We start from the raw sequence: 283,557 nt of genomic DNA on the forward strand, positions 1-283,557 counted from the left end.
ATATGCAAAATCAATACCACATGGCCTCAGGCTTTCCGTTTTTAATCCAAGCATCCCAGCAGTGTGTATATTCATTAAGATTAAGTTTACTTGCAAGTAGTAACAGAAAAATTCAATGTAATAACAACTTAAACAAGATAGACATTTACTTCTTCCTCACATTCATGAAGGCCAGAGGTAGCCAGTCCAGGGCTGAGAGCAGCCTCCATGGGGTCTGGATTCAGGCTTTTACTCTCTGGTTATTCTACTGGCATGGCTTCCATTCCCAAAGCTGTCTCATAGCCCAAAATGCATGCTGTAACTCCAGCCATTACATTCAACTTCCAGCCAGCAGGCAGAGACCCTCCCCTTAAGGGCAGTTCTCATTAATTCCACAAATCCTATGCTTGTGTTCCATTTGCTGCCAGGGTGTAATCACATGACCACAGGCTCACTGTTGGCCAGGCCACTGCCCCCTCTTCACTGTGACTCTTTCCTTCAGGAATTTTCCCTCCTGGCACAAAATGAGATCTCTGTCTTTACAACTTTACAAATATAATTTAACACATTATTTCTCAAAACCAACTGGAAAGAATTACTATAAGCATTTTTTTCATAAAAGATCACTCCTTTGAGAATAATTGTTTTCATATTTGCGCTTTTTGACATTTTAGGAAGCAAAATTACATGCAAACATTTGTTCTGCAAATCCAAAGTGTGAAGAAAGTTGTACTCAAATACCAAAAAAATTGTTTCCATGCCTCTGAATTTCAGAAATATTTTTAGTTTGCATAAAGGCCCACAGAAAAGGGGATCCTTTTTTTTTTTTCAGTGTCAAGGAAAATAAAACAGATGACATAGCCAAGGGAGACCCTGTGTGGATGGCACATTTTTAAATCACTCAGGGTCCTTTAACTCTGTGTTTCCATGAAGGTGGTTTCAGATTGCTGGCTGTTGGCATCACTACCTCATGTGTTTTAAATGCTGACCTGAATGTTAAATAAGAGTTGAAATTTACAAATAAAATATAAAATAATGTCAAATATTTCTATTCTTATCTGGTGTGAAATATTGTGTATTTGAAGAAAATGGTTTTATCTAGAATCCAAGTGCTATCAAACTAGGACCGGTCTCTGGAAGACCACATGTAGAAATAATGACCTCGGGCAACATCCTTTGGGGAATCCTGACTCTGAGCAAAAAAGAAAGACTTCTGGAATTGAGGCTGCGGCTTTCACTGGTCCTGGCTGCAATCTTGGCCACAGTCTCTTGTGCTTCAATTTTCCTGTCTATAAAATGGTCCTACAGTGAGGGAGGAAGGAGGTGAGGCTGGAGAGCGGAGGTGGGAAGGACCACGGAAGAAGCCCTGCATAAGACGTGTTCGGGGATGGACTAGGTGTGGAGGAGCCACTGGACAAGCTGGGGGAGGGTGAACGAGACAGCAGGGAAGTGAGGTTCCTGTGGCATCTGGGAGGTTGAGGAGAGTGACCACATGAAGGAGGAAAGCCTGGTGGGTTCAGGACCACAGAGAGAAGTTCCCGAAGCAAGGTGTCCACTATGTTCATGTGCTGGAAGGCACCTTTTCTGTGCCTCTAGATGCTACTGGATCCGCCATAGGGTGCCAGAGAACAGCTCGTACTGGTGGTGCTCACCTAACCAGGCACAGTGTGATGCCTGTCTGTGGCGGGCATCGCTGGAAAGATCAGGACTCTACATGGAACCCAAGCCCTATAATGGGAAAGTTGATGGGCAGCGTCCTCACCTCCACCAGGTGTGGGAAGGAAGAAAGGCCTTAAAAGCAACCTGAGCCCTGGACGGTTTGGCTCAGCGGTTAGAGCATCGGCCTGCGGTCCCAAGAGACCCGAGTTCGGTTCCCGCTAAGGGCATGTACGTCAGTTGTAGTTTGTCCCCGGCCCTGGTTGGGTTATGTGGGTGGCAGCTACTCGATGTGTCCCTTTCACGTCGATGTTTCTCTCTCTCCCACTCTATCTGAACAAAATATCAAAAAGTGTCCTCGGGTGAGGATTAAAAAAAAAAAAAAAAAAAAAAGCAACCTGATGTCTCTGGGACAGCCTGGGTGCTCCACAGCCCAGGCTATGAACCCCAGACGGAGAGACTGACCTATGCCTGCGCTCCTGGGCAACCTGTGCAGCCTGCGCCGGAGGACAGGTTAACATGGGCTCCAGCCAGGACAGCTTACGAAATACTGAGATACCCACATTTTCTTTATTTTAAGGAACCATGTGATGTAAATTCCTCAGTGTACAGGAACAGTATTTTCTTTGTGTTTCTTTATTTGAGTTCCTCCTCAAAACTAAGCTGAGTACACACAAATCACTTTCTTTACTGTGTGCTATATGAAACCTGCCAACTGTCACTCTTCTATGCAATAATTTTCAACTGGTTGACATTTATCAACATGATATTTTGGAATGTTTAAGTCCCCAAATAGATACTATTTTCTCTCTTTTCTCCAAATTGCATCAGTGTTGAGTTGAATAAGAAAGCGGAGTGGGGTATATTCGTGGCTGCTCAATTTTGTTTTTCCTTAAAAAGGCGTCGCCTACACGATCCTATTGCCCACGCTGGAGGGACCTTGAGGAAGTCACAGACACAGCGGCCCCTGCCCCGCAGCTCACTGGGAACACTGCAGCCCGATCACCAGTCCTCAGAGCCACTGAAGCTGATGGACTGCCAGGGACCTGAGTGGCTGAGCTTCCCACAAGGGCATGGCTGAATCAGGGTCCAAGTCCTGACCCCTGGTTCTTGTAATGGTGACCTTATTTGCAGGTGTGATTAAGGTAAGACCTGGAGATGACATCCAATGGCTGATGTCCTTATAAGAGAAGGGAGAGGGAGACTGGAAACCCACAAAAACTACCCTGAATCTATTAAAGAAATTGAATTTAAGTTAAAAACACTCCCAGAAAGAAGACTGCTGCTTCACACCCAGATGTCATGGGAAATTCTACCAAACGTTTAAAGAAGAAATAATGCCAATTGTACAAAAGCTCTTCCAGAAATTTTAGGACCAGAGAATACCCCCAGATCATTCTACAAGGCTAACATTGCTCTGATATCCAAACCAGATGTAGACACAAGGAGAAAAAACCATCAAGCAATATCCCTGTGAATATAGATGTAAATATTCTTTAAAACGTTTGCAAATAGAATACAGGCTCATGCATCACGCCCAGGCAGGAAGATGGGGTGTCCACTCACCGCTTCTGTTCAGAGCTTTCTCAAGACTCTCACCAGTAAAATCAGGCAAGAAAAAAAAAAGAAAAGGCATCAGATTAGAAAGGAAAAACGAAAACTATCTTTATTTGTAGACAGCATGATTTTCTACCTAGAAAATATAGAACCTATGAGAAAGCTACTAGAACTTGCAGGTGAATCTAGTAAGGTTTCAGGACACAAACATCTATATAATAAATCATATTTCTAATACTAGCCATGAACAATGAAAAATGAACTTTTTTAAAAGTACATGTACATACAGTAGCACCAAAAAATTAAATAATGATATATATGACAGATGTATAAGAGTTGTACACTGAAAGCTATAAAACACTGCTGAGAGAATTAAAGAAAGGTTAAATAAATCAAGAGATATGCAATGCTAATCAAAAGACTCAATAGTGTTAAGATGCAATTTCTTTCAAAATTCGTGTATGAAGCCAACATAATCCCACCCAAAACTGAGGAGGAATTTTTTCTGTGGAAAATCACAAACTGATTCTAAGATTCCAGTGGAAATGGGAAGGACCTGGAATAGCTTGAACAATTTTCAAAAAGAAAAACCAAGTTTAGTTTGAAAAACTAACACAATGCTGCCTGATTTTAAGACATACCACAAAGCTATAGCAATCAAGATGACATAGAATTGTCATCAAAATGGATAAACAGACAAGACAGGACAGACTTCCAGAAGTAGAAGCACATATATGTGGTCAGTTGAGTTATGACAAAGGTGCTAAGGCAATTCTGTGGAGAAACAACAGTCTTTACAACAAATGGTTGAACAATTATATATCCATATACAAAAAAATGAAACAGGCTTGTAGCTATACCTCACTTCATACAATAATTAGCTCACAAAAGATTATAGCCCTAAATGGAAAATATGAAATTATAAAACTTCTTGATGAAAACAGGAAAATATATTTATGACCTTGATTTAAGCAAGGCCTTTTTAGATATAACACTGAAAACACAACTCATTAAAAAAAAAGATAGATTAAAAAACACACACAAAACATGAAAAGCAGAACTGAAATAAATACATGCTCTGTAAATAAGTATCAGGAAGCACAGAGAGTCCCAAACAAGATGAATGTAAAAAGGCCTACATCAAGACACATCATAATCAAAATGTAAAAGGTTCAAGACAAAGAAAAAATCTTAAAAGCAGCAAGAGAAAAGAGGTTAGTTACCTACAAAGGAGCTCCCATAAGACTGTCAGCCAATTGCTCAAAAGACCCTTTGCAGGCCAGAAGGGAGTGGCAAGAAATACTGAAAGTGATGAAAAGCAAGGACCTACAACTAAGATTACTCTATCCTGCAAAGCTATCATTTAGAATTGAAGGACATATAAAGAGTTTCCCAGATAAGAAAAAGCTAAAGGAGTTTATCACCACCAAACCAGTATTATATGAAATGTTGAAGGGTCTTCTTGAAGATAAAAAACAAAAATATAAACAATAAAATGGCAATAAATTGATATCTATCGACAATTGAATTTACAAACAAACAAACAAGCAGAACAGAAACAGATTCATAGATATAGAGAACTTTTTGATGGTTGCCAGATGGGAGGAGGGTCAGGGGGATGGGCAAAAAAGGTGAAAGGATTAAGAAGTCCAAATTGGTGGTTAGACTGAAGAACCTCAAAGGGAAGGGGGGAAGTGGGGCAGGAAGAGATAAACCAAAGAACTTATATACACATAACCAATGGACACAGACAATAGTGTGGGGAAGGCAGGAGGGGGGTGGGAGTGGGAAGGAGGTGGCAAGGGAGAAACAAGTGAGGGCATCTGTAACATTCAACAATAAAGATAAATTTAAAAAGAAAAAAAGCATAAAATATTTGGGGACAGAAATAGAAAAACATAGATAAGATCTATAAATTATAAGCAAAATTTATAAAATATTGCTGAGAAAAAGAAAGCCTAAATAACAAAGCACGAATAACTCGATCATGTTAAGCTGTTGATTTTCGCAACTGATCAATAGAGTCAACACAATCTCATAAAAATTTCAGCAGAGCCCTGGCGGGTTTGGCTCAACGGTTAGAGCGTCGGCCTGCGGTCCGGAGAGACCCGGGTTCGGTGTCCGCTAAGGGCACGTACTTCACTTGCAGTTTGTCCCCGACCCTGGTTGGTCATGCGGGTGGCAGCCATTCGATGTGTCCCTTTCACGTCGATGTTTCTCTCTCTCTGTCTCTTCCTCTCTCTCCCTCCCACTCTATCTGTACAAAAAATGGAAAAAAAATGTCCTCGGGTGAGGATTTAAAAAAAAGAAATTTCAGCAGATGTTTTGGGGGATATTAACAAATTGATTCTAAAATGTATATAAGAAACAAGCATCTAGAAGAGTCCGAACAATTTCGACAAAGAGGAACAAAGTTGGAGGACTTACATTATCTAATTTCAAGACTTATTATAAAGCTTCAGTGATAGAGACACTGTGATATTGGCATAGGTGTTGATGTGCAGGTAAATGAAACAGTATGAAGTCCAGAAATAGACCCAGTAGAAATGGTCACTTGATTTTCAACAAAGTTGCCATGGTAATTCTATGGGGCAAGATATTTTCTTCAACAAATGCAGCTGGAGCAGTTGGATATCCAGACAGAAGAAAATGTAAATCTGTGTCTTTACCATCAATTCATGCCATATACAAACATTAACTTAAAACGGAATATAGACCTAGATGTTAAAGCTAAAACTATAAAACCTCTGAAATAAGAAAATCTTTTTTATAAGTTAAAATTTTTTTATTTATTAAAAATATCTTAATGACCTTGGTGTAGGTAAGTCCTTCTAAAATAGGATATCAGGTGCATAACCCATGAAAGAAAGATATTGATAAATTGGACTTCATCAAAATCTAAAACCCCTGCCCTTTGGAAGATATTATTGATGCTTAACAAAACGTGTCAACACTTAGCTACTGAAAAGCACAGGATTTATTGTTTATCAGAATCTGTGGCTTTCCTGGGAGGTTCATCCAATGCAGGTGCTGGGGTCTCTCATTCAGCCCATCCACCTGGGCAGAGACAGCTACGTGGGACAGGGACATCGACCTGGGACAGGGACATCCACCATGGCCTCTCACCCTCCAAGGTCTGTCTTTACACAACCTCGACAAGATCAACACAACCAGGTATATTCCTCCACATGTGCCATGAACAATTAGAAAAACTTATTAAAACAGTAAGATTCCTCTGTTTTACCACTGCAAAATTATACTGTATCCAGGAATTAATCTAATAAAAATGTGGAATCTTTATGTAGAAAAAATTTAAATGCTCTCAAAGAACTTAAAAGACCTAAGTAAATTTAAAAAAAACATGTTGGTAAAAAATGCTTAAAATTACAAAGTATCATATCTTCTGTACGAAACATTCTATTTTCTGTATTTCTAATGCTTTAACATGGGGGGGGGGGGGCTTGCTGACCCCGATTGCCTCTTCCAGGGCCACCTGCCTGGGAGCACACCTTTCAAATGCAAACCAACCTATCCAGATCCAACACTCCCGCCCTCTCCTCTGTCAGGCACTCATGCGCAAGGCCACTGTCCCCTGCCCTAATCACCTCAGGGCAGATACCAGACAATAAGGGGCAGCCCCTACATCCTGAGCTCACTGAACTAGCCCATCCTAAACCTTTTTACTCTTGGTGGCCTGTTCCCTCCTGTGAAAATCACAATAAAGGGTTGTGCCCACGTTTCCCCCTCACTCTCTGTGTCCCCTGACCTACCCTGGTTTTTCCCCTGTGGCCCCATGTCCCTACATGCCTCTTGTTTCTAGAGAGCTGTAAAACTTCTTCCTTGATGATAGTCACCCCCTGTCTGTGTGCCTTACCACATCTGATTAAACCAAACTCCAGATACCCTGCGACACAATCTTACTAAAGCAATCTATGCATTTAATGCAACTTGAAACAGAACTTCCAGTAAAAACTTTTAGCAACCAGACAAATTGATTCCATTATTTGAATGCATAAGAAATTCTATGAATCACTGAGACAATTCTTGAAAAGAAGTACAGACAGGAATGCACCCTACTGGTTACTGAGGCACCTTATTTCTAAGGTATGGAAGTGAACATGGTGTGGTGCCGGCACAGGACAAATAAACCAGTGGAATAAAATAGAGCTCCCAGAAATAGCTTTTTGTTTTGTTTGTTAGTTTGTTTTAGAGAGAGTAGAAGGGAGGTAGGGAGAGAGAGAAAAATATCAGTGTGAGAGACACATTGATTGGTTGCCTCCCGCATGCGCCCAGCCAGGGCCAGGGATGAAATCTGCAACCCAGGTATGTGCACTTGGCCAGGAATTAAACCCATGACCCTTTGGTCCACGGGCCAACACTCTAACCACTGAGCAACACCAGCCAGGGCCCAGAAATAGTTTTATAAATACTTCTGTTCATGTCCAAAGTGGAGCCACAACAGGGACTGATAAATGGTTATGAGAATATTGGGTCACTATGTGAAAAAAAAAGTCTTTAGATTAAAAATAACCATAAAAAAAATGAAAGGCAGAACTAAGAGTAAATATTAGAAGAATATGAAGGACAACATCTTCCTTTCCTGTGAATAACTCTAAAATTCAACCAATAAACACACCACAAATCCCCAGCCCTGCAGGAACCAGCAGGCACCTGTCCTCAGTCCGTCCGGAGGATGAGAAACAGTTCTCTCTGTCTGGTCTGAGCATGGCTGGACGCTCCTGTGCTCCCTGTGTCTGCATTCCAGAAGGTTCCTGGAGAACCATGGAGGACTTGCCTTAGTAGTTAAAGAGCCTGTCTGGTGGTTTTTCCAAAACTGAGAAACTAAGTCTCAGAGATAAATTGAAGTCTATCCCCCTCTTCTGAAAGAAACTGCTTATAACCCCACATCCAAGACCAACTTATCCTAATCACGCTTCCAGGACCCTTCGGGACTTCTAGAATACTCCATCACAGTATTTAAATTGAAGCCTAATAGTAAACAACCAGTGCCAGCCAACCAACCTCCTAGCCTGCACCATTCTCCCTACAACCCCACCTGTCACTCAGCTCCCAAAAGAGAACTGACTTCCTCACACACAAAGGACCTTTGTCCACAGTGGGTAACCCATCCTGTTAGCTGTCTCTCCTTTCCAGCTGTAGCAGGAAGGGGTCCCAACCCCTGGTCCCAGCCCATCCCTTCCCCTGACCATGGATCCTCTGGACTGAGATGGGCCCATCTGTAGGTTTTAACTGCTCCTGCAAAGCCTGCTCTTTGCCTTCACCTATTAACAGGCCCTGAGAGTACCCTCCCTACAGCAAAGGTCCTGGATCTGCCCTCCTCCTCTCTACCCCCCACATCTCAATCTGTACCCCTTCCTTATTCCCTCCCTCCTCCTTCATCAGGCAGCTTTCCAGAAAGAGACTCCCGGAATTCCCACTCCCTGTCCACCACATGGCTCACTGCAGGGTGGTCTCCACTGCTGTCTACCACAACTGGACAGTTTTTAAGTTCTATTCGGGCCAGTTCTCCTGAGGGGGCAACTCCTGGACTCACCCTTCTGAGTCCTCCACTCCTCCACCCAGTTCTCCTGGTGACCTTTGGCCCTCGTTGACCTCCCCGGGCTACCACCGCTCTGTTTGTTGTGAATAAGTGGCGCACCCTCCCCCTTTCTCTCTTCTCCCTCTTCCTCCTCACTGTTTCCAGCCTCTCAAACTGCCCCATCAGCCTCCCCAGCCGGGCTCTTGAGTGTGAGATCAGAGCAATGACCAACTGAATCCCCGAAGATCAGTAGAGTGCTGATGGCCACAGAGGCAACGGAAACAGTGCCTGCCAGTGTCCACCAGCAAATAATGCCCACCACAGTCCCCAGGGCCTTCATGACATCACAGCACAGAGTGGAAGGCGATACTGCCACTAGCTGCCTTTCAGAGATGTGCTAAGCAAGGTTCAAGGAGAGCTCACTTGCCCAGGTCAAGCATAATGCTCTGAAGCCATGTTGGATCCAGCCCTGGTCTTCCCTTTCTTATTAGTGTTGCTGTGTAGGATGCCAGGGGAACCACTCGCCTCTCTTTTGGCCCCAATTCTCTCCCTTCATCAAAACACAGAAGGGGCCCAGCATGGTGATACTTCACCATGTTAGAGGTGAGAGTTTCCACTGGGTTATCAGAGGGTCCAGTCATTCCCTGACCCACTGCCCAGGAAGGGATGAGGCTGGGGAACCTCACAAATCACAGAAGCCCCCAATGACGTTTGACCTCCCTGTAGCACTAGAGCACGCAGGAAGAGCTGGGGCTCCTTCCCCTAATGTCAGATGCCTATGTGTGAACAGAGGGGCTGCTGGACTGTGCCTGAGTCATCCTTCCTCACCCACCACCTTAATGCCTGCTCCTCCATCTCCTGACTGTCTGGGCCACAAGGAGAGGTGTGTGGAGAAAGTTAGCTGGTCTCACTACAAAAGGTTTGAGGTGAACTTTTGAAATTTATAAATTTTGAACATGGAGCTACTTTACTTCTGCTCTAGTTAATAATGTTCCATAAATTAGGGATTCCCAAATGTCTCCTTTTCACTCAGAGAGTAATTCCATGAACCAGAGTAATTAAGGAATTGAGAATCATTTGATTCAAACCACTGGGTCCCAGGTAGCAAAGCCTCTGTGGATGCCTTCTGCTTGGTCCCACCATCTGGGTGGGCCCGTGGTCTGAGTGGAACACACGTGTTGGGATGTTGGGATAAAGCCTATCCTAACAGCTAGAATTGGCACAGACCAAGGAGAGTGCAGAGGAGAATCTCCATCAAAACCCCATCTGAGCGAGAACCAGTAACCCCATCTGGGCGAGGACAAGGCAGAGGGAAGAATAGTAGAGGAAACTGGGTCTGGCCGTCCTAATAGAACCTGGTATGCTGTGGCCTCTGACAAGTGCGTTCGGCCTGGCCAGGCCCTGCTCCTCCAGGGCCTCAAGATTTGAGCAGGTGGGGCGGTCTCGCACCCAGCCCAGGAGGGGGATAGGCCTCCACAACCACAGCCCAGGGGAGCGCGCGTGTCTGCCCTGACCCGGTCCCCGCGTCGGTCAGTACTGGAACCACGGACCGCGACCCCGGCCGCGCTCTGAGCCGCGGAATGGGGCGACGTGGCGGGCCACACCGCGCTGGGGACCGGACCTTCTCTTCTCCCGGGACCGAGCCCGCCGGCGGTCCTTGCGGTCCGGCCAGATGGGAGGAACTCCTCGCGCTCCTCGGGACTTGCGCTGCCCTCTCCCACCGTCCCCAGCGGACCCCCGAGGCCCTACAAAAGCTATCTGGGGGTGCAGGGAGGGGAGCCAGGATTGGACTGCCGCTCCAGGTCCGCGGTGGGCGGGGTTTGAGATGAAGCTCCGCCCTGCCCCGCCCTCTTCGGCGCCCCCAGCCCACGTCACGCCGCCGCCCCTCCCGCGCCTGCGCGGCCGCACACCGGCCCGCTCCAGGCGCCGCGCATCCTCGTCCCGCGCTCTGCTCTGCGCTCATCTCTGCTCCGCGTCCAGCTTCGCGTCCAGCTTCGCGCCCGGCTCGCCCGGCTTCCCGGCTCCCCTCGCAGAGGACGGCGCGGCCATGAGGCTGCGGGGACGCGGTCCCCGAGATGCCCCCGCCTCCAGCGCGGGGGCCGGCGACGCACGGCGGCTAGCGCCCCCGGGGCGGAACCCCTTCGTGCACGAGCTGCGTCTCAGCACCCTGCAGAAGGCCCAGGTGGGTGCCCGCCCGCTGTCCCGCTCACCCGTTGCCTGGGCCGTGCCGAGGGGCGGAGATGCGCTGAGAGAAGGGGTTCGGGGAGGGGTCCTCCGGCACGGCCCAGCCCGGCTGCCGCCCCTCAGGCCCCATTGGCCCGCGACCCCCACACTGCCCTGCGGCCCGCATCCCATATCCCGAATCCCTGCCGCCCTCACCCCATCCCAGGTCTTCTCCCTACTTTCCCGCCGCCTGTGCCCCAGACCTGGCTCCTCATCCCCTTCCCCAGTACGCCGTACCTCGTACTTGGTCCTGTACCCTTTTTTTTCTGATTCCTACGCCCCCACACCCCACCCCGGCCCCCGCTCGGTCCGCGCAGCTTGGTTCCTGGTTCGGTTGTCCACTCCCGCGATGTGCAGGCCCAGCGCGGTGCTGGAGTGGACTCCCCTGGATGTGACTTTGTCTGATGAGCTTCGTGTGTGGGGACCTAGTTGATCATTTGAGTCAGTGCCAGAGATAGTGGAGTACAAGCTATATAGGGTCCCCTGAAGATGAACAGCAGGAGAATTTGCACCTCTATGTTTGCAAGTTGTTTTCTGGGGAGTGTGCAAGGGATGCTCCCTTGGGGGTTAGTCGATAACCAGAATCAATTGTATACAACTTCCTTTCCAGCTTAAGAGGGAACAGTGTGTAGTGTGCTTCCATCTGGTTTTATTTGTGGGGGTTGTCTGGTCCTACCTGAGGGATGAGCGGCTGCAGGAAGCAGTAGGACCTCCACACTTGTTCCTTTTCTCCTGGTTTCTGATCTGGTGGAATGACTCCCTGGCTCTGTTGGATTTCCACACTCTGGTTGTGCATGGTGTTTGGATTTCTGTAAGATCACTCACAGGATGGCTTTTCTTCTGACCCGAAAACTATACACAGAAGCAGGCACAGATTTGGGACTTAAGTATTTGTCCAGTCGGTGGGGAGTATATTTCCAATTGTGACAAAACTTTTGGGCGGGACATTGAGAATTTTTTAATGTGTAAAGTAATTCATCTGAAATAATGTTAGAGTGGAAGTTCTTGAAGTCCGTCTAAAGCTGTCATTTTCCAGAACTCCTGTCTTTTCTCAAAGCACCTTCTTGGTGGTTGGTTGGCATGGATGATACGCCTTCTTGGTGGTTGGTTGGCATGGATGATAGAAGAAACTGGGCAGAGATTGAAAAGAGAATGGGGAGGGTGGTGTCCCTTGTGGTGATAGGAAAGGGCAAGGTTGACTCCAGATGGCTCCTGGTCCCTGTCTCTGTGTGTGTCCAGAGCCAGACACCAGTATCTGCCTACTGTGTGGTCTGCTTCTTTCATTTATAGCCTGGTACTCATCACCTGCTAGGTACTGTACCCAGCATACTAGGGGGTTAGGACACATAGTCACTTCCTCTGTGCTCCTGAATGGGCCCCCAACCATCAGGCCTGCCCTCCCCTCCCCCTGCCCCCTCGAGGTTCAGGGGGCCTTCCTCTTCTCACTGCTCTGCAACTTAGAAACCTCCGAGATGCCCTGGGGACCAAGCCAGCCCTGACTCCTTCAGGTGGTTTCCAAGGTCCCTTCTGGGCCCTGTCCCACCCCCACTCAGGCTTGTCACCTTTGGCTCCAGCTGCTACAGGGCTCTCCCTCTTTGTCTTGCCTGCTCACTCCCTGCCTCTCTGCTCCGCCTTCTTGGGTGAATAACACTTCCAGGAAAAAGATCCCTCTTCCCTGGAGGTTCCTGAAGGGCCACCTCCACATCCCTGTCACATTTGCAGCCCCCTCCCCCAAAACAGGTCTGTCCTGTCCCAAACTATATGCTCACTACCCAGGTGGGTGGGGTCCACTGCAGAGACTCAGCTAGTTGTTGAATGAATAAACAAGTGAAGAAAGAGGATGTCAGAGCAGAGTCAGAAATCCCCAGGTCCCCTTCGCCAGGGTCACAGGGTTGTAAAGTGGATGCTTGGAGCAGTGCCTGCAAGCTGTTCTTCCCTGAAACAGCTTACAGATCCTGGTGTTAGGTGTTGGCAGGCAGCATCTGGATGACATTCAGAAAAAGAACAGGTAGGTGGGATGTTTTAGCCACTAGGGAAGGGCAGGACACTTTGTGTACACCTTGTCACAATGTTTCAGAGAGCATAGTCAGAATAATCATATGTATTTGTAACAAAGTCATCGCTACTGCTCAGATATCTGCAGTGTGTGGCTGAGGGTGTGTAGCTCCTTGGTGTTCTCCAAGTTTAAAGTCCTACTCTGCAGACACATTTTGTTTTTCATCAAGCAGTGCTCTGTCTGCCAAGCCTTTTACCTTTATCTACTGTATTTTAGGGTAAAGTTTCCACAGAATGAATTGGACTATCCAGGCAAGGAAAGCCTGCCTCCCAAATCAATCAATAAATGGATTCAGCAATGACTGAAACACCAAGAGTGCTCAGAAACTCACCTAAATTCTGGCTAAGATAACCTAGTAAGGGGACCTGCATTTACTTGCTAGAATTTGCCAGGGAAGAGCCATTGCATGTCTGTGGATTAATGACCAGTTCATCTGTCATTTAACTACAGATTTAGCAAGGAGTTTAAGAATCTCTTTGGACAGAAAACAATACAGTAAGCTCTGAAAACCATGACTAATATAATATTGAAGAGTCACATGGTCATTTGTTGCTTCTGAAATCATGAAGCGGCTTTGTATCACCTGGGTTTTTGGGTACATCCCACTGGAACCCATGGGTTGTGAGTGCAACCCACCTCCAGATCTGAAGTTTCCCCATTTCTGAACTCTGTGTACCAGTGTCAGTGAGCACTTACTTCCTGAAAAGCAGACTGGCTTCCTGTACTCCTTGGAACTGAGTCCTGGGAGGGAGGAGGCTAAGGAGTGAACCCCTCCCCTGGTCTAATCCGGAGAGAGGATTATCAGGAGGGTTGAGTCCAGGGAGGCTCCCACCCACCATACCTGCAGGTGGCAGCCCTTTCTGGAATTTACCCAAAAGTGGGTGGTCTTTTTCTACAAGTCCTTATCCAGATGCCTGAGTTTCTATTAAAAAGAAAGAAAGAAAAGGAAAAAGGAAGGAGCTGGTGCCCTGGTCAGTCTCAACCTGGATCCTGGGTTAGGTGTGGCCATTCTGGAGCAGGTCTTGATATCCTACCTGCTGCCCTCAGTGTCCCCCACCCCCATGCACACAGACCAGGCCTGGCATTTCCCTCCTGTTTCACTAAACTGCCAGACTCTTGGGCCCAGCCCAGCCCTGCCCACCACGCCCATCCTGCTGCCCCTTGTATCTGTATAGTCCATGCCTTAGACTTCATAATGAGCAGCTCTTTATCCAGCCTCTCCTGTGACTCCAGCTCTCAGCTGGGGGTATGAGGGAATGGATAAGTGGGAGATAACCCTGTCCAAAGTAGTGTTCTAGAGGATCTTCTGGTGATAGAAACCCCTGGGGAACATGGGATGGAGAATTTCCAAAAGAGCATGTGTCACATGGGAGGACAGAGAAGGCCTCACCCTCCCTGGATGCCTGGAAGGCTGAGACTCCAAGCGGACACCAGGCATTGGGTCCCTCGCCACCTCTGACCACCTGAGAGTCTGATGGTGATGCCTCTGTTGGCACATTTGTAGCCCAGTGGGGTCCAGGGAAATTCTTAGTGTCCTTGTGCTGGTCACTCAATGCAGATTGGGGGGCAGGGGGAGGATCAGTCAAGGGTCAGGTGTACTTGGGACAGACCCAGGTACATCGTTGGGCCCAAGTCCCAGGCGGTGAAGGCTGCTTAATGCAGACATCTGACCTGACCTCACAGGGAGCCCAGCCAGTAGGGAACTGGCTTTCTGTTCTAACTCACCAGTTCTAATTTATGGAAGGATATACACATAAAACTAAATTGTGGCTAAAGGTAAGGGTGGGAAGGGAGATTCAAAGTTGAAAAAGGCTTTTATTTCAGTTTTTATACTCTTTGGTCCTGAAATGTGGATTTTTAACGTGTGTATGTTTTATATATGTGTGTGTATATACACATACACAGAAGCATATACACATTTACAAACACATATACAGAAGGATATACACATACTCATATACACAAAAGTACAGGATGGGGCAAAACTGTAGGTTTACAGTTGTGAGTACACAAAACACAGAAATGTTTTTCTTGTATTATTATTTAATTATTGTATTACTTTTCCATATGAACTACTGTAAACCTACTTTTGCCCCACTCTGTGTATCCACACACTCACACACATATACACAGACATATATAACACATTCACATTATGTATACACATATACAAAGGTAAATATACACACATATTCACAGAAATATATACATATACTCATACACACATATACACAGAAGTATATAGCATCTATATACACACAGAAGTATATGTAAACACAGACACATATACACAGTATATACATATACACTCTTACACACATTATATATACACATATACACAGAAGTATATATACATAGAAATATATATAGACACACACGCATATATATGGATGTATATATATACACACACAGAAGTAACACACATTATATACACACATATACACGAAAGTACATACAGTTTTGTTTAACAATGTCTTTAATTTCTTAGTACTGAGCAAAGTATAGTCAGCCATATTTCTCTTTTTAAAAAATCAGGATTTTGTCCCTGAAAGAGTGGTCACTCAGAAGCCATGCTGCAGTAGCTGGGCACCTTGCCCCCCCTGCTAGACAAACAGGCATCAGGGCTCTGGGAGGGCACACCCCAGTGGGAGACCGCCTGAGGAGGTACCCTGAACTTTCCTTCTCTGGTGGGCCTGACGCCCGCCCTGGGATGAGGGTCTTATATCTTAGCCCATTTATTCCCCCAGGCTCCCCCTGGAGGGGAGATGGATGACTGTCTCACATACAGAGCAAATGGCAGAACACTCCCCCACCCCCAGCTGGCCACCCTGCCTCACACCTTCCATTCCATCTGAGCTGAACCTGTCCTGCATCTAAGGAACAGTCAGACCAGCGGCCTCTCTCCTTCCCCACTGTGCTCTGACCAGGGTACAGACTGCCCAGGCTCCTCTCCACTCCTGCTCTGCCAACTGGCACCAAGGGACCAGTTCCAGGACCAATGTTACTGGTGTTGGTGAGCCACAGGCTCCTCGAAGCGGGGGAGCAGAGCCCTGATAGTCTGGGGTACTCTCTGTATCTGAGTGTGGGGTAGAGTAGTAGGTGCCCAGGTGGGGGGCTGCCTGTAGTTGGGGGTGTTCTCCCCACTGCTGGGAGCCCAGGACTTCTGGGGAGGGGCCCCCACAGTGGGAGATTTAGGACAAGCTGTCACCTGGCTCTGCTGGCTGTGCAAGTATTTGCTCAACAAATGGAAGCAGCTGGAAATGCTGGATTTCAAGATTCTCGAATTTCAAGATTCTTTTATTCAGACCATAAAGTAAGGCCCCTGGAGATAAGGGATTTTCTTCGGCCACAAGTCTGAGCTGAGCTGAACTGGGGGAGGGGGGTGGTATGAGCATCCTTCAGGCCTTCTGTGCAGGTGGACCTTTATTCTTTTTTTTTCTAATCCTCACCCAAGGGTATTTTTCCATTTATCTTCAGACATAGTGGGAGGGAGAGAGAGAGAAACATGGATGTGCAAGGGACACATCAACTGGTTGCCTCCCGCACGACCCCGACCAGAGCCGGGGATGAACCGCAACCAAGGTATGTGCCTTTGACTGGAATCAAACCCAAGATTCATTGGTCTGTGGGCCAACGCTCTAGCCGAGCCCAACGGGACCGGGCTGGGCCTTTATTCTTTAGCATCATTGTCCCTGCCTCCACAGTGTTGTAGTCTGCATCCTTCCACCTTTTCTGCCCCTGTGAGCCAGGTGCACCCCTGGAACATGACACATTTAAGCTGCGCTCTACCCCTGTCTCTGCCGTCTGTGAGAGGACACACCTGACTTCAGACAGTTAGAATGTAGGGGGGGGGGGTGCACTTAGGAGCAGGAACTGGGGCCTTCGCCTCACTTTCTCACCTGAGGCCCCTTGGGTCTGTGAGCCCCGAGCACAGGGACCTGCTCTGTCTGGGAACACATCCAGGGGCTTCTTGCCCTTGTCGGATGAATGGACATGTCCACCCCTGGTGCTTATAGCAGCACTCTAGTTCTGCCGGCCGGCCCTCCAGGTGCCACGTTGGGACCACTGGTATTCTGACCCTGATGTCGTTTCTGGACATCACTTTTTGGTGGACCAGGACAGGGTCTTCTTTGTGCCTGGCCAGTGCCCTCCCCTCCCCACTGTCCTTCACTTCCTCCTGAGTTACTTATCTCCTTATAGGGACTTTCTTAAGGATAAACCAGCACCTCCTAGAGTGGCCCTTGCATCCTGGCCCCTCACCAGGCTGCTTGTGTGGGGGCCCTGCCCCATCCCCCCGGGCTGCCCATCCAGCCTTTCTCGTCCTGGGATTTTACAACCATCTGTGGGACTCACAGCCTCCTGGGTCCATTTCTGCAAGTGGAGCTCTGTGTTCTATGGATATGTAATTACAGGGTGTCCTACCCACGGGTGAGGTGCCATGGGAGTAGGTCCTGCAGCCTCTAAGTAGGGATGCAGAGATAGCTCCTGCCTTTGGAGCTGAGCGTCATCCCAGAATGGAATGTACAGCCAAGGAAGTTTACATTTCCAGTGTTTCTGCCCCCACCCAGGGTCCCCACCCGCCTTTTGGTTTGCTGTGGAATTTCACATCCAAAATCCCAGGGCCACAGGGACAGACTATGGGCTCCAGCCAAGGGGCCCTGAAAACCCAGGGAGATGAGATTTTGTAGAAACTGAAGAATAGGAAAAAGAGTGAAGACAGAGCGTTTGAAACCCCCAGGATGCAGGATGCCATCATTCTGAAGCAGGGGTGGAGCATCAGTGTCCCATGTGGTTACCCTGCCTGTGCACTTTACCCCTACCCACCCTGCCTGCCTGGACCACTGGCCCCACCAGCCCCTCCCACGGGCCTGACCCTCCAGCCCAGAGCCTTGGCACTAGCCTTCTCCCTGTGGGACCCTCCCCCCATCCCCCCACTGCACTTCTTCAAGTTTTGTTGGAATCCCATCAGTCATTGTAGGGATCTTTCTCAACTCCCATGGAGAGAAGATATTTTCCCCCCACCCCCACCTCACCCCAGAGGTGCCCTCCTCACCTGAACACCTATTGTTTGCTCATTTGTGTTGTTTCTCCTCTGTCTTGGGGCCCAGCCTCTGACCTGTGAGCGCTGCGGTTGGCGTCGGGGCAGTAGTTTTCCCTGGAGACCTGAGACCACATGGCAGGTGGCTGCGGATGTCCCTGAGGACCCGCCTTCCTGGCCCTCATGTGGAGGCTGTTTTGCTCATCTGCTGATGTATGACCTAGGGCCAAAAAGCTCTTGAATGTGAACTGAGTGCTCTGCCCGGCCACCTTGGGGTCCCAGTGCCATAGTGTCTGCTCCCTTCGCCTGGAGGCCCCGTGCTGCCCACTGCGCTGACTGCTGACTGAGGGGCTTATTTCATGCTTCCTTCACTGGCTGAACTGTGGGCCCTCTGCTTCAGGCTGTCCTCCAGGTGCTGCCAGAGACCTGCGCACACGAGGCCTGTGAAACCGTTAGTGTTGATGATGGAGCCAGACATGGGCCTGAGACAGGCAGGGTCAGCCATCATGAAGGCTCTGGCCTTCTGGCTGGACCCCTTGGGCACTGGCTAACGGGAAGGCAGGCAAGGACTGTCTGGTGGTGGTGGGTTTTCTTACAGGGGTGTCTGGTTATAGGGTGTCATGTTGAGGGTTACCTTAGATCCACAGGTGCTGACCCATGAAGAACTGGGTGGATGTCTGTTGCTGCCTCACAAGGCCCACCATCACTTTGTAGTGAGTTGAGAATGGTCAGTGTGGTCATCCAGGAAGATCGCTTTCACACTGGACCGCAGGACCGAGTTGTAAACTCGGAGGGAGTTACCAGACAACACTCACACTGCGGAAGCCTCCAGATTGGGCAGTGAGTGCTGAGATCTGAGTCGAGAGCTCTTGAATAGCGACGATGTGGGATGGCAGGGATGTTGAGGTTGGCTGAGAGTTTGAAAGACAAAAATTGCTTTTTTAGAAAAGCTATGTTTAATTTTAGATTTGAGTGGGATAGCTAAGAAGAAATAGCACATATGTAGCAGTAAGCATGGGTGCTGGAGGGAGTTTTCCTGAGGAGGCATAGGTTATCCTAATGGGCACACAGGTGGACATGGAGCCTCAGAGTGGAATACAGGTGACACCTAGGGTCAGGAAGATAGTCAACATTCACATGTTAGTAAGAAAAAGGCAAATGAGTTCATATGAATTTGGGCAAGTCACAAAATCCAGGGACCCAATATAAACAATGTGTTGTCCCCTCTGAAACTGACCCTCAGATGTGACCTGCACTCCCTGGCCCCCCAACAGTCATTCCCACTCCACTCCCCATGTTTACACCTCAGCTCTTTTGTACTTTCATGCTTATATTTTTGTTTTTTTGTTGTTGTTTTTTTATCCTCACCCGAGGACATTTTTCCATTTTTTGTACAGATAGAGTGGGAGGGAGAGAGAGAGAGAAACATCGACGTGAAGGGACACATCGAGTGGCTGCCACCCGCACGACCAACCAGGGCCGGGGACAAACTGCAACCGAAGTACGCGCCCCTAGCGGGAACCGAACCCGGGTCTCTCCGGGACCACAGGCCGACGCTCTAACCGCTGAGCCAAACCGGCCAGGGCTCATGCTTATATTTTTGTAAAGAGGAAGCTTTTTCATAAGAGCAGTCGTGTGTGTGACAAGATAAAACCGACCTCCACTGTTCAAAATATCAGCTTTTTGTTTCATTTTTGCCTTCCAGTATTCTACTATTAGAATCCATGTGAAAACTGCTGTTTGTTCCATGCTGCGTACAGCATGGGGTTAGGACCAGCAGTGTTTTATATCTAGCGAGAGTGTCGTGGGGACTGGGGGAAAGCACAGAGGAAAACTTCTCGTGGGCGGGTTTGCTGGGTTAGCATTTGTGCCACGTCGGATCCAGGGCTGAACCTCTGAAGCTCTTTCCAGGCCCAGCTCCAGGCTTCTGTGGCTGGTGGGGTTTTCTAAGGAAAGTGCTTGATTGTGCCGGCTGGTGGGGCTCCTTTGAGGATCACTGTGCTTTTTTCGAGTTGTTTTTTCTTTAAAAAGAAAAATAAAATGAGACATCTCTCTTTTCTCACTGCATTAAGAGAAAGTGGCCCCAGTAGATTTGAATGTTTCTGTGTGGCTCTGAGGACCGCTTCCTGCCTGGACAGGCTGAGGTGTGGGGACCACAAACTGCCCGGGGCACTGAGTGTCAGCTTCCCTGTTTCAGAATATTCTGTCTGTTCTAAATCAGGGTTCTCCAAAACAGCTTGCTTTACTTATTTTTAAAAAATAAGTAATAATAAAACACGAAATTCATTCCCTGGACAAGGTTTTCCTGTTTATCTCTCATTGCCTTGGAGCTCCTTCCATACAATGTGTGCATTGCCTCTCCAGCCTGTTCCTCGTGGCAAGAGCTTGGAGGAGACCAAGGCCAGCTTCCCAGGGTGGATGTGAGGAGTGTGCCGACCCAGCCCCGGGAACTGCTTCTCTCACAACTTCTGATCCCTAGTGCATGCTTTGTTCCAGAGATAAGCCCTGTCCTCCTGCCCCCAGACTGCAGCTAATCTGCCCTCATTCATAGCTCCTGTCCCTGGAATACCCCTCCCAGTTTTGGGGAAGGGTTGGGGAAACTGGCTCAATTCCTTCTTACCTGGTGAGGGGGTGGGGGGCCCACCATGGGCCCTTCTGTGTGACCAGAGGGTGGGTATGTGAGCAAAGGTTCTGGAGCCAGCCCTGCAGCCATTTGGGCCAGGGCCTACCCTGCAGAGGTACTGCCGTGCCTGGTGTGGTGGGAGAGCTGAGAGGCCAGTGTGTCCTGCAGAGGTCAGGCAGGGGACCTGGGGTCGAAGGATGACTCAGCAGCCATGCAGAACTCTGAGCACTGAGGGACGAGGTCTGGCCATGTGTGGAGAGCAGGGTGGGAGCTGACTTGTTCCACTCTGGAGAAGAAGGGGTCTCAGATTCTGGATTTGTTTTGGAGGTGGAGCCAGCAGGACTTGGTAGGAAAGAGAGTGGCAAATATGACTCTGAAGTGTGTATCTGCTGACCAAAATGGGCCTGAGGGACAGAGCCACCCTCCTCAGGAAAGCCGGAGAGGAGAGGCTGGCAGGGCTCAGTTTGGGTGGTAGTTGTGCATGGCTGCAAGTTGCCAGTTATGCTATTGACAATACCTGTCTGAAGCCGTGGGCAGCAGACCTGGCTGGGTTATCAGCATCAGAGGCATCGTCTCCAGGTCAGGCCAGTGTTCAACGGCTTGAGGTGCATGGAGGAGGACTGGGCTCTGGGCCTGGGGCTTCCCCCTCAGGGCACCTCTTCTTGTCTTGGCTATTCCTTGAACCTTGGCTTTTGCTCTGACCAGCTGACTGACCTTAGGAAGCTGCCTGCCTCCCTATTCAAGCCCATCCACTGTGTGCATCTTCTCTCTGGGATAGGGGCCACACCCCGCGTTCCCCGCAGCAGCTGCCGCCTGTCTGCGTCTCACTCAGCCACGCTTTGCCCAGGGTGCACATGCCACCTGTTGGTGGGTAGAGGGGCGGTTAACTGATTGGGGTTGTAGATTTGTCTGTTGTATTGTTCCTGAACTGCTTCTTTGTGGCCTCATGGGACCTGTGATTGAGAGGCATCCCCTGAGCTGGTGAGCCGTTCCCTTTCGTTCCTGCCTGCATGTGGGGACCCTGTGGGCTGGGAGCAGGATGGGGCCCTGGCCTCTGGCACTTCACCTCCATGGCACAGCAGGTCAGCCCCAGCACCTCTGTGCCCTAGGGTCCCATCCTTGCGTTTGCTGTAGCAACCCCATTAATCCAGGCTCCACCTGCACCCCCTAGATCCCACAGCCATTAGTGGTTTGTCCGCCTCCTCTGTGCTCACCTAGGCCTGCCATCTTTGTAAAGTGCTTTGTTCAAATGTGAATTAATCTAAGTTGCATAGTTATGAATCCTGTTTTGTTTCTTACTAAGACAAAAGAACCCAATTGCCACCTCAGCACCTGTCCTCAGTGCCCCCTGTAACTCATAGCCCCTCCCTGTGGCTAGCTCCTGTGTCTGACTGTCACACAGGTGTTCTTCAGTTCACCTGTTCCCTGGTGGCATCCAACTCGGCAACCAGTAACGCTGGGATCGGCAGCTTCTGCCTACACCCTTGTGCGCACACACAGACCCGACCTGAGTTCTCACCTGCAGCACCCTGGCTGCAACATCACCCTCACAGCTTTGTGGGAGACCCACCCTGTGCTGTGGTTGTTCCCAAAACTGGCAGGAGGCTTCATTCAGCCTCCTCACAGGCAGTGGTGCAGAGCTTTGGCTGCATAAAATCTAGGGACTGATGGTTCTGATGGTCCACATTTGTTTACCCATTTACCCTTCTTACCCACTGACCTCCAAGAACAGTCTGTGGTGTCTGAGGGTAGGTTGAACCCTCATCGTGTGTGAATGCAAAGTCCCTCTATTTCTGTTAATGTGATTTTCAGAAACTTAGAGGAAAGAGATAAGGTGTAGGATGTCGCTACAATGCATCTTTTCGGTGGCCAGCAGGCACTGTTGTGCGTGGAGGTGCTTATGTTTTCTTTAATTGTATGGGGGTAAAGTTCTTCAGTGTGCTGTGACTGCATTGCCACAGTCCTTTGGAATGGTGATCATTACTTTTTCCACAGTGAAGCACACTGGCGTGGGGACACACCTGCAGGAGCGTCTTCCCTGCAAGCTGCCCACCGTCATGCCGGCGAGGGATCAGGCTGCTGGCACAGCGTGTCTGAATGTCCACCGTCTGTGGTGTCACAGCCCACTGTGCTTTAGGAGCTGCCGGCGCCTGCTCCCCTTGGGGCAGTCACACCTCCTCCCCTCGTGCTCTGCTGGCTGCAGGCGTTGTTAGAACCTTGCACGGCTGGCTGGGGTCACTCCGGTGTGCATGCTTGAAGGGTGCTGGTATTGCAGTGCCCTGGCTGGCCTGTCCATTCCTGGCAAGGGCGTGTTTCACTGCAGTGACCCAGCCTGGCACAGGGACAGCATGGGTGGAGACAAAAGGGACCCATGTACTCCAGAGATCCTTGTCTCTCTCTCTCTCTCTTTTTTTCCCCATATGTGTTTATTGATTATTTAGAGAGAGAAAGGGAGAGAGAGATAGAAACATTGATGTGAGAGAGAGACATTGATCAGCTGCCTTCTGCACGCCCCCCACTGGGGATCGAGCCCACAGCCCAGGCATATGCCCTGACTGGGAATTGAACCAAGATCTCTCAGTCCATGGGACAGTGCTCAGTCCATCTGAGCCACACGGGCCGGGGCAGATTCTTGTTTCCTAACCAGCATATGAGTGGTTCCATGTCAGTTGTGAAACACAAGGCACTTGGACCAACATGCACACAAACAATGCCAATAGCTTCGGTGGCCTTGGAGCCGTTGCTGGGCGAGTCTGAGCCAGGCATTGTAGCCCCAGGTGTTCAGAGATCTGACTGTGAGGTCAGGTGAACTCACTGGGGATGGGTGAATGAATGTTTTACATCCAAAATGAGAACTGTCACTTTCATACTTCTTGGCATGGGAAATTTCAGTCACATTCCAAATGTATTAGCTTAGGCTGTCCTAAAAGAGTACCACAGATGGCAGCTTAAATGATACCATTTCTTTCTCCCAGTCCTGGAGACTGGACGTATGAGGTCCAGTTATGGGCAGGGCTGCTTTCTCCTGAGGCCTCTTTCCTTGACATGCAGGTGTGCATGTGTGTGCATGCCTGTGATCATGGGTCACGTGGTAAGCATGTATGAAGTTTCAATCATTGTATTGATTGTTGGCGGTACCCAAATTGCTCCATCTGCTGTGCAGGTCCCATGCCTGGGGGCCTTTGTTGGCTTTCCAGATCTTGGCGGCACCACAGGTTCATTTTCTACACTTTCTTCCCCAGCTTGGAAGTCAGCAGAGCCCGAGGGCCCCATGGGTGGGAAACAGTGTTTAGTGGTCACGGGCAGCCCACAGACTTCTTCCAGCACCTGGGCATGTCACCACCTGGATGCACTCCGCAGGGGCTCTGGATGAAATGTGTGGGTTGAAATGAAGTATGCGGGTTGATGTGGGTGATTTACCTTCAGATCTGGTTTAAATCAGCTGCTTGATAACATACATGTGCTGTGGACATGTATGTCTGTTATTCATGTAATCCCCCCCCTTGTTTTTAATAATCCTCACCCGAGGATACTTTTTCACTGGTTTTTAGACAGAGAGGGAGGGAGGGCGAGAGGGAGGAGAGAAGAAGAGAGGAGGAGAGACAGACAGACAGACAGACAGACAGACACAGATGTGAGAAACACATCAACTGGCTGCCTCCCGCACGACCCCAACCAGGACCAGGGATCGAACCGCAACTGAGGTACATGCCCTTGACTGGAATTGAACCCGTGACTCTTTGGTCCACAGGCTGACAGTCCAACTGCTGAGCCAAACTGGCCAGGGGGCCTTATACCCCTTTTTAATGGGACAGTTTACCGTTGTTGGTTTCCAGTAGTTAAGTAACTCAGCCAGGCTGTAAGTGCAGTTCCTCATGGGACTGGGTTACAAACCCTCATTAGCTCACAGGAAGAGTGAGGGTAGCCAGGATTCCTGTTAATGGCAGGAAGGCTGTAGCTGTTGGCACATCTCGAGAGGGATGTTTCCTTCCCCATCCACAGCATTCTCCCCAATATTCAGCTGTTTCTGCCTCTTGTGGGGCCGGACCCCCATTCCTGGAGCACCAGCCAGTCGTCACCTGGGAGCAAGGCCCTCCCTCTCCAGGGCCACTATCCCAGCCCACACCAGCTGCTGCCTGCACAGGAGTCGGATGCCAGGTGCTGCCCCGCCTCCGTGGGGGGAGTGGCTTCTACGAGGGCTTCAGTGGGAGCAGGTCCTGAGGGCTCTCCCTGGGCTGAGGCGTCTGTGTCAGTATCCAGCACAGTGCTGGGTCTCATCTGGGGTGTGGGGAGTGGACAGCTGCCCTCTCTCCGTGCATCCCTCCGCCTCCCTGCGTCTTACTGATGGGGAACAAAGTACTAGGACTCCACCAAGCCGTGGGCTCGCCCTCTGGGCTGGCAAAGGAGGACAGCACAGCCACCTCGGGAGGAATCGTCGTGTCTCACTGGTCACTGATCACTGTGGTGCACTCCTGGTGTTCAGCCAAAACGGCCTGGAAACAGCACAGTGGCCTGGTTTTCATCAGAGGTTTCTGGTTCTGTGTGTTTCCAGTCTGGCCAGGATTTTCTAGGGATATGTTTGCCATGACACCTCTTTTCTCATCCCCTCCAGAGTTGCGTATGTCCACGTGGTTGTCGTGGCTGCTCAGGCCGTCTTCTCTGTGGCTCCGAAGCACCAAGTCAGCCAAGACAGGCTGAGGCCCTTGGCCAGTTCACACCAGGACATGGGGGACAGTGAGGACAGAGAGGCAGGTGTCTGGGCTTGGGATGGACACAGGAGGCAAAAGAGCCGATAAGGTGAGCCAGAAGGTGCAGGAGGGCAGGAGGGTCCTACCAGAGGGTAGCCTACTCTCAGAACAAATGACCAAAACCCACAGAAGGTTCTAGAAGGAGCTGCAGCAGGCCTTTCAGATCCTCCCCTTTCTGGAGATGGTTTCTGTAGCCTTGGGAGCAAGGCTGAGCCTGGCAGAGAACACACTGGCCACGTGTGTGCTCGAGCAAGGTAAAGACAGCTGTGGGAACCTGGTGGAGCACTTGGGAAACACAGGGGCTTTTAGCCTGGGATGCCGGGAACCCCTATACCCTGTGGGGTGTGGTTTACACACACACGCACGCATGCACACACTCCTCAGTAGAACTGCTTTCTCCCCATCCTCCAGGCAGAGCCAGGCAGTTCACCATGGGTCTATATTATGTCCCTATCCACCCATTCATCTCATTGGAGGCTTGTCTGTTTGCCGAGGGTCGGACCCTGTTTGTTCCCTGTTTGCTGAGAAACTCAGAAACAGGACTGCGTCCTTCCTGATAAGCACTAATGCATTACATACTGTGTTCCATGTGGAATGGCCGAGTGAATTCCGTGGCCGCTGGCCAACCTACAGGAACCTGTGTTGCTAATTAACCAAATAACCTGGACAGCAGCACTCTGGCCCCGAGTCAGGGTGCTGGGCAGGTTTGCGTCCCCTGACCAGGTCTCACCAGCTTCTCTCTGCTGCTTCCATCCTAGTCTGTGGGTCTCCGATGCAGGGGTGGGGAGCTGGAAATCATGTGCTCTTTCTGGAGCCCCCTGAGATACGGTTGTTTCAGACCGTGATTTGTTGTAGAAACCATCCTGGAAACAGAAAATGCTGCAGAGCAGGGTGTGGTCTGAATGCCAGTCCATCAAGTGTGCGGACTCGGAGATTTTCCGTGGCTGTGCCTGCTCCCTTTGTCTGCAGCACAAGCACCAAACCGCGATGTATGGGAACAAACAGTGAACTCCCCAGCAGCTTGATTTCTCTGCAAATCGAGTAGAGAGGTCCCGCTGTCAATTTTAACAGCAGAGCAGGTATGCTGAGCTCCCAGCTGGCACCCCAACAGCGAGGGCAGCCTGAGGGGTGGCGAGAAGGGTGCATGGTTGGGGTCATATCTTGGCAACAGGAGGGAAGTGTCTCCTATAGACTGCAACCTCTTTTCCCTCTGCAGCAGAATTATAAAATAATCACTAAGGATATAAAAGGACGTATTATTTTAAATTAAGTGTTAAAAATAAAGGAAAGGTACAAACATGTGGGATTAAATTAAAGAGGTACTTGAGAGGAAGTTGTGTGTTCTCAATGTGAATATTGGGAAATAGGGTATTTCTGAAAATAATGCTCCTGACTTCTACTGCGAGACGTGAACTAGACTGTTAGCAAGAGACTCTTGTAGGAGCCAGAATCAGAATAACTGAATGGGACACAGAGTATACCAGGACCACCTCAAACTGGTTCTGTAAGCAGATTAATAAAATAGAAGAATATCTGTCACCATAGCCTGAAAAGTTTTAGAAGGCACAAATAATATTAGCAGTGAGATAGTAGATCGAGACTGACGTATAGTCACAATGATCATCCTGGGCAGCTTCGCTCAGTTATCTTTGAATCATGCACACTGGGAATTTTGGTGGGGGAGGAAACGTCTGAGGACTTCCGGAGATTTTTTCATTGACAAAAGCACTGAAATGAAATAAAAAAGAAAGAGAAATCTTGATAAACAGTAGTCTTAGAAACATTGAAACAGCTGTTAGAAACCTCCATAGACATTTCTCTAAAGAGGCAGCTGGCGGGAATCCTAACGTTGTTCCCACTGGATCCACTGGCTGGAATCCTAACGTTGTTCCCACTGGATCCACTGGCTGGAATCCTAACATTGTTCCCACTGGATCCACTGGCTGGAATCCTAACGTTGTTCCCACTGGATCCACTGCCTGAATCCTAATGTTGTTCCCACTGGATCCACTGGTTGGAACCCTAATGTTGTTCCCACTGGATCCACTGACTGGAATCCTAACGTTCACACAGGACCCACCCAGAGGGGGCAGCACAGGAGGAGACCCAGGGATCAGGTCACCTAGGATCCCACGATGACTTGGTCTCAGAGGCATGTTCACAGACTCCACAATTCCTTTTAACATTTTTTTTCTTTATTGATTTTTAGAGAGAGAGGAAGGGAGAGGGAGAGAGAGATAGAAACATCAATGAGAGAGAACGTTGATTGGCTGCCTCCTACATTCCCCCCATTGGGGATCGGGCCCACAACCTGGGCATGTGCCCTGACCGGGAATCGAACCAGCGACCTCTTGGTGCATGGGTCGACGTTCAACCACTGAGCCCCACCAGCCGGGCGATTCCTTTAAGAAAAGAACTGTAGCCAGCACTATAGCCAAGTTTTAATATGAGACAAGCTGTGAACACATCACTAATGGTAAGGACAGGCACAGGATTGCCCACCAGACACAGGGAAGACCTGTGATAAAGTCCAGTACCCAGTCATGATTTAAAGCAAAACAAAGTTCTCAGAAAGCCAAGAATGGGAAGGTATGTTCACGCCAGTAAAAGACATTTACTGACGTCCCAGAGCCAGCACCCACTTAGTAGGGAAGCATTGTCACCAACATCAGCAAGACAGCAGGTCTGGTATTGCTGCTTCTGTTCAACCTCATACTGAAACAGGAGCTTCCAGCTGGGCTGTTGGTACCCGCGCCCCTGAAACAGGCGGAGAGAAGAGCCAGTAAACATTGCCATCATTTGCAAAACGTGGTCATCAGATCCACACTGTCCAACAGGCAGCCACAGCCACAGGTGGTTGCCGAGCACTTAAAACAAGGCGAGTATAAATCAGGATGCCCTGTAAGCATAGAACTCACACTGGGTTTCCAAGACATGAGTGTGGGCTATCTCATCATTTTTGTGGTATGTGCTGAAGTGATGCTTCAGGTATATTGATTGGGTTAAATAAACTGTCTATTAATTTTAAAGGTGCCATTAGAAAATTTAAAATTACACACATGGCTTGCATTGTATCATGTTGGGCCATGCTGGTCTTGATAGGGAGCCCAGGGGAATCTACGGACTGAGGGAACAGTCAGTATGCACTCAGTTGCAGGTGACAGACCCAGCAAGATGAGGCAGGTGGGGCCGGTCAGGCTTGGCTGCCTGAGAGCTTGAGACCTCACCACCGATCTTCTGTCTTGTCGGTCTTCTCTGCACCAAACCTACATACTTGAACTGTGTATTATCACAAATAATCAAATACTGCATCTGTGGATCATAAAGCCTTTATATGTTTTCAGTTCTGTCATCCTTGTCCGGTCCATTTCTGACTGACCACCTGAGCACTGGCTGGTGCAAAGCCAGACTGTCGCTTTGTGTGTGGAAGTGCTTGTGTTGTAGTGACCGTCATTTGTCCACCCAGACTCTCCCTGACTTGACCACTCCCCCCCATGTTTGCACTGCTCTTCACCTGCAGGGTCCACGCCTGCCCATGGAACCCCAGCTCACCGTCCCAGTGTCACCCCAACCAGACCCATTGTGGCACATTCTCTGCTTGGCTCCGGTCCTGTGACCTTGGTCTGGAAAGCCACCAAATTCCCTGGTCTTCCTGTGGTCTTAGTCTTGCCAGCTCCATACCTGCAAGCTGGCACCTCACAGATGGCAGCTTAGTGCCATGAAAGTGTCCTCGTGTCATGAAGGCTTGGGTTTGGGGCTGCCTGCAGGGCCTGGGCTTCGGGCAAAGCACTGTGGACTCCAGGAGAGAAAGCCCCACTCCATCCCTCAGCCATACCTCAGGGGTACCCTGAGTGCAGAGCGAGGTGGGGCAGCAGGGCGCCTGTGACCCTGGGCGGCCATTGCTGCTGCTCACCCCGCCCAGCTGTTTGTGAGACCACAGCACCCTGGCCAGGGCGGGCCCAGATCGGGCTCCTGGGCAGCTTCTGCAAAAGATTTCAGAGGAGAGATTCCCTGTGACAGTGCTTCCAGAGTAAACTCAGTCTGTCTCCCCAGATTGCGGTCATGACACTGACGCTCTTTCCCGTCCGGCTGTTGCTTGCTGCCTTCATGATGCTGCTCGCCTGGCCCTTCGCACTCGCTGCTTCCCTGGGACCTGCTGAGAGGGACCCAGAACAGCCCCTGGCCTTGTGGCGGAAGTAAGTCCTCGTCTGTGATGCTCTGATGTGGGGAGTCACGGGGCCGTTTCTTCATTCTCACAGCCTCTCCTGGTCACCCAGTGCAGACAGGTCCACCCTCCCCTTCCCGGGCCAGTGCTCACCGGGGCTGTGTTCTCCAGGCCAGGGACATCGTGGCCCCATGCTGCCTCCTTTGAGGGTGGCCAGTTTCCTCCCTGCCACAGTCTTCGGCTTCTAGCTAGGGTCCTTTGCACATGTCCTGAGCACAGAGCTCCCTGTCCCTGTTTCCATGTCCCCCAGGCCTCTGTGTGCCAGCTGACATGTGTCCTACCTGCTGCCCCTGATCTGGTTTCGGCAGGGCCAAGTGTCCCTCCTTGCCTTACAGACTAAATGTTTCCTTGCTTTTATACACTAACGTCATAAGCCACAGTGCTCTGTAGATGGACATGTGAACACATCTCAGCTAAGGACACAACGTGGACCTCAAAGAGTTAAATCAATCACTGTTTTCTTGTTTATTTAAATGCCTAAAGCTGTTCTTGAACTCACGGTAAATGCCATTAGTAATGAAAATGTCAGGATAGTGTAAGGATTTTGGTAAGTACTTTCAGTGTCTTAAAAGATATCATTTCTGTTGAGAACCCAGGTGCTTACAACCTATGTCTTAGCATCTTCAGTCAGTCATAAGGGTCTTTGAATGGTTTATTCAGAAATAGAAACATTATTAGTTTAGGTTGGGGGGTTGGCCAAAGGGCCCACAGGCCGAATCTGACTTCTGCCCATTTTTTGTAAACAAAATTTTATTAGAACCCAGCCACACCCACTCACTTATACATTGTCCAGACTGTGCTCACGGAGAGCTGAGTAGTTGTGGCCCCACATGGCCCACGAAGCCTAACATATTTGCTACCTAGCCTATAGGTTGAAGGCATTAGCTCAGTCCTCCTCCTTTCTCTGGGAGGTGTCTGAGCCACAGGTACACGGTGCCCGTGGAGGGGGTGGGAACTGGCCTGTCCTGAGTGTAGGTTCTCCTGACATCCACGTGCCCTAATTACACACAGCAGTTACATGCAGGGCAAAGGTTCAAGGGTTTGCTGAGCTATGACCAGGCTCGTGGATAGTCCAGGTGTCCAGGGGACCCTTCACACGGGGCCTCATGCGCCCCTCACGGTGTTTTATGTTCTTAGACTGTTCTTCGTTCCAAGTGGACCACAGTCTCTCTTCCTCCCTAGGAGATTGGAAGGCAGGCTCTGGCTGGATAGTAGTTCCCCAGTGAATGAGTGCGAAGAGTGAGTGAGTAACTGAATGAATGAGCGAGAGAAGGAAAGAATGAACAAATGAACCAGTACTACTGGGCCTGGTGTCCACTGTGGTCCCTGGGGGCACTGGGGCAGCACTGGCTGTGGTTCTTCATTGCACCGTTTGCATTTTTTTAAAAAAACATCAATGTGAGAGAGCTACATCAATCGGCTGCCTCCCACAGGCCCCCTACTGGGGATTGGGCCCGCAACCCAGGCATGGCCTGACAGGGAATAGAACCAGGACCTCTTAATCCATGGGACAATGCCTAATCCACTGAGCCACGCCAGCCAGGCCACCTTTTTGGATTTTTAATTTCTATTTGTTCTATTTGAAGATCCCTTTTATGCAAATGTTGTTTTTTAATGTTATGACTGTAAAATATGAATTTAATATCAAGTACATAATCAAGCAAAATAAATCCAGACCAAATAGTGGTCAGAATTTCTGCTTTGGGTGGTTGTGAACCCATACGTAGAAAGCAGAGATTTTGTAGTTTTTGACAAATTACAAGTGATTTGATTAAAAGTTTGGAATTTTAGTAATAGTAGGAAAATGACACCTCCCAGCAATTTTTGTGTGAATTCCTATTTCTCCTGCTCTGTTCTTAGGAAGAGCTCCCTCTGCCTCCCACCCAGCTGCAGATTCTATCTGTTCAAAATAGATGACTCTGGGCTGGTTTCCATTCCTCAAGCTAACTCCAGGCGGCCTTTCTTGTCTGTGAATAATTCACTTGGCCTCACCGGGTGATATATTGGCCTCAGCAGATAGTTCCCACAGCCCTGCCTCACAGATGCTTCATGTGTACATCCTGTACATGTGGAGAGCCCCACGCAGGGAGACGCAAGGCGTCTTCAGTTTCACGGCAGCTCTGGGTATCCAGGTGCACAGAGACTGTGTGTCATTCTTTGTGTGTGTGGTCTGCATGTGTGTGTATACATGTATATATGCAAGTCAGTGTGTGTGCATGTGTTTGCAGGGGTATATGAACATGCATGTATGTACATGTACTCAAGCTGCACACGTTGCCCCATGTTGAATTCCTGTGGCCCAGCCCTTGGGATCTCCATGCAGCAGTTATTATGGGGATTCACTAATGCTGGGCCCTGGGCTAGGGATGGTGCTCGAGGAAGAACAAAACAGGAGAACAAACACTGTCTTTTCAGAGGACAACACAGTGACTGTGCCCGAGTTGGGACCCAGGGAGTCAAAGGAAGCAGATTTTGAAATATGGGTTCAGAGCATTTGCACTCCTGCCCTTGTGCACAGAGGGGAGCACCATCATGCAGTTGGCAGGGGGGTGGGTCCTTTCATGCTGTGCACAGCTGTTCAGTTCTGAGTAGACTGATACTAGATTAGGCAGTATTTTTGCTGAATGTAAGTTAGTGTCATTCAAAAGTTCCTAAAATAACAGGTTTTTTAATGAAAGGAAAGACACTTTTTGCAAAAGGCACTTTAAGTTATTTTCATAACACACAGTGTTGTAGAAGCTGTAGTGTCTTCTTGCAAAACCTAAATAGTAGGCCAACACCTGAACCAGGCCAGGCGGGCCCACGGTGGTGGTTGATCTTGGTGCTGACCCTCCCGAATCGTGGGGTAGAAAGAGGGTGTCTTAGTCCTCTGAGGCTGCCTGACCAAGTACTTGAACAACAGACATTCGTGTGGAGTCTGGAAGTCTGGGAGCATGGTTCTGGCATGGTTGGGTTCCTGGTAAGGGTCTCTCTCTTCCTGGCTGCAGATGCCTCCTTCTCACTGGGTCCTCACAGGCCAGAGAGCTCTGGTCTCTCTTCCTCTTCTTATAAGGACACTATTCCTTTTGTAGAGCCCTACCCTATGACCTCATTTAACCTTATTTTAAAATACGGTCATATTGGGGGTTAGGGCTTCAACATCGGAATTTGGGGGACATGATTCAGTCCTGAGCGCCCCTTCTCATATCTGAGAAGTCCATCTTCATGACGACAACTGGTGCCATGTGTGCACTGAAGACTGGAGCCTGACCTCTCCTGCTTCTCTGTCTCAACACAACAGTCAAGGGTCCTCTGCAAATGGAAGTCAGAGCATGGCTCTCCTCTGCCTCAGCCCTGCAGGAGCTCTGTATCCAGGTACCCAAGAGTAAAACACTCTTCCTGTCAGTGCCTGCAAGGCCCTCATGATCTGCCATTTCTCCCACCATCTTCCTTCTCCTCCCTCCAGCCACATGGGCCTCCTGTCTTCATAACTAGAGCATAGTCCTGCCCCAGGACCTTCGCACAAGCTGTCCTCCCATCAGTGTGCTTCACCCAGATATGCTCAGGGTTAGCTCATTACTGTCATGCCTGTGCTGTTCCTGACCTCCTGACTTTGCTTTTCTTTTATTTTTATTTCATGGATGATAATACCTCTTTCTGATTTACTCCATAATTCACTAATTTAAAAAAACAAACTCATTTCTCACTCTAGAGAGTGAACTGCAGGTGGGCAGGGGTTTCTGTCCAGGTTCCCTGATGTGTCCTCATACCTGGCAGAGGGTGGGTGCACAGTAGATATTGCATGCGTGGAGGGAGCAGAGTAGTGAAGGAGAGTGGGCGGTAGAAGGCAAGTCTGCAGCCCGCCCTTCCGAGTCCCGCTTGGCAATGTTTGCTGTCTGTGTATGTTGATAGTTTGTCTCCAGTGGGCTCCATGACCCTAAGGAAAGAGCTGTTACATGGTCTGTTTAGGACAGACCCCCAACTACTTGGTGAGAGACAGCTCAGTACGTTTGCACATGTTCACACACTGCAGCACCACCTTGTGGGGGATTAGATTAGAACACGCTCCCATCACGGTCCTTGTCCTAGATGTTCTTTCCTTACACCACTGATTCTCAGTTATGTGCCCGTTAGCTGGCTTTGTTTGAACTTCATTTCCTTGTATTTTTTTCTGTTTTACAGAATTTTGATTTTTTGTTTTGCCTCTTTCAAAAGCGTAGTGAACCCTGAGCATAGCCCTGGAATTCTCCACCTCATGGTCACTGCTGCCTCTGGGACCATATGCTCTTCCTAGTGTGGCGTTGCTCTGCTCCTGTCTGCTGCCCTCTTGGGTACCATCTACTATTTCCTGGGCCTGTTTCTGTTTGTTTGCTTTGTTTTTTTTCCCACAATTTCCTGGAGTGTCAGGCTCTTTCCTTAGAAAAAGGACGTACGAGAGGAACTTGGGCATGTTTTGAGTCTGAAAATGTCTTTGTTCTCCCTGCACAACTGATGGGTAGTTTGGGAATAGAATTAAAGGTTCTGAATCTTACGTCCTCAGAGCTTTGAAGATGTGCCACCTTCAACAATGATGCTGGAATAACCTGTCTGTTCCTCGCCGGGAGGGCTTCAAGTCTTCTTTTTGTCCTTGGTCATTTAAAAAAATCTTGAAGGAAATTTCTAAGTATGAGACTTTATAAAAAATTTATTCTGCTCAGCACCCTGATAGGGTGTGAAGATGTATGTCTTTATTCAGCTCTGAAAAACTCTTTTCCTCATGCCCTATGGTCTGTCATCCCCCCGCCCCCTTATTTTTCTGCATGTTCTGGGAGAGTCCCTGCTCCTCATTTTCCAGACTTTCTCATGACTTGATTATTTCTGCAGTGAGATCATTGATCTCCAAGCGTGTTTTCTTGTTCCCTGAACTTTTCAGAGGGCCTTGTTCTTGATTTTCTGCAACAATACTGATGACGATGTAGGTTTTTAACCACCCCCCTTTCTGCGCTTGCACTGTGGATCTCCTCAGGTCACAGTCTGTTCCGTTATGTGGCTGGTTCTGCCCACATATCTCAGACTCTGAGGTGCCCACTGTGTGATGGGCGGAGGGTGGAGGTCCCCACCTCGTATAGGTAGATCTGTGTCCCAGTTCACATCCCCCTGGAAAATCTCAGGGCACCTCGGGCCTGTCACTGCTGCCTGGACCTTGGGGTGAGTGGCCCTGCGCCCCAGCACTGGGCAGCGAGCAGGCTGTGCTCTGAGGCCAGCATCCGTGCAGCCTTTCTGCAGTTTGAGTGGGGATAGAATTCCGTCAAGACCTTCGGAGAATTGTTAGTACCCCCGCCCCCAATATATTTCTGTTGACTGATGTTTGAGCTTTGATCTGAGGTGGTAGGTGTGTCTCTAATACAAAGACTAAGATTTGATCTCCACTTTGTTTTTTTTCTTTATTGAGTTTTAGAGAGGAAGGGACAAGGCGAGAGAGAGAGAAACATGGATGAGAGAGAACATTGATTGGCCGCCTCCTGCATGCCCCCCACTGGGGATCGTGCTCACAACCTGGGCATGTGCCCTGACCGGGAATCAAACCGGCGACCTCTTGGAGCATGGGTCCAGGCTCAACCGCTGAGCCTTACCAGCCAGGCTGATCACTCTCCTCTCCTGCCTCTGAACTCGCCTTCAGGATAGTTCCTGTTCCCACTTCAGCTTCTCCCACAGCCCCATTTCTTCCTTCTCACAGCCTCGTTTCTTCCTCCTTGTGTATCTGTGGGCATCTACTTTCATTTCTATACACATTGTTATCGTGAACAGTAATGTGTATTTAAAATGGGCAGCTGAACCCTGGCCGCTGTGGCTCAGTTGGTTGAGCATTGTTCATGCACTGAGCGGTTGCAGCTCAATTCCTGGTCAGGGCACGTGTGCAGGTTGAGGGCTCAGTCCCCAGTAGGGGGCACGCAGGAGGCAACCAATTGATGTTTCTCTCTCTCGTCAATGTTTTCTCTCTCTCCCTTCCTCTCTAAAACCAATAAAACCCTATTTTTAAATAACAAATAAATAAAACATGCAGATGGACGAATAACGGAAGTGCGAACGTGCGGATCACACCAGCTCCAGCAGCAGAGCTGTGCTCAGTCCCTGCCTCTCAGTGTGCAGCTCACAGTCCCGTTTACCTCCAGGCAAACGGATTTCTGGCGGCTCCCATCAGTCAGGCCTCATCCTCTGGAATCTTCTTTAGGGTTTTCAAGCCCTTTGGGAGGTCAGGCCAGGGAGGTTTGAGGCTGTTGTGTTTCTGCAGTGACTTTACCCTGTTTGATCACTCAGGTCAGCCAACCGTCAAGTGAGACATAGCTCTTTATAAAGGTGACTCCTTCCTGTGGGCTGGCACATGTGTGTCTGGGTGACCCACGTGCCAGGCCATTTGCCCACATGTGGTTTCAATGACATACTGAATAGTGATCTCATTTGTCACGGTCAGAGGTTACCACAAAAAGGAATGTACGAATTTAAATGCCTAAATTCTCATATTAAAGAAAAATAAATAGGAAACAAATTAGTTGACCTAGGCTGAATTTTACTTTATCTTTCCAAAGTTGTTATTTATCTAATTACATCCAGAAAGGGCTTATTTTATCAGTATGACCTCTGATGCCAGGGACCCCAGACAACCTGTGGGAGGTGAGACTGGGGAGTTTCCATGGCAGGTCTCTGCTCTCATCTCGGCTCTGGGTTTCCCTCCGTTTAATGTGTATGTTAGGTGTTCTGATGTTTTATCATTTAAAATGTATATATTTAGAATGCCAATAAATCTCTCCAACATTCATGGTATTGGTGTCTTTAATGTTGGCCCCTGTGCTCTGCTCTGTTATATTTCGGAGTTGTGTTGTCTTAAAGCTGCTGAGTAATGTAGCAGAACACGTTATTTTCTTGATAAATGAATTTAAAAAAAAAAAATCCCACTGCACATTTAAATAGAACAGCGCCTTTTTTTACCCCTTTGGGACGGTTCAGTAACAGCTGTGGCAAGAGCGAGTTGGCCCTGGATGACTGAGCGAGGTCAGCACTCACACCGTGGTGCTGGTCCCCGTGTGACGCTCTGTGACTGGTGTGCACCTAATGAGATGGGCGGGGCTGGGAGCCGCCGCTTGGCCTCATCTGACTTGCACCTTCTTTTGCAGGGTCGTGGACTTCCTGCTCGTCGCCATCATGCGTACCATGTGGTTCATTGGCGGCTTCCACCGGGTGGCCGTGAAGGGGCGGCAGGCCCTGCCCACGGAGGCGGCCATCTTCACCCTCGCCCCACACTCCTCCTACTTCGATGCCATCCCCGTCACCATGACCATGTCCTCCATCGTGATGAAGGCAGAGAGCAGAAACATCCCGATATGGGGAAGTGAGTGAGACCCCCCTCGCCCACAGGAGTGAGGGAGCCCACCTGTCGGTCGGAGCAGGCCATGCCCACAGGAAATAGGCGCTGGGCCCAGCGTCCCTGTTGTTTCCCTTTGTTGTGATTTCCTCTGTAATAGTAATTGTGGTTTTTATTTTTTATTAGTACACTAGTGCCCTCAAATATTATAACTTGTTGAAGTACTTCTTCAAGTTTTATCACAGAGGATCCTAGAAGTCTAGGAACAGTTCAGTAGCTCCATCCTGGCACACTAATTATTGTCCCATAAACCCCGGTATTAGTGTCCTTAGATGCCTGACAGATTGCTGGTGGCTTAAAACAACAGAAACGTGTACTCTCTTGTTCTGGATCCAGCAGACCCTCATCACGTTGTCTCAGGACTGAGCTCCCTACGGGAGTCCAGTGGGAGAGGCGTTTCCTGCCTCTCCAAGCTCCTGATGCCCCAAGCATCCCTGGGCATGTGGCCAAGTCACTCCAGCATCTTTCTGCATCATCCTGTGGCCTCTGCTTCTGTCTGTGTCTGTGTCTTTTATAAAGACACGTATCATTAGATAACTTGCCTCCTCGCCCACCAGCCTCTCTGCTTTTTAAACTTCCCATGGATTCTGGAGCAGGGCTGGTCTAGGCAGAGGCAGGCAATGCTGGGGCGAGGGCCACGGGAACAGAGACGTCTGCTGGCCTCGGGTCTCCGTGTCATCGCCTTCTCTGAGTTTCCATGTAGCACCTAACAACATTAGTGCTTATTTGACAGTTATATTAGAGAATGTTGTGTAGATTTCATTTTGGGTTCAGCTAATCTTGGGCTCAGCAGGGACTGTGGGGCAGAGCAGGGGTGACACGGCCTCACCCACCCCGACGGTTACCGGCTGCCTTGGCCTCCAGCTCAAGACATTTTGAGAGAAGGTCTAATGCATGTTGCTGTTCTCAAAATGGGTGCAACCAATGTTGATTTGATTGAATGTGGATTGGGTGGCACCTCTCCAGGCTACTGTCACGAAGTGCCACAACAGGGTCTACTGTCACGAAGTGCCACAACAGGGTGACTTAAACAACAGACATTCATTTCTCACAGTTCTGGAGGGTGGACATCTGAGTTCAGGATGCCAGCACAGGCCTCTGGAGAGGACCTTGGGGGATGCAGAAAGCAGTTTCATCATCCCTCCCTTTCTTATTGTTTTAGCAGAGTCAGGAATAATTGGCAAAAAAGAAGGAAATAGTTCATAGAATGGTGAAAAAGCAAAATGTTCAAGACATAGGGAAAAGAGCACCACTAAGATTCATATGTCTTAGATGTTATAAGCCCCGGGGACCCAACCAAACAGAATTTTACTCTTTTTTTTAAAATAAATTTTTTAATTGTTCTTTGGGAGACCTCTGAGAAGTCACATAATACTATTCCTTGCAAGAAATGAAAACACTCAGAAGAGGAGCTGGAAGCTAATCTTGGGTTCAGCGGGACTCTGGGGCAGAGCAGGGGTGACCCGGCCTCACCCACCCCGAGGGTTTCCGGCTGCCTTGGCCTCCAGCTCACATTCATTTCTCAAGAACAAAAGCTGTTGCTGAAGATAGTTGTACTTTGTTGTTGTTGTTGTTGTTAATCCTCGCTCGAGGATATTTTTTTCATTGATTATTAGAGAGTGGAAGGGGAGACGAGGGGGGGGGAGAGAAAAACGGTGATGTGAGAAACAGACATCAATCGGTTGCTTCCCACATGCGCCCTGTCCAGGGCTGGGGATCAAACCTGCAACCCAGGTCGAGCCCTGCAACCCTTTAGTCCATGGGACGACACTCTAAGCATTGAGCCACACCAGCCATTGCAGAGGATTGTTGTTGTTGTTTTTTCTTAATCCTCCCCCAGGGATATTTTCCCATTGAGTTTTTCAGATAGAGTGGAAGGGAGGGAAGGAGAGAGAGAGAGAGAGAGAGAGAGAGAGAGAGAGAGAGAGAGAGAGGGAGAGAAACATTGATGTGAGAGAGACACATCAATTGGTTGTCTCCTGCACGACCCTGGCATGAGCCGGGAATTGAACCCATGACACTAACTGCTGAGCCAAAGTGGCCAGGGCAATAGTTGTACTTTAAAGTTTATTCCAAGTTTTCTCTTCTAAGAAGTATCTTCCCACCTTTAAATCCTCTTGCAAGAAGACTGATGTCAACTTTGGTCAAGGGAGCCCTGACCTGCAGGTCAGGATGAGTGTCCCAGGGCTGCCTTGACAAAGAACCACAAACTGGCTTAAACAACAGAAGTTTATTCTCTCCCAGTTCTGGGGCCAAAAGTCCAATGTCAAAGTGTTGGCAGGGCTAGTTCTGAGGGAGAACCCATCCCAGGCCTCTCTCTGGCTTCTAGTGACTCCCGGCAGTCCTGGGGTCTCTTGGGTGTGGCCACAGCACTCCCATCTTTGCCTCCGTCACCACATGCTGTTCTCTCCCTCTCCTCTGTCTGTGTCTGTTCTCCCTTATGAAAACCCCAGTCACTGAAGAGGGCCTGCTTCAATCCAGACTGCCTCCCATTACCTGAGTACATCTGCAGATACCTTATTTCCAAATAAGGTCACAGTCACAGGTGTTTGGGGTTAGGACATCAGCCTGTCTTTTTGAGGGACACAGTTCGACCCACAACAGTAGCCAAGTGCCCTGGGCCCACTGACTGAGCCTACAGCCCCCACACCCTCCTTTATTTACATGGTGACAGAAGCTCTCTGCTCCCTGGCGGGTCAGCCTTGTCCCATTCTTTCCCTGATCGCTCTCCTGTGGATACTGAGTGTTGTGACTTTGGGCCTTGCATGCTGTAAGGCTTCATGCTGCTAAGTTCACCGGAAGCTTTGGGGTTTTCCTGATTCCCTTGCGGTCAGGCATTGACTCCTGCCCGCCCACCCTGTGGCACAGACCTTGAAATATCTAGGGGTCTTTCCTCTCACCCAGTCCTGCTGGGGCAGAAGCAGTGCATCCCCACACCTTTCACCTTCTCTTTCAGCTCTGATAAAGTACATACGGCCAGTCTTCGTGTCCCGGTCAGACCAGGATTCCCGAAGGAAGACCGTGGAAGAGATCAAGAGACGGGTGCAGTCAAACGGCAAGTGGCCGCAGGTAATGCAGCCCTGCTTGCATTTTGAGTGGACTTATTCCAAAAGATGTGAACTTAGCCTTAGCAGGCTTGGCTCAGTAGTTAGGGCGTCGGACCACACACCAAAGGGTCATAGGTTCAATTCCTGGGCAAAGGCACATACCTGGGTTGCAGGTTCAATCCCTGGCCCCAGTCAGGGTCGTGTGGGAGGCAGCCGATCTATGTATCTCTCTCAGATTGATGTTTCACTCTCTCTCCCCCTCCTTTCCTTCCACTCTGTCTAAAAATCAATGGAAAAATACCCTAGGGTGAGGATTAACCAAAAAAAGGATGTGAGCTTGCACATCGGGGAGGTAAGGGGAGAAGAAACAAAGCCAAAGGGCCAGAATTTGCCTTCCCTGGGGGGCTGGATGTGTTTAGTTTCCTTTATTTTCAGTGAGGGTGCAAATCTAAGAATCTGCTAAATATCAGGTACTTTTGGTTCTGGAATTTTAAAATTAAAAGAAATAAGGAGAAACCATTCAGAGTTGCATCTCAATTTCCCCTAGTCATTTTTATTGACCACAAATCTTTTTATAATAAGTTCTGAGTTGGAAAAAGCTGCTAAGTCCACCGGGGTCAGCACCATCTCGTATCTGAATAGTGTGTTTGTCAGGGAGGTGTCCACTACTTCTGGGTGTCCTGGGCTGAGCCTCCTGTCACGCATCTGGTTACCTAAGCCATGAGGTGTTGGCCTCGGCTGGTATCAGCCGTGGATGTGTTTGACCCACGCTGTATTTTTCTTCTTTTCAACTGAGCTGATATTGAGAAGCTGGGTTCTGGTTTCTGGCTGCTTAGGAAACATTAGGGGGCCTGGCTCTTGGCACCTATGCCCATGGGCAGCCACTTGGAGCAGTTTCCTGCCTGCTACCCCTATATGTACAGGTCATTCCTGCTCCTCCTTCAGCTTACCTGCCTGGCCCTTGGGCATGCCATGGTTGGACCCAATGCTGGCTCAGTGCCACCTGGAGATGGTCTTCCCTTCAGGGACCAGAATTGAAAACACCCACATGGGCTGTATTTTTCAGCAGTCGGGAAAATTTACGTTACGTTGCCGTAAGTCAGTACAAATCAGTGATGGGAAGTCCAGTGGGGAAGGTGTAGCTTAACTCTGAATTCTGCTGGTGGTTCTACTTGCTGGGCCAGCACACCCCCTCCCCCCAGGGCCATCCCAAGTCCTTCAGTGGCAGGCTCTCAACTGTGCGCCCATGCCTGCTCTGCCTGTGGGATGCCTGCGCCCAGCTAACAGCCCTCTCTGTATAGTTGTATCTGGTCCTGTGGCAGCTGGGAGGCGGGGACCACGGATAGCCATCTGCAAGTCCTGCGTCTAAGAAGGCACGAGCTGTTGTCTCTTTGCATTGCTTCCAGATTTTAATAAATCCCGTAGTTAGAGAAGAAATCAGCATAAGCATCCACAGTACATTTCAGCTTGTTCAACTGAAGATGATTAAAGTATCTAAATTATGTCAGCAGTAGAGACAGAGATTGTGAAAATTGGCACCTGTGAACTCTGAATTATGCCCCTTTATTGCTGAACTCTTTTTTCTTTCTTTTATTTCAAGATAATGATTTTTCCAGAAGGAACTTGTACCAACAGGACCTGCCTAATTACCTTCAAACCTGGTATGTAGTTTTCTTAATTATTTTTTTTTCCTTGAGAAAGTTGGGGAGACCCTCACTCCCACCAGGGCTCCCAGTTGTCCCACCAAAGTGCAGCTCGGCCTGGAGGCGCTCCTGTCTGTTTCCTGCCAGCAGGGTTGTGACCCTGGGATCTCTGGCATTTCCCACCAGCACAGGAGTGGGAAGCACCGCCCGGGCCCTGCTCGCTGCCGCGAGCCACGCAGGTGCAGGACCGCTGCCGTGGCGGTCAGACGTTCCTGTCCCTTTCTCCCGCAGGCGCCTTCATCCCGGGGGTTCCTGTCCAGCCTGTGGTCCTGCGGTACCCGAATAAACTGGTGAGTGTGCTCTGGGGATCTGTGTTCAGGCGAATGGCCTGGGAGAGAACCGCGAGGTGCCGGAACACACCAGGTTTCCAGTTGGCCCTGGTGTTCCAGAGTGTCCCCCGTACTCACGCACAGAGTCCTGCCTTCATAGATCAGGAAGTGGTGTCCTCCTCTCGAGAGATCAATCCTGACATTTTCACGTGAACCCCCCCCCCCCCCCCCCCCAGTATCCTCAGCAGCTCTCACTGCCTAGTTCACACTCCAGGAAAATTTTAATGAAGAATATTTCAGTTCTGAAAGGCTGGAGGCAGCAGGAGAGAAAGGAGTAGGTGATTTTGTGACTCGTGTGCCTGCATCCTGTCTCTGTTGGGTGGAGAGGTTTTGTTTGTTCTAAGAGAACAAAATAACAGAAGAGGTGGTTTGGGCTTAGAACTCCTGGATGATCTTATCGGACCCCCAGCTCGGAGGCAGAACTTGGACGAGGCCTCAGAGCAGGTTACAGCCGGGCCCCACAGGCCTCCGTGTCCACATCTGTGAAACAGCCATGGCTGTCCCTTGCTCACAGGTGCTCTGGGAACGCTGTCCACGCTCGCTGCATTCCCTTTCTCCCGTGACCCTGTCTGAGTGGGCGTCCTCTCTCCTGATGGGCGGAAGGGCTCTTGCAGCTGAGAAAGGTCCACACACACTGTGTCCCAAGCCCTGCCTAGGCACTGGACGCACGGGAGTGGTTCTTTATGGAGGACTGAGGCGGAGCTTCTCATGACGCGGAGCCTTCTCTCCGTTGCAGTGTCTTTATGACAGCAAAGGAAGAGTCCCGCAGGTCAGGACACCGGGCTCTGGAGCTCCTGGTGTAGATGGTGGCAGAGACACATGGTATCTGTGGGCATGGGAGGCTTCTGCCGCCTGCTCCAGGCCAGCCCGTAGGATCCGGGTTGGCGTACTGGACCCTGTGCCCGCAGGTGTGGCCAGTAAATAAATGTTGGTCAGAACCGGTTGCCACGCAGACTGAAAGTAGAAGTATTCTCATGGCACAGCTGAAGCTGAAGAGGTGTTTTTTTCGCCAGTCTCTGAGAATAAGAGAATCTGTCATCGGTGCATAGAATTCTAGATTTTTTAAGTTTGTCCCATGAATGTATTTTAAGCAAGGTTCCTTACTGGGTCCTAGACTTATTCAACCCAGGTGTCAGAGGAGCAGAGCACCTGCTCTGGGGGCCTGTGCCATGTGCTCAGCTGCGCAACTGCAGGAGCAGCCCCACTGCTGGCAGGTGGGAGCACAGGCCTGTGCACACGGGCTGCGTGGGTGACGGGGAGCCCGGTCCTGTGGGTTTTCAGGAGCCTATGAGAACAGAAGGTGTCAGGACTACAGAAGGAAAAAGACTGCATTAGTGACCTTTATCCTTTGACCTTTGTCAGGGTAGAAACAGGCACATGTCTAATGTCCCCACCTGGGTGGCTGGTGTGGTTGCTGAGGTTGAGGATGAAGAGGGTCTGAAATGCCCCAGGAGACCCTGGGCTCACACGGGGGTGTGGGAGACACAGCTCTGCAGTGGCTTGTTCCACCCCTCCCCAAGCCTGGGGCCGACCCGCTGGAGTGGGTACAGGTGGGTGTGGCATTGTAATTCAGCTGGTAACAGTAGCAGGCAGGCAGGTGTTACAGGCCCTCATGAGCAAGTCTGAGGGAGCAGACAAACAAAGTGGCTCCTCACTGTAGATGAAGTTTCCAGGGATACGTTGAGTGGGGAAGCGCAGGACAAGCAGCTGGGCTGGGTTATAGGTGGAGGTTGGAAGTGGCGACCTTGGAGCAGTGGGAAGAGAGATGAGTGTGTCTTAGGGGAGGTCTGGGGACCCAAAAGCCGTGAGCACCCACCTTCTCCTCTGCCCTAGAGTGGACTTAGGAGGATGGGGAAACCAGCGTCTCTGGGGTCAGAGGAAGCTGGGAGAAGGGCAGGGACGAGGGCGGGCATGCCTGCAGAGGGAGGAGCCCATGTGGCATCCGCAGGAATTTCTGGTGCCTGACTTCCAGTCGTGCTTCATCTATTCATTTCTTGCCCCCAGGACACCATCACGTGGACCTGGCAAGGCCCCGGAGCGTAAGTCAGAATTGTGCGATCTCATTTGTCCTGTCTTCCTGAGAAAGTGCTCTAGTCACTTTCGCAAATATGAAACCTGAACACATGACCCACTGCTGTTTGACAGCAGTTAAATACAGTGCATTGTGAAAACTAAATGTAAAAATCTGGCCTGTCCTCACACCCTGGGTTCCTGGATTTAAGTTCATTGTTTTCAGCCCCATTGGGAAGATAATTGTGAGAACTCTTCTCTTCCTGCCTTGTATCTGGCAGCTGAGTACCATCCTGTCCCTGGAAAAAGCAGCAGACCTCCAGGGGGCTGCCCTCTTGCTCCGCCATGGGGGCGAGGGGCAGGCAGGCACATGGGACGCAGGCAGGTTGGGCCTCCAGGGTGTTGCCATTTGAGCTGGTGTTCGGAAATGGAAGGGTGGGTGCTGAGGCCAGACAAGAACCCTCCCAGGGCTCCCAGGACTTGCCAAGGTGTTTGGAATGAAACACTGGGGAGGTGCCATAAGGAATGGTGTGTCCAAATGGTAGTCTTTGTGTTTCCGAGGCTGGAGTTTGGGGATTGGGGAGGTGAGAAGCAAGGTAAAAGCTAGGAGAAGAGCTGGAAGGGGCTCCTTGGTGGTCCTGGTGGCCTGAGCTTGAGGCTGTCAGTGATGAGGCAAAGTGGGCTGCATAATAGTTAAGAGAGGGACTATGTATCAAGGGGGTAGTGAGTGAAGGCCCAGGGACAGGGAATTCCAACTCCTGCAAACAAAAGCGTGGTAATGCTCATTCTGAGGTCAGGAACTCTGGAGCCCAGCTTTGGGATGGCATGACCTAGGGCCTGTCCAGTCTGCGCTGCCATGGGATGACCAGGGTGAGAACAGGTAGACAGGGTTTTCTGAACTGGAAGTCCAACTTGGGAAACAGTGGCTTGCAGACCAAACTAAAGCTGCATATATGGACATATTTAATAAGAACAACAAAGACTGCTATTTAATAAAAGTAGCCTTTTCTCTCACTGCTGTATTTTAAGGTTCAGATTTGGGCTGAGGAAGGCTCAGCATCCCTCTCCTAAAAGAGAATTAACTGCCCAGTACTGCCCTCTGCAGGGCAAGGGGTTTGAAGATTTTGCTCCAGAAATGGATATAATTTAACTAAATGGAATCTTTTTAACCAATGCTATAAATCTATTTGTTTTTAAGATTGGAAATCCTGTGGCTTACCCTCTGTCAGTTTCACAATCAAGTTGAAATTGAGGTCTGTATAGATATAGTGTTATAAAATGTTATGTTGGTGTTATAAATACATTGTGTCAAGGTCTTTAATAGATACAATATTATCTTAGTGTCTATACAAATTAATGTTATACAATGTTATGTTGTCTGTATAGATACAATGTTATATTGGTATCTATATAGATACAATGTTAGACACTGTTGTGTTGGGGTTTATATAGATACAATGTTACATTGCTATCTCTATAAATACAATGTTATGTCATCTGTCTCTTTGAACTCTTGCCATTTCTCATGACTCGTTAGAGGCACTTCCCAATAATTTTGCATCAATCACTTTGTGTCTCTAGATGATTTTGAATCTATTCAAATATGAATTTCTTAAATCAACAAGGAAGCTAAACCTGTCATTCTTTTGTTATGTTTAGCACAGCTTAAGGGCATATAAAATTGACACATATGCAATAAATAATTTATCAGCCTTTATTTTTACCTCATACTAATACTGCTAAATTCATACTACTAAATTTGTCATACTATCATGCTCTCGTTAATACTTGGTCAGATCATGTAGCCTGCCTTTCAGTTTGCATCCCATTGGATGTCTCAGACAAAGTCACAACATCCATTCTCTCAGCTAAACTAAATACAGGTATATTTGTTCAGCTTGTAAATTTTATCTGAGTGGATGAGAACTAGTCTATTTTCTTAAGGGAATTAGCCTACTCCTGCACCTAGAAATTAAAGATGAGTCATAAATAACTTAAGTGTTTAATGAAATAATGTACTACCTTCTGATAAATTTTGCAGAGTAATGCTGACTACAAATGAGCAGCTTTCTGCCAAGTTTTTCACTTCAGTAGGATGTAAGCCACTTAATACTCAGGACTGAGCTGAAAGGGCCTTGACCCAGGTCCAAGGGTAGCAGGCCTGCTGCTTAAGACATTTTATGTGGTTCGCCTGCTGGTGACCAAGAGCACAGTGGAGCCAGGCTCTGAGGAAGACAAGCTGGGGCTGTTCTGGGCCTCCCGGTGGAAACAGCTCTATTTCAGACCTGGCTTGTAATTGTAAGCCTTGAAAAGAAGCTGCGTGGCTTGTGAAATCCCTCTAAATATATTTCCTGGTGTTGCTCCTCCAAGACGCCAATGCTTATGTGAGGAACTATTGCAATTTATGTGATTCTTTTCAATGTAGCTGTAAGCAAAAGGTTAGTTATATGATGAGAGTTGATAGGATTTCAGGATATTCCTGGATTCTTAAATATTCATATTAAAGAAAAGGGGCTCGGTGGCGGTTATTGGCCTTTTCTGCATGGTAAGATATTTAAAATGCTATGTCAGTGTTGCTCACTCAAGGACACATGTTCATGGGATGCCTCATTATAATCTCAAAATGCAGATATCAAAAAGCTAATAATTATCTTTTACATAAAAATAGCTTGTCTTATTATCCCCAACACAAAACTGAGATCTTTAGAAATGAAAGCACACATGTAATTCTTTCACATCTAAAGACTAAACCCCTGTGTGAAATCACAAGTATAGTACACTGGCCACAGGTTCAATGTCAGGGGAGTGGGTACTCCTAGTTAGGAATGGTGAGTTGTGAGTATTCACACACACATGTTCATGTGTGTGCACATGGGTACATGCATGTGTGCATGTGTGACCACTTCGAAGATGATTCTAATGGAAGTGCTTTGACAGGTCTTAATTTTGTCCGACTCACTACTGTTGCTCACGCTGGCATTGGTGAGGTGGGTGTCTTGCGATACCACGGAGGTAATGCAGCCATCTCTGTGCTCAGTTCCTTCCAGTGTACAGCCCTTCGGAGGAGGAGAAGAAGGACCCGGCCCTGTATGCCCGCAATGTGCGAAGCGTCATGGCCGAGTGAGTGCGCCCTCTTTCTCCTCTTGGACTCCCTGATTTCTTTGACTTCCTAAGTATTACTCAGTACTCTTGTTTACCTGCTGTTTTCCTCCCTAACATTGCTGAAAACAAGAAAGCCAATAGCATTAGGAAAATGAGTTCTTGCAAAAGTTAGTGAACAAGCATGCACTGTGCCTATTAGGCATACACTGAATGTCTCCCGTTTTTGTCAAATGACATTTCTACTTATTCATTTGGAAGATGCTTAAACATCACTTAATTTCACAAATATCGAGTGTGCCCATAGCCATCCCGGGTGTTGCACGTGTGGGCACCCCAGTGGTGACCGGCAGCAGAGGTGTCAGCCAGAGTGCTGGCCTGTGCAGACTTCAGGGGCTGAGCTGGAGCGTCCTGGAATCTTCACTGTCCATCTGCCCATACAGTGATTATTAATGTTTCTGCTCCATCTTACCAAGTGCGTTGTAGTAATTGTACAGTAACTCATCCCGCGTGTGTGGCATCAATGCCGCACTCAGGAACGTGCTCACCTGTTTCCTGCCATTCCAGCTTGTTCCAGGTAGTGGTAGTGTCAGCTCACACCGTCCCCCTCTAACCGCCTTCATCCCTCCTGTCCCATCCTCTCCCCCTCTCCTCCTCTCTCCTATTCCAGGGCAGCAGGGGCTGCCTCTGACTTTGGCCACCTCGGTGCCTGGAGGGGGCTCAGCAGCTCAGCGGCTCTGACAGTGAGTGTCACTCAGGTGGGGGTCCACGTGGCTGCATCGGGGGTTTTAACAGTTGCTATTGCTGACCTGTGTGACTTAGACTTCTAAAATAAAACATTTCAGTGTACGCATTGCACCCCACTTCACTGCATTCTTTGAGACTGTATTGAACAAAATTATGCATCTCAAATCAACATACATGAATTAAAACTCAGCAAGGTGTGCGGTGTTTGTCCATAGGCTCCTCAGAAAGTAGGGCGGTAGGGACACAGTGCGGTGAAACACTCCTCCCTCTCACCTTGGGCACCCACCCTCTGAAACTCCTCTCCCTCTCCCTCTGATTCACACACCAGCCACAAGATATGCTTGATCCTCAACTTTTGGGGAGTCAGGGTGCTCAGTGACACCCTTGCCCAACCTCTTGATAAAAAAAAAATAATATCCAGCCTGGCTGGTATGGCTCAGTGGTTGAGCGTCGACCCATGCATCAAGAGGTCGCCGGTTTGATTCCCGGTCACAGCACATGCCCAGGTTGTGGGCCGAATCCCCAGTGTGGGGCATGCAGGAGGCAGCCAGTCGATGTTCCCTCTCATTGATGTTTCTATCTCTCCCTCTCCTTTCCTCTCTTTCTAAAATTAATAAAGAAAAAAAGTTTTTTTAATATCCATCCATGGAATTTTAGGCTCAACAGGTTAGATATAAATATTCTTAGTACACATTGAAATAAATTAACCATTAACAGTTTTAAAGATATGTATTCTAAAGAAACTGTCCCTGACATATTCAGCGGGAAAGAACAGATAACCCATGGAGCACCCCCTTGCCTCAGCAGCTGCAGGAGAGTCTCAGTGGGTTGCCGCCTCCCTCGCTTTAGTCTCACCTTCAAATGCACCTGGGAGCGGCCAGGAGTCCCAAGGGCTCTGCAGACAGCCCCGAGCTGGCCTCGTCCTGCCTTTCTGTGGGAGACACTGCTGATATGGTTCTGGCTTCTGTCCCCAAAGGATTATACCTGAGTTTGCCAAGGAGAACATAAGAGTTACTGTTTCCTTCTCACATGGTTGCACACTGTATTATCATAGCAACAGGCACTTTATCCAAATGATTGAAAGCCCATTCAGTTATGATGGTGGGGAGCTATTTAGTTTTCTATACTTGGTAAATTTCCTACCTTGAGTGTTTTCTTTAATAGTCAGGAAAGATTATTTTTTATGAACTCTGATGCAGCTCTGAGAATGGTGAGTTCTGACTCTCTCCCCAACTTCAGAGAAGTGTCAGCTCTCATAAAAGCAATCCCTGGTCATCTGTAAAGAATTGAGTTTCTCTGTAAAACACCCCATGGGGTGGTGTCATTATCTTTAAGGCCCAAATGCATGCTTGTTTTCTAGTGGGTTGTACGCAGATAATTCTGGCCTAACAGCGAAGCTTGAGGCAGCGCTAAGCTCCAAGCAATTGAAATTTGGGGTCAGCTATTAGGCATTGATGTTTAGTACTAAGGGTGGACTTCACACACTGCCCGTGTGTGATCTCAGCGTGCGGAGTCCTCCCCTCGTGCGCTAATGGCCATGTGATGAGGGTGCGGGGTGAAAGCAGGATGTGGGACGCGCATGTCGTGTTGCCTCTGCCAGGGTTCTGCAGTCAGAGCGCCTCGGGAGAGACCACAGGAAGCCCCTGTGGAACAGGGCGGCCACTGTGCAGGGCGCTCACGGTAGGGGCCCTCCTCTCTGCTTCAGGGCCCTGGGCGTGTCCGTAACTGACTACACCTTCGAGGACTGCCAGCTGGCCCTGGCGGAAGGACAGCTTCGTCTCCCTGCAGATACCTGCCTTCTAGAATTTGCCAGGCTGGTGAGGAGCTTGGGGTGAGTACCTTGTTTGTTTGTTTGTTTTTACTCTTGAGCAATTGGTCAGAAAGGATGCTCCCTCTAGTGCTGTGACGAGCACCGGGGCTGCAGGTGACAAGGCAGGTGCAATGGCAGGTGCAATGTGCTCAGCAACCGTGAGAGAAAAGCGTGGTGCTGGACCAGGAACTTCTGGCAGAACCTCACAGGGGCCTCCACCCTGCAGGCATTGGTGACCAAGCTGGAGGTCACATTCGTGCCCAGGGCTACCTGATGTCACTCGAGACAGGGACTCAAGGAGAGGGTTGGAGTGCTCTTCTGGTGGTTCGGTTCTTTTTTTTAAATACCAACTTTAGTCCACACACAAGTGTCCTAAAACCCCTAGTGGTGGGTGCCTGCTCTGTGTGGAGCTGCCCGGAGGGTGTCCTGGCCCACAGACCGCCCTGCCGAGGGTGTAAGTGCGCATGCAGTCACTGGACACAACGCGCTACCTGCCTTCACATTATTAGCAGCTTCTTCTTGGAAACCAGCTGCTCAGTCTATAAATAATTTTGATATTTTGTTGGGTCTTAAAATAAAACAGTAAACCTATTTTTGGCATTCTGAGATTTTATTGAGAAAAATCCTTTCCTCTTTTTTTGTTTAGCCTGAAACCAGAAAAACTTGAAAAAGATCTGGATAGATATGCGGAAAGTGCCCGGATGAAGAGGGGAGGGAAGATGAGTGTCTCCGAGTTTGCAGCATACCTGGGAGTCCCTGTCTCGGACACGCTGGCCGACATGTTCTCCCTGTTTGATGAGGTAGCACAGTCACCCAGTGGCGGTGCAGGAGGGTGGCAAAACCTTCGACTTGTCAAAGTATAAACTATTTTCCTTGTAATATAAGCATTCCTTAGACAACTGTGGTAGCAGAGAAGGGAAACCACCCCTTAATGGCCCTGTCCGACCAGTCCACCTTGTCCTCTGGAGTGTTTTCTCCACATTTTTAAATGCACAAAGAATTTGACATTTAAATTAACATTTGCTGATAAATATGTCTATAGTTTGGGTTTTCTTAGATCACTAAAAGGACGAGTGATATCACACAGGGCCTGTGGCCCTGCTGTGTCCCTTCCCCAGAGGCTTCCACTGACCCAGCTCAGCCAGGCCTTCAGAATTTCTAAACAGTGGCCTCTTTCTGGACAACTGGCTTAGAGATTTCCCATCGACCTTCTGTCTAGAGCATTGGGATCTCTCCCTGGTACAGCACACTGTCCCCTCTCCACCAGGCACGTAGTAATCAGGTCAGGCATGCTGGCTGAACACAGCACATCACTGTAGCTCTGGAAATGTGGGCTGGCCTTTTGGGGTTTGGGTGAGTGGGAGACAGAGAACCAGGAGGGCAGGCCAGCATGACTGACCAGACACCAGCCATGCCTGGTCATTTCTGGGCATTTGTATCACAGTGTGGATACCTATGCTGTGTGTCCTGTAGGAGACAGTCATGTGGTGTGTGTGAAGGGGCTCCTTCACCATGAATGTTCCATGTGAAAAACATAGTATGTGCTGTGTAAACAATGTGGCATGTTGCATGTGGACAGCGTAGTGTATTCTCTGTGAACACTTGGAATTTCATGTGTGTACAACATAGCATATTTTGTGTGACCGTTGCATGTTCTGTGTGGCCACAAGGTGCAGTGTCATCTGGCATGGTAGGATCTGGCATGAGTGATTTGGGCACAAGGGACCCTCACGCGTTTGCAGGCTGTGCAGCACCACAGTGTGTGCTGAGCACCTGCCCATCTGGGAGACCTGACGTGAAGGCAGCTTTGCACATGTTGAGGACGTGGGTTTCCGTTGCTGTCAGAGCCACGGCTGTGGCTGCATTTCACTCGGGCACTTTGACCACAGTGTCGGGTTTGCAACACGAGCGTGAGCATGGTTTCGGCTGGTGACGTCTCCTGGTGGTGCGTTACTAGTGAGCCTTCATCGAGCACCAGGCATCTTACCACAGTTTGTGGGTTGTTCATTTTTATCTTTTACTATTTCAAGGGCACATTGGTCTTACAAGATAGGAATATTCTCCATTCCACAGAGAGCCTCACACCCAAGGCTAAACACCTCCCAGAACCAGGAGCACACAGGCTTGAGACCCAGTGTGACCTCAGCCTGCTTGGTGCCCGCAGCTGGCCTGGTGCTGCTGTCCACATCCAGCTCAGGACTCCCCTGTCTTACATGCTCGCTGCGGGCCACGAGCGGGCTAGGTTTTCGGAGCCCAGGAGGGAGCCTTGCTGTTGGCAGGCCTGCTTAGTGCCCGCAGCTGGCCTGGTGCTGCTGTCCACATCCAGCTCAGGACTCCCCTGTTTTACATGCTCGCTGCGGGCCACGAGCAGGCTAGGTTTTCGGAGCCCGGGAGGGAGCCTTGCTGTTGGCAGGCCTGCTTTTCCAAAAGAAAGCAACAGACTGCATCATCTGCACACACTTTCTTGAGCAGCTTCACGTGACAGTCCTGTAGACTGAAAATTTGTTGTAACGGCCTCAAAAAGTGGAGGAACCGGTGGTTAGGAACATTCTTCAAATGATCTTTTCATGTAGACAAATGATTTCCAGTTTGTGTGGAACTAACCTTTAGTTAATACCCAGCAGCCAGTGTTAAGCCTCAGCTCTCCCACGGGAGGTAGCCGAGCTTCCCCTGAGGGGTCTGTCTTCCACAGAGCGGGAGCAGCGAGATGGACCCACGGGAGTATGTGGTTGCCTTGTCTGTCGTCTGTCGGCCGGCCCAGACCCTGGACACCATGCAGCTGGCATTCAAGGTAATTTATGGGTACAGTGGGACATGAGTTACATCAGACCTGTGATGCATCTCTATAGTCCATAGTAATGTGGTCACACCTGTTAGCCTGAGTGCTGTGTTCACATAAACTTATACCCGCCGTTGTTTGTAAAAATGCACCCAAACCTCCTCAAATTAGATCCTCCTGGAAGTAGCATTCTCACTCATGAGAAGGGCACAGGACAGGGTCCTCCTGAGGCCTGGGGCGCTTGGGTGGGGCAGCTGGGTGCCACATGCCTTACCAGTTCTCCCAGCATGTTCTCCAGATCAGCCCATTGACTGGGAAGAAAGCAGGGCCCAGGGCACTAAGGAGCTGCCTGCCCCAGCACATTCCAGACAGGCCATTCCCCACTGGTGCTGGGAGTCTGGGAGCTGCAGGAGTCTCCTGGCGGGGTCCTGGCCCAACTGCAGATACTGCTGGCCTCACCAGGACACTGATACCTTGGATGGAGTTGGGCTGGCTTTGCCCACCTACAGACAGTTCTGTCAGGGTCTCAGAGTGGGTGCTTCTCTCAGGTTTAATTCACATTAGCCAGACCCATGAAACTGGATGTATTAGTCAGAAAGCTGCTTGCCTCTCACTGCCCTGAGAAACCCCTCCTCTTGGTTCTGACCCGACAGACCTTCTCCACAGCAACACTGGCAAGTTCTCAGTATGGGTGGCTTATGTGGATCACACCAGGGGGCTCACTGGGTGATGTCAGTATTTGGTAGCTCCTGTCCAGGGAAGCTTGATCTGCCTCCTCTAGGCCTGGGCAGGCCACATCTAAGGGCCCCAAGCCCGTGTCCAGACTGCCCTGTGGGCTCATGGTGCCTATGGTGGCCTTGCCTTCAGCACGCCCTGTTCCGATGGGCCCCTGCCCTGTAGCTTCTCTGAGTCACCCAGTAGAATCTGTGGCGTAATGACAGTTGTGGGGGAGGTACTCAGCTTGTTTGTCAGAACACAGCATGGCCACGTGGGGGCCATGTGCCAAGCATCCCACCTGAGGGGCAGGTACCATGGGCAGTGGGAGGAGGTGGCGCCAGAGGAGGATGGTAGCCTCTTCCCGAGGGGTGGAGCACCTGCCTACAGCACTTCTCTGCAGAAGCCCCTCACGGGAGCCGCGCTGATGGCCTCAGCGCACGCCCCTCGCCTGAAACTAAACAGAAGCCATCAGAGAAAGGGTGTGGTCAGCAGATTGGCCACCTCCTGAAGGTCAGGCAAGGTGCTAGCTCATCTGTTTCATTAAGCAAAAGCCCGTGTATGCCAGACAAGGCCCAGAGCACAGGCGCCATCTCTGACCAGGAAGACAAACACCCCACAGAGCCCAGCTGTAGGTAGGAGCATGGGTGACTGCTCAGAAGGCTCAGCACTCCCTAGGGTGACACGCTGTTCTGACCATGCTGTCTGGTGGGATTAGGGCCTGGTGGAGAGCTGGAACACCGAGGGGGGAAGCAGGCCACTCTAGACAGGCAGTTGGAGTTGGTGGGGCCTGAGGACGGAGAAGGGGGACCTCGGGGTGATGCCGACCTTGCCTTGCAGATGTACGGGTCTCAGGAGGATGGTAGCATAGACGAGGACGCCCTGTCCAGCATCCTCAAGACGGCCTTAGGGGTGGCGGAACTCACCGTGACTGACCTCTTTCAGGCAATCGACCAGGAGGAGAAGGGGAAGATCACGTTTGGTGAGAGGCCCCGGGAGCAGGGAGGATGCCACTTGTGCAGGAAGTGGGGAACACACATGTAGTCCCTGGCCACCTGTGCTCGCAGGCCACCCTGTGTCTTCGCAACACAAATTCTCAGGAGGAAGGTTCTTCCTGAATCTGGCCCAGGTGGGTGGGAGCGTTCTGATCTAATTTCTGCAAGTGATTAATAGAACCAAGTTCCAAGCTCAGCTGTAGAGCTAGGACCCGGGATAGGTGCCATCTGGGGGCTGTGGGTGTGTGTGCCAAGCCAGGGCAGGTCATCTGCAAAATCAGGGTCTCAGATCCGAGTCCTGGTGCAGGGTGGGTCCACCCGTCCGTGAGGACTGACTGCCAGGCAGCTCCTCTCTGGAAAGGTTCTGGCTTCGTTACCTGTGGCTGTACAAAGCAGGGTGGCCCAGATCCTCAGGGACCAGGACCTGAAACCCACCTGCAGGCTGAGGAGGGGGCTGGGCAATAGGATCTCAGAAGGTGGGCTGCTCAGCCCACAGCCGACTGGCCACATTTCAAATGAGTAAGTGTTCTTGCTGAAAAACAAGCAGACATTTGCTCAGGAAAGGTCATCGTGCACGTCTTGTTTGGACATGTTTTAAAATTGCATCCAAATGTCAGGCACGGGTGTGGGGTGGGAGGTGGTTGTTAGCTGTGTGTGTGTGTCTGTGTGTGTGTGTGTGTGTACACATGCGCTCATGCTCTCATCTACATTAAAGTAGGCCCTGCTTCCCAGTGGATTTGGGAGTTGTTGATGAGGTTTATAGTTAGCTTGACCAACTACAGACTTTTCCAGTAAAAGCAGTTCCAAGTTTCCCACAAGACACTTGTCCTTGGAGCCTGCAAGTTCCCACACCCAGGCCTCTGAGCATCAGCTACTCTCAGGTTGCCTTAATACAATCCTGAGGGTGCTCTCCACCCTGACCCAGGCCCTGGGCCACTGGGAGATGCACAGGCATGGAGGCCTCAGGCCCTGTGACCAGCCCATAGTGACCCTCTGTGCACACCTAGTCTTCCAAGTGCTCAGCCATGTCCATCAATAGTGCCTGCGTCATGGAGTATTAGTCACCACGTGATGCTCTGTCCTGTCCCTGAACCAGCTCCTGTGATGAGCAGCACCTCCCTCACATGCTCTGAGTATCTAGAGTATCCACTGAATTCAGAATCATGCCATTTCTTTAGATTTCTCCAAAGCAGGGGTAGCTGAGAGGACACTGGCTTCCCCTTTGCTGTGGTTTTGGTTTTGTGAGAAGCAGAGAAAACTGAGTGCAGGTTCTGTCCTCAACTCCAAGACCATCAGTATAGACCCAGCCCTGCCAGAGTGAGTGGAGGGGATGCATCTAGGTCCAGGGAAGGGCTCCAAACCCTAGATGTCTGTCCCAGAGGCCCCCGTAACTATGGTGCCCTTGTCTCTCCAGCCGACTTTGACAGGTTTGCAGAAATGTACCCCGACTTCGCAAAGGAGTATCTGTACCCTGACCAGCTGCCTTTTGAGAGCTGTGCACAGACGCCCCCGGCCCCCACCCCCAACGGCTTCTGTGCTGACTTCAGCCCTGAGAACTCGGATGCTGGGAGGAAACCCGTGCGTAAGAAACTGGACTAAGACGGAGGCGCCAGAGCGACGAGGCTGCTCCCTGGTGGTCGCCCCCCTCCACGTGGCTGTGAGCCTGTCTGCTGTGACCTTCCGGTTCCACTCTCCACACAGGCTGCACGGCCACTGTCCCAGGCCCGAGCTCCCGAGGCTGGGGCGTTGCCACGCTGCTTCCCTGTGAGGCACCGGCCTGCGGGCGCCTGCGGGGCATCGGAAGGAAAACCTCGTTCATGGCGCCTGGTCTCCTTGCAGTGAGACCGCGTGGGGCATGTCCTGCCCATCTCGGCCAGGCTCAGGGGTCACCCTCTTGGGCAGGTCCTTGGGGGCTGGGTGGACAGCAGGCGTGGCTTGTTTTCACCCGGGGTGCCCTGGCTTTAGATTTTCATCTCATTCTTTCCTCACGGCCCACGGTCGGTTCGAGGCCGCACACAGGCGGGCAGCCTCCACGCACTTGGAAATGGGACACGCAGCGTGTGTCCGATGTCAGCACAACCCTCTGCCGACCACTGGCGTCACAGCGGCCGACCCGCCATCTGGTTTTTAAACATTTCTATATTTGTGGGAGTTCATGAATATTTTATAAACTTCATTTAGATATTTCAGGAAACATTCAGCATTGTTTTTAAAAAACAGAAAATTGTTTTTCTACTTCATTTTCCTTTGAGGGTCAGAGGATATTTATTTATAGGCCCTATTTTGATAGAATCTGAGGCTGTTTGTGGCTTTGACTTCACTTTCTCTCTGGCCTCTGTCTACCAGGTCAGTTCCTCTCCCGTTCAGGCCACCACGAGTACCAGCCCAGAACCGCAATTTCCGATCCTTAATCCTTTTTAATAATCCCCCTCTTTTTTTTATAAACGTTACCAACTTGGTATTTCTGTTTTAATACGACGTCACCTACTTCACTGTCGTGTCAGCTGCAATGGAAGCATTGGGCATGGGTGGCATGAGTTAGGCAGGAGGTAAGGCCTGGCCCGGCTCGACGGGGGTGTGTGTGGTTGTGCACCTCGAGCCCACAACAGCCCTGGACAGATGCGCGAGTCCCACTCAGAGGATGACCGTCTCTCCCCTTGGCTCAGGCTCTGGCGAGTAGGGTCAAGCAGAGAGATGAGCTGCGTGGACAGGAACAGTGTGGAGGGGAGCGGGAGCGGGGGCAGCCTCGAGCAGACGTCCCTCCGTCATGGCCACAAGGGCAGCAGCAGACAGGGAGGATCGCAAGGCCCCTCCCCGGGTCGGGAGGAGCCGTGCTTCCTGGCACGAGACGGGACACTGTGGTGTTGCCTTTGTTCGTCCTGAAGCCACCTTGATGCATTTGTTTAGGACATCATTGGAACCTGTCCTTAAAGCACAATCATAACCACAGACTCCAGTTTGTGCCCTGAAGCAAAGCCACTAGGTTCCTTGGGGGAAAAGATTTTTTTTTTTAATTTCTAAAATGAATCAAATTTTATATTTGGGGCATCTCTATTGAAGGTGACCACCAGGGCCAGAAGCACAGGGAAAATGTTTACTAATTTCCTGAGGCATCATGATGTGTTCCTACCGGTCGCCGTTAGGAAAGCCCTCACTCCGGTTCGGCTGTCACCTCCCCTGTTCCAGCTGCTCACTGCCAGCCAGACGCAGACGGGCGGGCACTGAGGTCCACGCGGGCGCCCAGCTTGTCGGACACAACAGAAACTCAGATGCAGCCTTGGTAGCTGATGGTATTTGATTTTATAATCATAACGCATAAAGATTCATTTTTAAAAGAGAAAACGCTGCCAGTGACCAATGAAGGAGGTGAGCAAACTGAGATATTCTGAGGAAGGGGCCTGAGCGTGTGGCTCTGTCCTCCGTGTCTGCAGATGAAGGGTTTTTTGAATGAAATGCCGCTGTGCGTTTTCAGGAAAAAAATCTCTGATAAGCAGACTTTGAATGGATGTTTGCTCCTCCTGATCCACGTTCTCTCTCATGGTGACTCAATGCCATTCAGTACTGTGAGTGCACATAGTGTCGGACTGAAGCCCCGCAGCGGGAGGCGAGGCGGCCCTGGCCCGGGCCCTGCCGGGGTGGGACCTGCCGGGGTGGGCCCTGCCGGGGTGGGACCTGCCGGGGTGGGCCCTGCCGGGGTGGGACCTGCCGGGGTGGGACCTGCCGGGGTGGGCCCTGCCGGGGTGGGCCCTGCCGGGGTGGGACCTGCCGGGGTGGGCCCTGCCGGGAAGGGCGCCATGTAGAGGACTTTGGATTTGCCACGGAATGAATAAAACGTCAAGTCCTATGTACCTGGACATGTTCTTTGTTACGTGTGGGTTTTTTTTCATTAGAAAGACAACATGAACGATTCTTAGACTGTGACCAGAGAACCAGTCAAGATGAGATTTCTAGCATGTTTGGGAGACCCAATAATTGAAATTCTGTAGAAGCTTTCTTGATAGTAAAGGGAAGGTCTGGAGTGTTTCAATATCAGATGGACAGTGGCTGGCATTTCACAGAACTCAGACGTGCACGGCTGTGTCCCAGGGGGGTAGATTCCTGTAACGTCTCTGTGCTAAGCACATACACCTTAAACACGCTTTACAGTCCTTCTGTTAAATCAGTAAAGGATTCAGAAATAGAAGTAGAACAGAAAAAACTGTTGTGTTACATTCCCAAACACCGTACATGAGAACGTCCAGGTCACTGGCCACGGCGCAGGGCTCAGGTAACACTCGGGAAGTCGGTTGTTCACAGAAGTAGTCAGAGGGTCGCGGCCTGGGCGGCAGGACACGCACCAGGGACGTCACTCCCGCAGCAGCCGTCCTTCTGCACTTGCTTGTAGGCCCCTTTTAACCCAGTAAATAGTGTTGCCTTTGAAATTGGTTAAATGTGTTTATTTTTTAATTTAAAAAAAATTTTGTTCTTTATTGATTTTAGAGAGAGAGGAAGATAGAAACATCAATGAATGAGAACATCGATTGGCCGCCTCCTGCATGCCCCTCACTGGGAATCAGGCCCACAACCTGGGCACGGACCCTGACTGGGAATCAAACCGGCGACCTCTTGGTACATGGGTCGACGCTCAACCACTGAGTCACACTGGCCGGGCTTTTTCTTTTTTTTGAGTAAAGGAAAAGGTTAAAGCAAAGACAGGATCTGGACATTTTACATCCAAAGACGGACACAGCCTCCCAGTCTAAACAAAAGAAGTCACCATAGCCGTGGGCATGGGTGGTGCGGAAAGAGGGCGTGTGGCACATGGTGATGAGCCTGTGCCTGCCGCAAACCTGCCGCGGCCCCAGCGCGTCAGCTCTGCCTGCGCTCTGACTGGGGCAGGCTGATGGGACGCATGCACCTGGGCTGCCCCAGAGACTCATGAGAATCCAGAGCAAGAAAGTCTCTGCCCCCTTCCCTTGCCAGTCTTGGTTCTTCTCTGTCCTTGTCCCTCCCCCACATCTTCTGACCCAACCAGGAGCCACTGGTAGGGTAGCATCAGACCCCAGTTCCAGCTCATGAGAATGGGTGCTGAGAGCCAGCAGGCTGACAAATGACCAGCACTGTCCACCCTGCAGTTACTCAATGTCCATTCTCACCCTTCTTCCTGTATGTGACTTACATCCATTATGCATTTTTCCTGACATGATGCAGTGATCACGCCTCCAAATAGAGATGCTTTTGCCTTTTCCCAAAAATGTGACATCCCTTGAGTTCAGATCCGTCCCCAGGTGATGTTAATTCTAGCATAGTCACACACCCATCTGGACATTCTCTAACGTGAGAACTAAGTTATAAAGTTCCCCATTCACCACCACACATCTTCCCTCTATAAAATAGTGGATGCTGAGAAGTAAGGGAAATGAGGAAACCGTTAAACTAATGTGTGCTGGCTCTCATACGTGTGCAGGAAGACAGTCTTACATGGTCACCACCATCCCCATTTCGGTAGCCAGTTATGAGGTGCAGCAGCTGTACTTAAACCTTCCACCAACCCCACCACTCACTCCCACGTTTCCTTGGCTCCAACCAATACCTCCGGAGATGAGGATTCTTTACCTCATGAGATTACCATTCTTATTCCAAAGTATCTGCCTTGCTTTTATTAGTCATATTAGTCACAAAAGTACAAACAGGAGCCCAGAGGACCACTGGGTTCCAAATGCAGTAACTGCACCCCACTTCCCGTGTGTCATTAGTACCGGGAACACTGCTGTCCTGTTGGTTCCATTGCGGGAGTCCCACGTAGTTGGTGACCATCTGAATTTCAAGTGTGATGGGTCTGTTGTGTCCCTGAGTGTGAGCACATCCTTGATGCAGAAGGGCCCAAAGTTACAGAGAGAAGCAGAAACGTGGATGGGCTCGCCAGTCAGCACGGCTGGTCTGCTGTGGCGACAGGCTCAGGAGTCAGGGTCAGCAGGTGCATCACTCCCTCACCTTTTCTCAGGCAGGTCACTTGCTGCCCTACCCAGTGTCTTCACTGTGTCCCCACCTAACGGCACTGCCCCCTGCTGGGACTCTGCCAGGTGAATGGCAAAGGGAACAGAAGTGACAGACTACACACTAGATGCATCTTCCGCGTCCAGAGCGAAATTCGTGGCCGCACTGAACTGGCAGGAGGGCGCTCCTGCAGAGGTGGGCGCTGCAAGGCTGGAGGGACTGTGAACACAGTGCAACCCGAGCCACCTTCCCTTGTCAGGCCAGCTGCTTCTGGGTGCGTGGAACTTGGGAGGAGCAGGGAGCTCAAGTTTGTGCCTGCTGCCATGTTTCTTTTGCAGTAAAATGCATCTCTTTGCAATGTAATACAAGGTAGGCGATGGGGAGTCAGCCGCTCACTTAGCCCACAGGTGGTGCAGAAGCAATGCTGAGGGTAGAGAAGACAAACCTATATCAGGATAAGAGCATTAAAATGAGGACAAGCATGTCCTCTTGACAGCAGGAAGGTCTAGTGAGATCAACAAGACGTCCAGAAAATGCTGCCAGTCGGGTAAGCCCTGGACTGCTGCTGACAAGGTGGGAATCCAGTGCTGACCACATCAGCTGAGGCTGCTGCCGTTAATCTGTGTTGCTGACCCTGCGTCATCTCAGTCCCCCAGTGCCACTTTGTGCCAAGTCTAGTAAGTACCCATGGGAAGAGGCAGGCGTCGGCCACGTGTGCCAGACCCTGGGCAGGGCTATGGAGAAAGTACCAATGAGCCATGTGTGTCCCCATGAAGCACAGAATGAAAAGAAAACTGGCCCCAAAAATAGATGCTTCATCACAAGTGACTGGAGTCCCAGAAAAGGGGGGAGATTAGGGCAAAATTTGCTTGATAAAATAATGACCATAATTTTTCCAAGTCTATAAACTCATCAATCCAAGAAGTTCAATAAGCCACAAGCAGAATAAATACAACAAAAATTCAGCAAGGCACATTATAAAATTCTGAATACCACTGATAAAGAGAAAATCCTAGCAGCAGCCAGAAAAAAAAAGAAAACATTATCACAGAACAAAAGTAAGAATGACACCCCTGTGCTAAATATGTGCGCAGAGGATCAGTACTATTTGAAGGTGGACTGGGATAAATTAAAGATACATATTATAAATTCCCCAAAGAAAACAATAAAAACAGAGGTGTAATTAATAAGCCAATAGTGCAAATAAAATGGGATTTTTGTTTGTTTGTTTGTTTTTTTATCATCCTCACCGAGGACATTTTTCCATTTTTTTGTTCAGGTAGAGTGGGAGGGAGAGAGAGGAACAGAGAGAGAGAGGGAAACATCGATGTGAAAGGGACACATCGAGTGGCTGCCACCCGCACAACCAACCAGGGCCGGGGACAAACTGCAACCAAGGTACATGCCCTTAGCGGGAACCGAACCCGGGTCTCTCTGGACCGCAGGCCAACGCTCTAACCGCTGAGCCAAACCAGCCAGGGCGAAAAATGGGATTTTTTAAGTAATTATTTTATCCAAATGGAGCAGGAAAGTAAGAAAAAAAGAACAGTACAGATAACACAAATAGAAAACAAGTTGCAAATGGTAAATTTAAATTCAGCCACACTAATAATGACATTAAATATAGACTAAAAACTCTAACATGACAGTTGCTAGACCAAATATAAAGAAAACCACCTGCCCTAGCCAGTGTGGCTCAGTGATTAGATGGTTAGAGATTCGGTCCATGCGCCAAAGGGTCACAGGTTCAGTTCCCAGTCAAGGGCATTTACCTGGGTTGCAGGTTCAGTCCCTGGCCCCGGTTGGAGCACATGCAGGAGGCAACCAATTGATGCGTCTCATTTCAATGTTTCTCTCTTTCTCCCTTTCCCTCCCTCCCTTCCACTCGCTCTAAAAATATCAATGGAAAAAATATCCTTGGGTGAGGATTAACCAAAAAAATAAAACCACATAACTAACCTGACTACATGCTGTTTAAACACATTGAAACTAAAAAAAAAGGGGGTGGGGGGGAATATATGTACCATACAAACATAAGATAAGAAAGCTGATAGACAAGAATAACATTACAGTAAGTGACACCTTTAAGACAAGGAGAATTACCTGGGTCAGAGACAAACATGGTGCTATGATAAAGGGCTCAGCTCAACTGGAAGACACAGTAACCTAGAGGTGTGTGTACCTAATGACATAGTTTAAGATTAAAAGGAGAATTAAATAACCCTGGCCAGTTTGGCTCAGCGGTTAGAGCGTCAGCCTGTGGACCAAAGGGTTGCAGGTTCGATTCCAGTCAAGGGCACGTACATCAGTTGCAGTTCAGTCCCTGGCCCTGGTTGGGGTCATGCGGGAGGCAACCAGTCAATGTGTCTCACATTGATGTTTGTCTCTATATATCTCTCCCTCCCACTCTATCTGAAAATAAATGGGAAAATATCCTTGAGTAAGGATTTTAAAATAATAAAAGAAGAAAGAACCCAGCCGGTGTGGCTCAGTGGATTGAGCACCATCGCATGGATTGAGAGGTCTCGGTTTGCTTTCCGGCCAGGCGCCCAGGTTGCAGGCTGGATCCCTAGGGCAGGGCATGCAGGAGGCAGCCCATCAATGTTTCTCTCTCACATCGATGGTTCTCTCTCTCTCTCCCTCTCTCTCTAAAAAATCAATAAAAACATACTCTTTTTTTAAAAAGGAGAAATAAACCTAGTTGGAGATTATAATGCAATTCTCTCAGTAATCCTTAGAACCACCAGGGAAACAATTATGTAGAACATTTGAACAGCGCCATTTACCAACATTTAGCAATGCCATTCAAGTGCACATGAAGCAGGTGACAAAATAGACTATACGTTTAGTTAGAAAGTAAATCTCAATACATTTTAAAATATTTAAATTATACAGTGTATGTTTCCTCATGCAAATGAAGCTAAATAATGGATTCTGCCCACATTCCAGGGACAGAACTGAGCTCCACAGCCCACTCATTGGATGTCTGCTGAGGAGGACAGCAGACACATCAGTAATGAAAACGGGGCTGATCTCTACCATATAATATTGTCAAGAGCTGGTTAAGTTCTGATTAATTCTTGTAGACATAATAAAAGTGCAAGAGTCTAAAATTTTGCTTCCAGTCAAAATGGATGAACAGAGACTGGATCCACCCCCCCTGCTGGTGGAAACGTCGATGGGTTTTTTCTCAGTAGTGAGGGAATAGACAAAACACTGCTCTGGTCCAGCTGAACAAAGCTTAAAAGCAAGGCCTGAAAGAATGGCCAGACTCTTTATAAGTAACTTACCTGTAGCCCCAAAATTCTGGAATATTTATGGAAATGCAAAATTATCCAGCACCCCACAAAGTAGAAGTCACCGTGTCTGGCATCCAACCAGAAATCAGCTGGATGCAAAAAAGATGGAAAAGATGATCTATAATCAATAGAAACAGACCCAGAAATGACTCTGGTGATGGAATTAGTAGATGAGGTTCCTTTATTATACAATGTAACTGTATTACCTTGTTCAGAAAGCCAGCAGGAGACGAGATAGAACATGTTCAGTAGAGACATGAGAGGTCTTTTATGAAATAAATATAAATTCTACCATGTTTGAAATCCCAGCATGAAATCTACGATGTCTGAAATACAGACTACACAGGCTAAGAGTAGGAGTGGATTCAATATCACAAAAGAGACTGCAAGTGGACTTGAAGATACAGCAGTACAAACTATTCAGAGCAAAAGAAAAACACAAAAATTTGAACTGAGCATCAGTGAGCAGCGGAACTTTCCCCAAGGAAAGGGGCCAACAGAAAAAATATTTCGAGAAGTAGTTTTCCAAACGTGATATAAACCATGAGCCCATAGATCCAAGGAGCTCAGTGAACTCCAAGCACAGAAACCATGATGAAAACCACACCAGGCACATCACAATCAATGCTTAAACAAATGATAAAGAGAACATCAGCCAGAGGAAAAAGGCACATTTCATACGAGGAACAAAAAGATGTGGGAAAGAGGGCTTCTCCTTAAAAATGAGAGCATCTGGAAGACAGCGGAGCAACATCTACAAATCAAGAAGAGAAAAAGACAACTGCCAACCTAAAATTCTTTACTCAGCAAAGATATCTTTATAAACAGAGAAATAAAGCTGTTTGGGACATATAAAAGCTGAAAGAAGCCTGGCCAGGATTGCTCAGTGGTTGAGCATTGACCCATGCACGGAGAGGTCGCTGGTTCAATTCCCGGTCAAGGCATATGCCCAGGTTCTGGGCCAAATCCCCAGTGGGTGACATATAGGAGGTGGCCAATCGATGTTCTCTCTCATTGATGTTTCTCTCTCTCTCTCCCTCTTCCTTCCTCTCTCTAAAATCAATAAAGAAAAAAAAATTTTTTAAAGCTGTAGGGATTCATCACTGGCAGACCCTCACTACAAGGAGTGTTGAAATAAGTCCTTAAAGCAGAGAAAATGATAGCGCTTTGAAATCTGGATGTGCACAAGGAATGAGGAAGACCAGAAATGGTTATCACATGGGCAAAGAGTAACACTTTTATATCTTTTTAAAAGAAGATTGAATGTCTGAGGCAAAATCAGTAAGGCACTCCTGGGTTCACAGCACGTAGGAGTAAAATGTTTGGCGACAACAGCACAAAGGCCAGGAGGGGTACGTAGGAGTCCTGTGGTACAGTCCTTGCAGTGTGTGTGCAGTGATGTGAGGTCACCTGAATGTGGACTGTGACAGAGGACAGGCACATACTTCAGCACAAAAACAACCACTAAAATAACACAACAAAGAAACTTGGCTAGAGAAGGAAAACAGAATTTCTAAAAAATATTTTTTATGACTCCTCACCCAAGGCTATTTTCCCATTGATTTTTAGAAAAGGAAAGGAGGGAGAGAGAGACAAACATTGATGAGAGAGAGACACGTCAATTGATTGCCTCCTGCATGACCTGACCAGGGCTTGGGATCAAACCTGCAACCCAGCCACCTGCCCTTGACCAGGAATTGAACCCGAGACACTTTGGTCCTTGGGCCAATGCTCCAATTGCTGAGCCAAACTGGCCAGGGTGGAAAATAGATTTTAAAAACTGAATCCAAAAGACAGCAGAAAAGAAGATAAAGGGAACAGAACACAGTGGAAAAATAGGAAACATAGTTGGTGGTAGACAAAGGCAACCACATCAGTAGTCACATTAAATGTAAATGGTCTAAATACCACCCAACAAACGGTAGCTGTCAGCTTGTATATAAAAGTAAGACCCAACTATGTGATGCTGTCAGAAGCACAGTTTACATATGAAGACAAAGCAGCTAAAAGGAAAAGGATGGGTGCTAACTCTAATCAAAAGAAACATGTAGTGGCTGTTTTAATAGCAAAGTTGACTTCAGAGCAGAGGCTATGAGCAGGTGTAAACAAGGTCACTTCATGATAAAGATTCAGGTCCCCAGGAGGACACACAATCCTAAATGCATGTGACCCTGAAAACAGAGCTTCAGCAGGATGAAGCAGAGAGAACAGAACCACAGGGAGAACCAGTTCACACACTTATACTGGGAAATACCAACACCTCTCCCAAGAACTGAAAACAAGTATGAAAACTTTGTAAGAAGCCCTGGCCGGTTTGGCTCAAGAGTTAGAGCGTCGGTCCGCGGTCCAGAGAGACCCAGGTTCAGTTCCCACTAAGGGCGCATACCTCGGTTGCAGTTTGTCCCCGGCCCCAGTTGGGGTCGTGTGGGTGGCAACCAGTCAATCTGTCTCTCTCACACTGATGTTTCTCTCTCTCCCTCTCACTCTATGCAAAATGTCCTCCTTGAGGATTAAAAAAAAACTTTATAAGGACACATGAGACTGAAAACAGTGTGAACTAAGCTGACCTATTTGACATTTATACAATTGTTCACCCAAGAGCAGAACACACTCTTCAAATGCATGTGAGAAACACTCTTTCTTTGGAGTGGGGTCATCAGATGCAGCAACTTGCCTTCCAGGTGGTCGTGTATCTCCACCAGTCACAGACCAGTGGACCCATCGAAACCTCACCACGATGGCAAGCCTTGGAATTTTTATCTCTCCTTTTTCAATCTTTAGCAGCATGTGCCTTACCAATGATCTTGGTATTTTTTATTTCTTGCTCACCAGCTTGGTTCAGTGGGCTGTCGCAGTAGTGGGACCGGCGTGAGCTGCTGCGTAGTGGCAGGATGATAAGGTCTCTGTGATGAGAAGTGGCAGCAGGGTAGTTGACACAGCACTGAGATAAGACTGTGAAGGTGTGCTGCTGTTCCTGTCACAGGAAGGAAAAATGTCTCTTCTGGTCTTTCCAAACAAGTGTGTGCGTGTGGCAGGGCGGGGGAGGGGCGGTGGTCGACTGCCTCAGCAACAGCACAGACCAGGATTTGTGTGGATTTACTCCAGTCAGGAAACCGGCAGCTGAAACTGGAGCTGAGGGCTGCCCAGCACGTGCCTCAGGCAAAGCTGGGGTACTGAAGAGCTCGGCAAGGGGCCACGAGGAACTTCAGTCACCAGCGCACCTGACCTGGAACCTCAGAAGAGTAATGGCTTCCCCTCCTCCTTCACCCTCCCAATCCCATGTGACTGTCCTAGGAAACCCGAATAGAGAACCACCAGGAAAGGGGCTCAGAGAGACGGGATCTCTGGCCCCTGCCTCATGGTGCAGAGATCTGAGAAGTGGATGGGTGCTGCCAAAATGACAAAATCCAAAGCAGCCGCACGGATCCCAGAAACCAGTACAAGGAAGGAGAGTGTCTGAGCCAGTCCCAGAGGTGCGTGGATGGGACAGACAAGGACGCCATCTGGGCAGCAAGACTGGAGGGTGAACTATTCAATCGGAGCTAGGAGGCAGAGGCTCAAATAACAAAAACAGCAATAAAAGTGAACAGAATGCTGTCTGGGTTGCAGTACTTCTAGAGGATATATATATTTCTGTTGAATTAATAGGTACATTAATGATTGGAACATGAAAAATTAACCAGTGGAAAATAGGCAATTATTAACTTAAATGGAAATAAAATATTTCCAAGTAAGGGAATGAAATCCTAGAACATTATAGCTCATTTTGAATAATAAAAACATTATGGTCTGAGACTGCTATGCACTGTTTGTGCTCCTCCCAAATTCCCACATTGAAGCCCCAACTTCAAGGAAGGATGTATTAGGAGGTGGAGCTTGGGGAGGTGACTCCTTCAGATGAGGTCATGAAAGGGGGGCCCGGTGATGGGATTGGTCCCCTCATAAGGAGAGACCAGAGGGTGTGCTGGCTCCTTCTCATCACCACCCCATCCACCTCCCAAACCCCATTTTCCTCTCCTCCCCTCAGTAAGGACACAGACTGAAGGTCCGCACCAGAAGCTGACCATGCCAGCACTCTGATCTTGGACTTCCAGCCTCCAGACTGAGAGAAATAAATGCTGTTTGAGCTGCCCAGCCGGGGGCATTCTGTTATAGAAGCCCGGGCTGACTAAGGAACATCAGCCACTGTACAAATTATAAACAGAGATGGATTTCATGCAGAAAATTAGGTTAAAAGTTGCTAGGTGGTTTGAAGGGGCAAAGGTGGGAGGGAATGGCTGTACCCAACGTCAAGAAGCTGCAGGGAACCGCCCCTACCGCCTGGACCTCCTGCCCCTTGGACTCAGCAGGTGGGCCTTCTAGTGGCAGATCCTGACCCCAGTCCTGCCAGCCAGGGCATTTGGAAAAAGCAATTCCCAGCCTCCAGCCACCAAGCTGTGGGGAGTGTGATGTTGTAGAGCCCAGCCATCCATCCAGAGGGTCATAAGATGCATGGGACCTGGCAGTCGGTGTTGCACAGGACCCCATGAACCCGTGGCTTCAAGACACAGTTGCCCTTTTGCTCCCAGAGTACCAGTGGGTATGCCTGGTCTGCTGGTGGCTTTTCTTCTCAGGGGTCCTCCTGCTCAGGGCTGTGCTCTGCACCACCTCACTTCCTCCCTCTGATGAGGGGCTGCTGAACAGCAGAGCATGGTTTTGGGCACTAGGCCTGTTGGGTAATAGGCCTGTTCTGAGCTGCTCCCTCCAGAACAGGCCTATTAGGGTTCCTCTTTGGAATGGGTTGAATTGTGCCCCCCAAGTTCATATGTTGAAATCCTAAGTGCAGGACCTCAGAATGTGGCCTTATTTGGAGATCTTTACAGAGGTGATCGAGTTAAAATGAGGGCATCAGGGTGGCCCTGGTCCAATAGGACTAAGGACACTTGGAGACACACAGTTGCACCCCTGCTGGGCTTGCATTCCTGCCTGATGTTTTTTGTTCAGTGTGTGCCTGTGTTTAATACATAACTGAACTCATGGGTTCTGCCCTGTGTTCCCCTATTTAATCATATCCTTGATGGCCATTTACTTCCTGTTGATTAAGGCCCCATCACCGATTACTGCTGTTTCTGGAAACCTGTGCTGTTGAGCATGTGTGGGGAGGACAGCCTCTGTGATGGTCACTGTGTGTACAGTCAAGGTGGCACATCGCCATCTCCCAAAATCTCTGTCACCTCCCCACGTGCTGTGGACTGCACTGTGTCTCCCCAAATTCATATTTTGAATCTTAACACCCAATTAAATGGTTCTCAGAGGTGGGCCTTTGGGAGGTGATTGGATCCTGAAGGTAGAGCCCTCATGATGGAGCTAGTGCCCTGATCAACAAGGCCCCAGAGGGCCCCATGTGAGGTCACACCAGGGAGAAGATGTCTGTGAGCCAGGAAGTGGGTCCTCACCAGAGAATGAGTAGCCCCGGCCTTGATTTTGGACTTCCAGCCCCCAGAACTGTGACAAAGAAATGTCCATTGTTTATAAGTCACCCTCTCTGTGGCATTTTTGTTACAGCAGCTGGAGCAGACTGATACACCGAGTAATGGGTTCTTAGTGCTTCATTATAATCAGCCTGGCAGAGCAGTGTCTTGGTGCCGTGGCTGGGTACCAACTCCAGTTTTGTCAGCTGCCCATTAGAGGCTGTGGGTTAGGAAGTGATGATGGTCTCCAGGTGGAAGCAGGAGTGAGTGGGAAATGGTACTGAGGATGTGACAAGGTGTGACAAAGGGACATTCCTTCCATGACACTTCTGAGCAGCAACTTGCAGTCCAGAGTGGAGAGCCCCGGACTTGTGTGTGTGTCTCCCTACAGTGACACACGCTAGGACTGTTGAGGCCTGGGATTTGGGTCACCCAGCCAAGTGTGATGCCGGAAGCCACAACTCACCTTGCAGTCATTCTGCACCTGAAGGACCTGGACCTTGCTTGGTGGCCTGGGGTCTCCATTCCTCTGCGTTATGATATGAAATCTTGCTGAAGGCATCCCGCTAAGAAGATTCCTACTCTGTTCGGTCCCAGAACCGGTAGTGACTGCCAGGCCGTCTCGGGAAATCATTTTGCTATCTGAGCATGATTTGAGCCCCTTGATGTGTCAATGCGCTGTATGTGGACAAATCACCAAAACGTCCCACTGCTATGCTGGCCCGACGCCGCTGGGACAGTGCTGGCCATGGAAGGACCCGCGTCTCCGCAGTCGGATCCCGGCAACTATCCAGTACCCTGGGGTCAGCAGACCCAGGCCCTCAGCCACCGGTCAGGTCGAGGGAGAGGTCGCCGCAGCCCGGCTGGGGACGCAGACCGGACACCATAAGCGCGGGGCGCGGTGGGAGAGGTCCCTTGGGCACTGGACCTGGGGAGGGACTGCCACGGGGTGGTGGGAGTCCGTGAAGCTGGGCGGTTGAGGAGAAGGGTCGGAGTAGTATCAGGGTGGGAGTCGCGCAGCGGAGGGCCAGGGGGAGGAAGGGCACAGTCTTGGCCTGGCTCAGCCTGTCGGGTTCCTCGCTCCCTCCCGCCGAAGTGTGCCTCTCCTCCCGCCGCATGCTGAGACGGAGTTCTGGGTAGGAGGCGGGAGCCCCCACCCCCACCCCAAGCAGGTGCCTGTGCGCGGACAGGCCTGGGGGCTGCAGGCGAGGGCGGGAGGGAGACCTGGACTGGCCCCGCTGGGAAACTGCCCATCCCGGTTCTCCCACACCTCGGATCCACAAGTGTCCCCGCTTGCAAGCATCAGAGGCTCCGGGACGCGCAAGACCTGGGTCAAAGTGTTCTGCCCGCCGCGGACTGTTGATCAACGGCTCCTATCTGCTGTCTGGGTTGCAGGGGCGGGTGAAGGGTGCGCCCGGCTCGTCCCCCGCCCACCCGGGGCGGCGCGGAAGCGGAGCCTGGCAGGCTTGCGCCCCCGACAGCGGGAGGGGCGGGGCGGGGCGGGCCAGACGACAAGATAAGAACCCGGAGGCCGAGACCGCCCAGCGCAGCTGGACGGGAGTCCAAGCCTTGGCGCACGCTAGGAGGCAGGACCCCAGAGCAGAGCCAAGGCCGGGGAGGGCAGGTAAGGCCCGGGCACTCCGAGGGTGACTTCCCGCACAGCACCCCCTCTACCCCCACCCCCCGCCGCGCATCCTCGGAGCTTGCCTTTAGCTCCGTGGACCCCGAAGGCTGCAGCCAAGGGGCACAAGGTTGGGATGGGCACCGTCAGGAGGCGCCGCGTTCCTCAGACGACAGCGTCTCCAAAAGTCGCTCACAGCCAGGGTTTGCACAGCGCGCCCCGACAGACAGTGCCATTGGAGACCATAAGGCAATCGGCGGCTGAGAGACGTATACACGAGGTGGGGTGCGCGCCCCCGGGGCCCCTGGCCCTGGCCTTGCAGGTGGAGCGCCTTGTCTCAGGGCCGCGCCTGGTTCCAGGAACAGCGGGAAGGGGCAGCTTCCCTGCGGCGCCGGCGGGGAGCGCACTGTCTGTGACACTCCCGCGTGTTGAACCAGACTCGGTGCAGAGTGAAGCCCGGGCGGATTGGCCCCTGGACCCAATCCCGGTGGTTTTCTCAGCAGTGCTCTCTCGGGCAGGCTTTTGTCTTTGATTGTGAGAGTGAGGGAAGGGGCGCGGAGCTGTGCTTCCAGGCTGATTCAGGGACAGACAGGCACAGAGGAGGCAACCACAGCTTATGAGCCAGCTGTGTTCCTCTAAGAGACTGTTTGGCTTTCCTTACCTCTGCGGACACTGCTCCAGGAGTGGGTCAGCTCACCCCAAATTCTGGATGTGGGCTTCCCAGGCAGGTGGCCTGAAGACTGCAAGGGCCCTTGTCAGACCAAAATGGCGGGGATTTACTACCTCTACAGCTCCAGCCCCTCCAAATGCACCCCAAGGCAGGCCAATCCCACCTGCTCCCCAGAGGATGCAGCCCCCTTGGCGCGTTTTTCATACATTTCAGGAATGTGTTGTTGGGTTTGTCACCAGAGGGGAAGGGGCCACAGAGAAGCAATGTGTAAAATAACTTAAGTTGTGAGTTTTCATTCAAACTTGGATACAGTGGGAAATACCTCCCATGAAGCTGCCATACTGTTATGCTTCTGCTTCAACCACTGTGTGTGTGCGTGAGCATATATGTGCCCACCCATGTACCACCACTGAAACAGTGCTGGTGGGTCCAAATGCCAGAAGTCAAAATTGAAGCAGCTCTTGTCCCCGAGGGTCCAGCTTGTTCATGGCTGTCACTGTGGAATTTCTTCTGTTCCCCTAATGACCTTGCCCAGGGTTTATGAAGTGATTAGGAAATGAGCTCACTAGTAACGATGCTAAGTAGAGGGGCTCATGGTCCCTCAGGTAAATGCTGACATGATGCTCTGATCTCTGCCAGCTCTTCTAGGTGGGGCTGGTGAGCTGTTGGCCCACAGGCGTTCATGGATCATTCGGGCATTTCTTAAAGAAACCGTTATAATCATTATTTTAACTTTTTTTAAACTCTCATCTGAGGATATCATTTCTATTGATTTTTAGACAGAATGGAAGGGAGGGAAGGAGGAAGGGAGGGGGGTGGGGAGAGAGAAGGAGAGGAGAAGGAGGAGGAAGAGGAGGAGGAGGAGGAGGAGGAGGAGGAGAGAGAGAAACATTCATATGAGAGAGACACATCGATTGGCTGCCGCCTGCACGCACCTCAACTGGTACCGGGGATGGATGGTGCAACCCAGGTACATGCCCTTGACTGGGAATCAAACCCATGGGCCTTTGGTGTGCAGACCAAAGCTCTAATCACTGAGCCACACCAGCCAGGGCTCATCATTTTAACTTTTATTTGCTGTGGCTTTAACTTTTATTTTGGTTATAGTGAAAAGAATAGGTGTACACTCTTGCAAAGACTTCCTGTTGAATGCTATTTAAAGATTGTAATTTACTCCCTGCAATGTGGGGTATGGCAGAAGTAATCGTTTACATTATTGTTAAAAGCAAAATTAGAGATTGCACACCCACTGTACTTCCGTCGGCCTAGAGAGGAGAGCCAGGGAAGGGGGCAAAGCGCATGTCTGTCCTGAGGTTTCCACAGCTTCTCCCCCCAGCTCTCAGACGAAATAACTCATCTCCTGTGGTCCTCAACCCTGGCCGCGTCTTCTGAGCTGCTTGGAATGTATTTGTTCTGCCACAAAGAAATGAATATAAATGCCTTGGATCTCTGTTCTCGCCACCGGCTACATTCATAGTTCTGGTTACTAACTCATTGCATTCCTGTGTGTGTTTACTTTTCATGCTGGCTGAAGACCAAAAGGAAGAAGCACAGAATCCTAGATTCCATCCAGTCTGCCCATGAATAGAAGCAAATACCCAGTGGGACTGATGCCTTCCGTGGTCGCCTCAGCTAAGGAGCCCAATGCCATGTGCCCAAAGGCAGTGGAACTTGTCCTGGTCAAGGAACAGAATGGTGTGCAGCTCACAAACTCCACCCTTGTCAACTCCCCACAAACCCCTGTGGAGACCCAGGAACGGGAGACATGGAGCAAGAAGATAGACTTCCTCCTCTCAGTGATTGGCTTCGCAGTGGACCTGGCCAACGTCTGGCGATTTCCTTACCTGTGCTACAAAAACGGAGGGGGTGAGTCCCCGCCTGCCCTCCTATGTCCTGCTGGCTGGAGTCCAGGACAATGGAAGTAGGGCTTTGGGAAATGCATTCACTCTGGCAACATGACACTGTTTTGTTACTTGGCATTAGCTGGCACAGAGTCCCAGGCGTATGTCACAGAAACACAGAGGTAGAGTTCAGAGCGTCCCACTCACTCCATGTGAGAACTGTACAGTGAGGCCAGGAGAGCAGGAAGCAGGACTTGGTGGCTGGAAGCACCATGATTCTGCCTTCTGTTTCCAAAGGCGGTTTTCACTTTGGAAAGAAAAGGCCCACAGATGGGCATATCTGGCTGATTTAAACAGTATTTACTAGGTGAGGCCCTCCAGCCTGGAGCAGTGGAAGGTGCCCTGGAAATGTGCCTTCCCCTACCCGCTGCTCCCACTACTCCCTGAACTCAACCAGTCCTCAAACCATGACCGTCTCTAGACTTAAGGCAGAAAACTAGGCTACAGGGCAGGATCACCCCAAAAGTTCAAGTTGAGAAGCCAGTTAAGTTGGAACTCGGGCCCTCCATCCTGGTGTTTCCATTTCCCTGATGGCCACACCACACCACACAGATGCAGGGCGTGAAAAAATAGTCCTGGGAAGGCCTTCCAGCATGCCCACGGGTAGGTTGGCATTACTCTGCCCAGGTCGAGAGGTGAAGACTGAGGCCTCAGTAGTGCATTAACTTGCCCAAGGACAGACAGAGCTGTGGGGTGTCCCTGCCTCCCTCCCAGCCCAGGAAGAGAGCCCAGCCAAAGCTACCACTCATTCAAGGCAGAGCTTTGGGAAACAGAGCCAAGGGGCCCTGAACTTTGTGCTCAGGGCAGGATGTAGCGCCAAGAGGAACAAGGTGCCTCACTGGAGGACCGGAGCCCCTGAATGAGGCAGGTTTTAAATGCTGGGAGCTGCATTTAATGGGATTGATGACACAACCCACACAAGGTCAAAGGTGGCCCACAGATCCCAGAAGAGATCAACTCAAGAAGGGTAGACATCCCACAGAGGGTGCAAAGGCAGGGAAGGAGCCACGGTGTGGCATGGCCTCATCTGCTGTGCTCTTGGGGGTTGGCTCCATGGGGCTGGGACCGTGGGGTTCAGTAGAGATGGGCTTACTTTGAAGGCTTTAGCGGGGTTTGGAGCACTGCAGACCGTGGAGCTAGGCTTAGAGGGAGGAGACGCACCTGCCGCAGCCTGTGGATTCCCTTTGGAGGGTGTCCAGGCAGGGAGCTTCAGGAGAAGCAGGGACAGGGACTGGGTCAGGGCCAAGATGCACGTGGTTGGTGGAGATGGCTGAGCCCTTGAGACCCTCAGTAAACATGCTGTCATGTCCCACAGGTGCCTTCCTGGTCCCCTACCTGCTCTTCATGGTCATTGCGGGGATGCCGCTCTTCTACATGGAGCTGGCCCTTGGGCAGTTCAACAGGGAGGGGGCTGCTGGCGTCTGGAAGATCTGCCCCGTACTCAAAGGTAATGGTAGAAACACCTCCTCGCACCTGGCACGGCACAGACCAGGGATGTGGCTCCAGAGCTTTCAAAGCAAGCCCACCCAAGTCATGTGCTTCCCATACCGCTTTGCTGGACATCTGCGCACGTGAACACGCCACTTGAATTTTGGTCCTACTCTAAAGACTTGTAATGACTAAGAATTCAAGAACGTATTTCCTTGCTTCCAGGCGAAGCCTTCCTGCAACTAAATTCATTAGCGGCATCATTTTGTCAGAGTTAAAATGATAAATAAGATAAAAACATCTATCTATCTATCTATCTATCTATCTATCTATCTATCTATCTATCTATCCATATCATCTATGTATCCATCCATCAGTCTGTCTACCTAGCTATTATCTACCTATCTGTTCCTCTATCTGTGTGTCATTTATATATTACCCATCTATCATCTATATACCTACCTATCTATTTATCATCTATGTATGATATTTATCTATTTATCTATCTAGCATCTATTAAATGTCAACTGAACATCAATAAAATCAGGAGGCTTTGCCTAGAAATAAATGATAAAGATTTATTCAAGGGTCTTAGGGTTTACAAATCAGAAGCACAGCTAGGTAATAGCCAGGGTGTTCTGACTACGCAGAAGAAAAGCTGATGTTCTCATAGTAAAAGTATACTCTTGAGAAGAATCAGTCCTGAATTCTTAGCTTCTAGATTGGTCTGAGATGGTAATCCTCTGATGACCAGTGGTCTGGATACTGGATGTCAGGTGGTCTGGACACCTCTCCCTAGTCCTTCAGGAGTAGTCAGGGTTGTTAAGAGGTTTGCTGTATATCCGGGTATTGAAGCAGGACTGGGAAGTTCAAAGGTTTAAGTTCTCAGGACACTTAAAACAAGAACAGAATTGTTTCCTCATGCCTCAGCCTACTTGTCTTGATTAATTTAGCAGCTCAACTATCTATCTATCTATCTATGTATCATCTATCTGTCATCGCTACCTATTAAGCATCATTTATCTGTGATCTAACTGTCTAGTTATTCACTGAGCCTTCCAGGCTACTACTGAGATGCCACAGCACCATGAAGCAAACACACCTCATGGTGAGTCCTGGCGACTAACCTTCCCACAGTCACCTGGCTCTGTCCTCAAGAGAGCCCCGGGGAGGGCATGCAGGGTGTTATCTCCATCTTGGAGATTAGAGGGCTTGAGTAACTGGCCCCTGTCACCTTGTCAGGGGCGGGTGGGATTCAATCCTCAACTTGTCTGACTCCCCACTGGGCCAACAGGAGCTGAGGGCTCAGGAGGATTCAGTATTTCCTCAAAGAGACCGGAGAAGGTGCCTCATTCAGACAGCTGGTTACATTAAGAAAATGGCTATTAAAAGATCAGGCTTTGTATTTTCTTTAAAGTTCTTGAGAAATGAGAGCAGGAGCCCCATTGTCTCTCCAAGGGTGCCGTGTGGGTGGATCTGCGGCTGTGTGCTCCTCAGACTGCACTGATCTGGCCGCAGGAGTGAGGACATCGCACAGCTGCCGAGGTCAGTCTCAGTGGGGAATGGCCCTCACGCAGCGGAAATGCTGAGACCGGCAGAGCCTAACAGCTCCCCCAGGCGCTGTGTGTTATTCCTGCTTAATGGTCTGCCGGGTAAATCTTATGACGTTAGCAATTTTTTCTGAGGCTAAATGATTCATGGGCCCACTCTAAAGAGGAACTACTGAGCAAGGTTCAGACAACTCTGGGTTCAGGTGCTGGGTGCTAGGTGTTCCCTTGTGCAGTTTGTACACAGAAGTCGAAGCTCAGGTGAGTTGCCTGAGACTCGCCTCAGGCACCGTCATTAATTCCCCAGTGGAGAAATATCCAGGTAACTGAAGACACCAGGCACCTATTATGACAGAGGCAGGTGTCAACTTGGACACTTCAGCACCTGTGTATTGGCACAATGTTGGTGCCATTGGGGGCAGTGAACCCCAGCTAACGGACAAGACACAGATAAGTTAATCGTGTTCTCCGGCTCTGCTGAGCAGCGCAACATGCCACGCAGTCATGCGCCGCAACGAGCCTTCGCTGTGGTCTGTATTTGTGGCGCGTGCAGGCGCCGAGTCAGAAATTAAGCATGTCTACCCTCAAGTGGCCATCTGGGGACATGATGAGGAAGGACGCCTCCAGCCGTGACACTGACTGTGGTGCTACCAGTTTGTATTTCTGGATTTCCAAGGAGCACATGCTTCTGGTCCAAAGCATGTCTGTCATGAGTTTCGTACGTGACACAACCCTGTGCCCCACCTTCCACCAGGGAGTCTAACACTGAATCAGAGTAAATCTGCCTCTTTCCTGAGCGCCCCACGGGTGAGGGGCTGCAGAAGGAGAAGGACGTGGCCCCATGGGGCTGGCGGCCAGCGGGCGAAGGCTGGTTCCCAGTTTTTCCTGCCACAAACCGAGTTTTCTCCAACGAGGCCGCCAAAGTGATTTGCTGTGTTGCAGCTTATGAAATGTCAATAAGTACTTTCCAAGGATTTCAAAATGCTACTTAATCCTAATGAATTGGAGTCAGTACCGGAAACGTGACTGTCAGCACCCCATTCTAGAGAAGCTGAGACCACAGACGGGGCATTTCACCACATCCCAGCAAAATCAGAATATGGAGGCGAGGTCAGCAGACACTGGACACCTCAGTAACCGATTCCAAGTCCCAGCCTCAGAGTCACGCGCGGGCAGCTCACGTCACTTTTGACCAGTTTTGGAAACTCATCCGTGTGGAGGGCTGAGCTGAGACCAAGCGAAGCCACAGGAAGAAGCGCGTTGTGGCCCGAGGGTGGAATCTCCATCGGAGCCTGGTCACCCATCTCATGACCTGGGACTGAGGGACTCGCAAACCGCAGCAAGTCAGCTACTGAGCTGGGATTCTGCAGTGAGCACAGGCCCGTGCTCACGAAGGAGATAAAGAATCAGCAGGAGAACACCAGACGTCCATGCCTAGAGAAGAGACACCTTGAATTGTTTCGTGCCAAGCAAGCTGCAGTCCCCAGCAGGTGACTGCCTACATGCTCAGGTCCCATATATCCATACATTGCCCATTTGATAAGAGATGGCCATTGTTCCTTAGCTTAGGTGAGGTAAACCTTTTCTGGATACCCTGACATGTGTACCGTCCCTTTCTTCCTTGTCCTTTTAAAAAATTAATTAATAAAAGTGACTGTATTTTCATGTGTCATTACATAGGGGTAACACATGGTAAATGACGACATCAGTTAAAATGCCCCAAATCATCATTATGGAGCTAAAATGTTATCCAGTCCTTCAGGGGACGAGCGGCACATCCCAGCCCCTGTGAAGCTTTCTACTGCGTTTGGAGCCAAGCTCTTGGACAGCCCGCTTCCCCAGCCTCCCTCCCTTCCTCCCTTCCCCCCTTACTTCCCTTTCCTCCATTCCCCCCTTCCTCCCTTCCCCCCTTCCTCCCTGCCCCCTTTCCCCCTTCCCCCCTTCCTCCATTACCTCCCTTCCTTCCCCCTTCCTTCCTTCCTCCCTTTCTCCCTTCCTCCCTTACTTCCCTTCCTTCCTTCCCCCCTTCCTCCCTGCCCCCTTACCCCCCTTCCCCCCTTCCTTCATTACCTCCCTTCCTTCCCCCCTTCCTTCCTTCCTCCCTTCCTCCCTTCCCCCCTTACTTCCCTTTCCTCCATTCCCCCCTTCCTCCCTTCCCCCTTCCTCCCTTCCCTCCCTTCCTCCCTTACCTCCCTTCCTCCCTTACCTCCCTTCCTCCCTTACTCCGTCCTCCTGACCTCCTCCTTCCTTACCTCCCTTCCTTCCTTACCTCCCTTCCTCCCTTACCTCCCTTCCTCCCTTACCTCCTTTCCTTCCTTCCTCCCTTTCTCCCTTGCTCCCTTACCTCCCTTCCTCCCTCACCTCCCTTCCTCCCTTACCTCCCTTCCTCCCTCCCCTCCCTTCCTCCCTTCCCTCCCTTCCTCCCTCCCCTCCCTTCCTCCCTTACCTCCCTTCCTCCCTTTCTCCCTTGCTCCCTTACCTCCCTTCCTCCCTTACCTCCCTTCCTCCCTTACCTCCCTTCCTCCCTTACCTCCCTTCCTCCCTTACCTCCCTTCCTCCCTTACCTCCCTTCCTTCCTTCCCTCCCTTCCTTCCTTTCTCCCGTCCTCCTGCCCTCCCGTTCTCTCCCTTCTTCCCCTCCCCTTCCTCCCTTCCCTCCCTTCCTCCCTTCCCTCCCTTCCTCCCTTCCCTCCCTTCCTCCCTTCTTTCCCTTCCTCCATTACCTCCCTTCCTCCATTACCTCCCTTCCTCCATTACCTCCCTTCCTCCATTACCTCCCTTCCCCCTTCCTCCCATACCTCCCTTCCTCCCATACCTCCCTTCCTCCCTTACCTCCCTTCCTCCCTTACCTCCCTTCCTCCCTTCCTTCCTTCCTCCCTTACCTCCCTTCCTCCCTTCCCTCCCTTCCTCCCTTCCCTCCCTTCCTCCCTTCCCTCCCTTCCTCCCTTCCCTCCCTTCCTCCCTTCCCTCCCTTCCTCCATTACCTCCCTTCCTCCATTACCTCCCTTCCTCCATTACCTCCCTTCCCCCTTCCTCCCATACCTCCCTTCCTCCCATACCTCCCTTCCTCCCTTACCTCCCTTCCTCCCTTACCTTCCTTCCTTCCTTCCTCCCTTCCTCCCATACCTCCCTTCCTCCCTTACCTTCCTTCCTCCCTTCCTCCCTTCCTCCCTTACCTCCCTTCCTCCCTTACCTCCCTTCCTCCCTTACCTCCCTTCCTCCCCTTCCTCCCTTACCTCCCTTCCTCCCTTACCTCCCTTCTTCCCTTTTATTCTTCCTCCCTTCCTCCCTTGCTCTCTTCCTCCCTTACCTCCCTTCCTCCCTTCCTCCCTTACCTGGGACCACTGCTGCACCTGACCAGCACGGGCTACACCGGACGGAGTCAGCAAAGTCCGCAGTGAGGGTGAGCTGCCGCAGCACTGCGCCTCGTCCTCGGTTCCCTAGACGGTCTGTCCGGAGTCCTGCCGGGCGGGCACGTGACTGGAGAGGCTGCAGGTGGCCTTCCAAATCAGCACCCAAATGTGTCATCACAGAGTCCTGGGGGGAGGAGTCTCAGAACTATCCTTCTCTCCCACTTCCTCTCTGCCCCCCTCCCTGTCATGTGAGCACACATGCCCCCCCACACACTTGCACACACACCAGCAGATAGTAGAGAAACCCAAATCGACAGAGGAGGAATTCTCTCTAGTTTACATAAAAAAAAACAAACCACCAATGAGTCTCAAGGGCTGGAAAAGTACTCCACTAGGGAGCCTTTCTCAGGCTGGTATTCCTGGAATTAGTATTTGTTTATGACATTGCCACCTAAGCCAGCCCTGTGGACTCTTTGGAGTGAGCTGGCTCGGGGGGGGGGGGAGGGTGGAGGGGGTGACGGCCTGAGAGGACTCCTGTTCAGGTTGGTTGGCTCATTGCCAAGGACACCTCCATTTTACATAGGCCGTGGAAACACTGCCCACCCATGGACTATAAAACAATTTAGGATGTTTTGTGATCAATAATAATTTAGTGTGATTTATCAAATCTTTTCTAAAAAGAATTTGAAGTTGCTTAAAACAAAATGCACAGTAGGTTAATATTAAAATGCTAAGAAAAATAGAAATTTAGAGAAGTGACCTTCAGAGCTTTGATTGAAATCCACACCTAGCCTGAGCTTCCTGGGGGTCAGACAACAGAGGGACTCGTTTTCATTGGGAATATTAAAGGAACTGAGCCTGCCACCTTCTTAGCAGAGACAGTTTCTCGTGGCAAGAAATAAAAGAAGTATATCCGGTGTCGCTTCATTCAGATGACATGATGATGTAATGAACAACGATCACAAGAACATTCTTATAGTAAACAAAAAGTGGATTTCATGTGGCCGGTCGTCAGGGACGCTGAGGAGGAATGGCGAAGGTCGGGTTGGTGAGGGGCTACAGTGTCCCAGGCCTGTGGTTCTCGAAGGTTCTGCTGTCCTGAAGGACAGAACTTGTCATGACCAAGCCGACAGCTGACACTTGCAACCACCTTCCTAGGGCATCGTTTCCATCTCTCGGGCATTTGGGGTACCTGGACAGCAGCCCGAACAGAGCTCGGCTGAGGCGGAGCTCCAGTGCCGGTGTGCCGTGTCACTGAGGGGCAAGCCCGTGTGCTCCGCGGTGGCCTGGTCACTCTGTTGTGAAAGTCCGGGCCTGCCCCGATGGAGGGCTGTGCACACAACGGCAGCTCCAGAAGGACCAAAGGAAAGTCAGCTCTTCCTTCAGATGCTGGGTCTGGATCTGCGCTAGTGTTTGACCAAAGGCTCCTTTGAGTCCCCAACGTTTCAAGCTGAGGATTTGGTATGCAAAGTTCTAACCTTAAAAAGATTTCAAGTCAGACATCCACAGTCTGTCCACTGCCAGGGAAAAGCTTCTGGATGTGCTTCATGACAACCTGGCTTCCTGACCAACAGGAGGAGGCCTTCTAACCTCCAGACCCATCTGCCCACCAGTCAGTGTGCCACAGCTCCAAAACCTGCTCACCACTCTCTTCTGCTCTAGTTCACCAGGAGCTAAGAGCCCCTCATAACTGATCGCAAATTCCAGATTTTGTGATCCTAAAAAGGGTATTCTGAAAGTCCCTGGGTGGCCTTAGAAGGCCCTGGATAGTCATGTATGACCCTGAGAGACCCTAGATGGTAATGCATGATCTTGGGTGACCTTGGGTAGCCCCTAGGTAGCTATGCATGAACCCAAATGACCCTGTGTGCCCTGGGTAGTCTTGAGTAGCTATGGGTGGCTGTGAATGGCCCTGGGTGGCCCTGATGGGCATAGATGGCCATGGATGGCTTTGGACAGCCCTGTCTGACTCTGGGTAGGCCTGGATGAGCCCTGGTGGGCCTGGATGGTCTCAGATGCCCCTGGTGGACCTGGATGAGCCTAGGTGTCTGTGGATGGCCATGGAGGACCCTAATCGTCCCTTAGTGACTCTTGGTAACTCTGGATGATTCTTGGTATCCCTGGATGGCTCTGGAAATCACTGCATATTCTTGTGTGACCCTGGATGGCCTTTGATGACGCTATTGTCATGGGTGGCCCTGAATGTTTCTGGATGACTCTGAATGGTTTGGGGTGGTCTTTATTGATATTCAGTGGTGTTTTATATCTCTGGTTGCCCCTAAGGGACCCTGGGTGGCTATTGGTGGCCATAGGTGACAGTGGATGATTCTGATGATTTTGTATGGCCTGGTGGCGCAGGAAAGTTCTGGGTTGCATTGCTCAGGGTGAGCCAGAGTAGCCCTAGATGACCTGTTGTATCCCGAGTGTCTGTGAATGGCAATGGATAGCCATGGATGGCCTTTAGTTATCCTGTATGTCAGCGGGTGACCTAGTTCTACCAGGGTGTCCCTAAATGATCCTACATGCTCCTGGGCATACCAGGGTGGTTCTGGTTAGCTTTCAATACCCGGGATGGTTTTTCAGACCTTGAATGTCATTCAGATACTCGGAATGTCTGAGTGGACAGACATGGCCATAGGTGGCTTTGGAAGGGGGAAGCCCCTCTCTGTGACCACAGCATAAAGTCTAGCATCTGCCCTCTCACTTCTCTTCCCCTGTGTATCTAAAGATGTTGCCTGGTATTAGGATGGTGGCAAAGAGCCGGCACAGGGTGGCACTGTCTCCGGTAAGGGAAGGTGGGAAAGTGTTCTGTTGACAGTGGCTCTCACCACCCTAGGCGTGGGCTTCACGGTCATCCTGATCTCGCTCTACGTTGGCTTCTTCTACAACGTCATCATTGCCTGGGCGCTGCATTACTTCTTCTCCTCCTTCACCATGGAGCTGCCCTGGACCCACTGCAACAACACCTGGAACAGTCCCAACTGCACGGACGCCTACTCCGGCAACGCCAGTGACAGCTCGGGCCTCAACGACAGCTTCAGGACCACGCCTGCCGCCGAGTACTTTGAGTAAGTGGGAGGCCCACTCGTGGGGGTTCAGGGACTCCTCACTCGCTGCGTCTGTCTCAGGAAGGGAAGGACGCAGAGCCAAGCACTCTATGGCAGCCCAGGGGTCAGCCACCTGCCCTTGCTGCCTCACAGCGGTGTGAGAGGACCCTTTCCTTGTCCTGTGCCGTGTTCTGGTCCCTTGAGTTTTTGTGGGACAAAGCTAGCATGAGTCCTCAGCACAGATGGAAGGCTGAACAGGCCCATGGCTTCTCTGTCCTGCTCCGTTCGGGGTGGGAGGCCAGTCGGAGGCACCACACACACTGTGTGGTGTTCTTAGTCATGAGAACTGTCATAAGGCATGCTGGGCCCTGGGCCCTGCGGGCTGCAGTGTCACCTCCAAAGTGGGCTGGGCTCCGAGTTCTCACTCACCTGCCCTTCCCCGCATGCAGGCCAGGCCCAGCTCTCTTCAGAAAAGACGCCTTGCTGGCAGGCTCCACCGCATCCTCACTACGCAGACCTTGTCTGCAGGCGCACTGGCTGGCTGCCCTTCGCGAGGGCTCCTTTCTTCTTTCAGACACGTGCTGGCTTTTTCATGGCTCTCTCCTCGGTCCTGCAGCAGCCTTCCAAGCATCCCGCTCCTTGCCTCCCCTTGCCAAACCTGCCATCGGCATTGCACACCGAGTGGCACCCACCACCTGCAGTCCCACCCTGCTCCTTGACGGTGCTCTCTGGGTGCTTTCTGGCCCTGCGTCAGCTCCTGGCTTCTCCCCTTCCTCATGGCACGAGGCAGGGTTTGGAGGGTCTGGAGGGACTGCTAGAAGGATTGGGTGTTTTCTTAGAGCATCATTAGAAAGATCATGGTTTGGGTGTTGGAGTTGTGTGATGGGCTTCAATTTTAGAAAGACACCTTTTGGGTGGTTTGGGATTGGACAGTGAAAATGTCTGAGGAGGACAAAGAGGGAACGCCCATGACTGGAAAGAGAGGAGCCCACTGAGAACCCGCCCGCCAGGAGGAGGGAGACTCCAAGCCTGGGGGGGGGGGGGTGAGGGCTTTCTTCTCATGGGGCTCACAAAAGGAGCGAGCTGGGTTCAGAGGATGTGGTAGGGAGAAGAGTCTGCCTGGAATCTTTCCCATTCGATTTGCCTACACGTCATGGGGGCGGGTGTGTCCTGGAGAAATGGAGACACAGGCAGGGTTACCTGAGTATGTGCATCGGACTCAGTGTGACAATCAAGAAATGATAGAAGCGTCCAAATATAGAAAAGTAGAGCATTCTACAAAGTGATTTTTCTGTTCTTAGGGGCAAAAAACAAAAACAAAAAACAGTGCTTGCACTGGCCTATTTATTACTACGTTTCCCAAATATCAGAGTGTCTCACTAACAGGCCAAGGCCAGGGGGTGCATGTGCTCTCAGCCATGTGGCCCCATTTGGGGGCTGGTGTGTAATGGAGAGAAGGGGCAGGGGACCTCTGCACAGAAAGCAGCCATGCGAGGTCAAATCCCACCACACAGAAAGACGTTCAGAAACAGCTCATGCTGGAGGCGGGTTTAATTTATCATTTGCCAACAAAACGGTGGCTCAGTGGTCAAGCTAGCATGTCTCTTACAATTCCAAGATGGATTTCAGTGCAACTTAGAACATCTGGAAAGCTTGCAAAGATGTCAAAAGGTGTCAAGTGACACCGTTTTGGGACTGCTTATCTTTTGTCTGACAGGTGTGGAAAGACTTCGTTTATCTAAGTGATTTTCAGATAAGAAAATTAGTTGCTCTAGTGATTTATGACTAAGAACGCTAGAGGGAAAGAATATATGTGATAGGCAATTTTAAAAAACCAGACTAGTGAAATCTACTTGAAAATCTCCAGCCTGGGAGAGATGTTGGGGCAGAAGTGCTCAGGCCTCCGCTTCACGAAGGGCATGCTAGCATGAGCGGAAGCTGCACCGTCGCGGGAGATGATGACGGGACAACCCTGGGGCGTCTGAAGAGGTTTTACAATGCAGTCATGGATTAGCGATGGCTCTGAGACCCTGGTGCTCCTCCTCAAGCTCTTTACAGGTGACTTTACTGGGAGTGGTGACTGGGTTTTCCTGAGACAGGACCCTGTGACTCTCAGGCCTGCAGGCCAGGGGGTTTTCTGGAATTTAAACCCACTTTATAAAGTGGATCGTTGTGAAAAGGATTGCACGTTCCTACAGGCACAGGTAAGTAGGGAGCTCACCATGAAATGCCACGGAGGCCAAGATAACTGTAATCCTAAGATAGTAAAGCTCCAAGTCCTAAAACGTGGGCAAATATAGCTCTGTCACTAGCCATCAAGGGACTCCAGTCCCCTGTACAACATATAAAGTTATGACCTATCATGCATTTGACAACTGGAATGTGAGCAAGGGAGATCTGAAAGGTCTTCACCATGCTTTTTAACTCCAGGTCCTCGGAGAGCACTGTCAGGCTTGGGGAGATGACCAATTGCTGGTCAACAAGAAGCTCTCATGCCTTCCTGGGCCAAGCTGTGCAGGCTCAGGGTGGCTTTTCCACACTCCACAGACTATGTGTGCAGAACTCTCCCAGGCAAATGAACAAGTCTTGCAGCAACTGATGTGTTCTCAGCTCCCCGGGGGTTCCAGCAGCCTTTCTGCAGCAGCTTCCTCTACAGATAAATGAAGGGAAGCAAGCACAGTGGGGATGACTCCACCCATGTGACAATTCATCCTAGAGACTAGATAATGAAAAATCACTAGCCCATGAAATTTTCCTTATTTTCATTCCTCTTATCAGAAACAAAGAAATCCTTTAATATTCACCCCCAATTTGCCCATTTTGTGGAGTCCCCATTTCTCTCCCAGAACCTTTTTCCTCATTAGTCCCTGTACTTGCTGACCCTCCATCTGCAGTCCCTAGTGGGTATGCATGAGAAAATGCTATAGGCTCAGAGCAGAAACCAGAAGTTTATGGCTCCAGAATTGTGAAACAATGCAGTGAACACACTTGACAGATATTATATCTGAACCAAGGAAGGACATATGGGCTCTGGAAGCCCGAAAATAGGCCCGTGCAACTCCCACTGATTTAAAATGTTCCTCAGACCCATAAACACTCATCAATATCAACTTCACCTGCTTTCTAATATAAACTAGAAAGCTAGGAACCTAAAGCTACAAATTGGCCTCTAAGAGACTGCTTTAGCTGCCTCCTTACATATGTTGTATTTTCAGTTTTATTCAGTTCAAAGTGTTCCCTGATCTGCCTTGTAATTTTGACTCACAAGATATTTTTGGAGGTTTGTTGAGGTTTGTTGTTTAATTTTGAAATCTTTGGAGGTTTTCTAGTTATGTTTTTGTTATTGACTTCTAATTTAATTCTGATTTTGTGAGATAACATACTTGTCAAACTTCATTATTTCAAAATATACTGTGACTTGTTTTATGGCTTAGTATATGATTAATCCTGGTGAGGCTTCCATGGACACCTAAAAAAGAATGTGTGTCCTGCTGTTGTTGGGTCGAGAGTTGTGTGTCAGCCAGGTTGTGTTAGCTCCTGGTGTGCAGGTCTCCTTACTGCTTCTCTGTCTACTTCTTCTTTCATTACTGAGAAAGGGGTCTTGAATCTCAACCATAACTGTTGGTATGCCTATTTCTCTTCATAGTTTTATCAGATTTTGATTCATTTGTGTATTTTGATGCTCTGTCATGAAGTGTATGTATGTGTATGAATATCAACTCTTTGAATTGAACCCTTGTTCATTATGAAATATCCCTCTTGGCAATATTTCTCATTTTGAAGGGGGCTTTGTGTAATATTAGTACATATGGTTACCCAAGCTTTCCTATGAGCAGTGTTTTCTATTTATCTATGCCTTTACCATTTCAGGTGCTCTTCTACCCTTATGTATGAGCCAGCTTTCCATTTCACCTGAAGACTTTCACTGAGCATGTCTTTAGTGCAGACCTGCAGGCAATGAATCTTCTCAGCTTTCTTTTCCACTCTTGTATTTTTAACCTATATGTGTCAGATTTAAAGTGGATTTCTTATAGACAGTATAGAGATGGTTCTTTTTTATTCAGTATGAGAATTTCTGTCCTTTCATCAGAGTTTCCAATCAGTAATTATCAGTATGGTTGGTTTTAAGTCTTTAATCTAGTTATTTCTTCCTCTCCCATCTCTCCTTTGTTTCTTTTTTCCTGTTTATTTCTTCTTTTGAATTAATTAAGTTCAGGCTTTCATTTTATCTACACCATTGGTTAATAAACCATAGCTCTTTGTTTTACTTTTTAGTGGATATTACAGGGCTTGCAATATACACCTTTAGCTTATCATACACTACCTTCAAACGACATTATCCCACTGCGTATATAATGTAAGAGCCATCCACACTAGCCTTCCATCTCCCCTCATGTCCTTTGTGGAATTGTCATAGATTTTGTTTCTATAAGATGTTGTAAACATATATATGTTGTTATTTTTTTATTTAAATAGTCAATTACATATTAAATAAACCTAAAACATAAAAATAAACCCACTTTTCTATTTACCTATCTTCCACTAAGCATCTCTTATCGTGTACACCTGCAGGCAATGAATTCTCTCAGCTTTTGTTTTTCTGAAAAGAATTTTGTTTTCTTGGGGGTTTTTGTGTGTGTGTATAGTGGTAAACTATACGTAATAGAAAATTTGCCATTTTAACCACTTTTACATTTATGCCAGTGGCATTAAGTAATTTCACATTGTTGTGCAGCCAACAACACCATCCATCTCCAGAACTTTTTCATCTTCCCAAACTGAACCTCTGTTCCCATTACATACTAACTCCCCATTCCCTCCCTTGCCCCTGGCACCCACCATCTACTTTCTTTCTCTGCATTTGGCAATTCCAGGGACCTCATAGCAGAGAAATCAGAGAGTCTTTGTCCTTTGTGTCCGGTTTATTTCATTTATAGAGGTGGGGAGCCTCTTTTCTGCTAAGGGTCATTTGGATATTTATAACATCATTCTTGGGTCATACAAAATTATCAACTTAAAAATTAGCCTACTAGCCCTGGCCAGTTTGGCTCAGCGGTTAGAGCGTCGGCCTGCGGTCCAGAGAGACCCGGGTTCGGTTCCCGCTAAGGGCACGTGCTTCGGTTGCAGTTTGTCCCCGGCCCTGGTTGGTCGTGCGGGTGGCAGCCACTCGATGTGTCCCTTCACATCGATGTTTCTCTCTCTCTCTCCCTCCCACTCTATCTGTACAAAAAGAAAAAAAAAAATTAGCCTACTATATTTGGTCAGGTTAATTTGGTAAAGCATGTGATGCCAGCTGGTGTTGATTTTGAGGGCTTTATACGGCCCACTGGCTGAAGATTCCCCACCCCTGATGTCCTCAAGGTTCATTCATGTTGTAGTGTATGTCAGAGTTCCTATCCTTTTTAAGGCTGAATAATATTCCATTCTATGGATGGACCATGTTTTGTTTGTCAATGGACACTTGAATTGCTTCTACCTTTTGGCTCCTGGAAATAATGCCACTATGAACAACAATGTAAAGACATCTGTTTCAATCCTTGCTTTCAATTTTTTTTGGTATATGCCTAGAAGTGGAATTACTGGATTATATCAGAATTTTGTTTAATTTTTAAAGAAACCACTATACTCTTTTCCACAGCAGTTGTACCATTTTACATTCCCACCAAAAATGTACACAGGTTCCAATGTGTCTATCCCCCAAACAACAATTGTTTTCTGTTTTGTTTTTATAATAGACATTCTAATGACTATGAAGTGGTATCTCATTGTGGTTTTGATTTGTATTTCTCTACTTATTAGTGATGTTGAGCATGATTTAATGAATTCACTTATCATTTATTAACGTTCTTTGGAGAAATATCTATTCAAGTCTTTTGCCCATTTTTAATAGAGTTGTTTAGAGTGTTTTGGATATTATTCACTTTTGGGAGCTCTTTATATATTTTGGATATTAATTCCTTTTCGATATGTGATTTGCAAATATTCTCTCCCATTCTATGTGTTGTCTTTTTATTCTGTTGATAGTATCCTTTGATGAACAAAAGTTTTTAATTTTGATGAAGTCAGTTATCTGTTTTTTTCTTTTATTGTTTGTGCTTTTGATGTCATATAAAAAAATTGATAACCAAAAAGAAAAAAGAAAAACCACACACACGCACAATAAAAGCAAGGTAAGCTCATAGACATGGAGAAATAATTAATGGTTGCCAGAGGTAGGGGGTGGGGTTAGAAAAAATGTGCAAATTGGGTTTCTTTGTCTGATGTTTGTTTAAATAAATTGAATGTGTGTGTATATATATATATATATATTTTTTTTTTTTAAATCCTCACCCAAGGGTATTTTTTTATTTATCTTCAGATAGAGTGGGAGGGAGAGAGAGAAAAACATCTCTGTGAGAGAGACATTTGTTGCCTCCCACATGACTCTGATCAGGGCTGGGGACCAAACTGCAACCAAGGTACGTGACCTTGACTGGAATCGAACCTGAGACTCTTTGATCCGTGGGCCAATGCTCTAACTGCTGAGCAAAACCATCCAGGGCAATAAATTGAATATTTTTATTTAAAAAATCTATTGCCAAATCCAAGGTCTTGATGATTTGTGCCTATTTTCATAAGCATATTTTCTTCCAAGGGTTTCATAATTTCAGCTCTTACATTAAGTCTTTTAACCATTTGAGTGGATTTTGTATTTGGTGCGAGGGAGCTATGAATCAATTTTCCTGTGTAGGTCACATTTTCTTGCTTCTTGTTGTCCAGTAGTTATGTGACCTTCCTTTAACAAGTGTTGGATTTGCCCTGGTAGGAAGTTAATTTGCTTGTGAAACAGTTTTCTCCTTTTGCAACCTGTTGTTGAAATGCTTCTGGGGCAGGCTTTTCTTCAGGAGTGGTTTGTCCCCTCTACTGCAGTGACCCTTCCAGGGTCTACTGAACTCTCCATGTGATCGGCAGGTCCCCTGGCTGGTGGGCGTTCAGTGGTCCTCAGCCCTGCATGAGCTCTGGGACCTGCAGAGTCTCACCCTGTGGCTGAGTCAGCGGGCTCCTGGGGAGAGACTTTTCAGCACCTCAGACTCCCTGAGCTCCATCACTGTTTCCTTCACCCAGCAAGACCCCAAGCTGTACTCAGGGAGGCCCTCTGCCATGGGAAGGTGCCTGCAGGTGGGAAGTAGGGCCTTGCAGTGCTCACCTTACCGTGTTCCTTCTGCCAGGGGTCTCAGCTCTGGGTCATCTCCAGTTCCACATCTGCAAGTACTTGTTTGGTGTACTGTGTCCAGCTTTCTAGGTGGTGTGGTGTGAACCCCTCATGGCCAGAGTGGAGGCCCCTCACCTCCTTTCCATGGCAGCCATCTCCCCCCAGACAGAGCACGGCTTCAGAGTTAGGCTGTCTGGGTCCAGGTCCTGGGTCTGCTGCTGGTGGACCCTGGGTTAGACAGTGTTCTCACCCTCTTGGCTCCTGGGTTCCTTGTCTGTATGTCGGGCAAGACAGCTGCAGCAGGGATCCAACAAGACAGGGCAGGTAAAGCCCAGTGCATGCCTGGCACACCTCAAATGCTCCATTATCCAGATCCAAGAACCATGACAACAAACTCACCTGAAGAAGGAATGCAGCAGGAAGTGGAAGTGTTATACCTTTGCCAAGACTGGTGACATCCCAGGCCATCATCATTTGGTCCTCCAGGCTACTTCCGCTCCAAAAATGTCTGCATTTCAGCCCCAAACCATCTTACCCAGACACCCTACCATGTCCCTGCTCTTGGGCAGCACCTGTCTTTCCCTGTGCCCTGTGGCATCCTGTCGTGACCGGTGTGGTGTCCCATGCAGTGCTGGTGCCTGCTGGCTCCTCTCCCCAGCTGACAGCATCTGCAGTGTCCTGTCCTCTGAAGTGTCTGGGATTTCACATGACTTCAAATGAGAACTTTTTAGTCTTGGGGAAGAGACTTGACCAGTACAGACGAAGTGCTAATTCTCAAAGCAACTTGAAATGTTTAAGGTAAAACCCTACGTGCAGTGTCCTAAAAGCAGCTTTATGAGTAAGTCCCCAAGGAGAGCCACACACTTTCTCCCCAGACGCACCTCTCAGGCCTCAGAGGCTGCAGACACCTGAGGGCCACGGTGCTCCTTTCCCAGGCAAACGGGTGGGTGGTCATCGGCCACCAGGTCAGATGTGTAACCCAAGCCTGTGTGCAAGGCGCTGTGGTGTGGCTGGATTGCGTGGAGGGATTGGTCTGGGCCTCACTCGATCGCCTTTTGGCAGTGTGGCCTCACTTGGCAGATGGTATTGCCCCAAGGAGGCCTCTTTTTGGTGAAAAGATGTTCCAGGTGATAAGGCCTGTCTGAAGGCTCAGGACAGGGTGTGGGGGCGGAGCATGGGCACAGACACAGAGCAGGGCTGAGGTGGGGGAAAGAGGAGAGGAAGACACTGCCCCAGGAGAGGCAGGCCCAGGAGGGTGGACGCAGGAGGGCAGGCAGGGCACAGCAGGCTGCGTGCTGTCCCAGCAGTGGCCCCTCCTCCGCCGGCCGCAGGAGCTCCGCGTCCCAGATCTCACCCTGCGCTGCCGCGGACAGCGCAACTCTCCCTTTAGCATGTGCCCTGTGCTCCGTAAAGAAAAGATGGTGACGACAGTTCAGACAGTGCGTCTGCCCCCAGGCCAACCTGGGCCCTGCTGGGTTTTAGGCAGAACAGGAGTGCTGTGCTGGGCATTTTGGGCCTGTCACAGCCTCTCCTGTCCCAAGACTGTTTGAGGACCTGAACTGCAACGTAGCCCCATGATGCCTGCACCTGGTGGAAAGCTCTGGAAGGCTGAGGACTGTGGCGTTCTCCCACGAGTGTCAGGAAGATCTCCTTGGACCTTGGCAAAGCTGGGCAGTGATGGTCCTTTTCACAATGTGGTTTCTCCACCGCGCCGTGCAGCAGCAAAGCCTTCGGCTCACCTTTGACTCACAGTCCCGCCTGTGACTGTGAGTCAGCAGGTGCAAGGTGGACACGGTGGCAGCTTTTCTGCAGGTCGTCACAAGGATCTAATGAGATACTGTATAGAAAGTACCCCAGACCCCTGCCTGACCCACAGGGAGGGCTCCACTGGCCATTCTTCTGTCCCTTTTCCACGTGGCCTTACATTCTGCCCTTATGGTGGATCCTTCTACCAGACGCTTCTTAAGCAAACCAGGAGCAGACTCATCCTGAGTCTGCCACCTGCAGAATCCTCCGCGAAGCAGCTGGGAAGCTCTCATCAACTGTCACGCTCGGGAAACAGTGCGGACACCTGTTACTTCAAGCCCACTCAGCCCTGTAAGGGGCCCAGGACCTTCTGTGTGCAGCAGCAGCCACCGCAGCAGCCACCGCAGCGCTGACCCTTCCCTCTGGTTTCTGTAGCTCCTTTCTTCAAACACCCAAGGCACCCATTCCTTCCCTCCCGCAGCTCCAAATGCAGGGTGCTGAGAGGCCAGGGCTGGGCTTCTGTGGGTTCCCATCATGCCATGCCTGTCTTCTCCCCTCACCGCAAGGATGGACCCTGCATCCCAACTAGGATGCTGGGCCTGGCCCTTCTGGGTGGGGATGATCTCTGGACCTGCCAGGCTGAGTCCTTTCTGCCATGTCGAGTACAGGAGGGTCTCTGGGCAAGCTCAGCTGTCTGGTTGCAGTTCTGGGTGGGGAGGCAGTGTTTCTCTGGGATTCCCACCCTCTCCCACTCCAGGCGTGGTGTGCTGCACCTCCACGAGAGCCGCGGCATCGACGACCTGGGCCCTCCCCGCTGGCAGCTCACATGCTGCCTGGTGCTGGTCATCGTCCTGCTCTACTTCAGCTTGTGGAAGGGAGTGAAGACTTCTGGGAAGGTGAGGCTGCTGCCTCGCCCACTGGGAAGTGGGCACAGGGCCATGGGTGGGCAGTGGATGGAGGGCCATGGTTGTGTTATAGAGTGGAGGGGTGGTGGTGGTGGATTGGAGAGTGAACAGGAAGTCTGTTTGGGTTGGGGAGTAGATAAAGGGGCCATGTTTGGGTTGGAGAATGGACAAACGGCCATAGTCGGGTTGTGGAGTAGACAGGTGGCCATGGTTGGGTTATGGAATAGACGGGGGTGTCTGTAGTGGTGTTGGTGAATGGACAGGTGGCCATGGTTGGGTTATGGAATAGACGGGGGTGTCTGTAGTGGTGTTGGGGAGTGGACAGGTGACCACAGTTGGGTTGGGGAGTGGACAGGTGGCCATGGTTGGGTTATGGAATAGACGGGGGTGTCTGTAGTGGTGTTGGGGAGTGGACAGGTGGCCACAGTTGAGCTGGGGAGTTGACAGTGGCTGTGTTTGGGTTAAAGAGTGAACAGGTAGCCATGGTTGGGTTGTGGAGTGGACAGGGATGACTGTGGTTCGGTTGGGAAGTAGACAGGTGACCATAGTCGGGTTGGGGAGTGGACAGTTGGACCAAGGTGGGTTGGGAAGTGGACAGGGGTACCGTGGTTGGACTGGGGGGTAGATAAAGGTGGCTGTAGTTGGGCTGGGGAGTGGACAGGTGGCCATCGTTGGGTGGGAGAGTCGCACAGGACTATGGTTAAGGAATGACGTCAAGGGGAAAGCACAACAGAGTGTTTTCAGCATTAAGACAAGCCCAACATAAATTGGCTTTTGCTGATGAAAATATTTTGGTTATTATCTGGACACACCAAGCAATTTTGACCAAAATGTGTTCATGATTTGTGATAATACATGTACTAAAGTGCCAACACAACACATGGGAGGGAACCTTTTGATAGAGGTGGTGCCTCCCCGCATGCCGCCCCCCCCCCCCCCGGCCCCGCGGCCCAGAGTCCATCCTTCACACGTAATCCCCATCACTCACATCTCACTCATCAGAAATCCAGCCACTCTTGCTACTCCTACTGTAACAGACCAAATACAGAACAGGAATGCTCCTTCCTTGCCAAATTGTTTGTTCTCTTTTAATCCCTGGGAAAGATGCACCGGATAGAAGGCATTCGTGGTCACAAATTTGTAAGCATTTGCTGAGCTTGTGTCCTGTGAATGTTTGGGATATTGGGCCTCCCAATCAGAGGCCACCTCGCTCTTAGCACAAACCATCAGGGTGACCTTGTGCCCACTCCCTGCCAGCAGGTGGCCTGTGCAGCCCAGTGACACTGTCCTCTCCCCAGGTCGTGTGGATCACGGCCACCATGCCATACGTGGTCCTTTTCGCCTTGCTTCTGCGAGGAATCACTCTTCCTGGAGCCATGGACGGCATCAGAGCATACCTGAGTGTTGACTTCCATCGACTCTGTGAGGCGTCCGTGAGTAGAGTATGCCCATCGCTCACGGCCCTGCAGTCCGTCTGGACTGGCAGGCGCAGTGCGTGGGGGCGGGAGGGGCTGTGTTTTACGGCAGGAGATCCCACAGGTAGCAGCTTGGCTGGAATTTCTCACTCACCCTCTAAATCCAGCAGGTGTGCCCTAGCTGGTTTGGCTCAGGGGTTAGAGCATCGGCCTGCGGTCCAGAGAGACCCGGGTTTGGTTCCCGCTAAGGGCATGTACCTCGGTTGCAATTTGTCCCCGGCCCTGGTTGGGTCGTGCGGGAGGCAGCCACTCGATGTGTCCCTTTCATGTTGATGTCTCTCTCTCTCTCTCTTCCTCTCTCTCCCTCCCACTCTGTCTGAACAAAAAATGGATAAATGTCCTCTGGTGAAAATAAAAAAAAATAATAATAAAAAAATAAATCCAGCAGGTGCTGGTTGCCCTGCTATTTGCGAGGTTCTGCGGGACAATGTGCACACCTGACCCCACTGGTAGAGTTCACTGTCCTGTTCCGAAGGGGATGTGAATGGATCAGAAGTGGGGAGCTGAATGGACCAGAAGAAGGCAATTAGGGGAGAAGGTCACCTGCTGGGTCTCTGAAGGAATAGAATGAAGTCTGCTGCCTATTCAGTTCTTCCCCAAGTCCCATCCCGTGCTCTGGAGGAACGCTCCTGGATTTCCCGGATAAGCACCATGGGCTGCCCATCTATGCCAGAGCTTTGCTACCCACCTGGAACGCAGCCCTGAGCGCCAGCGCCCTGGTCATTGGCCCAGCAAGGCCGAGACCTGTCAGCAATGCAGGAACCAGGGCTCCATCCTCAGGAAGCCAGACCTTAATGGTGAAACACTCCAGGCGCCCACAGCACAAGAGCACAATTTAAGTTGCATCACATCAAAAACTAAGTCCAGAGTCAGGCTGCAAGTTTCTTCAGCTAAGGAAGAAGTACTTGGAGAAAACCTTCTGAAAAGAGACTTGGCAGGCCATGGGACAGGGGTCTCCCGAGACAGAGAGAAGGGGTTGGTATTGCAGGGACATGGCTCAGAAACGGCAGTGACACTGACAGGTGGGTGCAGGGCTAGTGGGATGGCAGCTTTCGAAAGGAAGTGGGTGCAAATTCAGGTGGACGAGATCGGGGCAGATGGTGGCGCTCCAACAGCTACCCCAGGGAGTCCAGCTAGGTGTGGAAGGAGCAGGCGCCCAGAAGGGGAAGGCCCAGGCTGGGGGCAGAGGGCCTTTTGGAAGGTGGCTGCCTTGTGCTGCTAGGTTGCAATGAGAGGCACCTGTGGGGCTCACCAGGGACTCAGGAGGGAGCAGTCCTGAGGCAGAAATGGGAAAGAATGAGGGAGCAAGGAGGGAGGGGAGGGCGTGGCTCCCAGGAGCCCCAGTAGGGGAAGTACCTGCAGGAGCCATGGGAGGAAGTCTCCTCACACATGACACCTTCCAGCCCACAAGGTGAGGACAGCGGTGTGGCACCAGCTGGGAACCCACATGAAGACGGGAGGTGAGGGCACAGAGCAGACACGTGTTCCACGCGCGAAGGAAGAGGGAGCTGGACAGCGGCCGAGTGAGGAAATGCAGCAGAGGCCCCAGACCACAGCTCCAGGCAGCTCTCAGGAGGAAGCAAAGCAGACGCCAGCATTAATTCACAATGAATCAACTGTGGTCACGTGGAGAATCAGTACCGATAGTCCAGGGAAATCGCAAAGAATGCACAAAGACGCGGCCCCTTCTCCTCACCCTCCTTCGGGCCTGTGACACCGGGAGGTTTCTTCCCTGAGACGCCTTTACTCTGACCGTGCTGTTGGTGCCAGCTGCTTGTTGATGATGATGTTGAGTTTAAATTCCACCCTGTTCCATGGAGCTGGGGGCATCTCAGCTGCAGACACCGGCAGGGAGCACAGGGAGCTGAGGCCTCGGTCTCCGCACAGTTGCCCGACAGCTGGCCCTTGCTTCCCACATTTATCTCTAATGGCAGCTCATCTCCCCTCTGCTGCAGGTTTGGATTGATGCTGCCACCCAGATATGCTTCTCCCTGGGCATTGGGTTTGGGGTGCTAATCGCCTTCTCCAGTTACAATAAATTCACCAACAACTGCTACAGGTAGGTCCTGAGCTCCCCTCCCATCCCCTCCCATGAGATGGTCTGCAAAATCAAGGGGCATTGCTGACACAGACGTGGGGGCATCGCAATACGTCCCTGGTTGGGGAAAGGAAGGGGGAAATGAACTGTGTGCCAAAGCTCTGAACCAAATGGATTTTTAAGTGGAAATTGAAATGAGGAAGCTACAGACAAAATGTTGATTCTGGCTTTAAGGAAGGTGTTGAAACACGGGAAGACGTGTATCACCTCCCTGCAAGGAAGCCTCCTAGATCCGGGAGCAGCAGATTCCTGAGGCCCCAGCTCTGCGCCCTCCCCACCCCTGCCTCCCTCCTCCTCCCAAAGCCCAGGGTCAGGCTTCTCCTCCAGACTTCCCCTCAGCGAAGCACGTGAACATGTCCCCCTGGCCTGCACCTGGGAGCTAGGTCCTGGAGGGTGTCCCGGACCCTGTGCAGAGTCACCCAGGTGGCCCAGCATTAGGACAGGAAGGAAAATGTCAGCACCATGTACCACAGCCTGATGGCACCTTGGCCATGCCACCTGGCCCAGAATGACCTGACTTACCTACAGCCACATGTTGGACCCAAATTCCTTCTTAAAACAGAAACACAATTCACCTGGGACCTGCTTTCTTTCATCTTGACAAACTCATGTTTATATTCTTTCATATCCTGAGGTTAAAATGTGGTAAAAATACAGAGACAGTGTGCACAGCAGAATAACCAGACAGACTGCCGCCAGGGTCTCACAGAGGATGAACTCTGCGTGGCTGTTTCCGGCACAACCTGCCTGAGCCCACGTGTGCCCCCTGGCCTGGGCACTCTGCCATGTCCTTCCACTCGGCTCCCAGGAGGGCTGACCCCACACACATCCTCCCCTGCTCTCCTGTAGCCCTCAGAGTGGGGTCTCCAGACCAGCAGCACCAGCCCCCCCACCCAGGAGCAGCAGGAAAACACATCATCTGGGGCCCACCAAACCCACCCTGTGAGAACCTGCATTTGAACAAGTTCCCCTGCCTGACAGCCTCATCATGGGTGGGGACCCCCATGTCCATCTGTTCTGTCCACCCAGAGCCCCAGCATTGCTGGTTGGAACTCTCCTGCCTTCGGCACTGAGCCATGTGTCCCAGGAGCCTCTCTGTCCCAGGCAGACAGAGCAGCTGGTCACCATAAGGACATGCCGAGAGCCTGCAGCTGGGCGGTCCCGGTGGGAGGCCCCGTCCCACAGGCAGGGCAGCTGGGGCACAGGCTCTGCAGCTGCGAGAAGGACTGGCCCTGCTCATAGGGAAACGCACGAAGTAAATTGAGAATAATGACTGAAATTGCAGCTGATCCAGCGCTAGGATGGGGTGTCTTGTTCTCACAGAGATGCCATCATCACCACCTCAGTCAACTCCCTGACGAGCTTCTCCTCCGGATTCGTGGTCTTCTCCTTCCTGGGGTACATGGCCCAGAAGCACAGTGTGCCCATCGGGGACGTGGCCAAGGATGGTGAGTCCCCCAAGGGCAGGCCGGGGCCCCCATACCTCCACCTGCTCCAGGCTAGTTCTCAAAAGGTGTTTTCCTAGAAAATGAGGGGGAGACACACAGCCCTTGGTACCATAAGAGTTGCTGACCTGAACAATTGCAAGTGTTCATGTGCTGGACCGATTGCAGGACAAATAACTGGAAGCAGGACAGCCCCTGTCCCCACACCCTCCCACTCCCACCCCCTGTGCGGGACAGTGTGACCAGTGCTTGATCACATGCTCCTCACAGAGGCCACTTGGGCTGCAGGATGAGGGTCTGGGTCCCTCATCACCCTGGCTCCCCCGGCCTTTGTTTACACCTTGAGAGGAGGGGGGTGGGGGGGAGCACTGACCTATTCCAAGCAACAAGCCTTTGGACATCCATGTGACCAGCCAAAAAGAAGCTGGGTTGTTTTAGACATGAGCAGCTAATCTGTCCCAAAGCTTCTCCCTCCGAGCACCCAGGGACCATGATGTGTTTAGATGGGATTTGGATAGTATTCAGAGAAATCCCTGGACTCTCCAGCACACAGTGTCTGCCCACTGGGAGTTGGCGGGGTGGAGGGCGTGGGTACAGATGACACAGGAGCAGGCTAGGCCCCAGCAGGAAATGTGCCAATCAGGAGAAGCTGGGAGGCTGGGCACAGGTGCTGAGGGGTGACTCTGGTTGCTGCACCCCCAGGGCACTTGGAATTCAGCTTGGTTCTAGTTCCTGATGGAAACTGTGGCCTAGGCAGCCTTGAAAGGGGTCAGTGCCGGCTCCAGGTCTCTTGAGATGGCTGCCCCTGTCCCCCTTCGCGACCGTTCTGCTTTTGGGTGGTGAGGGGTCTCCCCCTGGAGACTGTCCTCTGGCTCAGAGGCACCTGCCCTGAGGCCTTCCTTCCCTTCTCCTGGTGGCTGGGAAGTCCCTTCTTCTGCTGGGTCTGCTCCTTAGACTCAGAAAAGCCCTGTGAGTGCCAAGGACTGATCTTCCTGGGTCTGGAGGTGATCACTCGGGGAGGAGAGGAGGGAGCAGAGGACCACCCCCCACCCCCAAACCCCACCCCCTGCCCTGAGCTCCCAGACCAGCAGCCTCATTATCCCATCTAAGTCCTAGAGAGTTGAACATTAAGACCCTACTTTGAAAGTAGGAAACAGACTCCCAGATCAAAAGACCCCTGTGAAATTGCAGACACAGCAGGGGGCTGGGATGAGACCTTTGCATGTTTTGAAGTCCATATTCTTTTCTCCAGGAAAAAAAAATTAATAAAGGTGGGAGAATGGGAGCATAACGCAAATAAGTACAGAGCAGTGAAATTTACTCACTTGCATTTATGCATCTTCGACGTTCTTTTTGCCCTTTATTATGATAAATAGGAATAACTTGCAAAAACCTCTATTAACCCTTGAAACTAAAGCTGAATGTCTTCTATGCATTTGCATGACAAGCAAAGTAAATGTCATTTATGGCTCTAATTCTCAAGAAAACAGGGTGAAATGTTAACTCAGGTACAGAAATGAAAGGTAAGGGTGTTGACATTAGTTCAACTGAGCTGATGAATATCTTTCTGGGTTCTGATTTTATGACATTTAGACTTTAGAGCATCTCAAAGAACCAACCCCTGGCATTGCATTTTGGTAATCAGAGAGCCCAGCCCAAACCCAGGGCCCATAGAGCTTCTGGGAGGTTGGCCCGTCTCTGGCCTTCATTCCATCCTCTAGAAAGATGATAAGTGCCCTATTCCTGGCTGGTGCCAACAGGTCTGCTGAGGACTGGGGGAATCAGAAAAGCTATAAGTTACCTCCATAAGCAGAGGTTCAGCGGGCAGTGCTAGTCAGCTAAGTGTATGCATGTCTAAAGTCATCCATGAAAATGGTCAGTTACCAACTTCCTATGGGAATCATTTTTACTTTGGGATCATTCAAGGCCAAACTGCTTCTCATCTTAGCTGAGTCCTGCTGTTCCCATCCCCCTCTCTGTCCAAGCCCACAGTCTTCACCTCCACCCAGATCTCACCTGCTGCGGATGAGGAAGCAGTGTGGTTGCCCTTGGCACCTGTCCTGACCCAGCAATACCAGCTCCAGAATGTTGGAAGAGGGGCTGCCAGGAGCCAGTGTGTGCACAGGAGCACTCCGGTTCCCAGCAACACACCAGGCAGCATTTGTGAATGTGGTCTGTGCACTCAGTTTGTGGTGCTAAAGGGCACATGTAGAATACTTCAGGGCACAGAAAATATTTACAACATATTGCTCATGAACCATAGTGAGTGCAAGTGAGTGAGTATGTGCATGTGTGTGTCTGTGACCTACTCAGGAAGAACAAACCCAGAGGGTCACCTCATGCTCAAGGACACAGGCAGGACCCTGAAGCTCCTCCCTCTCCTTCCCAGAACCCTCGCAGCCAGGGACAGGAGTGATTTGGAGCAAGGCTGCAGTCCCTGGGGATGGGGCAAGTGAATCCGTCTCCCATTGGTTCTGGGTTTCCATTCTCTAGAGTCCAGAGCCAGGTGTCTGAGAAATTCACAGGAGGGAGGACAGCAGAGGCAGAGATGGGAAAGATTTTGTGCTGCTAAATCTGGAGGCATTGACCTCTTGGGGTGGGGAAGAGGGTGTGAATGTGAAGTGACACTCGGTGGCAACCAGAGGTTCTGCTTTCAGGGCCAGGGCTAATTTTCATCATCTATCCCGAGGCGCTCGCCACGCTCCCGCTGTCCTCGGCCTGGGCTGTGGTTTTCTTCATCATGCTGCTCACCCTGGGGATCGACAGCGCTGTGAGTGACACCAGCAGTTCCCATGCCTGGGGCCCCAGCCATGACAGCCAGGCTCATCTGCAGCCATAGATGCTCCCTGGGGGTCCCCTAAAGTTTCTGTGTTCACGGAGTCTCACGTGGGTATCAGGGAGGGATTCCATGATTACTTGAGACCCTTCCAGGTATGGGGTGTTCAGACCAACTCACCCCTTCTTTTCTCATTTGGGGGCATCAGCTATGCGCTCTTCCTGAGCCACCCTGGACCCTAAATATACACGAAGCAAGAGGGCTGCACAGGAAAACAGGGTGATGTGACCACACACAGTCAAGGCACGTTCTTCATGACTCATCACTTTCCCTGACCCCCAGCCCCCAGGAGGGATGGCTGCATTTGCAGAATAGGGCAGCCAAAGTCTCCAGCCACAACCCAGGCCTGGCCCACTGAGTGTCTTATGTGCGGCCCTTCGTGTGTGTGTGTGTGTGTGTGTGTGTGTGTGCGCGCGCGCGTGTGTGTGCTTGGGTGGGGGTATGTGTGTGAGAGGGGAGCAGATGATGGGCCCTCATTCAACCCTGGGCCTCCTGGACTTCCTCAGCCTCCTTCCTCGGTGTCTGCTCATGACCAACAGCTGAGCCCTCAAGTCTCTCATGACTGGCCTTGTTGACCTGAGCTTCCGGGAAAGTGCAGAGTCCCTCCCCGTGAGAATGCTGGTTATGCTCTGTTGCTCTCCACCTCCTCTCCTACCAGTCCAATCACCAGCCCTTGGGGGACACCACACCCTTGTATGGCATGTCTGGTGGGGATCCATCTGTGACAGTGCTTCCTGAGAGAGGTGGTCCCAACAGAGTGGGGCAAGGAGGCACCCCCCCCCAGTGGGCCAGGCCTGGGTTGTGGCTGGAGACTTTGGCTGCCCTATTCTGCAAATGCAGCCATCCCTCCTGGGGGCTGTGGTCACATGGAATAGCCAAGCAGTCAGGGCCATGTGAGCAACACTGAATCATGACGCTCGGAGTCAGGAAGGTTTCATATGTTAGTCATGTAGCACTTCCCCCATGCCCTTCTCAGGACTTCATAGTGGCTGAGAAAGTCACCACTAGAGGACAGAGTGTCCACCCCCAGTCCTCTCTCTCCAATGACCATGTCACCAGAGAAGCCCTCACAAGGGCTGTCTTGTCTTTAGGGCATTCTGCACCTTGGACACCATGCAGTTCCCACTCCATGTCCATTTTCTGGGTAAACATCCACTGAATTGTGTGTGAATCACACCTGGTCATGGTACTGAGTGCCCCCCAGTGCATCCCCTACTCTGTGTTGGCTGCAGATGGGCGGGATGGAATCAGTGATCACCGGGCTCATTGATGAGTTCCAGCTGCTGCACAGGCACCGGGAGCTCTTCACCCTCTCCATCGTCCTGGTCACCTTCCTCCTCTCCCTCTTCTGCGTCACCAATGTACGTACTGGCTCAGCTTCACCTAACAATGCCTCATTAGCATTCAGCACAGGGCGGCAAGGCTGGTGCTGTCAGGCTAGACAGAGCCACAGTTTTTCTAAGAGCTGCTCCCCCGAGAAAACAACCCTTGACTTGTAATCATACTCGGATAGCCATGGTCACTCAGAGTAGCTGTGGTCACACTCAGGGTAGTTGTGGTCACATGGAGTAGCCATGGCACAAGGGAACTTGGTCTAGAGTTACTTCAGCACCTGGACAGCTCCCTGGGAGGCGCCTTTGGCTCAGGCACCTGCCTGTTGGATTTGTGGGGCTGGAGGGAGGCCAATCCATGGGGTGTGGGGCTCCCAGGTCATCTCCTCTCCCAGTAGAGGTTCTTGGCATTTGATTGCTTTCATTTCTAGTTGTACCAGCAGCCCTGAGAAAGGAGAAGAGAGGTCATCTTTATTTATCTTATTTTTATTTTTTTGGTAATAGACCTGTTCCTAAGAATTTGCATGTGGATTGAATTTTAGTGACTCAAATCAGACTTCATAGGGAGTAAAACCAAATCTGTCTGTAAACTGAACCCACAGGCCAGGATTATGTTTGGGGGAAGCACTTTCATGGGTGACACTTTCATAGGCCACGCGTGCCACACTGGGACACCAGAGTTCAGCGGGTGCTCCCCTCTCTTCCAGGGTGGCATCTATGTCTTTACACTGCTGGACCACTTTGCAGCCGGCACATCCATCCTCTTCGGGGTGCTCATCGAGGCCATTGGGGTGGCCTGGTTCTACGGTAAGGACGGAGCCTGTTCCGGGGACTGGTGTGCTTCAGCGGACAGGAGGCCTGCGCTGTGGCCCCGTGGCCGTGCTGCTCCCTCTCTGGTCAAGCTGGCTTGAAAAGGGATGAATCTAACTCTGGGCAGCTAATTTAAGCTCTGGTGACCACAGCCTCACAGAGATCAGAGGCTTGGCAACCGTCACCCCATTGGATCAATGAAGACAGTCTGGAAGGTACCCCAAATCCTTACTGTAGTCAGAGGCATTCAGTTAACCACTCAGTTATGCTGCAGAAACATCCTGATTGGTTCTAATGAAAGAATGTTTCCTGGGACACCGGGACACTAACATGGTGGAGGTGATGTCCGTGTCCAGCTGACCAGGAGATGACTGGTCCCCACCACACCAGAGAAACAAGCCGAGCCTCTTCCTCCTCAGGGAATGTGATTAACAAATGTCCTTCCTCAATTTGCATGTTTCAAAGTGCCCCTGCTCACACATCGGGCTTCTCCAGGTGCAGAACTCCCCTCAAGAATGTCACTGCTGACCTGACTTCAGACCCACCCAAGTCCAGCCACTTCTTCTGAAGTTAGAACTATGAGCCTCATGAGGCTGGGGGCCTGCTGGTTGGCAGATGGCCCCCAGATGAGGCCTTCTACCCCTCCTAGGGTGGTGACCGATCAGAAAAACCTGGAGGAGTCTTTACCCCTTCCTGAGCGCTGGCCTGGGCAAGCCACCCACCTCTCTTCTCTCTGTTTTCTCGTCTTTAAAATGGGTCATGGTGCCAACTCAGTTCCCTGGCCAGGCATCTTTGAGGGAGTTGCCAATGGAAGCTCTGGAAACAGCCACATTGCTCCATACACGTGTGTGCTGAAGCCAAAGGCCTGGTGTTGCACAAACCCCACTTCGTGTGCTCCCTCGTGTCCCCTAGGGGGTCATATTCTCTCTCTCAGAGCCATGGAAACTACACCCTATTAATATGCCCTGCCTTTGAGAGGCTTAACTGACAGAGTTTGCATCTTGATAACATTTTTTTCTATGATATTTTTCTACAGAAAAGGGAAATATTGAACTCTGCACTTTCATTGGCACCTTGAAACAATACCTTGTCTATCATTTTACATTGTTATCTCCCCTTCACCCCCAAAACTGCTTACAGAAGGAGAGAGAAGCTTCAAACCTGCCCCACAGCTGTGAACTCAGTGCTGGTGGAGGCTGCAGGGAAGCTGTCTGGACAGTGATCGTGCGCTCCTCAAACGTGCTCCCCAAACGTGCTCCTCAAACGTGCTCCCCAAAGCCTCAGATGACAGATCTGCATTATTTCTCCAAACAGCAATTCACATCCCTCTAATCTAAATGAAACAAAGTCTGCATTTCCGTAAGACTACCTTGGAATGCACCAACCTTTCAGTGCACCGAGGGTCTCTGTGGGTCTTAGAGCTGATGGCCCAACACCAGGCAAGGGCCACCCTGCAGCTGCTCATAGGGCTGAGTCCAGAGGGGCCGAGGGCCTCAGGTGGACACTTCCTTTTTGCTGGCCTTTGTGCTTGTCCTTCTCCATTCTCCTTTGCCCCCAGGTCCATTTCTGTGTCTGGGATTTTGATGATGGGGTTGGAGTGTGAAAGGAAATTCTGAATGGAGGGGCCTCCCTGATATGTCCGCACAGGTGACACCTATGAGACTTACCCACCAAACTCAGCAAAGCAGCCATGATCATATGACCAGAGCCCAGGGCAAATTCAGGGCAGGAGAAATCACTTCCACGATCTCCTAGAGAAAATTCTGGTTATCTAGAAATAGCTTTCCTTAAAAAATGATGATTATATGCATACAGTGGAATACTATTCATCCCTTTAAAAAGGGAAATCCTGACCCACACGACAACGTGGATGAACCTTGAGGACATTATGCTAAGTGAGATAAACCAATCCCCAGAGGGAACATCCTGTGTGAGTTTACGGAGATGTCTAGAGTTGTCAAATTCATAGAGACAGGAAATAGAAGGGTAGTTCCCGGAGCTGGGGGAACTTTAATAAGTTCAGAGTCTCACTTTGGGTAGATGGAAACATTCTAGAGATCGATGAGGGTGATGCTACACAACAAAGCGATGTACTTAATGCCACAGAACTGTTCCTTTAAACATGGTTAAGATGATAAATGTTGTGTTATATATATCTTGCCACAATTTCTTATGTAAAAAGACAAATAATGATTGCAGAGGGGAGGTGCAGACAGCTGTGGGACGTGGGGAGCAGGACCTGAAGCAGAGGGTAAGAGGGGTCAGGCAGAGTGGCTAGTACTCCACAGGTCTCCCTGAGTGACCATCAGGATAGAGGAGCAAATGCCACCCAGTGTCACCATGGAGGACATGTGTGGGGACCCACTGGTCAGCCACACAGCTGGGAAGTCTGGAGTGAGGCTGTTCCCTACAAGAGGCAGACTGAGCTTGGGGTCCACTGGGGCAGACCCGGGGGTCAGCAAGGACCAAGGCGCTCACCCGGGTCTCAGGGAAGGTGCCATCCTGACCTCCCTTCTGGGCTCCCCCAGGTGTGCGGCAGTTTAGCGATGACATCAAGCAGATGATTGGGCAGCGGCCCAGTCTGTACTGGCGGCTGTGCTGGAAGTTCGTCAGCCCCTGCTTCCTCCTGGTAAGGGCCGAAGGCCGTGCATGTCCCTGCTCTGCCCCGCTCTCCTGCCTACCCCAGGGTCAGAGGAGGTGGCCGCAAGCAGGCTGTCACCTGAGCCAGTGAATGTGCTCGAGGCTGGGGAAGGGTATTCCACCCTGCCTGGAGACCAGGGTCCCTGAGGTGGAGTCTGTGGTCATGCAGGCTTCAGGAGGGCAGGCTGGGCCCTGAAATCCTCTATGGACTTCTGAAGTTGTACCCCACCCCACTCTTAGACCCACTGAGAAACCTCACGTGGGATCCAAGGTGATTTCCCCCGATAGAGGCCCCTGTGTGTCCTGCATTCAGCTACACCTCTGCTTTGGAGGGGAAGCCTGAGATGAGAGGGGTTCCTGACTTTTTCCTGTGTACCCCCCACCCACCGGCTAAGTGCTGCTGTATGACCTCTGCCCTTGGTTTCAGTTTGTGGTCGTGGTCAGCATCGTGACCTTCAGGCCCCCGCACTATGGAGACTACATCTTCCCTGAGTGGGCCAACGTGCTGGGGTGGGCCATCGCAGCGTCCTCCATGTCCATGGTGCCCATCTACGCTGCCTACAAGTTCTGCAGCTTGCCCGGGTCCCTGCGGGAGGTGCGTATGTGTACAGGACCCCTTACCCCCTGTCACCCGCTACATCACAGGGCCTTTCACCTCCCACCAGCCAAACTCGGAACATAAAGCACATAAAATTTCAGTACCCAAGATGGGTGAGGCTGAAGGAGGTCCCCTAAGGTTATGAGACTGGAGCGGAAACCTGGCCACAGTCAAAGATGACAGCTGCTGAGAGATGGGCACTGGAGGGCCAGCAAGGAGCGCAGCTGCTCTTCGTCTGGCCCCTGGGGCATAGGTCGTTTGGGCAGGAGGTGGAAGGAAGGCCAGCTCCCTGGAGCCGAATATGACAGGAAGCAGGTGCCTGTCCTCCCGTGTGGCATGTGAGCTTCAGGTGCCCCGAGGCCCGATTTGGGCCAGCGGGAGTGCGTGTTGTTACCTTCACTGAGCCCACCGAGAGCTGATGTGGAGACAAAACTTCTCCAACATCTGCCTCTTCAACCTGTGTGGACTCTGCTCCAGAGTCTAAGGGGACCTGGACGTCAGCTCCTACAGCTGACCACCCACGTGCCGACCAGGGAGCCGAGTCACCTTGCTGAGCATGTGCCGGCGCCCACGGTCTCTCCATCTCTCCTAGAAAGTGGCCTATGCCATCACCCCTGAGAAGGAACACGAGCTGGTGGACAGCGGGGAGGTGCGTCAGTTCACGGTGAGTACTGCTCGCCCCACCGTCTCCTCGGCATGCAGACGGATCTGGAGAGCAAGCCTCATCCTTGAACCACAGCCCTCAGAAAACTGGGAGGCTCGTCTATTCATTCAGCAATGCTCCCTGACACAACCTTCTGAGAACCCCTGACCTGAGGAGGGCGGGCAGCAGATGAAGTGTATCAGGAGCATGGGGAAAAGAGAAAGCAGAGGGGGCAGAATGTGACTTGGAGCCCATCAAGGAGGTGTCATCTGGGCAGACATCTGTGTGAAGGGTGGGACCACATCACAGGAAAAGGCCCTGAGGGACGGGCAGGGCATATTGTAGGATCAGCAAAGGACCCACCTGCCTCACTAGGGGATGAGTGAGAGAAGGAGAAAAATCTGGAGGAACCCAGGCCACCTTGCTGGTCATCTGCAGGTGCTGCGACCTGATGGAGCCCAGATCTCTCCATCTGATGACATTGGACAGGGTCGCTTAGGCTGCTATGTCAGGTGGGGCTGCAGGGAGACTGGGGGAGATAAGGGGAGGCTCCATATGGGAGTCACACTGGGACTGTGGTAGGATTTATTCTTTCTCCTCACCTTACAACTGGGAGCCATCAGAGCATGCGTGAGCTTCCACATGTGTTTACCACATACTATGGAGCAACTTCAGAAACGGTCCTAACATTGTTGAGAGACAGAGTAAAACGTGAGACACATTTTAACTCCCACACCCTATAAGGTAAGTTGTCATTCTCTCTACCAAAAATAGGCCCCTGAAGTACAGAGGGGCTAAGGAACACCCCACAGTCATGCAGCTGGTCAGTGGGAGGTGACGTGGCAGACACTCCCTTTTCCATCACCTTGTGAGAAGGCCCCAGACCAGGTGAGGGCCAAGTCAGGGTGCTAATGATAGCTGTGACTGCTAGATAGCCAATCCTTCCAGGACGTGGATGCCACGTTGACTCATAAACCATCTAAGGGATATGATTTTAGGCAGAGGTGGGGGAGAGGTGTACTGAGACAAAGAACTTCCTCTTACACTGTTTGAAGGGCAGATGACTTGGTGCAGGGTGCTATTCTTGCTTTGCTTTTTATCATTAATTTCCGCTCCTGTCTTTGTTATTTCTTTATTCTTTTTCTTTGGGTTTACTCTGTTATACTTTTCTCAACGTTTTAATTTAGAGCTTGTATCACTAATTCTCAACCTTTCTGTTTTCTGATAGAAACCTTCAAGTCTATTAATTTTCCTCAAAATATTCTGTTGGCTGCATTCCACAATGTTTAACAGTATTTTCCTCATCATTCAGTTCTAAGCATATTTTAATATATTTTGTGATTTCTTCAGGTCTGCTTTTATAATCCCAAATATATGGGGATGGTTTATTTATCTCTGCTATTAATTTCTAAATGAATTGCTTTGTGTTCAGACACCTGTGCTACTTATTCTTTGAAGTGCATTGAGACATCTTTATGGCTGAATACTTAATCAATTTACAAACATTACATGTAACTTAAAATGAATGTCTATCTCTAATTATTGATACACAATTCTTCTTCTGTCCATTAGATTAGGCTTATATATCCTGTTATTCAAATCTTCTACCACGTTGCTAATTTAACTCTGCTTGATCATGAGTAATGAAGAGATATTTACAGAATATCCCACCTTGATAGCATATTTGTCCAATTTCCCCCTGCAGTTGTACCACTTTTTGCTCCATACATTCTGAGCTGCTTTCTGGGGTGGATACATGTTTAGAATTCTCACACCTTCCTGGAAGCCTGACCCATCTTTTCTCCTTTGTGATACTTTTACTCTTAAAGTAATTTTACAGCTGCACTAAGTTTCCTTTGAGTTTTCCTGAAATATCTTCTGCAAGCTTTTAACTTTCAACTTTGCAGTGATCTTAGAATTTAAGTATTATTTTTTAAACTTGCATATACTTGGAATTTTTTATTCTAACAATCAAGCAGATTAATCTATTTACATTTGTTGTAAGTATTCATATATATGGTCTTGATTTTACTATCTTTTCACTCTATTTGTCCCATTTTTAATGTTTTATTACCTTTTCATGGATTGATTTTAGGGGGGTTGTTTTTTCTTATTCTACTTTTTTCCTTTCTGTATGTTTAGGACTAATATACTTTATTCTGTTCCTTTAATAGTAGTACTTGAACTTGTACCATGCATATTTCAACTCAAGTATAAAGCTAAATAATAACTCCACACCCATTCTGAATATTACAATCATCTAAATCTTTTTTCTGCTGATTAATATGCTATTAGTGCCCAATAGCCCCTTTTTTAACCCACTATACATTATTATTGTTGTTATCACTACTGCTACTTTGTATAGAAATGTACCCTTGAATTAATGTGCATGTTTAATGTTTATTTATTCATCATACTTTTTGGCATATACATCTTTCCTTTGAGGATCATTTTCTTGCTTTTCAAAAAACAAAAACAAAACATCGTTCAGACATTTCTTTAAGGCAGCAGTTCTCAACCTGTGGGTCGCTTCCCCTTTCGGGGTCGAGTGACCCTTTCACAGGGGTAGTCCAAGACCATCGGAAAACGCATGTTTCCGATGGCAATTCATAACAGTAGCAAAATTACAGTTATGAAGTAGCAACAAAAATAATTTTATGGTTGGGGGTCACCATAACATGAGGAACTGTATTAAAGGGTCGCGGCATTAGGAAGGTTGAGAACCACTGCTTTAAGGTCTCCTGATAAACTTCCACACTTTTGCAAGTCTGTAAATGTCTTTCTTTTGTCTTCATTCATGAAAGAGTCTTCATGGGCACAAAGTTTTTGGTTGACAGTTACTGTATTTCAGCATTTTGAGATGTTAATTCCCCGCTGCTGCCTCTGTCATCACACTGAGAAACTTGCAATCCTGTGGGGCACGGTCACCGTGAGCCATGGACCTTTTCCTGTTCCCTTTGCTTTGTGTGTTGCAGTTACCCTGTGGTGTGCCTGGGCATAGACTTCTTTCTATTTTTATTATTATAAAAATATTATAAATAGTTTTATTTATTTATCCCTCTCAGGATATCTTGTGTGTCCAGCGTGTGTGGGTCCATGTCTTTTGTCAGTTCTGGGAATTTCGCAGCCAGACTTAAATATTGTCTCTCTGGCCCTGGCCAGTTTGGCTCAGCGGTTAGAGCGTCAGCCTGCGGTCTAGAGAGACCCGGGTTCGGTTCCCGCTAAGGGCACGTACCTTGGTTGCAGTTTGTCCCCGGCCCTGTTGGTCGTGCGGGTGGCAGCCACTTGATGTGTCCCTTTCACGTCGATGTTTCTCTCTCTCTCTCTTCCTCTCTCTCCCTCCCACTCTATCTGAACAAAAAAAGGGAAAAAAAGTCCTTGGGTGAGAATATATATATATATATATATATAGTCTCTCTGTTTCTCTTTGGAGCTCTGGTGTGTGAGACTCGCCTGGGTCCCCCAGGTCTCATACACTTTCAGATGTTTTCTTAAATTTTGTGTCTCAGGCGCACAGTTGTACAACGCACTCTCATCATTAGACACATGGCTACTTTTTAATTATTTATCTTCATAACAAAATCAGCCCTGTGAGCTCCCACGGCAAAATGTCACATTGATAGTAACTTGCCTTCACCCACCTATCTGCTCCCCTCCCGTCTGTCCCTACAGTCAGCACCAAGTCAAGCTCAACCTGCGTTCCCTTGTCCTTTCTATGATATATTTTCGTTGCCTCTTGCCTGGTTTCAGTTGTTTTGAACTTTATAAAAAGGGCACTACACCGATTGAATCTTTGGAGGTTGTTTTCCCACATGGGTAGATGCAGCACACCTTCCCTTTCTTCCTGCTTCTGACACCACCGTTCCTCCAGCCTCTTGGAACTCTGCGTCTACAGTCTACAGCAAATCTGGAAATTTGGGGCTATCATTTCTTCAGCACTTTTCTGCCCTGCCTCTTCCCAGGGTCGCGATGACCTGTAGAGGCCACTCTGATTTTTTCTCTGATTTATTTCATGTGCTTTCCGTTGCTTTTTACCTTAGTTCACTATTTTTTTCTCTGTAGTATCCAATCTGCTGGTAATTCAGCAATTTATTATCTCGCACATTGTAGTTTTCTTCTCTAGAAGTTCAGTTTGGGCCTTTTCACAGCTTTCCTGTCTCTGCTTAACTTTTCGGGCACATACAGGGCAGGCATAGTCGTGGTTTTCACGCCCTTATCTTCTGATTGGAACATCTGTGTCTGTTTCTGCTCGTTAGGGGTGAAGTTTGCTGCTTCTTTGCATGTCTGGGGGTTTTTAATCCAATTCCAAATATTGTGTGTTTTACCTTGTTAGGTGCTGGGTATGGTTGCATCCCTTTAAATGTTCTTGAGCTTTGTTCTAGAATGTTGTCAAGTTACTTGGGGAGAGTGTGATCTTTTGGGGGCTTACTTTTTAAGGTTTGTTAGATGGGACCAGAGCAGCATTTAGTTCAGGGCTAACTACCTCCCGCTACTGAAGCGAGACCTTCGTGAATACTCTTCCCAGTGCCCCACGAACCTGGGAGTCTTCAGTCGCATGGCGCCCATCCTGGGTGTGGATCAGAGGCTGTTCCCTCTAATGCTGTCAGGTGGCTCTTTCCTTGGCCTCAGGTGCACGGAGTCCTCGGCTGAACCCTCAGGGGGAACCCAGGGCTCCCTCTGTAGGTCTCTCCTCTAGGGCACCTCATCCTACAAACTCCAGCTGCCTGAGTGTCCCCAGCACCAGAGTGTTCACTGGCTGCACCAGGCTCCCGTCCCCAACACTGCAGCCTAGAGATTTCTTGGAGGCATCCAGCTGGCGGTCTGACAGCCCCCATGCTTGTTTCTCTAGTGCCATTGTCCCTTGTCACCTGATGCCCTGTCTTGACAACCATTATTATGTATACTTTATTCATTTTGGGTGCCTTCAGATGGCAGAGTAAATTCAGTCCCCATTACTCTATCTTGACCAGAGCTACCCTTGCATGCGGCTGTGGCTCTCTCCCTCTGCCCGCTGCATGACATTCATGGCGTAAACCTGCCACAACCTCGTCACCACAGCTCCCTGACTGTACCCCACTTCACAACAGTTACACTTCACTTCATCCCTGGGAGATGCATTTGGTCCACCTGTCTCTTGTGAAATGTGCGGCATTGTAAGTTGCACGTGTCACTTTTAAAACATAGGGTCTTACATAGGGTCCCGTAATCTAGTAGTCGCAACCTCTCTGGCCCATGGGGTCTGAAGTTTCTGGTGGGTTTCAGGGTGGGCTGCAGTCATGTTCCTGGTCTCCTTATTCACGAGCTCATGGCTTGATCTTATCTGTGAGAGTTCTGAGATGCTCCCTAAGCACACCTCCTGCTGCTGTCTATGGCCAGGACAGAGGGTTGGGGCTCGGAGCTGGGGTCCCAGGCATGGCCTCCCTTGCCCACCAGCTCCCTTCACAGAGCACCCAGGCTCTGCTAGTGCTGGCAGCACCTGTCAGTTGCTGCAAGCCCCCTGAAGCCCCCATTGCATGTGGGTGATGAAAGAGCCCTGCAGTGGGACCAGTGGCAAATTGAGCGTCTTCCTGTCCCCATTGTGGCTGGGTCAGAAAGAAGCCCTGCATGATCTTGTTTTGAAAATGTTTAAAAAGCAAAGTTCTTGCCATTTAGTGTGATCGAATGGCTTGTGCTAAAAAACAGGCTGAACTCCCAGCTGCATAATAGGCGATGACATTTGCAGGAAGACTAAATAGCTGTCCTGTCGATCTCATCCATCCTGAGCGGTAATGAGGCCAGCTCCCACACCTGTTGGGGGTCACAAAAGCAACATGGAACTGCAGGGCGCAGCCTGTCACTGGCACAGACCAGAGGCACCGGGATAATGGCCATGGAGGCCTGAGGAATGCAGGTGACAGGCATGCTGGCAAGGGTGTCATCTGAGACCAGCCCCAGCTTTGCTGGTGTCTGGCCAGCAACTGGTAGCATGCTGTCTGTCCAGAGCCACCAGGGCCACTGGTCTGTGAGCTGGCCCATTGCTGCAGCCATACTCCCCAATCTCTCTTTGTCAAGTGGTGACTCATTTAGATGAAGTTAAATAAGCATCAGGTCCAGGAACCTGCAGGCATGGGCCTTGGTGGGGTCCAGGTTAAGGCCAGCCCCCATGAGCTTCCCAGACTGCCTCCTCACCATGCTCTCTGCTGAGACTTCTCACAGCTACCAGTCAGTCATCGTCTTCTTGATTCACTTCTAAATAAGCCCTGTTTTCTTCACAGCTGCGCCACTGGCTCATGGTGTAGAGGGGAGTGGAGAAAGAAGACCCAGGGCGGCCATCCCTCTGTGCGTGAGACGCAAACCAAGACGGAAAAAACTGAGCTTGGACAGAAAGGGGGGCTGCTCTACTATTCAACTTCTGCTTCACTGGAAACAAACAGGAGCTTTATCTTCTGACTGTTTACACCCTCGTGCCATGGGGAGAGGACCTGCCATCCCTCCTGTGTCGCTGTGTAACTTTGTAGATCTGTGCCCGTTCCCGCAGGTAGAAAACATTGTGTTCTGTTCATGTGACATGGCTCCCCAGCCTCAGCCGCGGCCCGGAGCACAGGTCTCGCTCATCTGCGTGCCAAAAAGAAATGCAGTAATTATAGGTGCACTCTGCAAGAGCCCAGTGCTCACAACGGCTTCCTGAGTCATTTATTTTGCTCATTTAAAAAAGCCAAATATCATATTTTGCCTAATTGTGCAGAAGGTGAAATGGAAGAAACTGTGCAAAATGTGATAAAGTGGGGGCCTTCTGTCTCCACGCTACACACAGTCTGTTCAGTGCCACCGAGGATGAGGGACCCTTATGTGATAGGAACACTGTTTATTTCCTTGTAGCTGAGAAAAACAAACTCTGTGGAATCCACATGGCTGCCATCACTCCTGTCTGATGTGGGCTCTGTCAGCTCATGGTCACCGCGCTGTGGCCCCCAGCCGCAGGAGAAAGTGCGCTCCCAGTGGGCAGGAGGGCCTCCCTGGCTGGGGGCCTGACCGAGCAGCGCCCTGAAGGCAGGCAGCCTGGAGACCCTGCCAAGCGCAGCCTCAGGCTGTGACCTTGGGAACAAGACCCCACCAGAACTGTATTTCTCTCAGGCACACATCACACCAATAGCAACACTTTCTAAGTTAGGTAATGGCTTTCTAAAATCCTATTTACCTGTGAATCAAAGCTAATTCTCAGAATGCAGGATTGGTTTCTGAAAACCTGTTTGCTGGTATTCTAGTCGTTGTTTACCAGAATATTAGCAAAACCAAGTGAAGACTCCTGGCCAAGGACCGCTCTCCGGGCACCTGGCGCCTGCCTGGAGGGAAAGCGGCTAATGGTCATCAGAATGCACAGGGCTGTGACCGGAGGAGAAGTCCCACTATGTGTGCTGGCCATGCAGAGCCTGCTCGGCATCCCCTGCAGTGGACCATGGCCCCCGGGGGTGTGGACCTTGCTGCTCCAGGGGCGGGGGAGAGGGGAGGACTCTGGCCTGTCAGCTGGAGGTTGTCTGCAGTGTGGCCAAGAGGAATCAGGTCTGCCTCCTTTCAGGGAGCATCAAGGCCTCCATGTAGAACACCAGTGTCGTCAATGTCTGTCTGTGTCCATACTCAGCACCACCAACAATAAAAAATGTATGCGGGAAAGACGCAGCCGTGTGGCCACATGTTTGCTCGACCATGTTGTTTTTGCGGGCTAGCTGCCTCAGGCTCTCAGCCTCACTCCCACTCCCTCGTGAGCTCTCCACCCGGCACCTCTCCAACCCAGAGGGAACACAGTCTGGGCCCTGAAGTTCTGCTGGGCTTAACCTGGACCCCACCAAGGCCCATGCCTGCAGGTTCCCTGGTGCCCGCTGGCTCAGGCCAACCTGGCGCTGTCCTGCCTGCCTCTCTGGAGCCCTCCTCTGCCCCATCAGCTCCCCTGCAGGCTCATACGTGGCCAGACTCCAACCCTGCTGTCTGACAACCACCTGTGCCCAGGCCAAGTGCCTCTCCCAAGGACATGCCACCAGGTCTTAAGCGGCTCCCTGTCCTTGGTCCCTGAGGGTCTTTCATCCACTCTGTGGTCAAAGGGGCCCTTCTAGATACCAGTCACCTCAGGCCACAGCCTAGAGGAGAGCTCTGTGGTTTATCGTTATACTTGATATAAACACCAATTCTGTGATCCACGTGGTCAGGCAGCTAATCAGTCCCATCAGGCTGTGGCCCACATCACAGGACACTAGTCACTCCTGCCAGACACTCCAGCCCTGCCCCAAGCAGACATACTCACATCAGGGCCTTCGTGGCCCCACCCCTGCATGATCATTCTTGCCCCAGGTCTCCAAAGAACATCCTCATTTCTTTTGAGTCTCACTTCCCCAGGGACCACAGGACCCACACAGAGTCTGCGCAGTTGGCTCTACCCATCCGGCCACATGCTGGTGAGCCACGCCTCGCTGTCCAGCGCTTCCTGCCGCTGCTTCCCTGGGGTGCTGCCTGCCCTGTGGCTGTGACTCGCCCGTCCCCTCCTGGCTCTGCAGGTGTCTCCATCTCTGTCAGCCATCACAACAGATCCTGGGCTGGACACAGAACCTGCCCCAACAAGGCAAAGCGAGCAGACCTCAGCACCATTATGTTACCAGGTGCCTCGGGAGCTGGCGTGATCCACTTAGACTAACCATTCACAGCCTCACAGGACCCTGGCTTGTTCTGTTCCAGCTGTGTCCTCGCCCAGGTGCAGTGTGGGCACCTGCAGGTCCCTGGAAGGAGCTCATGAAACAAACGCCTGATTGTGGCCATAGCCCCCACATGGAGCATTCCAAGTGTCACATGCCAGGGTGGAGCCAAGTTGTACTTTCTTGCATATCCTCCCACACAGACACATGTACACATTCTGCACATGTCACACGCGCGCACACACTGCACACATCATATACATACCACACCCACACATGTGAACACCTGCATGTGCACATACATACAAGCACACACACCATGCATGCTTCACATCCCACATGAGCGTGCGTATGCACACACACTCTCACACTGGGTCCACTGCCATCAGTAGAGATCCCTGTGGTGAGCTGGACACAGCCTGGGAGTTTCGTGTCTCTCTGGACAGTCCCAGGGAGCAGTTCCGAGGAGCCAAGCCACCCAAAGCTGCTGAGAGCTGTTGTCTCAGCAGCCGCTGGTTACAGTGGGATTTTCCTCAGTGTCCCGATCCCAAGCTTCTGTGCTGGGATGCCTCCTAGGCAGCCAGACAGACAGCCACATGCTGCCCAGAGCTGCGCCACAAATGTAAGTGACAAAGGGCTTATACCCTCAATATGTAGAGAATTCCTACAAATCAATAGAAGAAGAGGGACAACCCAATAGGAAAAGGGACAGGCACATAAGAGGAGGCAGGTCCAAATGGCCAACAGCCCCATGACAAGATGCTTCACCTCATCAGCAATCTAGGACACGCAAGGCGCGCCACGTACCACTCCACGTCAGCCCACCACGCCGGCAGGCTGAGAGGCCAGACATGCCCATCAACGAGCAAGCCGGGCACTGGGAGCTCTAGCACACTTCAGGCACCACAGCGAATCGTCTGCGACCTTGGAAGCTGTGTGTCTGCGAGGTTGACCCACAGCAGCAGACACTGCAAGCCCTTCGTCTGGCATGTGGGATGTCTTTTGCCATCAGGTGTGGCCTCTGCTGCAGGGCTGAGGTAGGTCTGTGCCCCTGGGGGCAGGCTGGCCTTGACCACTCCTGAAAGCATGCTCGTTCTTAGGCTTTCTCCCCCTTACCCCATTTTTTCCTGAGAGGCCCCCTCTACTGAATCAGGGGAACCCTCATTTCAGGCTCTGCGTCTCAGGAGTTCCAGCCCAAGGACAAGTACATCCCCAAACACAATTCCACCTCCAGCCATGTGCCCAGCAGAACATGCACACATGCACACATGTGTCTGTCACAACACACTTGTGAGAGTTCGTGAATGGATCACAGGAAACTGCAGGAGTACATTTCAGCCAGTTAGGGAGGACCTGCTAGCAGATGGCACTGACTTACAGGGGGCACTAGAGGTTAACTTCTGTGCCCCAGCAAGAGACAGTGAAGTCCTAACCCCGGCACCTCATTGGAAATGTGTCATCACCATATATCGGGGCAGTGTCAGAGGTACACCAGAGCAGCAGGGGGCAGATGAGAGGATGAGGATAGTGGTAGGGTTCCTGTTGCCCCTCAAACACTAGCACAGGAGTTGTCATCTCTTAAATGTTAGCAGCTGTGGATGAGCAGTGATCTTCCCATACAGGAAATGTACTTACTGGAATGTAATTAGTTAAGATGAGGTCATACTGGAGTGGGTAAGGCTTAATCCAATATGACTTGTGACCTTATGGAAAGAGGAGAGAGACGCAGAGACTCGGGGGAGAAGGCCATGTGATGACCAAGGGAGCGATGGGAGTGAGGCAGCTACAGCCCGCAATGCCCAAGACCACCAGGTACCTCCAGGAGCTCGGAGAGAGGCATGGAATAGGCTGTCCCAGGGCCCTGCTGAAGGAACCACCCTTCCAACAGCTTGATTCCAGACTCAGACCCCAGAACTATGGAATAAATATAGTAAAAATTTTAAAGGTAAATAAAATAAATTTCTGGTTTTTTCAAGCCCCCCACTGCACCCAGGCTGTGGTGCTTTTTTATAGCAGCCTCGGGAACTAACACAGGTGAGCCTTCTGGGGCTATTAGACAGCACGAGTCCACCCTGAGTGGAACTCAGGTGCCTGAGACCACACCCCAGGCTCCAGCCTAATCTCCAAATTCCTGAGCTTCCCACTTGTTCCCTGTCTAGAACAATCTCCTTTTCACTCTCGTCCCCCACTTTCCAACCACTGAATCCTAACACCACTCCACTTTCTCTGGGCCATCAGTCTGGAAGCCTGCTCCAACCCTACTTCTGGGTTCTGGCCCCTGGTAGGTGCTCCCTGAATGCCCACTCTCCCCGGGTGTCACACACAAGGGTGCGTGTTCCTCCTCTGTCCCCCCAGCTGGCTGGGAGCTCCCCCGGGAGCAGGGCCTGAGAAGTCCTATTCACTTCTACCAGTGTCTTGGATAGTCCCAATACACAGCAGACAGTGTCACTTACATATTTGCAGATGGATGAGTTAATGGGTTGGTATTTAGATGAACAAGTGAGTGAATAAGTGGATGTTTGGTGAATGGGTGGATGAATAAAAAAGGATAGGTGGGTGGATAGGAGGAAGCAGGGAGAAGAATGGATGAGTGGGTGGATGACAGATTATGAATGGATAATGTATAGATGGGTATGTGGATGGATGGTTGATGGGCAGGTTGTTGGGTTGATGAATGGATGATAAATGGATAGATGGATGGATGAATGGTGGGAGAATGGATAACAGATGAATGAGTGGGTGGATAGGTAGATAGAAGGGACTTGGATGAATGAACAGGTAGGTGGATGGGTGGAAGGTCCTGTATCACATCTAAAAGTCTGTCCTGCTGGCCCAGTGTAAGATTCCCCTGTGGGACGAGACATAGGAATGCTGTATTTGCCATTTGTTCCCCAAGGAGACATCGGGCTCTTTAATACTGTTCATTTCAAAACACCTGAAGAAGTGTATTCTTCTCATGCCAACGTGTGCAGAGACCAAGGTCCCTGGGGGAGGAGAGGCTGCCTGTGCCCCCAGTTCCGTCAGGTGGGAGTCTCGGCCCTCTGTCCACCCTGCACTTTACCGTCGCATTTACGCTGTTTGCAGAGTGACCTTTAGACACAAAGTCTGCAAGTTAAACCCCAGAAAAGCCGTGTGATTGTCCTTTGAGAGAAGCATTTTAATTTAAGGCTCAGCAACAATAAAATTAGTGATTTAAAGGGTAAACAGATTTCTCTGCGTTTGGCTTTTTTGCTTTTTACTCCACGATACTCCTTTAATCTTCAGAGCTGCATCTCACCAGCCTGGTTCATGGCCTTCACCTGAATCCTGATTACTGGAAGCAGAGGAAAAGGTCACCTTTTTTGAAACAGATAATTAACAAATCATGCTCAGTTGCCCCCATGGACAGTGCTACCACGCACACGTCATCTCCGTCCACACGCTGAGGTGCCTCACCCTCCCACAGACCAGGGTCCTGCAGACCAACCCCCAGGTACACGTGCTAACTGGCTGCACAGAAGGCTCACCTCGGAGCTGGGGAGACAAAACATGCACAGACAGCCACACACCAGCTTCCACCTCTCAAGCCCCCACCCTGCCTGCCAGGTAACTGGGAGGGGCTGGGCCACCTACTGCTCCCAGGTGATCCACGCCACCAAGCAAAAGAAGCTCCTGCAATGTTGAGGATCGTCACATAGAATGGAAAGTGTCAGAGTACTTCAGTTTAGTGAGTCTGGCTGGCTACTTTTTAAAAGTTTAACAAAATAAACAATATCAGTTAGTACTCCTGAGAAAGGCAAGTTCTTTTTGTGAAATGTGTTTCAGGTGTGTGGGTGGGGAGGCGGGTGAAGGAAACAGGACTTTGCAGGCCAGGGTCAAAGACACGGGGCCCTGCCCTGGGCAGGATAAATGACCACCCCAGGCTGCCCAGCACTTTCCAGGAGGGTTGGTACTGGAGCCCGCAGTGCCTGAGTCCCCCACACTGTCCCTCTGTGCAGACTGGTGGATGGAACCCTAAGTTTAGGAGGACTGAGGCCCAGGACAGGTAAGTCTGAGAAGGGGCCACTGTGTCCCCAGCGGGGAGGTAGCAGAGGGGTATTTGAGGAGAGCAGACCTCGCTTGTCCCTCTGTGTCCATGGGGCAGCTACAGAGGTGGCAGCTGACAAGTGACACAACAGAATAGTGCCCAGTGAACTGGGGGTGCTAAGTGATCGGTTTTCCTGTCAGGACACCTAACAACCCTTAGCGTGTTCATGTGCACTGCTGTCTGCCGTGGGCACCAAGGGCTCCACTGGGGGCCGGGGACGGGTCACTGACGCCAGTGCAGACCAGCCAGGTGTGGACAAGTAAGAGAAATGAGTGTAGACACAAGGAAATTCTGCCCTGGTAGCAGCCTCTTCCCCTTCTCAGAAGGGGTGGTGTTCGCTGGGGAGGCTGCCCCTCCGGGGACACCAGCCCCAGGGATCCTTGAGTACACCCAACAAATAGGTGGTATGAGAGAAAATACCACAAACACTGTTTGCTTGGAATACTCACTCTTCCAAATTAAATGCAAAACCTTTCGTTTATATAACTGAACTTTAAAAGTCAAGCCACTTATGCACCGAAAGTATTTATCTAGAATTTAAATAATTTTACTTATTCCAGGAGCTAAGTTCCTCTTGCCTTAAAGTTATTTGTCGGGTAGATGAAGGGTTGCATCAGACAGAACATTTATTGGGTTAAAATTTGAATGGTAAACGTATTCACAAACTTCCCCATGTTAAACTGTGCACCCAGCCACAACCGCATGTCCCAGCCGGCAATGCCCTGTGGGTCCTCACAGGAAGCCAGTCCTGGTCTGGGTCAAAGGTTAATATTTGAGTCGCTTTTCCATAAATGTATTCAAAGATGGTATTACCAACCATCAGCTATAATATCCCTTAAGCCTTTCTAATATATCCCTTAAGCCTTTTTCTCAGAGATACTAAATCTAAAATATTAAATGTTCTGCTATCACAAAATGACCATTTTATTTTATTTTAAATCCTCACCCAAGGATATTTTTATATGTATCTTCAGATAGAGTGGGACGGAGGGAGAGAAAGAGAGAAACATCGATGTAAAAGAGATACATGGACTGGTTGTCTCCGGCATGACTCTGACCAGGGCCGGGGACGAACCGCAACCGTACCCTTGACCAAAATCGAACCCATGACTGGTCCGTGGGCCAACGCTCTAACTGCTGAGCCAAACTAACCAGGGCACAAAATGATCATTTTGAAAGCTTAGGAGGAAAAGAGGAGAAAGTCACCTATAGATTCATTCCCCACTGCCGCAAAGTAAATGTTGGCACTTTGAATGTGTCTCTGTGCTGGGACACAGGGTTTTCTCAGTGTGTGTCAGTGCTGTGACCCTATGTCGGCCCTGTACTCTGTCCACCCCAAAGGTGTTGAAGGAGGAAGAGGGAGGAGGGGTGAGGGATGGGTGGGGGTCCACTGCCCGGGTAATAGGCGAAATTCCCCTACTACCTGTTACTCATCTGTACACAGGTGCTTGCTGGGCCCAGCTGGAGGTTTTGAAACTATTAAATGTGTTCAGTATGGAACGTGCTCAGAGCACCTGGTGCTGGGAAGCCTGGATTATGTACGGGACGGCTAATATAGCGCCATTTTCATTGGCTCTTCCCAGTGATTCACTAACGAGATCTCTGTCGCACTCACCAATTGTTGCTGGCACAGAGAAAATTTCTTTTTAACCCAGGCAATAGTTTTTTATGGCTCCTCTCTGATTTCTAACTAGAAATGTACATTTATCTGAACCAATAAGTTGATCCTTATTTTTGTTTCTGACCCCAGCAGCGTCATGGCTTTGTGGCCAGTGTCCTGGGATGATGGTCACTCCAACACCCTTCCTGTTGGCTTGGAGGAGGTGTCAGTGTCCCCACAGGCATGGCTGGGCGCTGAGAGGTGGAACGCTGTGGGCCGGGGCTTGGCCAGGGAGGGCTTTTGCCCCAGTCATGAAATTGTCCACCGCAGCAACCAGGTCTCCTATGGGAATGGACATGCCTTCCACAGCATCAGCATCCCCCTCAGCCATGTGGAAGGCAGGGGACATGCTGGGCCGGGGCTGAATCTGCTGCAGCTGTGAGTGTCTCAGCCGGGTGACTGGCAGAGCCCAGGGCACACACATTAGTGTCGGTGCACCCCACCCAGAGGGTGATTTGCCCTGAGCCCCAGACTTCTGATTCCAGTGCAGATCAGTTTCTTCCTGGCTTCTTCTAACTGAAGTCAAAATGCTGCCCAGCCCTCCCTGGCCTGGGGGTCGACTGACCGGCTATGCCTCAGACTCCAGGTGGAGCCCAGGCCTCTCCACTCTCATCCCCCCAGGTTTCCCTAAGCGTGGCAGTGCACCGTGGGTTCTAGTAATTATCACAGCAGCAGTGGACAGGCTGGGAGGCCACGGCCAAGCAGGCTGGGGCATGAGGGTAGGAGCAGTGCTTACAGCCCCCACAAGTTAGCACGGGCCAGAGGGCTCTGTATCCCCCAGAGGAGTGGCCCAATGGCAAGAGGTGTGAGCTTTTGAGGGGCCCTGCAATGACCACCGCCCTTCCTGTGGTCGGGTCGGGAGCTGGCTGAATCCGTGTGTGAGCCCGGGGCCAGGGAGGACTCAGTGTTGCTGTGTAAGTTGGGGCTGAGGAAAGAGCAGGGCCGAGTGACCCAGGGGAGAGGAGAGACGCGCAGCTGAGAGCACCCTGGTCATTTCCATGATCCCACCACCTAGCAGGGCTGCATTTGTCCCCGCCCCCATATTCATACGTTGCAATCCTGACCCCTAGTATCTGTGACTGTAACCTTATTTGGAAAAAGGGTCTTAGCAGACCCTGTTTGTAATTGGTTAAGAGGAGACCATGCTGGACTTAGTGGCCCTGATCCAATAGGATTGGTGTCCTTATAAAAATGGGAAGTTTTGTGCAGACACGCACACAAGGAGACACCGGAGGAATATGAAGGCAGAGATGACAGGATGCTCTAAAAGCCACAGAACACCAACGGTGGCCAATGGCAGCAACACCAGAAGCTGGGAGAGTCCTGGAGCAGAGTGTCCCTTCCACCTCAGAAAAGCAGCCTGCTGGCACCCTGGCCTCGGACTTCTGGCTCCAGGTCTGTGGTTGCAGCAGCCCCGGGACATTCTCACATCTCTCCTTCCTCATTTTCTATCCAGGGAACACGCACAGCATCCTGCTAGGTGCCAGGCACCTGTGCAGTGCTGCAGAGACAATGGGCCCCTGACAGACCTGGCCATGTCCTAGGGGGTTCACAGGCCACCCAGCAAGACCCTTGGCTCAAGCAACCGCCCCAGCAAATGCATAGGTGCGGCTGTGCAAAGAGCCCCAGAGCCTCATGTCTGAGCACAGCAGGTAGGGTGTAAAAGATGATTCTCTGTGGTTGTAGTGATGGGAGGAGCTCAGGAGGGACAAGGGAGAGGAGAAGCAATGGGCCAACACATGCCCAGGCCCTGCAACAGGGGCCCGAAATGGGCAGTGAGGCCTGCGTGCAGAATCACCATGGGTTGCACGTAACAAGGATAAGAATTGTTTCGGGAGACTTTTTGGTTCAGTTAGGTGTACATTGGCCCAAGAACTAAACTGTGTTTTCTGTCTGAGGCTTCCAGTCAGATAGATGTAAGGAATCAAGTGTCCCCACCAGGAACCAGATTCATATGATTATCTGCACCGTCGATGTTCTCCTTCCTAGAACCATGGCTGCCCCTGGGCCCCCTGACAGCCACACAGCCTTTTATCAGCAGCCACATCCAAGGTTCAGGAGCCAATGCCTCCCCATTCATTTCCTGAGCAGTCACCTGTCAAAACCCCAGTAGGGAGAGGCATCTCAAATCCTTACGTTGAGGGAGAGCTTACTCTGTACAGAGTGTGCCCGCTGCTGGCAGCCCCAGCTGATCCTCATGGGATGCTCAGACCGGCCCTCCTCCTGAGTTTGCAATCTGGAGCACACAGGAACACTATAAAGAGAGTTATCTCCCTGGTCCATGTGGCTCAGTTCGTTGAGCATCATCCCAAGCACCAGGAGGTCAGGATGCATGCCTGGGTTGCAGGCTCTATCCCCAGTAGGGGGCATGCAGGAGGCAGCCAATCAATGTTTCTCTCTCCCTCTCCCTTCCTCTCTCTAAAATCAATAAAAATATTTTCTTTAAAGAGAATTATCTACTAGAGTCACCAGTGTGGTGACTGGGAGACCCTGTTATATGGCCAAGTGAGTGGTATAGGTATTCCTATGTATGCACATGTGAGTGAGTGTGTGCACACGTGTGTATGTGTGCGGGGGGCATACACGTGCTCCAGAGTGAGGAGGGGCCGCTCTCCATTGGTGCTGGGGTAGCCTATGCCCACAGTATTCCCACTATCTTCCATCTTATTTTTTCTTGACAATGCTAGACCACTGCCTTCTGTGATGTTAGTTTAGTTAAAGGTGAAGTGACCAGATGAGGTGCAGGTAAGTTTTGTGAATCCTGGGTGGCAAACTGGGCTCAAAGTGAAAACAAACAAACACACAAAAAACAGAACCTAGCAGCCATGGAGGGGCCTCTCACTCAAACTGCACTTCACAGAGACTCCTCTGTGCTAAACCACCTGCCCCTGTACTAAACTGCCTGCCTGCACTGTGTTTCTGCCAGCTGAGCCAGCACTTAGGTTTCCTGGAATTGTAATTCAACCAATAGGATTGAGGCTTTCCCCAGCAAGTCAGAGCTACACAGCTCTGACCAGTCAGAATGGCTCTATTCTAACCAATCAGGACAGTGCCTTTTGGACCAATCAAACTGTGAGGATTTGGTGTCCTCATTTGCATGAGAATGAACCAATCAGGGACCAGAGGTAGGAACTTCTGTCCATATAAGCCAGCTCCCATGTGGCTAGGAGAGCACACTTTCCAGAGGACTGGTGATTGTGTTTCCCCAGCTAGAGCAGAAACAGTATGTGTCTCATAGGAACAGAGCAGACCATGGAGGAGCAGAGCAAAGCTATCTAGCCAGAGAAAGACCTGGCCCCAGAGCTGTTCTAAGGCTGTGATGTTTCACAGCAGAGCTATAGCACTATTGAGCTCTTCCATAGCCATGCTGTATCACTGTTTGTACTGCATAAAGTTTCCTTAACTGAACTCCAAGTTGGGAATTCTTGTAGGCATAGAATTGACCCAACAATCATTGGTTGACTGATACAACACATTCCAGGCACAGTCACCTAAATGGAGCCTGGCTCCTACTCCTATCTCGGCAGATCCCCAATGGGTACGAGCTCTGCCATCTCCTGGCATCTGGGCTCCCAACCCCTGGCCCAAGCACCTAGCACACCCCTTCTGGCCCTGCAACTCACCCCACCCCCACTTCTGTCCCTTCCCACCAGGCTGGCCAACTGGCCTAGGGTTGTATCAGTTCAGCCAGGATGAGGGACACCTGACCCCATCCAGGTTTCTGGATGGCAGTATTTTTACTATATGCGGTAAGGCAAATAGAACTGTACACAGATAATATGCCCCAGTTAGGAAATTTGTTTTGCACAGAGCTATGAGTTAGCAATCCTGGAGTTACTTTGTTTTCCAAAATTGAGCAAGCAAGCAAACATGTTTTGGATAATCAGAACTGGATACATAATTTTACATAATTTTCAGGCCCTGTACAAAATGAGAATGCAGGGCCCTTGTTCAGAACTCATTAACAATTTCAGGACAGCGACAGGAGAGCATTAAACCAAGCCCTCCTGTGAGGGAGACCCCGTGGGTAATGAGTCTCACTGTTGGGTAAGGTTGGGTAAGGTGAATGTTTGTCCCCTCAGCAGAATCCTGGTCATAAACACAGAAGGAATATCAGACAGAGAAAGACAAACACTTATGTGATATTACTTATATATGTTAAAAAAAATTTTAAAAAAATTCCAAACTCATAGAAAAAGAGAGATTTGTATTTGCCAGAGGTGTGAGGTGGGGCAGAGAGAATTGGAGGAAGAGGGTCCAAGGTACGAACTTCTAGTTGTAAGATGGATAAGTTCCAGGAGTGACTCGTACAGCATGGCGACTACAGTAACGCTGCCATGTGGAACACAGGAAAGTTGCTAAGACAGCAGATCATAAGAGTTCTCATCACAGGGAAAAAAACATTTTTTTTTCCTTTTTGTATCTATGTGAGGTGATGGGTGTTAACATCATTTCACAATTTATGCAAGTCAAGTCATTATGCTGTACATGTTTTTTGTTTGTTTGTTTGTTTTTTAATCCTCACCCGAGGCTATTTTTCTGTTTATCTTCAGAAAGAGTGGGAGGGAGGGAGAGGGAGAGAGAGAGAAACATCAACGTGAGAGAGACACATCGACTGGCTGCCTCCTGCATGACCCCGACCAGGGCCAGGGACAAACTGCAACCGAGGTACATGCCCTTGACCCGAATCGAACCCGCAACTCATTGGTCTGTGGGCTGACACTCTAACCGCTGAGCCAAACCGGCCAGGGCTAAGCTGTACATCTTAAACGTATGTCAATGATATCTCAATAAAACAAAATAAAGCTATTAAAATTTAAAATAATTTAAATTAAACAATAAAATAAAATTTGAAATCCCAACAATAACAAAGTGCTATTCATATAGTGCTGGTGGGAGTGAAGAAGAATGCAGAAGGAATGATGGAAACAAAATGGCTATTTGCCAAACACCACACAGGTCACTGTCCTAGGCAAGAATCATCAAGGGGTGTGAACATCTGTAGACAGAATCATGAAGAGAAATGGGGTGCTTACTTGGTCTCCCCACAAGATGAAAGAGAAAGTGGTACCTTTGCAGTGGAGAAGCCTGGCAGACACCCATCACCAAGAAACCCAGGATAACATGGCTGGTAGTGGGCACAACTACAGTGCTGCTTCCAGGTGAGGAGCCCCGAGAAGGCCCAGTGCCGCCCATGGGCTCCTGCCCCAAGGACACGTCCTGATGGTGGCCACAAGGAAACGACAGTCGAGTACATGCTGGGAGACTGTGTACTTAGCAATGGCCAATGCCCCCCAAAGATGTAAAGACAGAGGGACTGATCCTTTGGAGGAGACCCAGGAAACATGACAACTAAATGTAATGTGAGTCCTGGCCCAGGAGAGGACGTTGAGGTCAGGCTGCAGGTTGGTCGGTAGTGCTGCTGGTGTTAGTCCCCAGAGTGAGCTGTGTGCCATGGTCCTGTGAGCTGGGAACTTTTGGGGAAGCTGCTGCTGGAATAGGCTGGAATTCCCCATGTAGTTTGTGGTAACTCTTTATGTAAGTCTGAAGTCATCTCAAAAGGAAAAGTTACAACATAAAAACATTAACAGAAAAGGTTCTCTTTTGTCCTTTGAGTGTCTCCCACTAAGTATATGCATCATGCATGCCTTGTTCAAAAGTCATTCAGAACAATTCCTTCATCTGTGTGGTTATGTTGCTACCACTTTGACATACAGTTGTACTGGGGTGAATAGTGCTCCCCAAATTCATGTCCACCCAGAACCTCAGAATGTGGCCTTATTTGGAAATAAGGTCTTTGTAGATGTGATTGGTTAAGATGAGGTCCTACTGCAGTGGGGTGGGCTAGTGTCCTCGTAGAAAGAGGAGAGACAGAGGCAGAGGACCGGCCGTGTGAAGACAGATGCAGAGGCTGAGTGACGCGGCCACAGCCCAGGGACTCCAAGCACTGTCAGAACCACCAAGCTGGAGAGGCCTGGACGGTCCTCCGTCAGAGCCCAGAAGGCACAGCCCTGCCAGCACCTGAACTGAAATCATCCATCTCTACTGAATGATTGAAATCATCATTGACCTCTGGTCTTCAGAACTGCAAGAATCGATTTCTGTTGTTTGAGCCCCGCAGTTTGTATATTTGCTATGCAGCCCCAGGAACTGAGCCAGCAGTTACGTTTATTTGTTCCCACCTCAGTGGCCCTTGCTTCTTTCTTTCTGGTGTAACTACATTATTCTGTACATGGGGAAGACTCCGAGTGCTAAAGTGAGAAGGCACAGCAGATTCACCAGAGGGCATCCCCTACCCCATCTCGCCTTCCACAGAATCACCTATTAACTTTCTATTCCCCCCAGTTCCCCGCCTCCAGCCCCTGGCCATCTCTGTGCCCTGTGATGGATCACTGGTGATGCTTGTTTCACTTAATAGCACATCAGGGAGACAGCCACAGGCAGCACAGAAATAGTTTTTCATGCAATGACAGCTGCATTGGCAGCTGTCCCTCAGTTTACCTGATGAATGAATCTGCTGCTGATCTCGCATTGCACCAGCATTGCCATCATCAGGTACATGAGACACAGTTCTGTGGCTGCGGCCACTCTCTCCTCACCATGGCGGCAGCTTGTCGCAGGACCACCTGCTTCCTCATAACACTCCTCAGGCATGTTGTCGAATCTCCCCAATTCTGCCAGTGATGCTAGTCCCCTTGCCCGTGGTCCACAGGAGATCTGGCCCTTCTTTCTCTGCACTTTCCCAAGAGATAGTTGGGCTTCCTCATCTTCATTGTAGAAGTGTGTTATAATTTATTATAATTTATAAGCAAACACTTCCCCACAGTGTGCTGCTTGCTTTGGTTTCGTTTGTGGGGCTTTTGGTTGCAAAGTTTATATTTCATTTTTAATAGACTAATTTTTGGTGCAGTTTTAGTTTCACAGGAAAATTGAGCAAAAGGTACAGAGATTTCCCATATACACTCTTCCCCTACACCCTCAGAGCCTCCCCTGTCGTCAACATCCCCCCAGGTGGGACATTTGTTACAACTGATGAACCTGCACTGATACGTCATCACCACCCAGAGTCCATAGTTCCCATTAGGGTCACTCTTGCATCCTGTGGGTTTGCACGATGTATAATGACACATATCCATCATTATAGTGTCATACAGAGTAGTTTCACTGCCCTGAAAGTCCTCTGTGATCCTTCTGTTCATCCCCCCCGCCCCAACCCCTGATAACCACTGATCTTTTACTGTCTCCATAGTTTTGTCTTTTCCAGAATGTCATAGAGTTGGAATCATACAGTGTGTCACCTTTTCAGATTGGTTTCTTTCACTTAGTAATAAGCATTTAAGTTCCTCCATGTCTTTTCATGGCTTCATAGCTCATTATCTTTAGCTGAATAATATCTCATTGTCTAGGTGCACCACAGTTTGCCCATTCACCTACTGAAAGATATCTCAGTTGCTTTGAAGTTTTGGCAGTTATGAAGAAAGGTTCTCATGTGGACATAAACTGTCAGATCATTTGGGTAAATTCCAAAGAGCATAATTGCTGGATCATACATGGTAACAATACATTTAGTTTGTAAGAAACCACCAAACTGTTTCCCCAAAGTGGCTGCATTCCCACAAGAAATGAACAACAGTTCCTGTTGCTCCACATCGTCGTCGGCATTTGGTGATGTCAGCACTCTGAATTGTGGCCATTCTTAAAGGTATGTAGTGGTGTCTCGTTTTCATTTTTATTTCTTTGATGACATGCAATGCGGAGTCTCTTTTCATGTTTATTTGCCATCCGTATATCTTCTTTGGTAAGGTGTTTATCAAGGTTTATGGCCCATTTTTATTTTTATTTATTTTTTTTATCCTCACCCGAGGATATTTTTCCATTTTTTGTACAGATAGAGTGGGAAGGAGAGAGAGGAAGGGAGAGAGAGAGAAACATCGATGTGAAGGGACACATCGAGTGGCTGCCACCCACACGACCAACCAGGGCCCAGGGCTGGGGACAAACTGCAACCGAAGTACATGCCCTTAGCGGGAACTGAACCCGGGTCTCTCCGGACCACAGGCCGACACTCTAACCGCTGAGCCAAACTGGCCAGGGCATTATGGCCCATTTTTAAAATCAGGTTGTTTCCTTATCATTGACTTTTAAGAGCTCTTGGTCTATTTTGGATAACAGTCCTTTATCAGATGTGTCTTTCACAAATAAAATAATCTCCCTTTATCTATGGTTTCACTTTCCATGGTTTCAGGTCTGAAAATAGTACCTATTAAAAGAAAAATTTCACAAATAAATAATTTATATGTTTTAAATTGTGAGCTGTTCTGTAAGCATGACTAAATCTCATGCCATCCCATCCTCTCCTGCCCAGGACACGAATCACCCCTTTGTCTGACATGTCCACACTGCATATGTTACCATCCATACCCTTAGTAGCTGTCTTCATTGTCAGGTCAACTGTCTTGGTATCACAGTGCTTGTGTTCAAGTCACCTTTATTCACTTAATGCCAGTCCCAAAGCGCAAGAGTAATGATGCTGGCAATTCTGCTAAGCCAAAGAGAAGCCGTAAAGTGCTTCCTTTAAATGAAAAGCTATGTGTGTATAGGAAAGAAACAGAGTTTATAATGGGTTTGGTACTATGCATAGTTTCAGGCATCCACTGGTGGTTTTGTCATCGATTCTCCTCCTGGGAAATTGGCTGTCAGTGAGGGTGGGACCTGGTGAACTCAGCACCTCGAAGAAGGCATGAATCAATGGCCCCTCTGAACTGGAGAGAGCACAGCTGTGAGGTCATGAGCACCCACCTCCGGAGCCCCCTCTTGACACAACCTCTCCCGGTACCCGCCACCCCCACACCAGCCCCGGGTTCAGACAAGGACAGAGCAAGTTGCCTCCATATGGGGAAGGTCTCCTGGGCCCAGTGTGGAGCTAGCTGTCGGAGAGGCTGAGGAGCACCCAGCTTAGACTCACCTCTCCTCTCTTCATCTTCAAAACAACAGAGACTATGGTAACACTTCAGGATTTGCAATGGAATAGGGGGCTGTTACATGATGAACTGTGTCCCTCCAAATTTTATTTTGCCAATTTTTATTTTTATTTTATTTTTAAAAAATTAACTTTATTGTCCAGCCGGTGTGGCTCAGTGGTTGAGCGTCGACCCATGTACTAAGAGGTCGCCAGTTCAATTCCCGGTCAGGACACATGCCCAGGTTGTGAGCCCAATCCCCACTGGGGGCCATGCAGGAGGCGGTCAGTCGATGCTCTCTCTCATTGATGTTTTTCTCTTGCTCTCCTTCTCCCTTACTCTCTCTCTAAAATCAATAAAGAAACAGAAAATTTTTAAACATTAACTTTATTGTTGAATGTATTACAGATGTCCCTCCTTTTTCTTCTATTGACCCCCTCTCCCCACTACCGCCCTCCTCCTGCCTTCCCCACACTATTGTCTGTGTCCATTGGTTGTGCATATAAGTTCTTTGGTTTATCTCTTCCGCCCTCCTGCCTCCACTCCCTCCCTTTGAGGTTCTGCAGTCTAACAACCAATTTGTACTTCTTAATTCCTTCAGCTTTTTCACCCATTTCCCCATCCCCCTCCCATCTGGCAACCAACAAAAAGTTATCTGTATCTATGAGTCTGTTTCTATTCCGCTTGTTCATTTTGTTTGTATATTCAATAGTTGATGGAGCCCTGGCCGGTTTGGCTCAGCAGTTAGAGCGTAGGCCCGCGGACCAGAGAGTCCTGGGTTCGGTTCCTGCTAGGGCATGTCCTCAGTTGCCGTTTGTCCCTGCCCCAGCTGGGGTCGTGTGGGTGGCAACCAGTCCATGTGTCTCTCTCACATCGATGTTTCTCTCTCTCCTTCTTCTCCCTCTCTCCCTCCCGCTCTATCTGAAGGTAAGTGCAAAAATGTCCTGAGTGAGGATTAAAAAAAATAAATAAATAAAAAATAGTTTATGGGTATGTATTGCCATTTTATTCATATTTTTATCTTCTTTTTCTTCAAGAAGACCCTTCAACATTTCATATAATACTAGTTTGGAAGTGATGAACTCTTTTAGCTTTTTCTTGTCTGGGAAACTCTTTATGTATCCATTGATTCTAAATGATAGCTTTGCAGTATAATGTTGGTCTTGCTTTACATCATTTTGAATATTTCTTGCCACTCCCTTCTGGCCTGCAAAGTTAATTTTGAGAAATCAGCTTATAGTCTTATGGGAGCACCTTTGTAGGTAACTAACTGCTTTCATCTTGCTGCTTTCAAAATTCTTTGTCTTTTACCTTTTGCATTTTGATTATGATGTGTCTTGGTGTGGGCCTCTTGGGGTTCATCTTGCTTGGGACTCTCTGTGCTTCCTGGACTTGTATGTCTGTTTTCTTCACCAAGTTAGGGAAGTTTTCTGCCATTATTATTTCAAATAGGTTTTCGATTTCTTGTTCTTTCTCTTCTCCTTCTGGCACACCCAAGATGTGAATGTTGGTACACTTGAAGTTGTCCCAGAGGTCCTTACACTATCCTCATTTTTTTGGATTCTTTTTTCTTTTTGCTGTTCTGACTGGGTGTTTTTTGCTTCCTTATATTCCAAATCGATGGTTTGCTTCTTGGCTTTATCTACTCTGCTATTGATTCCCTGTAAATTATTCTTTATTTTAGTTAGTGCACCCTTCATTTCTGACTGCTTTCTTCATTTTTGACTGGTCCTTTTTTATGCTCTTGAGATCCTCACTAAGTTCACTGTGCATCCTTATAACCAGTGTTTTTAACTCTGTTAGATTGCTTATCTCCATTTCATTTAGTTCTTTTCCAGGAGTTTTGTTCAGTTCTTTCATTCAGGACATGTTTTCTTGTCTCCTCATTTTGGCTGCCTCCTTGTGTTTGTTTCTATGTATTAGGTAGAGTTGCTATGTCTTCTGGGTTTCGTAGGGTGGCCTAATTGTAGTAGGTGCCTTGTAGAGTCCAGTGGCACAGCCTCCCTGATCACTCCACCTGTGCCCTTGAGGTACATCCCTCATGTAAACTGTACCCCTTCGTTGTAATTGAGTCTTGATTGCTGTTGGCACGTCAATGAGAGGGATTTACTCAGGCTGATGAGCTTCAAGGACTGGCTTTGCCCACTGACCACTGACCTCTGACTACCTTGGAGGACCAGCTGTGCAAGGGACACCACACAGAGCGAGACTTAATTCAGCAGGGCTCTGGTACCCACTGAGTCCACTCCTTGAGATTGTCACTTGTGGAAGTGGTTGGGTGGTGGTGCTTTGACATGATCTGAAGCTATCCACTGGGTGTGCTGGCTCTGGGGCAAGGTCAGCCACTGCCTGTGTTCTACCCGGGACCACCAGGCGTAAGCTACAAAGTGATCTGCAAATGGCTGCTTCTTGTGCTGGATTTGGAGTTTCCTAGGCAAAGCCAAGTTGTGAACCAAGGCTGGCTGCTCCTAGTGCCGGGCCTGGGGTCACTTATTGAGAGGTACAGGGCTTCCTGAGGCCATATGCTGCTTTTTTTTTTTTAGAGAGAGAATTTAGGAAAATCTGAAACAGGAGCCAAGACAGGCCATTTCTATGGTAAAGCCACTGGGAACAGCTTGGGTGGGCCTGAAAGCTGGGTGGGGCGGGGCCTCAGGGAATCACCAGGGCAGAGCAAACTGTGTGAGCCAGGTTGCTGGAGTCCCAAATATGGCAGCCGTCTGCCAGCTTCAGGAGGGAAGGGCTCACCAAAGGAATAATGGCCTCCGCCAGCAGGTCTGCCTGGGAGAAAGCTGCCCTACAGCTCTTGTCCCAGTGCCAAACTCAGTTATTCCCCCTATGTCTCTGGTGTCTTTGAAGCTGCCTCCTCCATGCTGGAGCCTGGAGGGAGCAAGTCCAAGTAAGTCCGTGCAAACTGCCTGGGGCTCCAGCAGCCTCAGCCTCCCTCAGCCACAGTTCCTGCTGGTTTTTACAGCCAGAAGTTATGGGGACTTCTCTTCTGGCACTGGAACCCTGAGCTGTGGGGCCTGCTGTGGGACAGGGACCCTCATTCCTCAGGGCGGACTTTCACAGCTTAGGTGTCCCTCCTGATTTGTATCTACCACACTTGGGTGTGGAACCAGCCCATCGGTGCCTCTGCCCTTCCTACCAGTCTCTATGTGGTTTCTTTAATTTCGTAGTTGTAGGACTTCCATTCAGCTCAATTTCAGGCGATTCTGAATGATAGTTGTTCTATCGTTTAGTTGTAATTTTGATGCGGTTGTGGGAGGAGGCAAGTACTGCATTTACCTACACTGCCATCTTGACTGGAAGTCTTCCAAATTTATATGTAAAGTCCTAACCCCCAGGACCTCAGACTGTCACTGAATCTGGACATAGTCTTTTTTTTCTTTTTTAATTTATTTTTTTTATCCTCACCCGAGGACATTTTTCCATTTTTTGTTCAGGTAGAGTGGGAGGGAGAGAGAGAAAAAGAGAGAGAGAAACGTCAACATGAAAGGGACACATCGAGTGGCTGCCACCCGCACGACTAACCAGAGCTGGGGACAAACTGCAACTGAAGTATGTGCCCTTAGTGGGAACCGAACCTGGGTCTCTCTGGACTGCAGGCTGACGCTCTAACCGCTGAGCCAAACTGGCCAGGGCTGGACATACACTTTTTAAAGAGACACTCAGGCTAAATGAGGTCACTGGAGTGGGTCCTGATCCCATCTGACTTATGTTTCTATAAGAGATCAGTACACAGATTCAGACAAAGAACAACTATGTGAGGATACAGAAATAAGAGACCCTCAGAAGGAACCAGCTTTCAACACCTTGACTTGGACTTCCAGCCTCCAGGACTGGGACAAGAAATGTCTGATGTGCAGGCCACCCAGTCGGTGGGACTTCATTACAGAGGCCATGGGAAACTCACACAGGGCCCAGTGCCAGGCCTTCCGCATTGTTCACTCCCAGCCCAGATGCTGTTTCATCCCCAGCCCCCACACACCTCATACACATGCTCACCCTAAACAATGATGTGACGGCTCATACCACATGGCTGATCCTCAGTGGGTGCACTGGCCATGGGTCCTACTCTTCTGACCCCTTGGCGAGTGGGCAAGTTATCCTGATTTCCGAAAGGTGACAATAGGAGAGGTTATGCATCCATGTAATTTTGGAAACACGCAGCTAATTACACCAGAAGCCAAGATGTTCAGAGGTGTGCTCACCCTGAATTCCCTCAGGTAGCTGCTCTGGTTGTTTCTATCATTTGTGACTAGGAGGTACCTAAACTGCTTTATTTCACAATTTCCTAAACCCACATATTTACTTAATAGGATTTTATTTTTTCTGAATGAACCTGCACGGTTTGCCTCCCACATACCAAGATGAATGGATTATGGTGGTTATTCCTCAAGCTCAAAAACACCAGGTGGGTGCAGGGTGGCTCCCAGAGGAGGCCACTTATTTTTCATAACCAAAGAAACATAAACAGAACCTACACTGAGTGACATCTCGCCTGTCATATTGGCAAAACCCCAAACATTTGACACTTGCCAGGGCGGAACTATGAGAAACTACTGCATTTTCATACTTCGCTTGTAGGAAGACAGCAGAATGCTCCTGAGGGAAAGAATTGAGCAATATCTGACAAAAGAACATCTGCATTTTTCATTTGCATCAACAACACCATTTCTTAAAATCTATCTCAAAGACACACTGTCAAAAAATATGAGAACATGTATGTTCAAGTTTATCCGTTATAGCCCAGTTTTAAAGTGAAAGGCTGGAAACAATCCATATGTCTATCAATATGGAGATAGTTGAGTAAACTGTGGAACAACGGAAAAATGTGCAGCTGTAAAAAGATAAAAGGAATATCTCTATTTACTGTATGGCAGTTTCTCCAGGATATAAAAAAGAATCTAAAACTCAAACGTCTGGAGATAAAAAATATAACATCTAAAATGGAAAAAAAAAACAAGATGAGCTTAACAGCAGTTTGGAAATGAAAAGAAAATATTGGTGAACTTAAACCCATGGCATTAGAAAGTATTCAAACCCAAGCATGGAGAGAAGGAAAGTTGAAAAAAATAAACCAGCCTCATTGACATTGAAAGGGCATCAAGCTGTGTAACATACATACAGCTAAAGCCCAGAAAACGAGGCAGAAAAAAATATATTTTGAAGAAATCTTGGCTGCAACATTCTCAAATTTGATGAAACTCTCTCATTGAATAAGTTCAATAAGCCCCAAGCAGGACAAACAAGGGAAACCACACTACAGCACATCATCAACAAATTGCTGAATACTCTCCACTTCTTCAAAAATATTCTAAAAGCAACCAGAGAAAACTAACTCACTACAGAAAGAGAAACAAAGATAGGGATAACTGTTAACTTTTCATCAGAAACAATGCAAGCCATAAGACAATAAACAATGTTTTAAGGTGCTGGAAGAAAAACTGCTGATCAAAGTAGAAGTCTGTAATTAGTCAAAATACCTTTCAAAAAATGACAGCAAATTAAAAACATTTCCATTGCCCAGCCAGTGTGACTCAGTGGTTGAGCGTTGACCCATGAACCAAGAGGTTGCCAGTTTTATTCCCAGTCAGGGCACATACCCAGGTTGTGGGCTCAATCCCCAGTTTTGGGGTGGGGAACATCATCGATGTTTCTACCTCCTTCTCCCTTCTTCTTTCTCTAAAATCAATGAAGAAAAAAATAAAAACATTTCCATGCCCTGGCCAGTTTGACTCAGTGGTTAGAGTGTCGACCCATGGACTGAAGGGTCTCGGGTTCAATTCTGATCAAGGGCACATAACTGGGTTGCAGTTCAGTCCCCAGCAGTGGTCAGGGTTGTGTGGGAGGCAGCCAGTCAATGTGTCTCGCTCACGTTGATATCTCTCTCTCTCTCTCTCTCTCTCTCTCTTTTTTCTCTCTCTCTCCCCCCTCCCTCCTTCCCTTCCTCCTTCCCTTCTTCCCTCCCTCCCGCTATATCTGAAGATAAATAGAAAAAAAAAAATCCTCAGTGAGGATTTAAAAAATAAAATAAAATTTTAAAATTTGAGCTCAGTTAGCCACCAGTAGCCCTTCTTCGTAGGTGTCTCCCCAACTCCCACCCCAGGGTTCACAATATAAAAATACATATTTGCTCATTTTTTATTTATTTAAAAGACAATTGTTCAAAGCAAATAAAAGCAATGTATCATGGAGCTGATGGCATAATAGAAGTGAAATGTATAGCAATAAAAAAGGAACAGGAGAGCAGAAATAGAACTTTACTGTTTCAAGTTGTTACAATCTACGTGAGATATAGTATGATTTGAAGGTAGATCCTGTTAAGGTAAAGCTGCATATTGACAACTAAAGGAAAATTACTAAACAAAACAAAAAGCCCAGCTCAGAGGCCTATAAAGAAGATACATTTAAACATTTTCATAACAATAATAGGCAAAAAAAAAAAAAAAGAAAAAGAAAAAAAAAAAACCAGGAAAAAGGACAAAGGAACTGATGGGACAAATAGAAAAATACTAATTACATTAAATATAAATGATGTAACACCACCTTAAATGGCACAGATTGTCAACCAGAATTTTTAAAAAGTAAGAACTAACTCTACACTGCCTACAAGAAACATTTCAAATATAAAGACACAGAGGTTAAAAGTAAAAGATCAGAAAAAAATATGCTAGGAAAATACATCAAAAGAAAGCTGAAGTAGTTCTGTTATTGAAGGTAGACTTGAAAAGAATATCACCAGGATAAAAGACAGTTCAGAATGACAAAAATGGTCAATTTATCAAGAGGACATAACCCTAAATGAGTATGCTCCTTTTGAGGCCCTGAGAGTGGCCCTAGCCATTTTATTCCAGTAATTTTGTTATTTTAACAGTTACTCCCCCTTTCCCTGGAGTTTATATTGAAAAACAACAACAACAAAAACTGTTACCAAACTTAAGGGGTCCACCAGGTAGGTTGATCTATTCAAGGAGACTTTGTTGTCTCCAGGTAATTTTATTTACTTGCAGCAAATAAAGGACACAGGATTCACATCCAAAGCTCTGTCTCCCCAAGAGAGGCCTAGCCATTGCTTATATCGGTAATTTTCAACCTTTTTCTTCTCATGGCACACATACACTAATTACTAAAATTCTGTGGCACACAAAAAAACATATTTTTTGCCGATCTGACACACAAAAAAATAGGTAATTTTGATTCATTTACACTGGACTACTATTGTTGTGTTGGTTGTTGATATTTTTTTATTTGACAATCTAAGGGAGAAGTCAGTGCCCATGACTAAATAGTTAGGTATTGCACGTTTTAAAAATTCTTGCAGCACATGGATTGAAAATTGCTGGCTTATATACACTATTTGGTCAATTACATGTAGTAGGCTACACCTATCTGGTTGGGTTCCTATCAAGATTATCCTGTTTACAGCAAGTCTGCAAAATACTGTGCTACATTTGAATATTTAGTAATGTGGACTGAAAAAGGGGCCACATACTAAACCTGACAAGCTGGGTGTGGGGGTGGGGGGTGCTGCATGGTAGTACGGAAAGTAACTACATAAGATGTTCTGAACATACAAATTCCTAATTAAAAGCAAGTCATGGCAGGGAATGACATTCTGGGCCGGTAGTTTCCTTAACAGAGGTTAATCTTCACCTTAAGTGAACCTGTCTATGATCTCTATGCATCTAACACAACGTAACTTTGAAATGTCAGTCATCTCCTTTTCCAGACCCTTGGGGACACAACCTCCCACTAGAGCAAGAGACCACAGAATATTCTTATTGGTATCTTGTTGCCCACGTATCAATGTAAAACAAGTTTGTGTCTGTTTTGCTTTTTATCCAGTCCCAGAAATTTCCCCTTTCCTTTCTCCCACCTCCCCCATCTACCACTCCTGCATTTCAGGTAACCCCTGCACCACCCCCACCCTCTTACACCTCCTCCTTTGATTCTAACATATAAAACAAGCTGTAAAACTGCCCTTCTCCAGAGCGTTTTCTCAATCCCTTGAGCTTTTGCTTCCTGACAATTGTCATCAGTTTGGCTCAAATAAACTCATGAAAACTCTACAGGTCTAGACAGTCATTAGAACCGCCCATGTTGCAACCCTTGTCCTAACAAAACCAAAATGAAATCAGATAATTTTTGTGGATCTATTTATTATTTCTTTCTCTTTTAACTTTTATTTTGACGTCTCTAGACTTAGGACTGAAAGAATAATACAGAATCTCTGTTCCTCAGAAGTTAACATTTCACTCCGTTTTGGGTCTGGCCAGGCCTGGGGGATGGCGCGGTTCCAGGGAGAGGGCATGCTCGCGATCTCCGGTGGGTCAACTGCACGGGGGATGCGGGGGCGCCGCCGCTCCGGGATGGCGCCCTCCCCACCCCCACAACTCCCCGGGCGCCCCATGCCCCCCGGTTCTGTGTTCCAGCTACCGTCCCGACTGACGAAGCCAGAGCGCCCTAACCCGAAGAGCATCGTAGAATCACGGTGCAGGAAAACGACGTCACCGCCTGGCCTCTGACGCGAGCGTGTGCGTGCGTGCGCGCGTGCGCGGCGGCTAGACTACTCTTCCCAGGTGGCCGCGCGGCACGTCCACTTCCGTCGGGTGGCAGAGGACCCGGAAGCTGCCGGCGCGCCGGCGAATCCCGCGGTGACAGGTAGACGGCGGCGGCGGCAAGAGTATGCAGGGCTGCCGGCGGTCCGCGGCGCCCGGCGCGTTAGCTCCTCGGCAGTGGCGGTGGCGCGCGGCGGCTCTCGCGTGAGCGGCGACGGCCGGAGTGTCCAGCAGGGTGCTGGGGGGGAGGCTTGCGGGGCCGGCGGCTGCGAGACGGACCGGGGCGAGTGGGCGCCGCGTTCCGCCCGGAGGCGGCGGCGCCATGTGGAGCGGCCGCAACTCCTTCACCAGCCTGGTGGTGGGCGTGTTTGTTGTGTATGTGGTGCACACCTGCTGGGTCATGTATGGCATCGTTTACACCCGCCCGTGCGCCGGCGACGGTAACTGCATCCAGCCCTACCTGGCTCAGCGGCCCAAGCTGCAGGTGAGTTCCTGGGTGGGGGGAGCGGGGCCTCCGCGACGGGCAGGGCCCGGGAGCTATTCTCACCTGAGCTGGGCAGAGTCGGATAGCGTAGGGGGCGCTTCTCATTTGAAAACCCCAGGGCTGGGCAGGGGTTTGGGCTGTTTTCAAATTACCTACCTCCACTACCTACCTGAGCCAGGCAGCAGCTAGGCTAAGGGCTCTCCTAGCCTGATCCCTGACCTTCCACCCCTAATATCCTAAAGACCCTGCCTGCATAGTGGCTGTAGGCAAGCTCCAGACGCTGACCCTTGTCACCCCATTACAAGGTACCGAGAGTCAGTGTACCCCTACTCTGTTGAGCCAGTCAGCTACACACTTTAGCAAGTTGTCCTTTTGCAGCAGACACATCAGATACAGCCATTCTTTAACAGGTCAGTTTTTTTCCCTTTGGAAGTTAAAAATGAAACCTTTCCCCATCCAGTAGCACCAGATTGCTCTCTCTCGTGTAGCTGTTTGATGTATGTATTTTGTGGCTGGAGCCTTGCCAAGCTAAACTTCTTGACATCGTTTCCAGCTGAGTGTGTACACAACCACACGGTCCAACCTTGGTGCTGAGAACAACGTGGATCTTGTCTTGAACGTGGAAGACTTTGATGTGGAGTCCAAATTTGAAAGGTGGGGTTATGGGACAAAGTGCCAATGATAGAGTTAACATCATCAATGTTTAAATTGATTAAAAGTTAGCATTCTGTATGTAACAAGGTTACCTTAGAAAAGCAGTATTGCCCACTGTCTTATGAGTGATAGAACATTTTAATGGGAAACCTGTGTGTGATATGTAAACAAACTTTTGTTTTACTTGAAAGTAGCAGATAAGTTTGTCATTTAGGAAGCAGCTGACACCAGCACTGGATGATTGTGGGATATGCAGCAGCCATGGGGTGTTTTTGAAGGAGTGGATGTTGCGGTGGGAATGACATGCGGTTTCCCACAGCAGCCTACTGTCTCTTCCTAGCTGAAGGCGTTTCATATTTAACTATGGCTCTAGTGTCTAAGATTTCAACAAGCATAACTTAAAAATGATGTACTTGTCAGGAGTCTACCTTTCTCCTCTGCATCATCTGGGAGGTATCAGGTAGAGTGATGGGAATGTGTGCTGGACGGACATCCTCTAGCCAGCCAGCCCCATCATAGTGCTGCAGAAGCAGTGCAGCAGGCAAGGCATGTATACGCTTGGGATTCCCACTGCTTACCTGTGACCTAGGCAAGTGACTGACCTCTCTTGCGTGCTGGGAATTGGAGGCAGGAAATGCAGGCTTTCTGGCTTTCAGATATAGCTACTCAAGCTTTTAGAAAATGTTCCATAAACCCCTGTACCTAGGACTCTCAGTCATAGGCAAGTGGATTTTGTTTTTAATACTTATAAACTAAAATTAGTTGGTGCAAAACAGCATAGTTTGTAAAGATACTTGAGTAGTCTCTGCTGTGTGTGTATATACATAGAATGTAAATATACATATTTGAAATTGTAACTTGTCTTGTTTTAGGACAGTTAATGTTTCTGTACCAAAGAAAACAAGAAATAATGGGACGCTGTATGCCTATATCTTCCTCCATCATGCTGGCATTCTACCTTGGCACGATGGGAAGCAGGTGCACCTGGTGAGCCCTCTGACCACCTACATGGTCCCCAAACCAGAAGAGGTCAATCTGCTCACTGGAGAATCTGCTGCACAGGTGAGCATCTTCATCAGATTATCAGCCAAACGGAGCCTGCACTTTCCCTTTTGGAATCCACACCCGCATGTTCCTGCACATGCAGCTTAGATGTAGGGCTGGAGTGACTGTTGCAGAGTAAAGCTATGTGATGTTATTGATGAACTTGTCTGTCTTTCAGCTGAATAATTTCTCATAGTTTGCAGATACATTTTATGTCGAATTAGTAATGTGCACTTTAAGTAGTATACTGACGTTTTCTATCCAGATTTTTTCTCAGGGAGCACGGGTGCAGGGCAGCCCCTTCTGCAGAGCTCAACTAAGTCATAACTTAAGAGTTGGGAGACTCACTGCACTGTGTGTGTAAGATGGACAGCTCATCAATACTTATTCTAAGAATATAATTCAAAATTATTTAAAAGGCAGGTGTACAGATTATATTTTGTACATCTGTAGAAAACTATATGTACCAGGAAACATTGAGAATCACATAAGTGACCATTAACAAAGCCTCAGATAAAGGAATTCTGGTGTTCAGGTCTGTTGAATGGAAGTTGAGATTGTTTACAAACAAGAAAGATAGTGGCCGCTTTGCAGGAAGTTTCTGTGATGCTGCTCCTTGCACAGGAATAGGGCTGTTCATGGAAACCCTGCCAACCTGCTCTGGCCTCTCCCACTTTGCACTCCCTGCTTTGTGTCCTTGAGGAGACCCCTCACCTCCTTTTCCATGGGCATAGTATGTCCCTGCCTCATGGGGCCTTCCTGGGGAATCAAGGAGGCAGTGGGAAAGGTCTTTGGAACATACAAATGCCAAATGTTAGCTGTTATTATTTGAGAGAGAAATTATTACATCAAAAATATATCTATAGGTAGTAGATAACTGAAATGACAGTTTCCTAGAATATATCAGTTCTGAAATAAAGATTTTTCCTGCCAATCAGTTTCTTTCTGAATTTAGTTAATTGGGGGTGGATGCCTAGTCATTGACACAGCTCCTTCCAGACAACTTGACGTCCCTGATTAAGAAGCAGTCTCATTACACACACAGTGGTTAACTCCAGCTCACCTACACCTCCTGCAGTTGTCTGGGGACTCACCCTCCTCAGGAACCCTGAGAAGTGGACCTACTTAGGTGGAGGACCCAAAACAGGAGTCAGTGAGATCCAGGGCCATATGTTGAGTTGCCTCTGTGGAGAGAAGGAAGTGAGAGGTGTAAGAGTTTGGGGAACTGGCAGTCATGGCCTCCCACACTCTGCCAGGCTCTGCTTCCTGGTTGTGTGGTCTTGGCACATGGGTTGTTCCCAGATAAAGGTGCCAACTACCTTGCTGCCTAATTTGTTTCACGCCTGTTTTCCCATCCAGCATTGGCCTCTTTTTCTGCTAAGTCATTCCTTTTCATTTAGCAGAAGATCGAAGCTGAGAAGAAACCAGTGAATGCCCTGGATGAGCCCATTTCTCACTGGAGACCAAGACTGACACTGAATGTTATGGTGGATGACTTTGTCTTTGACGGATCCTCCCTGCCTGCCGATGTGCATCGATACATGAAGATGTAAGTGCACTGGTCTGGCCAGTGACAGGACCAGCATGGTGGAAGTGACTGTAGGATGCACTTACTTGCCTGACTTTGAGCATCACCCATTTGCCCTCAGCTGACAGCAGAGGGGGTGATCCCAGTGGTGTGGAGGTGGCGGAAGCCCCTCGGGATAGTGGCCCAGCAAAATCCAAAAGTGGATTGATTCGTCACGCCTACATCTTTGAACTGTCCTTGGGATTAGAGGCCCCAAAGGGGCTAAGGTGCTGCCTGGGCACCCTCTAGCCTTGTCCCTTTTCTCTGGGCAGTCTTGCTGACCAAGATTGCCACCTGAGCGTTGGAATGAATGAAACTGGAAGGGAGTCATCCTGTCTTTTGTTCTTGGTAAATGCTTCCCTTAGAGAGAAAATGGGAGCATTGATGAGCATTGATTGTCACTTCAGTTTAGTCCTGTCTGCATTCTGACTACCTTTGTTGGGGCACCATGGTCAGTTTTAACGTGACTCATTTAAGTGTATTTAAAATTAACCTTTGTCCTGGTCGGGTAGCTCAGTTGGTTAGAACATCGTCTGGATATGCCAAGGTTGCGGGTTCAGTCCCTGGTCAGGGCACATACAAGAATCAACCAGTGAGTCATAAGTAAGTGGAACTGATTATCTATCTCTTTCTCTCCCCCCCCCCCACTCTCCCTCCCCATCCCGCTCCCTAAAAATTCAATCAATGGATCGATTCCCCTTCCCAGGCAAGGCATATGCCCGGGTTGTGGGCTCAATCCCCAGTAGGGGGCATGCAGGAGGCAGCCAATCGATGTTTCTATCTCTCTGTCCCTTCCTTTCTCCCTAGAAAAATCAACGAAAACATTTTAAAAATAAACATTAAAATAATAATAACATTAACCTTTGGATTGTGTCACTGTCACTTGCCAGTGTTCGTTAAATATAACTGTTAACGTTGCTTGACCAGCTTAGACTAGTGCGTGTCTCTAGACTTTGGGGAGCCTGCTCTTAGGTTAAGCCCTATTATCAAGTCAACATGTATTAACAAGTGGCCACAATAATAATTGTTCTTCACTTGTTTCTGTGGTATTGTCAGGAGGGGTTTTCCTTTTGTAAATTTAAACTTTATTTTTGAATACATGATACAGTCACGGTTCAAAATGTGAAAAGTATAGAAAATATTTAGTAAAAAGCCCCCACTCCTGTCCTCTGAGGCCCCCTCCCCAGCCCTACTCCTTCCAGGCATGAAAAGCAGATAGATTTTTATTTTTGTTCTTACTGCTTCACTGGACCACTCGTGTCAGACTGCAGATGAGCCCCTTGCTCTTTTTTACACCCTGGATGTTTCATTGTGGCCATGTGGCCAGGTCCCTGTTTATTTACCCACTTCCTCCTGGTGTTCACTGTGTCAGGGAGGAGCATAGCTTGTGAGACCTATTTCTGTTGGGAAGGTGTGTCCTGGGACTGTTGTAACCAGGAGCAAGTAAAGGTGCTGGGAGGGATTTCTCAGGTAAATGCGGTCTCTGGGGCTGCATCTAAGGTGACAGAAGACTTCACAGTGACTTTGAAAACTCTGCTTCACCCCCAGGATCCAACTTGGGAAGACCATGCACTACCTCCCCATCCTATTCATCGACCAGCTCAGCAATCGGGTGAAGGACCTCATGGTAAGCACTGCTCCCCTCTGGACTTCTCGGTCCTGCAGTGATGGCGTGCATGTGTTTCTCACATGTGTGCTCTGGGTTTGCAACTGGCCAACGGCGGGGTCCATCTAAGCTACCCCCTTTTAAGCTCCTGTGCCCTTGATGGTGAAGGGCTTTGAAAGGTCCATTAAGTTTGGACATCAGGGGCACAGAGCTCGTGGAAGGGCTGCCTGTCAGCCGAAGCAGCTTGTAATGTTGTTCCATTGAATCCTAGGTTTCTGCCATGAAGATGCAGACTAATTCAGAAAGTGTCCTGAGCAAACTCTTTCTCCAGGGCTAGCCCTGCATGTCACCACCTGCCCCAGAGCCCAGGCTCCCTGGGCAGCTCGAGGGTTCGAGCAGGGCTGTGTTAGTGGGTGGGAGCTCTGGTGCCTGTGGGGTCCTGGGACGGCCATAGTGCCTACTCTCCCAGGGTGGATTGGAGGGCAAATGAACTGTGTGTAGCCTTTGGCCAATAACAGCAATAACAACGGTTACCATTTTTTTAACTGTGTGCCAGGCACTGTGCTTAGCACTTTGCAGAAATTTAAAGGTCCTGGTTCAGTGGAAGTGTGTCATTGTGGTCTGTGTTTCACAGGGGATTTATTTCAAGTCACAGGTGACTTTAGGTCAAGGTCACCTTTGACCAGAGCTTTGATGAACCACCCTTTGCTACTGCTCCAGAGAGCCAGTGTGGTCCGCTATGGCCTGCAAGGTGGGGTGGGTAGTCATGGCCCTTTCTCAGCATTTACTGGAGTGTGCTACGGTGCTATATGCAGACCTCAGCTATGCCAGATTCAGCAGAGCTACATTGGATGGTGCTTTGTACCCTTGGGGGCTGCCATGATCACCCTGGGTAAACACTTGGGAAGCAGTGAGGACAGACAGTTTTGTGCCTGGGCCACTGGAGAATCTGGGCAGCATCCACAGAGCCCTGCATTTTCCTGGTCACGTGGTTTGGTGAAAGGCCCAATGTTCAAGAATGCTGTTATTCACAGAAAGAGAGATGTGTGTACAGGCAGCTAGCTTTTTTCCAGGTTGCCTTTTGCCACTAATGCTTTGTCTTACTTGGAGCCGCTTTTCAGAAAGAATGCCATCTTTAGAGAACAACCAAGCCCACGGGGTGATGTGGTACCACCTGTCATGGGAGCCTAGACAGTGACACCTCCTGTGGGGCAGGCCTGGCCTGCTGCATACCTGGCCTGAGGCTAGTGCGCTTCATGGGGTAGCCCGATGTTTGGGCTTGGTGTCTGGTTTCTGGGCTCACAGTGTCAGCAGTGCTCACTGCAACGGGTCACAGTGAGCATGGAATGTGGCACTGGTGGGTATGCCAGGAACCTCTGGGATATCACTGCCCTGTGTGCTAGGAGAAGGGAGTACCTCCCTCCTGGGACCTGGCCACTGTGGCCACATATGCTGCTAGACTGTGGGACTGCGCTTTCCTTCCTGAGACTGCTTCCACTCCCAATACTGTGCATCCTCGTGAGGCCAGCCTGAATGCTGCCTCTTCCTGGAGATTGCTCCAGCCCCAGATGCAGTGACTGCCCCTGCCCTGCACCCCAGGGCACTTGCCTGTGGTGTGGGCAGAGCCACTAGGTCTCCAGCCCTTCCAGGAGAGGGGCCTGTGTTTGGCTCAGTGGCACATGTGTCCCTAGTCCCTACCATGTGGTGGTGGCGCTGCTTATACTAGGAAGGATAAACAGAGGGGATGTGATCAAGGGAGGTGTGCAGGATTCCCTTAAGAAGAGCTCAGAGTGGTATGTGGAGGAGGATCCCAGCCCAGTTTTGAGAGGATAGCACATGGGTGCTTGAGCCCCAAAAGAGGGAAGTAGGGAAAGAAAAAAGGAGGGAATTTCAGCCTTGGGTGTGACCACAGTGCCTAAGATGTAGGAGTGTCTAAAGTCCACCAGCCGCGTGGCCCTGGGTCTGAAGCCTTAGTCTCCACTGTGCCCAGGCTGTGGTGAGTGCAGAACTTGGGGACAGAGGTGCAGTATCTGTGTATGGGGTGAGCTCAGGGTGTACAGTGGTTTAACCAAGGCGGAAGGATGTGGGCTAGCGGAAGGATGTGGGCTGGCGGGGCAGGTCTAACTGCAATCCCTCTCTTAGGTCATCAACCGCTCCACCACAGAGCTGCCCCTTACTGTGTCCTATGACAAGATCTCACTGGGGAGACTCCGCTTCTGGATCCACATGCAGGACGCCGTGTACTCCCTGCAGCAGTTTGGTGAGGCCACGAGTTCCATCCCAGACCTGTGGACGACAGTGTCCTGTAGTTGCAAGTCCAGATAGTTTACACAAGCTCATTGGCCTTTGAACCTTTGGTGCAGGTTCTTTTTTACCCCTTTCTTTCTTTTCTTTATTTCTTTATTGATTTGAGAGAGAAGGGGAGAGGGAGAAAGAGAGAGAAACATCGATGAGAGAGAACAACGATTGGCCCCCTCCTGGATGCCCCCCACTGGGGATTTGGCCCACAACCTGGGCATGTGCCCTGACCAGGAATTGAACTGATGACCTATTGGTGCATGGGTCAATGCTCAACCACTGAGCCACACCAGCTAGGCAAGGTGCAGGTTCATTCACATAATTTTAATCAGAGGGTCACTAGTATCTTGTTTCTAGTTCCTGTCTTTGAGAAGTTCTTGCTAATTACCTGCAAGTTTGCCTTACTCAGAAATAGTATTTGAAAGGCCACAGTTTTGTTCAGGTGAACTCTTAATACTGACAACCTTAGAAACCTTTGTGACATTAGGCACGGTTGATGTTGCCCATTTTGCATTATTTTCTTTTTCCTTTTCAGGGTTTTCAGAGAAAGATGCTGATGAAGTGAAAGGAATTTTTGTTGATACCAACTTGTATTTCTTAGCGTTGACCTTCTTTGTCGCAGCGTTTCACGTGAGTGGGTCACTGAGTCCTTGGTGACAACAGTGGCAGTTGTGGGCAGCTCCGAGGGCACCAGCCATTCTCAATAGGGAGGTGTTCCACCTGGCAGCCCCTTGGTCCCCAACAGACCTGAGACTCCACAGGCCGTAGTGCTAGGGCCTTTCTCCCAGCTCAGAAGAGGATGTCTGGACTTCAGGGCACTGGCCACCTTAAGGACTTAGGACTTAGCTGATTTTGGAGACTATTTTAAAAAGAAATCTCAAGTCACTGAGGTGAATTAATGACTATAAAATAAGTATTTCATTGTATAAATTCTAGTGTGGTGATCACATTAAATGCCAATCCTTTCTGTGGAGTCCCTATTTGAATGTGGGGTCTCCAGGCTGGTGGCGGAACGCCGTCACTGTAACTGCTGTGCTAGACTCAGGTCCAGGCGGGAAGGTGAGATGACGCTGACATGGGGAGCCGAAGCACAGCTAGCTCTGAGGGACCGGGCGCAGCTGTCAGTCTGGCCAAAACCTTCCAAAACTGCTGGGAAATAGCACTTTTCTCAAAAGGTCATGACTCAGAATGAGCCTGTGTGCATCGGAGATGAACATACTGTCACTGTTGCCATGAGAGGGAAGGGGAACATCCGGGTGTCCTGTAGCTTCCCTGCCACTGCAAGCAGGGACACTGGTTGTAGTGACCCCACAGTGAGCACCACGGCACATGAGACACGGGTCTACCTTCTGTGTCCAGTGCCCACCTGCAGACTAACATGGGAGACAGATGCACACTACTGTTCTCTCTCCTTTTCAGCTTCTGTTTGATTTCCTGGCATTTAAAAACGACATCAGTTTTTGGAAGAAAAAGAAAAGCATGATTGGGATGTCCACCAAAGCAGGTAGATGTCCTTGGGATTTTTGACCCATTCCCAAAGCATAGTCTACTGTTGCTAAAGAAGGGTTATAATGTTCATTTTGAAACCCAAAGTTAAGATTGTCTTTGACAATCGCTAGTTGCAGGCCCCATCCCCTGCTCCTGTTCAGAGGGTCCTCTTTAGGTAATGTATGGTAATAACTGGGAGGGAGCTGTCTCCATGGTCCTGGTGAGTGTCACGTAAGCTTGTGTCCACAGAGGACAGAGGGCCATGGAAGCCACGTAGCCGGATGCTGGTTCCTATTGCCCTTTTGTGTCAGCCCGACAAGTGTCTCCTGTGGAAATGACATGCCCCAGTGAGTGGTCTGGGGTGCTCGGGTGACCCCCTGCCCATGTCATCAGTATCTCAGATTCTTCTTTTCTGTCCTCTGGTTTCCTCAGAGAGGGCGCCCCTTCCATGCTGAGCCCTCCTGCCCCCTCCCAGCCTTTTCAGGAGAGGGGAGAGGGGGTCCCCGAGTCCGTGCCCATGGAAGGCAGCAGGCCGGTGCTCCTGGCAAGCGCCACACAGCTGGCTCTGCCCCTGCTGCCGAGAGAAGCTCTCAAGGCAGTAGGATGTTTTTGGTCGGCTGCAGTGTTTCCTAAAGCACGACTCCTTTGATATTTAAAGTGTGTGTTTATCGATTTTTGAGAGAGAGGAAGGGAGAGGGAGAGAGAGAGAAACATTAATTGGCTGCCTCCTGCACTTGCCTTACTGGGGATCAGGTCTGCAACTGGGTATGTGCCCTGACTGGGAATTCAACCTGCAACCTCCCGGTGCATGGAGCAATGCTCAACCAAACCGCCACCAGGGCTAAAGCACAACTTTAAAACAAAAAGAGTACAGCTTTTAAAAGACAGATGTGTTTATCACAGAACTGGCGTAAAAACAGGAAAGTATGACTTGACTATAGGAAAGCAAGTCATTATAATTCCAGTCAAGACCCATTTTCTCAGTGTATTTGCTGTGTGTTTATGTGTTTATAAGTGTAACTTAAACATATTTATGTAGCTGAGGTTGCCTTCTGGGTTCTAGAGCATTTTCTAATCATTTTAAACCATTTTCCTTAGTGCATGTGGTCTACTGTTCACTTATAATGGACAAAGGGGGAGAAATATTGTAGGTTCATACGTGTGTGTGTGCTGTGCATATGTACAGAGCGGGGGCAGGGGTATGCATGTGTGAACTCTACATGTACAGGTATGTGTTTGAGTCAGGTGGAAGTGTGCATGTGGGCTGTATACATACAGGTGTATGTGAGCAGGGTAGGGCTGAGCATGTAAGCTTTACACATGCAGGTGTATGTGAGCTGGGCAGGCATATAGGGAAGGGGCTGTACATGTGCAGGTGTGTGTGAGCTGGGTGGGGGTGTGTGCTTGTGGGCTGTACATGTGCAGGTGTGTATGAACTGGGCCGGGGGGTGTGCTCGTGGGCTGTACATGTCCAGGTATGTATGAGCTGGGCGGGGGTGTGTGCTTGTGGGCTGTACATGTTCAGGTGTGTATGAACTGGGCCGGGGGGTGTGCTCGTGGGCTGTACATGTCCAGGTATGTATGATCTGGGTCAGGGTGTGTGCTTGTGGGCTGTACATGTGCAGGTGTGTGTGTGGGGGGGAGCTATACACATTCAGGTTTGTGTGTGAGTGGGGTCATGGCGCCCCTCAGCACCTCCCCTCTGTCCCCAGTGCTCTGGCGCTGCTTCAGCACTGTGGTCATCTTCCTGTTTCTCCTGGATGAGCAGACAAGCCTGCTGGTGCTGGTCCCGGCGGGTATCGGAGCCGCCATCGAGGTGAGCTGTTGTCTGAGTTGCCACATGCCGTGATCCTTGGGCACAAGTGGTCAGTGCAGTCAGAACCTGTGTAACTGCCTAAGAGTGATGTGCAGCCACCTCCGTGGGTAGACGGGTGCAACTGCTTCGAGTTGTTACCAGAGTGAGACCTCAGAAGGTGCCTTTGAGTGAAAGGCCCCAGCTCATTACATCCATCACAGAATGTGTTCTGACACGTTTAAAGTTTCTCGTGGCTCATGCTGTGCTGGATGCCACTGGAAGCAGAAGGGTGCAGCGTGGCTTCCAGAAGCTTAGTGCCCCGTGGCGGTCCTGCTGTGTGGGGCTCAGGAAAGGGAGCCCTGTGGGGCAGGAAGACTCGGGGTCAGTCCTCAAGGACAAAGGTGAAGTTGGGATGCAGGAATAATGGAGGAGGTGGTGGCCTGCACGTCCTGCTCTGTGAGCCTTAGCCCTCCGTGCACGTGGCTGTCAGGTCAGGGTCAGTGCTTTCCATGCCTGTGGAGGAAGGTCACTGGGGACCCTCCTGGAGCCAGAGCCACAGTATGGGGGGATGATGCCCCTCCCATCTCAGCAAGGCGGCAGGTGGGGCATGGATCCCCAAGAGACCCAGAAATGCAGGGCTTGGGCAGAGACTAGGGTCTTCCAGTGCAGGAAGAAGGTACCAGAGTGAATTTAGAGGCAGGCAGGGTGGGGTGAGCCAGCCAAGTGCAGACGAGCTGGGAAGGAGGTAGCCCAGAGGAGGATAGCCAGGCTGAGAGCCGGTGTGTTGGTGCCAGTAGGTGTTTACAGCTTCTGCGTGGGGGACAAGCTGTTGGACTGGCATGTGGGCCAGGGGCCAGGTCCCAGGGCCTGTGCCTGTGAGCTAACCCAGCAGGCACAATGGGGCTGGAGGCAGTCGGGCCTGAGCAGACAGGTGCCTGGTCCACGAGGGTTTGAGTGGTGGGTTCTGGCATCTCCTTGCTCTTAGAGTTATAAATGTTGGCTTCTTGTTTCTCCTCAGCTATGGAAAGTGAAAAAAGCTCTGAAAATGACTGTTGTTTGGAGAGGACTCAGGCCCAAGTTTCAGGTGAGCGTTTCTGGGGGTTCCTTCTTCCTCTCTCTTGTCAACTCCATCTGCTTCCCTCTATACTGCCCATTGTTCACGTGCAGCTGTTTCATAGCTGCACCCAGTCAGGTGCAGGACCCTACGAGCAGGCAACTGTCCTCCGATGACAGGACTGCCCTCCTGGCACATGGAGCACCTCCCTCCGCAGAGCCAGCATTGGTTCTTTGATCACAGCTAATTCTGAGTTCACATGGGGACACAGACCTAGCAGAGCCCACACTGAAAGGCAAGCCGCCTCTACACCAGATGGGACCCTGGTCTGACAGCTCCCACGCTCCTGCAGGCGGTTCAGGCCAGCTTCCCAGACAGCCAATCACAGCCTGGGGCTTATCCCAACTACTAGGTGTTCAGAAACTTCCCTCACAGATCAGGGCTGGGGGTTGAGTGACATTTGAGGTTTGCAGGTATGAAGCTCACTGTGCTCTTGACAAACCACAGTTGAGGAATTTTTAACCCTCTCATGTCCAGATCCTAAACCTATCAAGGATAGGAAACTCAGCAGATGGAGTACAGTTTGTTTTCTAAGTTAGACTAGTAAACCCACCTTTACTGACTAAAGTAGTGTCAGATTGTATCTGTGTAAAGTAAGTGTTTCACTGAAAAAAACCACCGGGGTAAAAACAAGGATTGCAGCCCTGGCCAGTTTGGCTCAGCGGTTAGAGCGTCGGCCTGCGGTCCGGAGAGACCCGGGTTCGGTTCCTGCTAAGGGCACGTACTTCGGTTGCAGTTTGTCCCCGGCGCTGGTTGGTTGTGCGGGTGGCAGCCACTCGATGTGTCCCTTCACGTCGATGTTTCTCTTTCTCTCTCCCTTCCTCTCTCTCCCTCCCACTCTATCTGTACAAAAAATGGAAAAATATCCTGGAGTGAGGATAAAAAAAAAAAAAACAAGGATTGCATGGTGAATGGGACACACGTGGGCGGGGCTGCTTCTGCTACATGGTATGGCTCAGGGTCCAGGCCAAAGTGGAGCAGAAATGCTGCCCACAGTCCTCTGGTGGAGGGAGGTATGTGGTCATGCCAACCACAGCCTTGATTGAGGGCTCATGCCTCACACTGAGTGTGGCCAGGCTGAGCATCTCTGCTGGTCAGCACACAACCTTGTCACTCCTTCAGTCCTAGTGAAGCCGTGTTCAGACATCTGCCTTAAGTCACTTAGTTAACGTGATTGTATTGAATTTCTCAACAGTTTGGCACCTACAGTGAGTCTGAGAGGAAAACCGAGGAGTACGACACTCAGGTGAGCAGCGGGGAAGTGTGGGGCAGTGTGCATGTCCTGCAGACAAGTAACTGAGCACCTTACTGTGACGTTCAGCATGGGAAGGTCATCTCCATGGAGGGGTGGCCACAATCCCAAGTGGTTTCATGACTTGGAAAAGGAGCCAGGAGGCTTCTCCCAGATTCCGTGTCCCTGCATGTATTCCCATGCCTGTGTTTCTCACAACATCTTTATTTTTCATAAGCAGATTTGTCCCCTAAGGGTTTGCTGTGGTTGCTGCAAACTCACTCTGTCGCTTGTACCCCATGGGGGGCCCATGTGGTGATGGCTACTGTTGGGGAGTAGCATTTTGCAGCATGACCGTACAATGGGTCATATACAGGGATGGGTGTATTTATTGGCTAATGAGCATGAGCCTGCATTTTAACTTTTATTGGGGCTACAATAAAATCCGAGTCAAAATAAATACAAGGATATAGCTGCAATGACACAATCCTAGGAGAGTTTCTTCAGATTTTTGTCCACCACGTTTATTCACTGACCTGTCATATGCTACTTTGTTTGGAGTGAGCCAGTGTTATTGAAATCACAGTCTACATCAGGCAGCTGTGAGTTCTGTGGGTTTGGTAAACACACTGACATGTCCTTCATTACATCACACAGCTGCCCGCATATCATCAGTTTCTTGCTCTGTTTATGTTCCATCCTTGTGAGTTAGTTGCATGAAATGTTTACAGAGGTTTGAGGATTGGGTTCTAACAGGAAGTACTCTGCTCCCTGCAGGCCATGAAGTACCTGTCCTACCTGCTGTACCCTCTGTGCATCGGGGGCGCCGTCTACTCGCTGCTGAACATCAAGTATAAAAGGTACAGGTGCCACCAGGACTTCCTCCTGCCACACAGTCACCTGGAGATCCCAGTGCATTATTAACAGCCATGCAAACCTAGCCCCCTCAGCCTCCTTCTGCATCTGCTCAGCACCGTGGAATCGGGGCTAGGCTGATTCTGTGGCTCCGTCTTCTCTGCAGGATGGAAAGCAGGAGGTTGGGGATTGGGAACACTCATGGGAGTAGCCTTGGAATTGGAGGCACAGCTGAAGTGGGGATGTCTCCTTGCCACTTTTTCCAGATCAGTGGGCACATAGAGAGGCCGGCACCACAGCACTGGTGTCTGGGTTGAAGTTGGATGTGTTTGACGAGGGAAAACCTGGTAGCAGAGTGTGGCTGCTGCATTCTGGGCTGCAGGGGCCCGGGAGAGTGCTGGGACGAGGACACAGCCCTGAGAGCTGGGGACTTTCCATCTGTACCAGTTCTGAAGGACGTAACTGTCAGTGCGGAGTCTCCCACCCGGTAGCAAGCCCAGGCTCCCAGCAACCAGTTGTGCTGGTCCTCCCTGACCCGTCTTGCAGCCCTGGGCCTCCAGTGTGCAGACACCACGCCTTGTTACAGGCTGCTGGGAGAGCTTGGGTGTTTACAGAGGGCTCCCACAAAAGAGTTGAGGTTGTCAGTTTAACAGACACTGAGGGAAGTTGGGCCTTCCACAGTGACAGCTCTCTTCCTTTTCAGTTGGTATTCCTGGTTAATCAACAGCTTCGTCAATGGTGAGTCATGTGTTCTTCTGTTTAGGTAACAGCATTCACAGCAGGTACCTTTTCATTGCTCCTGTAATGTGAGATTACCTTGTCAGGTCCTCTGCCCTACCCTATGCACTCGGCTGGGCCCCAGGACGCCCCGCTTGCCTGCAGAAGTCCCATGCAGGCTTCCTAGAGCCCTGAGCAATCTGTTTTTCCTTCATGGAAACATTCAGTGCCAGCAGTAAGCAGCACTGTTCTTACCTCTGATTCCTTAGGGAAGACAAAAGCAGCAACTCCACAGCATGGAGCTCCACGTGGGGCCTGCCAGCCCTGGGCTGTCCTGACCACAGACAGCAGTAAGGACACAGAGCAGATGGGATGAGCTCACAGAAAGCTGTGTTCACTGTGTGGTTCTCAAACTTGGCTGTAGCCCTGGGAGGGAACCGTGTGGGGCAGGCAACCTGTCCTCACAGCCCCCAGCACTCACTTGGCTCCTGTGGGCAAGACTTATGGTACTACTGAGGAAAAGGATGTTGCTCTTTGAAGTCATTCTGCCAGTCAGAAAGCCACAGGATGTCAAGCCCAGCTCTAGGGCTGTCAGGCTACCATAGTCCGTGCATGCTCTCCAGCAATATCTTGTCTCCCCAGGGGTGTATGCCTTCGGCTTTCTTTTCATGCTGCCCCAGCTCTTCGTGAACTACAAGGTAAGACATATCCCTAGCTGGGCAGTAGTCACTCGTGCTCTGTGCAGCCTGCCCCTGACCTGACCTGCACATGTCTCCTTGTCCCCAGATGAAGTCGGTGGCACACCTGCCCTGGAAGGCCTTCACGTACAAGGTTAGTGCTCTGCCTGCACAAGGTGCTGTGTGTGTATAGGACCACATTCTTGTCACAGTGTCGGGGTGTCTCCTTTAAACACGAGAGCCCCAGCAGGGACTTCAGAAGATAGCAGCTCTGACTCTCACAGCAGTGGAAGACGTCTTCTTGAGCTAGATGCCATATCCAGTGTATCAAAATCAGACACCCAGGCCCTAGCTGGGTAGCTCAGTTGGTTAGACCATTGTCCTGATACGGCAAGGTTGCAGGTTTGATCCCCAGTCGGGGCACATACAAGAATCAACCAATGAGCCCTGGCCAGTTTGGCTCAGCGGTTAGAGCGTCAGCCTGCGGTCCGGAGAGACCCGGGTTCGGTTCCCGCTAAGGGCACGTACTTCGGTTGCAGTTTGTCCCCGGCCCTGGTTGGTCGAGCGGGTGGCAGCCACTCGATGTGTCCCTTCACGTCGATGTTTCTCTCTCTCTCTCTCCCTTCCTCTCTCTCTCTCCCACTCTATCTCTACAAAAAATGGAAAAATATCCTCGGGTGAGGATAAAAAAAAAAAAAAAGAATCAACCAATGAATATATAAATAAGTAGAACATCAAATTGATGTCTTCTCTCTCTCTCTCTCTCTCTCTACCCCCCCCAATCAAAAAATAAATTTAAGATTTCATAAAAAAAAAAAAAAAAAAAAACTGGACACCCCTGATCCCAAATGTCTGACTGCCCTGAGGGCTCTCTGGGCATATTGTGGCCAGTCCAGAGCCTCCACCATGAGAACATTGTCTGTTTTTATTACCAACTGAAAGAGTCTCTGTTACCTGTGGTGTGTCTGCTTGATTTGCTAACTCAGGCTATGACGATGAACAGGCTCAGGCAGTGGGTTGGGCATCTCTGAGTGAGCCCTCACGGCTCGTTCCTCACCCTGCCCCCTCTCCCACCTGGCACAGGCCTTCAACACTTTCATTGATGACGTCTTCGCCTTCATCATCACCATGCCCACCTCCCATCGCCTGGCCTGTTTCAGGGATGATGTGGTGTTCCTCATCTACCTGTACCAGCGATGGTGAGTGCGGTGATCCCAAAGTGCGCTCCCTGGGTGGAATCTCAGGGTTCCTGCTGATGTGCAGCTGGCCACCCTGTGGGGAGAAGATACAGTCTGTGCTGGTCTTTGTGTGTTGCCCAAGCTAGCATTCCTGTTGCCGATGGTAGGCCATGGAAGAAATTACTCTGCCTGTCTCCTGGTACAGAAGTGCTTGTTATGTCTGAATGATGGAATCAGCCACCGAGGCTCATCTCCATAGTCAAATTTGGTGCAGCATAAAGGAGGTCGCTGCCCAGCTCCCATGCTGTGCCCCTAAGAGCTGGGGTGGGGCAGGTTTCCCTGGGGGGCAGTGTTCCAGCCCCAGCTTCCACTTTGGCACAGCTATCCTTGTCCCTGATCAGCCTCAAGCATAGAGCTCTGGCCTGACCATTTAAACACATCAACAGGAGGGCACGAGGTGAACCCCAAAATTCCTCTCATGTAGTAAACTTCTGACAATTTTTTTATTTTTATTTATAAGACATTTGATTCTTAATTATTGAGACTTGAGGACATGCCTGTCCTCCCTTCAAAAGCAGTAGAGCACCCACCATATCATTGCAGGCTCTACCCTGTGGACAGGAGCAGAGTGAACGAGTTCGGGGAGTCCTACGAGGAGAGGCCCCAGCGGAAACTCCACACACATTGAGCCCTGGCCTGGGCGCCCTTGAGCCACCTCACAGCACATCCTGGATGGTCAGCTGACTGAGTATTTTTGGATGCTCTGGTGAATTCCTGGACCTTATACCTTCTACATTGCCAAAACCTCTGAGCATTTCTCATACGTGTCCTGAGTCCCTTCACGTGGTGTTTGAGAGGAGCTGGCTTCACTTACGATGCCCCCAATGTGAAGACATTTGTCTTAGTCACTGAGATGTTGGGTGCTCATGGTCACCCTTGGCCGTTGGTGGCTCTTGGCACAGGAGCGTCCATTGTCAGCAGTGGCTATGCCGTCACCGCAGCGGCCCCCCGCCTGGCAGACTCCGGAGGCAGGGAGGTGCGGGTTTTCATTTCCAGTGGTCTGTAAGTGCTCCTTACGTAAAATTTCAAATGCCTCTAAATCCATGCTGTATAGACTCTGGGATCAAGTGGCTTTTTTCCCTTTTGTTTAAAACTTGACTATTTTAAAGCTTAATGTATGTATGTTTCTATTTTAAAATAAATTTCTCTGGCTGTAACACTTTCTTGGCCTGCCACATGTGGAAAGCCTTTCAGATACTTCAGTTGCCCTGGCCGGTTTGGTTCAGCGGTTAGAGCATCGGCCTGCAGACCAATGAGACCCGGGTTCAATTCCGGCAAAGGGCACATACCATGGTTGTGGTTCATCCCTGGCCCTGGTTGGGGTCATGCAGGAGGCAACCAGTCAATGTATTTCTTTCACATCAGTGTTTCTCTCTCTCTCTCTCTCTCTCTCTCTCCCTCTCTCCCTCTCTCCCTCCCTCCCCTACTCTGTCTAAAGATAAATGGAAAAACATCCTCAGGTGAGGATTAAAAAAAAAAACTCAGATACTTCATTTTACCCCATTCCTAGGGACGAACTTGCGAAGTGGGCTTGTGTTTGTTAAAAGGACAAATTTATTTATTTTTATTTTTTTTTGTTTTTATTTTTTTTAATTAATTTATTTTTGTTACAGATGTTTCTCCTTTTTCCCCCACCGATTCCCCCCTCCCCTTCCCTCCCTACCCTGTCCCAGCTTTGTTGTCCATGTCCATTGTTCATGCATATAAGTTCTGTGGTTTATCTCTCCCCCACCACCCCCTCTTCTGGGGATTGTCAGTCTGTACCCCACTTCCACATCTCTGGGACTACCCCATTCCTCAGACTATTATGTTCATTACATTCTACAAATAAGTGAGATCATATGATACGTGTCTTTCTCTGTTTGGCTTGTTTCACTTAGGATAATATTTTCCAGGTCCCTCCATGTCATCTCAAAGGATAAGAGATCTTTCTTTCTTACAGCTGCATAATACTCCATTGTGTATATGTACCACAGCTTTTTTATCCATTCGTCTACTGATGGACATTTGGGCTGTTTCCAGATCTTAGCTATTGTAAATAGTGCTACTACAAACATGGGGGTACATATATTCTTTCTGATTGTTGTTTCATGCTTCTTAGGGATTATTCCTAGAAGTGGGATCACTGGGTCAAATGGCAGTTCAATTTTTAATTTTTTGAGGTAACACCATATTGTTTTCCATAGTGGCTGCACCAGTCTGCATTCCCACCAGCAGTGTACTAGAGTCCCCTTTTCTCCACAACTTCGCCAACACTTGTTGTTTGATGATTTGTTGATGGCAGCCATTCTGACAGGTGTGAGGTGATACCTCATTGTTGTTTTAATTTGCATCTCTCTGATGATTAGTGATGTTGAGCATTTCTTCATATGTCTCTTAGCCATTTGTATGTCCTGTTTGGAGAAGTGTCTCTTTTGTTCCTCTGCCCATTTTTTAATTGGGTTCTTTGTCTTTCTTTTGTTGAGTTGTATGAGCACTCTTTCTATATTGGAAATAAACCCCTTATTTGATATATCAGATAAGGCAATTGTGTACTCCCATACAGTGGGTTGCCTTTCCATTTTGATGATTATATCTTTTGCTGTACAGACGCTTTTGAGTTTGATGTAGTCCCATGTGTTCATGTTCTCTTTTGTATCTGTTGCCTTAGGTGATGTATCAGTAAAAATTCTGCTGCGTATGATGTCTGAAATTTTGTTGCCTACATTTTCTTCTAGGATTTTTATGGATTCATGAGTCACATTTAAGTCTTTTATCCATTTTGAGTTTATTCTTGTATATGGTGTAAGTTGATGGTCTAGTTTCATTTTTTTGCATGTAGCTGTCCAATTTTCCCAATACCATTTATTAAAGAGGCTGTTTTTACTCCACTGTATGTTCTTGCCACCTTTGTCAAATATTAATTGAGCATATTATCTTGAGTCCATTTCTGGGTCCTCTATTCTGTTCCATTGATCTGTTTGCCTGTTCTTGTGCCAGTACCAGGCTGTTTTGATTACAGTGGCTTTGTAGTATAACCTGAAATCTGGTAATATGATCCCTCCTACTTTGTTCTTCTTTTTCAAGATTGCTGTGGCTATTCGAGGTCTTTTTTGGTTCCATATGAACTTTTGAAGTATTTGTTCTAGTTCTGTGAAGTATGTCGTTGGTATTTTGATGGGGATTGCATTGAATCTGTACATTGCTTTGAGTAGTATGGACATTTTGATGTTAATTCTTCTAATCCATGAACAAGGTATGTGCTTCCACTTTTTTATATCTTCCTCTATTTCTTTTTTCAATGACCTGTAGTTTTCTGTGGATAGGTCTTTTATTTCTTTGGTTAAGTTTATTCCTCAGTTTTTTTGTTTTTGTTTTTATCCTCACCCAAGGACATTTTTCCATTTTTTGTTAAGGTAGAGTGGGAGGGAGAGAGAGGAAGAGAGAGAGTGAGAAACATCAACGTGAAAGGGACACATCAAGTGGCTGCCACCTGCACGACCAAACAGGGCCAAGGACAAACTGCAACCGAAGTACGCACCCTTAGCAGGAACCGAACCTGGGTCTCTCTGGACCGCAGGCCGATGCTCTAACCGCTGAGCCAAACCGGCCAGAGCTATTCCTAAGTATCTTAATTTTTTTTCTGCAATGGTAAATGGGATTGGTTTTTTAGTCTCTCTTTCTGTGAGTTCATCATTGATGTATAAGAATGCCATCAATTTCTTGATGTTAATTTTGTGTCCTGCTACTTTGCCAAATTATTAAGTCTAGTAGATTTTTGATGGATTCTTTGGGGTTTTCTATGTATAGTATCATGTCATCTGTGAATAATGACAGTTTCACTTCCTTCTTTCCAATTTGGATCCCTTTTATTTTTTTCTTCCTGTCTGATTGCTATGGCTAAGACTTCCAGTACTATGTTAAATAAGAGTGGCAAAAGTGGGCATCCTTGTCTTGTTCCTGTTCTTAAGAGAAATGCTTTTAGTTTTTGCCCATTGAGTATGATGTTGGCTGTAGGTCTTTCATATATGGCCTTTATTATGTCGATATATGATCCCTCTATTTCCAGATTGCTGAGCGTTTTTATCAAAAATGAGTGCTGGATTTTGTCAAATGCTTTTTCAGCATCTATTGATATGATCATGTGGTTTTTATTCTTCATTTTATTTATGTGGTGTATCACATTTATTGATTTGCGAATATTATACCAGCCTTGCATCCCTGGGATGAATCCCACTTGGTCATGGTGAATAATTTTTTTTGATGTATTGCTGGATTTGATTTGCTAGTAGTTTGTTCAAGATTTTGGCATCTATGTTCATCAGGGATATTGGTCTGTAGTTTTCTTTCTTTGCAGTGTCTTTTTCTGGTTTTGGAATTAGAATTATGCTGGCTTCATAAAACGAGTTTGGAAGTCTTCCTTCTTGAATTTTTTGAAATAGTTTGAGGAGAATGGGTATTAGTTCTTCTTTGAACGTTCGGTAAAACTCCCCTGTGAAGCTGTCCGGGCCTGGGCTTTTGTTTGCTGGGAGAGTCTTGATTACATCTTCAATTTCTTCTGTTGTTATTGGTTTGTTCAAGTTTTCTATCTCTTCCCGGTCCAGTTTTGGGCGACTATGTGTTTCTAGAAATTTGTCCTTTCGCTTAGATTGTCGAATTTGTTGCCATATAATTGTTCATAATATTTGTTAACAATCCTTTGTATTTCTGTGGTGTCAGTTATTATTTCTTCTCTTTCATTTCTGATTTTGTGTATTTGGGTTCTCTCTTTTTGTTTCTTGGTAAGTCTAGCTAAGGGTCCATCAATCTTGTTTATCTTTTCAAAGAACCAGCTCTTTGTTTCATTGATCCTTTGAATTGTTTTTTTGGTCTCCATGTCATTAATTTCTGCTCTGATCTTTACTATTTCCTTCCTTCTACTAGCTCTGGGGTTTTCTTTTTGTTTGCTTTCTAGTTCTTTAAGTTGTGAGGTTAGATAGTCTATTAGAATTTTTTTTTTGCTTCTTGAGGTAGGCCTGTAGTGCTTTGAACTTCCCTCTCAGAACTGCTTTCGCTGCATCACATAGATTTTGTGTTATTGTGTGTTCATTTTCATTGGTTTCCAGGAATTGTTTAATTTCCTCCTTGATCTCCATGGTAACCCATTCATTGTTCAATAATGTGCTATTTAGCCTCCATGTGTTGAAATGTCTTTGCATGTTCTTGTTGCAATTGATTTTTAGTTTCGTGCCATTGTGATCTGAGAAGATGTTTGATATGATTTCAATCTTCTTGAACTTGTAGAGACTTAGTTTGTGCCCTAATATGTGGTCTATCTTTGAGAATGTCCCATGTGCACTTGAGAAGAATGTGAATTCTGCAGTTTTGGGGTGTAATTCTCTGTAGATATCTATTAAATCCATTTGATCTAGTGTTTCACTTAGAGTCTCTTGAGTTTCCTTGTTAATTTTTTGTCTAGATGATCTATCCAGTGATGTCAGCGGGGTGTTGAAATCCCCTACTATGATTGTATTGCTGTTTATTTCTCCTTCGAAGTCCTCCAAAAGATATTTAATATATGTTGGTGCTCCTATATTGGGTGCATATATGTTTACCAAGGTTATATCTTCCTGTTGGATAGATGTTTTCAATATTATGTAGTGGCCTTCTTTGTCTCTAGTTACGGCCTTCATTTTAAAAATTTACTTTATCAGATATGAGTATTGCTACCCCAGCTTTTTTTTGCTTTCCGTTTGCTTGAAAAAATTTTTTCCATCACTTCACTTTCAACCTATGTGAGTCTTTTTTTGTGAGGTGGGTCTCTTGTAAACAACATATATGTGCGCCATGCTTTCTTATCCAGTCAGCTACTCTGTCTTTTTATGGGAGCATTCAGACCATTCACATTTAAGGTGATAATTGATATGTACTTATTATTTATTGCCATTTTTGTTTACTCTAACCAAAATGGTGGTCCTATTTCTTCTACTAATCACAGCAGTCCTTTCAGCATATCTTGCAGTGCTGGTTTGGTGCTAATGTATTCCCTTAGCCTTTTTTTCGTTGGAAAGCTCTTTATTTGACCTTCTATTTTGAATGATAGCCTTGCTGGATAGAGTAGTCTTGGATTTAGATCCTTGGTTTTTCATGACCTTGATTACTTCATGCCACTCCCTTCTGGCCTTTAGTCTTTCTGTTGAGAAGTCAGCTGAGAGACTTATGGGGTTTCCTTTGTAGGTAACCTGTTGCTTATCTCTTGCTGCCTTTAGGATTCTCTCTTTGTTTTTAATTTTTGGCATTTTAATTATTATGTGTCTTGGTGTGGGCCTGTTTGGGTTCTTCTTACTTGGGGTTCTCTGTGCTTCTTGAACTTGAATGCCTTCTTCCTTCACCAAATTAGGGAAGTTTTCTGTCATTATTTCTTCAGATATATTCTCTAACCCTTGCCCATTTTCTTCCTCTTCGGGGACTCCTATGATGTGAATGTTATTACGTTTCCAGTTGTCCCACAGTTCTCTTAAGCTGTCCTCCTGTTTTTTTAAGTGTTTTTTTCTTTTGGTTTTCTGCTTGGTTGATTTTTTTCTACCCTGTCTTCTAATTCACTGATCCAGTCCTCAGCTTCCTCTACTCTGCTGTTTAGTCCTTCCAATGTGTTCTTAATTTCTGCTATGTCATTCTTCATTTCCACTTGGTTGGTTTTCAGTATGTCTATATCTTTACTCATGGTGCTGATGTCCTTACTCATGCTGTTGAGCTTCCTCAAGACCATGGCTCTGAACTCTACCTCTGATCATTTGCTTAGCTGCATTTCATTGATCTCATCTTCAATAGAGTTCTCTCGTTCTTTCATTTGGGATTTGTTTCTTTGTTTCACCATTTTGGCTATCTCAGTGGGTTTTGGAGCTTGCCAAATTTTCCCTGTGGGTGTTGGTGTTCTGCTGTTTGTGTCTCCCTCTACTGGGTTTGGATGAGCCTGGGTGAGCCCACGTTAAACACCACTGTCAAGTCTTACTTTCCTGGGTAGATTTGCAAGCCCAGGAAAGGTTCAGTTATCCTCTAGCTTTTTCCTGGTGGCTAGTAGTCTCAGTTACTCATTGCCTTGGAATGTAGCCCTGGTGTTCTGCATAAGAGGATTTCCAGAGGGTGGGATAGATGCTGGTTATTAATGAGCCTCAATTTGTGTTTCTTTGCCTCACCTGGGAAAGGCTGAATCTCCAAGGTGGGTGCTGCTGCTTTTCCCCACAGCTCTGGGAAGGAGCACACTGGCCACTGTCCTTTGTGGCCACTACTCAGCAAAAACTCTGAGTGCCCTCCAAATCCTGGGTGTCCCCACAGAGTTCCTGCCCAGTCTGCCCTCCCTCTGCCGTAGCCCCCAAGTGAGTGGCTGTGGCTATTTTAAGGCTCTGTCCTGGCTCTCTGCAATATGGAGCGGGCTTGGTCTTTATTCCCCAGGGCGCTGCTCACAGCTAAGACTGCTGCTGTCCATGGTCTCCCAGCCTGCCACCCTGTCATGCCTTTGCAGATCCTACCAGTGTCCCTGGTTATATTGTCCTGTCCTGTTGCCAAGGATTTGTCTTTATTTTAGTTGTAATTCCCGTTTGGTCCTGGGAGATTGTCTGTGTAGCTTCCATTCTCTACACCTTCATTTTCACATCCTCTATGCCTATCTTCTGTGCAGCTGAGTCACACAGGCCTTCCTGGTGCCCCAGCATCCTGCAGGTCCATGGGTAACTGGATCACATAGTCCCTTTGGGCACCTGGCTCTATGCTGGGTCGCACAGGCCTCTCTGGTGCTTCAGCACCCTGCAGGTCCCGCGGGTAACTAAATCGCACAGTCCCTTCTGGGTCACACAGGCCTCTCTGGTGCTTCAGCACCCTGCAGGTCCTGCGGGTAACTAGATCACACAGTCCCTGCTGAGTCGCTCAGGCCTCTCTGGTGCTTCAGCACCCTGCAGGTCCCGCGGATAACTAGATCACACAGTCCCTGCTGGGTCGCTCAGGCCTCTCTGGTGCTTCAGCACCCTGCAGGTCCCGCGGGTAACTGGATCGCACAGTCCCTGCTGGGTCGCTCAGGCCTCTCTGGTGCTTCAGCACCCTGCAGGTTTCACAGGTAATTGGATGGCACAGTCCCTGCTGGGTTGCACAGGCCTCCCTGGTGCTTCAGCACCCAGCAGCTTAAAAGGACAAATTTAAAGACCCGCTAACTAGCCTTAGAGTTGTGAATGTTCTTAAATATTTATGTCTCATATTGAAAACTAAATGACTAAATTATATGGTCATGACTGGTCACATTGATGGTGTTTTTATTAGAGAAACGCCCTAGGCTAATGTAGAGAAAGAAAGAACACAGACGGGGCTGAGAGCAGCCACAGATTTGGGGGTAATGAGGTTATTTTTTTGTTCAGTGAAATTGCATTTTTTTTCTTTATTGATTTTTTTAGAGAGAAAGGGAGATGGAGAGAGAGACGGAAACATCGATGAGAGAGAACATCGATTGGCCGCCTCCTGCATGCCCCCCACTGGGGACTGGGCCCACAACCTGGGCATGTCCCCTGACTGGGAATTGAACCGGCGACCTCTTGGTGCATGGGTTGATACTCAACCACTGAGCCACACCGTCTGGGCAGAAATTGCACTCTTGGTCTGTTCCAAAGCATGTGTGTCCAGGTGTGTGAGTGCAATGGTAACTGTTCGTGTCTGCAGCAAGGACATCGTATCCCAGCCCAATGGTACATGGGCCAGGCTTGCACTTCAGTCTTCTTGCCACTAAGGGTCATCTGGACACTCTGACCTCTGCAGAGGTCTGTGAAAGAGGCCCCTTCTGGGGAGAAGGTGGAGCTGAGCAGGGGGCCTGATTGAAGGGAAGCACATGTTCTTCCCCTACGTTCCCACTTGCTGTGAGCTTGTCAAGAACTAGCAGGTTTTAGTTAAGGCGTGTGAGCCTCACTCGATTTGAAAAAAGAACACTGCTTTCAAGTTACCCCTTTTTAGTTTTATCAGAACACTGAAGGTCCCACAATCAGTCTCTGAGACTCGGTGACCTCCAGGGAAAGTGTTTATGATGGGCTGGCCCTTGATGCACTCACGAGTTTCATATAACATGTTTGCTTCAGAGGAGTGGAGGCTTCTGTGTGAAGGTCATCCCCACATGTGGACACGGTTCTGAGTAAAGGTACTCCCTGAACAGACCGGAGGGGCTCTGCTGACCCCAGTGCCAGTTCAAGGCAGACCACAGGGCGCTCTCAGTGCCTAGCCCCTACAACAACATCACATAGAACTTCACTTCCTTGCATTTGAAGCCTCAAACTTGGCATGCTTAGAAAGTTATCTACAGATTGTTGCTGCTCTCTCATTTTCAGTTTCCTTATAAAATATGTGTTAGGAGGACTGTTGTTTTTCCAACAGGTTGTACAAAGGTCCTCACCATGCAGAAGCTAATGAGCCTGGCAGCAGAGTGTGAAAACACGGGTTTCTAGATGGTCCTTTGGAAATTCCTGAAGGCTGGCAGTCGGGGGCGGTGGTGCCGTGTTCTGCCAGCCGGTTTGTTTCTGAAGAGTCTCAGAGCTTCCAAGTAGCCTTTCAGTGACTTTTTTTCCAGGTTGCAAATCCTATTACACATGGACAAGTCTTGTCTTGTGGCTGCTGAAGTCACATTCTTTTAAAAGAAATGTTTAATCCATAGTGCCTTTTAAAAAGCTGTGGTCTTGCATGTTAATAAGTTACTCACATGGGTCACTTCGTTACCTGCCTCCATTTTTAAGATAAACAAGTTTAAATCAAACGCGTTTGATATGAGACCTTAAAGCCCCTAATAGCTTCAGGACTGAACATTTTCTTCTGAACATTTACACTCGCTAGAATGTCTCAGAACCCTTAGAAGCTGTTGAGTTGATTACCGGGTAAAAGTGGAAACCTTGAAAGCAACAAGGACCTAGAGCCACGCAACAGCTCTTGATTTGGGCCAGTGGGCTCTGTACCTGGGCAGGTGGGCCCCTCAGCACATGCACCCGTGTCACAGAAGACATCCTTCAGACTGAACACCTTGGCCCTGCTTGTACTGCATCTGCGCAGAATCCCGCTCTGGACGCTCAGGCCTGGCTTCTTGGCAAAACTCTCACCTCCGCCCACATTGCTGGCTGTGGCTCACGTGTTGTCTCTTGCGCAGTGTTCCATGGCGTGAAGAAACCAGTTTATCGACTGTGGCCACACATTAGGGTGCATCCACTTTGGCTTTTAGGAAGTTACCCTGAGCGTTTGTATGCATGTCATGTGGAGGATACACAGTCATTTCTTTTAGGGACACATGTGGGGGAGGGAGGGGACAGGACTGTCGTGGAGAATGTGCTTTGGTTTAGCAGAGCTCAGTCTCCAGCACAGCCTGAGTCCCACCTTGTCACGCCCCCACTGCCCTTGGCATGGCCATCCAGTGACCCGGTTCAGTGAGTGTGCGCTTGTGCATGGGTGTATGTGCGTGACCTTTTCGAGGTCCTGCTGACTAATGGTGTGGAGTAACTTTTCACATTCTCACCACTCAGATCTCCCCTTTTAACACCATCATCGGGTTTGTTCAAAGCTGCCGGAGCCATATAAAGTGAGACAGAGTATTTCCTCTTTTTCCTATTCCTGGCAGTCTTTCTGACATGGTTTGTGAGGCAGCTAGTGAAACACCTTCAGGACCTCAGGTTTCCCTTGTGGGTACGTCTTTGTTGTTGTTGTTTTAATTGATTTTTTTAGGGAAAGAGCGAGAAACATCAATACGAGAAACATCGATCAGCTGCCTCCTACTAGGGATCGAGCCCGTAACCTGGGCATGTGCCCTGACCAGGAATCGAACCAGGACCTCTCTGCACGGGACGACGCGCAATCCACTGAGCCGCACTGGCCGGGCTTTTGTGAGTACGTCTCTACTACTGACTTAGCTGATGTGGTTGTGGTTAGAGTACTATGTACGTGTTCTATTTCTTCCTGAAATTTTATTGTTTTGTTTATTTAGAGAATTTGTTTTGATCTAAATTTTCAGATTTATTGGCATGAAGTTGTTTATAACATCCTGTCATTTTTTATAATGTCTGTGGCAGTGTCTGCCTTTACTCCTATGCTGGTTTCCCAAGGCTGCCATAACAGGGTGCCACAGACCTAGTGCCAAGCGTTAATTAGTTTAAAAGACAGCAATACCAAATGTGGGTAAGGGCATGGTGCCAGTGCAAGTCTCAAACTTCACTGTGAACTGACAGGGAGCCTTCTACAAAACTGTTGGCTCAAACAACAGACCCTTATTGTCTCCCAGTCCTGGAGGCTGCAGGTCCAAGATCAAGGTGTTGGCAGAGCTGGTCCCTTCTGAGGGCTGAGGAGGACCTGTTCTATGCTCTCTTTGGCTCCATCTTCACCGATGCTGTCCCTGTCTACATGTCTGTCTCCAAATTTCACATTTTCATAAGGTCACAGTCACACTGGATTAGGGCCCTCCCGAATGAGCTCATTTTAACTGGATCATATGCAAAGATCCTGTTTCCAGATCAGGTCACGTTCACAGGTCCTACAGGTTAGGGCTTCAGCATATGAATTTGAGGGAGATACAAATACAAGTGCATAATGACTCTGCATAGTTATTTATATCTTCTTTTTTTTTCTGATTTGTCAATTTTTCATCTGATTTGTCAATTTTTCTATATTGGTCTTTTCAAAAGAGTAAAGGGTTAGCTGTATTGACTCTTTACATTTTGTTTTCTTCCAATTTCTGCTCAGATCTTTATTGTTTCTTTTTATATGTACTGGGTCTATTTTTGGGGTCTATTTTGATATCCTTCTTCCTACTTTTGCAGATGGCTAATTAGCTCATTAATTTTCAGTCTTTCTTTTTTTCAAAGGAGGCATTAAGTTCCATTTTAGGAACTTAATATTTCTAGACTAGGAGAAGCAACAGGGGCTGGGTTTACCTCCTATGTGAAATGACAACAGCTGTAAAATATATGCTATCATAGTCCTAAAGACCCTGAGCATCCAGCAGGGAGAGGCAGTGATCTGTGAGAGGCAGTGGACACAAGAGGCCTATCCACAGTTGTCCACCAGGAAATACTTTCCGGCTCCAGTGTGTGTACCAGGCAATCTGGTGATGTCCCTGAGGTGAGGAGACTGCTGCACAGGGAGAAGTTCGGAGACCAGCAGAGGGTCCCCTGAGTATTCGGCTGGTTACTGATCATCAAGTGTGTATCAGGAAGCCACAAGTCTAAGGAGGGACCACCCAGAAGGACTGGAAGGAATGATCCATGGGACTCAATAGCAGCCAGAGTGGAAACCTCATGATTCAGGAGGTACCAATAGAGGACTCACAGGAGCTTGGCCTCAGTAGTTGGGGGGAAAAACCACAGACTAAGCACTGCTCTAGTCCCACCAGCAAAGCTTGAATGCAAGATCTAACAGATGCACATTGTTCCCAAAGACTCTAAGTGTTTCCCAGTGAAAAACTAAAAAAATACTCAGAGGAATACAAAAATGTCCTTTAACCATCAAGGTGAAATTCACAATGTCTGCATCCAAATTCCAGATATGCGAAGAAGCAAAAAAGTGTAGCCCATAATGAGGAGCAGAATCAGTCACCTGGAGCTGAACCAGAAAGGACAAAGGTGATAGAATAGTAGGCAAGGAGAGTAAAGCAGTTATAACTTATTCTGCATGTTCAAGAAGCTAGAGGAAAGGTTAAAAGTGTTAAGTAGAAACGCGGAAGACATAAAAAATCCATACCAAACTTCTGCGGATAAAAACTATAATGTCTGAGATGAAAAATACATTGGACGGAATCAGTGGAATAATGAACATTACAGAAGAAAGAATGAATGAATTTTAAGATATAACAATAGCAACTATGTGAAAACAAACAAAACTGAGAAAAAGAAAAGAAAACAGAAAATTAGGGAGCTGAGGGAGACTTCTAGTGGCCAACCGTGTGTGAGTCAAGTCCCCAAGGGAGAGAGAGTCAGGGGAGACACAGTTAAAGAAATGTCTGAAAATATGTCAAATATCATTTAAAAAATATAAAGCCACAGATTCAAGAAGTTTACCAAAAGCCCAAGCCCAAGAAACAAGAAGAAAATAGAAAGGTTCATCACAAATTGCTGAGCCCGGTAACAGAGAAACTCTTCAGAGCAGCCGAGAGAAAGCATAACACACGCAGGACGAAGGAAATGAGAAGGTTTCTTGTGGGAAACAATGCAAGCTAGAAGATACCTTTCAAATACTGAAAGGGAAAAAATCTGCTAACTTAGATTTCTTTACCCAGTGAAACATATATTTCAAAATGTATTTTAAAGCCCAGCTGGTGTGGCTCAATGGATGGAGTGTGGTCCCATGGACTGAGAGGTGCCAATTCAATTCCAGTCAGTGCACATGCCCAGGTTGAGGGCTCGATCCCCAGGAGGGGGCGTGCAGGAGGCAGCCAATCAATGTTTCTCTCTCTCTCCCTTATTCTCTCTCTCTAAAAAATCAAATGTATGTATATGTATATATATATATGTGTGTGTGTGTGTGTATTTTAAAATTGAGAACTTTTACAGACATGAAAGCTAGAAGAATTCATCACAGCCGACCTGCTATACAGGAACTTGCGGAAGGAAGTCTGACCCCTGGGAAGGAATGAGGCACACCAGAAACAGTACCTATGTGGGTAAATGTAGAGGTTATTTTCTTATTACTTAAATTATTTTAAGAAGATAATGGACCACTTAAAGCAAAAATAGTAACAATGTTTTGTGGGGTTCATGACACACACAGAAGTGAAGTGTGTGACAGCACAAATCACAGGCAGGGGCCACAGTAGAAACGGTTGCAAGGTCCTCCTACTAAACATGAAGGTGTGATATAATCCAAAGGTAGACTGAGATCAGTTAAAGATGGTACTATAAACCCTACAGCAACCTCTAAAATAAAACAGTTACAGCTATTAAGCCACTAAAGAGATAAAATTGAATGATAAAAAATACTCAAAGCAAGGTAAGGCAGAAAAATATGAAAAGAGGAGCAAAGAACAGATGGGACAAATAGAAAACCAATAGTAACGTAGTAGAATGAAACCCACCCAGCCTTATCAATAATCACATTAAATGTAAGTGGTTTAAACACTCCAATTAAAAGGCGAAGATTGCCCTGGCCAGTTTGGCTCAGCGGTTAGAGCGTTGGCCTGCGGTCCGGAGAGACCCGGGTTCGGTTCCCGCTAAGGGCACGTACCTCGGTTGCAGTTTGTCCCCGGCCCTGGTTGGGTCGTGTGGGTGGCAGCCACTCGATGTGTCCCTTTCACGTCGATGTTTCTCTCTCTCTCTCTGTTCCTCTCTCTCCCTCCCACTCCATCTGAACAAAATATCAAAAAATGTCCTCGGGTGAGGACCAAAAAAAAAAAAAAAAGGCGAAGATTGCCAGACGGAAAAGCAAGACCCAATTAAATGCTGCTTATAAGAAGCCCACTTAAAATACAAGGACACAAATAGGTTAAAAATAAAACATTAAGAGATGATTCACCATAAAAAGCTGAACTGACTATACTAATAGCAGGAAAAGTAGATTTTAGGGTGAGAACATTACTGGGAAATAAAATCTTTTCCTAAAAGTAAAGGTATCAGTTCACTGGGAGGATACAACAATTCTAAATATTTATGTACCCAATAATAGAGCTTTAAATATATTACGCAAAAATTGTTAAAAATGCAAAGAGAAACAGTGGAAACCACCATGACAGGAAATTATCATACCTCTCCCAGTGGTTGCTAGAACAAGTATAGAATCTGCAGACTTTCGGCCACATGACCTATTTGTAGACACCCAGCTTCAGAAGGATGCACATTCTTTTCAGCAGCTTATAGAGCATTTACCAAGAAAGACAATATTCTGGGCCATAAAACAAGCCTAAATAAATTTAAAATTACTCAAGTCACACAAATTATGTTCTCCAGCCCCAATAGAATTAAACCAGAAAGATCTCTGGAAAAATCTCTAAATATTTGGAAATTAAATATCACATTTTGAAATAACCCCTGGATCAAAGAAGAAATCAAAATGGAAATTAGAGTACTTTGAACTCAATGAAAATGAAAACAGAAAGTATCAAAATTTGTGGTATTTGGATAGATAACGTACAGCTAAAACAGAACATGGGAATTCACTACACTGAAAACCTAGATTAACAAAAGGTTTCCGTGTCCTCAACATCCACCTTGAGAAAGTAAAAAAGCAAATTAAACCCAAAGCAAAGAAATATAATAAATATCAGAGCAAAAAAATCAACGTCATAGAAAAAATAACACAGAAAATTAATGAACTCAAAAGGCTGTTCTCAGAGATGATTAATAAAACAGGTAAACCTCCAGCCACGATAATCAGAAAAAAGAGAGAAAACATGAGGGAAGTGAAATCATTGCAGGTTCTACACATATTTAAAGAATCATAAGAGAAGATTATGGGTAATTTCATGCCACTATCGTCAACAGGACAAAATGGACAAATTCCACGGTTCACTCAAGAAGAAACAGGTGACCTGAGTAACCCTCTAGCTATTTAAAAACTTGAATTTGTCATTAAGACCCTCCCACAAAGAAAACTCCAGGGCCAGACCAGTCACAGTGAAGTCTGACACTTAAGGAAGAAGTAATACCAGTGCCACGTACACCTGGAAACAGGAGACCACCAGCCTCCCAGCTCGGCCCACAAGGCCATTTAACTAGGATCAGCCCTCAAGCTTAGTGCTGTTATTGTCAGTATTTTAGCTTGCTTGTCTTTTTTTGAGCCTCACCAATCAAATCTTCCTTTTATTTTATACATGTACATGTTTCCTTCTTCACATTTCTTTCCTTTCTTTATAAATTCGGCTCCTGGTAAATCCTTCAAGATTTGTTCAGATAAAATGTCTCTGTTTCACCCTTATCCTGGAGAGATGTTTTTATGGGGACTACTGGAAGACAGATGATTTCCCCTGGTTACCTGCAGGTGTTTTCCTGGAGTCCCTGTCACTTTGGTCAGTGATCCGTCTTCTCCCATCTGAATTTAAGATGTTCTTTCAACATTTGTGTAGCCCCGTCTATTTATTCCTTTGGGGTGAAATGTACTTACTTTAACGGTGCATTCGTGAGTTCCATCAGCAATAGAAAATTTCAGCCATTTTCTCTCAAATCTTGCTACTTCCACACTTTTTGACTCTCTGCTGCAGTTTTGTTCCAATCTCTTAAGCTATTCCTGTGTCAAACTCCTTGTCTCTGCTGAAGTCTGTGTAGTTTTTTCCGTTACATCATTTTCCATGTCACATATTGTCTCTACTTTGGTACTTATTCCCCTTACCGAATTTTACTCATTGATACATACATATAATTCTAGTCATTGTTTGACTCTCTTTAAATCTTCCTGGTCTATTACAAAAGCCCAGCTCTTGAGTCATACCTTACCCACCCACTTTTGTTTTGAAATACACAAAGTAAATTTGTACTCTACTATAAATCTTTTCAATTGCTGCAGAATTCAGACATCCGCTTCACCGTATTTTGTGTTTCTACCCACTCTCACTTTGTCCCCTGTGTGTTTGGAGGATTCTAACAGTGTGTTCATAGGTTAACCTTCATCTGTGGGAACCCCCAGACCTAAAATGTGGGTGAGTCCCTCCAGAATGATCGAGTATGTCAGATCTGCCTGTGGCTCTGTGGACACAAAAATGACTGTAGCTCTTTCAAGGGTCCTGGCCTAAGACAAGCATGTGCAGCGGGGGTGGAGAGACCAGACAATGCACATTTCTGAGGTCAGAGTAAAAAGCCTGGGTTTATTCTACATCGGTGACAGGCTTAGCAGGAATTAGCAGGATGTGACATGCTCTTATTCGTGTTTTTCAAAGATCCTTCTAGATCAGTGGTTCTCAACCTTCCTAATGCCACAACCCTTTAATGCAGTTCCTCATGTTGTGGTGACCCCCAACCATAAAATTATTTTTGTTGCTACTTCATAACTGTAATTTTGCTACTGTTATGTCTTAGACGACCCCTGTGAAAGGGTCATTTGACCCCCAAAGGGGTCACGACCCACAGGCTGAGAACCGCTGTTCCAGATGCTCCCTGGCTAGCAGGAATGGAAGGACTTAGAAGCCTGTTGCAATAACAGAAGAGATGACAATGTGGCACGTGCCAGAAAGAGGAAGCAAGGACCTTCCATGGCATGCGGCTTCGGTTTGCTTTCATCTCCAGCAGTGACTGGGTTTATCTGTAAGGAAGTCGCGTTTAGTTCCCCCTTTTATAAAACCACTAACACTCTTCTGAGGTAAAACCCAGAAGCCCTGTCTTTGCGGTCACTACCTCCTCTCTCCGTCCCTATCTTCCCCTCACACTGGCCCCCGGGAACAGACTGCCCCTGGGTGAGTTGCCCAGCCCTGAGTTCCTCTGAGACTCTGGTGAGGACCCTGCTCCCCAAGAGCCTCACAGAGGCACCCAGGCCCTGTGTCCTGCTGTCAGGGAACCGTCACACGGCCAGGCCAGGAATGTGGTGTTCACAGAGGGAGTGAGGAAAGGACCTGATTCTCTAAGTAAATTCCACCTTTTAGCATCCCAGTGGATAATTTTAATTTACCGCTTTCTTAAGTTTCATCAAATACCTCTTAAGAGTGCAGAATTATGAACATGGCCGGCAGGAAACGACTGTTTGCCAAGGTACAAGGAGTGAGCACTGGCACCCGTGGGGACTTTGAGTCCTGAGCATTTTTATTGGTTTTCATAAGGGGGTTTAAGGTACAAGAGAAAGTACACAGGAGATGGAAACAGGTCAAGAAGGATTAACGTGGTGAAGCCGACAGTGGGGGAGATCAAAGGTCTCATCCAGCTAAGAAAGTAGGAAAACATGACCAGTTTCCCTGGGAGCTGCCAAACTGTGAGACGGTGCAGCGTCTGAGTTCCCGTGGACTCTCATGACCTGGTGGGGCCGTGTCCCCAGAGTCCCCACGCTGACGCTGCCTATCCTGGCTGTGCCACATTCCCAACACCGCCTGGGACACTGGGGGAACACTGGCCTGGGACATGGACAGTCTGGGTTTGTGTCCAGGCTCTGCCCCAAATTATCAGGGATTTTCAGGAAGCCGCCACCTCTGAATCTGTACGAAAGCACCACGGCACCATTTACCTGCTTCCCAGGGCTGCTCAGTGATAATGAATTTGATGTGTGTGACTTGTGTGTGAATCATAAAGCTCTTTATAAACAAAGACCATTATTCATATTGTTATTTATCTTCACCACAAAGAATCAAATGTTCCAGTAACCTCTTCAACATAATAAAACAGGCATAGAGCAATCACTGTTTTATTACTGTTTTATTGTGTTCACAGAGACCTGCCCAGACTCCTGACTGATAAACTCAGGACAGAAAATGAACTGAGCGTTGCCGTGAACCCCTTAGTTTGGGGTAACAATAGCAACTGGAACAATGGGTTCTTGGCCCTGGCCGGTTTGGCTCAGCGGTTAGAGCGTCAGCCTGCGGTCCTGAGAGACCCGGGTTCGGTTCCCGCTAAGGGCGCGTACCTCGGTTGCAGTTTGTCCCCAGCCCTGGTCGGTTGTGCGGGTGGCAGCCACTCGATGTGTCCCTTTCACATCGATGTTTCTCTCTCTCTCTCTGTTCCTCTCTCTCCCTCCCACTCTACCTGAACAAAAAATGGGAAAATGTCCTCGGGTGAGGATAAAAACAAAAACAAACAAAAAAAAAAACAATGGGTTCTTGAATTTAGAGAATCTGGGAGACAGGACAGGCAGGTGCAGAGGTTCTGTAGGACAGCCCTCCCCCAGCCCACCCACCCATCCAGGGACTCTGGGACACAGATCCACACAGCTGTGTGCTCTCTCCAGCCCCTGAACAAGGTCCCTTGCCTCTCCTGCCCCTCTTTGCTTCTCCAGAAATCACTTTCTAAACTTGCCTTAAGACTGTCCCCTCTCTTCAATCCTCCTGACATTATCTTGTGCCTGCCTCACAGCCCAAATGCTAGTCCTTGTGTTGCAACCCCAAACTCTGGCTCTGCCAGCTTCCAATCCAGACTCCCCACACCTCAGAAGCCTCCCCCATCCCTGAAGTTGTCAAGTGCTCTCAGGACTACCAGAGAGTCTCTATCTCATCTACACACCTATCAGAGTGGTTACAGTGAAAACTAGTGACACCACCAAATGCAGGTGAGAACATAGAGAAACCACAGTGCTGGGCACACAACTCTACACAGGTGATAAAATGACATCAAACTACAGCCGGCTCTCAGTTATCGCAGTTAATCAGTTTCAGACTCTACCACAATAAATGAATTTCCATGAAGTAGGATTCTTTATGTATAAATCAAATATTTTCACAGTTAGAGCATAGAAAACCTGTTTACAACCTACTAAATATGTTTTTTAACATTATTAGAGCCCTTAGACATGAAATAACACCCTCTAGTCATCATTATACTCGTATTACCCAATATATTAAACAAAATAAGAGAAAATAAGACATATTAGACGTTACAAATATCATATTATTATTGTACATTTAATTACACACACACACACACAGTTCTTACACACAACCACTAACCTATGAAAATAGTGCAACTTGTTTGATGATGAAGCGATGAAGATGAAGAGATGTACTGCATAGCAAAGAAGAGCAAGGTTACTGCTCCTCTGAAGGCACGACCTCAGAGGAGAGTCTTCAGGTGGTGCAGTATCTTTAGCAGGTGCGTCGTCATCTTCTGCTGAAGGAGTACTGGGAGTAGGCAGTGGGTGTCTGGGTGCGCGGCTGAAGAACATCGTGATAGGCAGTTGCTGGCACTTTTTATATGCGTGAGGAGGCTTTTGTAGGGTTCTATTCCTCCATCAAGTGTATTCCAGAACTGCAATGCACGCATCATCTGTGGGTCCCATTCGCCAATCATGTCCTATACTACCTTAATAGTTCTCACAACTTGCGAGAGACGCTCAAGTGTAACCTCTTCCTGACCTCCAGGAACCTCCGCTGCTCTTCCTCCTCCTCACTCGCAGACTTAGTCACCTCCACCAGATCCTTGTCAGTTAAGGACACCTGTTCTGGATACTTGTCCTCCTCAAGGATCTTCTGGAACGTGTTGTTCACGTAGTCCTCTGCTGCAGGCTGGTCAGCAGAGGCAGCTTCTCCATGGAGAACGACACTCTTCAGATGATACCTCTTCTGGAACTTCTTGAACAAACCCTTGCTCGCCGTGAAATCCATGAATGTTGCAGAAGAGGGTCCTGGTTGATGTTCATCCACCGTAAAGCGCTGATAGAGCTGCCTCGCCTTCTCCCGGTTGACCAGCAAATCCAACAGAATGTTTTTCTTGCAGCTGTCACTGATCCAAACTGCTAGAGTAGACTCCGTTTTCACTATGAACTTATTATGACTTGTCATGACGTGCTTTGTTTCCTTGTTGAAAGAGACAGTAGCCGTTGCACGGATGTTCTTTTCATCTTTACAGATGGAGTGAACGGTAGACTCATTCAAGTCGTAATGGTGGGCAACCTCCACGATTTTCTTGCCATCTTTGATCACATCCAAGAGTTTCACCTTCTCCTGGATGGTAAGCATCTTCCTCCAGCGCTTAGTTTCATCGTCAGAAGGCTTAGAAGAAGCAGCACGTTTAGGAGCTATCGTGGGGCTTAGATAAAAGTTCTCAGAAATTGCAAACACAAGAGCAAAGATGCTTCCCACACATAGCGATGTAGGAGCGTGTATGAGAGAAACAAACTTGCATGAGGCTGAGCCAATCAGTGTCCTGGATAGGAAGAGGATAGGATAGCCAATCAGTGAATACCACGCTCTGATTGGCTTGATTTCACCACACCTGATTTTTTGGAAAAAAGTTATTGCCCACACACAAGGAGTGGTCAAGCAGTTGCACCAGTTTGTGGGGGTGCTCGAATACATGGGCCTACAGTCCATATGTACAGTAATTTTAATTGTAATACAGGGGTGTATAATTGACTCAGAAAACCAAGCGCGCGATGTACCATTTTCACTGTCTCAATCAACTTTTTAATGAATACATTTGAAAATAATGCGATTGAGTGAAGCCACGAAAGCCGAAGCGCAAAGTGGAAGGACGACTGTACCCACACATGTACCAGGATCAGCACCCTGGCTCTGCTAAGTGTTGACTGAGTTATGGGCAGTTAACCATTCGGGGACTGAGTTATGGGCAGTTAACCATTCGGGGACGCTGGGAGAAGAACCCAAAGCTGAACTGGTTCCTCGAAGAGCTGTACTCTGCCACGCTGAGTGTCTGGGGCAGAACAATGCCCCCAAAATGCCACATCCTGGTCCTGAAACCTGTCAGTGTGACCTCATCCAGCACAAGGGGCTTTAGAGATGGGATTATGTTAAGCATGTTGAGGTGGGAGGCGGCCCTGGATTTTCCAGTTGGCCCTAAATCAATTATTCCTAGGGGTCCTTGGGAGAGGGAAGCAGAAGGGTCAGGGTCAGGAAGAGATTGGAGTCAGAGAGCTTAGAGGGTCTCCCAGTGTCTTGTCCTCATGCCTGACCCTGGCACCCAACAACAAGGGTGCACTGTTGATGGGTTTTTATTTTATACTGCTTTGTGGTCAGGTCATAAAGATGATTTGTGTGTATCCCATTATGTCACACTGCATTCATCTGGCCCCCAGCCTGACCCACTAAGCCCTGTTTGAATCCTGGTTCTGCGATCTGGTCTTCTCTCCTCCTCCCAGTTGTCCATCTGAGCCACATATGTTCATCCAGGACACTGACAAGAGGCTGCCCCAGTAGGACATGCACTGGGCACTTGGTGGGCTGTCCAGTGGGCATGGACACATGCAACACCAGAGCACTGCACTGCCGCTCATCCCCATATACAATCTTTCCCCCCTCCCACGGGCTGCCACCCACAGTTCAGTCCTGCAGTGGAACCAACAACCTAATCATTTATTTAGACATAGCCCTGGGCTCAAGTCACACAGACTGGTCTGGAGTTCATGGAAATTCCATTTCCCTCCCTTTGCTCAGATGTCTCCTCCGCAGGGTTTTCTGTCATCGCTAATGGACTGGGACCGCAGTGGGCAGCACTGCAGGGCAGCTCCCAGTCACAGTCCAGCCAGGGCTCCTGACTCTCTCCCCAGAGGAACCCAGTGTCCAGCTACTGTGCACATTGTTGCAAATCTTGGGACATCAGTCTCTTATTCGTCATCTTCCAGTGAACAAATGGTACATTAGCATCTTTTGGCTCCTGGCACAGAATCCGCTCCGTTTAGAAACTTCCCAGTGTAAGGTGAAGCCCATCCCCGTCCTCCCAGAAGACCCCTAAAGGGATTTTGTGGTTGTTTTATTTTAAGTTGACAATGCCACTTTTTTTTCTTGGAACATTGATCACATCTTATGAGGCAATGATTTAAGACCATTACTCGCACCTCAGAGACAGAACAACTGAAGCTGCACTACTGGAGGACTCTGGGGGTGAACAATTCCATTCCAGCTGGGAGGGTTCCTCACCATGGACATGGTACTAATCACACACCTGTCATTTTCTGCCTTGGTTTCATCTATTCTTATTTTTTATTATTATATTTTTATGACATTTTTGGGTAAACCGGAGTAACTTTGTTGTTGGAAAGTTACAAATTTCCTGAAGCAGCCCCAAATCCTCTAGCCACACAAAGGAGCAAGTGCTCACTCCCTGGACTTCAAGAATAGCAACTCTTGATTCCAAGGATTACCAGGCAGCAGACACCCCGAGGGCACCATAAATCTGAAACACCATCTGTCTGTCAAGGGAGGGAAAGCAGAGGCCTGTTTAAATGCTAAGACCATGAATTAAAGCAATTTCCTGAACAAGTTTCTTCCTGTTGTAAAAGGTTAACATTTGTTCAGCCATTCACTGGTTGCCAAACTTAGATCTGTCACCTCAAGGAGCCTCCCAGACCTGGAAGCGTCTCCACTTCTTAGTGATGCAAACATGAACATCCTGAAGCAACCGGGTTTGGGTGTAATCTCATTAGGGTGACTCTGAACTGCCTTGTTCTTATGAACAGCCCTTATCAAAACTGTCCTGTCTCTGGGGACTGGTGAAGGGTTGTGGAGGGCCTATGCTGCTGAGCTGGAAGGCAGGGATCCTGGCTATTTCCAAAGCCACAAGGCTGTAGGCAGGTCCCCTGGCCTGTCCAGTCTCACCCTCCTCCTCCTGGGTTGGAAGGGCTCAGGCATGAAGGGGCAGTGCAGGTGTGAGGAGCCTGCAGAGAGCCTATGGCTCCACTTTCTCCCCTTCCTTGGCAGACTGACAAGGTGCATGATTAACAAGGAATTGATCTGTGTTTTTTTGTTTATGCTCAGGAGAAGAGAAGCCTAAGAAGCCAAATAGAAACTACAGCCTTGGGTCAAAGAGACAAATAATCGGGAGAAATGATGCTGCTGCCCGATGACCATTGCCCACTGCTCGCGCTGAAAAAGCTCCAGGAACGCCATAGGATGCACCTGTGCCTTCGATCCCCACAGGCCTGCCTGACTGAAGCAGTGGGATCCATTTTCTCCATTGTACATCATTATATATTGTCCTGCTCCTTCTAAATCTCTTTGCTGATCCCTTTATTAGCCCCTGTGCCCGGGAGAGACACGGCCCATGTGAGAAAATGATAAACTAGCAGGACCCTCTCCCCAAGGGGTGCAGAGTGCACCAGGTCCCCCAGGGGTCCCCTCGTGTACCCCCAGAGCCTCTCCGCTGTGCGACCCTTGCTGCGAGCCCTGCATCCTGGGAGGGGGCGCGGGGTGCGGGTAGGAGACTGTCCAGTGCAACTGCCTGGTGGGGGCACGCCGGACCTCGCTGACACCCTACGCCAACACAGGGGTGCTTACACCCGGGGCGGGAGGGAAGGTAAAGGGCTGAGCACTTATCGCTCCCGACCCCGCCCCTTCGGCCTAACTAGGCTCCGCCCCTTCCTCCCCCAGCCTCACCTCCCCTGCACAGACCCCCGTGGGCCCCGCCCCTTCCTCTGCGCAGACAGGCCTCCGCGCAGGCAGTCCTCCTCCCCAACTCTCCCAGTTGCGCGGTGCGGGCCGCGCTGGGTCACAGCACGTGGGAGCCCAGCCTGCCTCCTGCGATGCCGCGCGCTCCCCGGTGCCGCGCCGTGCGCGCTCTGCTGCGGGGCCGCTACCGCGAGGTGCTGCCGCTAGACACCTTCGTGCGGCGCCTGGGTCCCGAGGGCCGGCGCCTCGTGCAGCGCGGGGACCCGACGGCCTTTCGCGCGCTCGTGGCCCAGTGCCTGGTGTGCGTGCCCTGGGACGCGCAGCCGCCTCCCGCCGCCCCAGACTTCCGCCAGGTGGGCTTCCGGGGGACCCTAGTCCGGCCTGTGGGGTGGGGTGAGGACCGTAGGGAATAGGCCGGGCGCCGCTGCTGCTACCCTCCGGTTCCCTGGCACCTCCGTGCCTAGCGACTGGAAACCCCTCCTCCGCAGGTGTCCTGCCTGAAGGAGCTGGTGGCCAGGGTCGTGCAGAGGCTCTGCGAGCGCGGCGCGAGGAATGTGCTGGCCTTCGGATTCGCGCTGCTGGACGGGGCCCACGGCGGCCCACCCATGGCCTTTACGACCAACGTGCGCAGCTACCTGCCCAACACAGTGACGGAGACGCTGCGTGGCAGTGGCGCGTGGGGGCTGCTGTTGCATCGCGTGGGCGACGACGTGCTCACCTACTTGCTGGCACGCTGCTCGCTCTACCTGTTGGTGGCCCCCCGCTGTGCCTACCAGGTGTGCGGGCCACCACTCTACGACCTCTGCACCACCAGACACGCGGGCGGAACACCGACGAGCCTCGGACCCATGCGCCAGGCCTCGAATGGTGGCGACAGCGGGGAGGCCCTGGTACCCCAGGGCTGGGGTACGAGGCGACGGCGGAGCAGCACTGGGGTAAGAAGGCCCCAGGCCAAGAGGCCCAGGCGTAGCCTGATCCCGGAGATGGACCAGCCAAGTGCCAACGACCCCCACACGGTAACACCTGTCAGAGCCATTGCGGAAGCCTGGTCTGGGGGCGAGTTGCGCAGGACACGGCGCCCCTTACCTCTGCTGGGCCACGAGCGCGAGGCCAGCTGCCCATTCTTTCTGCGGTCACGTCCGCAAGCCGCTCCTGGTCCCAGAGTGGTCGCTGAAACCAAGCAGTTTCTCTACTGCTCTGGTGACAAGGAGCGGCTGCGCTCTTCCTTCCTGCTCAGCTCCCTGCAGCCCAGCCTGACAGGGGCCCGGAGGCTTGTGGAAACCATCTTTCTGGACTCGAAGCCCCTGCAGCGGGGGGCTCCCCGCAGGACACGCCGCCTGCCCGCGCGTTACTGGCGGATGAGGCCCTTGTTCCAGGAATTGCTTGGGAACCATGCGCAGTGCCCCTATGGCGAGCTGCTCAGGAAGCACTGCCCGCTGCGGGCCGCAGCCACCCCAGTGAAGGCGGCAGTGTTGGGGTCCGGCGACCAGGGGTGCGGTGGAGTGGGTGTTTGCGCCCAGGAGGAGGACACCGGCCCTCCGCGCCTGGCCCAGCTGCTCCACCAGCACAGCAGCTCCAGGCATGTGTATGGGTTCCTGCGGGCCTGTCTTCGCAGGCTAGTGCCTGCAGGCCTCTGGGGGTCCAGGCACAACGAGCGCCGCTTCTTGAAGAACGTGAGGAAGTTCATCTCTCTAGGGAAGTACGCCAAGCTCTTGAGTCAGGAGCTGAGCTGGAAGATGAAAGTGCAGGACTGCGCCTGGCTGTGCCGAAGCCCAGGTGAGGAGGTGGGTGCCATAGCCCTACAGGCCCAGGCCTCAAAACCCATAATTCAGTAGGGCCCCCTCCTTCCCTTACCCCCACACACCTGGCTTCTCGCTGCTGCTGGGTGGTTCTGTCTGGTCTCTGCTTCTGATCCCCTCTCCCACTCAGTTTGCATCAATCTGCAAGACTTTCTTGGACTCAGGCAGGTTCCGGGTGCTGGCGACAGGCAGTGAGCAGATGGGACCCATGGAGTAGGGCTCTGGCAGCTGGATGGAAGCATCCAGAAGCTCTTATGAGTGTTCTTGAACCTTATTCATAAACCCTTTTTTGACATTCACATTTATGACTGTGAAATAGTGCCCTGCTGAAAGAAACAGACTGGGACTAGAGCCCATTTTGCTGGAGGATGGGAGATAAAGCTCCGGCTTCCTGGGAGCATCTGGTCAGCCAATATAGATTCGAATTTAAGTTTTAATTATGCAGCTGCTATGCCAGTGCAGGGCAGCTGGACAAGTGAAAAGACTGTCTCCTGCACAAGGACCTAGCCCCACCTTTAGGAAGGAAAGAGTCACTAGGGAGCCGAGTGAGAACCGAACTCTCCTGGGTCAGGGAAGTGGACAGCTGCTATGGGTGCTTGCAGGAACTTTTCTGCCCAGCTGGTCTGTGGTGTTCCTCCCTCTAGGCCCTTTGGTTTTCTGGGCTTGATGATAAAGTTTTTAGGTGCAGCCATCACTCAGCCCCCTCTTGGCTGCCACTCTCCCTGCTCCCCCTGACAGGAACAGCAATGAGAACAGACCCAAGTTTTGCTGTATTTGACCCTCCCCCCCCCCCCCAAATCTCAAGACATTTAGGACTTTTAGAAGAAAGATGGCTCAGAGCCCTCTATGACAGCCAGGCTTGCCCATCCAGATGCACGGTACAGCCTCCTGGGAGGGGGCCTTAAAAATCCCCATCCCCAAAGATTCCAGTTGCAGTGTCCGACAGAGGCTTCTAGAAGGGCACGCCTTCTCAGACTCCCAAGAGACCCCAGGGCCAGGTGATTCAGACAGCAAAGTACCCTTCCAGCAACTCCAATTTTTGTTTATTTTGTTTTGTTTCTTTTTAATTGTAGAAAAGACCACGTACCATGAGATCTATCTCTTAGCCACTGTTTGTGTATACAAGACATTTAGAATTTGTTCATACTGTGTGACTCATACACCTGTGGACCATGTAGGGCAGGATAGGTGATCCTCAGACAAGACAGACTCAGTTGAGTTAGCTATCACATGACTCATTTTACTTGGGGCTTCGATTTCCTTGTGAAAGGAAAGTTTGATCTCTGTGACTGTTCCCCGATTTCCAACAAGGCCCAACTCCGCAGTGCTGTTTTCACAGGCATCTGGGACCTCTGTGGCACCCTTGCTCACTCGAACTGTACCCCAAGCATTTGCTTCTTTCCATGGCTGAGCCATCCCACTGGCTGAATAAATGATGCATGGGACAGCCTTGGCCTCTGAGCCACTCTTTTTTTTTTTTATTTCTTACCTGAGGATATTTTTCTACTTATTATCAGATAGAGAGGGAGGGAGGGGAGAGAGAGAGAGAGAGAGAGAAACAGAGAAACATCGATGTGATAGAGCCACATCGACCGGTTGCCTCCAGCACGGCCCGACCAGGGCCAAGGACGAACCACAACTGAGATACATGCCCTTGACCAGAATTGAACCCATGACTCATGGGTCCTCAGGCTGACACTCTAACCACTGAGCCAAACCAGCCAGGACTGAAACACCTCTTCTGAACATGTCTGTCCATGGTCACCTCTTCCACCCTCTCCTGCTAGGATACCCCTTCCTCTGTATTGGCCATCTTCCCTGCCAGGCACTCCGTCCACAGTATCTGGGCTCCTTTGCGTCTGTCTAGACAGCCTTGACCATTGTCCCACCCATCATGTGGCCCACTGACTCCCATCGGCTGCCTGGTCCCAGCCCAGAGGCCAGACTGCCGGCTGACCACACCTGCAGAGTGTTGCTAGAGACATTGCAAGACAGATAGAAACTCAGGAGCTGCTGCTGCTCCATGCTCACTTACTGCCTTTCCCTGGGCTGTCTTGTCCTTGGGCCGATGGCAGCCCCTGTCCCCTAACGTGAGCATACACTGCTGCTGGCCTGTGTTGTGCTCTGCCTCCAACTCACTCTGACCACATGGTCACTTTTCCTGAACTGCCATCCATGTGTCCCTCCTGCAGAGGCTGCCTTTGCCTTCAGAGTGCAGTCTGGGTGGGGCCTTTGTTTTGAGTGCCATTCGTTTTTCTGATGGTTGTATCTTTCCTTTACTCTCAGGCTTGTTCTGTCCTCCTCTGACCTCGCAGGTGGGTGTCTGGCTGTGTTTCCTTCAGTCCTGCTCAGCTGCGCCTATGTTCTGATGTATCGCTCACATTTTTATATCAACTGTGTTTAAGTATTTTTGTGTTTTTTCTGTCATTTCTTCTTTGACCACTGAGTCATTTAGACACATATTTTAGATTTTCCAAACGAGTGGATATTTTAAGTTATCTTGTTACTGATTTCCAGCTCAGTGTGCAGTGGTCTGAGTGGCCCCAGTTATTTAAACTTGCTTTGTCATCTCGTGCATGGACAGTCTTCACCAGTGTTTCTTGTGTCCTGGAGGCTGTGTTGACTATATCAGGCATGTTATGTGCTACCAGAAACCGGTGTGTCCTTCCCAAGGCTGAATGCTGAGCCGTGCTTGTCTCGGGCGATTGGTCCCGCTCCTCCTGTGCTGAGGGTGTTCACGTGCTTTTACTAGGCACATGCACATTGAGGAAGTTTTATCTTCCCGGTGACCGTCTGCTAATTCTTTTTACCTTAAAGTCTGTGTTAATGGCCTAGAGAGTACCTGCACTAGCTTCCTTTGGCTTAGTGTTTACCTTCTATATCATTTGTCATTCTTTAATTTTTATTTTCAACCTTCTCATATCTACATAGTTTAGCTGTGTCTTATTAATGGCATATCACTGACATTTTAAGTTTATTTTCGATCCACAGTGACAATCTGACACTTTTCTGAAGAATCTGATTTCTTTTAATTTTTCTGTAAGTATAGGTGTATCTGTGTGTTTTTCTCTTCAATTTGCCTGCCTTTTCCATGTCCTGGTTCCTTGTGTCCTGACCGATTGTGTATGTTCTCATGCTGGTTTTGCCTCCCTAGTAGCTAGAAATTGTATTCTCTGTTCTCTTCCCGTAATGGTTTCCCTTCTCCTGAGCAACATAAGAGCCGTAGTAAGTCTTAATCTGGTCACCATCCCAATCTCTATGCTGTTATGTCCCAAATTAGGCATTGTTACTGTTTTCCATGGTTCCTGTGTATTTACCTTTATCCCCACCCCTTTGTTCCCCAGCCTGTCTTCTGTCGCAGACCTGCCCCTGGGTCCCCTTTCTTCTCCTTTGCATGTTCCTATCTGTTCCGTGGCCCTTGTGGCAGGCAGGTAACACCGTGGACCTCTTTCCACGATGTTTACAGCATAAAACGCAGGGGACCAGCGGAGGACGGCAGCCTTGGTGCATGCTTGGCGCCCCGCAGCACGTGGCATCCCTCAGCTGGCGTGGGACTGCCACCACTCACCGGTCGTCCAGCCCGAGAACCAGGCGTTCCTGGGTCTTGCTGCGCAGTGAGGCTGCTTGAAGTCATACAACCGACAGCAGCTGAGGAGAGCTTGCCTGTGCAGTCTCCACTCTGCTTGTACACCAGGACAGACGGTGGAGCTTCACACCATCGCTGCCCGGTAGAGCTAGAACATGAGCCACGGGTATAATGCAACGTGTCCTGGTAGTCACGTGAAAAAGTGAAAAGGGAATGGTAGAAGTAATTTAACGGTACATTTTATGAAAGCCTAATATAGCCAAAATGTTGCCACCTCAACATGTAGCCATTCAGTAGACGAGGCGGACGTGTCATTGATGAGGTGCTTTGCCTTTTCTCTCTGCCCAGGTTGTGAGACCCAGCGTCTGGGGCGCATGTGCAGCGTGGCTGCTGTGATGGGCTGTGCAAGTGAGGTGAGCATGTGCCTCTCCTTCCAGGGGGTCGCCGTGTCCCGGCAGCAGAACACCGTCTGAGAGAAGCAGTCCTGGCCAAATTCCTGTGCTGGTTGATGGGCACATATGTTGTTGAGCTGCTAAGGTCATTTTTTTATGTCACGGAGACCACGTTTCAGAAGAACCAGCTCTTTTTCTTCCGGAAGAGTGTCTGGAGCCAATTGCAAAGCATTGGGATCAGGTATCACAGCTGGAGCATCACGGGACCTTTTTCTTCCCATCTACAGCGCAGCCCTGATTCCTGCTCCATGTTCCCCCCACTTGAGGCCCCTCACCCCGCTACTCCAGGGGACATCCTGGCCCATAGTGGTCTTACAATGGCATGGATTCCTGGAGCCCCTCTTTCCTTACCTGTAGCATCGGGGTTTGAGCTAGGTGATCTCTAGGGTCTCGAAAGTGGGAACAATGGTGCAGGCAAACCACTTACCCTGTTATGTGGTGTGTGGTCAGATTCTGTTTTAATTTGCATAGAATACGTGGGACTTGTGTCACAAGATAAACCCTCCTACTTGGCAACTCACTGTAGGAAGTGTCTGGGGACAGAGGTGCCAGCTGTGAGGCAGGACCCTGAAGTGGGAACTTCCAGAAGGTTGACTTGTATCTGAGTAGATTTGTCTTAGCTGCCCAGGGGCTATTTTGGGTACATTGTGGAGGATTGGGGCAGATGTAAGCGGAATTGGTTCGGGACATGACGGCCTGACCCACAGGCCCTCCTCCTTTCTGTGACCAGCCTGGCTGAGGTGCCTTGTGTCCTCAGAGGACTTGGTGAGGACCCTGCAGTGGCCAGATCAGGGTTCCTAGGCTCCATGCACATTTGGGCCAAACCCAAGCCTGAGCCACACATCTCTGAAGGGAGGTGGCCACTCCTGAACCAGGGGCCTAGTCCTAGTTGTCCTGCGCCGGGGAGAAGGTCTGAAAGCCTTTATCATGGGTCTCACTTGATACACAGTGCATCCTGTTTAATCATTTTAAAAATTCATGGCATATGATTAGAAGTGATCACTTATACCCTCACCATGGGGACCATCACCCTGCCTGTTGAGCATCCAAGTCCCATGATGGGCTGTGCTCTCCAGCCTCTCTTCACTGCTAGGGCTGCAGCTCGGAGCATTCTCAGCCTCTGCCCTTCCCTGTGGGTGGTTCCAGGGGAAAGGTCGCTGGGGAGACAATTCTGACCCTTGTAGGGTTGTACCAAGTAACCTTAGCCCCCCCCCCTGCACATTCCATGTGGCAGAACATGGGGTCTTTCTCCCAGGGGTCCCATCCAGTCCCAGCCTGCACTGCCCAGAGGGAAGCAGGTGTCCTGGGCCCCTGCAATGGAGGGTGCACCAGCAGCATCTGGGCAGGTGTCAGTGCAGCCTCATGGGCACAGCATCTCCACAGGTTGACCCACCTGGGTTCTCGCGTGGCTGCCGAGCCACAACCCATGAGGTCCTCTGTTTCAGACAACACTTCGATAGGGTACAGCTTCGAGAACTCTCAGCAGCTGAGGTCAAGAGACATCAGGAAGCCAAACCTGCTCTGCTGATGTCCAGGCTACGCTTCCTCCCCAAGCCCAACGGGCTTCGGCCAATCGTGAACATGGACTATGTCGTGGGAGCCAGAACGTTCCACAGGGACAAAAAGGTCACCACCTTTGTTTCGTTTTCTAAGGAAACGGCATTTAAAACCCAGGATTGGTGTCCAGGTAGACAGCCCTGAGGGCCACGGCGAGGCAGACAGAGTGCTATGGATGGGCCATGGTCTTGGGTCCAGAGAAGGAGCTCACGGGAAGGCCAGTCCTAGAAGCTGCTGAACAGGCTCCGAGAGCCCACAAGGTTCTCATGACATGGATCAGTGACACGAGGGACTGACAGAGTTCCCGTGGTCCTGCTGTAGCCCTGGGGTGCCCACTGTCTGAGATGCAAGGACAGGAAGAACGGGACCATTTAGCCTTCAGGTTCCTGGACCTTGTAGGACCTCATCCTGTGGCTAGCACCCCCCTCCTATGGCACCAGCAGTCCGACCCCTTCTGAGTGCCTCCTTGTAGTGTTTGGGTTGATTTTGTTATTGGTGCCCCTTCCCACCCCCCACCCACCCCCCCAAAGAAAATGAAGCAGTTGGTGTGGGTTAGGAATCTGGTTTGGTCTGTGAGTAGAGAAGTCCTCATCTGTGGCGGGGGGGCAGGTGGCAGAGATGGTCCTGCGTATAGCTACTTGGTGGGTTTCCATACTGTGTTTTTGGGGTTCCAGGGTGGGTTCTCTGGGGATACCCCAGGGTCTGGGACTGGCGATGGGTGGATTGGCCATCTGGTCCTTGCATCTGAGGGAAGCTGGGTGGGCGGGGGAGGGGCACAGAAACAGAGCTGCCTCATCCCTGGGCTCCTAGGTGGGACAGGGACAATCAGGCCCCGGTTCCCTTGGCTGGGGCATCCTGTGACGATTCCGCCATCCTGGACTGGCCCTGCAGGTGCAGCATCTCACCTCGAAAGTCAAGACGCTGTTCAGCGTGCTGAACTATGAGCGAGTGCGGCGCCCTGACCTCCTGGGCGCCTCCGTGCTGGGCATGGATGACGTCTACAGGGCCTGGCATGCCTTCGTGCTGCGCATGCGGGCTCAGGACCCAGCGCCTCAGCTATACTTCGTCAAGGTAGGTCTCTCTGCCCAGTGAGCTCACTCAGCACCCTTGGGCTCACCCACCGGGTGACTCCGAACTGTGGGCCCGGCCATGGTGTATGGTGTGGCTGGCATTTTCAGGGCTTGTCTGCCAGGGTGAGGTACTTCTGGGAGCAGGAAGGGCACCATCTCCCTTTGGGAGCACCTGGCTCTCAGGGCCAGAAGCTTTGATTCTTCCTTGTTGGCATGGACTCTGCAGTTCTGCACCCCAGTTTCACAGGGGTCCCTGTTCTTGGGGAGAATATGACACTGCCGCCTGCTCTAGGTGTCGGGGAGACCCCCTTCTGAGAAGGCAATACACCTTGGCTCAGCCCACAAAGCCGCTGGGTGCCCTAGCACCCAGGCCATCCACCAGGGACGTCCTGCTCACCGACCTGCACTCAGAGGGACACAGGTCCACGCTGGAGTGTCACGGTTTGGGGTGTGGAGAGAGGAGCTTAGAGCCACCCTGGGGTGCTCAGAGTCTGGGGAAGTGGGGGTGTCTCAGCAAGAGCCCTGCAGTGGGGCAGCAGGTGTATGTGGCTGGCATGGGGCTCTGGGAAGGGTGTTCAGGGGCTCCCTGGTCTTGCCATGTCCATCACCCCAGGGGTTTCTAAGGGCAGGCTGGGGCCCCAGCTTGGAAAAAGGGTGGGACCCAGGATTCAGGGCGCCAAGGTGAGTGTGAGCAGCCTGTAAAGGCACCTCCATCCACGCAGGTGGACGTGATGGGCGCGTACGACGCCCTCCCTCAGGACAGGCTGGTGGAGGTGATCGCCAGCATAGTGAAGCCCCAAGAGCACACGTACTGCCTGCGCCAGTACGCCGTGGTCCAGAGGACTGCCCGCGGACACATCCGGAGGTCCTTCAAAAGACACGTGAGTCCCACGGGTGTGTGCCTGAGGCGGGGCCGCGTCTGCCCCTGCGGTCCTGCCCTCCCTCACGGGCGCTGAGTGGCACTTCATGGGCTCCCGGTGCTGGGGGTGCCTCTGTCCTGCCATCCTCATGTTCATGTCACAGTCGGTCCTCCTTTCAGGCCACTCCCGCCTGCTGTCCCTTCCCAGGGCCCCTGGGTTTGTGCGAGGAGATGGCAGCAGAGTCACGCGTGTTTCTTTGGTGTCCCCACAGCTGCCCCAGGAGCCCAGGCCTGGCCCGTGGCTGCACGGTGGAGCCGAGTGTTTTATGGCTGACTGTGCCGGGTCTGTGAGAGAGGGCCAGCGGGCACCTCGCCCAGGAGACCTGGGCTCGCTTACCGCTCTGCCTCTGAGGTGCGGCTGAGGGTCCAGGGTGCCCCTTCTCACAGTGGCCAGCGGCCTGAGGCTGTTGCTGGGAAAGGACAACTGGAACTCAGGTTGCACCTGAGGCCCAGCCAGCGTTTGGGGGTTTCCGAGCAGTTGTCATGAACATGTTGCAGTGTGAGGGCACCCAGCCCTCCCAAAGCTGCACTGTGGGGAAGGCAGGAGGGTGCAGGAGTCCCCCCCAGACGTTCTTGGGAAAAGCATGCCCTGGTGAGTCAGGTGAGTGTGGATTGCAGATCTTGAGTGAGCAACACAGTGAAATTAGACATTTGTGAGCAGGTGGTTCCCCCACCTATATCAAAGTATAGAAAGTCACCAGCAGCTGCAAGACTCCCCGTGCTCCCCAGGCGCCTACCACTCTGATCTCGATCATGCAGACTCTTACCTGTCTCAGATTCTGTGAACTTGAATCAGACAGAATGCCCTTCTCGTCTGGTTTCTGTTGTTCCCCAGGGAATCTGAGAAGCAGCTGGGCACCCGCCCTGGGCCTGTTCCTGTGCCCACACTGCACAGTGTGGCTCTGCTTTCCGCTGCTGGTGGGCCTTTGTTGGTTTGGGTTGGCAGGTTTGAACCCTGCTGGGCCAAATAAACATGCGTATTACTGTGATATGTTAGTTGGTGGATTCAGGGGTGGGGTTGCCAGGTCATGGGCATGCTTTATTTAGTCTCAAATGTCGCCAAAGAGTGTTCCTGTGCCAGAGTGACCATGGAGCACTTGTCTCCACTGTGGTCGTCGGCCAGGCCTGGGCTCCAGGGAGCAGCCATGGGGACACAAAGTGGTGCTGCACAGGAGGGCCAGGTGTGCCCATGCTCACACACCTGCATCAGCGCTCAGGTGGCAGCCGAATTTCCTGAGGGCGTGTGCAGCATCTTGTGTGGTTGCGATTTGCATTCCTGATGACCTTCATATCCACCCTAACGTGGATATCTCTCACGTGAATGCCTGTTCAAGGCTCCCCCCCACTCTGACGGGCTGTCTGCCTTTGTTGTTGATTTATAGGTGATCTTTGCGGGTTCTGGGTACAAGTCCTCTGTTAGGTGTATGCCTTGGTTTGCCTCACCTTTTAGTTGCAAGTGGAGTCTTGGTTTATGGCTGAAATAGTGTTCTGTTTGAGAAACTTTCCCTTGAGTCGTGATGCCATTCTTACATGTTTTCCTTCAAGATGTTTATTGTTTCAGTTTTCACATTTAGGTACAGGGTCCATTTTGAATCACTTTTTTGTGTATGGTATTTTTAAACTACTGTTTCTCCTTATGTAAATCCAGATTTCTCGTGAACCTGCCTTCCAGGTCACTAATCTTCCCTTTTTCTGTTTCTAATGTGCTGTGAAACCCACTTATTGGCCCTGGCCAGTTTGGCTCAGAGGTTAGAGCGTCGGCCTGTGGTCCAGAGAGACCCGGGTTCGGTTCCTGCTAAGGGCACGTACCTCGGTTGCAGTTTGTCCCTGGCCCTGGTTGGTTGTGCGGGTGGCAGCCACTCAATGTGTCCCTTTCACGTCGATGTTTCTCTCTTTCTCTCTGTTCCTCTCTCCCTCCCACTCTATCCGAACAAAAAATGGAAAAAATGTCCTTGGGTGAGGATAAGAAAAATAAATTAAATAAATAAATAAATAGCCCTGGCCGGTTTGGTTCAGCGGTTAGAGCGTCAGCCATGTCCAGAGAGTTCTGGGTTCGATTCCCACTAAGGGCATGTACCTCAGTTGCAGTTTGTCCCCGGCCCCGGTTGGGGTTGTGTGGTGGCAGCCACTCGATGTGTCTCTCTCCTGTCAATGTTTCTCACTCTCTCCTGCCTCTCCCTCTCGCTCAATCTGAAGATAGATGCAAAAATATCCTCAGGTGAGGATTAAAAAAAAAAAGATTTTACATAATGTTTTCCTCTAGAGAGAATAATATTTTCCTGACAGTTGGAGTAGTGGACAACCTTAATTCTGCTAGGGCCGTCTTTACCCTGTGTGGGGCTTGTCTCCTTCATTTTGCTCCTTCCTGCCTGTGGCCCTCTGCTGTCTTGCCTGAGTAGGTGTGCAGCCCCCGGTGGGCCCGGGCTCCCCTCAGCCCCAGGACTGCTGTGATCATACTCGACTGAGCTCCAGCTTCTGCCAGGTCCAGCGGTCTCCCCAGAGCTCCTGACACTGGGAGTTGGCAAGGCCTGAAGAAGAAATCACGCATACTTTTGACTCCTCTATCTGCGGCTGCTCCTCCCAGGACCTGACCCAAATCCCAGCTTTGATGGCCCTGAGCTCCGACTGTCTTCAGTTGTAGCCTCCCACTTTCTGCTCGAGTTCCACCTCCCGGGATCAGACAGGCCTCAGGGAGAGAAGGTGGGACGTACCTAGGACTGGGACTCTTTAAGTCCACCTGCTTCCTACCTCTCCAACACCCCCAAGAAACGTGCATCTGCATTCATCCGTGGGCTTAGGAGTCATGGGGGGTGACTGGAGGTGGTGTGCCAGTGATTTTGTAGCTCTCTCCTCCTCCTCAGCATCTCCGTTCTCCCTTTCCGAACACAGGCTGCACAGCAGGGCCTTCCTGGGATTTGTCCCAATCCCCACTTAGTCTTCCATGACATGACTTCTGCTTGTCGATGTCCAGGCCGGGGCTCGGGGACAGAGGCATTCGCCTACCTCACACCCTGTCCTCTTCACTGGCAGGTGTCCACCTTCACAGACCTGCAGCCTTACATGAAACAGTTCGTGCAAGAACTGCAGAAGACGCGCTCGCTGAGGGACGCCGTGGTCATCGAGCAGGTTGGTAAGGGCGGACCTTGAGGCCACCCTCCTCAGCAGAACTTGCTTCTGCCGTCAGCTGCTTTTCTCTTTTTGTCACCTCGCTGAATTCTGTGTGCCGTCCAGCTGCTTAAGGTTTGCTAGAGATGTCTTCTCCCTCAGTTTTGATCTTGAGGTCAAAAGAAAACATGTCCCCTTTCTTTAGGAAGACACGTTGCATTTGACCTGTAGACCTACCTTGAATTGACCCATCGGGTGGGAAACCCATTTTTCTTGTGCATGAGCCCTCAGAGACTTCCTGAGTCTGTGGCTTTCTACAGAACCAGTTTTAGGATCGAGCCGGTCCTTCAAGAATGGCTCTGAGACCTCCAGATGCCTTTCCTTTGGCCACCAGGTCCCCACCATGTGCCACAGAATCACAGTGTGTGGCATACGCTGTCTGGGCCAGTGAGCATGGGTCTGAGCCCAGCCAGAGCCACGGATGGCCCACACTGTCCCTGCTCATCTGCTGCTGCCCCCCACCCCCACCATCACCCTGCGCCTCTCTTGCTTGTGTGTCCTGCTCACCCACATGCATCTCCCACTTGCTCTTCCAGAGCTGCTCTCTGAACGAAGCCGGCAGCAGCCTGTTCGATTTCTTCCTGCGTCTGGTGCACAACCACGTCATCAGGATTGGGGGCAAGTGAGTCAGGGCTACCTGCTGCCACCTTGATGACACGTTGTGCATGTGCGGACAGTTCATGGCAGGGCTTCGTGGGCGGGTGTGGCACCTTGATTCACATATCCCCAGGCAGTGGTGGTGTGTGGTCTGTGCTCTCTGTGTGTGTGGTGTATGCATATGTTTATGTGGTCTGAGCAGTATGACTACACCTGTGTGTGGTCTGCATGCGTGTCTGTGATCCGAACATGTGTTCCTTCTGCCGTCTCTCCCCAGGTTTTACATCCAGTGTCAGGGGATCCCCCAGGGCTCCATCCTGTCCACCCTGCTGTGCAGCTTGTGCTATGGAGACATGGAGAGCAGAATGTTTCCCGGGCTTCAGCAAGACGGGTAACAGGTTCCTGTCATGGGTGCCTTTGATTGCTTTCACCCCTTCTCACGCTCTGGTGGAGACAGGCTGCCCTTTATGGGAAGTGTAGCCCTGGCTGGTTTGGCTCAGCGGTTAGAGCGTTGGCCTGCGAACCAGAGAGGCCCGGGTTTGGTTCCCACTGAGGGCATGTACCTTGGTTGCGATTTGCAACCACTTCGTGTGTCTCTCTCACATTGATGTTTCTCTCTCTCTCTCTTCCTCCCCCTCTTCCTCCTGCTCTCTCTGAAGATAAGTGCAAAAGTGTCCTTGGGTGAGGATTAAAAAAAAAAAACTCTGGGAGGTGTCGCGGGCCTCAAGTGTAGGCTGTGAGTGGCTCCCAAGGCACTGGGGAGCGAGGTGTTTCCTGGGGACCCAGCGGTGGCTGTGCTCACATGCGTCTGCCCTCCGTCCCCAGCCATTCTCGAGTCCCGCAAGTTACTTTGTTCTTGTGCACGTGAGCTCAGGTATTTAACGCCCTTTCTTGGGAATCTTTCCCTATCAGGCTGCTCCTGCGTTTGGTGGATGACTTCTTGCTGGTCACCCCTCACCTGGCACGAGCGAAGGCCTTTCTCAGGTAAGGGCCTGCACACACGTGCTTCTGCGGCCACATGCAGCTGCCCTAGCCCGTACAAGAAGTAATTCTCACCTCGGGTCCACGCTTCCGCCACGTGCCAGCATCTCTGCTGAGGTCGTGTGGCACCGTCGTGCTATTCTGAGAACCCGGGCATACAGTGCAGGAGCCTGGAGCTGACAGCGTGGCACCAGGACACAGCTGTCCCCAGAGGGAGGGAGCAGGCGTGGGCCAGGCTTCTGGGCTGGGTCCTCGGAGACTCCTTGGAGGTTGTGCACGCCCAGTGCGCTGGATGGTGGAGGGGGCGGTGGCACCTCCTCCAGAGGCTGTGCCCATGAAGGGGAGCAGGAGCTTCTAATGCGGCATCACCTTCTTGGCGGAGCGCATTGGGAGAGAACAGAGAGGGGACTTGCTAAATGACAGTGTTGCGAGGCACCAGGATCGCATGGGTGCTGGCCTTGAAGTTCGTTTTGTTCAAACTGAAAACCTGCAGAGCACCGTCCCGCCCAGGCCTGGGGCTCTGGGGCTTGTTTCCCTGTGGTTTTCCAAGGAAGGAGAGAATGATAAAACCGAGGGGCCGTTTGCTGTGATGGCAGGGTTGTTTTCGGAGAACCCATCTGGGTGGCATCCCCACACCCGCTGTCTGCCCCCAGGGGAGTCCTCAGGGCTTGCAGGGTGCGCAGTACTTCTGGGACTGCTGAGCCTCACTGTGACACAGGGGTCCCGCACAAGATAATGTGCAAATGTAAATTCGTCAGAGTTCGATCACAGGACAAATCCAGGACCTCGGGCACCCTCTACCTTCAGATACATCCGTAACCACATGTGCCCAGTGGTTGCCAGAGGGCACGGTGCAGACAGGGATCATGGCCTCCATCTTGGAACATCTTGGGGACACCATTGCTCTGAGGATGTTGGGCAGGGAGGTGGCTCATAGTGTGTACATTGGGGTCCCACCCAGGAGCTGGACCACCGGGGACATAAACAGAGTTATTGCAAGGAGTCAGCCCATGTGACGGCAGGGGCTGGCAAGGCAAGTCTGAAATCCATGGGGCAGCAGCAGGAAGGGCAGGAGCTCAGGCCACTGGCCATGGGAGGACTCTTCCTTCTCAGGACATCTCAGGTCTTCTCTCGGGCCCTTCCACTGATGGGAACGACCACCCCATTTTGGATGCTAACCTCCTTGAAAGTTGGCTGAATGCAGATGTTGACCCCATCTACAAATACCGTCGCACCTGGGGACCAGAACCTCTGAGTGGATATACTGGCCCTTGCAGAGAGGACATATGTCATCCCTGGGCCCTGCCTGCCCTCCCACCTGGCCTGTCTCAGCCTAGAGCTTGAGCTCATGGCTCACCTGTCCTACCTGTAAACAGGGTTATGTAGCATCCACTTGGCCTTCAGGATTCAGCCTCATGTTCCCCTCCCCTGCTGCCAGCCTCTGCCCTTCCTGGCAGCCACCCTGTTCTTTGATCGTTAGCACCAGTCATCCAGAGCCTTTGGAAACCAGTAGCCAGACAGGATTGGGTGGCCTCCCTTCAGTGCCAGCCCTCACTCCCAGCTGCCTCAGGGTTTTGCGTAGCATCGAGTGAGTGTTTCCAAGATCCTGGGTGGTGTTCCTCTCCTCCCAGTGGCTGATGTGGCCCCTCTGCTGTAGGACCCTGTCCAGGGGCGTGGCTGAGTACGGCTGCACGGCGAACTTGCGGAAGACGGTCGTGAACTTCCCCATGGGAGACGAAGCCTTGGGCTGTGCAGCCCCCCTGCAGCTGCCAGCCCACTGTTTGTTCCCCTGGTGCGGCCTGCTGCTGGACACACGGACCCTGGAGGTGTTCTGTGACTACTCCAGGTGCGTGCGCTGGCCAGGTGTGCAGGAGCTGGTCCAGTCCTGTTCTTGCTTCTTTGTGCAACAGGTGGCTACAGTCCTGAAGGGTCCGAGGCCGAGGTGCTCTCCCCCTCCAGAGGGGGCAGGAGCATGTCATTCCGTGGGGGTGAGGGTACTCTCCAGGTGAGCAGTTTTCTGGGCCATTTTTGGTAAAAGGAAATTGTATGGCCCTGGCTGGTTTGGCTCAGCGGTTAGAGCATCGGCCCATGGACCAAAGAGTCGCAGGTTCGATTCCAGTCAAGTGCATGTACCTCAGTTGCAGTTTGGTTCCCGGCCCTGGTCGGGGTCGTGCAGGAGGCAGCCAATCGATGTGTCTCTCTCACATCGATGTTTCTCTGTCCTTCCCACTCTGTCTGAAAATAAATGAAAAAAATATCCTCGAGTGAAAAAAATATGGGAAGAGACATAGATCTGAGCCTAGAGATTTCAGGTGTTGTTGGACAGGAGTCTGTTTACAGTCAGGCACACTCTTTAATGCCCATCCACAGCCTCACTGGACGTCATGGGTTCGTGGTCACCTTTGCTCTGCCAGGGAAGCAGGGCTGTGGCACCTGGGGCCTGCTCCATACGTGATACCGTGGGTCCCTGTCTTAGCTCAGGCTGCCGTAAAAGATACCACAGATGGGACGACTTAAACCACAGACGCTCTCCCAGTCTTGGAGGCAGAACTCCTCGGTGCAGGTGTGGACAGGCTGCTTTGTCCTGAGGCCTGCCCTTGACATGTAGACAGCTGTCTCCCCCAAGTCCTCACATGGCCATCCCTCTGTATTTGAGCATCTCTGGTGTCTCTCCTTCGAAGGACACCAGTTACATTGGATTACGTCCCACCCTACTGATCTCATTGAACCTCAGTTACCTTCTTAAAAGCCCTGTCCCCAAACGCAGTCACATGGGGAGAGGACTTTAACATGTGCATTTGGGGAACACGGTTCAGCCCTAACAGCCTGTTTCTCCCAAACCTGGGAGATTGCACACAGCCCAGCCTCAGGCCTGGCACCAATGTGAACTGACTCAGGTGAACACGGATGCAGGAGTCGGCCATTTTTAGAATAAAAAGCACAGATTCCAAGTCAGTGGTGGAAGGCGGGCCTTCCCTTCCCTGTGCTGGGAACTCCCGCTCTTCTGCTTACACACTGTGGGTCTGCACTCGCTCCTGTTCCGAGAGGCTCTCCCAGAGTTTGCTTAGAAAGGGAAGAGGCAGGTGCAGGCACTTTGTGCACTGTCTCCTGCCTCACCGACCCATCCCACCTGCTTCCTGTGCCGACCCCACTCCCGGCCCCCGACTTTGCTTGATTTCTCCTCATCCTGAACTCTGCTCAGACTTCCTGGGCTCTGGGTCCAGTTATGTCAGAAAGGCACCAAGGTCCAGCCCCTCCCCCCACAGTCCCTGCAGTGCACCCATCACCGAGCCCTGGACCTGGTAGGGCACCTTTGTGCGTTTGTAAGGGGGGGCAAACAAACTATTTTTCTGGAAAGCAGTACATTTGTTTCAAAGTTCTTACAGTGTTAAAACATTTTTCCAGTCATTTCAATTCGAGAAATCCACCCTAAGACAAAATCAGAGACATCATCCAAGATTTTTGACCATTTTTAAATGCTCGAGGCAGCGTGAATTGCCACAGCAATGAAACAACCGAAATAAATGAGCTATTACGTAACACCAAGAAACGTTAGTCTGCCATTCAAGTTGTTTTAGAAAGGATGTTTAGTAAATGGAAAATAAATGAATTTCAAAATAAGTGTGTTTAAAGCTAACAAAGCAGCCCGGCCAGTGGCTCAGTGGTTGAGCATCAACCCATGCACCAGGAGGTCGCAGGCTCAATTCCCAGTCGGGGCGCATGTCCAGGTTGTGGGCCCGATCCCCAGTGGGGGGCGTGCAGGAGGCGGCCAGTTGATGTTCTCTCTCATCAATGTTTCTCTCTCTCTCTCCCTCTCCCTTCCTCTCTCTCTAAAATCAATAAAGAAAAATCAATAAGTAAAGCTAACAGACATGTGTCATGTCCGTCTGTCTTTGGAGAGGGACGGGCTCGAGCTGCTGGCAGTGGTGAGCAGGGCCCTGTCCATGCTCTGTCCCCGTGTTTCCCATCAAAGGACTGTTGGTTGTCAGCTGGGTTGTGTCAAGAGGTTGTCAGTGGGGTATCCTTTTCTGGGTAGAGCCCACAGGTTGTGTGGGCAGACGCATGCGTGTGGGGTATGATCAGAGTACATGTTGATGGCAGGGGGCACAGGTATGTGTGGTGGTGTGAGGCGGACACGCGTGTCATGGGACCCTCCCTTTGTGTTGCAGTTATGCCCAGACCTCAATCAGAGCAAGTCTCACCTTCAGCCAGGGCTTCAAGGCTGGGAGGAGCATGCGTCGAAAGCTCTTTGCTGTGTTAAGGCTGAAATGTCACAGCCTGCTTCTGGATCTGCAGGTAAGCACACGCCAGCAGGTGACCACACAACCAGCTGGATTCAGAGCTCAGACCTGCTGCCCAGTCGACCTGTGGGAGTGTGTTTGTAGGTCCTGTTGTGTATTTTGTGTGGAAGTATGCAGATGTGCATGAGTGTATGTGCATGAGCATGCATGCGAGTGAATGCATGGGTGTGCTTGCATATGGGTATGTTCACATGTGCATTTGTGGGTGGGTGTGCATGTGTGAGTGTGTACATATGGGGTATGCTTACATGCATGTGTGTGTATTGAGGGCCCCTTCCCTTATCCTTCCTTGGGCCCCATCTTCCTCATCCCTGGGGTTCCTCCGCACTGGGTATGGGGCTCTGAGGTCTCAGTGGGCTCAGGCCTTAGAGCCTTGGGGCCCCAAGACGTCACCCCAGCCAGTCTGGGCGCTCACCTCCTTGTCCCTTCTTGCCTGGTTTCCTTAGGCAGCCCCAGCAGAGTCCCGACTCCACCCGAGGCAGTGAGGGGCCTCTGGTGAGGATCTGGTGGGATGTCACTGGAGAGACAATGGTCTTCTTTTTCACTCCATTTGAGCCAGTGATAAAGCAAAAGATAGTAACTTACATTTCAGATGTATTTCCAACATTTCCTTTCTTTGTGGCTCCAGGTGAACAGCCTTCAGACAGTTTGCACAAACGTTTACAAGATATTCCTGCTGCAGGCCTACAGGTGGGCTCTTTGGCTGTGCCACCACGGGGGGGCGTGCACGGCCACATGCTGCCCGGGGACAGCACCCACTCCGGTTCCCAGATCTGTTGAAACCTTCAGTTTGTGCGGAAGCATTTTCAACAGCAGAGGCTCCTCTTCGTGTGCATCCACAGAGGCTGTGCTTTGTTGAAATCCTGTTCCCGGTCACCAGGTGGTGGTATGAGGCCAGCATGGCCCAGGGTGTCCCTGCGTCCCTGCAGGCTAACTCGTCCTGCTGCAGGAGGGTTGTAGGAGGAGCTGCAGAGCATGAGGAGGACAGCCCATACGTGGTTGTGGGAGGCAGATGACCACCCACGCCACAAACACCCCAGTGCCCCCTAGAAAGGGGCTCTGGTATCCAAACAGCCCAGCCACCAGTCCTGCCCTGCTCATTGATGTGTGCTGAGGCCCAGCTGTGCATCCAGAACATTCCCCGTCCCCAGGTTTCGTGGCCATGGGGCAGAACTGAGAACTGGTGGGTAACCATGGACCCATTCACTGGTTGTGCCTGAGTCTTTGCTGGGAAATAGTTCCACTGTCAGGTTGTGCTGTCCCTCAGAAAGATGGCCCCCTGCCCGCCCAGCCTCAGGGCACAAAGCCAGTCTTTGCTCAGTGGTTTCCAGGGGACACCTGGCACCAGGCAGCTCAGGAAGGAGCTAGCTACCTTCCCATCTGTCGTGGGGAAAGCGTTCTGTCCAGAGTTGAGGCCAGTGGCCGTAAGCCATGGGGTGGATGAGGGGTCCGCAGCCATCTCCCTCCCAGGTGCTGGGAAGCCAGGCATCGTCTTTTAGCCTCAGTTCGTGTTACCCAGGGCTGTGCCATGTTGTGAGACAGGGTCGTCTCATAGGAACTGGGTGGGGCTCTTGGAGGAAATGCCTGTTAAATGTCACCAGGAATTTCCTTCAGCTCCAGGGGTCCCATGCCCTGTGCTTTAGCCACAAGGGCTGTGTGTGGGCTTCCAGTGTTCCCTTGGTGTCTGGGAGGCGTGGAGCCCGTGTGCCCAGCCCAGGGACCCGGTGCTCAGGCCGCCCGCCACCTCTTGCTTCTCCTGTTGTTTCTTCCTTCCCCTGCATCTTCTCCCTGAGCACAGCTCTCGTGTGCAGGCTGCCGTGCACCTCTGAGCATGCTCAGTGTCCACGGAAACGTGCCCACAGGCCCCTCCCTGGTAACAGCAGGGTGGCTGTGACACCTGCTCACTTCCCAGGGGCCCTCAGAGGTGAGGAGCAGTCAGGTGATGCTTCCAAGTCAGCAGGAGGTCAGCCCCTGACCAGCCCCAGGTCTCTGGAGGCCACATCACCTCACCCACTGAAGGCCCTGCTCCGGTGTTAACCCGCCTTGCCCTTGTGTCCCGACAGTGGATCCCCTTGCTCTGTGGGGCCCTGGCCTGGGACACCTGCCTCCCAGGGAATGTTGTAGAGACCTGGGTACAGGGCAGGCTCCTCTGTCAGGGAGCATGTGGTCCCAGAGCGACAGCGGATACAAAGCTGCTCTCTTCCCCGCCACGGACGTGTCAGCTGCTTCCCGACATGCAAGGTTAGGCATGCAGGGGGTCAGAGCTCCGTGCCCTCCGCTGCAGGAGGGGCTGCGTAAAGCTGGACCAAGATGGTCACAGCAGCCAGGGCTGAGGCAAGTCAGGCCAAGGGAGTCTGCCTGGCACTCAGAGCAGGACACTCGCCGCGCACTGTCTGACTGGGAGCTGCGGGGCTCGGCTCATCTTGGACAAGTGTGGGCTTCAGGCTGGGATCAGGAGATGTAATATCCGCTAGTGGGGGACTCCCGGTTCTGCACTGAGCACCATCCCTCCCTTGGGAGAGGCTCCTCCACTTGCAGAATGTGGTCCCCTTCCAGGCCACTAGTGTGGCCCCAACCCCGTTTGCAGGCCTGGCTCCCCTGTTCCATAAGTGAGGAAGATGCTTCCACCACAACAGGCTGAGCGTGAGTGAGGGGTCAGATGGGTGGCTGGATGGATACATATGCACGCTGTTCCAGGAGGAGCCCAGGTAGGGGCAAGATCAGGAGTACAAGGCACCTGGCAAGGGGCTTGGCACATGGTCACGTGCATATGTACATGTGCACATCTGTACCTGTAGACATACACGTGTACATGCACACATTGCAGCCAGGGCACCTTCCTCATAAACCTGGTCTCCCCTCAGGTTTCACGCCTGTGTGCTCCAGCTCCCATTTAATCAGCACGTCCGGAAGAACCCTTCGTTTTTCCTCCGTGTCATCTCTGACACCGCATCCCGCTGCTACGCCCTTCTGAAAGCCAAAAACACAGGTGCGTGCAAGCAAACCAGTGCTGGGGTGTCCTGTGGGCTCACCGCACGATTCCGCCACGGAGCTGCCCTGTGCTCCAGGAGCACCTGTGGCTGGAGCAGCACCCACCCTGGGGTAGCAGAGGCTGGAGGCAGGGAGTTGGGCTCTCAACCCTTCCCAGCATGGTTTAACTTGCTGACCACTCCCTGACCTCATCTCCCCACCCCGCTGTGTGGGCAGACATCCTTCCTGATTGGACCCCCATGGGACATTTGGGGACTGATTAAGGGGCCTTCCCTGGCTCACCCTGTTTTCTCCCAGCCCGGCCTCCTCTCTGGGTGCTTGGGGGCTGCTTGCACAAATCCAGTCTAGTAGTCAGGAGGAGGCGGGGCCTCGAGCTCCCAGCCCCTCCCAGGTGGGAGGGAAGTGGGGGTCACCAAGCGGTCCAGTCACCCCGTCTTCGCTCCCACAGCCTCGTCTCACGTGGTTGTGATCAGTCTGAGTTCAGGTGGTGCTGTGTCTGTATGGTCCTGAGGTTAACAGACTTTACTTTCTGTTCTTTCTGTTTTGTGGACATTTCTTTGAAGAGGTTGGAAACGTTTCCGTTGTCAGAATTCTGTGGTCCTCCTGTTGGGGTGGCCCCTGAAATGAAGTCGCGTTTGTCCCCTGCTTATCGAGCCCCTGCTCCTGCACAACCTGGCAGGGACCCCATGTCTGTACTGAGCCCATGGTCTCCCCTGGGAGGAGTTCTGGGCAGGGGCCAGTGGGGGCATCAGCCTCTTCGTGTATTGTTCCCCAGGGATGTCACTGGGGACCAAGGGTGCTGCCGGCCCATTTCCTTCCGAAGCCGCAAGGTGGCTGTGCCTCCACGCCTTCCTGCTGAAGCTGTCCCGTCACAGCGCCACCTACAGGTGTCTCCTGGGAGCACTCCGGGCTGGTAAGCTTGGGCAGTGTGCCCAGCCCCAAGGCACCCCTCTGTGCAGATGCGGCCTGTCCTGTCCTTGAGGAGCGGTTGTCGGCCCTCTGTGTCTGAGGAGCAGGAGCCCCCAGGACAGGGGTACAGATCCATGGCTCCCTCACCCCAGGGGGCTGGCATGCCCACTCTGTCACCCCCTCCCCACTCCTCACCTCCAAGGCTAGCATTTCCCGCCCTCTCTCCTCCAGCCCCTGCTGCCTGTGTCTCGGCTGCACTCCCCGCTTCTGCCACACTCTGGTCCCTGCTGGTCCTTGGCCACGCGGGTGTGCCCCTCTTGCTGAAGTTCCAGCACCTGGAGCCCGGCCTGCACACAGTGTGCTCAGCACAGCCCGTCCCTTCCTCGCCCCTCGGTGGGTCCCCCAGGCGGACGTGAATCACGTCCTCGGGTTCCTTCGGGAGGAAGTCTGATCTCAGTCATCTTGCAGCCCGAGCGCAGCTCTGCCGGCAGCTCCCGAGGGCGACACTTGCCATCCTGGAGGCCGCGGCCAACCCGGCCCTGACCACAGACTTCAAGACCATACTGGACTGATGACCAGCCCTGCTCATATTCTGGAGTGGACTCCAGCCCCTGAGCCCCATCCCAGCTGGCTCCACCCAGAGGGTCTGGCCCCTGTGCCCTGAGACCCCAAGACACTGCTGCGGGCTGGGCTGCGACCTGGAGAGGCTAGTCCCACGTCCTCAGGGAAGCAGAGCCTGCCTACCCCGCACCACACCCCGCCCCCTGCCACTTTCCAGGACAGGTGCAGCTGCCTGGAGCCAGGAGGAGGCAGGCAGGAGAGCCTGGCTGGGCATTAGCATCTGGAAGGGAAGTGTTAGGGACCTTTGTCACCCTCCTTGTTGTGGTGACACCCTGGTCTGGAGTGATGGCCCACGTGTGGTGGGTGTGCGTGAGCTCCCTCCCACTGATCTGCATAATGCCCTGAATCAAGCCGTCCACACCCGCTGGAGTAGCCCCCGCCCCAGTTGACCCCCCAGCTGTGTCTAAAGTCCATGCCCCTTTGAGCTTGCCTGGGGCCTAGTCAGCGGTGTGAGGCCCATCCCGCTGTCCACACCCATGCTTCTGACCTGCCGGTCCCCGCCCTGCCCAGGCCTCCTGGAACCAAGTGTACAGCTCCCCCCACTCGCTTGCCACCCCCACTTCCAGAGTCTTCTGCTGGCCCCCACGCAGTACACAGCCTTCATGGCCCCTCCTGCCTCTACCCCATCACCCCAGTGACAGGGTGAGAGCTGTGGAGAGAAGAACCTTTGTTTGTTTTCTTCGTTTTTAAATGTTTCTTTTACGTTTATTAAAATATGCAGCACATAAGTACTGTTGTCTATAAATGTGAGTATTGATGTGCATGGGTCCTTGGATTGGTGGGGCCAGAGGGCTCCTGGTGTGGAGATGGGGGTAGATGGGACAGGTGCTCCGGGGCAGGTGCAGCATGGCGGTGGGTGGGAAGGCCCCAGCCCAGCACCTCCCCTGCCTACAGCTGGCTGCACTGGCTCCGCTTGGAGGTAACCTGGGAGCTCTTGAGGCAGCGGGTGTCAGCAGCCTGAGCTTGGGGTTCCCTGGGGCTCGAACCACACACACTTGTGAGGCTGGGAGTTTACTGGTGCTGCTGGCTGGCTGGGTGAGGGTCTCACACAGAACCACTGCTGGGGACCCTGGGAGGTTTGGGGGCTCTTTGTGGGCCTCTCCTATGCAGTGGCCTGGGGGGTAGACAGCAGCTTACTCGGTCCACAGTCAGGAATTTGGAGGTGTGTGGAGGTTATGGGGACGTGGGTGAGGCCACTCGGGAGAAGGGACTAGGAGTCCTGGGGGGCTTGTATGAAAGTGGGAGGTCTGGGGCCTTGGTGATAGGGAGAAGGGGCCATCCTCACAGTAGCCTCACCAGAGCCTATGCACACCCCGATCAGATCGCCACCTTTCAGTCCACTCTGGCCTCCAGTCCCTGTGAGGAGCCCCAGTGAGAGAAGGACTTGTCCACGGAGCTGCAGGTGTTGTCAGGAGAAGGAGCTGGAGTTATGCCCTCATCTCTGTGAGAATGACCCCTCGAGTAGGAGACCCACAACATGCCATTCTGGACCCCCGTGGGGGGCATGCTGTACAGATGGGGCTATGCAGGCTGCTGGACAAATGTCCTTGAACAGACAGAGCTGGAAGGATTGCACAAAGAGCAACTTGGGGGGTGGGGCAGCTCAAAGGGGGTGTCATCGGAAGAAAACCCCACCAGGGGAGTTGACACTCCCCTGGGGTGATGTGGGGAGCAGTCTCGAGGCTTCCTTCCGGATGTCCCTGATGGGGCCACAAAACGTGACAGGTGCCATTGAGTGGACCTTGGAGGGGGCCGAGTGTGTGCTGCGGTCAAAGTTCACGGATATTGCCCTGTTTACTACTACTGCGGAGAGTGTTCGTTCAAGTAACCGCGCCATGCGTTTATGGCTGACCCAAGTCCACTACGTGCATCGTAAATGCCCAGGGGAAATGAGCAGTGAGAGGTGAGCCCCGCCCTGAGCAGTGGCCTGCAGGCCCTTGATATTGCGGACAGGGAGGACTGACCCGCTGCCTGGGGTGAAGGACACTCAGCAGGCGGACAGGGCACAACCGGGACCCCGCTGCAGGCACCTGAGGTGACGCCTTGGCCACCATGGGCTAACGGCATCCTGGGCATTTCTGGCATCTCCCTAGCACCCCAGGCCCGGAAGATCAGTTATGGCTCTGTTATCCATCTGCTAGAAGCTCCAAAATCTTGTTCTCTAGGAAGTGCCTTCTGTGGCCCTTTCACTCGGGGTTCACGGGCATCTTTTCCCAGTGTTGAACCCTCAAGAAGGACACACGCTTGGTCGGGCTTTACTCACTAAGAATTTCTGGTTGATCTCTTTCAAAACCACTGTGCTGTCTGCCAAAGCTCAGGGCAACATGTAAAAACAATAAAATTTTAAGAAGTGAAGGAGAACAGTGGAGAGCTTTGGTCTTCCCTGAATCTGACCTGCATACACAGGAGCCCATGTGCCCCCTCACCCCACAGATGGCGTGGAACAAGTGGAGTCCAGACATGAAAAGGAGTGACGAGGAAGTGAGCATGAAAGCAGATGCCTGCGGGACCCCGAGTGCTGAGTGGTTCTCACCCCAGGCCCATAGCCTGCCCCTCCCTTGCCCCGTGCGTGTGCTCGGCGCCTGGCTGTGAAGGACGCTGTAGAGCAAAGGGTTCCAATCCTGGGTGGGCTCAGCACCCTCGGGTGCTGTGAGAAACAGAACAATGACCCCAAGGGCCCTGATCCCGAAACCTGTGAGGAATATTAGGTAACTAATCAGCTGACTAACATGGGAGATGATTCTGAATTATCTGGAATAACCGTGTGATCACAGGGTCCCTAAAAGGCTGAAGAGATAGTGTGTCAGGGGCGCCGTGTGAGGAAGACTCGCTGGCCATTGCTGGCTTTTCGACAGAGGAAGGGGTCAGGACGTGCCCACCTGTGGGGCTTAGCACACACTTTGGGGTACTCTTGAATTCAGCCCATTTTTTTTTTTTTTTTGTAAATGCAGGACCAGGTTATAATAGTACTCATACCACCACTAAGATCTTTTAATGATCTGTTAGGGGCTCTCACTAGCCCACAGGGTGTGCTTTATTTACGTATTTATTTTTTATAATTTTTATGTTTTTATTGATTTTTTAGATAGAGAAACATCGATGTGAGAAAGAAACACTGATTGGCTGCCTCCTACACACCCGCTATTGGGGACCGAGTCTGCCACCCAGGCATATGCCTTGACTGGGAATGGAGCTGGGACCTCTCAGTCCTTGGGATGATGCTCAATCCACCAAACCACACCGGCCGGGTGAATTCAGTCCATTTTAACACCCAGCTGTTCTTGGGCAGCAGTAGTGCCTGTTCTGTTTGCGGGGGTCTGGGCTGGCTCTGGGCACAGATGGCTCCCAACAGCAGGCCTGCCATGGGCTGTTTATAACCTGCCATAATACTTATCACCCCCAAGCCCATGGCTCTGCCCCTATAATACTTGTCCTCTGGGGGTTTTCAGAACCATGGACAGCGAGCGTTAGCCCAACTAGGGACTGGTTTAAAAGGTGCTTGGAAAGGCATGTGCTGGATCTTCAAGGGAACTGTTCCCAGCAGCATGTAGCCAAGGACATAATGGCCTCAGGGTGGCAGGTCAGAAACAAGCCTGTGTGTCAGGCTCAGCACTTTAGACCTGATCCCTGGCTTGGTGCTAGTGGAGGATAGAGGGAGGGGGAAAGGGAGGGAGGGAGGAGGGGAGAGGAGTTGGGGGAAAGGCACTGTTCCAAGGGCTCCAGAGCTGGCAGGTCCTGGCCGGCAGCTGCAGGAGGGCTTGGTGCATGACAGCACCAGCACCAGCACCAGTACCAGCACCAAGGAGTGACTGGGAGCAACTGGGAATAACTGGGAGTGAGAGAGTGATGTCACTCTCCTGGAGGCAGTGGGAACCTGAATGATAATTGGCCTTTTTGTACCGTCTTTTTGTTTTTGTTGTTGTTAACCCTCAGGATGTTTTTCCATTGAATTTTAGATAGAAGTGGAAGGGAGGGAGAAGAAAGAGAGAGAAACATGGATGTAAGAGACACATTGATTGGTTGCCTCCTCCATGACCTTGAGCAGGGCCAGGGATCAAACCCAAAACCCAGGTATGTGCCTTTGACCAGAAATTGAACTCGAGACCCTTCCATCCTTGGGCCAAAGCTTCAACCACTAAGCCAAACCGGCCAGGGCTTTTTGGACCTTCTTGAGACACCTATAAGTCTCTGAGAAAGTTTTAGAAGAACAAAAGGCAGTGTTTCTGATGATAAAACCTCAGGAGGAGAAGCCAGGCAGCCTCCCTTGAAGAGTGTCCGTCCTTGGGTCCTGGGGTGGCCGTGGGTTCCCTGGGACAATTCTCCATGGCAGGCAGCCCACCTGGCTTGAGACAAACTCCTGCTCCTGCTGCCTGCATGGTTTCCCCTCACCTAAGTGGTCGTGACAGACCCTCCCAATGATCTGCGTGCTGTCGGCACTGGGGCTGCTGAGGACCAGGGACTCTACTTTTCTGTGGTGATCAGCCCTGCAATTCCCACAGCTCATGCAGCACAAGACCCCACTGCAGAGGGTTGGGTGTGGCTTCCTCAGAGCCCTCTGCTGGCCTGCTTGGCCGCCGGCCCTTCTGCTGTTTGCCTGTGGATTTGCCAGGCGCAGCCCATGGCCACCCAGATGGTGCTGTGCAGGACCCCAGGCTGCAGGGCCCCAGGAGCCCGATGCCGGGTTTCCCCCCGCTGAAGAAGAGCATGGACTGTGATGTCGAAGCTGGGCGCGTGCTGAGCAGCGTGGGAAGGCGTGCGAGTGTCTGGAAGCAACAACCACAGGTCTCGAGGCCGCGTGAGTATAATGGGGTGGGGTGATCTGTGAGTGAGGGGCATACAGGCGGGGCCCTCCCCGCCCTCAGCAGACCACACTGTCCTGCAGTTTCAGGTGTATGTCCTGCTGCACGTTCTCCTGCTTCCGTCTGTGCCGGGCGAGCAACTGGGCCAGTGCGACTGCCGGCACCCACAGCGCGGGCAAGAAGGACAAGAACGCACAGATGGCCTGCACCCAGCCTGGGTAAGACTTCTCCTGTCGCAAGGGGAACAGGTTCTGCAAAGACACAAGGCCACAGAGGGAGCATCTGAGGGAGGGGACAGGGTCACCCCCGGCCTACCACCTGGGACAGAGTGGCTGACCCTCAGCAAGTGGGCGTGGTTTGAGTGGACAGCCTGGCCCCACCGCCCCCTGCAGTAAAGCAGCAGGTCGGCTTGTTCCAGCCGGATGAGTGGAAAGGCACAGGGCCGGGGGCTGCCCCCTCCGCAGTGAGGGCTGAGGGGCTGGCGTGTCAGGATGGGGGCCAACCCTCTCGTGAGGACTGGGCTCTGAGACAGTCCTGGAACGTGGGGATTGTGTTCTGAAAAGAGGAAACCCACAGCCTCGGGGTTGCCTCAGCCTGACCCACGGGCATCATCAGACCCTGTGGCCCCTTTCCCCCTGCTGGGGAATGAGACACCACATCGCCTTCGGGCCCTTCTGAGGCTCACAGAGCACTACTGTGTGAATGTAACAGGATCGTGCTAGTGAAAATTCTTCAGAGGCCTAGCACCTTTTCTCCTTCTGCCCTCGGTGTCTGGGCAGCCCCCCTTTCTAAGAGGCATTTGGAATGGAATTACTTCCACGCTCCCCAAAAGGGGCACAGTGAGGTTCAGAACGGCCAGACCGAGTGGCAGGACAGCCGGGCCACAGGGCTCAGCCCTCTGACAGGGCTTGGTGGCAGGTCAGTGACACTTGCTACCTAGCAAAGGCAGCCCATGTGGTCAGTTAGGGTACAAATGTCCACCGTGAGGGTCATCTGGTCCTGGATAGCACCAGAACCAGGCCAGGCCCGAGGTAGATCCCAGGGCCCCTGGGTCCCCATCCAAAGAACCTACGTATTGGGGGTTCCAGGCCTTATAGCTCAGCGTTGTCCAGGCCAGGAAGGTAATATAAGCCACAAATACAGTGAGCAGCAGCAGGGGGCTGATGACCTTCCAGGTTACCCGCCAATAGAGGCCAGGCCGCCTCCCAGTCATCCATGCTATGTCATCACAGAACCTGCCAGAGACATTGGGTTAGGTTCTCCCACCCGGCGCCATGTATGCAAGCCCACATGCTCAGCCAGCAGCTTTATCCAGAGTCACCAAGATGTGACCCAGGGAGGCCATCCCCCATCTCCACTCTGTCCTCTGCCCCCATGCCTTCCTGAGCAGCTACAGACGGGCAGCCCTCTTCCGGTCCTGAGGAGGACTCGACCTCCCATCCATATGTGGAGAAGGCCCGAGTGAGCAGGTCAGTCTGGCTGGGGAAGAGGACTGGGTGCTTCAGGGACTCTGGGCCTGTGCCAGACAGCAAGGGGGAGGTCAGCCTGGCCCCAAGCCTGGTCCCTGGGTGAGGTGCCACTAGACAGGAACTGTGGGTTCCCCCCTGGGGGCTCAGCTGCTGGGTTAGAAGCAGCAAAGCCCCTGCCAGTCCAGCTGTAAGAAGGAAGCTGGCGCCTGACCTGGTGCCCTCAGTGCCCAGGGTGGAGAAGCCACCATGGGCCGCCCTGGCCTGGGGGGACCGGGACAGAGTTGACCCCAGAAAGTGCAGCAGCTGCATCTAGGAACCGACAGAGAGGCAGGACCCCCTTGCGACCCTGCCTCTGCCTGCTCCCCCCACCCCAGCTTCACTCCAGGTAGTTCCTGAGTGTCTCCTGAGACCCCACCACTGGCTGAAGTCCAGGGCTCACTGTTTGTTCCACTTGACCAGGTCAATCCCCTACCAGACAGCTGCTTCTCACTTCCGCCTCTCCGGGTGGACAATGCCTTACCTTTGCACAAGCACACTGCCCCCCGCCCATAGAGCTGGGGTGAAGGCCCTAGACTGGGTGACTTTTAGTGTGCTTGCAAACAAGGACAGAGAGCACAGCCTCTAGGGTCACTCGGGCAAGGCTGTGGTCAGGGTGGCAGGTGTGAGAGGGAGTCTGAGTGTGGGTGTGACAGGTGTGAATGCAGGAGTGAGTGACAGGTGTGAGTCTAGGTGCGAGTGACAGGTGTGAGTGACAAGTGTGCAGCAGGCCCAAGCCAGGGAGGGTGGGCAGGACCAGTGCTGAGACTTCTCGGAGGCCTCCAGGAGGGCATCGGGCAGGGGACCTCCCGGTACCCTAGTGCCCACCTATCCTTGTGCTTGAGGAGTCCGCCCTGTGTGACTGGAGACTAGCCATTTTGTTGCTTGTCTCCCACAGGCTGGGAGGCCGGCACAGCCAGATGGGTGGGTCCTGTGGGAGTTCTGCGGACCCCTGGGAGCCACTCTTGGGTATGTTTTGGGAGGGGCCTCAAATGATTCTGTCTCATCCCCGTAGCTTCCCTGGAGACCGGCTACCATGATGCCCAGACGTTGTATATGGGGGATCCTGGGAGCAGAGGGGCAGCACCCCAGCCCCAGCTGATGCCCAAGGAAGCAGAACTCACTGTTCCATCCCATAAACATAGATGACACCGACCACCTCGAAGAAGGCAAAGATGATCAGGTTCAGGGAAGCGTAGTTGTCGAACACCTCGAGCCAGTAGTTACCAGACTGCAGCGTGAAGCAGATGGCCGAGAGAAAGCAGACCAGGCAGACCAGCCCTGCGGCACAGGCATGCAGGTCTGAGCAGGTTGCCCTGGCTGCTGCCCGCCCAGCTCCTCACAGCGTCTCTCCTGTCTGCTTGTCCCCCCAGCTCCTGAACGGTGCCCAGAGGGCAGGAGGGTGCTGGGATTGCCCTCAGTGGGCATTGCGGGAGGAGATCCCTGGTTTCTGCCCCGCTGACCCTCTGCTCTCCCATGACGGCCCTTGTGAGCATCAAGTCAGCACCGGCCACCGGGACCAGCCCTGAGAGGTGGTGAGGCTGACCTGCCCCCCATGGGGACTGTGACACGACCCTCGAGCCCTCATGCAGGAGGGTGTCTGCACAGTGGGTAGGAATGGAACGAGAGGTGGGAGGCAGGACAGCGAGGACACTCACCAGTCAGGACCTCCTTAGGGACCCATCTCGGCAGGGCCCCCATATCCAGGAGTGGCGTGATGACAGCCTCCATGTTCCCGAACATGGATGACAGCCCCAAAGTGAACAGCATGGCAAAGAAGAGCACGGCCCACACCGGCGCTCCCGGCATGTGCAGGATGGCCTCCGTGAACACCATGAAGGCCAGGCCCGTGCCCGAGGCGCTCTGCAAGACACGGACAGCTGCACTGGGACACGCGTGCCTGGCTCCCGCGCTGCGACACGTGCACTGGCGCTCCTCACGCTCGGACACGCACTGGCACGGCCTGCACTGAGACCCGTGTGCACCGACACCCCTCCTGGCACCGGGACTGAGGCGGTGGTCCTGCTCTAGCTGGGCCGTGCCAGGGACACAGGTGCACCTCTGAGCAAAAGAAACCTCCTTCCCTTTATTTTATTTAATTAAAAAAATTGTTTTTCTTTATTGATTTTTAGAGAGAAAGGAAGGAAGAAGGAGAGAGAGATGGAAACATCCATCAGAGAACATCATTGGCCGCCTCCTGCATGCCCCCCACTGGGGATCTGGCTCACAACCTGGGCATGTGCCCTGACCGAGAATTGAACTGGCGACCTCGTGGTGCGTGGGTCGATGTGAATTCAACCACTGAGCCACACCAGTCAGACCCTCCTTCCCTTTAATACCCTGTAGCCAACTTGGGACATGGGACCCAGGACCCTTGGCCTCAGACACCTATCAGACCGCTGTCCTGAGGACCCCCCTCCTGATTGCCCACCCCAGCCTGCGGCACTGGTCCCCGAAGGTCGGCTGGCCAACTCCTGCCGCAGCCAGTGACGCCCTCTCCGCTGGTCCGCTGTCTGCAGCCAGGCCAGGCCCCTCGGTACCTTATCCAGAAAGTCTTGCAGACGGCAGGACTCCAAGTGCAGCCTGGCCACGCTCTCAGGCTGGGTGGCATTCAGGAGTGTGAGGACAGCAGCATAGTCGTCCCTGGAGATGCTCTGGTCAGGGAGATCAAACTCATTGGTGAGGCTGAGGATATTCCTACAGGGACAGAGAGGCCGAGTGAGCACTCACTGGGCACCCCGCTCCCACAAGTGAACGCAGCCAGAACTGCCCAGAAAGGACCACAACAATACTGGTGAGAGTCAGCCCCTCCAGACCCGGCAGGGTCTCAAGGATACCTTGAGGGGGGCGGGCGGGCGGGGGTGCTTATTTACTTCATGCACACTGTGGGGAGGAAGGTTGTTCTCAGCCTCAGAGTGGGCTCCAGACACGTAGGGTCCAACTGGGCCTGGGCCGTGGCAGCTCCCTGCCTCCTCGACCTGTGGGTCCCCAGTCAAGGCAGCACGGCGCTCCCCAAGGCTCCGGAAGGGTGGCCCCAGCTCTGCTCCTCCAGCCTCCCAGCCAGAGCTTCACTGCGTCTCCAGGGCTCCCAACTCAAAGTAATATCGCAGGTGTTTCTGTATTTGCAAGTTTGCCTACCTGCTGAAGTTATTGGTAACCTCAAAGTCCACACTGCGGCCCTTCCGCGGTTATCTGAGGACATGTTCAGAGTGGCACACTCCCACCGAGATCGGCCAGCCTCGCACTGCCTTCCTGTGTCATCTCTACTGTGGACAGTGTCCTTCTTACAGCCCAGTTAGGGCCATGGTTTTCACATTTTTTGTGCCTTTTAGTGGTGATTTTAACGTTTGAAATGTCCCCCAAGTATGGTGCAGATGTGCTGTCCCTAAATGCAGCAAGACCAGGACACGCTGACCTGAAGCTCCCAGGCGGCCTCCCAGTGCAGGTAATGGGTCACCAGCTCGTGTTCACCAGGCGTCTCGGCGGAAGCAGCAGGGATCGCACTGCTCACCAGGGCTCGGGCCGCAGCCCCTCCGGAACATTCCACCCCGCCTAGCAGCGCCACCTGTCCTCTCCCTCCCTCTGCGGGCTCAGCCCGCATGTCAGAACGGGTCTCACGACAGCACATGGGCATGGCCGGGTCACCTTCTGGGGCTCTCGGGGGACCCTTCCTGCCCCTCCAGCTCCTGGTGGCTGTGTCACTCCAGCCTCTGCCTCTGTCATCACATGGCCTTTCCCTGTGTCTGTGTGTCCTTCCTGTTTCGTATAGGGACACTCATGGATTTGGGGCACCTTGTCCAGTGTGATTTCAACTTGACCAATACTATCTACAAAGATCCTATTTTCAAGCCAGGTCACATTCTAGGTTCAAGGTGGACACACCCTTTGGGGGACACTCTCAGCCCTCCTCCCCTAAGGAAATAGAGGGTCATTGAGTGGGACCCCCAGAGCAGCAGGCCCCATCTGGTGGCCCTAGGACGCTGTGCTCACCTATCCAAGCAGTGCCCATAGTCATTGGCCGCCTTGAAGCCCAGGACAGAGAAGACAGCAATGGAGGCGTAGAGGGAGGTCATGCTGTTGACCAGGGCGATGACCACTGCGTCCTTCTCACAGTCATTCCTGAGCAGACATAGTGCATTGCTATGGTTAGGATTCTCAGGGAGGAAACTCGGAGGGTCTGCTACCTCAGCACCCATCTGGACACCCCTCACGCTGGGCCTCTTGTGCATGACCCAGAAACACTGCCCTTGTTCCTGGGGGTCTCAGGACAGCCTCGGCCCCTCCTCACCAGCCCCTCCTGCCAGTTCCAACTCCGGGCTGCAGAGGTGGGCTGAGACTAGCTTGTCAACACAGCCCAGGGCCCAGCTGGCCCTTTGCCCTCCCCCTCCTGTGCCTGCCCACTCCGAGGGGTAGACCTACTGACAGCACAAGGAGTTAGGTTGACAAGGGGCACAGGGCCTCCCGCACAGTTTACAACGCCGTGGTTGCTAGGGGTGATGGGCCTTGTAAACGGTGGCGGTGGCTCCTGGCAGACTGGAGGCCTGAGTCTGCCTTAGTGATTCCAGAGGCGACACACATGGCTCACGTGGACCCGTGTCCGCCCCCGCCACGCCCTCGTTCCTGGGCTGGGTTCTCTGGGCCCTCTTCCAGCAGGGGCTCTGGAACGTGCAGGAGGCAGCTGTGGGCCCTGACCTCCAGCCCTCAGGGGACGACTCAGTAATTGCTGGAAGTCCCAGAATCTGGTCTCAAGTTCACATTAGGTTGCCCTCTGTCGCAGGCAGGGAGTCCCATAAAGACATGCTGAGTGAGCATCGGGACAGCCCAGCACCTGGGCTGGAAGGAATCCGCCCTGAGCCCGGCCCTACCTGGGTGGGTTGTAACTTGCTAACGCCATGTGTCCCCCGAAGGCCAAAGACAGGGAGAAGAATATCTGGGTGGCTGCGTCCAGCCACACCCGCGGGTTCTGGAGAGTCTGCATCTGGAGGGGAGGGGAGAACCCTGTGCCACAGACAAACCACACGGGCCCCAGTGCCCACTGTCCGGAACATTCCCAGGGCCCCCTCTGGGGCAGCTGTCATGAGTGGTGTCACCTGCTCAAGCCCCAAGGGCAGTTGAGGGCCATGCCGGAGGACGCATGCTTGGAAGGGCAGTTTGCAAACTCTGCCTCCCATCCTGTGACGAGTCAAATAACCCACAGCTCCCGTCCAGGTGGGTGTTGAGAACTTGGCTGTAGAGCCCTCAGGGCTGGGAAATGGGTCTGGGCAACTTGAACCTGGGTGTGTTTGTGGGTTTGAGTAACTTGAAATGGCCCAGGGTGGGGTCTACCTGCATACTGTGCCCGGTGTTTCTGTGGCCTGGGAGGGGGTGGGGGGGAGTAAGTGCACTTCACACGAAGGTGTCCCCTTCCCTTTCCCTGGCATGCCACACAGCCCCCAGAATCTCCCAGGGTATGCTGGGATCTGGACAGCGTGGAGTGGCCTAGAAGGGTTGTGGGTTCTGGTGAGCAGGCCCCTTGGTCCCCCTCGCCTGGTGGGGTCGTGCCACTAGACAAAGCTCTCAGAGGTGTGGGGTCCAAGGCACTAGGAATGAGACACTGGGTCCCCAGCCAGCCTCTCCCCTAATCCCTGGCCCTACCATCCCACAAGCACCAAAGTTCACATGTCCCAAATCATGTCCTGCCCCCTTCACTCCGACCCTGACCTCCTCCTTGAGGCCCAGGCTCCCCTCCCCCTCCTCCTCATCCCGCACGGCCAGGGTGCACGAGCTGGGCTGGGCTGGGCTGTGGCCCTATGTGTGTGTTTCCTGGTGCCTGGACTTCCATGTGGACCCACTCACGTTGGGAGTGAACAGGTAGATCAGCCCTTCGGTTGCCCCAGGCAGGGTGAGTCCTCTGATAAAGAAGATCGTCAGGACCAGATAGGGAAACAAGGCTGTGAAATAAATTGCCTTAAAAAAAAAAAAGATTGTGAGACTTTTCAATGGTATCTGTTCCACATAAACCTTTAGAGAGCCGGGCATGCTGGAAACACCTGCGCGGCCGGCGTCACGTCATTCCCGGGATTCGGGGCAGGCGGGCGGAGGGCACCGTGAGGGTGAGCTGGGCTCCGGCCACGCCTGGGCATGTGGAGCTCAGAGATGGTCACAAGGGGACTGACGGAGGTGTGTGTGCTGCGGGTCAGCTGGGGGGCACTGACGGCCCGGGCAGCGGCCTGCTGCGTGTTCATACTGCAGGCTTGTTCATACTGCAGGCTTTCGGCTCTCCCTTTACCGACACCCTCTTTCCCCCGGCCCCCCAGCTGGCTGCTCTCAGGGGCCTCGGGGTCCCACACCCTCTCCCACACGGCACCCATTCTGTCAGGCTGGGGCAGGAACCTGCACACACAGCATCTACACAAAATAAATCTAACATGGTCATTGTTTTCTCGCTGCCTCAAGCCCCAAATCCAGACTGACACTGGGGGGCCGCCCGGACATGTCTTTCGGGACTTTCACGGCAGAGTTGTCTGGACTCTCTGGCCGGCTTGTTGGGCCTCGTGACTGCTCTGATCTCCCTCGGTGATGCAGTCCTCTCCAGTGTGAACCCCTCATGTGAGAGTAACTGCACCATCCGCGTGCTCACTGAGGAACGCCCAGGCACGCGCGTCTGTGCAGGAGCCGAGCGGCCACGACAGGGAGCTGCGGTCTGCAGGCGTCTGGAACTGCGTGCCCGGATTTTAAAAGATGGATACGATCCTCGCCAGTGTGGCTCAGTTGGTTAGAGCATTCTCCTGCACACCGAAAGGCTGCGGGTTCGATTCCTGGTCAGGGCACTCACCAGGTTTCAGGTTCTATCCCCAGCTGGGGTGCGTACAGGAGAAGCTGACTGATGTTTCTCTCTCACATCAGTGCTTCTCTTTCTCTCTCTCCCTTCCCCCCTCTGAAATCAGTCAAAACCTATCCTCAGGTGAGGATTAAAAAACGTTAAAAGATAGATGTGTGTGATGCTAGACTTTGTGCTGAGAGGAGAGGGGGAGGCTCCCATCTGTCAGCTTGCTTTCCTCGTTATGTAAGATTCCTTAAGAGATAATCAGCTGTTTGAAACAAAGATGCTAACAATGTACTTGGTGTTTATAACACATTATAAGTAAAATGTACGGGGTGGGGCAAGAGTAGGTTTTCGGTTGTGAGTACATGAAACACAGAGTTTATTCTTGTATTATTATTTATTAACTACCGTATTATTTTCCATATGAACAACTATAAACCTACTTTTGCCTCACTCTGTATAACAACAGCTCAAAAATTGGAAGGAAGTGGGGTGTGGGGCTAGGAGGTCCTTCTACCACATGCAATGCCACTCAAAGGCGGACTGTGATTCAACCCTAATTGAACTCCGAGATAAAACAAAGCATTATAGTTAATTAGCCAACAAAGGACATAGAGTGGGATCATAAAAAATACTCAGAAAACACCCAGCTGGTGTGGCTCAGTGGTGGAGTGTTGACCTATGCACCAAGAGGTCGCTGGTTCCATTCCTGGGTCAGGGCACATGCCCAATTTGTGGGCCAAATTCCCAGTGGGGGGCATGCAGGAGGCGGCCAATCAATGTTCTCTCTCATTGATGTTTCTATCTCTCTCCTTTTCTCTTCCTCTCTCTCTAAAATCAATAAAGAAAAAATGTTTTTATTTTAAAAATACTGAGAAAAGCCTTGGCCAGTGTGGCTCAGTGGCTGGAGTGTCGTCCTGTGCACCGATTGGGCACATACCCAGGTTGTGGGTTTGATTCCTGGTCGGGGCATGTGCGTGAGACAGTCTATCGATGTTTCTCTCTCACATCAAAGTTTCTCTCTCTCTCCCTCTCCCTTCCTCTCTCTCTGGAATCAATGAAGAACATACCCTCAGGTGAGGATTACATTTTTTAAAAATAGAAAAGAGAGAAACAGGAACAAAGAACAGACATGACAAGTAGAAAACAAACACAGTCACAGACTTATACCAACCAGATCAATAATCGCATTAAATATAAGTGGTCTGAACACTCCCCACAAAATGTAGGGACCATCAGATTGGATTTAAAAAGCCAGACCCAGCTGCATGCTGTTGACAAGAAGCACACTTTAAACAGAGATCCCAACAGGTTAAAGAAGAATGGGAAAAATGTAGGATGTCAGCATGGTCAAAGAAGCCTGGCTATTCTAGGAATATACCCCAAGAAGCCTGAAATACCAATCAGGAAGAATATATGTACCCCCATGTTCATAGCAGCACTATTTACAATAGCTAAGATCTGGAAACAGCCCAAGTGTCCATCAGTAGACGAATGGATAAAAAAGCAGTGGTACATATACACAGTGGAGTACTATGCAGCTGTGAGAAAGAAAGACCTCTTATCCTTTGAGACGACATGGAGAGACCTGGAAAGTATTATCCTAAGTGAAATAAGCCAAGCAGAAAAAGACAAATACCACGTGATCTCACTTATATACGGAATATAATGAACATAACAGTCTGAGGAATACAGTAGATCCAGAAACATGGAAGTAGGGCACAGACTGACATCCCTCAGAAGAGGGGGTGGGGGGTGGGAAGAGATAAACCACAGAACTTATATGCATGTATGCATGACCAATGGACATGGACAACAAAGCCAGGGACGGGGCAGTGGGGATGGGGAGGAGGGTACCAATGGGGTAAAAAAGGAGAAACGTCTGTAACAAAAATAAAATTTTAAAAATAAATTAATTAAAAAAAAAAAAGCCTGGCTGGCTATGTTAATATCCTAATCAGCTTCAGAGCAAAGACTATGTATGACTAGGGTAAGGACAGTCACATCATAATGCTAAAGGCGTCTGTTCTCCAAGGAAACACGACAGCCTTGATGCCCACGCCTCCCCGAGCAGAGCCTCGCAACCCACTCCGGGCGGGCCGTGGGTCTGCCCCGAAGGCCCTTACCTTCCCGGTGGATTCGATGCCTCTGATGACACACAGGTACACAACGGCCCAGCAGGCCGCCAGACAGACCAGCAGCCGCCACTGGATGGAGCCGCTATGGTCGATGTCGGCTGTGATGTTCAGCGTCTGCCGGTACCAGAAGTAGCTCGTGGAGCTGCTGCCCTGGCACTCCTCCACGAACCCTGAAACCAGGAGGTATTGTCACAGGCTGGCCAAGGGCTCGGGTGGGCTTCGGGCTTTGCTAACCTTCGCCAGGAAGGAGTCTGTGCATAACCCTTCCTGGAGCCGCTGCTGGAGTGCTGGGCACACCGGGCAGGACCGGTGCCCTCCTCCGCCCAGGGCGCCCAGTGCGGCCGATGGGGCGAATACAGGGAGCCTCCAGGCCCAGACTCACTGTCGGCACTCAGGGCTGGCCCCGTTCAGAATGACCGGAAGGAAAAGAGGGTGAACACAGCTTCGTGAGCAAACTGCTGAAAACAACAACTGTTTTCCACGTCGCCGAGATCTAGTCTGATCCAGCGCTAGGCTGAGGTCTGGACCTATAGACCTCATTCAGCCAAAGCAGCAGTCCTCGCTCACCCTCTCGTCACCGGCACGGGCGTGGCTCTGGGGCCCACAAGCAGAGCTGTGGCCGTGGGCCCCTGGGGCCAGCAGAGAACAGAGACACCAGGTGAGGAGAATCAGATTTCAAACGTGCTACTTCAGGGTGACCGTGTGGGGCTCTGAGCAGGGCCAGGGTGAGAACTTCCCTGGTCCTTGCATTACCTGTCTGGTTGAGGTCCAGAGGGCAGGAGCTCCAGGGCAGCGGGTGCTGGAAGGAGTTGAGGAAGTACCACAGCACCCAGGTCAGGACGGTGTTGTAGTAGAGACTGATCAGGAAGGACACAGTGAAGGAGCCCAGACCTGTGGACACACAACAGCCCCCCTCCTCCCTGTTACAGACTGTCCTGACTCGCCTTCCCCCATTGTTGCTCTCATCTCCTGGCCGATGACGCATCATTTTATAACCCCCCTTCCACCCATGCCCACGAGCTCCCAGGCTATTCGGGCTCAGTGTGTGCACAGGCCCATAGGACCCTGGACACGGGACCCTGAACACAGGACCCGGGACGCGGGACCCAGGACAGCCTGCAGCTGCTCCACGAGGCTAGCCTGTTGCCTCCTCCTCCTGCACCCTGAGCTCACCCCATACAACACCCTGCACCCAAGTCCTTCCTCAGGGGAACCAAATGAGGCCTCCTCAGAGTGTGAACAGGAACACCGCTGCCTGGGTCTCCCTGCACATTTACAGAACCTCCTTGGTCCACAGGTTCTGAACCATGGATGTGCGCTGGCGTGACGAGCAAACCCACAGCACCCGTGGAACTGCAGCCCCCCTCGGCCCTCCCCAGGCAGAGGTCCCAGAAAGGCAGCGTACCGACTCCCCCCAGGTAGGGGGAGATGGTTGTCCACACCCCGATGCTGCCTCTGCGCAGGCGCTGGCCGATGGCGAGCTCGATGTGGAACAGCGGGATCCCCTCAAAGGCCAGGGCGATCAGGTAGGGGATGAGAAAGGCCCCTACAAGGGTGTGATGGTCAGTTGAGGACCCACATGGCAGGACAAACACTGTGGCCCCCCTGAGAGGGGTCGGACCACAGGTCAGCCCAGTGCGGTTTTATTTATTTATCCTCACCGGAGGACATTTTTTGATATTTTGTTCACATAGAGTGGGAGGGAGAGAGAGAGAGAAACATCGACGTGAAAGGGGCACATCGAGTGGTTGCCACCCGCACGACCCAACCAGGGCCAGGACAAACTGCAACCGAGGTACGTGCCCTTAGCGGGAACCAAACCTGGGACTCTCCAGACCTCAGGCCAACACTCTAACTGCTGAGCCAAACCGGCCAGGGCAGCCCAGTGCTGTTTTAAATCTCTGGGCCGTATCTAACTTGTAGGGGCTTTGGAGGAGGTTTTAATAGGAAATGGGCTGGGCTGGTCCTACTGAAACCCATGACCCCTGTTGACCAGCTCTCCCAGGATATGGGGCTGCCTTGTTCACACAGTGTCAGAGAAGGTCGTGGCTTCAGCTCGTCTGTCCAGCTTCGCCTTGCGTGCAGTGGGAGGAGCGGAACAAACAGCTTGGTCCTGGCGGCTAAGTGGTGTGAGCAGGGCCCTGGCCTCTCCCAGAGCCCACAGATCCGGGCATCCGGCACAGCTGATACCTGCAGCCTTGCCTGCAAGGCCTGAGGACGAGACGGGCTCTTTGGTCCCCCAGATCTTGTGGACAACCCCAGGCTGTCGGGAGGAGAACGGGGTCCTCAGCAGCCAGGTTGTGACCTTCCCCACAGAGTGTGAAATGGTGTTTATATGATGGAATCACTGTCAGTCTCTACATGTTCTGCTCAATTCCACCTAAGTCTTATATTTATTTTATTTTTTTATCCTCACCCGAGGACCCAAGGACATTTTTGCATTTATCTTCAGACAGAGCAGGAGAGAGGAGTGCTGGGAGAGAGAGAAACATCAACGTAAGAGAGGCACATCGAGTGACTGCCACCCACATGACCCCAACTGGAGCCAGGGACAAACTGCAACCGAGGTACATGCCCTTAGTGAGAACCGAACCTGAGACTCTCCGGTCCGCAGGCTGACACTCGAACCGCTGAGCCAAACCAGCCAAAGCCTAAGTTTTACATTTAAAGAGAAAGTTTATAGCCCAGCCGGTGTGGCTCAGTGGTTGAGCGTCGACCCATGCACCAAGAGGTCGCTGGTTCAATTCCCAGTCAGGGCACATGCCCAGGTTGTGGGCCAATCCCCAGTGAGGGGCATGTAGGAGGCAGCCAGTCGATGTTCTCTCTCATCTATGTTTCTATCTCTCTCTCCCTCTCTCTCTAAAGTCAATAAAGAAAAAAAATTTTTTTTAAATTATTTTTTAAAAAGAGAGAGAAAGTTTACAAAGCTGAATAATCACGAATGGGATAGAAAATAATAGTCACCTTCAGTATAGTGAGCTTGTGCAAATTAAAAATGTGACACATTATCTGCTTATCACTGCATCTCATTTTCAAAATCAGTGGTGATCAAAGTGAAATAGAAGGGCCTTCGCACACACAGGAGATTGTGTTTTCAGGAGAAGTGTGAGTTAAAGAAAATAACATTTCATGTCATTTCACCAAATGCTCTCATATCTACAAATAGGTCCTAAAGAAGTTTTTCAAAACCGGGGACACTCAGGAGTTTCCCAGACAAGAAAAAGCCAAAGGAGTTCATCACCACCAAACCAGTATTACATGAAATGTTGAAGGGTCTTCTTGAAGATGAAGAACAAAAATATAAACAATACAATGGCAATTAATACATTTCTATCAACAACTGAGTCTACAAACAAAATGAGCAAGCAGAACAGAAACATTCTCATAGATATAGAGAACTTTTTGTTGCTTGCCAGATGGGTGGGGGTTGAGGGGATGGGTGAAAAAAATGAAGGAATTAAGAAGTACAGCCCTGGCCAGTTTGGCTCAGCGGTTAGAGCGTCGGCCTGCAGTCCGGAGAGACCCGGGTTCGGTTCCCGCTAAGGGCACATACTTCGGTTGCAGTTTGTCCCCGGCCCTGGTTGGTCGTGCGGGTGGCAGCCACTAGATGTGTCCCTTCACATCGATGTTTCTCTCTCTCTCCCTTCCTCTCTCTCCCTCCCACTCTATCTGTACAAAAATGGAAAAATATCCTCGGGTGAGGATAAAAAAATAATAATAATAATAAAGAAGTACAAATTGGTTGTTAGACTGATGAACCTCAAAGGGAAGGGGGGAGGGAAGGCGGGATAGATGAACCAAAGAACTTTTATGCATATATGCACAACCAATGGACACTGACAATAGTGTGGGGAAGGCGGGGGGGGGGGGAGGAAGGGGTCAATGGGGAAAAAAGGAGTAATGGCTGTAATACATTTAACAATAAAGACGAGTTAAAAACTAAATAAATAGCCCTGGCCGGTTTGGCTCAGTGGTTAGAGCGTCGGCCCATGGACCAGAGAGTTTCCAGTTCGGTTCCCGCTAAGGGTACGTACCTCGGTTGCAGCCACTCGATGTGTCTCTCTCACATCGATGTTTCACTCTTTCTCTTCTTCCCTCTCTCCCTCCCACTTAGATGAAAAAATTTAAAAATAAGTAAATAATTTTTTTTAAAAACAGGGACAAAGGCCATGGGCTCAGGTGGTGACAGAGACTGCTCTCAGTCCTCTTGGCACTGGGGGCACAAGCCCACCCCCATCCCTGGATCAGGCAGCCCCGTTCACAGATGCGGTGATGGGGACTCAGGAAGGTTAATTACAGACCGTCGGGGCATGCCGCCGCCGCACTGACCATGGTAACCGCCTATGCGTGGCGAATGTCTACAGACCTGAGTAACTACCAGCATGTCCAGCCGCGCATCAAGCCTGCTCCCCATCGCCCTCTTTCCTGATGCAAAGGGCAGCAAAAGGGCTTCGGCAGTGCCCCGCCTTCTGCCTCCGTGTCAGTGTTCTGAGCTTCCGGAGGGGCCTCAGGGAGGCTTACTAACGGGAGACCCCAGGCTCAAGGTGCTGTCTTGCCCCAAGGTTCTGACACCTCTGGGGGCAGCAGTGACAGGCGAGTTTCCTCTTCTGTCTGCATTTTCAAATTTTTTTACATGCCATGAACCTTCTAATAATCAAGAAAAAAAAACTTTAACCAAGTGTTATTCTTATAACCAGGGAAGCCGAGTCAGACAGTGCTATTGTCTGCTCTGCTCTGCGGAGGTTGGGCCACAAAGCCCCCCAGAACCTCCCTCCATTTCCCTGATGAGATTCAGCCCTGACCTCTGTCTACCTATTGCCACCAGGACAGCCACCTGTTTGCCCTTAAAGAGGGAAAGGGTGATTCCTGACCAGAAAACGTGGTATGAGTGCTCACCCACCCACAGACTTTCCTTTACCCCTCATTTCTTGGGCTGGAGAGGCCACAGTAATTGCCAAAAAAAAAAAAAAAAAAACACTCCCCACACTCCTGACCATAGATCTTGAGGAGCCAGGTGACCACCGTGAGGGACTCTGGGAGCCCTCAAGTCTCACAGGAGCAGAGGGAGCCTGGAAGGCAAGTTGACCGAGGCAGGACGGCCCCCAGAGGGTAGGACCCCAGAGAAGAATGAGCCTAGGCTGGGAAGTGCTCTGCTCATCACATCGGGGGACAAGATCTGGAGATGATCCATGAGAGCGGCAAGGGGGCTCCCGTCTGTCTGTGCCCTCAAGCCCTCTGCATGGAAAATGGAAAGTGCAAGGCACATTCGCACTGCACCGAGAGACAAGTCACGGGGTACGAAGAGGCTCACTGCTTTGGTTCATATCCTTCTGACCATCAACAAAATGACTCTACTTGCCCTGGCCAGTAGCTCAGTTGATGAGAACATTGTCCTGATAAGCCAAGGTTGTGGGTTCAATCCCCAGTCAGGGAACATACAAGAATCGACCAATGAATGCATAAATGAGTGGAACAGCAAATTGATGTTTCTCTCTCTCTCTCTCTCTCTCTCTCTCTCTCTCTCTCTCTTCCTTTCTCTAAAAATCAATTTTAAAAAAAGAAAAGGCTCCGAGGGGCTGCATTTCCCCACAGGGCCTGCGGTCTCCTGCGGAGACCTGCTGTCCTAGGGATGCTCCAGGCCAGAGCTCTAAGGGAGCAAGGATCCTGCCAGCAAAAGACTCGGGGACTGAAGGCCCGGGAGCCTGCACACATGGGCAGCCCCAAGGCAAGGCTGAGCAGAAGCAGCGTTTGAGGAGTTCACCTAGGTCCCAAGAACTTGGAAGCCCTCAGACTGGACTCCAAAGGGACAGGTTTCTCCCTGGGTCGTGGTGTATCACTACTTCCCAGGAGGACCAGCTCCCACACGCAGCAGGGACCAGTGACAAACCAGTCTGCGGTGCAGCTGTACTCCCTCCTCCTGTTAGAGGATTTGGCCCGGGCACAGCTTACCTCCCCCGTGGCTCTGGCACAGGTACGGAAACCTCCAGAAGTTGCCCAGGCCCACAGCAAACCCCACACAGCTCAGGAGATACTGGAGCTTGTTGTCCCACTTGGGCCTCTCGTGCCCGCTGCTGTCCCCCAGCGGGTCTGGTCCCGGGGCACATGCCATGCCTGGTCTCTGGCACCCTGGACACTCAGCTCTCGAACCTCTGCTGGGGCTTGAAGCAAGGAGCAATCTCCCCTTTGGGTGTATTTTTTGTTATTTAAAGAAAAACCATAGAGCCGGTTAATTGGTAACTCGGGCCAGGCCGCACGCAGTCCCTCCCTGGCCCCTCTGGCCCCACCCTGCCTCCTATGCTCAGTGCAACGGCCTGCAGGGGCCACCGCCAGTGAACTATTTCCAACAATGGCCTCCGTTCCCTGCGGCGACACTCAGGAGCCCCAAGACTGAGGCACATTTGGCTATCCTGATTGTCAGATAGTCTTTTCTTTTTTATTATTGATTTTAGAAAGAGAGGAAAAGAGAGGGAGAGAGAGAGAGAGAGAAACATCAATGAGACAGAACATCTACTGGCCGCCTCCTGCATACCCCCCACTAAGGGATCTGACCCACAACCTGGGCATGTGCCCTGACCGGGAACCGAACCCGCGACCTCTTGCTGCATGGGTCGACGCTCAACCCCTGAGCCACACTGGTCAGGCTGTAAGAAAGTCTTCTAAGAGAGACTACAGAGAGCCCTCGCACCCAGTTCCCCCAAAGGCAACATCTTGCAAATATCTTGTCAACATCACAGGGTAATGTTGATGTCCATAGGCCAATTCAGGACCTGCCCATCACCAGAGCACCCCTCCTGTCCCCTTTTATGGCCACACCCACCTTCCTTTCACGGCTACCCCTTCCCTAACCCCTGGCAACCTCTAATCTATAGTTGTCCTTTCAAGAATGTGATATTAATGGGATCACACAGTGGTGACCTCTAGGGTCGGGGGTTGGGGGGAGTGGGAAGGGCTTCCTCCTCTCAGCCCTGCAGCTTCCCCCCACCCTCAGCACGACTGCTGTCCTCAGGCAGTAGGTGGGACAGGGGGACACCCACGGCACATGGCACACGAGGTGGGGGGACTTCGGGGGCATGTGACATTCCCCTCGAGGGAGAGATGATGTGCTGACGTGGGGAGGCTTCTGCCTGGGCTCTCCCACTGGGGGCTCCCTGGACAGGTAGCCCCTCCCCTCATCGCAGATTCTTCCACCAAGACAGGCCAAGGCCCCAAATTCACAGTTCTTACTTCCCCAGGAACTGCATCTTTCAAATGTGTGGCCACATCCCAAGTAGGTGGGTCCTGGAAGCGTGGGCCTCATGGACACAGTTTAAAAAGATTCCTTTTGGCGTGAGAGGGAAGAGTGACAAAGAGGAGAATCAAAGCAGATGGAAAGGGAGGGGAGGAGCTGGGGGAAGGGGGCTGTGTGGTCCAGCCTGAAGCACCTGTAGGGGCTTTTCCCACGTCCTTCTTACTCCCTATCCCGGCTCGCAACCCAGCTGACCTCCACGACATCTCTCACACCCGGAGGCCAGGGCCCACCCAGCCTGTGCTCACAGGGCACCTGGGCAGTGGGCACCCCCCCCCCCAAGCCTTGGGCTGAGAACGCCACATTGTAGCTTCTTCAGAGGAAGCCCCGGCTCGGCTGTTCCCTCTGCTGATCCCTCTGCATGCGGACATTCAGGCTGAGAATAGGAAATACAGTGATTTATTTAGATAGGTACACTTTATGCTCGTGAAACCTGCGTATCTCACAATTCGCAAAGATAGCAAGTCTGTAGAATGAGGCACTCCTCAGGGGACATAAACCGATGGGATTAGCCCCGCCCGGCGTCTCCTCTCTTGCACCCTCGGGTAAGACAGTGCATCGACGGGATACTGATGAGCATTTTCCCAATCAAGGGTCAGAAGACTTTGTGGAGACAGGGAGTTGAGGTCCCCCGGAACCTTCGGCCCCTGGAGGTGGAGACCAGAGCAGCGTGGGAACCGTGGGCTTCCTGTGCAGGGACGTGCTGTCGTGGCCCAGGGTGGAAGTCTGTGGAGCGGCCTCCCATTCTACCTCTGGGTTTTCTGTGGATCACGACGTCCAGGTACCTGGCCACGTAAGAAGACTCCAGACACACCAAGGTGTTTTGAGGTTCTCAGTCGGGCTTCAGGGCTAAAATCTGCGGTCACTGTTGGACAGGAGGCGCTGGGAGCGGGAAGAGGGCAGGGGGCATCCCCGGTGGACAGACAGATGGCTCCAGGACCCACCCTCCACTCAGCAGTCCCATCCCTGCCCAGAGAATGCTCAGAAAGTCCAGTTTAACCTAAACTTCCAGATGTTTCCATGGAACATGGAAGTGACCAGTTCATTGAAATAAACACCCCAAGTGCCAAGTGACTTCGGCTGAGGTTGACTGTTGAATCTCAGGAAACGGCCCTTTCTATGAAGGGAGAAGGGACCTTCCCTTCACTGAGTGGCATCAAGCGAGTGGTCTGCCAAGGACTTCACAGCCCCTGACATTGCTCGGGACATATGCATTGCCCTCAACCTCTGTCCAAGGTCGAGTTACCCTATAACCCATCTTTTCCAATATCGGGCTAAAAATTCACAGTTAATGTCCTCTTAAAAAACACAAAGGGAGTTTCTGCCTTAAACTATGCCAGGTTCAGTTTTATTTAACTGTCATCTATTTGTGGCAGCCAGAAGCAATGATTAAATGGGTTAATGTTTATTAAGCCAGCACTTTGCCAAGACTCAGGAGCTCTTTGCTGGCGGGCAGGCACGCAGGTCTCACAGGCCTAGGACTCATGGCCTTTTGCAGACGGGGCTCCTCATCATGGAGTAAAACTGCAACATTATTGCAGGAGCTCCTAGGTCATGGGGTCGACAGCAGAGTGATGGGGAGGGGCAAACAAGACTGTTCCAAGGATCCAAGACAGCAACACATTCCCATCTCCCAGGGGATGTGTCCTCCCTGTTGATTGACTTTCCCTTGGAAGGCAGGGTAGGACCTGAGCATAAGCCCCACCACATCTGTGACCTGGGGAACCAAGAGGGCAGCCAGGCCCCACATGGGAGACTTTATGCTGCAAGGCAACATGCATGTGTACACACATATGCATGCACACACATGCACTCACATCTGTGCACATGTTGTATACATGTACACACAAATACACATGCACACTTCGAAATATACACTTACATGCACACAGCACACTATACATAGCACACACATATTCACACATTTATAAATACATAACTTGCATGGGCACACACATACACATATACACACACGTACATGCATGTGTATACACACATGCTTGCACATGTCTACTCGCATACACATACTCGAATGTGTGTGCACACCCATACACATACATATGTGTATACATGCTAACACAAGTGTGTGCTCTCATGTATATGTACACAAAATTACATAGGCATATACACAGAAGCACAGGTATACACATTCATGTGTGCACACATATCTGTGTACATATAACTTAGGCATATGTACACATGTACAATACGCATGCACATGTATATATGCACACTCTCACCCATGTGCACACTCACATGCTCACACATGCATATGTACGTGCACCCATGCACCATGGGCGGGGCACTCAGTACTTCAGGTCCCCGTTTATGGAGGCTGTGGACATGGTGCTGACCAGCCCCTGCTCGCTTTTTCGCTTCTGGCAGTGGTTCCTGATGAGCTTGTAGACGGCAAAGCCAGGGATGCTGAGGCAGGGCACGCCAGCAATGATGACCACCACACCGTATGCCCAGTTCGGGTAGGAGACTTTGTGGGATTTGGGAAATTCCTCCTGGGGAGGGAGCAACCACAGGGTGAATAAACACAAAGACAGCCAGCAGGGTCTCTTTTAGGTGCACAGTACCCCCTTCTCCCCGATTCTCACCTCCTGGTCTTTGTGGGGGAGGGGAGAGTCAAGTCTCCTCCACCCCCACACACCTCCTCACAGGGACCCTGCTTCCCATGCCTCCTCCCCCTCCTCTGTCTCCCACGTCTCCCTTACTCCCTCTGCCCCCACACCTTCCGCACATCCTCCTGCCCCCATGTATGCCCCACCTCCTCCCTTCCCACATGCCTCCTCACAGAGACCATGACCCCCACTCCCTCACCCAGTGGTCCCTGCACACTCACATATGCAGGATCCCAGACGCTGTATATCAGTTCCTGGTTGACACTGACCACGAAGAAGAACAGGAAGATGACCAGCATGAGCAGTGGACTGACCACCCTCCACGTGATTTGCCAGAAGATGTTGGGCTTGTGGCCAATCATAAACTCAATGTCCTTGTTGAATCTAGAAGCAGAGGCCAAAAGGGAGCCATCAGCGGGTGGACATCCTGAGCCCTTAATCCCATCGGAGCAGAGGGTGGGCCAGCCTTTCCACATGGGTACTCGGTGCTACAGTGCTGCGCCTGGCCTTTCACCTTTCACCGTTTTAACCACCCTCCCGGCAAGACCTGCGCACACACCACAGGAGCTTTCTGGAGGCCCCTGGAAACCTCCTTAGGGAGCCATAGTCCAGGTGCTCCGACCTGTGGACGCACGCACCCTGGCAGTCACTTCTGCAAATAGGAGTCAATATTCTGGAGGGAATGGAGGAAGGAAGCCTCAGCCCAAGTCCTTGGAGGGGCAGTGGCCCTGACCTTAGAGGCCCCACCATCTCCTGCCCATCTCACGCTGTGCTCTCTGCTGCACAAATGAGTTTATATCTGTAGAAATAAACTGGAAGAATGTAAATGTGGACTGTCCAGGACTGCAGGGAGCCCGTAGGACACTTCTGGAAAAGTACAGATTCCCAGCTGGGCCTGAGAGCATGGTGACGAGTCTCTCCTGCTTGAGGCCACTCCTGGCTCTCCACCTGCTGCTCATGCATCCTCCTTGAGGCAGTGTTGCACAGGAGCCCTGGCTGCAAGTGTCTGACTTCTAATGTCCTTGGGCCATTCACAGAAGGATGTGCACTCATTAGGACAGTCACGCCTGCTTCATATCCAGCAGCAGGCACACAGCATCGTGCCTTTCCACCTACGCCTTCTTCCCAGCGTATGCTGATGTTATGGCATGGTGAGGCTGTGCATGCTCCTCTGTCCCTCTGCGCTGCCACCCCGCTGTTCGCACTGTGTGGCTGAGACAGTCCTCCTGGACGTGTGCCTTTAAACACGTCTTGGTGATGCAGAGCAGGATTCTCAAAGTGGGATCCCTGCCCCGCTGGCTTGTGCATGTCATAATAGACACCAATGGCTATTTCTAAAGTTGTGGCGATGCCCTGGCTGGTTTGGCTCAGCAGTAAGAGCATCAGTTCGTGGGTTCAGTACCAGGTCAAGGGCATGTACCTTGGTTGCAGGTTTAATTCCTGGCCCTGGACAGGGTCGTTTGGGAGGCAACCAATTGATGTGTCTCTCTCACATCGATTTTTCTCTCACTCTCTCTTTCCCTTCCTCCACTCTTCCCTTCCACTCTATGAAAGAAAGAAAGAAAGAAAGAAAGAAAGAAAGAAAGAAAGAAAGAAAGAAAAGAAGGAGAAGAAAAGGAAAGAAGGAAGGAAGGAAGGAAGGAAGGAAGGAAGGAAGGAAGGAAGGAAGGAAGGAAGGAAGGAAGGAAGAGGGAGGAGGGAAGGAGGGAGGGAGGGAGGGAGGGAGGGAGGGAGGAAGTGGTGACGAGTCCAACTCCTGTCCAGGACACAGCGCTGCTTTCTGGATTCCCCCGTCTATGATAATGGAGTGATACCCTGAGTATTTGGCCAAGGGAATGGCTGAAAGGGCTTCTTTGTCTGAGTCTCTGTCTGACTACAGAGCCCTCTCTCCCCCTAGGAAGGCCCAGAGCACACCCACTGCAGGTGCTTCCCCGGCCATGGACCCCCAGTTGACAAAAAACACCCAGCTCCCCGCCCTGGATCACGGAGAGGCCTCCTTACTCACAGCTAATGTTCCTGTCCTGTCACTCCCCACCCTCGCCTCCCTTGCCTGCTCCCCAGCCCCTACAGGTTGCTTCTGGGCTCCACAGGACATCAAGCACCCTTCTGCGCTTTCTGGTCTCTGGTCACCCCTCGTCTGCCAAGGGCTTCTGGAGTACCAGTGAGATCTACCATCTGTGTTTACCTTTCTATGCTAGGTCTGGGAGCATCTGGAAGCTGGGGGGAGAGGGGGTGTGGTTTTGACTGCTCTTGATGGGTGTCCATCTGGGAGTCATCTCTTCTCCACCTCACCCATCCAGCTGCTAGACCTGAGCCCACACCCTACCGGTCCCTCAGGTCTGTGTCCCGCACAACTGTCTTCCACCCGCCACTTGACGCCACACAACTTATCCCAGGATGGGAGTGTCCTATGACTGTTGGAGATAATCACACACCTCTGTCTCCCTCCTACCTGTCCACACCATACACATAGACCACAGCGAACATCTCGCAGAAGGCGATGATGAGCAGGGGGATGGAGCCGGCGTAGCTGTCCATCAGGGAGAGCCAGTACTGGCCGGAGTTCAGCGTGAAGATGAAGGCAATGAGATACGACCCCAAGCAGATGATGCCTAGAGGCAGAGAACAGCTGCTGCAGACAAAGCTCCCCCTTTGCCTCCCGGCCATGAACCCCGAGGTCTGTCCTGGCCACCTGCCTGCCCAGCCCAGCCCTAGCCTGTGTACCTGTGACCATCTCCTTGGGCCACTTTTTGGGGATGACTTTGAGGTCCTGCAGGGGCACGACCACACCCTCCATGTTCCCGAACATGGAAGACAGGCCCAAGCAGAAGAGCATGATGAAGAAGAGCACGGACCACAGCGGGGACACCGGCATCTTGGTGATGGCCTCCGTGAAGACAATGAACGCCAGCCCTGTGCCTTCCACGCCCTGCGTGGACAAGCAGAGGCGTCACCCTCGCATGGCACATGCTCCCCAGGTCTCCTGGCCTCAGTCACGTCCCTCTCCTTCCCTGTGGACCACTGGTCTGCCCTCCGCACGCCACGCCCACACTGTGCAGCCATCTTGTGAAATAACCAGTCATTGTCTCTCCAGCCAACTGTATTTTTAAAAGCTGAACTATGTTTAATGAACAGGAAGGCATCGCAGTCAGAACCCTGAGCTACCTACACAGACATGCAGCAGCGACGCAGACTGCTCACAGACGGACAGGGTGTCCCACCCCACAGACGGCTCCTGAGATGTACCCCACATGGCCAGGTTCAGAGCCCTGAATAACTTTAACAGGGCCTGAGGGAGCCCCTTAAAGAGCTCCCCTGGACATGTGGCCCATTGGTTAGTTAGAGCCGGTTAGAACAGGCACAGGGCAGGCATGTGACAGGTGGGTTCTAGGGGTGTGAGCACCAGGGTGGGGATCAGAAGGATCAGAAGCGGGCAGGCACGTGAGCATGGAGACAGGCCCATAGGAACTGAGCTCCTGGGGGAGTTCAGTGTCCCTCCGGGGTGTCCTTCCCTCCCCTGCCTTGTGCTGCCCGAAAGAGAGTCACCTCTGACAGGAAAGAGTTCATGTCGCAGGTCTGGAACTGCAGCTGTGCGTAGGCCATGGGGTCAGTGGTGTTGCACCACCGCTGCATTTCCTCGAAGTTCTCTTGGGTGACATTGCCTTCAGGCAGGTCGAACCCATTGATGAGCGTCAGGATATTCCTGGAAAGAGAGCGAGAGTGACACTGGCCCTGGGCGGGCAGGCGGGGCGGCTCCTTGGAGGCGGGCGGGCGGGCAGGCAGGGAGAGAGGGGCACTCACTTGCTGAAGCAGTCATCAAAACGCTCTGTGGCACGGAAGCCGATGATGGAGTAGACCACGGTGGCTGCGTACACGGATGTGAAGCCATTGATGACGGATACGATCACTGAGTCCATCTCACAGTTGTTGCTGCGGATGAGAGTGGCGTCAGGTCACCGCAGGTCGGGGCGGCGTGCCCATCTACCCAGCCGTGTCAGCACAGACAAGGAGCCTGAGCCTGAGCTGCTGGGGTACAGTGGGAGAGGGGACACAGCCCACCCACTTGTCCTTCCCCAACTGCACCCAGCAAGCGGTAACCAGAGGGCCATCCCCGAGCCCTGCACCTGCCAGCACTAGCCCCTTGCTCCGCCCTTCCTATCACTTCACAGTGCCACCTGCACTGCAAGCTGGTGGCCTGGATACCCCTGAAAGCCCGGGGACCTCGGAGCAGCCTCTAACACTCCAAAGCTGGGTGGGAACCCCTGCACCAAGTCTTGCCTGGCCAAAAGCGGCTCTGGGCCCAGGGGGTGGACACTCAGTGAGCGCTCAGCCTCATGCCATCAGGACTGGCCAGGGCCTCACAGCCCACACCCCAAAGGCTCGGAGAAAGTGGCCCACCCCTCCATGCTCCTCCTCAGCCCCTCCTGGGCCCCCTGTCCCACCGCATCCCCTCCTGCCCTCCCCTCCAGGTCCTTTCTCTTCCCAGTTGACAGCTCCCCATCTCCACCTAGAGCCTGACGGCTCCCCCAGCTCAGCGTATCCAGAACACAACCCCTGACCCCCCAGTTCTCCCGCGGGCCCCACTGCTAACACTGACACCACCCTTCCAGCCCCTCAGCCCTCAGGGAAACACAATTCACACCACACTGAGACACCACATCTCACCCACCAGGGTGCCAGGACAAAAAGTCAGATTAAGTAACCAGTGTCAGCATGGACTGGAGAAATCAGGCCTCAGCACCGCCCTGCCTGGCTCCCACCCTCTCAGACCAAGCCCCATGGTGGCAGCCAGCAGGCATCCGCTCTCACCCATTCCCTGTCTGGGCCTTTTTCACACTGCACCTTCTGCACATGAGGTGCAGAGGACCCCAGCCCCACACCCCTCCAGGGACCCTCCTCCTGCTCATTTTGTTTGTTTGTCTCTGCCAGGCCACAGCCACAGGTCTCAGGAGGACAGAACATGGTGCACCAGGCAGGGCACACAGTGGATGCTCGTGGAGAGGAACTGAAAACAATGCATTCCTCTGAGGGCCCCTAGGGGCCTTTGCATGGGTGTTGGTCTGGGGTGAACTGCAGTGGCCAGGCATCTGGGGTGCTGAATGCCCAGGGGCAAACAGACAGAGAATGTGGGGGATGGAGGGGTGTACACCAGGACTCACCATCCCAAGGACCAAGGCAGATGATGGTCATAAACGGGCCTCACTTGAGCACCTAGTGTGTGAAAACCTCCCAGATCCTAAGCCTGCCTCTCCAGCACGGAGCCCCACGGATCCCATGATCCACTGGGGCACGAAGCAAGCCCTTTGCCCAGCCCAGAGGCCCTGTCCACACTCACTGGACAGAGTTGTAGCTGGAGAAAGAGATGAGGCCCCCGAAGGCCAACGAGAAGGAGTAGAAGACCTGGGCCCCTGCATCCAGCCAAGTCACTGGGTTGGCCAGCTCCGTGATCTGCAGACAAACAGAGACCCTCCGTCAGGCACCCCAAGGGCAAGGGGTCACAGGAAACCAAGGAGGTAGTGGCCCAAGGGAGAGGTGTGAGCCTGGAGGCTGGTGACAGCTGAGTCTGCTGGGCAGGAGGTCAGAACAAACAGCGCCCCCTAAAGCCGGTAACTGATCACTTGGAGGTAGCTGCCCTCAGTTCACACAGAGCCTCCTTCAAGCTCACAGGCCCACACACATGCATCGAGGAGCCCTGGGACTGGCCAGGGCTGGTCTCAGGTGGGGAGGCCTGTCCCCCAGGGTGGCCTCTCCCACAGGAGCTGGAGCCCCAGGGTGGACAGCAGGACACTTACGTTAGGAGTGAAGAGGAAGACGATGCCGTTGGTGGCTCCCTTCAGCGTCAGTCCTCGGATGAGGAAGATGGTCAGGACGACATAGGGCAGTGTCGAGGTGATGTACACAGCCTGGGGACAGGGCAGACGTGGGATGAAGGGGAAGACGGGACTTGCAAGGAATAAGGGTTGGCCATGCAGGACCCTGGCTCCGCTCCGCCAGGCACCCCTCTGCCCCCAGCTCCCAGGGCAGGGAGATGTGGTGTTTCCTACTCCTTGTATGTGATGAGGATCAGCTCCTCCCAGCCAGAGAGCTACTGTGGGTCACTCTTGGTGCAGTTGTTTTTGTGGGGGTTTTTTATCCTCACCCAAGGACATTTTTTTTTCCATTTTTGTTCAGGTAGAGTGGTAGGGGGAGAGAGAGAGAGAGAGAGAGAGAGAAACATTGACGTGAAAGGGACACATTGAGTGGCTGTCTCCTGCACAACCCCAACGGGGCCGGGGACAAATTGCAACAGAGGTACGTGCCCTTAGTGGGAACCGAACCTGGGTCTCTCTGGACCGCAGGCCGACACTCTAACAGCTGAGCCAAACTGGCCAGGGCTGCAGTTTTTTTTTCTTCATTTTTTTTCTTTGTTGATTTTAGAGATATAGGAAGGGAGAGGGAGAGAGATAGAAACATAGATGAGAGAGAACATCAATCGGCTGCCTCCTGCATGCCCCCCACTGGGGATTGGGCCCAAACGTGGGCATGTGCCCTGACCGGGAATCAAACCGGAGACCCCTTGGTGCATGGGTTGATGCTCAACCAGTGAGCCACACTGGTCAGACAGCTTTTTTTTTTAAATCCTCACCCAAAATCCTCAATTTTGCCATTGAGGTTTTTTTTTCAGAGAGAGTGGAAGGGAGGGAGGGAGGGGAAGAGAGAGAGAGAGAAACATCAATATGAGAGGAGACACATCTCCTGCACAACCCCGACCGATCAGAATTGAACCTGAGACCCTGGAGTCCACGGGCCGACGCTATAACTGCTGAGCCAAACCAGCCAGGGCATCTCGCTGCAGCTTTTAAGCACAGGTTTGAGGACCATTCAGGCCGGCACCATGTGTCCAGGGCCAAGCTGCAGAGGCAGCAGAGGCCCCTCCTGAACAAAGGGGCTCCGGGTGGTGACTCAGCTGGTTAAGGGACAGTGAGCTCCTGAAGCACGGCCCTCACCTTGCCGGTGGTCTCGATGCCACGAATGGTGCATACGTAGAGGACACTCCAGGCACAGGTCAGACAAACCAGGATCCACCACTGCACAGAGCCTGAGTTGCTGATGGAGTCGGAGATGTTGAGGGTCTCCCGGTACCAGAAGTAATCCACGGAAGAGCTACGGACACACTCCTCCACGTAGCCTGCAGGGGGCGCTCCAACCCATCAGCATGGATCATAGGGAACCAAGGAGGGGTCTGGGGAACGGGGCAGTGCTACAGGAAACCGGGCTGTGCTCCAGACTCACTGACAACAGGGCCATAGTGCAGACAATCATGCATATGCACACCCACTTAGACATGTGTGCATGCACATAAGAAAACATGCATGTGTGCACATGTTTTCACATGCACGTGTGTGTGTGTGCTCACAAGATATACATGCACACATGGGCATGCCTGAATGCAAACATGTGCACCTGTGCATTTATGTGTGCACACTTATGTGTGAGCACACCAGGCATGCATTCACACACACACACTTGTGCACTGGCCATTTCCTGCTTATTGGACCCATGCTTGCAGATCAGGCAGTTCGTATCCCGATGCAAATGTGTGCAAGCTGCAGAGCTGAGGGTCTGCTCCCCACTCTTCCTCCCTAGAGGGGCTCCCAGAAAGACCCAGTGGTGAGGGGAAGACCTAGGGAGTGCGGTGGGAAGGACAGTGGAGAAGCAGGCCACCGCTCCGTGTGATGTCAGGGAGCAGCAGGTCTGTGTCACGCCCAGAGGCGTCCTCCCCCCTTTCCTTCATTTCGGTCTTGTCCGGCAGTGCTCCTGCCGAAGTGGAAGCACCTTTTTCAAGGGCTTTTCTCCAGCACAGTGATTTTTTTCAATTCCCTGTTGCTGTAAATGTGCTCTGGTTTTTACCTGAGCAATAACCATTTACATTGGGGGAATCAAAGGGTGACTACTCATGGACTCAGCCTGCCTGTTCAAAGGTGCACATGGCTCTCACACAGCCAGCCGTCCTGTCCTCTGACCCCAACCCTGCCCTGCCCAGGATCACCTGTCTGATTGGCATTGAGCGGGCACGTGCTCCAAGGCAGGGGTTCCTGGAAGGAGTTGAAGAAGTACCACATGACCCAGGCGATGATGGTGTTGTAGTAGAGGCCGACCACGAAGGACACGAACATGGATGCAATTCCTGCAGGATAACGGACACTACTGTGGGGCACCACTAGGGGCCACCTCTGGGGGGCACCAATTGTGGGGGACACCACTGGGAAGTGGGGCACTGTTAGCAGGAGAGGGCAGTGCTGGGGGAGTCTCCTCGAGGACTGAGTGTGAGTGGACTCAGGGTTCCAGAGAACAGGACAGTGGGCTCTCAGGTGCTTACTGAGCCCTGCTGTGGGCAGCAATGGGGGACACAGCTCTCGCCACGTCTACACACTCCCACGCCCTGGGCACTAAGGGACTCGGCCTCTACTGCCCAGCTGGTCTCTGGCGGCCAGGAGTGACCCCAGCCTGGACCGTGCCACCCACACTTCTGTGAGATGCCAAGGAAAGGTCTGCAGAGGGCTGGGTGGGGAGTTTCCCGAAATCAGAGGTGAAAGGAGAGAAGGCAGGAGTGTGCTTGCCGCCCACACTGGACCCAGACACGCACCTACGCCCTTCAGGGCTGGGTGGATGGAGCTCCAGGCGCCCACGCTGCCCTTGCGCAGGCGCTGCCCGATGGCAAACTCCAGGTGCAGCAAGGGGACGCCCTCCACGACCAGCAGGATGAGGAACGGGATCATGAATGCTCCTGTGGGGAGAAGGCAGCAGTGTCTCAGGTTGCACACGCCAGATGCCCACGGCCCCTCTGGAGACACAGGCATTAGAAGAAAGTACCTACAGAACTTGCTCACGAGTGCGGACGTAGACCACCACCATCAACAAAGCACCACCCATCCCCTGGCCGGTTTGGCTCAGCGGTTAGAGCACCGACCTGCGATCCAGGGAGTCCCGGGTTCGGTTCCTGCTAAGGGCACATGCCTCGGTTGCAGTTTGTCCCCGGCCCTGGGTGCGGGTGGCAGCCAATTGGTGTGTCCCTTTCACGTCAATGTTTCTTTCTCTCTCTCCCTCCCTCCCTCCCACTCTGTCTGAACAAAAAATGGAAAAATGTCCTCAGGTGAGGATAAAAAAAATAAGAAACATTTTTTTAAAAAGCACCACCCATGACAGCCATTGGCACTGTTTTATGGGGGATGCTTCATGCCGCCTCCTGACAGCGGCCAACTTGTCTGCTGTCCCCTCAAAACCATGCTTGTCCTACAGAGTGAGCACACAACAGTTCCTGGGGAATTAATGAAGGTGTTTACATACTGGGCAGAGCACAGGGAGGTCACGGACCCTGGTGGGCCCCCACTGGGGCTTGAAATCCAACCAGGAAGGCATAGACAGCACATGGACCCCTCACAAAGGTGATGGTTAGCTCACTGTGACAATGAGATGAAAAGCAGGCAGCAGTAATGACCCCCTAGCATTCAGGGGTGGAGAACATCCGGCCCACCGGCCATATAAGGCCTGCGAAATCAATACCAGCTAATATCACATGCCTCACCAAATTAGCCTGACTAAAAATAGCAGGCTAATTTTTAAATTAATAATTTTGTATAGCCCGTGAATGATGTTATAAATATCCAAATAGCCCTTGGCAGAGAAAAGGTTCCCCACCCCTGGATCTCCGCCTGGAAGACAGTGGGAGCTGCCCTGGGTCTAGGATACCTCTGGGACTGCAGGTTTATGGCAGGGATTACTCACTGGGCAATAGTATCAGTGAGGGTAAAGTTAAAATAAGAAAAGATTTGCCTCTCTACTGTTTTCTCAAGAGTTTGATAGGAAAATCTCTTGGGCAAAACTATGAAGAAGAAAATAAGTCTATGGTTCCCAAATGTCCTTTGATCCCATCCCTACCTCGTGATGTCACTTTTACCTGCAGGTCCTACTGGCCCTCCATCTCCATCAGGAAACTCCTATTCATCCTTGAAAACCCCATTTAGATAGCCGCTCCTTAGGAAACCTCTGCTGCCTGTGCTCCTGGCAGCCCTCCCTCCCATAAGCTCCTCCAGGGTGGGTGTCTGATAGGCCTCCTATCTGTAGGGGCCTGTGGTCGTGTGCCCTTGCACACCAATGGACACACACACAGAGGCAGAGATAGGGTGGGATGGGGTAAGGTGTAAAGGTCTCACAGGAGAAAGCTACACTAGCATAGAAATGCAGTTTTCTTGGCCCTGGCCAGATAGCTCAGTTGGTTAGAGCGTCATCCTGATAAGCCAAGGTTGGGGGTTCAATCCCTGGTCAGGGCACATACAAGAATCAACCAATGGCCCTGGCCAGTTAGGCTCAGCAGTTAGAGTGTCAGCCCTTGGACCAATGAGTCATAGGTTTGATTCTGGTCAAAGGCACATACCTCAGTTGCATCTCGTCCCTGGCCCTTGTCAGGGTCATGCATTGTCCCTAAGGAGGGGTAAGGGGAATGCCACGTGTCGGGGGCTGGCAGCACTGTGGACAGACATGTGGTACATTCACATGAAGGACTGCAGGTTTGGGCGGATGCATGCTGTGCACCTGGACATGCTCTGGGCCTGGTGCTGGTGCAGAACCCCTGGCAGTGGACCGCCTGGCCACCGGGACATGGCTGTTTGTGGTGAATCCTGATTCTGACCAAGTCTCCTGGTCTCATTTCCTGCGTGCCCCTCACTTCTACATCTGCAAAGCTCGCCAGAGTAGCTTTGTGGTGCCTCCCTCAGGTCAAAACTCCATCACTTTCTATCTCACAGGTGGGAACCCCAAGGCCCAGGAGGTGCACAGGAGAGTAAGCAGGGCCAGGACACGGACTCTGATATCAACCCAACTCAAGGCTGACTTTTGAAACTTTTGAAGTACCCTTCTTCAGAAAAGGGCCCATGAACCCACCTTCCCCAGCGCCCATGCAGGCTGTTCCCTGAAGGCTGAATGAGGAGAGATGACCCCCCCTCACCCAGGCCACCCCTGCCACCTGCAGTCCAGACTCAGCCCAGACTGGCCCATCGCGAGACACGTGCTCATCTCCTCTCGGTGTGGTGGCCAGATGGACTCTGGCAGAGGCGGCTACACCCTACTGTTTGCTGATGGCAGACGCACAAGACCGAGAAAAGAGACCTAACTAAGGTGAGGCAGCTGAGGTGATGCAGGCAGAGGACACAGCCCACCTGGTGCCCCATTTACCTGGCACTTTGGTCACAGAGACGCCCTGTCAGAGATCTAGAGGGTGGGGACTTCTCCTGACAGCACAGCTCAATGTCACACAGCACTAGGGGCGTGTGTGCACACACCCGTACCCCTGCCACCCCACCAAACATGGCCAAGCTGCAGACGCCGGTCTACGTCATGGGGGAGGGGTCTTCTCTCTGGTTTTCCCTACTTTTCTGAATCTTTTTCATAATATAAAGTTAAACATAAAGTAAATGATGATTTGTTTTGCTTTTCAAATTACCCGAAACTCTTAGAATAAATAACTGAAGGCAAACTAAGTTTTCTCTAAACCAGGACTGGTCCTCAGAGTCAGATCTGTCATGTTCTCTCCAAGTTACCCAACCGTTCCCCCCCTGAGCTGGGGCTACAGGGGTGGGAAATGTCACCAAGGAGGTGTCACCTGCCATGGCTTGTCATTGTCCTCAGCAATGTCTCCTGGGCTTGGAGGACCAGGGTCAGTTCCTGGCCAGAGCTGGAGAACAGTGAGAGGCCCTCCAGCTGGGAGGGGGCACAGGGGGCAGGGCGCAACCTGGAGCAGACAGAAGGTAGGCTCCCAGGAGGGTCCCGAGGAGGTGGGAGATGGCCGCTGGCCCGTCCCCTCCTTTCCAGAGCTGACAGAGCTAGGACCTCTCGATTTGCTGTCCACTCCGCAGGACCCAGGGGTGAGGTGGGACATCGCCCTCTCATCCAGTGTCAGGAGGCTATGTCCCCACGCTGCCCCTCAGACTCACAGTGCGTGTATGCTGAACCCCAAAGCCCCCATTTCCCAGGGGTAAACTCTTCTCAGTCCCAGACACCCCCCCTCGGCCTCAGTCCCTTCCCTTTGGGACTAAGTAAATTCTGCAGGTGTTGCCAGAACCCTGGTTCTAGGGCAGCCCTGGTGAGGGTCAGGGAAATGACCAGGGCTTCCAGAGGGAAGGAGCAACCTGACCTCTGAGACTGTCAGTGATTCCAGCGCTGAGTGACCTCACGGGCTCCAGAGGTGCCCCTCACCCCTCCACAGGCGCCGAGGTGTAAAGGCAGACCCTCCCAGACATTCAGAAGCTTCGGTCTTTGGCCATGGGTGGGGGGGAGGGGGAGTGTCACAAAGGTGACCTAGGAATAACCCCATCTGCTTTCTTTTGTTACAAAGCCTGGCAAGAGTCCTCAGAATAAAACAAACTCATATCATTAGAGCCTTTGTGCTTTCAAAGGAGGTTATTCAAAAGCCCACAGGACCAAAAGCATCCTCAGAGCATCTAGCCAACTCGGCAGAGCCTGTCTCATCGGTGAGCCCTGCACCCACCCAACCTCCTCCCAACTGACAAGCACAGCTCTGTCCCCTTCCCACCACCCAGCTCCTGGTTGCAGCCCCCTCCCAGGGCTGGGGGCCCAGGGCAGACAGAAACCTGTTCACACTGGGAGGGTAGGTGTAAGGACAAGACCATGGGGACTGAGACTCACCAGCCCCAAGGGGATCTCTGCAGCTGGGGAGAGGGAGTGGCCTTAACCCAGGGGAATGAGACCCCTGGGTTGTGGGCAAGGCCCTCAGAGACCTCTGGAGGCAGCAGGACAGGCTGAGGCCAGTGTGATGTGGGCAAATCAGCCTTAAACCTCTGGCCCATGTGCACACTGAGCAAGAGCCTGCTGCCCGTTCCTCTGTGGGTCATCCACTCCAGGCCCAGCTCCCTCCTCTGTCCCTCAGGGAATGCGGGGCCCAACTGTGGGGTTCGGACCTGGCCCAGTGCCCATGATATTCTAAAGGAAGGCTGGCCTTACTGCCACTCCTGGGGTCACCTTCCACACTCAGAGAAGGGGCTCCACCCAGACGAGCGCTGGTCCCTCTCTGTCCCCCTTCTTCCAGATCAGATCTGTTCTCTGGGCACAGGTCAGGGCTCCTGGGTCCTGAAGCAAGGGTGGCCTCCCCTGACAGACACTTGGACATGTGCGACCAGGCGCTGGGCTTCCCTCGCCAACTCGGACAAACCAGACGTGGAGCAAAGGTGTTGGCACCTGTGCCTGCTTTCCATCCCAGCCCTCTGCCCTTTCCTGCCCTCCATGCAAACATGGGGGCTCAAGTCGACCGATGAAGGGGTGGGGGGCACGAGCCTGTGCTGTCCTGCCCACAGCCCTTTGCCTTCCAAACTTCTCCCCTCTGTGAATGGGGTGCTGGGTTCCTGGGGGACATCACCCTGGGCCCCCCGCCTGCCCTCCTGCCCAGCCTACCTCCACCATGGCTCTGGCACAAGTAGGGGAAGCGCCACACGTTGCCCAGGCCCACACAGAAGCCCACGCAGGTGAGCATGTACTGGGCCTTGTTGTCCCACTTGGGCCGAGAGCTGGCCTCCTCCTTCTCCAAGACCTCCAGTTGCTCCAGGGAGGGGATTCGGTCATCCAGACCCGGGTTGGGCAGTACAAGCCTCACCATGGTGGTCACGAGCGGGTCTTGCTCAGCAGGACAGGACAGGAGCTGGCGGGCAAATGGACAGAGCAGGAGGCCGAGTGGACACAGCCGAGCCCCAGGACTTTATAGGGAACCTTTGGCACCTCACCCCAAGCACCTAGACTGAAAGGAAGCGTCAGCAGATCTGAAGGGTGAGTCCACAGGACTGTTAATGCCTTATCTGCAGAGGCGCTGGCCGACCCTTTGAGGCTCTCAGCTGGCACTAGCCAGCCCCTCCCCCTGTGCAAACACACAGAAATCACGGGCACAGATGAGCTGCCCCCACCCCCACATATGCTCTGATGGCCAGACTCCCAGGGAGGAGGAACCCATGGCAAAAAGGCCATATCGATGGCCCTGCCGGGCTCTGCAGAATGCTGGTTCTCCCCAGACCTTCAAAGCTCCCACCACCCTCCACCCAGCACACACTCCCACGCACACCCAGGGGGGTGCCAGGAGGGCTCCTCTCTCCCCAGCTCTCTCTGCCGATGGGCTAGGTGCTGGGGCACCTTCATCCACCACCCCAATACAAGAACATGAGTTGAATCCCTGGGCCCTGGGATCAGCCCACTGCCCTGTCCATACTCGGCTCTAATAGCCACTCAGAGAGCCTGGGTGTCCAGAGCTGCTTCAGGTGTGGGGCCTTCCCAGGAGCTCTGCCTGGGGTCCCGGGAGTGCACTGTCCCCCAGCCGCTAAGCTGCAGCTCCCAGGCCTCTCCCCAAGCTGTAGGACTTCTGTCCTTCCACCCAGTGCCGAGTGCTGGGATAGGGGTCACCCCCGAGCTGGGTCACAGGACAGCCATGGTTGACAGGCAGTCAGGCAAGGAATGTGGGAAAGCCAGAGGCACATCCGGAGAGCAAGGGGCCTCCACCTGGTGATCTCTAGGCCAAGGAGAGGCCTGAGGGACTGGGGAACGAGGGGGACCCCAATCAGTCTAAGTCAAGATCCAAGGCAAAGCTGGAGGTGTTTTGTTTTTTTTAATATGGTTTTATAAATTGATTTTTTTAGAGAGAGAGGAAGGGAGAGATAGAAACATCGATATGTGAGAGATATATCAATCGGCTGCCTCTTGCGCACCCCCTACTGGGGATCGAGCTGGCAGCCCAGGGAGGGAATCGAACTGGGACCTCTCGGTTTGTGGGATGATGCTCAGTCCACTGAGCCACACCAGTCAGGCCAAAGCTGGGGCTTTTGAACACAGTTTCCAGTTCAGGGAGTGGGGTGAGGTGTACCTCCAAGCTCTGGAGCCCAAGCCCCAACCTGAAATCTTGAGTTCAGCTATTCCCCCCTCCCCCAGCAAACCTTCCCTTAGGCCCTTTCCTAGGCTGTAAAACATGTACATCCGCCTGCCAGTGTGGCTCAGTGGATTGAGCATCGTCCCATGGACTGAGAGTTCCCAGTTCGATTCCTGGTCAGGGCACATGCCCGAGTTGTGCGCTTGATCCCCAGTAGGAGGCGTGCAGGAGGCAGCTGATTGATATATCTCTCTCACATCGATGTTTCTAGCTCTCTCTCCATTCTTGTCTCTAAAAAATAAAAACATATTAAAAAAACAAACATATTGTACATCCAACTCCAAGGTGGTTTTCCAGGGAAATATTCAGAAATGACACCTGGCAGACTGAAGGCCAGGTTCCAAGTGCTGCCCCTGAGCAGGTGGGGATCTCAGTGTCTTCCTGACAAGGACAAGGGGGCTGCCACCAGGGACCAGACGCAGCCACGGTTCCAGAGTCGCTTGGCTCCTTTCACACAGCCCTGGATGGGGGCCTGGGTGGAGAGCTGAAGAGGCAGTCTGCCCTGCATATCAGCATGCTCAGACCACAGAGGCCACTTGCAGCCCCACGAGCCCACGGTGCGGTCACGGAGGGGTCTGCCTCTTCAGCTCTCCACCCAGGCCCCCACGCAAGAGGGAGAGGGAAAGAGGGAGCTGTCGGGCAGAAGACAGCCTGGTGAGGGCATGGCATCCCCTGTCCCTCCTGCTCAGGACCTTCCATCAGGCTTCTCCAAGGGGAAAGGCCCAGGGGCCCGGCATCTGACCTGCCAGGGCTAATAGCCCCTCTGCGGAGGCTACTCTTTGCACCTCAGGCCCATGCCTGCGCTCCCTGCCTAGAGTTGTCTTCCCTCGAGGTCCACCAGGCCTCCCTCCCACCTTCAAGTCCTGGGCAGACACTGCGGAGCCACCCTGGTCACCCCCTTAACATGCAACCTGACCTCCGCTCCCTACTCCACTGATCTCTGCTCTTCCTTTGAACATGCTGTGAAGGTGACTCAGTCCCTTGGCTTGTGGTCTCTCCCACACAGGGATGGGAGGGCCATGGCGCGAGGGGTGGGGGTGCGGTTCTTTGCCTCCTGTTTGTCCTCTGATAACCCCCTCAGAGAGTGTATGATGCCTCAGAAACACTCGGGCGATATGGACCCAGGGACAGTTCATGCAATTGGAGGCTGGCCGTGCCCTCCCTGGATGGCGAGGCCTCTGCCCTAAGGAGCAGAGACTGTTCCGTGATGTGACGGGCCAGATCAGAGACTGTTTCCCAAAACCCCTCAGAGACTGACAGCAATGGAGACTCTCCTTCTGCCCTGGGCTCCTCCACCTGCTGGTTTCTGGAACAGGCCGTGGTCCGGACCCGGTCAAGCATGTAAAGCAGCGGTTCTCAACCTGTGGGTTGCGACCCCTCTGGGGGTCAAATGACCCTTTCACAGAGGGTAACACATATTTCTGATGGTCTTAGGAACAAAGACACCGCTCCAGGCGGGTCCGCCCACATGCAGACACGCCCACATGCAGACACACCCACATGCAGACACGCCCACATGCAGACACGCCCACAGACACCAGGAGGAACTATTAAAGGGTCGAGGCATTAGGAAGGTTGAGAACCACTGATGTAAAGGATTGTCCCAAACCTGGGATGAGTCACATACCCATATCCTGTCCACCCTGCCCTGTTCTTTGTAATTCTTTGGCACCTGCCAAACAGCATGGAGGACGTCCACCTAAGACATGCCTGTCGTGTACGTTTCTCTTAATAACCTCTATTAGATGCCAAACTGGAACTGGAGAGGTAGTGGGGACAGCTTGTGAGAAGTCACGTGTCCACGATACAGACGCAGAGTGGGTCTGAGCGTGAGGATCTTCTCAGAAGGGCACACCCATCTGACGGCATCTTCACTTCCCAGGATCCTGAGGCCGTCTCCTCTCGCCCTCATCCTCATACCCTGTCTCTTCAGCCACGTCTGCCACGACACGATCTTATTACAAAAGAAAAACATGCTCCTTAAAGAAAATTGGAGACTTCCAACAACCACCTGGAGGTAAACGCTAAGAGTTGTCTCGCTGTTCTGTAGTCTTATAAATAGGCATGCGCGTGTGTGCAGGGCCGCAGCTCCCTCTTTGCTTCAGGACCGCATCCAGTGTGTGCCACGGTCATGAAAGCTTCTGCAAGGCTGTTCTCGTCTCTGGCACACTCGCGCCCGTATCCGAGGTAGAGCCGTTCTCAGGTGCAAGTGCCCAACTTGAAAGGATGCTGCCATCGCCTGCCAGAGGGGTCAAACCAATTCCCCAGCATCCCTGGGGAGGCCCCACACCCTCGCCAGCTTGGTGTCCTGGCCTCATTAACATTGTGGCCATTGTGCCAGGGCTAAATAATTGCATTTGGTTTTTTTAATTTAAAAAAAAATTTTTTTAATCCTCACCCAAGGATATAGTTTTTTGTTTGTTTTTTTTCTACTTATCTTCAGATAGAGGGGCGGGGAGAGGGAGGGAGAGGAAGAGAGAGAGACACATCGACTGGTTGCCTCCCGCAGGGCCAGGATGAACCGCAACTGAGGTATGTGCCCTTGGCCGGAATCAATCCCGCAACTCCCTGGTCCGTGGGCCAACGCTCTACTGCTGAGCCAAACTGGACAGGGCTCACCTGTGGTTTTTAACTTTCATTTCCCTGATGGCCTATGTCAGGGAGCTTCATCCCACGAACTGACTGGTCGTCACGATCCTCCTAATCTTTAACTTTTCTTACCTTATTACATTGTGTCCAGCACAATGGTAGACAAATTGTTACCAGGAGGCATTCTGGCCTTATTTCTGTCTTGTAAGGAGCTTCTGCTATTTCACAATGGACTGTTGAAAATGGAGACTTTTATACAAGTTCTTGTCAAAATAAGGAATGTCCCTTCTATTCTCCATGTACTAAGAGATTCTTTTATTTTCTTTTTGTTGCAGGTTTGTTGAGATAAAATTATCGCAATATACAATTTACTCTCTTTTTAGTATATTCGCAGCATTTTGCAACCATCACCACAACCAATTCTAGAGCTTTCCATCATCTTCAAGAGAAACCTGTACTTTTTAGCCATCACTCACCCCATCCTTGAGGGTCCTCGTTTGTTAGGAATGGGTGATAAATGTTATGAAATGGTTTTCTACACTTTTGAGATGATTATTAACTTTTTCTCCTTTATTCTCTCAATGTGGCGGTAATGGTTTGATTTTTTCAATATGAAACCACCTTACATCCCTAGAATAAGCCCGAATTGGCCATGATGCCTATTTGTGCATCACTGGATTCAATTTGCCACAAATGAACACCGAGTTGTCACACCTGTGTACCCCATAGGCCAGCCCACATTTCCGAGGCCTTATCTAGGGTGGAGTGGTCCCAGGGAATGTGGGCAGCAGGCTTCTCCTGTCTCTCAGGCTGATGTAGCTAGCACACACACAGTGCTGAGTTATATGTCCACCAACAGAAAGCAAGAATAGTCCACTCCCTGCACTTCCTCTAACAAGAGATATTATTTTAAAATCTTTGCTCTCTCAGAAGTTTAAAAAAAAAAATGTAGTTTGAGCCAGAGAGCTCATGGGAGCCCTTAGGGAGAGGATGTGGTCCTTAATCCGTCTTGTGTTTGCCTCTCACATTTTTTTTTTATCCTCACCTGAGGACATTTTTTTCCATTTTTTGTTGAGATAGAGTGGGAGGGAGAGAGAGGAAGAGAGAGAGAGAGAGAAATATCGACGTGAAAGGGACACATTCAGTGGCTGCCACCCGCACGACCAACCAGGGCCAGGGACAAACTGCAACCGAGGTACATGCCCTTAGCGGGAACCGAACCCCGGTTTCTCTGGACCACAGGCCGACGCTCTAACTACTGAGCCAAACCGGCCAGGGCTGACTCTCACATTTTATTTTAATAGGCCACATTCAGCTGCAGATGTTTACACATCAGTATTAGAAGAAGACAATGGGAAATAATTCTGAGAAACTCGAGTTGTAACCTCTTCCTGTGCTGGGCCAGAAGCCAAACGAGGGGGTTCTGCTCCTGCGATGTCCCCTGGACAGCACATAGTAAAGGACAGGAGGATGCTCCAAGCCCTAGAGGACAGCAAGGCACGAGACCGGCTGGAGTTGATCATGAGTGACTGATGTCTGCCTGGCCACACACCACCATCTCAAGTCCTCAGTACCTCATCACAGCAGCTGAGAGAGGGCCTCACACTGGTGATCTTCAGTCATTAACTTTTGTCTTGAATGGGGTGGTTTGTTTTCATGAAGGTCTGAGTTACTGAGTAGTAGTAGCCTCAGAAGTCACAGGATGTCGATGTTTCTCTGCTCCAATCCCCAAGTCTGCATTCACTGACTGTGGGCAGGAGTTAAGCCCACAGGGTTAGTGTCACCCCATCTGACAGTCAGCTCTGGCTTTTTTTTTTTAATCCTTACCAGAAGATATTTTTCTGTTTATCTTCAGATAGAGTGGGAGGGAGGGAGAGAGAGAAACATAGACTGAGAGGGACACATCGACTGGTCGCCTCCCACCCGACCCCAACCAGGGCCCGGGACCTAACTGCCACCAAGGTACGTGCCCTTGACCTGAATCCAACTCGTGACTCATTGGTCCAAGGGCCGACCCTCTGACTGTTGAGCCAAACTGTCCAGGTCAGCTCTTTCCTTTTATCTGTATTCCCTCTGCCCTTGTGTTCCCAAGGGAAGAGGAAACAGAGTGCTCTGTCCGTGCGGGAGCAGGAGTCCGAGGAGAGAGGAGAGAGACAGAGAAAGAGAGGAGAGAGAGTTATGAAGAGGGAGGAAGCAGGGAGGAGCGGCCAGCTGTCCGGCACCAGCCAGCTCAAGATGACAGCCACTGCATTCACAGAGGCTTTGTGCCCCCAGTGCCATGCTCACGGGAGTGGGCTCCCAGTGCCCCTGCCCTGAGCGATGCTGGCTTTCGGGGATTCCTGCTTTGTACTCTCACTCAGCCTGGCCTGGGGTGGGGGGCAGAGCAACCGCAGCCTCATCTGTTTGTTTACCCAGTTGTTCCGTTGTTAACAACCTGGATCTTTGAGGAAATAGCCCAGAGATAAGCTGGGACAGGATGCAGTGTGATTCTGCCTGTTATGGTAACAGCGGCCCTTGGAGCCCAGCTGGTAGCAGTGGGCGGAGCACAGGGGTGCCTGGTGCCCCATTCCTCTAAGTGGTCCCCAGGAGGCCTGGAGAGAGGGAACATCCCCAGGTGGAAAAAGTGGACAAAGTATTGGGCTGAGGGACAAAGGTAGTTTTGTCAGATAAAAAGTGATATGCGAAAATTTATATTTTAATAACTATTGCAGTGACAAGAGTAACAGATTTTTGGTAATGTAGTTGAAAAATTCAGAACAAAGCGATGAGTAAAAAGCATTCATAATTTCACAGGTGGTTATAAACTGTTAATTTAGCATTTCCTTCTTATACATGTATATATGCACGTAAACATGCTGATACTTATTCATAATTGTGCCATTTTGCATTTTTCCACTTAAGGTATTGTGTTTTCCCGTGCCATGAAGTTCACGCTGTGCACTCGCCCTCACGCAGGGAGCCGTTGAATCGTTGCCCATTTTCTGTTTGGGGCAGCTATGTTGTGCCAGCTTTCGGTTACTGTGAATGTTGTGGCAATAAATAGCTTTGTTTAAAAACCTTTTTCCCCATCTTTGAACAGCTGGGACAGACTTTTCTAGAAGTGGCTTGTTAGGTTGAAGGGATGAAACCGGACTTGAGAGACTCAGCAAACCCAATGAGGCAGTGTCCCTGTGACGTTCCCCACCGGTGACTCGACCCTGCAGAGGACAGAGTGTGCAAAGACTGCTGACCCAGACATCAAGGACTTTTACAGGAGCTCTGGGGGCTCCAGCCTCGTGCTAAATCAGCTTCCAGAACTCTTTGTTCAAGTGAAGCTTGGAGAGGAAGCTCAGTCTAAAACGTGGGAAAGTCGGGGTGAAGGGCCCCTGGGGGCCCCCGCCCAGCACCCACAGCCCCTCACATGGAGACTGCCCCAAGGCCCCTCTGGGGCTCCCCACCTGCCTGTCCTCCACCAAAGACAAGGACTTCATTGGCCTCCCCCAAGGGCTGTGACACCTTCCACCAAGGGCTCCAGGGCCCCTGGGGGCCTGGCTGGGGAAGGAGGAGATGGTCCATGAAAGAACCCCAGGGGCAGATGGGCTCCAAGTGCACCCACATCCCAAAGCCCAGAGCAAAAGCAAGCACAGGGCTGAGGTCCACCCTCCCAGAGGGCAGCCTTTTCAGGGAGCAGAGGGCAGTCCCCAGGCCATCAACCCCTGGGCCACTGTCTCTGGCTCCTCCCTGCTCAAGGCATTCCTAGAAGAGAGTCAAGTTGTTTTCAAACTGACTAAATGTGATTAACCATCAACCTGAGGAAATGACTTCTCAGCAGACTACCAGGTGGTACTTTTCCAAGAGGCCTGGGCCCCGCCCTCCCTGTGTCCCTTTGGAGGTGAGGAGGGCTGGGCAGTCTGAGTGAGACAGGCTATTAGGCTATTAACCCAGGACAAGTGGGATAGGAAAACTGAGACAGGTAGTTAACCAGCCTACCAGTTTACAGCCATCTAGTAAATGGCAAAATCCTGTCTTCCCTGAACCAAGGACACTTAGGGTAATGGGAGAACATCTGAGCTCTTCCTCCCCAGCATATGTCATCAGTCTGACTCAAACTCATAAAAATTCTTTTTTTAAAAAGGGTAAGTGGTTTATACTTCTCCTCCCCAGCAAGAGGGTAAAAAGCTCAAATCATCCTACCAGAGGAGACAGATAACAGAAATCCAGTTAGTACCATTTGTGCCAGCCACACCCAAGGACAGACTTGCCTCTCGCCCATCTCAAAGCCTGAGTGAGAGCAATTAGTTCAGCCCTCTGAGCTGAAGTCCCGTGCCCTGGTGCCTGGGCCCAGAGGACCTTATCTTGCGTGACTACCGCCGCTCCCACATAGCAGACCTCTTCCGGGTGAAGCTGCTCCCATCTGTATAGAGAGCATGCTCTGGAGTTGGGAGAGGATTGTTAGTAGGTCAGACCTCAGGTTAGTTAGAGTCTCAAGAATGTCATGAGCAGTCATGAACGGGAGCCTGCGGGTCATCGTCAGGCAGCAGGGTGGCCAGGTTGAGGGCAGAGGTCTTCAGGAACTGGATTCAGGAGGAGTCTAAGAAGAGTACCTGGTATTGGGTGATCCGGGCATTAGACATCCACTGGTCTGGAGGGCTCCTGAGGAGAGCCTCAACAGAGTGCACCCCAATAATCTGGAGGTCTTGCCCTAGAGTCAGCTTGGATGCTTCTTTAACTAGAGTAGCAGGAGCTGCTATGGCTCACAGGCAATTGGGCCAGCCAGAGGCTACCGAGTCTAATCTCAGATAAGTAGGCAACTGGTCTCTTCCAGGGCCCTAATGATTGGGTCAGGACCCCTTTGGCAATGCCTTGAGTCTCAGAAATGGAGCTGAAAGGGCTTAGTGATATCAGGCAGAGTTAGGACTAGCGCAGACACTAAAGCCATTTTTAGTTTCTCAAAGGCCTGTTGTTCTATCTCAGTCCAGGTTAAAGCATTGTCTTTTCCCCTGTGCTGGTATAGAGAGGCTTAGCAATCTCTGCAAAGCTAGGGATCCAGAGGTGGTAGTACCCTACAGCCCCAAGAAATTCCTGAACCTGTCTCTTGGTCATGGGGGTAGGGATTTTCATGACTGCCTCTATCTTGCTATTGGAGAGCGACTGGTTTCCTTCTTTGAGTTCATAACCTAGGTAGGTCGTGGTGGTGGTGCATAATTGAGCTTTCTTGGCTGAGACCCGATATCCTAAGTGTTCTAGCTCTAGTAGGAGTGCTTTCGAGGCCTCCTCACATTCAGGAAGAGAAGCAGCTGCTAGAAGCAAATCATCTACATATTTATTGTAGCAGGGTGACATGTTGGTACCTTTCCCGGAACAGTTGGAGGTCCTTGCTCAAGGCCTCATCGAAGATGGTGGGAGAGTTCTTAAATCCTTGAGGCAGTCGGGTCCAGGTCAGTTGTCCTGAGAATCCCCCTTCCGGATCAACCCATTCGAAGGCGAAGATGGGTTGGTTGAGAGGTGATAAGGGAATTGAATTGAAAAGAAGGCGTCCTTGAGGTCCAAGACAGTATAGTAAACACGGTTAGGAGGGATCAGGCTCAGAAGCATGTAAGGGTTCGGTTTCCATCCGAGTGTTTACTTCCCTTAAGTCTTGGACTGGCCTAAAATCCTCAGTTCCAGTCTTCTTAACCGGCAAGAGGGGAGTGTTCCAGGCTGACTGGCAAGGTTTTAAAATGCCAGCCTCTCTGAGTCTATTAATATGCGTAGATATTCCTAGTTTGGCCTTTATGGACACTGGGTATTGGTGGACCCGAATTGTGGGAGACTTTTTGCATGGCATCCATTTTGTTAAAATCTGCTCTGCCATCTCCTGCCCCAAGGCAGGATATCTCTGCATTCTGCATTTCTTTATCTCTGTATTTTGCATTTCTTTAAGTAACCATTTACTCAACAAGCCAGTCTTTGCTGACCTTTTGTTCCTTCTGTGGTATTTTCTGGAATTGCTCCGGGCAAGCGTGGTGCTTGGCAACAGGTGCTTCCTGTTTTTCCTGCCCTATACAGTATATTGTGTGAATTTCCCCTGAATAAACGAGACTTGATCAGAAACCTGTCTTGTCTCCATTTCTCGTGTCTCTTGTCCCTCCTCATTCTCACTCCCCCTCTAGAGTCCTTGTTGCTCGACCTGCGGGACGGGTCACCGAATGGGGAGGCATTGCTGCTTAGTTGTCCTATAACTAGAGCCTGATGCTTAGCTAGGCCAGGGGGGTTAGTCTCTGCCCAAATCCCCCGTATTTCCTTTTTCCATTTTTCGAGGCAAGCACTCAAGGTTTCTTTAGAAGGCTCCTCTAGACTTCCAGGCAAGATGGCAGCATAGGTAAACGCGGTATTGCGTCCTCCCACAACCACATCAAAGTTACAACTAAACTACAGAACAACCATCATTCAAAACCGCCAGAAATCAAGCTGAATGGAAGTCCTATAACTACGGAATTAAAGAAGCAGCCACATCGAGACTGGTAGGAGAGGAGGAGGTGGACAGGCTGGTCCCACACCCACGTGTGGCAGATAAAAATCAGGAGGACACCTCGGCTGGTAAGGTCCTCCCTGAAGACTGAGGGGTCCCCGTCCCATACCAGGAGCTCAGCTCAGGGTTGCAGTGCCAGGAAGAGAATCCCACAACTTCTGGCTGAAAAAACCAGCAGGAACTGAGGCTCAGGGAGGCTAAGGTGGCTGGAGCCCCAGGCAGCTCCTCTTAAAGGGCCTGTGAACAGACTTAGACTCATTCTCTCTAAGCTTGGAGGGGAGGCAGCTTGAGGGGTGCCAGAGACATACAGGGAAGAACTGAGCTGTTTGGCACTGGAGCGAGGGCTGGAGAGGGGGCTTTCTCTGGGGCAAACATGCTGTCAGAGGCCTTTGTTCCTTTGGTGAGCCCTTCCCTGGGGCGGCAGACAGTCACCATATCTGGGACTCCAGCAACCTGGCTCACACTGGTTGCCCCGCCCTGGTGATTCCCTGAGGCCCCGCCCCACCCAACTTTCAGGCCCACCCAAGCTGTTGCCACTTGCTTAACCATAGGATTGGCCTGTCTTGGATCCTGCTTCAGGTTTTTCTAAATTCTTTCAAACAAGCAGCATCTGGTCTCAGCGAGCCCCATACCTCCTGTTAAGTAATACATAGAAACAAACACAGGGAGGAAGCCAAAATGAGGAGACAAAGAAACAGGTCCCAAATGAAAGAACAGAAAAAATCCCAGGAAAAGAACTAAGCAAAATGGAGATAAGCAACCTAACAGATGCTGAGTTCAAAATACTGCATATAAAGATGCTCAATGAATTTAGTGAGAACCTCAGCAAACTTAGTGAGGGCCTCAAAAGCATAAAAAAGGACCAGTCAGAAATGAAGGAGGCACAGTCAGAAATGAAGGAGGCACTAACTGAAATAAAGAATAATTTACACAGATTCAATAGTAGAGTAGGTAAAGCCAAGAAGCAAACCTTTGGCCCTGGCTGGTTTGGTTCAGCGGTTAGAGCGTCAGCCTGTGGTCCACAGAGACCCGGGTTCGGTTCCCACTAAGGGCACGTACCTTGGCTGCAGTTTGTCCCTGGCCCTGGTTGGGTCGTGTGGGTGGCAGCCACTCGATGTGTCCCTTTCACATTGATGTTTCTTTCTCTTCCTCTCTCTCCTTCCTGCTCTATCTGAGTAAAAAATGGAAAAATGTCCTCGGGTGAGGATAAAAAAAAAAAAAAAGAAGCAAACCTTTGATTTGGAATATAAGGAAGAAAAAACACCCAATCAGAACAGCAAAAAGAAAAAAGAATAAAAAAAAAATGAGGATAGTGTAAGGAGCCTTTGGGACAACTTCAAGCATGCCAACATTCGCATCTTGGGGGTGCCAAAAGGAGAAGAGAGAAAACAAGAAATCAAAAACCTATTTGAAACAATAATGGCAGAAAACTTCCTTAACTTGGTGAAGGAAACAGACATACAAGTCCAGGAAGCACAGAGAATCTCAAACAAGATGAACCCTAACAGGCCCACACCAAGACACATCATCATCAAAATGCAAAAGGTTCAAGACGAAGAGAGAATCTTAAAAGCAGCAAGAGAAAAGCAGTTAGTTACCTACACAGGCATTCCCATAAGACTGTCAGCTGATTTCTCAAGAGAAACTTTGCAGGCTAGAAGGGAGTGGCAAGAAATTCAGAGTGATGAAAAGCAAGAACCTACAACCAAGATTACTCTATCCTGCAAAGCTGTCATTTAGAATCGATGGCCATATAAAGAGTTTCCCAGACAAGAAAAAGTTAAAGGAGTTCATCACCACCAAACCGTTATTATATGAAATGTTGAAGGGTCTTCTTGAAGAAAAAGATAAAATATATGAACAAACAAAATGGCAATGAATACATATCTACCAACAATGGAATCTACAAACAAAATGAACAGGCAGAACAGAAACATTCTCATAGATAGAGACATTTTGTTGGTTGCCAGATGGAAGGGGTGTTGGAGGAATAGGTGAAAAAGGTGAAGGGATTAAGAAGAACAAATTGGTTGCTAGAGTCACACACCTCAAAGGGAAGGGAGGTTTGGGGGGTAGGAAGAAATAAACCAAAGAACTTATATGAATAACTAATGGACACAGAAAACAGTGTGGCAAAAGGCAGGAGGGGGCGGGAGTGGGGAGGAGGGAGTCAATGGGGGAAAAATGAGGAACATCTGTATGTAATACATTCAACTATAAAGATTAAAAAAAAAAAAAAAGGAAGGCTCCTCTAGTAGGAGGTATTCCTCGGATAGGGGCACAGAGAGCAGGAGGGTGAATGCCTGTTCCCCCAGAGTCAGGGTGGAGCCCTCCTGCTGAAGGAGACAGTGGCCTGCACTTTCTGGAGGAGATCTCGGCCAAGGAGGGGTAGGGACAGTCCGGCATGACTAGGAAGGAATGAGTGATGGTTCCTTTGCCTAGGTCAGTTATTCTTGCTGTAGTCCAAGGATAGGATTTGGACTTCCCTATCGCCCCTACAATTGGCATTTTCTCAGATGAGAGTGGCCTGTGGTCTCCTTTAGAACAGAAAAGGTGGCCCCAGTATTAACTAGAAACTCAACAGAATGGCCCCCAACTTGTAATGTTACCTTGGGCTCCTGGGGGCCTAATTTGTAGGAGCCCCGGCCCCTTCATTCAGCATCTTTCAGGAGGATGAGGTCCTTAGGTTTCTGTTGGGCCCCTCTCCTAGGGCAGTCTTTCTTCCAATGGCCATATTCTTCACGGTAGGCACATTGGTTAGGGTCAGGAGGTGGACGAGGTTTCCGTGGGGCTTGCCCTGTGTTTTTAGGCCTATTTCCCCGTTGCTCTTTCAGATTCTCCTGCAGAGAGGCTATGACTACCTTTGTGACTCTCGGTATTAGCTGTTTCTGGGTCGTCCCGGTTGTTAAATACTTTCTGGGCTATTTCAACTAAGTCATTAAGATTCTTCCCTTCAAAACCCTCTAATTTCTGGAGTTTCTTCCTAATGTCTGGGGTTCACTGGGTGACAAAGGCAATATTAATGGCCCGTCTATTCTCAGGGGCCTCCAGGTCTATGGGAATAAAGAGGTGATAAGCCTCCATGAGATGTTCAAGAAAGGCCGCGGGGACTCTCCCACATTCCGAACAGTCTCGCTTACCTTAGACAGATGAGTTGGCTTTCTAGCAGCTCCGCAGAGGCCCCGAAGTAGAGATGGGCGATACTGGGTTAAAGCCTCCTTACCTTGACCGGTGTTCGGGTCCCAATCGGGTTGAAAGGGAGGGAGGGAGGCCTCTAGTTGGGCTGGATTTGTGAGGGGTTGGTCCTCTGGCCCGAGGAGAGAGTTTGCTGCCTCTCTGTGGATCCTGTCCCTCTCCTCGGAGGTGAACAGGACCTGCAACAATTGCTGACAGTCATCCCAAGTGGGCTGATGGGTGTGGAAGACTGTCTCTAGGAGAGAGATTAAACCTTGGGGTTTATCAGAAAAGGAGGGGTTCTGTTGTTTCCAATTATACAGATTGCTAGTCGAGAAGGGGACATAGACCATGAAGGGCCGAGTCTGGTCCCCACCTGGTGGTGGAGCAACCTGACAGAGGGGCAGGATGGCAGCCGAGGAGTCTGGCGCCTGCGGAGGGGGTTATAAGGGGTGCCGCCACGTGTATGGGGAGAACTGAGCGGCTGAAGGGCTTCAGCCTCTCCAGCCATGGCAGCGGCGGGTGGCGGAGACCCTTAAGGGGGAGGCCTCAAAGGGTCAGCGAGAGGGTCATCTGGGGGACCTGAAAGAACCGGGTAAATCCTCCCGAGGGAGTAGGAGCCGAGGGCTTCTGAGGTTTTCGCGGTGGCTGAGCAAGTAATATCTTCTTTCTATTAGGGCAAGAGCATTTCTTAACATAATTAGGTTTATCTGTAGCTATGTCAATCCAAACATCAAGGTAAGGAATTTGGTCTTGGTGTCCGGGAGTCCCATAGACGACGCCTCAAACTGCAAATAAAAAGCCTAAATCAAAAGTGCCCTGGGAGGGCCACTCGACCCGGAAAGTGGGCCACTCCAATTCGCACAAAGTGCGCAAGAACCCAGGGTCTACCGAGATGCCATGACCTGAGGCATGCTTGGAAAAGTCTGAGAAGTTATCAAGAAGGCATTGAAGAGGGGTCTTAGGTCCTGAAGGCCCCTGATCCATTTTGAAGGATACAGGCCGGCACAACACAGAAACACAAAACGCAAAAGGACAAATGAATAAGACAGACAAAGGGTTGTCAGATAAACTGAACCGGGGCCAAGAGCGACTTCTCGCTGTGGCCCTGGGGTGGGATCTATGTGCTGTGTCCAGCAGATCCACTTCCCCAATTACTCTGCCGAGTTTTCGGAAACAGACTCACCGAGAGACGTCCCGTCTGCTGAGCCTGGGCCCAGGGTTTCCCGACGCTCTCTAGAAGGAATTTTGGAGTGGAGACAATTCCAGGGCAGAATGGTGTCCGGGGCAGAGGAACGTCTCTCCGAGGCCTCTCCCTAGACCGCCTGTCTGCTCCTGGGATGGACCTGCCTCCCGGAGTCTGAGGAGGTCAACCCGCCGAAGTGGGGGACCTCGTTTGTCTTTCTCACTGGGGCCTCCAAATGTGGTAGACCCACGGGACAGACCAGACAGACTCCGAACTGGGTTCAAATAAAGAGAGCTTTATTAGCCGCGGCGACTATCCCATCCTACACAGATGAGCTCAGGGGGAGGGTTGCTTATATAGTTGTCTTAGCCCTAGTTAAGAAATTGGGCTAAAGGTTTGCGAGCAAACAAGCAGGTACAGAAGCAGATGTCTGCGGTTAGCCTTTACGCCTGAGGGATGAATGAACTATACAATGGGTTGACTGGCTGATGTATATCTCCTTCCTTGCTTAATGGAAAAATGTTTACTGTGTGTTCACATAGCCTGTGTTTGTCCTTCACAGCTTCCCCCCATGCAAGCTCCTTCTCCCTAACCCTCCTGGTCCCTCCTCCAGGCTCATTCCGGGCCAGCCCCAGCATCTTCCCGGCCCCCAAAGGTCAGCACCTTCTTTCATCTCAGCTTCCTCATGATGCTCGAAATCCTTCCTTAGGTCGAGCAGAATGAGCTCAGTGGGCCCAGCCCTTGGGCTGTCCTCTCCCACATATCCATCTTACTGGGGGCCCTGGGGGCCCCATGAGGGCAGGGCTCCCCACTTAACCACACCCAGTCTGAGTGTCAGAGATCTTAGGTGCACAGAGATTGTACAGAGCAGGTCTGAGGGTCCACATGTCGAGGGCCCAGTACCTGGCATATGTACACTCAGGCTGTACCCTGGGCAGAGCTGGCCGGGAGGCACCAGCAGTGGCCTCTTGGGTGCTGTAATAAAGCATACATCCCCACTGGGTAGGTCACAGTGGTAGTCAATCCTCAGGCATATAACTTTTTTTTTTCTCAGTAAAGTGTTTATCTTTGCCTTAAGCAAGTGCAATGTTTCTGCGCATCTAAGTTAACACACCTTTAAAATAAGCCACAACCGAGAGACACAAGGTATGCATGCACAGAGGAAAGACCACGTGGGGACACAGTGAGAATACGCCATCTGTACATCTGCCATCATGGGTGTGTGTGTGTGTGTGTGTGTGTGTGTGTGTGTGTGCAAGCCAAGGAGAGAGAGGCCTCAGAAAAAGCAAACCTGCTGACATCTTGGACTTCCAGCCTCCACAGCTGTGAGGCAATAAATGTTTGTTTAATAAATAAATAAATAAAATACAATACAATAAGCCACAACCACCCTCAAGAAAGCACATAATCTTGTTAACTATCCTGTAACTGGACCCCTGTCTTTTTTTTATCTTCACCCGAGGACATTTTCTCGATATTGTTCAGATAGAGTGGGAGGGAGGGAGAGAGAGAGAGAAACATGGACGTGAAAGGGACACATCAAGCGGCTGCCACCCACACGACCCAACCAGGGCCGGGGACAAACTGCAACCAAGGTACATGCCCTTAGCGGGAACCGAACCCGGGTCTCTCTGGACCGCAGGCCGATGCTTTAACCGCTGAGCAGACCAGCCAGGGCATGGACCCCTGTCTTATTTTTTTATTGATTGATCTTATTTTATATTTTTTATTATTTTTTTTCTTTATTGATGTTAGAGACAGACAGGAAGGGAGAGGGAGAGAGAGACAGAAACATTGATGAGATAGAACATCTGGAATCGAACTGGCGACCTCTTGGTGCATGGGTCGATGCTCAACCACTGAGCCACAGCGACCAGGCTTGGACCCCTGTCTTGTTCCCTCTCACCCTCACGTACTCTTCCTTAGACACCTTAAATACAAATGCATAAAAGAAGCTAAACTGCAAAACTGTTGTTCCTGGAACATTTGAGATTGTGCTCTCAAGCATATATCATCAGTTTGGCTCAAATAAACACATAAACATTCTCGGAAGGTTTGGCCACTTCTCCCATGGACACCTGCAGCAGCAGGTAAGAGGGAACTGTCATTAAAAGGGCATTTGGGCCCTGGCCGGTTTGGCTCAGCGGTTGGAGCTTCGGCCTGCGGTCCAGAGAGACCTGGGTTTGGTTCCCGCTAAGAGCGCGTACTTTGGTTGCAGTTTTTCTCCGGTCCTGGTTGGTCGTGCAGGTGGCAGCCACTTGATGTGTCCCTTTCACGTCGATGTTTCTCTCTCTCTCTTGCTCTCTCTCTCTCTCTCTCTCTCTCTATCTCTCTCTTCCTCTCTCTCCCTTCCCCTCTACCTGAACAAAAATAAATGGAAAAATGTCCTCGGGTGAGGATAAAAAAAGCATTTGGCTCCAGGCTCATTGTGGGCCTCAGACAGGAACAGTGGAGCAACCATGTCATTGCGCCCTAAGATAGGGGTTGCGGGAAACATTTTCATCAAAAGAGCAAAATTTGTGGTTTATTTGTAACCGCCATTTGAAACTTTTTCTTTGCACCCATGGGCTCCTGTGCTAGAGGGGTCGTGTGACAGACTTTGCTGGAAGCCACGTTGATTGTGGCAAGCAGCCGAGTTACTGGGCTCTCCAGCGTGGACTTGAGGTGGCTGCAGAGTGTGCCAGGGTTCCCATGGCCTAAGTTCCTCTGCCCTTCTTTAATAAATGGGTATAACCAACGGGGGAGACTTTCATTTGTCCTGATGTGTTCGCGGACTGGTCTGACGCCTTGCAGGGTGGTCATATATGGCCTTTAACACAGCAGCCCTGACCGGTCAGGTGCTGACCAAGCACTTCCTTCACACCTACTCTGTGCAGGAGTGAAGAGGAGCCCAGGCCGCTGTGTTCAGAGACTACTTTGAGAGTCTGGGTTGGAGAGCTGGGAAGAGGCAGGCAGGGGTCAGGCCAGCGGGGGAGGGGGCCAGAGAACCAAGGAGAGTGGGCTACAAAGAACCCCCCTTGGCAGCCCTACCCAAGATGCAGTTGCCCCACACATGTGTGGGGTGTCCCATTGTGGATCTGCCACAGCTGCTGGAGGACACAGAGCTGGAGGCACCTGGGTGGGGAGCTGGGAGACTTCAGGGACATCCAAGGTAGAAGCCAAGAGTGGATCTTACAAAGACAACTGAGTGAAAACAGTAAGAAAGAGAAGGAAGTTCTGAGCAGAATATTACTTGCTAAATGAAACCACACATTTCCCAAGGACTCAGGAAAGCGAAGTTAATTCCTTCAGCAGAGTTGCTGGGACAGGGAAGGAGAAGATGCAACAAGCCAGGTACAAGGGCAGGGTCAGCCCTCCCACCGGACTCCAGCTAGAGGTAGGGATGGGGGAGGGGAGGGGAAGAGCTTTGGAGAGAAAAAGGGGGTCTGTGGAGGGGAGGGCCTTGGAGAGGGGTTCCCGCAGGGGAAGGGCCTGGAGAGGGGTTCCCGCAGGGGAAGGCCTGGAGAGGGGTTCCCGCAGGGGAAGGGCCTGGAGAGGGGTTCCTGCAGGGGAAGGGCCTGGAGAGGGGTTCCCGCAGGGGAAGGCCTGGAGAGGGGTTCCCGCAGGGGAAGGCCTGGAGAGGGGTTCCCGCAGGGGAAGGGCCTGGAGAGGGGTTCCCGCAGGGGAAGGGCCTGGAGAGGGGTGCCTGCAGGGGAGGGCCTGGAGAGGGGTTCCCGCAGGGGAAGGGCCTGGAGAGGGGTGCCTGCAGGGGAGGGCCTGGAGAGGGGTTCCCGCAGGGGAAGGGCCTGGAGAGGGGTGCCCGCCGGGAAGGCCTGGAGAGGGGTGCCCGCAGGGGAAGGCCTGGAGAGGGGTTCCTGCAGGGGAAGGGCTCGCACAGAAGTTCGAGAATCTAGATCCGCCACAAGGTGGTCAGGAGCAGTCATGTTGGTGGTCAGGAGTGTGGATCCCATCGAAAGGCTGAGATGGGAAAGGAAAGGAAGTAAATCAGGACCCCCCAAGCTCCTGGGGACCCTGGTGAGGGACAGAGGGTCTAATAGCTATAGGGGGCCGGGAAGACTTGGGGCTGGCCTACAGAAGACTTAGGGAATGTGGAAGAAGGTGATGTAAAGGCCTGCTCCCCTGGTCTAAGGGTGTTGCTCAGGACATTCAGAGCTTGAGTACAAGCGAGGGCAGTGGGACTTGGTCAAGGTCATGGTGAGCCTAACCTGGGCTGTGGGGTCTGCAGTGGGAGACCCAGGTTGTCAGGGAGGCTGATCTGGTCCCCAGGGCAAGCAGACCAAGCTGAGGAAGAGGGTTCCAGGGCCCTGACCAGGCCAGGCCTTAGTTAAGCAACCCCCGATTCTGGGCAGGTGTACATGGGGATAGGGGTCAGATTGGATGCTGGGTAGAGGGTGGACCTCGGGAGTGTCAGGCATGGGGTGTGGTCTTGGATAGGGGCCAAGGTTCAGAGGACAAGGTCACTGGCAGAAGGCATTAGTCAGCTGGGGGAACAGGGGAGGGGCAGGGTGGAGACCAGACCAGAGTCTTCAGAGGAAGGGACCAGGTCAGAGGTCTAAGGTCAGAGAAAGAAGCAGGAGCAGCATGGCTGTGGTTTGGGAAATGGAGGTCAGCAGACTGCTGGCGGAGCAGAGTAGACACCTCCATCCTGAAGACCTTGGGGGAAGGAGTTGGAGAGAAACAGCATGGGGAACCCCTCTGTCCAGGTCTCAGCTGAGCCCCTGAGCAAGGGGTATGAGCCCCACCTTCCTCCCAGCCAGAAGCCTGTTCCTGCTCAGCCAGTACAGGGAGACAGGGCTCCTCAGGGGCCCCACACAGGGGAAGAAGCCAGACCCCTCCCCTGAACTTCTCCTCCCCTTCCTTCCCCTTCTGCCCCTCCCTCTCACCCCCTACCTCCCCTGCAGCCTCCCCCACATCAATGTAAACAAGGTCCAAACCTGTAGAGAATGTTTATAAGAGTAACTTTGAGCCAAACTGAGGACATATGCAGGGTAGCAAGCTCTCAGATGCTCCAGAAGACAGTTTCACAACTTCTTTTACGCATTTGGACTTAAGGAAAATTATTACATTGTTACCGGAAAGGGGACCTGGCCCTGAGTGGTCCACCTAGGGCCAGCCGGTAGTGTGTGGGTTCTTGACTTTGTGCAGGAAAAATTGCACAAGTCCGGGTGAATTTTTCAGGTCATTTATTCAAGCTGGGGACAATGGAACAAGGAAGGGCTGGGGGAATGAGCCTAGGCTGGGCTGCTCTGGTTTATCAAGAAGTCAGAGAAAAGGGGACAGGTTCGGGGGGTTGTCTGGGATGAACTGCTGCTGCCCGTTGCTGCCCTGGTTGCAAGCCTCGCGGGTCCCTTGGAGTTTAGGAGATGCACCCCTGTGGGGAAAGAAGGGAGGGTGGGGGGGGTGCTCCTGGGAGCGAGAGTGCGCCCTGGGACCTTCCTTTGCAGGGCTTTACAGTCTGGGGGTGTAGGGGGGGTCTTAGGGCAGGATCAATAGAATATTCATCAGCTTTATGCTGATATACCAAAATGAGATGTATTCTCTTCATTTGTCTGTCCTTGGGTGTGATTGGCAAATGGCACTTAATTGGCTTTCTGTATCTGTCTTCTTAACTAGGGAGATTTAACTATTTACCCACTGGTTGGGGAGGAAAAGTACAAAACATCTACTCTTTTTTTTCTCCAATTTTTATTAATGTATTTTTGTTACAGATGCCTCCCCACACACACCCTCCTTCCCATCCCTCAGCATTGTTGTCTATGTCTATTGGTTACGCATATATGCATGTAAGTTCTTTGGTTCATCTCATCCATTCCCCCACCCCCCTCCTCTGAGGTTTGTCAGTTTGAACCATACAGACGCTTACTCTTGAGTGTCCTTGTTTTAGGGAAGATAGGATGTATTAGGTGGCTGCAAACTGCTGTTTAACTATCTGTCTCAGTTTCCCTATTCTGCTTGTCCTGCAATTTTCCTAGCTTCTTACTGTTTTATAACAACATGAAGGTGGGAGAAAGCAAGGCGGGGATTGTATTACAGAACAGTTAGCACAGCTATGTGCTCTCTTGAGAGTTAATACCCTCGGGAGGGTTATTGCTTCTGGTTTTCAAAGGTGTGTTAACTTAGGTGCACAGAGCAATGAACAGGGCTGGCTTAAGGCAAAGTCAAACCTTTCACTAAAGAAGTCATAGGCTGGGGCGTGACTACCTACCATGACCTGCCCAGTTAGGAATTTATGATCAGCTCACCCTGTGAGGTTACTTTCTGTAGACCCCCTTTCATCCACACCCAGCTCTGCCCTCCATGATGCAGGAACAGGTGTGGTCTGCTCCCCTGGGCCTGCCCCTCTGCCGGTGGCAGACATTATATCCATGTCCCTCCGGGTTCACTTGTGTTCACACAAGAATTGTCCAAATCTGTACAGAATTTTTTTAGTTTATTTGAGCCAAACAGAGGACACATGCAGGGGAGCAAGGTCCCACATGCTCTGGAGAATTTGTTTTGTAGCTTCTTTTTATTTTATTTTATATTTTTTTTGTTAACCCTCACCTGAGGATATTTCATCCATTGATTTTTAGAGAGAGTGGGGGGGGGGGCATTGATGTGAGAGAGACACATCAATCTGTTGCCTCCCACACACTCCCCAACCAGGGCTGGGGATCAAACCTGGAACATAGGTACTGCAACCCAGGTGTGTGCCCTTGACTGGGAATCAAACCTGTAACCCTTTGGTGCTTGGGCCAATGATCTAACCACTGAATTACACCAGCCAGGGCAGCTTCTTTTTATTGTATTTTATTATTATTGACACTATTACAGAGGTTCCCCATTTCCCCCTCTTTGCCCACCTCCACCTTGCCCCAGGCGCGCACGCGCGCACACACACACACACACACATCCACACACATCCACACACACACACATCCCTCCCCTGGCCTTCACCACGCTGCAGCTTCTTTTACAAATTTCGAAGTAAGAAGGGAACGTAAGGAAGATGACAGAGGCGGGAGAAAGCAAGGCAGGGACTGGATTACAGGACAGTTACAAGACAGGTGTTCTCTCGAGGGTGGTTATGGCTGAGTTCAAAGGTTAACCTAAAGGTACAGCAACAATGGACAAGGCTTGCCTAAGGCAAAGAAACATTCACTAAAATGTTAGATTCCTGGGATGTGACTACCTATCATGACCTGCCCAGTTAGAGATTTATGATCAGATCACCCTGTGAGGTTATTTTCCATAAAACCTTTGTTTTCATCCACATTTGGCCCCGGGCTGAGGCCCGACTCACCTACATCCACCATAACTCAGAGCTCCAGTCTGCCAGCAGTCCAGCAGGAAGGCGGAAACCCTGAGGCAGACGATCCTGGCCATGTAAAGGGCAGGTTAGCTGGGCCAGGACGGGGCCTCAGGGAATCGGCCTGACTCACACTCACCTGAGTGCCGAGAAGACCTCAGCTCCCTTTGCAAGATGGTGCGTCCAAGCCCAAAGTAAGCAAGGGGGTGTGTGCAGGAGTGGACCCAGAGGCCCTGGAGTTGTTTCAGCAAAGGGACGGTTGAGGCAAGGGGCTGAGAAGGCTAAGAAATTTCCTCCTGGGAAAGAAGAATTCTCAAGGGAGATTTTCAAAAGAGGCAGCCAGGTGTGGGCGAAAAAGTGCTCTGCAATCAACTGACAAGTCCAGTGATGGAAAGGAAGGTCCAGTGAAGGCATAGGGACATGTCTCCAGGTGCCACCTGGGAGCAGGGAGAGTCAAGCCTCTGACTGTTGCTCCTAGTGCCCCACGGCCGAGTCCCCACCCCTGCAGCTCTGGGGGAGAGGACTCCCTACAGGGGCACCAGCAGGGCCCTGGCGCTGCAGCGGACTCTCAGCTGCTCTGCCTCCGACCACGCAGCAGCTGCTTGGAGCTTCACTCCAAGGACACAAGGATGTGAGGGGACCGTGAGGCTGCTCGGGCACCCTAGCAAAATACCAGGCAGATGGGTGACTTAAAAAACAGACATTTCTGGAGACTGAAAGTCTCAGGTCAGGGTGCACATGATGGGTTCCTGGTGAGGGCCTCTTCCTAGCCTGCAGACACCTTCTCCTGTCCGATGTCTTTGTACAAAGAGACCAATCCTATCAGATCAGAGCCCCACCCTTGTGATCTCATTTAACCCTAATTACCACCTTACAGGCCCCATCTCCAAATATAGCCACACCAGGAATCAATGCCTCAATATGAATTTGAGGGGATGCAACTCAGTCCACAACAAGGAGAATGTCTACAATTCAGACATTCTCCAAGGTGCCTCTTAGCACTTCCAGAGAAGACGTTAGGAGAAAGTTTCAGTAGTCAATGCAGGCAGGACCCCAAATGACTGAGACCACTCAGATAACGGGGATGGCTACCTGCCAGGTCAGGACTGTGCAGCTGAACGCTGACATGGCAGGAGCGCAGCGACCAGGAGTGGAGGAAGGGCAGACTAAGCAAACACCATGCAGGGTGCCCGCTGGAGGAGGGGCTGTTGTGTAGATTTCCCTGTCACCATGCTGGGGAGCTCTCTGTTCAATAATCACTTTCTCCCATCTCTTTCTCTCATATTGCACATAAATGTGTTGGTGTTGCTAATCTTGTAGTAGAGTCTTTAATCCAAGGCAGGTGCCTGGGACAGGTGAGGAGACATCATCCAGAGGCGATCGATAGCTAACAGGACTTTAACACCCAGACAGAGATAGGAGGGCACCCTCATTTGCATGGAGGGGGGGCTGTGTTGCTGAAGCATCCGCTCTGATGGTTAAATTTGGGAAGGGCGATCACACAGGTCCAAGGGATGGAGCATGCAGGATGGTCTGCTGACACTTTTCCTGTTCTGAGTCCTTTACTCAGGGACTCAGGGACCTCATTTCCCAGAGAATCTGCCACTGGGTTCTGGGCAGTGTCCACCAAGAGGTAGTCACAGAACATGGGGACAGAGACGGGTGCCACCTCTACATTGGGGGTAGAGTAGAATGGGTCACCCAGGGGACTGCAAGGAGGGAGACACAGAGAAGACCCTGGGGACAGAAACCCCCCACTGCAGACCCCAAAAAAGGCTAGGCCTCTGCCAGCTGGAGACCCCAGGAGGATGCTGCCACCTTAGCATGGTCACCAGTACCCCCTCCTCCTCAGCCAGTTACCCTGGCAGAGTGTTGGAACAACAAGAACAGGGAGGTGCTTTGGATGGGTGACTAGAGAAAAGAAAGGATCCCCAAAGGAGAGGTCAGATCCCAGAGGAAGACTGAGGAGCCGTTTGCTTTCCAGAGGTAAATTTCCATAAGCCATTGTCACCAGCAAATACCAACATTGCCCTGAGCAGCCTCTGCCAGGTGCTAAGAACCATCCGCTTTTTAACAGCTGAGGGTGCAGAGCTGGTTCCCTTTAATCCCAAGCACCACCCCCTGAATAACAGGCCTTGTTCCTGGCTGCTCCTTGAGTCCTCACGTGTCAGTCACGTGGGGAAATCACCCTATGGATCACGTAGCAGTCACACAGGGGTCAGGTAGGCATCACCAGCACAGAGAGACTGAGACAGACACAGAGGAGGCTGGGAGCTGGTCCTGGATGGACTGCATCACTCGTTCCTGTGAGCTTCTGACTGCTGCTGGCATCTTAGGACCCCACCTCCAGACCATTACCTCAACCCCACATTTTGGCAGAGTGTCTCTGTTAGGCCATCAGCACATGCTCTGCCTCCCCTGCTTCCCCTCACCCTGCAGGACCTACTGGGAAGACAGGCCAGCTCAGCTCTGGAACCCTGGACAGCAAGGCGGCGGCCTGAGTTCCTGTCACCTGTCCTGTGTTAGGTGAAGTGCTTTGTTTATTTAATTGTCAAAATAGGGATTGTGCTGGACACTGGCTTTACATTCTGCTCTTCCCCCACTTGAACTCATATGATGAACGTTTCCCATGCCGGTGAACACTCCTCACATATCTGGTGTTTATGGGTCACGTGCAGCCAGTGTCTGATGTTCCTTCACCTACCTGATCCTTCCTCTCCAACAGGACAAACGGTTGGTGCCAGTTTTTGTTTTATAAATAAGGCTATGTGTACTCATAGTTCATGTTCCTCCGGATGGACCGCCAATGTGGGCTCTTTTTAAAGCTCCTGATACTTGCAGTGCAAGAACCCTACTGCCCCCGCTGTAGCAGACAACCAGGGGAGGTTCTGGGCTAGGGGCTTCCTGCCTGAGGTTCTGCTGACCCCGCCTCTTCTGAACTGTCCCTAGGACAAACACTCCCAACCCCCCTCACCAAGCCCTCACCCTCTCAGGCAGGGACCCAGGCAGGGTGTGTGTGTGTGTGTGTGTGTGTGTGTGTGTGTGTGTGTGTTAGCCACATCCTGGCTGTACTTTCCTGGTCTCACCAGCCTTGGGGCCCAGCTTCCCCTGTGTGCGGTATGGATGGGGGGTGGGGTGGAGTAGGGAGTGGGGGGTGTAGTGAAAGAGGCAGTGTGCACAGACAGCAGCCCTCTATATCACTAGAGGGGTAGTTGCTTCACCTCAATGAAATGGTCAAGACCAAGAGCATTAACTCATCCCTGCTGGGTTGACATTAGGGCAGAAGGAAGGTCTTATCTTTTCTATCACTCCTGCCCATGGCCTTGGAGACCTCCTGGGAGCTCCAAAAGTCTGCAAGCCTAGGACTCAGGTGCTGGATCCAGCCTGTGAGACCCACGCTCTTTGCGGGGACCAATGAGGGTCCCTCGCACCACGCCAGCTCCGCCGCTCTGGCACGGCCTGGTTGTGCGCGTGGTGGCCAGCAGGGGGCACCCCCGGACCGGGATGCGCGGACGGAACTCCTACCGGACTGCGCGCGGCCCGCCCCGGAGGCCGGGCTCCGGCGGCTGTCATCTCCCGCACGGGGCTCGTCGTGTCTCCCCGAGACCGCACGGACACTGGGCGGCTCAGCACCCTGGCGCATCTCTGCTCATCTCGGTTCATCCTGGTACACCCTAGTTCACCCCCTCCAGGGGACCCTGGGCAGATTGTTCCCCCTTTCTGTGCCTGTTTCCTCCTGGGATCAGCTATGCATAAAATGGGCCCTGGTTCAGGGATGTCAGCAAGATGTGGGGGATGCGTCAATGCGGGTGGGGTGCAGCTGCTCTGGGAGCCCAGATTTTTAGAGGTGAGCAGAATGCTGAACCCAGAAGGGACTTGCACCCGATGTACATAGGGACCCCAGAGCAGAAGTGGGGCACACAGGTATTCGGAGCAGGGGGAGGGCTGTAAGTCCCGATGGCTCACTACTGGAGTCCTGGCTGGGACCCCACTCATCCACCTGACCAGGAGCCCTTGGAACCTCAGCAGGCAGGCTTCTGCCTGGAGACCCCTGTTCTCCTCTCCGCCCCCCTCCCCACAGGCTGAAGCTTGTGTGTGTTCAGCACTTGAGCATAAGGTTTATTCTTCAATCAACAGCAGAGACAGAACACACACACACAGAGGAACAGAGATGGAAGACCCCACTTCACAGGTAAGAAGATGGAGGGTATGTAGGAACCTGTCTGTGGACAGGGTCTAGGATGAGTAAGGTTGGCCCCAGACACCCACCAAGGAAAGAGGGCAGGGGCAGGCATCAGGGGTCCAGCAAGATGTTCACCAAGTCTCCTGCCTGGGGTGGTGGTGAATCTGGGAGATGGGCATTAAATGACCTATTAAAGAAAGTGAGCATAGCCCAGCTGGTGTGGCTCAGTGGTTTGAGCGTCATCCCAGAGACTGAGAGGTCCCAGTTCAATTGCCCATCAGGGCACATGCCTGGGTTGTGGGCTTGATCCCTAGTAAGGAGCCTGCAGGAGGCAGCCGATCGATGTTTCTCTCTCACTGATGTTTCTCTCTCTCTCCCCCCCTTTCTCTTTCTCTAAAAATATCAATAAAAACATTTAAAAAAAAAAGATGAGCAAAAATGGCCCACTCATGCTGCTGGGTGCTAAAGGAGCCTATAGGTGCAGCCACCAGTATTGCTGATGAGAGGGTCCTCTCCCTGCAGGTGTTTTGGCACCCCCACCCAAGGCAGCCCCAATCCTGTTCATCATGTGAAATGGTACTGTGATAGGCACCTCTCAGACACCAGAGAGGTATTATTCGACAGCCCCCTGAATCAGAGGGAGCAGGCTATCCCCACCTTCAATCCTTGTCTTCTCATATAAAAGAATTTATAGGAGAGATCTTGATTGCATTGTGTAATGTATTTATTAAAACATTAATGCAAGTGGATTTATTAAAACATTAAAGCATGCACATGAAACAAAGCGAGCAAACCTATGCATCTAGCTTATGAAGTACAGACAGGCTGTCAGCTAATCTGAAGAGCAAGTGGGGGTGGGTAGTTTCTGCCTTATATACCCTCTGTCTGTAAGTTTTTAAAAAATTCCTCTGTCAGATATCCTGGTACAGATTAACTCTGAAAGTCTCCCTTTTCTTTACTATCATGTTTCCACAATTTATGGGAAGCACCTGGCATTTTTGTTTATACTTCTTTTCTCCTCCTCCCTGCTGTCCTAACAACTTCAGGATGATTTGCACTAAGTGGACTCAGATTCCTCCTCCTCCTCCTCTCCCCCTTCCTTCCCCCCTCCTCTCCTGTATTCTTCTGTGAGAAGAGGTTTTAAGTCCTTGTTCTCAAGATAAGGCCCTGCTATGAACAGCCTGCAAAGCTTTTCGGCTTTATTTAACTTTCCTGCCTCAGTTTTTCTATTCCACATGTCCCAGACTTTTCCTAGCTTTTCTCTTTTTTATATTTTAATTAATATATTCATATTATTTCCCTTTTAGTATCTTTGATTGATTGATTGATTCATTGATTGATTATAGAGAGAAAGGAAGGGAGAGGGAGAGATAGAGAGAAACATTGATGAGAGAGAACATCGATTGGCCGCCTCCTGCATGCCCCCCACTGGGGATCGGGCCCACAACCTGGGCATGTGCCCTGACTGGGAATCAAACCGGCAACCTCTTGGTGCATGGGTCGACGCTCAACCACTGAGCCACACCAGCCGGGCTTTCCTAGCTTGTCATTGTCCTACAACAGTACTACCACTTTGGGAAAATCTTGGCACTTCTTCAAAAAATTAAATAGAGGTCTACTCTGTGGGCTGGCCTTTTCACTCCTAGGTACTCAAGAGACGTGAACACGTGTACACATGAGCACTTGTACACAAAGGTCCACGGCAGCTTTACTCCTAACTGCGCACCAGAAACGACCAGTGTCCGTCAGTGGGGGAGAGAGATAAACCAGCTGTGGCTCACCTGTGCTGCAATGTTGCTCAGCCACAGAAAGGAACAAACTGCTGACCCACCAACAAGTGACAGCCAAGAGCACAGACCACATGATCTTGTTTACTCTGAGTTCCGGAACAGGCGCCATAGGTCTGGTACTGGCTACCTATGGGGAGGGGCTGACAGGGAGGTCCAGGAGAGAACTTTCTGGGCATTTGGCACCTCTGTATCTTGTTCTGGGTGGTGGCTGCACAGGTACACACAGTTCTCCAAACCTGAATTAAACAGTTAAGATATGTGCACTTTATCACATGTAAAATCTATGTACAAAAGAGTGCAAGGGTCCCCAGACCTCTAGCCTCCGAGCCTGGCTGTGGCCTCTCCCAGTGTCCACCTGGAGAACAACCCTCCAGGAAAGCAAATGCATCCCATGTTGCTAGGGTCTGCTTGGGAAGGAAGCCGTGCCGTACAGACGTTTCTAACAGAAAGCTCTGTTCTTGCCTTAAATTGCACCCTGGCCATACCTGGCTTGTGGGCGCAGGTCTGAGCTGAGCCTGTACAAATGAATACATCTCCTGGCATGTCTGAGCTCGAGCAGGAGGCAGGGACAGAAGGTTGGGACAGTAGGTCAGGACATGCCCAGGCAGGCAGGAGAACCCACAAGCAATACAGTGCTGAGGGAGCAACAGGAGGTAGCCCAGAGGAGGGGAGGAGCGGGGAGAGGGTGTTGGGAATCCCAACCTTGAGGGATTAATCGGCTCTGGGGGCAAATGAGGACACCCCGGGAGCAAGGCCAGTAGTGGGAGGATGAAACTAAAGGCGTGTGTAGAGTGTGAGCAGGAACCACAAGGAGTCCTGAAAGCCACCCAGGTTGAGTCGGTAATAGGGAGACACAAGATTTTAGGTGGAAGGCAGCCTTAGGAGAGGAAAAAGGAAGCACCTGAATCAAGTTCTTTTCCTCATCAGCTTCTGGACTATAAATGACAGGTGCACAAGTTAAAACTATCTTAACAACAATGAAAGAAAGAGGCGACTTTGGCTCAGGAGCCTGATAGGCAGTGTGGCCAGGAAGATGGAAGCAGGAATGACTGGCCTGTCATCTGCAGACTGCGCCCTGTGTCATTTACTCCCTGCTGCCTGCAGCCTCCGCGTCTCTGCTGCTTCTTCACTTCTTCGAACCCTCATCTCGGGCCTGATGGGAAGGGTAGCCCCACAGCGGGGCCTATGCTCCACGCCCCCTGTACTGCCCACCACATGACTTTTCCCTTTTCTGAGCTCTTCACACATGCCCTTGGCTCCTCTCTCCTCCTGAGAGTGGGCACCTAAGGAGAGCCACCTCAGGGGCTCCCACTGTGTCCCCACCCCTGTGCAGCATCTCATTCTCTCCACGTCCCTATACCGCGGATGGATGATGGATAGATAATGGGTGGGTGATGGAGGGATGACAGATAGATGGTGAATGGATGATGGATGGGTGTGATGGGTGGTGTGTGGATGGATGATGACTTTATGGATAATGGAGGATGGGTGGAAAGATAAATGAATGGTGATGGTGGTGGACGGGTAGATAGTTATGGTGGTGATGGACGGGTAGATAGTTATGGTGGTGATGGACGGGTAGTTATGGTGGTGATGGACGGGTAGATAGTTATGGTGGTGATGGACGGGTAGATAGTTATGGTGGTGATGGACGGGTAGATAGTTATGGTGGTGATGGACGGGTAGATAGTTATGGTGGTGATGGACAGGTAGATAGTTATGGTGGTGATGGACGGGTAGATGGGTGGATGGGTGGATGGATGAGTGATGGGAAGTAGACTGCATGTATTAAATGTATCCTGTCTTAGACCCACTCAAAGAGCAGGCTGTCTGCTATGTGAAGCCTTCGAGACTCAGACTGTGCACCTGTGGGCAGTGACCAAGCCACCCACTACAGGAGGCAGAGCTAACGAGCCTGCAGCTCTTAGAGGCTTGAGAGCCACAGGCTTCGATGTGCTCTGTGCCCCCGAAGCCACGGGAGGCATCTTGAGAAGGCTCAGGGCCAGGATCACCTCAAGCACCCCTTGCTAGAGCAGGCTGAGATGCCCAGCCATGGAAACCTGACCTCCCAGGGGAGCGAGGGGCCAGAGGAGCCCAAGGGATCGTGTCGCTGTGATGGGTGAGGCAGCGGGTCGGGTGGCCCAAGTTTCCATGTTTACACGTCCAAAGTAGAGCAAGTCTCACTGCAGGGAGGAGTCCACGGCCACAGGCTGATCCAATGACATGGGAGCAACATGGCCAGGGTTGAGACTGGGCCGCCAGTGGGCAGAGGCAAATGGTCTACCATGGGGTTTGGGAGCATCCTGACCCTGCCAACCCTGAGACTGATCTGAGAATCAGGACAGTCCTGTCCGAAGCTAACTAGACCCCCACAGCACCAGATACCATTGCTGTATGAGCCCAGATAAGGACCAGGGTCACCTCCCACTGCACGGGCCACAGGGTACAGCAGACAGACCCCATACCCAGGCACAGGGGTCCCTACACTTCTGCCAACGGCCTGAGAAAAAAACTGTCACTGCGACTGAGACCTCTCACCTGGCTCTGCAGGAATCGTTCTCAGTCATCCCTTCCCCAACCCTCTCCCCACACACCCACCCCTGTAGCTCATTGGCCAGACCCTTACAAGCTGCCCACACCTAAACCCAGCAAAAATAAATAAAAAAATGTTTAAAGGCGGGGAGGGGCCACAGAGATGGGTGCAAAGTGTCTGGACCTGCGGGAGTCCTTCCTGAGAGTGATGGGCACCTGGACAAACCTGGGCTTTCCCAGCCAAGTGGAATGGCAGGAGGGGATAGCCATGAAGGTGAAGGCAAAGGGGCCACCCTCCCCCCGCCACACCGGCCCTCTGTGGTCCTGTGTGGTCTCCCCCAGCCTCTGGCTCTGGTTTCCATCCAGCCCGCTGCTCCCTGTCAGCCCACCTCGGGGGCCAGTCCTGGCATCTCCCCCAAGAAACCTGCCACATCCCACCCTCCCATGTGCCTGGCTTCTGACCTTTCTCTTTCTTCCCCCCCTCTAGACTAAACTCCCTGGGGTCGTTAGACTGGCTTACCTCAACACACAGCTCAGGGTAGAGATGCAGACCAGAAGCCCATGAGGATTATGGGGGCTAAAAAACATGAATACTTTTCCTCCCACTTCTAAGTTTTTCTGGCCAGGATAATAAGCAAATTAACGGAGACAGAGTAACAGGGGGAAACCAAAATTTTAATACATGTGCATGAGGAATTTGCATGAGCATGAAAAGTCTAAAGACAGTGAAGCAACGTTGGTTAGATAACACATTTGGGACCGAACAGAAAGGGGCGGGGGAAGTATTAGGTTTCAGAAGTGAGAATGGGATGGGCCATTTACAGGTGGTAGAGAAAGAGCAGAATGTGCTCCACAGGAGAATTCTCGCTTAGCTGTCAGAAACACGGAACACTGGGCGTGTCTAGCGAGCAGAGGACTCCTGCCTGAAGCCCTGTATTTACTATACTTAATTCAAATTAGGGTAAGTCTACATGCTAGGATCTCCTTCCTGAAGGGGACTCTGTCTGAATCTCTTGGGCAGGAAAGGGGGGAAGGTCAAAGTTTCTTTCTGTTTTTTGTTTTCTATTAAACAGCTTAACATTAATGTCCCAAAAAGGCAGCTTCAGGATGACAGAACTTTGGTTCACTTCAGAGTCCAGGGCAAACAGTAGCAATTTCTACACTTTCTAGAAGAAAAGAAGGAGAGTGAACGTTTACTGAGTGCCGACTACACTGTGAGGAGAGTTCCGAGCAATTATCCATCCACCTACTATCCATCCATTTGTCATCCATCCACCACTTGTCCATCCATCCATCCACCATCCATCCAGCATTCTTTCATCTACCATCATCCCTCTCTTCCTCTCTCCCTCCCTCCACCACCTGTCTATTACAGGAGAAATTAGTGGGCCAGATTTCCCCATCACTCGTGGGAGTGAGGGCCTTGAGGTACCACTTAAATGAGCATTTTCAGAAGCCCCCACAGGAGAATGACATGTGATAAAATATTTTATTTGTGTGGAGTTACATTGCTGGGGTTCCAAAGTCCCATGTCCCTTAGTTCAGTCCTGGAAAGGGGGAGCTGAGGCTTTAGCAGAGCTAGAAGCAGGGCCAGTGTCCAAAATTTCCTTTCCATGGTGAAGCTGGCTCCCGCAGAGCATCAGGCTAGATCCAGTCCGTCAGTTCATTGTGTGGGTCCCACAGGGCCATGAGCCACAGGGGCGAATGCAGGGTATGGGAGCCCCGCAAGCCAGGAGTCCGACGCAGGCAGCAAAAGACAGCACCAAGAGAGCAAACTTCCTTTGTTCAGAGTTTAAAGTATTCAGGTTTCATACCTTTGCAGTGGCCATGCCTATTCTGGCCACTGACTTGTTCCCAGGTGTGACAGACAGGTAAACACCTTCCAGGTTACTCAGAACTTACTGAGTGTGCATCTAAACTGCCCTTGTCCAGTCTCTTCCCCTATCAATCTGTGGGGAATAGACCTGGAGAGGGTTAATTTGCAGCATTCTGGCAAAGCTGTATAAATGATATGCCTATATCTGGTCTTCCCTTTCCTCCTTTTCTGTTCAGTAATAACCAGATTATTCTAATGGTATCACATCCACTGTCTACCCATCACCATCCATCATCCACATTTATTTATGAACACCGAGGCGCTGCTCACTGTCCTGGGTGCTGGAGCAAAGCAGGAAATAACACAGAAGGGCTCCCCCTGGAGAATCAAGGGCCACTGGCAGCTGCCTCTGTTCAAAAGGGTTGTGGGGCTAGAGGGAGCCATTCAGTGGGTGCGCAGCGGGTCTGGTGGGTGCTTCCTCAGAGCTGGCAGAGAATCTTCCAGTGGGGCAGTGGCACCAAAAGGAAACTGACTCCACTTGGGCTGTCCTGTGGATCCTGGGAGCACCTGCTGCGGCCCTGCCTACACAGGCCCCAACTCTGCTTCTCCAGGCAGCAGGGTCCAAGGGTCATGACCCCTCCTGAGCCTCCCTTGCCAGTCCCAGATGACCCAACACTGTGACCCAGCACACGCCCAGCACCTTCCATCACAGCCACATTCCCAGCTGCACTCCAACCCCCTCTCACTGCACCTCTCCCTCAGGCTCCTGGTGACCAACAGCAGAATGACCGCTGTTCTCCAGGACCCAGGACAGTATCCAGGACATCAGGGCTGGGGACAGGGTGGCCTCTGAGGGTTTGCCGCAAGTCTCCCAACCCCACTGGCTGCGGGGAGGGAAGTGCTGAGGTAGGAGGGGCTGATCAGCATACACCCCTGCCCTAGGTTGGGGGCACCAACACCCTCCAGCAGGGGCTTTGTGTCCTGCAGCAAGGAGGGGCCCCCCTCTTCCTGGGGGAAACACATTACCATAACACAACCCTGAGCCTGCCCTTCTGGGGAGTTTGGGGGACAGGGAGCAGTGAGAGGCAGGTGAAGTGACTATGGCCCTCAGAGCCTGGAGCTATTAAGGAAGCCTGTCTCCTCCCTGAAGGAGACCATGAAGCCTGTGAGAGTGAAGCCTTCCCTGGTTCAGAGGGAGTGACTGCAGCAGGTCCCGGAGCTCAGCACCACTGTCGCAGGTCCCGGGACACAGCCACCGGCAGCATTGAAAAAGGTAACTAAGGCCCTGGTCAGTTAGGCTCAGCGGTTAGAGCGTCAGCCTGTGAACCAGAGAGTCACGGGTTCAATTCTGGTCAAGAGCATGTACCTCGGTTGCAGTTCGGTCCCTCCCCAGGGTCGTGGGGAGGTGACCCGTTGATGTGTCTCTCTCACATCAATGTCTCTCTATCTCTCTCTCCCTCCCTCCCACTCTATCTGAAAATAGATGAAAAAATATCCTCGGGTAAGGATATTTTTTAAATTTTTTTTTCTTTGTTGATTTTAGAGAGAGAGGAAGTGAGAGGGAGAGAGAGGTAGAAACATCGATGAGAGAGAACATCAATTGGCCGCCTCCTGCAGGCCCCCCACTGGGGATCAGGCCCACAACCTGGGCATGTGCCCTGACTGGGAATCAAACCAGCGACCTCTTGGTGCATGGGTCGACCCTCAACCACTGAGCCACACCGGCTGGATAAAGATTTTTTTTTTTTTTTTTTTTAAAGACAACTAACAACAGAGGGACTTTCTTTTTAAAAAAATATTTTTTCTTTATTGATTTTAGAGAGAGAGGAAGTGAGAGGGAGAGAGAGAAACATCAAGAGAGAGAATATCAGTTGGCCGCCTCCTGCATGCCCCTCACTGGGGATCAGGCCCACAACCCGGGTATGTGCCCCAACCAGGAATCGAACTGGTGACCTCTTGGTGCATGGGTTGATGCTCTACCAGTGAGCCACACTGGCCAGGCTGGGACTTTCATTTTGAAAGGAGGGAATGTGAGGCGGCTCTAGGAGGCCCAAGCCTCCGTCCCCGCTGGTCCTCCTCTGGAATGAGGTGTGGCCTCTCCTGCTCTCACAAGAGGACCTTGAACTTCTCACAGAGGTGACACTTGAAACCCAAGCGGGATCTGAGCCCCCAGGAAGGTCCAGGATTGTTGTTAATGGGTGAGGGGGAGGACTGGGTTTTAATCAATAAAAGGAAACCTGAATATTTATAGGTGAAACCCTCTGATGGCTGGGGTTGTATTAAAAGTAATACAAGTGTGGATAGATGGAGAGTGTTGCAGGGCTGAGCCATGGGGAGGCTGGGCCTTAGATCAGAGTCCAGGGCATGGACTTCCAGTGCACATGCTTCCTCACTGCCCCTCAAGAGTAGCCTGTGGCCCATGTGACACACAGCTCAGCCCAGCTGGGAGTGAAGTTGCAGGGTCTGGGCCCAATTAGCCTGCATGGCTCAGCCCCTGGACCACACACGTAACCCTGTCTGTCCTCATGACTGACTGTGGGGCCAGGTTCAGAATGCTGGCACAAGACTTCATGCCATACTAGACTTGTGTGTGTGTGTGTGTGTGTGTAGGGGGGTCATCCTGCCTGGGGAGTCGTCAAATATGCCTCCAAAGTGAGGGCTGTAGGCTCCAGGTTGTTAGTGTCCTTGTCCCCAAGGCACAACATTATCTGATAAGGCCCAGTGTGCCCTAAAGTCTCCCTACCACCCAAATTGACTTCTCAGCCAGCTGTGTATTCTGATTAACCTGTGTCCCAGTGCCCTTCCTGGTTCGCACTGGGCTGGTCTCTTGGCTGGCACATACTGGGGAGGAGGGCAGCTTTAGGCACACAGAGGGCCTCCTGGGCTGCACAGACAGCAGCCCACCTGGTGGGTGGCTCAGCATGGTCAGATGGGATAAGCCCAGGACAGCAATCGAGCCCATGGAGCGACTGCCGGGTGGTCAGTCAGCACTGGGAACAGTGGGGCCTCCTGTGCCTGCCTGCTCAGATGACACCAAGGACTGCCGGATCCTGCTGTTTGTACCCAGCTTGGATGTGCTGGTAGCATGCTGACTCCTCAGGGATACACAGAGCCTCCACCCCAATACATGCACACACTTATACAAGCACACACATGTGTCCTCTGTTGTCCAGCCTGTCATCTGACTCCAAGACTGTGACTTTCAGGGTCCACCTGAAGAGCCTGTGCTTTGCCATCACTCCAGCCTGGAGCCCTGGCCACTGTTGCCCCTGGAAGTCAGACTTTCCTGGGACATTTTTATAGCCGGGGCAGGCACTTTTAACATCAGCTTTAAATTTTTCCAAGCTAAGATTTAAAAGGCCACATATTGACCCTGGCCGGTTTTGCTCAGCGGTTAGAGCATTGACCTGCGGACCAAAGAGTCACGGGTTCAATTCTGGTCAAGAGCATGTACCTTGGTTGTGGTTGGTCCTCGGCCCTGGTTGGGTTGTGCGGGAGGCAGCCAATCGATGTGTCTCTCTTATGTCAATGTCTCTCTCTCTCTCTCTCTCTCCCCTTCCCACTTTATTTGAAGATAAATGTAAAAATGTCCTCAGGTAAGGATTTTTTTAAAAAGGCTACATGTCATATGATGGATGACACTTATGGGACACACTGGAAAGAAGGGAGGGACTGACCGGTGCTTCCAGGAGCTGGGGGACAGAGGTGATGATGGTGCTCTGTGTTCTGCTGCTTGAATTTGCCAGAATCCATGGAACTCCCTCAAGAGACGGTGACTTCTACTGTTTGTACATTAGACCTCAGTTAACAAATCAACAAATAAATTGTGTGTGTGTGTGTATACACACATACATATATAATTTTAAAAGTGGAGGTTCACCCAGCCGGTGTGGCTCAGTGGATTGAGCATTGTCCCATGGACTGAGAAGCCCCAGTTTGATTCCCAGTCAGGGCACATGCCCAGGTTGCAAACTCGATCCCCAGTAGGGTGTGTGCAGGAAGCAGCCAATGGGTGTTTCTCACATCAATGTTTCTATCTCTCTCTCCCTTCTTCTCTCTCTAAAAAAAAATCAATAAAAACATATTAAAAATAAATAAAAGTGAAGTCTGTAAAAAGGTTTTTAGTGGAAGAGATTAAAACTATAATTATGGGCTACGTATAAAATTATGCCATTGAGAGAACACCTAGAGATTGGCCTGAGAGAGGAGGCCAATGCTATTTTCAGAGGAAAATGTATAATCTTTTTTTTTTTTTTTTTTTTTTTGGTATGTGCCCCTAGCGGGAACCAAACCCAAGACTCTCTGGTCCGCAGGCTGATGCTCCAATCGCTGAGCCAAACCGGCCAGGGCAGAAAATGTATAATCTTTAGTGTTTTCATTTACAGAGACATAATAAGATCAGGGTTTTTTTTTGTTTTGTTTTTTTGGTACATGCCCCTAGCAGGAACCAAACCCGGGACTCTCTGGTCCAGAGTCCGCAGGCCGACATTCCAACCACTGAGCCAAACAGGCCAGGGCTGAAGATCAGTTTTTTTTCTTCCATTTTTTGTTCAGATTTTTTGTTCAGATAGAGTGGGAGAGAGAGAGAAAGAGAGAGACATCGACGTGAAAGAGAACCATCGAGTGGTTGCCACCTGCACGACCCAACCAGGGCCAGGGACAAACTGCAACCGAGGTACGTGCCCTTAGCGGGAACCAAACCCGGGTCTCTCTGGACCGCAGGCCGACGCTCTAACCGCTGAGCCAAACCGGCCAGGGCTGAAGATCAGTTTTTCAAACTGAGTATTCAGATCAAGATGGTAGAAAGGTTGAAAAAGAAGAAACAGTGAAGATAAACGCAGAGTTTAATGAAAGGGAGAAAAGGGGAAAGCAAGGCTGACTGCAAACTCATTCTCTGCACCTCCCCACCTTATGACTGTCTCATGTTCCTCTGCCTGTTCTTCTGGCCTCCCCGACCTTCTTCTTCCAGCACCTGTTACTCTGCATTCACAGCCTTTCATCCTTTTCATCTCCTTTTACCAGGCACATTGACAGCTTACGTGAACAAGGCTGCATTTTTCTGGTTTGAATATTTAAAGTAGTAACTAGATATTTTACGTTCTCTCCTGCAGATGGGTAGCAATGATCAGAAGCCATATGGGTTCTCCCAGGTTAGGTCCTGTCCACCTCCATCATGACAGACAGAGTTCAGAGGCACTCAGAGGCATTCACCAAGGACCTCCCAGGTTAGGTGATGCAACCACTACCCATGTGGGGCCGTTCATCCAGGCTGAGGTTGAGTGGCCAGGGGTTTCTATGCAGCTCCAATGTCTTTGACTGTCTAGGATGGCCACATGCTCAAGGACGAGGGGGGTATAGAACCTGTTTCATCAAGGGTGTGGCTGGGCCAAGTAGGTTTGGACATTTTGAAGGGAAAGCTGGACTTACAGGCTGTCCTCAGGCAGTCCCTAAACAGAGGGAAGAAGAGAGCCCAGTGTGGGAATTGCCCTCAGCAGCTCCATTCCAGGCCTCCCAGGTCAGGTGTGTTCACCGCTGCCTCCTGGTCTTAAGGATGGCTGCTGGCTTCTGATGGCTAATGTTGTGGCCACCAGGGCTGGTGAGGGGAGGGCAGCAGAGCAGGAGCACTCATCCTAGACCCCCGACCAGCATGATGCTTCATGGGAAGACACCAGGACAGGTCCCATTCCAGTTTAGGCCATACAAGGAGTTCTGCACCAAGCATGGTATTTAATATTGCCCTGGAATCTCTCTAAAACTCCAAAACAAGTACCAAAGGGGGAAAAGAAACTAGAAAAGGTAAAAAAGAAAGAAAAAAAAACAATGAAGAAAGACAAAGCTATCATTCTTTATAGGTAAAATGATTCCCTTGCAAAACCTACGAAGTTGGACTTGAAAAGGCAATTGAATAATACAATTTAGAATTCTGTGAGGTGGCAAGTTACAAAAGAAATACACAAAAGCCAGTAATGTTTTGTTTTGTTTTTGTTCTTACCTATCAGCATAGTTGCAAGATCCATTACAGTAGTAACAAAAAAATGTGAATTAGCCCAGCTGGTGTGGCTCAGTGATTGAGCATCGACTCATGCACCAAGAGGTCGCTGGTTCGATACCTGGTCAGGACACATGCCCAGGTTGTGGGCCCGATCCCCAGTGGGGGGCATGCAGAAGACGGCCAATCGATGTTCTGTCTCATCGATGTTTCTCCCTGCCCCCTTTCTCTCTCTCTCTCTCTGCCTTCTTCTCTCTCCAAAATCAATGAAGAAGAAAAAAAGATTTTTAAAAATGTATATTAACTAAATGAAAAAGACATTCAAGACATGGATGAAAGATTCGACACCATAAAGATGTCAATTCTCAGCAAATCTATTTATAGATTGGGTGGCATTTCGATCAACACATAAGGGTATTGGGGGAAACTTTCCAAAGTGATTCAAATGTTCACCTTGGGCACAAAATAAAATAAAATAAAATTAGTGCTCAAAAACAACCTAGAAAATATTAAAGAATGGGTGGCTGAGGGGCTGGGCTGTTGTCCCCACTTGTCACATATCTGTGAAGGGGACAAGAAGGGCTCCTGAGCACAGAAGAGCCCAAAAGGTTGTGCAGGAAGGAGATGGGTATGGCCAGGTGTTCCTGTAGGTGTGAGAACTTGGACCCTGGCCCTATCCTCTTCCAGTGAATGGAAGTGGGGCGACATAATGAAAGGGTGGGTGCAAGAAAGGAGTCCTCATCCTCCAGAACTCTGGATCTTTTCTCCTGTGTTCATTGTGCCCTTAATACCTAACCTCTCATTCTTCTTCATTATCAGAGCCCTCGAACATTAGTGGGCACATTCCCCAGCCTTCTTCACAGGCAGATGTGGTCATATGACTAAGTTCTGGTTCATGGATCAAGCAAAGGTGCTGTGTGCACCTTCTGAGTTTGGCTCTCTGGAAGAGAGAGAACTGCCCTTCCCTTGTTTTCTCTCTCCATCACTGGAAGACAAATGTGATGGCTGGCCCTGGCCGGTTCGGATCAGCAGTTAGAGCATCCGCTCACAGACCAAAGAGTCTCGGGTTCGATTCCAGTCAAAGGCATGTACCTGGGTTGTGGTTCGGTCCCCAGCCCTGGTCAGGGTCGTGCAGGAGGCAACCAATCGATGTGTCTCTCTTACATGGATGTCTCCCTCTCTCTCTCCCCCTCCCATTCTATCTGAAGATAAATGGAAAAATATTCTCAGGTGAGGATTTAAAAAAAAATACTAATATGATGGCTGGACCAGGAGCAGCCATCATAGACCATGAGTGAGTGAATTGAAGCCATACACAGCTGACTGACTACTGACCTCCTTTAAGTCATTACTTTCAGATGTCATCTCCTGGGGCCCTCCTGAACAACCCATTCACATTTCACCCCTCCCAGACCTCTTCTTGTTTGCTTCTCAATCAGAGCTCTCATCTCTGTCTCCACTCTAGAATATATGCTTCAAAGAGGCAGGGATTTCTGCCTTCTTATGTCATCTCCAGGGCCTGGTATAGCTAGGCACTAATAAATATATATTGAATGAGTAAATGTGCAAACCACATTGCATATTGTAAAGTGCTACGTGAATAAATGTAAAGTGGTAACAACAGTATGGTAAAATGTTAAGCTGCGGCGGTGCATGTGTTGTAGGAGCCCATAGACAGAGTGGCTGATTCTCACTCAGGTTTCCTTGTCCACTGGTTCCCACCTCTCCGGACTCCCAGTCTCATCTCCCCCTTCCTGCCCTCACCGGGGCCTCTCCCTCACTCCGGAATTAATAGTACCTGCCCTGAGTAGGCGTGGTCAGTGGTCCCAGGTCGGCGTCCTGGGGCTGGAGGTGATGGCCTTCCGAGACCAGAGATCTCCGGCGTCCCAGGCCCTGGTTTGCTGACCCTAAAGTCATGAGATGGGATGGAGTCTCTAAGGTCTTGCAGCGAGACACCCGAAGTTGTGTTACTCGGAAGGTACAGTAGTGGCTTCAAGATCAAGACTTTTGTATCTCACGGCGGGCAAGGGATCTAGGCGACGGTTGGTGAACAATCCGCCCTGGCCGCCAGACGCCCCCTCCCCGTGCCTGCGCCGGGGCGACGCTCCTGGCTCCTCCCCGGACCCTGACCACGCAGAGTCCATTCGACGGCCTCCTCCCCGCTGGCCGCGCCCCGCCCCACCTCTGCCCGGCCCCTGCCCCGCCCCCATCCCCGCCCCGCCCCACATCTGCCCCTCCTCCGCCCCGCCCCCACCTGCCTTCCCCAGTACAGGCCCGGCTCGCGTCCCGCAGCCTTCACGGTGCCCGGGGACCAGAGGCCACCATGTCCCAGCGTTTCGTGGTTACCCCTGCGACGGGCGGGGTGGAGAATCCCGACTCCGCAGCTGCCCCGGAGCCGCCGCGGGTGGACGCGCTGCCCATTCTGCACTACGGACGTGAGCCGAGCCGCTACGGTAGGTGCGGCCCGACGGGACGTCCCCTCGGGGGCGCGCGGGAGTCCGGAGCGTCGCGGGAGGGTGGCCAGTGGTGTGGGTGGGAGATCTGCCGAGGCGCTGGCCTTGAGGACGGTCGCGTGTCGCCGCGTGGTCAGCGCTGTGTTGAGCCGGTACGCTGCGTCCACAGCGCTCTCCTCGGAGACTTTGACAGCAGCAGGATCCCCGCAGGCGGTTTGCCCTGTCCCCGGGCCTGGAGGGAGATGCTAGGGCATTGTCCCCGGGAATTGGGGCCCTCTGACCGGGCCCTCTGATCCCCTTGCTCCTGGACATCCAAGTCACATTCCGGATATAGTGGGGCTGGGGCTTGCAGACCACCAAGGAAATGCCCCGCTGGGCTCCTGCTGCCTGGGTGTGGCAGCCCAAGGGTCAGTGAGACCTCCCTTCAGGCTGTGTTTTTATAATATGTACTGCCCTCTAGTCAGTCGCTTGGTCTGTGTCCTTTCCCCCAGTGACCCCACTGGCCTTTAATCACTTTAATCATCCAACACTACCTTAGTGTACCTTCAGTTTTGAGAACTCTGCTTTCAAGAAATTGAGAAGTGCTGACAGCCGCGTTGGTGACCCCTGCCTTGTCCCTGTGTGGGAGGATGTACAGACAGTGTCCCTCCTGGCCACTCACTGCTCACACAGGTGGGCCCACAGCCCTGGGGGTGGGGTGGGGGTGGGGACATGAGAAGCAGGGCAAAGCCTGGATTCCAGCCAGCCGGGAGCAGAAGCAGGTGTGACTGAATCTGAGAGGCTGTCAGAGCCCTGTCCCTCCACTGCAGGCTCTCTCCATTTGTGTGGGGTTTGTCCCCCTAGGAAGGGAGGCCTGCCCAGGGGCATGGCCTCACCCCATCCACTCCTGGGGCAGACTACCCTCCGGCTCTCACTTGCCTACAGGACCTCTACCAGTTCATGGCTGATGTTGGTCCAGCAAGGCTGATGGTCCGAGCTGCCTGCAGCTTCTCCCGTACCTAGTAGTTCCTACAGGTCAGCTTCAGGGAGGTGGCTCTTCAGGCAGAAGGGCCTCCTGTCTGTCCCCTCCTCCACTAAGGGAAACTCAGTGCATGTGTATGCACGTGATGAGGGAAGGTACTCTAAGCGTGAAGGCTGAGAAGAGGAGAGGTTTTAGATTCTTGTTAACAAGACCTTTTATTGAGTTACTGGGAAGTTGCGTTAGTATCATGGTGATATCTGAATGGTGTCTCCCCATGTGAGCAGTGGACTTTTCATGGTGTGGGTGTTCATGCAGTGTGTGTGCCCATGTGTGTGTGCATGTATGTTTTGCAGACACTTGCTCTCTAGGACAGCACCACTGGCACAGATGTGGGATGTGTGTATTCATCCAATTTTGCTCTGAGTTCTAGGTCAGGTGTGGATATGTGGACAGGGCACTTGTCATCTTGGTAGTGTCTGGTTCTCAGCTCCTACTCCCTTCCTGTCATCCTTGGGCTCCAGGAGGGGTGTGTGTGGCACCTGCTGTGCACCTGTGGTATCAACTTCAGAGCAGGGGGAATCCTCTCCATCAAACCCTCAAACTGGCTGAGGCCCAGGTGGAGAGCACTCTAGCAGGAGGCTGAGGTTTCTCCTGCTCCTGCTTACTCCGTTACAGGGTCCTTTTGTTTTCTTCTGTGAGCAGGTAATTCTTGCAGGTCATTGATTAGAATAAGTCAGAGCAACTAATTATTTCTCTGGGGTCGTGTGGGACTCCAACCTATTCTGAGGGAAATGGCTTTGATGAAGGACTCAGTGGAAATTTCAGGAAAACTGTGGGTAAGAAAATGAACCTGTCCGAGAGCCTGGCAGGTGAAGACTTCCTGACTATAGTCAGCAGCAGTGAAATAAGCTGTTTCTTCTGGGCGGTGAAGCTGGGTCCATACTCCCTCCCCAGGGGACCCTGATGGTAATGGTCCAGGTTCTGCACTGACCCCAGCCTGGGCTTGCTTGCCCCCATGCTTTCCACAGAGGAACTGGGGCCTCTGTGGCCTTGGTCTTGCCTCTGGGCTAGAAGATGGACTCCCAGTGGGCACTGGGATGCTAGGTTTGGCTCCTAGCATCCCAGGCAGGGGCACAGCCCTGGGTCAGCTGACCCTCCATGTCCTTTTCTTGAAGCATCCCCTTTTGGG

The 283,557-nt window shown here is 51.0% G+C and overlaps 6 protein-coding genes across 10 annotated transcripts; 4 read left to right on the forward strand and 2 right to left on the reverse strand.

Annotated features, from left to right (window-relative positions):
- Positions 1 to 10,722: 10,722 nt before the first annotated feature.
- Positions 10,723 to 57,865, forward strand: LPCAT1 (lysophosphatidylcholine acyltransferase 1). Of its 2 annotated transcripts, none has more exons than XM_036280090.1 (14): positions 10,723 to 10,913; positions 29,473 to 29,615; positions 36,775 to 36,989; positions 39,979 to 40,091; positions 41,670 to 41,730; positions 42,004 to 42,062; positions 44,106 to 44,140; positions 45,310 to 45,364; positions 47,149 to 47,231; positions 49,663 to 49,788; positions 50,414 to 50,567; positions 52,460 to 52,558; positions 54,101 to 54,242; positions 55,670 to 57,865. In XM_036280090.1, the coding sequence occupies exons 1-14, from the start codon at positions 10,779 to 10,781 to the stop codon at positions 55,852 to 55,854; spliced, it is 1,605 nt and encodes a 534-aa protein (XP_036135983.1). In that variant the 5' UTR covers positions 10,723 to 10,778; the 3' UTR covers positions 55,855 to 57,865. The 2 variants fall into 2 exon arrangements, with proteins under 2 accessions (XP_036135983.1, XP_036135984.1); XM_036280091.1 differs by lacking the exon at positions 10,723 to 10,913 and adding an exon at positions 25,287 to 25,468.
- A 12,678-nt stretch (positions 57,866 to 70,543) lies between these two features.
- SLC6A3 (solute carrier family 6 member 3) lies at positions 70,544 to 113,203 on the forward strand. The gene is made up of 15 exons (XM_036279335.1): positions 70,544 to 70,604; positions 72,806 to 73,137; positions 74,488 to 74,619; positions 82,336 to 82,567; positions 92,242 to 92,380; positions 93,688 to 93,822; positions 95,820 to 95,923; positions 97,286 to 97,410; positions 100,065 to 100,177; positions 101,476 to 101,604; positions 102,282 to 102,381; positions 104,913 to 105,013; positions 105,452 to 105,619; positions 106,215 to 106,286; positions 112,520 to 113,203. The coding sequence occupies exons 2-15, from the start codon at positions 72,852 to 72,854 to the stop codon at positions 112,541 to 112,543; spliced, it is 1,860 nt and encodes a 619-aa protein (XP_036135228.1). The 5' UTR covers positions 70,544 to 70,604; positions 72,806 to 72,851; the 3' UTR covers positions 112,544 to 113,203.
- Positions 113,204 to 138,212: 25,009 nt separating this feature from the next.
- On the forward strand, positions 138,213 to 156,087 carry CLPTM1L (CLPTM1 like). 3 transcript variants are annotated; one of them, XM_036280371.1, is made up of 17 exons: positions 138,213 to 138,656; positions 139,210 to 139,310; positions 140,183 to 140,372; positions 141,758 to 141,903; positions 143,470 to 143,548; positions 145,670 to 145,787; positions 146,361 to 146,455; positions 147,245 to 147,329; positions 149,026 to 149,129; positions 150,127 to 150,192; positions 151,418 to 151,468; positions 152,231 to 152,313; positions 153,012 to 153,046; positions 153,668 to 153,723; positions 153,812 to 153,856; positions 154,786 to 154,901; positions 155,484 to 156,087. In XM_036280371.1, the coding sequence occupies exons 1-17, from the start codon at positions 138,495 to 138,497 to the stop codon at positions 155,566 to 155,568; spliced, it is 1,617 nt and encodes a 538-aa protein (XP_036136264.1). In that variant the 5' UTR covers positions 138,213 to 138,494; the 3' UTR covers positions 155,569 to 156,087. The 3 variants fall into 3 exon arrangements, 2 of the variants coding, with proteins under 2 accessions (XP_036136264.1, XP_036136263.1); XM_036280370.1 differs by having other exon boundaries at positions 138,466 to 138,656; positions 141,755 to 141,903; XR_004961732.1 differs by lacking the exon at positions 153,012 to 153,046 and having other exon boundaries at positions 138,466 to 138,656; positions 141,755 to 141,903.
- A 22,901-nt stretch (positions 156,088 to 178,988) lies between these two features.
- TERT (telomerase reverse transcriptase) lies at positions 178,989 to 201,753 on the forward strand. 2 transcript variants are annotated; one of them, XM_036279560.1, is made up of 16 exons: positions 178,989 to 179,207; positions 179,343 to 180,630; positions 184,677 to 184,872; positions 186,137 to 186,317; positions 187,140 to 187,319; positions 188,041 to 188,199; positions 191,268 to 191,363; positions 191,939 to 192,024; positions 192,277 to 192,390; positions 192,912 to 192,983; positions 194,638 to 194,826; positions 197,150 to 197,276; positions 197,910 to 197,971; positions 200,146 to 200,270; positions 201,048 to 201,185; positions 201,650 to 201,753. In XM_036279560.1, the coding sequence occupies exons 1-16, from the start codon at positions 178,989 to 178,991 to the stop codon at positions 201,751 to 201,753; spliced, it is 3,336 nt and encodes a 1,111-aa protein (XP_036135453.1). The 2 variants fall into 2 exon arrangements, with proteins under 2 accessions (XP_036135453.1, XP_036135454.1); XM_036279561.1 differs by lacking the exon at positions 194,638 to 194,826.
- A 4,907-nt stretch (positions 201,754 to 206,660) lies between these two features.
- SLC6A18 (solute carrier family 6 member 18) lies at positions 206,661 to 223,158 on the reverse strand. The gene is made up of 12 exons (XM_036279671.1): positions 222,999 to 223,158; positions 218,455 to 218,595; positions 217,803 to 217,940; positions 217,038 to 217,219; positions 213,942 to 214,052; positions 212,972 to 213,084; positions 212,097 to 212,225; positions 210,647 to 210,803; positions 209,765 to 209,969; positions 209,231 to 209,387; positions 207,674 to 207,836; positions 206,661 to 206,852 (listed from the first exon to the last, which is right to left on the reverse strand). Exons 1-12 carry the CDS (start codon positions 223,156 to 223,158, stop codon positions 206,661 to 206,663), a joined length of 1,848 nt encoding a protein of 615 aa, XP_036135564.1.
- A 3,470-nt stretch (positions 223,159 to 226,628) lies between these two features.
- Positions 226,629 to 240,651, reverse strand: SLC6A19 (solute carrier family 6 member 19). Its single transcript, XM_036280217.1, has 12 exons — positions 240,405 to 240,651; positions 235,588 to 235,728; positions 234,991 to 235,128; positions 233,948 to 234,129; positions 232,754 to 232,864; positions 232,297 to 232,409; positions 230,763 to 230,891; positions 230,508 to 230,664; positions 229,686 to 229,890; positions 229,414 to 229,573; positions 227,183 to 227,345; positions 226,629 to 226,844 (listed from the first exon to the last, which is right to left on the reverse strand). The coding sequence occupies exons 1-12, from the start codon at positions 240,604 to 240,606 to the stop codon at positions 226,641 to 226,643; spliced, it is 1,905 nt and encodes a 634-aa protein (XP_036136110.1). The 5' UTR covers positions 240,607 to 240,651; the 3' UTR covers positions 226,629 to 226,640.
- Between the last annotated feature and the right edge of the window lie 42,906 nt (positions 240,652 to 283,557).

The sequence above is a fragment of the Molossus molossus genome, unplaced genomic scaffold, assembly GCF_014108415.1.
Source record: "Molossus molossus isolate mMolMol1 unplaced genomic scaffold, mMolMol1.p scaffold_m16_p_3, whole genome shotgun sequence".
In the NCBI taxonomy this organism is placed as follows: domain Eukaryota; kingdom Metazoa; phylum Chordata; class Mammalia; order Chiroptera; family Molossidae; genus Molossus; species Molossus molossus.

Coding starts and splice junctions, on each gene's coding strand:
- SLC6A3 (XM_036279335.1), top strand. CDS start 72,852: ATGAATAGAAGCAAATACCCAGTGGGACTGATGCCTTCCGTGGTCGCC. Junction 74,620..82,335: donor GATCTGCCCCGTACTCAAAG/GTAATGGTAGAA, acceptor TCACCACCCTAG/GCGTGGGCTTCACGGTCATC. Junction 93,823..95,819: donor ATCGACTCTGTGAGGCGTCC/GTGAGTAGAGTA, acceptor CCTCTGCTGCAG/GTTTGGATTGATGCTGCCAC.
- SLC6A18 (XM_036279671.1), bottom strand. CDS start 223,158: ATGGCATGTGCCCCGGGACCAGACCCGCTGGGGGACAGCAGCGGGCAC. Junction 214,053..217,037: donor GCATCGAATCCACCGGGAAG/GTAAGGGCCTTC, acceptor TTTTTTTTTAAG/GCAATTTATTTCACAGCCTT. Junction 209,970..210,646: donor TGCAAGACTTTCTGGATAAG/GTACCGAGGGGC, acceptor CGTGTCTTGCAG/AGCGCCTCGGGCACGGGCCT.
- CLPTM1L (XM_036280370.1), top strand. CDS start 138,495: ATGTGGAGCGGCCGCAACTCCTTCACCAGCCTGGTGGTGGGCGTGTTT. Junction 146,456..147,244: donor TCTTTGTCGCAGCGTTTCAC/GTGAGTGGGTCA, acceptor TCTCCTTTTCAG/CTTCTGTTTGATTTCCTGGC. Junction 153,724..153,811: donor AGCTCTTCGTGAACTACAAG/GTAAGACATATC, acceptor CCTTGTCCCCAG/ATGAAGTCGGTGGCACACCT.
- SLC6A19 (XM_036280217.1), bottom strand. CDS start 240,606: ATGGTGAGGCTTGTACTGCCCAACCCGGGTCTGGATGACCGAATCCCC. Junction 234,130..234,990: donor GCTCAATGCCAATCAGACAG/GTGATCCTGGGC, acceptor CGCCCCCTGCAG/GCTACGTGGAGGAGTGTGTC. Junction 230,665..230,762: donor TTTGATGACTGCTTCAGCAA/GTGAGTGCCCCT, acceptor CTCTCTTTCCAG/GAATATCCTGACGCTCATCA.
- TERT (XM_036279560.1), top strand. CDS start 178,989: ATGCCGCGCGCTCCCCGGTGCCGCGCCGTGCGCGCTCTGCTGCGGGGC. Junction 192,391..192,911: donor CCCGGGCTTCAGCAAGACGG/GTAACAGGTTCC, acceptor TTTCCCTATCAG/GCTGCTCCTGCGTTTGGTGG. Junction 192,984..194,637: donor CGAGCGAAGGCCTTTCTCAG/GTAAGGGCCTGC, acceptor CCTCTGCTGTAG/GACCCTGTCCAGGGGCGTGG.
- LPCAT1 (XM_036280090.1), top strand. CDS start 10,779: ATGAGGCTGCGGGGACGCGGTCCCCGAGATGCCCCCGCCTCCAGCGCG. Junction 29,616..36,774: donor CCCCTGGCCTTGTGGCGGAA/GTAAGTCCTCGT, acceptor CTTCTTTTGCAG/GGTCGTGGACTTCCTGCTCG. Junction 44,141..45,309: donor ACCTGGCAAGGCCCCGGAGC/GTAAGTCAGAAT, acceptor TTTGTTTTTAAG/ATTGGAAATCCTGTGGCTTA.